The sequence below is a fragment of the Nycticebus coucang genome, chromosome 21, assembly GCF_027406575.1.
Source record: "Nycticebus coucang isolate mNycCou1 chromosome 21, mNycCou1.pri, whole genome shotgun sequence".
Taxonomy (NCBI): Eukaryota; Metazoa; Chordata; class Mammalia; order Primates; family Lorisidae; genus Nycticebus; species Nycticebus coucang.
In genome coordinates, this window is record NC_069800.1 from 42,154,014 (window position 1) to 42,397,391 (window position 243,378).

Here is a 243,378-nt window from a genome sequence, read left to right on the forward strand (position 1 = left end):
CTCTGGACTGTGGTACTGGGTGTGTGTCTAGGGGCCACAGTTTAGAGGGGAAGGGTGGGAAGACTGAATTGAAGGGAGAGGGTTCCCGCAGATCCCAACAACATGATAATGACAGTGTGCAAAACAAATCAAACTCCCTAAGGCTGCAGGGCAGCTGCCCCTCCCCATGCAGCCCTCTCTGTGGACAGAGTGGCCTTGGGGCTGGGCTAGGGGGTGGTGGCCCAGGGTGATGGGAACCCTCCAGACAGACCCAAACCCAGTCCCTGGCTGCGGCGTGTCGGGTGCAGGCCCCTTAATGACTATTATTAAGAGGAAGGAAACCATTTTCCTGTCCAGGAGGTGTGTCAGACGTCTGCCTGGCATCACTCAGCCATCCTGGGGGGCATTTAGTCTTGTCTGTTGTCTTTCACAAGCTGAGTGGCGCCTGGCCAGGTGACTGTCTTGTGGTGGGGGAGGTGGCAGCAGAGGCTGGGCTGCAGTCCTACTGCTGCAGGCTGCTCTGATGCCAACCCTGCCACAGACCTTCACTCTGGCCCCTCTGGGTCAGGGGACACAGGATTCCAGCAGAGGAGCAGCCAGGGCTGGTAGGGGAGCCCAAGGGTGCCCAAGTCCCTTTAATCAAGGCAAAATATCCTAAGAGACTGGTGTCTTGGGCCACTCTTTTTTTGGAGACAGTCTTAGTTTGTCGCCCTTGGTAGAGTGCCATGGCGTCACGGCTCACAGAAATCTCAAACTCTTGGGGTCAAGCGATTCTCATGCCTCTGCCTCCCAAGTAGCTAGGACTACAGGCGCCCAAAACACCTGGCTATTTTTAGAGACTAGGTCTGTTTTTGGCTCAGGCTGGTCTTGAACCTGAGCTCTCAGGCAATCTACCCACCTCGGCCTCCCAGAGTGCTAGGATTACAGGCGTGAGCCACTGTGCCCGGCCTTCTTGGGTCACTCCGTACCTAAGAGGCAGAGATACAAGGGGCGAGTGGTAAAGGATGAGGAAGGTTTCAGCGCAGTGGCAAGCAGGGTGTTCCCGGCTGGAGAACAGGACAAGGACAAGTCCAAGGAAGGTAGGTGGTGGCTGCGTTACAGGGAAAGACGCTGACAGGAAGGCCATCTGGGGCCTTGCTGAGGGAGATGGCTTTTACCACAGAGATGATGGCACAGAGGGTGAGAAGTATCCAGAGTGGTATTTTTGGATAACTTAGGAAACAGCCTCCATGAGGAGAGTGGCCCAAGACACCCGCCTTCCAGAAACAACCCAAATGAGTGTAGTTCACCGTTCACTGAGTTCCGCGTAGGTCTTCAGGAGGTCACTGTTCTGAGTTCTTATCTCCTCCTGATACCCCAGGCCTGGGGACACAAGGCTGGGTCTACCCGGGGGCTGTAGTTGTGCCACTGGACTGAGTCAGACCTCCTGGTTGGAACAGTGGCTCTGCCACTTAATAGGTGAGCTGAACAATCACAACTTCTCTGAGTCACAGTGGTTTAATCTGTAAAACAGAATCAATGCTGCCTTCTTTACTGAGTTGCTGTAAGGACTAAATGTGCTAACTTGTGTCAAGAGCCTGAATGAGGGTAGTTGGAGCTCAATACGTGGTACACGCTGAAGCTTTTCTGGTTGTGAAAAGCAGGGGCTCAGTGAAGGCCTGAAAACCAGGGAAGCAGAAACCAGAGCAGCTCCTCCTGGTCAGTCTCTGGCTCTTTCTAGACCAGGGGTCCTCAAACTGTGGCCTGCAGGCCACATGAGGCGGTGTGATTGTATTTGTTCCTGTTTTGTTTTTTTACTTCAAAATAAGATATGTGCAGTGTGCATAGGAATTTGTTCATAGTTGTTTTTTTTTTAAACTATAGTCCGGCCCTCCAACGGTCTGAGGGACAGTGAATTGGCCCCCTGTTTAAAAAGTTTGAGGATGCCTGTTCTAGACCAAAGTCTAGACTTGAGGCCAACGTGGCCCTGGGCCACAGCAGTGGAAGATAGCTGCTCACTCCCACTGCTGCCTCTGAGTTCTGGCCTCTAGTGCCACCCCTTGCTCACCGGAAGCATGGTCCCTTCTCCACTCTGCACATACAACCAGCACTCAACAGCCCACTGGGCCATAGGGAAAGAGAATTTCGGCATTCTATTTGGGAAAGGCACTGGGACTGGGTCTGGGTCTAGATGAAGGAGTCTCACCCTTCCCTACATCCTCCCCTCACCCCTCCAGATGGCCATTCATCTCATCCCATCCCAACAGAAGGCATGTCCCACTCCTTAAGATTCCATAAGGGGAAGGAAGGTGTAAGAGGACACTTTCCTCACTCACTCCTGACTGGTGACTTAGGGAACCAGCTGGGCTCAGGACTTTCTGCGCTTTCTTTTCTTTTTTTTTGGAACTGCCATAGGCAAAGGTAGCACATCCTCCATCTACCAACACTGAACTTACAAAGCAGGTCGTGCCCCTGCAAGGGAGAGGTCTGCCTTTTCGGGGTGGGGGGAGACATTAGCAACTCCATATGGATAACATTTTGATGCCCATCTGTCTGTCTCTTATGTCTTATTTGTCAATTCATTCTGAACTTGGGAGAAGTATTATCTACTGACCTCTTAAGCCTCTGCTATTGATCCAGCCACTCCCCGAACCCATCCCACCCCTTCCCTCTGCCCACTCAATCCACCCACCATGGATTTAATGCCTACGTTAGGTCAGCACTAGGGTCCCAAAGGTGAGTAAATTTTGTCTTTGGCCTGCAGGCATTCACAGTTTAGTAGGTAAGGCAGACTCATAATTACAAGCCAAGGTATAAACTAGGTGCTTGGAGTTTAGATCTCATGACCCACTCTGGAACCTCAGAGGAACCATGTTCCCACCTCCAACCCCCTCAACTAGGGTACACCCTGTGGCAGGCTCTCACAGTGACCTGGGATGGAAAAGGTATCTTTCTGGCCATAGGGAGAGAGGAAAAGAGGAAGAGCAGGCCAGCACAGGCCTATGGGTTCTGGTTCCCAGCTGTGAAACTGGAGTGAGGCCTCCTAGGGCCTTAGCCTCCCACCTGTCAAATGAGATGGCTGGGCTGGACATCTCTAAGGGCCTTCTAACACTAACACTGTAGTCTATCACTTGTTCATATCATAGGTTGTGCTTGGAGGCTCCCTTCCTGGAGATACTCCAGAATTTCTTCTTCTTCTTCCCTTGACAGAGAGGGGAGCCCACAGCCTGGTCAGGATTGGGGTCCCAGGTTCAATAAGTCTCAAGGGAAGTTCCCTGGAAGTCATAGAAAACTTTGATGGGTGATCAGCACACGGACAGGGGTGAGTGGGGATAGTCAGGGCCAGGGGTCCCAGGTCTGGCCTATCCCAAGGCTAAACCCACTGAATGGAGCGGGCAAGCCCTGGTGGACACCTTGGGGAGAAGGCGGGAAGTGGGTGGAACCAGGAGGGCCGCTCCCAAGGGAAGAAAGAATTTGGATACTCCAAGACTGCCTGGTTCTCTACACACAAACCTGCCAGCTCCACTTCGCCCTGTGGCTGTAGACTCTAGATTCCTTGGGGGTGAGACCAGCTGGCGGAGCTCTCCCTCCCCAATCAACCCTCACCTCAGAAATTCCTTGTTACTCCCATTTGTCCCCCTAATCTCTGATGTCAGAAAAGGGTTCCCTATGCCCCTCCAAAGCCAGGCCCTTTTTCTCAAGACCAGGGCTTCTATTTCCAGAAGCATCTATGACAAGAATACCTAACAATCATAGAAGGTTTCCCTTTCACTAAGTGCACTGCATTTAGCCAGACTCTTCCCTACCTCTTCGTGTATCTTTAGCACGGACCTGCACACTGCCTGGTTTCCACCTGCTCTCCTGTCTCCAGTTCGCTTTTCCTCCATTTCTTCCCATCATGTTACACTGCGTCCCCTCCTGCTGGAAGCTCTCCTCTCCCCTGGCTCCTGCTCTTCCTACCACCTCCTGTGAATGCAGCCTCCACCCCCACCCCTGGGCCACCTCACTTCCGGGAGCTCATCCAGTTTCATGATTTCTATACTCAAGACAAGGCCAATATGCTTACCCCCTCAGTCCCCACCATCCTCTGAGGTCCAGTCCTACTACACACCCTTGCCCTCCCTGGGGCATCTCTGTTGCTAGAGTCCACCTTCTACCAGATTGGCTCCCCACAGATGAAACCAAAAGCAATAAAGGCAAGCTCAGAAGGCATGGGACTATTCAGCTTTGCTATGGGGACACCTTGGGGAGAAAGTGGTAAGTGGGTGGAACCCACCTGGTTCCCTATTTCCCAACTGCATGATGGGTACTGCAATTACTACGCATCATTTCGAAAAACCCCTGACACAGGCTGGGCTTGGTGGCTCACACATGTAATCCTAGCACTCTGGGAGGCCTAGACAGGTGGATTGCTTGAGCTCAGGAGTTCGAGACCAGGCCAAGCAAGAGCAAGACTCCAACTCCACTAAAAATAGAAAAACTAGCCAGGTATTGTGGCAGGCACCTGTTAGCCCCAGGTACTTAGGAGAATGAGGCAGGAGGATCGCTTAAGCCCTGGAGTTTGAGGTTACTGTGAGCTAGGCTGATGCCACGGCATCGTAGCCTGGGCAAAAAAAAATAAAAAAAGAAAACAAACCCATAATATAAAGAGGATTATTCTCTTCTGTTCCCACCTACTGCCAGACATCACCATGCCCTGGCCCCAAGAGAACTCAGGGACTGCTCCTTTTCTTTCCATTTTTTTTTTTTTTTTAAGAGACAGAATCTCACTTTGTTGCCCTTGGTAGAACGCTGTGGTGTCACAGCTCACAGCAACCTCCAGCTCTTGGGCTTAGGCGATTCTCTTGCCTCAGCCTCCGGAGTAGCTGGGACCGGCCACAACACTTGGCTATTTTTTGCTGCAGTTTGGCCAGGGCAGTGTTTGAACCCATCACCCTCAGTATATGGGGCCGGCGCCCTACTCCTGAGCCACAGGCGCCGCCCGTGACAGCTCCTTTTCTTCAGGCTCCACACACAGTTAGGCTTCAAGTCCTGGTATGGTTTCTCTCTGAAATGTCTCTGGGGGTTGTGCCTCCCTCTGAATTCACACTATCATTCCTCTGGACCTCAAGCCTACATGGCTAAACGCCGTTCCTGACTGAGCCAATCCATCCTGCACATGGTACGTATCACTGCTGCCATCACACTGCAATCCTTACCAAAGAGTGCACAGTGGCTCCCTGTCAGGTGATGCGTTATCCAAGCTACCCTGGTTCATGGCCCCACCTGATCTTTGCAACCTTTTCTTCCCTTAGCAAGTGACTCAACCGGCCCACTGGAGTCTGAAGGGCTGCCTGTTCTGTGCCTTCGCCCAGGCAGCTCCTCACTTCCTGTCACCTACCTAAACCCCACCTGTTCTTTATGTCCCACCTGCCTTCAAGGCTTTTCGGATTTCTAACCCCCTTGTAGTGATTTTTTCCAGTTAATGTGCATATGTGTATGTGCATGCGCAAGCTGAGGGGGCTGGACTATTGCTTTAGGTTTTTCTGCTTCTTAACCATAGCACAAGTGGTTTTCTTTTTGTACTCCCTTTATAGAACCAGAAGCAGCAGACTAGTAGTCAAAGCCACCTTGTGTGTGCATGCTGGATAAATCTGGGCATTTCTTGCAGCTGTAACAAGAGCTTGAGGATACTTATCTTAAAAGATGATCACTGGATGAAATAACAAGCATAGGGCCAAGCACAGAGCTGGGTGCAGTGGCTCATACCTGTAACCCTAGCACTCTAGGAGGCCAAGGCGGGAGGATCCCTTGAGCTCAGGAGTTGAAGAGCAGCCTGAGCAAGAGACTCCATCTATACTAAAAATAGAAAAACTAGCCAGGTGTTGTGGTGGGTGCCTGTAGTCCTAACTACTGGGGAGGCTGAGGCAAGAGGATTGCTTGAGCCAAGAGTTTGAGGTTGCCATGAGCTATGATGCCATGGCATTCTACTCAAGGCAACAGAGTGAGACTTGGTCTCAAAACAAAAGACAAACAAACAAAAAACCCCAAGCATGTCTGTCAGCGAGGGAAACACAAAAAAGATTGGCTGGAATGTAGACTGGGCTTTAATCTCAGTTTAAGATTAAAGAAAAGGGTCAGTGCCTGTAGCTCAGTGGGTAGGGCACTGGCCACATACACCCAGGCTGGAGGGTTTAAACCTGGCCTGGGCCGGCTAAACAACAGTGACAACTGCAAGAAAAAAATAGCTGGGTGTTGTGGTGGGCACCTGTGGTGCCAGCTACTTGGGAAGCTGAGGCAAGAGAGTCACTTAAACCCAAGAGTTTGAGGTTGCTGTGAGCTGTGATGCCATAGCACTGTACTGAGGGTGACACAGAGATACTGTCTCAAAAAAAAAAAAAAATTAAAGATAACAGATCCAATAATTTATTATTTTTAAACTTGTAGGTCAAACCAGAATCTTAGGGGTATTGTTCACTACATTGTTGTGTTTCTCATTTGAAAGCCTTTATAATATTTTCTTTTCTGAAGAGTAAGGAAGACATTTGTTTCTTCTGATAAGTAAGGATACTTCCTTTTATGTGACAATAGGCACTCCATAACCTTAAGGCTTTCCCTTTTCTACCTTTGGCCAGGAAGCTCAGAGCAAGGCTTTAAACTCAGTTGTGGATCTCCCTGATGACCACAGTTTGACATGAGGCAGTTTGATATGAGGACAGAACAGGGAACTAGAGGTCAGGCATAGGCAGGGGCATTCTTGGCCACTTCTTACCCTGGATAACTCTCTCTAGACCTTACATTTGTGCAAAAGGGATAATATGATAAGGACAATACCCATTTGACAGGACTGTTGTGAGATGATGCATTTAAAATATTTTATAAATTCCCAAAAAGTTTACTGAAAGTAGCTTATCAATAGCCTAACTTTTCTTTTTTATTTATTATTATTATTCTTTCTTTATTTTTTTTTTTGTAGAGACAGAGTCTTTATCGCCCTCAATAGAGTGCCATGGTGTCACACAGCTCACAGCAATCTCCAACTCCTGGGCTTAGGCGATTCTCTTGCCTCAGCCTCCCGAGTAGCTGGGACTACAGGCGCCCGCCACAATGCCCGGCTATTTTTTGTTGCAGTTTGGCCGGGGCTGGGTTCAAACCCACCACCCTCGGTATATGGGGCTAGCACCCTACCTACTGAGCCACAGGCACCACCCAGCCTAACCTTTCTTTATCTCTCTTTCCTCCTAATACCTGCATTTTTATCTTTCAAACTTTGTTTCAATGGTTTTACAGTTGTTTTTTTTTTTTTTTGTAGAGACAGAGTCTCACTTTATGGCCCTCAGTAGAGTGCTGTGGCCTCACACAGCTCACAGCAACCTCCAACTCCTGGGCTTAAGCGATTCTCTTGCCTCAGCCTCCCGAGTAGCTGGGACTACAGGCGCCCGCCACAACGCCCGGCTATTTTTTGGTTGCAGTTTGGCCGGGGCCGGGTTTGAACCCGTCACCCTCGGCATATGGGGCCGGTGCCTTCCCAACTGAGCCACAGGCGCCGCCCAGTTTTACAGTTTTATTGTAACAGGGTCTGCTAATTTTCTTCAGTCCTTTCTGGAAGTATATAGAGTACAAATAAATGACAAAATTATCCTAAAGAGCAATCTCTGAGAGCAAGAAATCATGTCCTTCCTTCACTTGTTTGGTATAGTAACAATTTATACTGGAAAAACATTTAGTAATGGAAATGAACTTTTGGTTTTGTAGGTCACGCTGAAAGAATGGTCCGGAAAGAGGCTTTCAGGTTGGGCTTGCACTGATCATGATTTAGTCACTCCTTCATTCTCTCATTTAGCAAAGTCTGTGCCTGTCACTGCTGAGCACTGGGAAACGGGTGACCAACCTAAGCACAGGGCATGCTCTGCATGGAAGAGGCTCACAGAGCGGAGGAGCACTAGGGAGGGCATGCCTATGCCTGGGGTGGACAGGAGGTGAGAATAGAGGAGGCCTGGGATTTCTTTAGTCAGAAGAGGGAGGGATGAGAGTTCCAGGTACAGGAAACACCTGGTTTCTTTAGGTAAGCCCAAGTTGTTCAGAGGAGAAATGGGTTAGAGCAGTGATTTCAACCAGTGTGCCGCGAACATTTTTAAAGTTCATTAATTAAATTATTTTCAAAAAAAGTTCAAAGCACAGTAAGCATATTCTTTTTTTAAATCAACATAATTTAAGTGTGCCATGAAAGTTTAACTATAGGTTTAAGTGTGCCATGAGATTTAAAAAAAAGGTTGAAAAACAGTGTTGAAACTCACAACACTGGATGGGGCCAGGTACAGTAGCTCACACCTATAATCCTAGCACTTTGGGAGGCCGACGCAGGACGATTACTTGAGACCAGCCTGAGCAACATAGCAAGACCCTGTCACTACAAAAATAAAAAAAATTAGCCAGGCGTGGTAGCTGGCACCTGTAGTCCCAGTTATTTGGGAGGCTGAGGCAAGAAGAGTGTTCGAGCCCAGGAGTTTGTGGCTGCAGTGAGCTATGATGATGCCACTGCACTCCAGCTTGGACAATAGAGCAAGACTATCTCAAAAAAGAAAAAAAAAAAAAAGGGTGGAGTGGAAGCCTTGGTCAAATTAAGAAGAACCTGTAGCCTCCAAGGACCCTGGAACTGATCTTGAAGTAGAGGGAGACTAGCAGAATCAGTGAAAAATGCTGATGGCTGAAGTGAGGGTTTGGGGACATAGGAGACATGATCTGATGTGACCCTTTCAAATGCAGCTTCATATCATGAGTTGCTGTGTTTGATAATTTCCAAGTCCTGTGGAGACAGGACTCAGCTATACAGGCAGGGACCATCAGCTGCTGGAGGGGTTCATCTAGGGTATGCACGAACACAGGACAACTGGGATGTTAAAAAGGACATCAGTTTAAAGGAGTAAAGGACCTTTAAAGTTCCTTCCAAGTCTGAGGTTCCAGGATTCTAAAGCAAGCCCAGTAGCTGAATTGGTACTATGGGCCGGAATCTGTGGCTGGGGAGCTGCCCTGGGCAGCAAATGGGTTAATGCTCAAATAACTTTTATATATGAATTAATGTGTAGAGCTGGGAGCCAAAATCTGTTCCATTAATTTTTCCATCCATTCCAGGAGCAGTTAGGTACACACAGTAAAGTTTATTTTGGTGCATGGTATACTTCACTCCATTAAAAATAAATTAATCAGCAAATTCCTGCCTGGCTCAGCTCTGGTTTATGTAAATAGTGCCCAGCTGTAATGAGTTACAAGGTGTTATTATCTCACACATACACAGGAGGCTTCACTCTAGAGCTCCACTCGCAACAAAAGCATCTTAAATAAACTGAGAGAAGGCGGTTTGATTTGTAATGTTTTCACAGAAGTGGGATATACCTCACCCATATAGAGTTTCTTTATATGACTCATTTTATAGCAAGTTAAATGAAGGAAGCTTGATGGGGGAGGGAGGGGCAATATGGTTCCCCTCCCCCTTTTTTTCACTTAAGAAAATTCCCCAAGAGATGACCTGTGCACACTCAGAGGGAGGAGGGGACTGGTCCTCATGTGCTCAGACCAAGGTGGCTCTGCAGCACATGCTCTGGAAGTTGGGAAGGGAGTAGAAAGCTGGGTGTGAGCCGGGACCTGGGATGGTCCCCGTAAGCCAGGAAGAACATTCTCTTCTCCCCAATATCTCATGTAACGGGAGGCCAAGAGAGAAACACAGCATGTTTCTCACTCAGTTCTCTGGGGGTAACAAAGGGACCTTTGTTCTTGAGGCCTTCTTCCAAGTGACTTAGGATGCGACAAGCCCCTTGGTCATTAGAGGCCTCTTGGGTCCCAGAGCATGGGCCTGGCAGGCTGTACCCTGGCCAAAATAGTGACATATCTCCATGAACTGGAGACAAGAACAGCAGCAGAGACCCTCCTGAGCTCTCCCCTCCCTGTCTTTAACTGAACTGGGCAGTGCTCCTCAGCTTATGCCTCTACCGTCTCAGATAAGTTTCTATTCTTGTTTCTGGAATAAACAAGAGCCATGGCAGAGATAAGTCTCTGACTTTTTTTTTTAATGGCCAACTCAACCCCATAGCTCAAAGCCAAAAGGCAGAGTGCAGTTACCCATCTTGACTCAGCAGCATCACCAACTGTTCCTGGGCCACACCACGGCCCATGGTGGGACGTCCCCTTTCTAATCTACCCCATCCCTTCCTTGGCCTTTGGAAAAGCTGTCAATCATATGTGGTTGCTGGAGGGACTTGGGGAGCATGTGCTGGGTGGCTCTTTCTTGGGGCCTCTCCTGAGGGAGAGGACATAGCACAAGAGCTAGGGGTTCTCCCGGCACCGTACCCTACTAGATCTGACTCCTGGGTACACTAAGAGGAAACTCAACACAAATGGGCCAGGTATTTGACAGATACTGTTCAAAGGTCAGTTCAGGCCACTTTTTGCAGGGTCCTGGGCCAAAGAGGCACTTCTCTCCTGGCAGTTCCTCCAAGCCAGCTGGCCAGCAGTTTGGAGGGCCAGCTCATCAGAGACCTTCATCATTATAAGTGGGGGAATGGGGCTTCAGGACGCTCTGAGGATTCTTCTCCACGAGAGGGCGCCAGCTCACCTCCCCTGTCAGAAGCAAATCCTCGCCGTTCATGGAGTCCAGGTACTGCATCTGCAAGAGGGAGAGCCAGGAACAGAGGAAAGGGACAAGGGCAGGACAGATGTGAGGTAGCACAGGAACCAGCCTCCCAGTGGAGAAGGGGGAGGGGTTCTGACCATCCCAGTTCTGATTATTTCATAAATGTGGTTCAGAGAAATAAGTCATGGGGGAAAGTTTTAAGGAATTTCCCATCATACTTCTGAATGGACAGATGGATGGACACACGCAGACACCCTCCACCCCCCTGCCCCGAGGACACTGCTCCTGCTGATATAATCTCCTTAGAAAGCTCTTGTGGGCCAGGAAGTCAGGGCTAGTGACTTACAAAAGTCATCCTGTCCACCCCATCCCATACTGTTTAAGTTCCCTCATCTGAGAGAGGGGATAGAAACACGTATTATACCTCACAGACACATAAAGAGATTAAATGATATAGCATATGTACAGTGCTAGTCACGCAAACTTTAAAAAATACGTATGCCTCCATTGTCTTGCAATGTACGGCTGTCCCCTATGACTCTCACCAATGGCCAGTTCCCTCTGGAACTGGAGAGACCAAGTATTGTTTCCTCCTGCTCCCCCAAAAGACGGCTGCTCTGACAGAGAGTGTCCCCTCTGGGCTTCCTCCCATTTGAGCCTCCAGCTTGTTTGGTATACAGATGGAGATGGTCCCAGGCCTGCCCAAGGAATCTTAGAGGAAGGATCCTCCCTCTGGAGAGGGGACACCTGAATGGAGAACAGGAACAGCTGCACGGAAGTGTGATCAGGTAGTACTGCAGAGGTGGGTGATCTAATGTGTGCCTGAGTCTCAGGAGACAAAGGCAGACTCTGGGAGGACTGCCCAGATTGCCTGGTAGTCAAGAGGGCAGCAGAATGAGCAATACTTGCAAATGGACAGGCAAAATCTAGGTGAGAAATGGATCAGAGCAGGAGTCAACAATGGATTTTGAACGATGAGGGTCCATTTGGCAGTAGAGGGGAGAGGGAGGCCAGGGTCAGGAGGCTGCATGTTAGGCTTTGGATCATTCCCCTCTTCCAAGAATCTACTCTGTGACTCATTCTCAGGGTGCTGACCCTTGAACCCAAATCCAACCTCTCATACACCCCAGGTCTAGATTTGCACATGCTCTACCATCTTCTGCAGGGTAAGAAGCTCAACTGAATTGCTGTCTTCCCTAAAGCTTACGCCTTTTTATAATGACTCCATTTCTGTCCCAAATGCTACCTCTTGGCCAGTCTCCCGGATGGAAAACCTTCAACATAACCTCTGATTGGATCTTGGGCCATTAGCTGCACCATACAAGGGTGAAGGACTCTAGCTCAAGGCCCAGCTTCCTGGCCTTTTCAGATCCACTTGGTCTGATCCACCTGGCCTTGCACAGCACTTTGCCCTGTACCACCCCGCATGCTCACTTAACCCAGGGTTAGCCAGGTGCCTGACAGGCATCCTCGCCAAACCACCAGCTAACTTCTCAAGGGTAGGACAGGGTGTCATTAATTTCTGCTTTCCCAACAGAGTGCCTGGCACGGCAGGTGCTCAAAGGTTTGCTGACAGAACTGGGTCCCCATCAAAGCTCCCTGCTTTTCTAAGAGCCCCATCACTGTTTTCCCAATGCTTGGCTCTCACTGGGGGCATAGGTGACTTCTTATAAGGACATTGGTTATGGCAGCCCCTTCCTTGAGGTGCCAGTTCTGCCTTGCTGAGTGGCTTCTGGCACAAGCCCACCATGGCAGATGGAAAAATTGAGTCGGTCTCTCAGAAAACATAGCATTTGCTTTGCCAATTGCTACTCCTGTCTGAGGGCGAGTCCAGTCAACAGTGTAAGTCTCAGAATTCTCTGTGGGTGGGGCTCTCTGGCCATGGTGCCTTCCCCCTGGCTTTGGCAGATTTGAAGAGCGGTCAAACAGAAGTCCTGGCTTCTGGGATTCTCTATCCTGTGGGTCTGAAAAGCCCCAGTAGTTGGTTTTTCCAGCAATTAAACAAGCTAGTTCTATTGGTGCTGTCCTTCAATAGCTGGGGTCTAGCCATCCCTTTCCAGGCCCTGGACACAGGTGAACAAGAGAATAACTGTAAGATGAGGCCCCTTGAGCTCCAGGGCCCAGTCCCACGAGGCAAAGGTGTGACTCATGGGACAGCCTGAGCGGATGAGCTGTCTGGAGCAGCTGAGGCCTCTAGTGGCTACATGAATCACCCAGCCTGGGGTCCTAGGCCAGCTGTCCAGCTTGACTCCCTGGGACACCTTCTATGTTCCCTACCCTGGCATTCAGCTCACCTATGAAGTGTGAGTTCCCCATCAAAATATAGGATCTGGGGGCAGGGAGATCAACGAGTTAATTCTTGAGGGTCTTGAGAAGAGCTATGGAGTCAGAAGCCCTCCTCCCTGAAGAGGCTTCTCCTAGAAGCTTTGGTGGCAGGAATCCCTAGAGACCCAGAGAGGTGAGAGACTGAAGCAAGGGGACCCTGCTTGACCATGGAGAGCACCAAGTGGGAAGAGGATGGGAGGTGACTGGAATGCTTGGTGCCCAGTCTTTCTAATAGTCAAGAGCAGGAAACAAATTCCAGGACTCCAAGTAGGCAGAGAAAGGGGCTACAGTGGGTGACTGCCTACACCCAACACTCATATCTTCCAGGACTCTGGGGCCCAGTACCTAGCACAGCATCTGGCACACAGCAGGCCACGGAATGTGCAGTGAATGGGTGACTAAAATGGTTCTGAAGGCAGAAGACTACCTGTCTCTTCCTCTCTATCCCCATAGTCCCCTGGACTAGTTCATGGTTGGAAACACAGTGTCCCCTGCTGCGTCAGACTGGACCCTGGTAACTCAACTTCCCATGATGCTCTGAAAGCCCAACATCTGCAGACCTCAGGGAGGACCCACTGTCCATGAAACTCTGGAGGAGAGGGGCGGGGCTGCTCACCTGTTTCCTCACATACTCCACCAGCAATTCAAGCTGCCGAGGGTCTTCACATTTCTGATTGAAGAAGGTTCTCCAGAGGGCAGCAGCCAGCCCATGATCATCTGAAAGGATCCCCTGGAACAGAGTATAACCACTCTCCTGAGGCATGCCACAGAGCCATGACACAAAAGTTGGGAGATGTTGTGAACATGCTAGAATTGTCTGAGAAGGACCCTACAAATGCTATGAGAGAAATGGGGCAGTTACACGGTAGAGCTGGAAGGGGTTTTACAAGAGCATCTGGTCCAACTCCTTCATTGTATATAGAGTAAGAACATGGACCAGAGAGGCCAAGTCATTGGTCAAGGTGATACCCATCCCAGACATGGCTCCTTTATTCGACTGCACTGTGCCTGGCCCTGGCAAAAACTGAGAGGCTAAGAAGAGAAACAGTAGCTGTCTTCCACTGCTGTCCACAGGGTAAGGGGTGGGAGTACTGAGAGTGTACATTTTTCCTGGGTATGGACTGCGCCTTCTCCCTTGGTGCAAGGCTCTTTGGGGAAGGAAGCCAGGTACTTGTCTTCACTGTCACCCAACTCTGGGCTGGTGCTGGCTGGCCCAGCCTCTCCCTAAGTAGAGGAACAGGCTGTTCAGCAGGAGTGCCAGGAGCCACAGAGGGCAATGCTCAGAACCTGCATGTTTGTATACCCAGTGTTGACTCTTCTGGCACAGAGACCTCTGCTGTGAAGTTCAAAGATCACAGAGGCTAACTAGAACCCCGGCCATTGGCCAAGGCCATTTTTGGCATGGCTCTCTACAGGAGGAAGGGATGAGGGTCTTGCTTCCTGGGGTAAAACTGACTGAGGGGAAAAGCCCTGAAAAGTTGCTCTGTCTAGGTGCCAAGATAGTGGGTGGACCAAAGTGTTGACATGGAGTTAGAAGGCAAATCAAGTGCTAGTTTTGCTTCTGCCAGGCAAAGGTGACAATTCACTAAACTCGAGTCTCAATCTTTTCACCTATTAAAGAGATGAAAGTATTTGCTCTACTTACAGTATCCTCGAATTATAAGACTAAGATAATGCTGGGATTATAGACATGAGCCACTGTGCATGAGTCCTCACATAATTCACATTATGAAGAGTTTGTTTTTGTTGTTCTTGGTTTTTTTGAGACAAGGTCTCACTGTCACTTGGGTTAAAGTGCAACATCACAGCTCATAGCAACCTCAAATTCCTGGGCTCAAGCGATCCTCCTACCTCAGCCTCTTGAGTAACTGGGACTATAGGTGCCCACCATAACACCCCCGCTAATTTTTTCTATTTTTAGTAGAGATGGGTCTCGCACTTGCTCAGGCTGGTGTGAAGGTGTTTTGTCAAGTATAATATATTAGGTGTAGAGATTAGGAGAATGCTTGGCAGGCAGCTATGGATACAGTTAAAACAACAGTGGAACAGCTGAGATCCACAGCTCCTGAGTTCAAAGGTCAGATCTGTCCCCAATGGCTGTGTGGCCTTTGAAAAACCATTACCCCTTCCGGAGCTTTAGTTTTTCATGAGTTAAACAAGCATAATAATACCTATTCCTACAGAGTCATAGAGAGAACCAGAGATACTGGCCATGAAAGGATCTGGAGTGGTAAACATTACACAAAGCCCTGGGATCATTTATTTGACATTATACTGTGGTCTGGCCTCTTGGGCACCGAGGAATATGAGGTCTGGCTTCAGGCCTGCTGCCAGGAAGGGCCATGTCCAGTAAGCAGCGTTGACAGTTTGGTAGAAAAACATTCCACCTGTTCCAAATGCCCTTTGATAAACACTCCTACAATTCCACAACTTAAGACTGCCCTGGCACAATGACGGAGTCAGGGAAACCAGCTTCTTTTGGCAAATGGGACAGAAGCCAAGGACAAGCTCAGGCACATCACCATTCTCCAAGCTATTTGTTAACACAACAGCCTGCTTGTGTCTGCAGTGCCCAGGGCACATGCTGGAGTACAGCTGGCAGCAACTCACATGTGCTGCAAGGGGAAGGAAGCAGAGTGGAGCGGGTGTTACGGGGACTTGGAGAATGAGCAGAGCCCGGGACAGGGAAAGTCTGTGAGCCACGGCCTGCTAAAAACAGGCAGCCTCAGTGGTTCGTGAGATGGCTGGGAGGGGACAAATCCATAATCAGGAATTCCTGAGCAATCAGAAGGAAAAGGGTGACTCAAAACTCCTGGTGATACTAACCTGACTGAGCTAGGTTGTTATCACTCACCTGCTCCTAGTGACAATGCATGCCACATAGAACAGATATTATTCCCATTTGAGGGATATGTAAACTGAGGTTTAAAGGTTATCTAGCTAACTTGTGACAGAACTAATACCGCCATGCACGGATGAGGTTGGGAGATGGTGAATGACTAGCTCTAGTCAGAGCACTATCTGGCACAGAGTGAAGTGCAATAAAACCCCTCGACTTCAGCCTTCTTTCCTCTACACTGCTAGGAAGTCAGTGAAAACAAATGGGAGAGTACTCTGAGACTTCAAATTTTGAATTAAGGAAGCAGAAAGGGAAAAAAAGTCTCTGGGGCCGGGCCCAGTCATGCCTATAATCCCAGTACTCTGGGAGGCCAAGGAGATGAATTGCCTGAGCTCACAGGTTCAAGACCAGCCTGAGCCAGAGTGAGACCCCCGCCTCCAAAAAATAGCAAGGTGTTGTGATGAGCATCTATAGTCCCAGCACCTATAGTCTTGCCACTGAGGCAAGAGAATCACTTGAGCCCAAGAGTCTGAAGTTGCTGTAAGCTGTGACACCATAGCACTCAACCAAGGGCGACAAAGTGAGACTCTGTGTCAAAAAAAAAAAAAAAAAAAAAGTCTCTGGGAGCCAAACCTTATGGTGCGTGACATTTTCCCCACAATCTAACTGGGTACCAACATCTTTTCCCTCATAATATAAAGGAGGAGCATCCTTCAGAAATTAAGACATTTAGGGTTAGCAGCGATGTCAACTTCTTTTCTTCTCTGCCATACAGTGGAAGAAGGAGAGTTGTCTTGGACCACAAAAGCCGATGAGCAATGAAAGGGTCTATGTACAATTTTTGTGATACCTGCTACCACACATAAGCAAAAAAGTCCTCACATAATCCACATGTTGGCCCATGGCCAGGATGGAAACCCTTGGTAGATTGAGAAGAAGCCAAAGGGGCTGTTCCGACTATAGAGAACTCGGTTAAGGGTTTAGAGGGGCAGAATTTCACTCACTGAAGACTGACTTGACACCACTATGTGCTTAGCATGATGCTAAGAACACAGGATCACAGCAATATGGTCTGAGCTATTGAAGAGACAAAGCCAGTGCATATCTAACAACAGCACAGAATAAAATACTGGGGAATGAATGAATACCCACCTGCACAGTGATATGCCAAGGCACTCTCCATGAGTGGCTGCCATCTCAGTCTATGACTCCACACAAAGTCATTCTTCCCAGTCATTCTCTAACAATGCACTCTATTTGTTATTAGGTATTTATTTCCTTGTTTACTTGTTACTTGTTGACTGGCTCTCAATAAGAATTTAAGCACAGGCTCGGTGGTTAGGGTGCCAGCCACATACACCGGGGTTGGTGGGTTGGAACCTGGCCCGGGCCTGCTAAACAACAATGACAACTACAACAAAAAATAGCTGGGTGTTACGGTAGGTGCCTGTAGTCCCACATACTTGGGAGGCTGAGGCAAGAGAATTGCTTAAGCCCAAGAGTTTGAGGTTGCTGTGAGCTGTGATGCCACAGCACTCTACCCAGGGCGACACAGTGAGATTCTGTTTCACACACACACAAAGAAAAGAACGTAAGCACAGTGGGAAAGAGCCAGACCACATTTATTTTCTTCACCAATATACTTACAATGCATCATACCTATCAAAGAATAGCAATTACCTATTATTACAGACAGATGAATGGAAGGATAGGTGATGAAAATCAGAATAAGAACACGAGATCTAAAGAGGTCAGGGAAAACTTTGTAAAGTGTGCCCTTAAGAGTGGGAAGGGATTATGGGCGGCGCCTGTGGCTCAGTCCGTAAAGCGCCGGCCCCATATACCGAGGGTGGCGGGTTCAAACCCGGCCCCGGCCAAACTGCAACCAAAAAATAGCCAGGCGTTGTGGCGGCCGCCTGTAGTCCCAGGTACTCGGGAGGCTGAGGCAAGAGAATCACTTAAGCCCAGAGTTGGAGGTTGCTGTGAGCTGTGTGAGGCCATGACACTCTACTGAGGGCCATAAAGTGAGACTCTGTCTCTACAAAAAAAAAAAAAAAAAAAAAAAGAGTGGGAAGGAATTATGGAGCTATAGGATGTTCTAAATAGAGAAAATATTCATTCACTAAACATTTGGAGAGGAGTGCCTTAAAGGCGCCAAGCTTTATGGTAAAAAGCTGACTAAGACTCAACTATTGCCCTCAACATCCCTCTATCCAGTAGTTTCAGTTTAAAATTCAGATTCTGAACTACCAGGCACAGCATGTTTGTAGGGTAATGAGGCAAATAACTCAAAGACAGGGCAATGGGAAATGAAGGAGTATAGTGAGTGCAACAATGTGAACAGTTCATATAAGGCCTACAAGTTCATGGAGCAATTTGGATGTCATGTAGTAAAAAACAGAAAGGTTCCAAAAGTGTCCAGGGAGGTGGTACAATCCAAGTAAGATTCTAGGAAAAGGCTGCTAGAGATTAGCACTGTCATCTCTCTGCGATGATAGAAATGTTCTGCATCTGCATTGTCCAACACCCTAGGGACCAGCCACACACAGCTGTACTGAATACCTGAACTATGGCTATAGTGATTAAGAAACTGAGTTTTAAATTTTATGTAATTAATTTAAATGAAAATAGTCACATGTAGCTAGGACTTGACAGCTCTAGAACCTTGTGATTTTAAGTGTGGTCTTCAAAATTGCTGTACCCACATCACCTGCAGCTGTTAGCAATGCAGACTCTCAGGCCCCACTCAGACTTTCTGAGTCAGAATCTGAATTTTAACTAGGTTTCTGGGTCATTTACATGCACATTAAAATTTAAGAAAAACTATCCTAGAATTGTACATTAAAATCATCTGGAGAGGGGCTGGGCAAGGTGACTCACACTCGTAACGGTAACACTCTGGAAGGCTGAGGTGGGAGGATCACTTGACGTCAGGGCTTCAAGACCACCTTGAGCAAAGTGAGACCCCCATCTCTACTAAAAAATAGAAAAATTAGCTGGACATGATAGTGCATACCTGTAGTCCCAGGTACTCAGGAAGGTGAGGTAGGAGGATTGCTTGACCCTAGGGGTTTCAAGTTGCTAGCTAGGGTACTCAAACTTTTTAAACAGGGGGCCAGTTCACTGTCCCTCAGACTGTTGGAGGGCCGGACTATAGTTTAAAAAAAACAACTATGAACAAATTCCTATGCACACTGCACGTATCTTATTTTGAAGTAAAAAAATAAAACAGAAACAAATACAATCACACTGCCTTATGTGGCCCACAGGCTGCAGTTTGAGGACCCCTGGAGGCCTATGGGCCACGTGAGGGCTAGAGCCCAGGTAACAGAGCAAGACTCTGTCTCTCTCTCAAAAAAAAAAAAAAAAAATCACCTAGAGAATTTTTTCTTTTTTTTTTTTTTGAAACAGAGTCTCACTATGTTGCCCTCGGAAGAATGCCGTGGCATCACAGCTCACAGCAACCTCAAACTCTTGGGCTTAAGCGATTCTCTTGCCTGAGACTCCCAAGTACCTGGGACTACAGGCGCCTGCCACAACACCTGGCTAATTTTTGTTGCAGTTGTCGTTGTTTTAGCTGGCCTGGGCTGGGTTTGAACCTGACAACTTTGGTGTGTGTGGCTGGCGCAGTAACCACTGTGCTACTGGCACTAAGCCACCTAGAGAACTTTTTTAAACAAAGTTGCTCACCTCCACCAATTTGTTGCCCACCTCCAACTTTTGGGGGACCAAGTCCAGGCATTGGTATTTCTAAAAGGGTCCCATATAGTCAGTATATTTCTCAAACTTTCCTACACTTATGAGTTGCCAAGGGTGCTTGCTGAGCTACCAAACAGCTTACCTATTGAATTGGAATCTTCAGAGGGGTGCTCAAGAATTAGAGTTAAAAAGCACCCTAGGAGGGCAGCGCCCATAGCTCAGTGGGTAGGGTACCAGCCACATACACCGAGGCTGGCAGATTCGAACACGGCCCAGGCCAGCTAGAACAACAATGACAACTGCAACAACAACAAAAAAAATAGCCAGGCATCGTGGCAGGCGCCTGTAGTCCCAGCTACTTGAGAGGCTGAGGCAAGAGAATCACTTAAGCCCAAGAGTTGGAGGTTGGTGTGAGCTGTGACGCCACAGCACTCTACCCAGGGCGACATAGTGAGACTGTCTCCAAAAAAAAAAAAAGCACCCTAGGAGACTCTTGTGATCAGGACCTACGTTTGGATAAAATGTCTCTGCCAGAATAGACTACGTGGGGACAAAGAACAGATACAATTCAGTATATTTATATGAATCCTGATGAAAGGATCAACTGAGACAACAGAGCCACTTGCCATAAAGCAAGTTAATATAGTTACATTTCTTCAATCATTCTTTTTTATATTATAAGGTTTCTGAAATCAGAAACTATCCAATTTAACAACTGATAGGTACATTTAAGCAGTTATTTCTCAATGCTTGACCCATTCTCAAGAAGCTCATATTAAATTAATCATGTGTATGGTATACAGTTAAATTGCTTTTTTTTTTTTGAGTCAGAGTCTCACTTTGTCACCCTTGGTAAGTGCCTCAGTGTCATAGCTCACAGCAACCTTAGACTCTTGGGCTCAAGTGACTCTCTTGTCTCAGCCTCCCAAGTAGCTGGGACTACAGATGTCTGCTACAATGTCTAGCTATTATTAGAGACGGGGTCTCACTGTAGCTCTGGCTGGTCTCAAACTCGTGAGCTCAGGCCATCCACCCAGCTTGGCCTCCCAAAGTGCTGGGATTACAGGTGTGACCCACCGCACCCAGCCTAAATTGCTGTCTTATAATTAAGGATATCTCTAGTAGATTGGGAATCAGAAGACTCCATTTTAACTGGTCCCATGACACTAACCCAAGTCATTTAACTTAATTTTTTTGGTAAGCTTATCTGCTGGCTTTAATTGCTGATAACATTTCCTCCAGTCTTACCTCTAGTTTCTTAATTTCATCCCTTTATGCATTTACTGTCTTCCTCACTTTTTGCCTACCAAGTGCCAAGCACTATGCTAGGCAAAAGAAATACAACATACATTGCTATTGTCCAGGAAAATCTCTACCCAGCCAGAGGGACAATTAATGCTAATGTAGTGACCCCTGTGAGAGTCCAGGGAGGGCAGGATGACCTAAGCCTGAGCAAGTTCAGGGCTGGCTTTCTAGGAGGGGTGATGCTTAAATTTGGTGGTAACCACAAAATTAGTATAAAAGTACAGGGTTCATTCAAAATATGAGGTATGATGAATCCTGGTGGCATGAACACAGGTGTTCATTATGCCATTCTTTTAACTTTTCTATATACCCTGTATTTAGGCCATGCTAGTCATGTATAATGCATACTTTTTACCCAAATTTTTGAGGGAAAAATAAAAATGCACATTATACATGGGTAGTATGGCTCAGGAGCAGGGGAATCCAGTGGGCCTTCCGGGGCCACCATACCCTCCCGCCTGGGCCTGCCAGGCACACAGGATTCCAGTCCGGGAGGATTCAGAATCCACTGGGAGAGGGCCAGAGTGGCCTCCGCCAACTGTTGCAATCAGGGGAAGGGCAGTGGCAAGGCTGGTGAGGCAGAGTCGTGGTTGTGTGGGGCAAGGGCTGAGTCCCAGTCATGTGGAGGGGACCAGGAACCCTGTGCAGGCCTCAGGACTTGCCTGGCTATGCATGGGACGAGCAGTCTCAGAAACTCCCACCCTGCCAGCCACATGTGTGACTACCTCAGCAGCAATCTCCGACATGGTGGGGAGAGGTGGAATCCTGGGAAAGAGGGAGGAGGCAGCCTTCACAGAGCAGGCAGCTGTGGGAGGGAGGTACAATCTAGAACGTTTACCAGGGGAGAGTTTGCCCTCTCTGGATATTTCTCCTTTGGCCAAAAGCCAGTCACTTTCTCAAGCGGCATTTTTCTGAAAGTTTGGGCCCAAAATGTGGGTGTGCATTATACATGGAAGCAGATTATACATAGCAAAATACAGTACTTGAAATTTCCATAATAAAAGTTTGGTGAAAAAAGATAAGATAGGTTCTATAGCATGGATAACCCTGAAGATATTACACAAAGGAAATAAGCCAAAAGGGCAAATATTGCTATCGCCACTTAGCTAGACACAAAGTTGAATGGTGGATTGCCAGGGGCTGGGGAGAAGAAGGAAGTAAGTTATTGTTTCCTGAGTACAGAGTTTCAGTTTGGGAGGATGCAAATGTTCTGGAGATGGATAGTGGTGAGGGCTGCACAACAATGGAGACACACTTAATGCTAGCAAAGTGCAGACTTAAAAATGGTTAAAATGGTAAATGTTATGCATATTTTACAATTAAAAAAAAAAGATGAGATAGATTTAAAAGTTCTGATGTGGAAGACTGCCCGACATATATTGTTCAACGAAGCTGCAGAACAGTGCCAGGTGCAGAGGCATAAAGAAGGAGCACATACAGACCTTGTCTGTGCACACCGGACCAGGTGGGACGCCTTACACATTACTGATGGAGTTTCCTCTAGAGAACTGGGCAGGAAAGAAAATGGGCCTTCTATTTTCTACAGCAATCACTTCCACTATGGACAGTTTTACCTTTTTTTTTTTCCAATGGGGCGTGGTGTCTCACTGTGTTGCCCAGGCTGGCCTGAACTCCTAGGGTCCAAGCGATCCTCTCACCTCAGCTTCCCCAAGTAGCTGGGACTACAAGCATAAGCCACCGGCCCAGTTTATAATTAAAACAAAAAAGTGTATAATTTTCTAGCAGACTGGCCTGTTTATAGGAATGTCTTCCTCTCTCTGCGAGGAGCTAAGACAGTGTCTGATTTACTTTTGTCTTCCCTCTAACACCCAGCAGACACACAGTAAATGCCTACTAGTTGATTGATTTGACCATATTAGATAGTGCTCTCTTTCCCGAACATGAGGCTAATCGCTGGGCACATTCATTCTAAATGCCCAGTCAGTGAAGATGAAGAAATAAATACTAATCGACAATGGCAGGCAGTGATGATGGTCTCTGAAGCTTTGTTGGAGGAGGCCAATGTTCTGCCAAGGCTTGGTAAATGATCTTACCTCATCATATCCCAAAATAGCTGCATAGAAATTATTTGTCATGAGGATCATGTTCTTCTTCAGGATATAGGAATTAATCTACAGAAACAAATGACAAAAACAAAAATGTGAAAGAAAAGAAAAAGCCAAAAAGTATAATCATTGACTCTTAGCTGTTACAGACTTTTAGTAAAATAAGAGGGCCCCTAACAAGTCAAACTTTCAGTCTGATCTGTCAACTTTGATCTATCAGGATTTTATCCAATTTGCTAACATGTTTAAGGATTTTTATCCCCAATCACATAAAACAGTCAGTTCAATGAACTGAGTCTCAATTACATGTTGGATTTGTGCTAGATCGTATGAACACAAAGTATAATGAACAGTTTCTTTCTTTTATTTATTTATTTTTTTGAGACAGAGTCTCACTATGTCACCCTCTGTAAAGCGCTGTGGCATCACAGCTCAGAGCAACGTCCAACTCTTGGGCTTCAGTGATTCTCTTGCCTCGGCCTCCCAAGTAGTGGGGACTATAGGCACCCACCACAACGCCTGGCTAAGGAACAGTTTCTTGATGGAAGGAACACATGGTCTAATAGGGAAAATAGGTATGTAAAAAACAGTTACACTGCAATGTGTTGCCTTAAATCCTATTCCAAACATGCTGGGAGATAAAACGAATTTCAAGGCAAATACCCTCTGCTTGGGGGAGCTGGGGAAGAGTTTGCTAGAAGGTAATACATTCAAGAAGAACTTGGAGGAGAGGGAGTTTGACAGAAGAGCGTAAGGAGGCGCAGACAGCATTCTGGTCAGAGGGCACAAAGTGTGCAAGGTGCAGGGGCTGGAAGGAAAATGTTTGGGGAGTGTCAGGGAGGGTGAATGGGCAGGAACAGTGGACATGTATGTTGGGACCCAGTTAGAAAATGTCTTAATGGCCAATCAAAAGAGCTTGATGTGGTAAAAGAACAAAAGGAAGGAAGTTGTCAGAGGTAGGAAGAGGAGGGGAAGAAGTGGGACTGTGAGTGAGATACTGGAAGAAAAGAGGGTCTCTGAGGATATGGAGAGGAGGAAGAAGATGAGAAACTCTGAAGTAGTAAGATTGTTAATGTTGAGAGACTGGTGTTTTTGTTTATTTGGTTTTTTTGAGACAAGGCCTCGCTCTGTTGCCTGGGATAGAGTACAATGGTGTCATCACAGCTCACTGCAACCTCAAACTTCTGGACTCAGCTACTGGAGTAGCTGAGACTACAGGTATACATCATCATGCCTGGCTAATTTTTCTATTTTTGGTCGAGATGGGGTCTTGATGTTGCTCAAAGAGCAAGACTGGTCTTGAACTCCTGAGCTCAAACAATCCTCCCACTTTGGCCTCCCAGAGGGGTAGGATTACAGGCATAAGCCACCACACCCAGCCAAGAGATTGCTTTGGCAATGCAATTCCAGTGAGACCACAGAAACTCTGGTAGAACTCCTTTTAGGGAATGGCCAGGAGGGCCTTCAGAGCCTAGAGTATAGTCCACAGACTATCTTCAAGAGGGTAAAACTTTCACCTCCAGAAAATAATATGTAGGGTCCAGGTTTTATTCTTCTCTGGGATCTCAGAGGAAAACCAGTATAATGTAGGCTGGGTGCAGTGGCTCACGCCTGTATTCCTAGCACTCTGGGAGGCCACGTTGGGTGGACTGCTTGAGCTCACAAGCTCGAGACCAGCCTGAGCAAAAGCGAGGCCCTATCTCTACTTAAAAAATATATATATATAGAAAAACTGAGGCAAGAGGATCACTTGAGCCTTAGTTGGAGGTTGCTGTGAGCTATGACGCCATAGCACTCTACCCAGGGCAACAGCTTGAGACTGTTTAAAAAAAAAAAAAAGAAAGAAAAGAAAAGAAAAAAAAACAGTATAATGTGTAACATGGAATAAGGACTCACTGCCTATTTAAACTGACAAGTTTTAGGTGGCGCCTGTGGCTCAATGAGTAGGGTACCAGCCCCATATACCAAGGCTGACGGGTTCAAGCCCAGCCCCAGCCAAACTGCAACAAAAAAATGGCCGGGCGTTGTGGAGGGCGCCTGTGGTCCCAGCTGCTCAGGAGGCTGGGGCAGGAGAATCGCCTGAGCCCAGGAGTTGGAGGTTGCTGTGAGCGGTGATGCCACGGCACTGTACTGAGGGTGATAAAGTGAGACTCTGTCTCTTAAAAAAAATAAAAAATAAAAGTGACAAGTTTTATTAAAAGTCAAAAGTCATTTGGAACTTTATATAGAAAATAGGATTTGTATTTAATAACCTTGACCACCACTATGCCTGCTGTCATCTCCTCTATTTATTGAGCACCTGACCTGGACTACATGCTTTACAGATAGCATCTCCTCTGATTGCCATCAGAACTCAGAGAGGGAGACAGATGCGTAGCAGTAACTCATAGACCATAGGTGACTGTCTGAGAGACTCAGACAGATGAAGTGACTTGCCTTAGGTTTCACAGCAAATTAATGATAAGGCTGAGACTAGGCATCCAGGTTATTCTGAATCTGAATCCAAAGTCCATGCTCCTTACTGGGTGCCTGCCATCAGAAGGAACTTTTTACTTGGGATCGCAAATCAAAGACTAAGTGATTTTATCCTGTGGTTTGTAACTAGTCTCTGAAAAAAGGCAGAAGGGTAAAAGGGTCTGGATTTAGAGTCAGAAAACCTGGATGTACACAGTTTTGTTATTTACCCTAGCTGTGATCTGGAGCAAGTCAAATGACTTCTCTCAGTTCATTGCTGTATCTTTTAAATGCCCTCACACAGGGCTGTTTTGAAACGCACATGAGTGAGCATGTATTCATTCATTAATTTAACAATGTATGCTAAAAGCCTTGGTAGACTGCAGAGTGCTCTGCAAATGCAAGGAATTATGAGTAATAACTTCTGGTTTGTTTATATAAAACTAAAAGCAGTTCCAATACTTTATAGTCATGGATAATTTTCAAAAATGGAGAATTGTGAAGCTCAAGGCTGGAAAATTTGAGATTGCATGTAGCCGGGAGTGCAAACCATGACCTTTCCCACTCATCTTCAACCCAGGCCACATTAGCCATCCATCCCTTGTGTTCTCGCTGCTCCCAGTGCAAACTTCTCCCCTGTGTACCCAACACAGTTTAGAGGTGCTTATGTACCTGTCTCTGTCTTAAATCTGGGAACTATGTAAGAGTCATAGGTCCAGCACCCTGCCCAGAGGAGGGCCTAACACAGGGCATGGTGAGGACTGAATCCTCACAAGAGCCTGAGTACCACACATAATGTGTGCTACCTAATGACTCCAGTGGTTTGGGGTTTCTTCTTTTTCTGCTACTAAATACTTCCCATGTTTCTGATTTCATAAACACATACGCAAAATTTCTACTGCCCCATCTTCCAGAATGGGGCTGGGGAGAAAGGAAGAGTCAAGAAACAAGTCAGAGCTAGAGTTCCTTCCTTCTGTCATACGAGGATGAGACTACAACCCAGACTTCTAGACACCCATTTAGGGCTCTTCCTACTCCCATACAAACTGTTCTTCTGGCTGTGCATGAAGAGAACAGTCACCCCAACTGCCCAGCAGAGCTAGTTTACGTGTTGCATCACACCATCAACCTTTGGAGAGGGAAAGGTTCTAGTAGATCACCTAGCTCAATACCCTCGAAGAAATGGTGAACTGAGACCCAAAAGGACAAGAACTGAGATGGTGAACTGAGACCCAAAAGGACTTATCCAAGGTCACAGATCAAGTTAGTGTCAGAGCCAGGATTTCTGGGCACAGAAATGCCCCATCTACAGGGCATTCCCAGAGATCACCAACATATAAATTTGCAAACCTCACTTTTTGCTTTCCAGCAAAGCTGTGTACAAATGACACATTTTCTCCTTTTGGGATGCACCTGCATTCTGGCTGGTGCTGCCAAGGAAGAAAGAAGCACAGGAGTTGAGTTCCTTGTAAGCAAGATTCCTCAACCTCCTGGTCCCATCTCTAACTCCAATGACCTAAAAAGCTGCCTCTTCCATCACCCCAAGCTGAGAGATGGTACGTTGCTAGGGATGGTTTTCAGATATCATCATCAAGGCTGTATTAGATCATAAAGGGCCCTTCTTGGAAGAGGGAGGAAGCTCAATCAGTGCAGACACATGATCTGCAGGCAACAGGTGAGGGTAAGGGACAGCAGCTTCAACTACTGGACTCTGCCAGGCCATTCTAGCCAGCCCCACAGCCAAAGGGAGCCAGATATTCCCTCTGGTGAACCCTTGTTGGATTTTATTCCCTCATTTAAGCTTTTGTTTTCCCATCTCTCCACTGCCAGATCCTTCTATATGGAGCACTCTGCCCATGCATACCCAGAGGCACCCAGCAGAAGAGAAATTCCTCCCAGATAGTATTGGGCTATTCTCTTATTAAGCTCTTATTCTTTCCATAATGCTTTTTTTTTTTATAAAACCCATACATACAGCTCCAACATAAGGAAAAGTTTCCTTTTATATCAGTTACTCATATTTTCCCATTTATTTAAGCTATTAAAATTCATGCAGATATTTTATAAGCCATCAGGATTCAGTGACTGGTATTACTGAATGTTTAATAATAAACTAAACAGAAGAAATCAGAGGGTTAAATGATGACTGCAATTCCTGTAATGACTTAATTAAATTTTTATTGAGTACATAAACTATGATGTCATTTCTAGCCAACCATGGGTCTGCCTTCCCAGCATGTCACAGGGTGGGAGCACTCAATAGGAGGCTAGGCTAAATGAGCAGCAGGTCTCAGCTGAAATGGGGAGGGGAGCAAGGCTCATGTAACACACTCAATAAATTATCCGTTCATTTTTAAACAAAGTCCATGAGTTATAATATATTTGCCATGCACTTTTTATGACATAATAAAAATGTTACCTTAAGGATTACTTAACACATACTACAAATGTTATAGCAGAGGCAGGCACAAGGGGCAAAGAAAACAAACATGAGCAGGCCAGGGACGGGTCCTGGAGTTTATGTCCCAGGGGGAACAGCATAGCATATTAAAAAGGGAATGCAAAAAAAGGGAGGGGGGGACACAAGAGTTCAAGATTACTAATCAGCAGATTAATGAATGAGACAACCAACAGGGAACAGGACTAAAGCAATAATGAATCTTGCAAGGCACATGTTTAATTAATGTAGCGTTCTCAAGGAGGAATATTAGCTTTTAAGAGATGTCAGTTCATTCCAGGCCAATTCACTACTTTCTCTCCTCCCCTTTCACTGTTGTTGCTCTTAAAGACATTTATGTGACTGCTTAACAGAGGAATTAGACTATGTGGACGTAAAGACCCATGGGAGATCAAATTCTAACTCCTTCGTGAGCTCAACAAGGCTCTTCGTGATCTGTTCTCGGTCATCTTTCCTGCCTCATCTCCTCTCATCTCCCCACTTTTATTTCACCCTCAGTCAGGATAAACTATGTACAATTTCCACAAACATGTCATCCTTTCTTCTATCTCTTAGTCACACTGCTGCTGGGAATCCTCTCCACTTTGTCCATTGATAGGGGGATGCTAACTCCTTATCCTTTAAACTTAGCTCGTGAATTCTTTCTTTACAAAGCCTCCTCCCTTCCCAGTTTATAGGTATCCAAAAGTGACTCAAGTCTAAAAATAGGTCCCATAATTCATCGTTTACCAAGTGCCAAGAATCACGCTAAGAGCTTTATACACACTTGTTCACTTCATTCTTCCCACTGACTCTGAGACAGGTACTGTTACTACCCCCTTTTGAGAAAGCTGATGTTTGAGCAAGTTAAAACTGCAGAGCTAGGAAATAGTGGGCCCATGATTAGAACACAGAGCAATCCAATTCCTATCTATGTTGGAACAAACCCTGAAAGAGTATGGGTGTCCCTTGATGTGCCCCATACCTTAGGTTATCTGTAGAGGCAAAGCTAAGAAGTGCTAATGTGATCTTGGGTAAGGATAACTCAGAGATTCCTAATTCCAGTCGTAGTCAGAGCCAGGCCACTAGTCTTTAGTGGCCAGTTACTCATATGCCAGGCAACTCTAGAGTAGCCAAGCTCCACTCCTGGTAGGAGGTGGGGAAAATGGAAGAGATGGCATGGAAAACACAAGAAAGAACTGATGAGGATGAAGTTAAGAATAAGCTTTAAGGTTACTGATCAGAGGCAAAGCTGCTAATACAGCAGACTGATAACAATTTGTTGAAATGTATGAATTAAGAGTGGCTAGGGTTGTGACAGAAGTGTAAGGAATATATTGAATTCATCATAGGACAATGATGCAATGTAAGAGATTATAGGTCATGTTTTAGTTGTCTTTACAGCAGACAACTCTGCTGTACCCACACCATGTGCTGCAGTCACCATGTGGCAACAGGTTAATGCACACTGAACTTCAGCTTCCCTATTTAAATCTAAAGTGAGAAATTAGCCCACTGTGGAATATTATGTGAGATACACAGAAACAGGGTAAGAGTAAAGGAGAGAAGGGGAACACAGAGAGACCAAATATAAAAATATACATATTATGGGCGGTGCCTGTGGCTCAGTGGGTAGGGCACCGGCCCCATATACTAAGGGTGGTGAGTTCAAACCCGGCTCCAGCCAAACTGCAACAAAAAAATAGCCAGGCATTGTGGCGGGCGCCTATAGTCCCAGCTACTTGGGAGGCTGAGGCAAGAGAATCGCCTAAGCCCAGGAGCTGGAGGTTGCTGTGAGCTGTGTGACACCACACCACTCCATTGAGGGTGATAAAGTGAGACTCTGTCTCTACAAATAATAATAATAATAATTAAATATATATATATTTACATACATATTACTTACTTTACTTATTTGTATTAAAAGATCAATGAAGGTCTTTTAGCAATGATCACAAAATATAAACAAAACTCTGTGTATATGTGCACGTTAGGTAGTTCTAGAGAAAACTGTTAATACCAAGAATAGGAAAATTAATAAAACATGAAAGAAATTTTGATTTCTTCTTCTCTTTTTAGAAAATGATATGGACATTTGAAAAGCTTCCTCAACAAGGCACAAGGTGATCCTTTTACAAATTCATTTTATTTTTTATTTATTTTTTACTTGTTTTGAGACAGAGCCTCAAGCTGTCACCCTGGGTAGAGTGCTCTGGCATCACAGCTCACAGCAACCTCCAACTCCTGGGCTCAAGCGATTCTCCTGCCTCTGCCTCCCAAGTAGCTAGGACTACAGGCACCTGCCACAACACCCTGCTATTTTTTGGTTCTGGCCGTCATTGTTGGGTGGGCCCAGGCTGAATTCGAACCCACCAGCTCAGGTGTATGTTGCTGGTGCCTTAGCCGCTTGAGCCACAGGCGCCAAGCCTAAAAATCCATTTTAAAAAATCACTGCAAATCTTTAATGCATAAAGGAGGTTTGCTGTATAATGAAATGCCCTTTAAAAAAATCCCTTTCTTACTTATTTTGAAAATTCCAGTTTTGCTGCTTGGGATCGTACATTCAAAACCTGCATAGCCTGATATCATCTTGAAAAACAAGGTAGGTACATGGTTGGCAGGCAAGATTGCAGAACTAGTAGCTTTCAATTTCGGAATGGTCACAACTATAGGAATCCCTTCCTCAGGCTTGGAAAATAGCCAAGAGAGAAAAGATGGCTGTCCTCAGAAAATCCAATCATCTATTTAGTTGACAAAGCATTTAAACACATCAGTAAGTCCATAATCACCTTGAAAAGCAGCTGATAAGGTATGTTAGGGTCCTAGGAAGATTAAACTATCACACCAATTTAATTTTCTTCTATGTCAGGAAATAAAGAAAATATAACAGCTACAATCTACGGTGATTTCTAGAAGCTTTTTATGGTCCCCCATGTAACAAGTCTCATGGACACTCCAATCGGGGGTAAACACCTAGTTTAAAAGAACAACTGTTTTAACAACAGCACTGGTGGTACACAGTCATAAAGCAAACAACTCTGAGGGCTGCTTAAAATCTGCACTGATAATAATTACGACAATGGTGGTGGTAACAATCCTTATACATTTCATTTGATAATATTTTCATTTTATGATCTCAGTGCCTTCAAGAAGCTCACAGCCTAAATGCTGCTACTGTCTGTAACATTGTTCTGTAAGCAAGGAAACCCAAGCTCAAGTAGGTTAAGTGACTTGTATCCAAATCACATCCTGCTTGTAATGGGCAATGCTAGGGACTTTAACCCAGATGACCTGTACCTAAATCTAGGGTTTTTTCCTAAGCTATCACACCTTTCTGCTTCTAATGAGTCATATCAGAAATGGGAGAATCACACAAGCACGAAGCTAAAACTGCTCATTTCTGTACTTTGGAAAACAAGGGCAAAATGGGTTCTAAATTGTTGGAAAAATTATCTTAAGAAGAAGAGATCAGCAAGGACAAATGCACAGTATTATGTCTACTCTAAAATAAATAAATAAATACATAAACAAACAAATGGACAGAGGATGGGTATGACCAGGTAGATGCAATAGAATAAATCTCTATTATATATATCTCTCTTGCAAATTAATAAACCAGAAATGTGAAAAGGTAATCATAATTGAAAAGAAAAGCCATACACAAAAGCCACAATGTCTTCTTCTTTTATTATAATAGTTGAAAGTCTTTTTCTTACTTTTTTTTTGAGACAGGGTCTCAAGCTGTCACCCTAGGTAGAGTGCCACAGTATCATCATAGCTCATAGCAACCTACAACTCTTGGGTTCAAGCTATGCTCTTGCCTCAGTTTTTCTACTTTTAGTAGAGAAAGGGTCTTGCTCTTGCTCAGACTGTTCTCAAACTCATGAGCTCAAGCAATACACCTGCCTCAGCCTCCCGAGTGCTAGGATCATAGGCATAGTCAAAAGTCTCTGTTTTAGCTACCATACTTAAGAGTGAAAACAGAGAACCAAAGAAATTTCAATGGAGAATGTCAGATAGATGTGGTCACAGTGGGTTGGCACTGGTCACAGGCTAGAGCAATAAACATTTCATGGCCAACAGAAACATCCAGAGGCTGTTCCATGAATTGGTCATATTGCTTTCATCATTAGCCTCAATAGATTACATCTTAGAAGTACTCTGACATACTCTGAGATGATTATAACTCTCTCTCTGTACCACCTCCTTAGACCTGGGACCTACTCCTCCCCATTCCGCATGGGTTAGTAGGCTATTGATCTTGGAACACTGTCCCCTCACCACAGAGATAGGTACACAGCCCATGCTAAGCCAATCAGGCTCTTGTTTCTGAGGGTAGAAACAACCAAAGCTAAATAAACGAAGCTAAATTTAGATCACCCAAAGAGACTACACATAAGATCCTGTTACTAATACTAAGACCTCTTAGCTGTCCTGTATCTTTTCTTCCTGAGGCCTGTGTTAAACTCTTCCTTCTGTGAGTCTTAGTTACTTTCCAATAAATCTTTTGCTTAAATGAACCAAAGTAGTCACTGTTGCTCACAATCAATGGAATTTACCCATTCACTGAAAACTAACAATATCAGCTAACATTTGTTGAATACTTACAATGTGCCAGAAACTGTATTAAAAACTTTTTATGTGTTATCTCATTAATCTTTGCAATAATCCTTAAAAGGGAGTATTATTATCCTCATTTTATAGAAAAGGCATCATTTCGTTTTTCTGTGAAGGCTTTCAAGTCTTCCCAAAGCTTGTTGTTTTTTCATGTGGATTATTAATATTTTCACCAGGCACACTTACTGTACTATTTTAAAGATCTGTTTATAGGCTGACCCCACCCCCATGCGCAGACAGAGACATGCAGCATTAGACTGTGAGCTTCTTTTTTTTTTTTTGAGACAGAGTCTCATTTTTTTTATTGCCTTCAGTAGAGCACTGTAGCATCACAGCTCACAGCAACCTCCAACTCCTGGGCTTAAGCGATTCTCTTGCCTCAGCCTCCCGAGTAGCTGGGGCTACAGGTGCCCACCAGAACGCCCGGCTATTTTTTTGTTGTAGTTTGGCTGGGGCTGAGTTCGAACCCGCCACCCCTGGCATATGGGACCAATGCCCTACTCACTGAGCCACAGGCACCGCCTGACTGTGAGCTTCTTGAGGGCAAAGATGGCACAGTGCATGGCACACATCAGTAGAATGAATCAAAATGACACTGTCAGTCATACTTACCTTTTGTAGTACTGGTGTCCATGTACTTTACAAATTTCAAGGAAGTTCCACAAGTACAAGGATTTGGGGAGGGGCTTAGCAAGTCTATGTACACACTGCTGCTATTTTCAGTTTTCAAACTCAACACTGCTCTAGCCTGAGGAGCTCCAGCTCCTGTCTTTTTAGTTTGCCCTGACACGGCCTCTGAAACCCCACACCCCTATCAAATCAATCTCTTGTACTGAAGTAAGTTTCCAGACCATCTCTAGTTTCATTACGGTCATGTGCCACATAATGATCTTTCAGTCGATGACTGACCTCATAAACAAGTGGTCCTATAAGAATATCATACTGCATTTTTACTACACTTTATGTTTAGATATGTTTCAATACACAAATACTTACTCTTGTGTTACACTTGCCTACAGCATTTGGTATCGTAACGTGCTTTCCAGGTTTGTAGCCCATAAAGCCTAGGTGTGCAGTAGGCTATACTACTACATTCAAGTACACTCCATGATGTTACCACAATGACAAAATCACCGACTCACACATTTCTCAGAATATATCCCCAGGGTTAAGCAACATTTAAGTATCCCCATTTGTTAGAGTTCAGGATTTAGAATCCAAACACTTATATAGAAGTCTTTGAGGTTTTTTTGTTTTTATTTTGAGACAGAGCCTCAGACTGTCCCCCGGGGTAGAGTGCCATGGCATCACAGCTCACAGCAACCTCCAGCTCCTGGATGTAAGTGATTCTCCTGCCTCCGCCTCCCAACTGGGACTATAGGCGCCTGCCACAACGCCCGGCTATTTTTTGGTTGCAGCCTTCATTGTTGTTTGGTGGGCCTGGGCTGTATTTGAACCAGCCAACTCGGGTGTACGTGGCTGGCACCTTAGCCACTTGAGCCCCAGGTGCCGAGCCTGAGGGTTTGTTTTTTTTTTTTTAAGAAATAGGGTCTTGCTCTGTTACCTAGGCTGAGTGTAGTGACAGGATTATAGCTCACTGCAGCCTCAAACTCTTGGGCTCAAGCAATCCTCCCTCCTCAGCCTCTTGAGTAGCTGGGACTACAGGTGCCCACCACAACACTCGGCTATTTTTTGGTTGCTGTTGTCGTTGTTTAGCAGGCCTAGGCCTGGGCCGGGCTTGAACCCACTAGCCTCGGTGTATGTGGCCAGTGCCCTACTCACTGAGCTATGGGTGCCAAGCCAACATGGATAGATCTTGAAAACATTTTACATAGTGAAATAAGTTGGACACAAAAAGACAAATATTGTCTGATTCCACTTATATGAGATATTTAGGCAAATTCAGAGACAGAGGCTGAATTTAGGCTGAGAGGAGGAGGAGTAGAGGAGTTATTATTTATGAGCACATAATTTTTGTTAGGGATGATGAAAATATTTTAGGCATAGATAATGATGGTTACGTAACACTGAATGTACTTAATGGCACTAAACTGTACACTTGTACATGGTTAAGATGGTAAATATTTTCTTTCTTTTTGGCCAGGGCCAGGTTTGAACCCACCACCTCTGGTATATAGGGCCGGCGTCCTACTCCTTGAGCCACAGGCACAGCCCGGTAAATACTTTCTTGTGTATATTTTACAACAATAAAAGAAAATTCTAATTACAAATGATTTTTCTCGAATAGGTATTGCCAATATGACTTAACCATGTGTATATTAAAGCCTCTCTTATGTTATTCATTTTATTTTAAAGACATTTATGTTCCTTGTTAGACACTGTAGTATTAGTACAGAATTCTACATTGTCTTGTACATGTTAGATACACATTTATTGAATGCCTACTGTATTCTAGGCACTGTGGTATGTGCTGGGAGTAAAAATTAGATGAATAAAACTCAGTACTCATCCTCACAATGCTCATAACCTCATGTGAAAGATATACTTTGTACACTGTATATAAAAAATGGTAGGGCGGCGCCTGTGGCTCAAAGGAGTAGGGCACCGGCCCCGGGGCGGGTTCAAACCCAGCCCTGGCCAAAAACTGGGGAAAAAAAAAAAAAGAAGGTAATGGTGTGGGGGCTAAACAGCTTCAGAGAAGAAGTAACATTTGTTACACTAGGTCTTAAAAAGTGAACAGGTATGTTAGGACAGGAAGTATGGTATATACAAGGCCACAGAGACGTAAACAAGCACAGCATTTTCAGACGAAATTTGTAACAAAAAGTTCAGGATGGGAAGAAGCAGAAGGTAGAGGTGGAAAAGCAGTGTGTTTCAGATTGTAAATGGTCCTGAAAGCCACATGAAGGAAAGACAAGGAAGGGTTCTAAGCACAGGGAAATTACACAGACAGATTTATTTTCACACAGTAACCTTAGAAGTAAGGACCATAAAGTTGGGAAAGCACCAGAGGCAGGAGTACCAGAGGAGGCTGGTGAGAGTCCATAAGGGACTGAATCCGTGAAAGTGGCAGTAAAGAGGAAGGAATACTTTCAAGAGAGGCCCATAGCAGGCTCCACAGGATTTGCTTATCAAGCGGATATGGAGCAGAAAAGGTGAGGCCATGATGTGCACATAATCAAACCTCACTGAAGAAAGTGAAGAGAGAAGAAAGAAGACAAGAACGCAACAGTTACAACATGCCATCACACACAGGTGACTTTCTGACCCTGGCAGCACCAAGAGCAAACAACCAGTCTTGTATGATTTTAGCAATCACTGTGCCCTTAATGTCTCCTATGTTGTGGTAATGGAAAATCTTACTCAGATAAGATGTAATATGAGCAAGATGTGTATTTAGTTGGAGCCCGGCAGGCGTGTCCAGTGGAGCAGGGGTATAACACACCAGGGCGTAGGAGCCTGAGCCCCCTTGCCAGTAATTTGTTCACTACAGGTCAGAAGATATCCTTCCTCTGGGTCTTCTGCATTCTATCTGCAGCTAAGAGTTCTGCCTGCTGTCAGCAAGACGATGCTGACATACTCAGTTTCCAGTGACACTCTGTGGGCTCCTAATTGCACCCTGAGCCTCACGACTACATTTATGAGCACAGAAAACCTGCAGGCACAACTTTGCTTTTTAATGATTTTCTATTAAATTTAGGCAAACTGGGTACAGTGGAAAGCTACAGTGCTTGTTTCCCAACACTACCAACCATCTCGAATGCACAGACATACAAGCCTAACAGGTGAATATAGATAATTAATAAGTACTGAGTTCTTTTTCTAAAGCTCTGCCACTTGGCATGCACGCTTAGGACCTCACCAACCTAGAGGAGACCTAAAGGCAACACTGAGTCACTGACTTCAGAGTCCTTCCCACTCAGTGACCCGAAAAGAAATATCACGCTGCTTAGAAGGCAACATTTTCTCAGAGAACATAAAATGTAGTCCCTTACCAATCTCGAGGTAGCCCTTCCATCCAGCGGCCCTGCCTTCTCCTCCACAGTGGCAGAGAGGGAAAGAGGCAGGGCTGCCCTACTGAATCGAATTGCACCAGTTAACTGCTGTTTCCACCAGGGCACAGCAAGCTAGACAAAACTATAGGATCAAAAAATAAAACAGATATTTTCCTTGTTTTCATTTTACACAATGTTTGTCTTTCATTACTGTGTTTTTACTGCTTACTGTTCAGAACTGTACATTTTTCAAAAATATTGACCCAATGGTATTATGAGAAAGAGGCTGTTTCCTGCTGTACAGATATGGAAGCAAAGTTCAAGTGACTCACCCAATTATCACTCGACTAATAAATGGTCAAGGTGTTCACAGAAACAAGGTCTTCTGACTCCTAGTCCAACATTATTATTTATTTATTTATTTATTTATTTATTTATTTTTAAGCAACAGGGTCTCACTCTGTCACCCAGGCTGGAGAGCAGTAGCTTGATCATAGTTCACTGCAGCCTTAAACTCCTGGGCTGAAGTGATCCTCTTGCCTCAGCCTCCTGAGTAGCTGGGACTACAGGTGTGTGTCACTGTGCTGAGATAATTCTTTTTAGATTATAGGGTCCTGCTTTATTGCCCTGGCTGACCTCGAACTCCTGGCCTCAAGCAAACCTCCCACCTTTGCCTCCCAAGGTGCTGAGATTACAAGTGTGAGCCACAGTGTCTGGCCTGGCTTTGTTTATTTTTCTTATGTTTTATAGAGATGTGGTCTCACTTTGTTGCCCAGGCTAGGCCAAAACTTCTGACCTCAAGTGATCCTCCTGCCCCAGCCTTCCAAAGGGCGAGGATTACAGGCATGAGCTGCTGTGCCCAGCCCCAACATTCTTTTAAAGCTCAAACAGAATTGCCATTCAGCTGATAGCTTGTAGAATCTTGTAGAAGTATCCTGGGAATGGCTGAGCCTGGATCCCAAGTAGAATTGACAAGATCATTTCCACACTAGTGGTGAGGAGGTCAAAGGTGAGGCAAGGAGTGAGATTCAGATATCCCCTAAAATAGAACTGACATTTGGCCCTGTGAGCACTGAGAGTGGTTTTATCTCTACAGGGTGATTTAAGTTCTCTCTTTTTTGGTCTTCCTTTTTACAGTAAAATGTTCTTAAAAAGATATTTTAGCCAAAGGAGAAAGAAAAACTCAGAATGCTGTACCCATTAAAGAGATCTCTTTTTAGTGATCTGTATTGAAGTCCCAACTTGAGCCTAGGAAATGTACTAAAATCTAAGTAAATTTTGGGCTCCAACAGCTCCATTTCCCTAGAGGACTCTGGAAGACAAATCACTGAGTCTAAGTTTTTCCATCAAAACTATGCAATATTATCTTTCCTTTTTCTTTCTATATTAACACGAGATTAAAATGCTGAACAATGCCAGGTGCGCTGGCTCACGTCTGTAATCCTAGCACTCTGGGGAGGCCAAGGCAGGTGGACTGTTGGAGCTCATGAGATCAAGACCGGCCTGAGCAAAGTGAGACCCTGTTTCTACTCATATAGAGAAACTGAAGCAAGAAGATCTCTTGAGTCCAAGAGTTGGAGGTTGCTGTGAGCTATATGCCATAGCACTCCACCTAGGGTGACAGCTTGAGACTCCGTCTCAATGGGAAAAAAAAAAAAGTTGAAATGCTGAACAATAAGTAATAAAATCAATAGCAGTAAGCATCTATTTCACTCTCAAGCAATGTTCAAAGAGCTTCCCATGTGATATTTAACACTCACAATGCTATACGATGTGAGGTAGGTATCACAGTTACCCCTATTTTGCAGAGAGGAAACTGAGACACAGAGACCTTGCCCAAGGTCACAAAGCTGGGGTGGGATCTGAGCCCAAATTGTCTGACTTCAGTGGCCAAACACTCTCACCTCCTCTGAGTTACAGCCTTAGAAAGGAGGTCCATCCCCAACTTGGAGGTGAGGGTCTAGAAGTCTCTGACTTTCCCCTCAGCATTTGGGGCCTTGCCTGTTCTCTTGCCCCGTCCTCCCACCATACTCAGTCCTGTTGTGAGACAGCTTTTTCAGGAAGCCTGAAGCAAAAACAAAACAAAACAGCAGGTGAACCCATATTGTACTTGTTTGTCTATCTTGCTGGGAATTGAATGTAGGAAAGATTCAACTTTGTTTCTCTTCTTGGCATAAACTAGATTGTGAGCCCTGTAAGATCACTCCTTTCTGGTATAGTCTCCACCAACAGCATTTAGAGAAAGCACGTGGCAAGACACAAAAATGTTCCTTGAATAAATAAATGAATGAGACAATCCTTACTAGAACCACACAAATTAATAATGCTACTGGACCTAGAGGAAATAAATTCAATAATGTCTTCCTCACATGTATATTCAGTGCTAACCACACATCCTACTATTCTAGGAGTAGAGGCTACAGGGGTAAACAAGAGACAATTTCTGAACTCCTAGAGCTTACATTCTAGAAAGGAGAGAGGGGGGTACGATAATCAAAATAAATAAAGATGGTCAGGTGGGAATTTAGTATTATCACACTCGAATTCTGTCATTCGAGTATATGGTGTATAAATGGGGGACAGGTTGGGAGCCTGCTACTGCCGGTGAGTGCCAATGTGGAAGTAGTAGAAATCACTCAGGGACAGAACCAGGGCTGTTTGCCGAAAGCCTCACTATAAGTCCTAGAGTACCAAAGCCACATTTTAGTCCCATCTGTATCCCCAGGTCAAAGCGTGGCACATACTGAATGAACTCTTCATGATGGTACAGAGCATCTGGGGACTGTAAGGAAAGGAAGCCCCACCCCTCCATATGTGTAGTTCTGCTCTGCGCCACCATACTGGATGAGAAAGGGTCAAAGAGATAGCTGAAGAAAATTAATCAAGAGAATATCTTAGCCAGGCATGGTAGAGCCCCAACTAGTTGGGAGGCTGAGGCAAAAGGATTGCTTGAGCCCAGGAGTTTGAAGTTACAGCGAGCTATGATGATGCCACTGCACTTTAGCCTGAGTGACAGAATAAGATCCTGTCTAAAAAAAAGGTAAAGAGAAAGAAAATATTATGCAGAATGTGCTTTAACCATATACCTGGCTTGGATATCTCAACATCTTACAGTGTGCTCTGCTTTGTGCTGAGCTATGAGGTTACTCAAGAATGACTCACATGATCCCTGTACCTAGGAAGTTTACACTCAGAGCTGGGTTCAGAGGCTCATGACTATAATCCAGTATACTTTGGGAGGCCAAGGAGGGAGGATTGTTTGAGGCCATGAGGTTGAGACCAGTACGGGCAACATATTGAGATGCTGTCTCTACAAAAAATAAAAATTAGCCGAGTGTGTTCACACATGCCTGTAGTACCAGCTACTCTAAAAGACGGGGCAGGAGGATCGTTTGAGCCAAGGAGTTCACAGTTATAGTTAGCTATGATCATCCCACAGCACTCCAGCCTGGGCAATAGAGTGGGATCCTGCCTCTAAAAAAAGAGAAAAGAAAAGAAATTTACAATCTATTTGTAGAATGAAACACAAATGTAAATTAGGGAAGGTTTCTGGAGGGAGCCAGCAGAATATGGACAGGTAGAGAGCTAGAAGAAAAGTTCTATTGGAAGAAGAGATAATAAAATGATAGTGAATTGTACCTTGAAGACAGACTAAAGGATATGGTGCACATCTGGCAGGCGTTGTGGGTTTCTGCCCATAATAAATAATGTTTAGGAAGATTAGCCAGGCTGTTTTACAATTTGCAGAATAAATCTGAAATGAAGAGAGATGAGAGGCAAGAGGACCAGTGAAGCAGCTGACAGATACTGAGCGAACCCAGCTGACAGATGAGTACTGGTTCTGAGTACCAGCAGGACAGCCGAAGCCCTGTCATTTCTTTTCTAATGAAAGACCACTTCTCCTTTGAGAACCAGGCATGTCATTTTTATGGCAAGTATCACTGGCACTCAGAAAGATGAAACAGACAGCAATTGACATGGAAAAAGAAGTCTCCCCATTCCAGCTGAGCACCTTCAGCTCTGTCCAGCCCCACAGGTCATTCACCCAATGGAAATAAGAAGAGAAAGGGGTGCTACCGCTGCCTCACCAATGGCACATCCAGGGCAGCTGCAATAAACATCTCACTCTACTTTATCCTGGATCTGCCTTCTTAACCTCCCTAACTTATTCACATAGCCACTCAGATGTTGGCAGAGGCACTACCCCTGGGTTTAACCCACAGGAGAAAAAAGCAGACAGCTGCCCACTTTGTAGGAGATGGTGTGAAGGGCACCATCACACTTGCCTCACCCCAAGAGCTCCTCACAGTGCCTGTATGTCTTACTACTGCAACCACTTCTTTTTCTAAAGACACTAATTACAGAAAGCTCCTGTTAGAATGCAAACATTATCTGAGATCATTAAAACATCACCCTATTAGCATCTATTAATATTTAGCATGAATTAGTTTATCAGGCAAGGTAGCAGTAGAAAACTGATTCTAAGAAAAGGGTTAGGAATAGACTGAGGTCACTCACTTATCTACCACTCAGCATGTGGTGAAGGACTGTTAGTGCTGTGCTAAACACAGGGATGCTGACCTTAAAAGGATCACAAGAGGTCTGCTTTTCCCAGTAAGACAGAATAGAGGGTGTATATAATAGCTCTAGAGAACAGCAAAGATGGCAGTGTCACGTAAGGAAGACAGCAACCGAATAAATCAAGAGAAGGGAGTTTCAGCCTTTGCTTTGCTACTACTACTGCGTGACACCATGCAAGCCATTTGCCTTGACAGGACTAAGTGCCCTCACTTGGAATGGGCTGAATTAGGATTATCTTTGCGGCTGCCAAGCTTTAGGAGGTAGCAGGGCACTGAAGTGATTAGCAGAGAGATGGCATAAAATACAAACACTGACTGCCTTGCAATTCTGACCAGCTATGGCTAGCTCTGGCGGTGTTTCCTGCCATCAGCCAGGACAATATGGACCTCGTTTACAAAGTCCCTGAGGATTGTCACCAAGTGGGATTGTTCCATATCCAGCCACTGCTTCAGACCAGACAATCCCAGTATATTCGGGACCCCACATTTATACTAAGGAACCCTCCCTACACCATTCTAGTCTTTTCTGGGTCCCCTGAGCTAAGGATATTCCAGGGCTACAGGTCAAGAGACACTTGGAGAACCAGTAGAAGGTCTTACAAACTGATGTTCACTCTAGTAAATGCTAACCCAGGTTGGAAAACTTTTATCTCATAGATTTTTTCCAAACCAAAGGGCCCTTAGAAATAACCTGATCCAGACTCTTTATCTGAATCTGCTGGTTAACTGAAGAACCAAGTCTAATTTCATACTCTTCTGGCTGTAAGACTAGTGAGTGGTTTTTCACCTCTCCCATACTTCCCTTCCATTAGAAGGAGGCTCTTCCTTGGCAGTCCACTCACCTTGGGACCTAAAACACAGCAGACAATAAACACCTTGTTTGAAAGAAAGTATAGTGCGGTCATAAATATCTGTACTCAAAATGCCAAAGACAACAAGGTTCATTTGAAATCCAAAGAATCTTAGCAAAAGGGCATGGGACAGGGATGAAAAGAAGCAGAGTGGGAGATGCTAACTGGGAATCGTTTCGTATCCATGACCATACACATACCACAAGCCTGCTGATTCTTAATCCTAGCAGCTAAACTGCCCAAGGCCTAGAAAGGGAGCAACGCGCACAGTTTACACCTTTTATTATTCTGATAGAAATGTCTCTCCTGGGAGCAGAAAGGGGTCAAAAATCCAACACCAAAAATATATATCTTAATAAGTCACGGGCTAAGAAGTATTACAGCAGACAGTTATTAAAATTAAAAAAAAAAAAAAAGCCGCAGTGAAAAGAGCAGAGTAGGAGGTGTTAGAAAACTCACTCCAAGTAATTTATTCACTGGGAACCACAAAGGGCTTTCCCAAGAACAGCAAAAACACCATTAATTTCTCCAGTACCCTCCTTTCAAAGGGCTCCAAACACTTCACACATATCATTTTAAATTGTCCTCAAAGACTCCAAAATAAGGGGTTACTATTTCCCTAAGTACAGATAGAGAAACTAAAGCATTCATGCCCACCCCCCAGCCCTGTCCAAGTCATCCTGAGTCAGCCAACACCGAGTGTCTGCTATGCACCTGACCCCAGGCAGTACAGAAGATAGAAAGATGAAAAATTTGATCTCTGTCCTCCAGAAAGCCAAATACAGACGCATCCATAAATCCTTCCAAAATAAGGCAGCTTATGCTAGGTGCTACTGAAAAAATCCAAATATGGTACCCTAATACCTCCCATTTATCAAATGCCCAATGTGTGCCAAGCACTGTGCTAAATCATATTGTTTAAGTCCCACAACTATGTGTGGCTTATGTTACAGAGCAGTGTTTCTCAACCTTCCTAATGCTGTGACCCTTTAATACAGTTCCTCAGGTTGGGTGACCCCCTGACCATAAAATTATTTTCGTTGCTACTTCATAACTGTAATTTTGCTACTGTTATGAATCTTAATGTAAATATCTGATATGCAGGATCTATTTTTATTGGTCGCGACTCACAGGTTGAGAACCGCTGAGGATGGAACAGAGACAATGAGAGGTAAGAAGACTTGCCCAAGGTCTTGAGGCAACATTGTGGCAGAGGAGGATTAGAACCCATGTCTGTCTGGCTCCAAAGCCCATGTGATGAGAAATTCTTTAGCACCAAAACCCTATACCTTAGAGGTAGACAGCAAAACATACAGGGCCCTCATTAGATTTTAAAGGAATGTCCTGTTTCCTTGACCCAGACTTGGCTATACAGGATGGCCATAAAGTTCGTGTGCAATTTAAAATAGTGTGCAATTTTAAACTGTACATGAACTTTATGGCCACCCTGTATATATACCTTTCTGTATTCTCCATCATAGGGACAGCTCCTGCAGGTTAAGAAGCTAAAGGTAGGTGTGTCTTCCAAAAGAAAATAGAGCTCTCTCTGGCAAAGACAAGCTGAAAGGTCCTGAGCCCTTCTTGTTCCTTTGTAGGGCAATGAAGATAGATCAGGGTAAGTGACGACAGGATCCCCTGTATAGCTGTAACTGTAGGTCAACAGCCTGCAGAAAAGGCCTGGAGACTGTGGTAAACATGTAGCACAGCATCCTTTCCTCAGAGCCCAACTGGAACTCTCGCAGGGGAAGGAGCCCTCTACTGGAGAAGGGTATGGCTTAGTGACAGCTCTACAGAGCTCACCTGGTAGTGGCAAGCTCTGCCTCTTTTGCCAAAGCTCTACTTTGGAGGCCAAGGAAGAAAGTGTCAGATTTGAAGAAGGGCGAGTTTATGGGGCAGTAGGCCACAGTCCCCACACCAGACAGGTTACAGAGAATGTGGTCAGTCCTGGGGAATGAATAGCTCTATTTTAAGCCCATGAGATGTGAAACAGGCAGAAGAGGGAGCAGGTCTTCCAAACTTAGGAGAGCAAAGTTGAACCTAGAACTAAGGAAGCCTTATCCCCAGCCTAGCATTCTTCCATTTTAACTATGGCATCCTTCTATGATTGTTTTTCAAATCTTAATTCAACCTAATGTAACAATAACAACAATAAAAACACTTTGCTGGAACCAGGTACTTCTGTGTATCAATTATTTTGTACTTCTATCAATGATTAGGTTAGTTCGTTAATGTCCTCATTCGTTATTACTTATACACTACTTACTTCCAAAATGGTTCAAATTGGCTTACAACAAAAGGTCTGTGTTATGGCCCAAAGAGCAAAGCTTTTTTTTTTTTTTTAATTAAAGCAAAAATTTTAAAATAAATCAGATCTGGGCCTGTGACTTAATATAGGAGCCAGAGCCAAGTCCTTTAACTTTTTTGTCCCTTATTTCTCCTCAGTTATAATATTCTCAATTCTATCACAAGAGTGAATTAAGATGATGTCTGCAAAATGCTTGGTACAGAGTTTGGCCCATGAGTATGCATATCAACCAAAACAAAAGTCCAACAGTTAAGTAATAAAGTTGGCAGGGGGTGGAGTGAGAAAGAGGATAATGAAAAATTATGTCAAATATCTAAATAAGGGAAGCTCTGTATTTTCTGCCAATCATGGCAAAAGGAAAGCAGGATTTTATACCACACTCTTGTTTAACAAAGAAAAAAAACAAGTTCATCACAACAGAGAAAGTTCTTAATTCTCAATGCAGAGAGGACACCTGAGTGAGTGTGTTTCTTGCACATACACATGTACACATGCTTATACCATTTTTTTCTCCTACAGGAACAGGGCAAACAGTTCTCCGGAGTCCTGCTGCCCCTCTAACACCACACTACTTCTGTGTACAGTGAAGTACTTCAAGAGTTAAAACATTTTTGTGCCAATATTTTAAGAGTGCAGAAGGTTCCAAATTACATGTAAAATAAACAATGCCAGACTGTGAAAACTCTTGGCTGCAATGTTCTCTGATGTTAACAAGAGTTTCTTTATTACTGTAACCTTTCAGAAGTGAATAAAAATTATTTCTCTGCCCTAGTTTTGCCCTCCAGTAAAAGGGAAGAGAACAGTGACCATGGAAAGAGCTGTATAATGACCTCTCGTGTGGCTGGGAGGCTGGGAAGGGGGCAGTTTAAAACACAAAGACTTCCATGTATGTTTCTAGTCAAAGGTTAAAAATTTAGTTTGTGTTATGAGGATCACATTGTAAAATTTTACATTCCTGATACTTTTAAGTAACCAAAACCCCTAAGAGGGGAAGGGGGTGTTTGCAAGAGCCCAACTGAGCTGGTGCTATGGAGAAAACCCAAATCTTGACCAAGACTCCTCAACCATGCTATAACCACTGAATCCTCTTACTCAGAAATTGACTCTGAAGTGACCTTAAAAAATAAGGAAGATCTACTGGTGGCCAGTACTTATGACAAGACAACAAAATATGTTACTTTGTGGACACTTGAGTCAATGACTTTGTAAATATAAGATAGACAGAAAGATCTCCAAATGGAGCTAGTGTGGAGAGAATCTCAATTTACCACTGTAGGAAAAAAAGGGGAAAAAAAAACAAATGATGCCAACATTTCTGCCCTCTCACATCCACATTGTCCCTCTCCCTGGAATTCTTTTCTTGTCTAGCAAACACCTACTTTTCTGAAAAGATTTAACTCAAATGCCATTCACCCCAAGCTTTTCTCCTCTGGACATTCTCAGCAATTTTAAAACACTATAATTTCTTAATATTTTAATTATCTGTGTATATATTTGTCTTGCCCTACTAGACTAGAGTCATGGACAATGTCTAAGCCATCTTTGCATCTCCAGTGCTTAGCATAGTACCTGGAAGCCAGCAGGCCACAATAAAATGGATGGATAGATGGGTAAAACCTTGTTTGTGTCTGGGAACAGAAATCAGACAGAGAATGATGAACTGCTAAAAAAACAGAACACAAGCTTGGGAATTTAACACAAGGCTAGCTTTTCAGACTTTCACAGAGTTGCAGAATGTTAAGTCTGGAAGAGAAAGTAGAAATCATCTAACTCTCCTCCCCAGAGAGGTGAGGTGATTTGACTTACGCTTACCCAGAGAGTGGCTGGCCTGGCTGGAACTTCCATTATACCACACTGTCCCTTGCTATTACTGTCTAAAAATATGAGTAAAATATGTGGCAATTAAGGCTACATATTTTGATAAAGTTAATTCATTATAAACAAAGAACAATGAATATCACTAGGAATTCAAATAACTTGACAAAAGATACAATTTCTGAGTTTCTCAAAAAGTTTAACATAGAGTTATTATATGACCCAGCAATTCCACTCCTAGGTATACCCCAAAGAGAACTAAAAACATATGTTCAGACAAAAACTTGTATATAAATGTTCACAGCATTTATTCACAAAAGCCAAAAAGTGGAAGTAACTCAGATGTCCATTAACGGATAAAGTGATGATGAAATGTGGTATATCCATACAATAGATTATCCACAAAAAGAAGGAATGAAACATGCTACAACATAGATGAACCTGGAGAACACTTTGCTAAGTGAAAAAATGTCAAACAAAAAAGGCTGTATATTATAGGATTCCATTTATATGAGATGCCCAAAATAGGTAAATCTATAGAGACAGAATGTAAAGTAGTGGTTTTCAGGGACTGAGGGAAAAGAGGAATAGGCATGGGATTTCTTTCCAATGTGATGAAAATGTTCTGGAATTAGAAAGTGGTAACGGGTCCATAACATTGTGAAATTACTAAAAAGCACATTTAAGGCGGTGAATTTTATGGTCTATGAACTATATCTCCATTTTTGAAAATGGAAAAATAGAATCTCTGCTTTCTAGGAGCAAAGAATCTAACTGGAGGCACTAGGACCAACATAATGAGATGCCCCAGCTTTGCCTTCCAGTAAAGGGAAGGATGACAGTGACTGTGGAAAGAGCTGAACAATGTAGGATTTAAGGACTAATTGGTTCAGTGCTACATGACAGGTGAATATCATGCAAGTTAAAGGAGGACGGAAACAACGCTTTGGTTAAAAATCTTAATGCTATTGCCAGAGTCACAGTTTTTGGTAAGGACCTATTCAGGTTGTACAGAGTAGTGATTATGAGCACAGGCTCCAGAGTCTGGCAGGTTTGGGTTCCAATCCAGGCTCCCATATCCACTGTGAAAGCCTGGGTAAATTGCCTGACTGTGGTAGGCAGAATGATAGTCTCCCAGAAGAGAGTCATGTCCTAATGCCTAGAACCTGTGAATGTCACCTTATATGGAAAGAAAGGACTTTGCAGCTGTGTTTAAGACTCTTGAGGCGAACAGCCTGGATTACCCCGGTGGGCCCTAAATACAATTCACACGCATCCTTTGAGAGCAGCAGAGGCAGATTAGACCCAGACAGCAGAGAAGGCAAACGGACCACACATAGAGGGATTAGAGTGACACAGCCACACTCCAAGGGGTAAGATTCTCCTTAGAGCCTCCAGAAGGACTGCAGCCCTACCAGCACTTTATTTTAGCCCAGTGAAACTAATTACCAGCCTAAAGTAAGAATAAAATTTCTGTTGTTTTAAACTATTAAATTTGTGTTAATCTGTTACAACTACTTTGGAAAACCAACACACTACTCTCTGAGCCTTAGTTTCCTCATCTGTAAAATGAAGACAGAAATACTACCTATCTCATCTGTAAGATTGTTGTTACGATGTTACAAGATAGCCAGGTGCAGTAGCTCATGCTTGTAATCCTAGCACTCAGAGAGGCTGAGGCGGGAGGATTGCCTGAGCTCATGGGTTCAAGACCAGCCTGAGCCAGAGTGAGACCCCCCCCCATCTCTAAAAATAGCCAGGTGTAGTGGCAGGCATCTGTAGTCACAGCTATTTGGGAGGCTTAGGCAAGGAAACACTTGAGGCCAAGAGTTTGAGGTGCTGTGAGCTATGATGAGGTAGACAAAGTGAGACTCTGTCTCAAAAAAAAATTTTTTTAAATAAAATAAAATAAAAACTAGCCAGGCATGTGACAGGCACCTGTAATTCCAGCTACTTGGGAGGCTGAGACAAGAGGATCATTTGAGCCCAGGAGCTGGAGGTTGTTGTGAGCTATGACGCCACAGTACTCTATCAAGGGCAATATAATGAGACTCTGTCTCAAAATTAAAAAAAAAAAAGATTCATATGGTGCTTGCAAAGTGCCTAACAACAAGAAAGTGCTCAATAAATGTTATCTACTACTATTGAGGAACTCCAGTTTTTGTATTAAGTCGAAATCCTCCACTTTCACATGTCATTAACTCATGCCCAGACCCTACTCCACTCAGCAAAGACAGCCATAAGATCTACTCTTCAGTTCCTAATTTATATTCATCTCTTCCAGAGCCAAGAGCTTCTGATTCAGAAGATTTAGGATGTGACCCTAGACCGTGCATTCTTAAAAAGTTTCCAGGTCATGTTGAGGCTGTGGATCTGGGGACCACTCATTGAGAATTCCTAGACTAAATTATTTCAATGTTACTTTCCAGTTTTAATGTCTAAGATTCCCCAGGAACATCCAAGAGATGTAGCACTCAAGTAATAAACACTACTGTACCCTGCTGAAATAATCTTAAAACTAAGGTTTTTCCTAAGTAAGAGTAGGAGATGAGAGGGTGACTATGAGGTACATGAGGAAGACTAGTTGAACTAAGCAGAATGAGAAATGCGAAGCAATGGTGGGAACAGGAAGAAGCTGTCCCCTTCCAACATGCTGGCCCCATTTTAATTTATCTTAATCCCACCTTTCTGCCTTTCACCAGACCCTTCCCCCTCACGCCCTCCTCTAGAAACACATCTAGGTGTCTCCTGAATTCATTTGCTGGCTTTGCTGTGCACAGTATAATACCGTCTTTGTCTCCTTGCCCAGCCCTCCAAACACAGGGTTCAGTCTCCGTGTTCCTCTACTCTTAAAAAAACACAACCAAGAAATCTCTGAAAAATAATTGTAAAATCAACTAAGGCAAATTCAGATGACGTGGAGATATTCAGACTCTACATGCTGGAAAAAAGAAACAAATTCAGAACATTGTTAACATTTTCATTAGTCTTTTCCCCCTTAATCTCTACTAGTCCTGTTGAATAGGAAGCCTTTGCTGTACTGGATTAGAAATTCTGAATAAAAGGGTTGAGAGTGCAAAGAAATGGAATGCTTCTAGATTCAAGAAAAGCTGTCCTCTTGGTCTTGGAAGTCCCTGGTAAAAACAGAAGAGATGTTTTGTGTTTTTGGTTTTTTGAAAGTATCATGGTATAGTAAAGGGAATCAGCAGACTCTATTTGGTCCTCCTTCTATTTTCTAGCTGTATGACCTTGGGGCAAAACAATTTCTGTAGACCCCCATTTCCTCACAACAGGAATGAGAGGGTGGGACAGGATCTATGAGATCTGCATCAGAAATCTTCTGGGAGAGATTTTTCTTTTCTTTTTTTTTTTTTTAATTAAATCATAGCTGTGGACATTGATGCAATTATGGGGTACAATGTGCTGGTTTTATATACAATTTGAAATACTTTCATCAAACTGGTTAACATAGCCTTCACCGCATTTTCTTATTGTGTTAAGACTTTTATATTCTACACTTAGTAGATTTAACATGAACCCTTGTAAAATGCACCATAGGTGTGGTCCCAACAATTACCCTCCCTCCCCCTCCTCTTTCCCCTACATCTTGCGCTGTAGTTGGGTTATAGCTTTCATATGTAGGTGTGGGTGCCTATAAATTGGCTTCATAGTAGGGCTGAGTACATTGGATACTTTCTTCCATTCTTGAGATACTTTCCTAAGAAGAATATGTTCCAGCTCCATCCATGTAAACATGAAAGAGTAAAGTCTCCATCTTTTTTAAGGCTGCATTAATATTCCATGGCGTACATATATCACAATTTATTAATCCATTTATGGATTGATGGGCACTTGGGCTTCTTCCATGACTTAGCAATTATGAATTGGGCTGCAATAAACATTCTGGTGCAAATATCTTTGTGATTTGAGAGATTTTTCAAAATGCACACACCTGAGCCTCTTCACAGATTGAGAACCACTGAATTAAAGCATCTGTGAGACACTCGGTCTAACAGTCTAAGATTCACGTATCTTATAAAACAGAATAAAAGTATAATTGATGAGGAAGCCAGGGGACTCATGAGGCAGCACACGGGGAGAAAAATGAACCCTTTTTCTTGAAGGGGGAGGGTGATCAAAGTTCATTCATTAAGTCAGTATTTGGCTAGTCAGTGCTAGCCAGATGCTAACAATAGAAGCAAGTACCCAGTTCATTCAACAAGTATTTGAGTGGTGACTGTTAAAACACTGTGAGGAAACCAGAAATTCCAGGATCCTCATCCCACCTAACAGCAGTCAACCTATATAAACCATGGTAAGTTCTATCTCCCAAATTTGTGCAATGTGCTATAGTGATACAGAGGAGGGAGCAGCCAGATGTGCTAACATTATTGACAAGTGCTGGGGAAAGTTTCTTCAAGGAAGTACTACCCAGCTGTGCCTTACAGTGCCATAAGCAGCATAGACAGAAAATAAGATCACATCAGAGGAAACAGCATGAACAGAAGCCTAGAGGCAAAAAAGACATGGCACCTATGGTACCAGTGAAAGTCTGGCACAAGGGGACCATGTCTGTGTATGTACATGAACTTCTTCAGGGAGAAAGAGAGGAATGGTTTGTTGAAGATTAGACTACGGAAGTAGGCTAGAGCCAGAATGTGAATTTCTCACTTTGAACAATTTGAAATTTTTAAAAATGTTGAGAGTAATGCAGTAAAAATCTATATGATCTTTCAATCAACAATTAACATGTAACATTTGCTTTACCTCTATCTGTATATCCATATACTCCCTTTTTTTCTTTTGCTAAACCCTTTGAAGGTAAGTTGCAGATATCAAAAGATTTTACCCTAAATACTTCAGCATGTATCTTCTAAGAATAAGCACATTCTCCTATATAACTATAAAGGATTCTATAAGCATTGCTAAGAAGTTGGGATTTTGTCCTGTATGTGATGAGAGCCTTCAGAGATTTCTAACAAAAGGGAGCCATGATCACAAGTGGGATTTTTTTTTTTTTTTTTTTTGAGACAGTCTCACTTTGTTGCCTTTGGTAGAGTGCTGTGTCTTCACAGCTCACAGCAACCTCAAACTTTTGGGATCAAGCAATTCTCTTGCCTCAGCCTCCCAAGTAGCTGGGACTACAGTCGCCTGCCAATATGCCGGCTACTTTTAGAGATGGGGCCTCACTCTTGCTTAGGCTGGTTTCGAACCTGTGAGCTCACTCAATCCACTTGCCTTGACCTCCCAGAGTGCTACGATTATAGGCATGAGCCAGCACGCCCAACACTGAAGTGGGTTTAGAAAGAAAATGTTTGGCAGTGTATGGGAGGAGGGTTCCTTAGAGTGGGCAATATCCAGGAATTAGTTCAGAAGCTATTTGCAATAAAGGAGAGATGATCAGTGTTATGAAGCAATGGAACAAAAGACAGGATAAAATCTGGACAGGTTTTGAGCAGAGACCTTTACAGGCCAACTGGATGCAGAGGATGAAGCAAAAGCTGAACATGAGGTAGAAGTTAAGGAAGAATAAGCTAATTTGGGGGACTTGACTGATTGTGTTAACATCAGAAGTGAGACAGGAAACAGGTTTAGGGAGCTACTTATCCATCTCTGGAGACAGGATAAAATCTGGACAGGTTTTGAGCAGAGACCTTTACAGGCCAACTGGATGCAGAGGATGAAGCAAAAGCTGAACATGAGGTAGAAGTTAAGGAAGAATAAGCTAATTTGGGGGACTTGACTGATTGTGTTAACATCAGAAGTGAGACAGGAAACAGGTTTAGGGAGCTACTTATCCATCTCTGGAGTGAAATGTACATATGCAGAAGTATTAGTGACCCCTGAATGGGAGGTTTAGAAAATGGCTTAGGCTGTGCTCAATGTAAAACAGCTCTAAGTTGTGTTATAATTATGGGGGGGAAATTATCAAAAGGAATAGGACAACCAAAGACTGGAAGCAAAAGAAACATGATATAAGTTGGAGGGGTATACTGTTCTGAATGACAGCTGAATTGAGAGTAGCAGCATGAATACTTAAGGAAGGGTGTGAGTCCCCTGCCCCTGCAGTCAGGGCTTTAAAAAATGCAATTAGGTCACTATCCCTTTCTTATACAAATTCTAGGAGGTAAACTGAAGATAACAAAAGGGATCTAATCCACTCATTCATTCACTCAAGAAACTTTTACTGAATGAGTGCCCCTCATGTACAGTGGCAAAACAAAGACAAATTAGCCCTCAGCAAATTCACAATCTATAACCGAAGGTAAAAATGGCCACAGGGATAAGTCATCAAAACAAAACAAAAAAGTATATTGTTAGGAGTTTCATTTCATGCTTCACTTAATTTCAAATACAGAAAGACTTATAACTTCTCCAGTCCACTGTGCCATTCAGGACAGGTGACTGGAGTCATCAGACTGGCATTCTGGTTGCACATGCCCGTATCACCTGATCTGTTGGGAAACTACCTAAAGCCCCTACTCCTTGAACTCCTGGTACCTCTGAAGGTGTGAGGGTAGGAAAACTGTGTAGAAAAAGGAAGGCATCTACCACAGGTACATCTTCAGCTGGACTCTGCTTAAATTCATGGGCCAAACTCAGAATGGAATTACTCGGCCTTTTGAGAATTTAGCTCTCTCCCCTAATAACTGAGTATCCATTCCGACAGTTCAGTATATTTTCTAAAACTTTCAAAAGAATGATCAATACCTGAGAACGAGCACATATTCTTATTTTCTTTTTTTTTTTTTTTTTTTTTGTAGAGACAGAGTCTCACATACCACCCTCAGGTAGAGTGCCGTGGCATCACACGGCTCACAGCAACCTCTAACTCTTGGGCTTACGCGATTCTCTTGCCTCAGCCTCCCGAGCAGCTGGGACTACAGGCGCCCACCACAACGCCCGGCTATTTTTTTGTTGCAATTTGGCCGGGGCTGGGTTTGAACCCGCCACCCTCGGCATATGGGGCCGGCGCCCCACTCACCGAGCCACAGGTGCCGCCGACATATTCTTATTTTCATGGCCTCAAACTCAAGGGATTGTTCTTTATTTACACTCAGGCCATTCATAGCCATGGCCACAAAAACTGTTCCTTTTAGCATACTTCTTTGTCTTTAAAAACAATAGCTTTGGCACTGAATTTTAATTCAGACCCAGAGATGTAAAACACAGCAAAAATTTTCCCTCATAGTAAAACAAAAGAGTTTGAAGATTTTTGTAGGAATAGAAGGGGGAAATGGGAAGGGATTACAGAAATCTGAAAGGAAATTTTCAGAAAAACTACAGCCTCCATAAAAATGTAAAGCATTTGTTAGTTGAGAAACATAAAATGCCTTTTGTGTTTTGTTTTGTTACCTTGGGTAGAGTGCTGTGGCGTCATAGCTCACAGCAACGTCAAACTCCTGGGCTCAAGTGATCCTTTTGCCTCAGCCTCCTGAGTAGCTGCGACTTACAGGCACTAGCCACCAAGCCCTGCTATTTTTTCTGTATTTGGTAGAGACAGATCTCACTTTTGCTCAGGCTAGTCTCAAGCTCCTGAACTCAAGCAATCCACCTATCTAGGCCTCCCAGAGTGCTAGGATTATAGGCATGAACTACCGCACCTGGCCTACAAGTTTTTGAAAAATTAAATAATTCCATCAAAATAAGTGAGAAAAAAACAGAAACACTGACAGCACAGGAAACAATTTCCCATTTCTTTTTCTTCCAATATTTAAGAACAACACAGCAAATAAATATTCTCAGAATAAAAAAAGTTATCTCCCTGCCCCACTTTTTGTAAGACTTATTCTGGGCCTCCAGGATTATCTTTTTTTCATTCTTTATATATTTACTGGGCACTTATTCAGCCAGCAAGCAATGATAGGCACTTTGGAGAATACAAAGAGGGATGCGGCTCAGCACCCATGATCAGTGGTTAGGGCGTCAGCCACATACACCTAGGCAGGTGGGTTGGAACCTGGCCCGGGCCTGCTAAACAACAATAACAACAACAACAAAAAAAACAGCCAGGTGTTGTGGCGGGTGCCTATAGTTCCAGGTACTTGGGAGGCTGAGGCAAGAGAATCGCTTAAGCCCAAGAGTTTGAGGTTGCTGTGAGCTGTGACGCCATAGCACTCTACTGAGGCTTTGAGACTCTGTCTCAAAAAAAAGGGGGGGATGCATGTGAAGTTTTTGAAAACTTCCAGGAATTCACCTGGAATACAGTCAACATACATGATGAATGACTATGATACAAAATGGAAACAGCAAAAGCCCAAAGAAGGGTAGATACTAATTATTAAGGAAGTTCCAACTATGAGAAACTGGTATTGGCTTCCAGTTTGGTGTGGAAGGATTTGAAGGAACTGAGGATGAGGTGTTAGGGGCAATCTATGTAAGGTGTAAGCAAAGAATGAGGAAAGACACAAGAAAAGAACAGCAAGGCATTCAGCCTGGCTGGAGGGAAGGCTATGTGAAGCAAGGATGGAATGTGATGTTCACTGAGTGCTTACTAAGTGCCAAGTACATGGACTAGCAGGTTTCACATATTTAAGGTGTAAGAAGAACCAGAGGAAATGAGTTTGGACAGGTAGTCTGGAGTGTGATCACAGAGGACCTTACAAAGCAAAACGCTGGTCTGAAAGCAAAGCAGAATTGCACAAAGGAGCCCAGCTGAGCCCACAGCTCCTCCACCTCTTCCCAGGTCCTCTGCACCACCCCATCAAGCAGCTCTACTACACAGAGAGCAGGGGACCAGCGACAGGAGATGCCTTTTTCTTTTTTTTGGCCGGGGCTGGGTTTGAACCCACCACCTCCGGCATATGGGACAGGCGCCCTACTCCTTGAGCCACAGGCGCTGCCCTACAGGAGATGCCTTTTGATTCTGAAAGTCTTGCAAGGGCAACCAGTATGCCAGGGACCACTGATAAGGATCATAATTTCTCGACTATGGCCCACCCCCACCCCTTCCCAATGCTGTCTCCATGGCTTGGAAAGCTTAAACCTGCTCACTGTGAGCCACAAGGTGGAGATGTCTGGCAGGGCAGAGCTGAGAGGAAGTCGTTTAGCTAGCCTAAGGTTACCATTAACACTTTGAGCCACTGCCTTGAGCTAATTTTTATGTTTGTTTTTTAAGTTTGGTTGAAATGTCACAAATGGAAAAATTAAGTAAAGCTCTGGGTTAGCCACAAGACTGGACACACCTGGCTGCAAACCCAGCAAAAGAAACTTACTTCATTAATAGGAGAGGCGGAGAGTGAAATTTACATCTGAAATCTGCCTGCACCAGAAGAAAGTGCTGAGGCCAAAGGCGCTGTCTGTTTTTACAGCTGTGTCGAGTCTTAGTTCTTTACTCTTACCAACACTCAGGAGTGCGGCAAGAGCCCAAGGAAAAATGGTCTCCAACCTCTTTTCAGCTGCAACTTAGCTCACAAAGGTTTTTAAGAAGCAGTTAATGAAATAAAACAAGACCAGATGAGGTGATATAATGAACTTTATTTCCACAGCTAATTTATATGTTTAAATCCCAAATAATGTTTTTTTTAGTCAGAATACTCTAAATTATTGATGTGATTTTTGTAACCTCAAATTTAACACTTGCTTTTTGTACCAGCTTCAACAGTGACATGTGAGTCTGCCCCATTTTTCATAATAGTTGGGCTCAAAAAAGCTGGTAAAAAGCAAATTTTTGTAAAATGAAAATTTTCCCACCAAAGGAGACTGGAATTCTAATTTCAAAGAAGTTCTTAGCGCAAATTTCTCATTCATCATTAACTCGAAAGTGGCTCTCTCAGTTCTGGATCTTCCACACACCAATCCACTCAAAGTAATGGCCTCTAAGTCTCTGGCATGAGAAGAATTGCTACCACATTGATTGGTTTTATAAATTTAACTTTTTATATGAGTTTTCTTACAGAGGTACACCTGGGATGCCAAATAACACAGTGATAGATTTGCAAATTACCACCTTCAAATCATGGGTTTTCAAAGCTGAAAAGAAACTTGGAGATCCCGCAGTTCCCCCCTCAAGCCCTTTTTTTTTTTTTTTTTGAAGGATCAAGGGCACTTTATTGTAGAGATGATACAGCTCGGGAAAGCCCTTTTTTTTTTTTTTTGCAGTTTTTGGCCGGGGCTGGGTTCGAACCCGCCACCTCCGGCATATGGGGCCAGCACCCTCCTCCTTTGAGCCACAGGCGCCACACTCAAGCCCATTTTTTATGAAGAAACTGAACAGAAGAGAAAAAAATTGCCTACCAGGGAGAGAACCAGGCGAGACTGGCTCCATACTGCCTACTAATTTTCTCCAGCCACACGCCCCTTTTCCTTAGATTGTACACTCACAGAAGACTGATATCCCCTCTATACATACACATTTCCATGCACATACTCACAGCTTAGTGACTGTGCAATTTTCTTGCCTAAATAAAGGTGTCTGTTTATACCATGAGGTTAGAAAGGGAAGATCAATAGATCAATAGAAAAGCAATAATAGTAATTCTCTAACTCTTCCAAATCTATTATTTTTAAATTGCCATCTTTCATTTGTAGACTTTGTAACTAAAGCAAAACTTGGGCATTTCTCTTCATGAAGACAATTTAAGAACCTTGTGACTGGGGTGTTTTCCCATTTTTGAACGTAAGTTTTTAAAAAAAGAGCTTGTACTAGGGGATCACTTTAAATATTGCTATGCAAAGCATGGTTGCCCCGCATCCCACCTTGTACCGTTGAAAGCACTGGCATTACCTGGAAACTTTTTAGAAATGTAGATTCTACGGCCTCACCCCTGAAAGCAACTGAATTAGAATCTGTAACAAAATCTTCAGGTAAACTATAGGCACATTAAAGTTTCAGAAGCACTGATCTAAATAAAATACTTCCTGAGCCAGGAACAGTGCCACACCTGTAATCCTAGCAACTTGGGAGGCTGAGGCAGGAGAATCACTTGAAGCCAGGGGTTTGAGGCTGCAGTGAGCCATGATTGTGCCACTGCACTCCAGCCTGGGCAACAGAATGATACCACCCCAAACAAAACAAAACACTTCCTTATAGATAGCACCCCATTTACAGCAATCAAGATATGAAAAAAATAGCTGGATAAAATGAGAGAGGAGGCCAGGTGTGATAGTTCATGCCTGTAATCCTAGCACTTTGGGAGGCTGAGGCAGGAGGATTGCTTGAGGCCAGGAGACCAAGACTAGCCTCAGCAAGAGCAAGATCTCATTTCTGTAAAAAATAGAAAAATTAACTGTATGTGTGGCACATACCTATAATCCCAGCTACTTGGGAGGCTAAGGCAGGATCATTTGAACCCAGGAGTTTTGAGGTTGCAGTGAGGTAGGATGAGGCCACTATACTTTAGCCTGGATGACAGAGTGAGACTCTGTCTCCAAAAAATAAAAAAATTAAAATAAATAAAAAATAAAAATGAGGAAAGGAAAAAACTAATTCCTATGAGAATGCACTGATGTATACCTGGACCACAGAATAATAAATTAGTATGATTTATTTGATAAGTTAGCTTTAAAACAAAATTCTAGTAGCTGAAGTTCAATTTAGTCATTCATGTGATATTTATTCATTCAATGTTCACTGTATAAACAAAGATCTAAAAAAGACAGTTTCCTGCTCTTATAAAACTTAATTACATAGAAGGGCTATTGCATACCAAGTAACATAGGAGAAGGCTCAAAGTGTTGAGTATTGTAAAGAGATATGCAGGGCCCAGAAGGAAATTCACTGGGGGAGGTGAACAACTAAAATGTTCTGTGGTCCAGGAGTCAGCAACCTATGGCTCATTAGGCTATTCAGAATGGGAACAGTTGTGGCCCACAACTGTTCTAGTGGCCCAACTTCCATCAGAGTTTCGTCAACAGTGATAAGTAAAACAGGTTCACTAATAGAAGAGCTGCTGCATAACTGCCTGGCAATCAGACAATCTTTCACAGACCAGGGGATATCACTGGTCGTCATTAAAAGGGATGATTTGAGACTGCCAGTATCAGCTTATGTCTACCATGTGCTGCCACAAAGCTGTGTAATAAGTACTCATGGGCAAGTGGGGACATTCAGCTGGATAAAAAGCTTAAAGGCTGCTGATCTCATGCTGGGCAGCTGTGGTATTGTGAAATATATATTTAGTCTTCCACCTGTTTCCTGGAGTATGACTCTGAAAATCCTTAGAATCTCCAAAGTGATGTTTTTTGTATGCTAATAAGTTGACTGACTGTAGTAGGTTCAGGACAGAGACTGGTCCCCAGAAGTTCAAGGCAGGTTGAGAGGGTTGAAACTTCCAGCTCCAACCACTAATGTCCAAGAAGGGGAAAGGAGCTAAAGGTTAAGTCAATTGCCAATGGCCAAAAATTTAATCAATCATGTCTCTATTACAGTGGTTTTCAACCTTCCTAATGCCGTAATGTATTATTATTTTTTTTTTTTGTAGAGACAGAGTCTCACTGTACCGCCCTTGGGTAGAGTGCCGTGGCGTCACACGGCTCACAGCAACCTCCAACTCCTGGGCTTAGGCGATTCTCTTGCCTCAGCCTCCCGAGCAGCTGGGACTACAGGCGCCCGCCACAACGCCCGGCTATTTTTTTGTTGCAGTTTGGCCGGGGCTGGGTTTGAACCCGCCACCCTCGGCATATGGGGCCGGCGCCCTACTCACTGAGCCACAGGCGCCGCCCGCCATAATGTATTTTCATTGTTAAAAATGGGTCGGGACCCACAGGTTGAGAACTGCTGCTCTATAACAAAGCATCCATAAAAAACAAAAAGGAGTGGGTCCAGAGAGCTTCCAGATAGCTGAACAAGTGGAAGTTCCAAGGATGGTGCTCTGAACCTTTTCCCAAATGCCTTCCCCTATGCATCTCTCTGTCTGTATCCTTTATATTATCCTTTATAATAAATTAATAAACTTCAGTGTTTCCCTGAATTCTGTGAGCTGCACTAGCAAAATTAATTGAACCCAAGGAGGAAGTTGTGGGAACCCCAATTTATAGTCAGTTGGTCAGAAGCAGAGGTGAAATAACTTAGAGCTTGTGATGAGAACCAGAAATGGGGAATATTCCTGCAGATGGAGCCCTGAACTTGTGAAATCTGACACTATTTCCAGGTAGACAGTGATAGAATTGAACTGATATGAAGGACACCCAGTGGGTGTCCACTGCAGAATTCATTGCTTGCTTGGTGTCTGAGTACAAAACCCCATATATCTGGTCATAGAAATATTCTATGTTGTCATTGAATGAGAAAATACAAAAACCACCTTCCCCCCTTCACCCTGTATTACATAGCAGCTAACATAGCAGGAAAGAATGACAACCAAAAAATTGAAAATGTAAGTAAAGAAGACAATTAACAAAGAGAGCTGAATACTGAATCCAAAAGAGAAGATGATGATGACAGCAGCTAAAACTTGGATATATGCAGTCATCTTAGAATGAACAGAAATACCAATGGTCTACTGTCCTGGGGGAAGGCATGTAAATATCAATGAAGACACCTAAAGGCAAACTCATGTTCACCGTGCTTCCTTATACAAGCAGTTCCTTCAAACACATGAGAATTTGAAAAATCTTCAACCCAGATTCCCAGTAGGCAACCATAATCTCCATGATATAGTCTCAAAGACTATAATTTTACACATAGAGTAAGCACATGATAACAACAGACAGCATCAGAGTGTTTGAAAATAATTACAAATTATTTATCTTTATTTGTAAAGATAAATATCTTTCTTTTATTTATAAAGATAAATATCTATCTTTTATTTATCTATTTAAAGATAAATATCTATCTTTTATTTATAAAGATAAATAAAAGTAGAACACAGTTGAAGATTTCCCATTTAACTCCCACATTGCATGGAAAGATCTCCAAAACATATTGTTGAGTGAAAAACAAAGTTGTGCATAAAAACATAAAGAATGACACGAGGCTCGGTACCTGCAGCTCAGCAGCTAGGGTGCCAGCCACATACATGGAAGCTGGTGGACTCGAATCCAGCCTTGCCTGCCAAACAACAATGACAACTATAGCCAAAAAATAGTCGGGCATTATAGCGGGCACCTATAGTCCCAGCTACTTGTGAGGCTGAGGCAAGAGAATCACTTAAGCCCAAGAGTTGGAGGTTGCTGTGAGCTGTGACGCCACAGTACTCTAGAGGGCAACATAGTGGGACTCTATCTCCAAAAAAAAAAAGAAAAAGAAAAAGAATGACATCATACATAATAACACACAAACCTAATATTACATATTTCATACAGATAACAGAGGAAAAAGACTTAAAAGATATACATGCCAAACTGGAAACAGTGGTTACTTCTTGATAAATAGCCAGGATTGAGAATGATGATTAAAGGAATTTCACACTCAATTACAACATTTTGAATTTTTTAAATGTATAGATATGTAAAAGAAAAACATAGCCAATATATATATATGTTTTATTTTTATTTTTTTGAGACAGAACCTCAAGTTGTCACTCTGAGTAGAGTGGCATGGCCTCACAGCTCACAGCAACTTCAAACGCCTGGGCTTAAGTGATTCTCTTGCCTCAGCCTCCCAAGTAGCTGGGACTACAGGCACCCACCACAATGCCTGGCTATTTTTTGGTCGTAGTTGTCATTGTTTGGCAGGCCCGCGCTGGATTCAAACCCACCAGCTCTGGTGTATGTGGCTGGCGCCTTAGCTGCTTGAGCTACAGGCACCACCATCCAATATATTTTAGGGGAAAAAGTCAACATGCTGAATAGTGTGTATAGTATAACCCCATTTGTTTAACTATATTATGTTAAAATAATAAATATTTATACATTTGTACTGATATTAAAAACAACTAGAAGGGGCCAGCACCATGGCTCATGCTTGTAAGCCTAGCACTTTAGGAGGCCAACTTGGGAGGATTGCTTGAGGCCAGGAGTTTGAAACCTGCCCAGTGCAGGCCCATGCCAGGTCCTTCCATCAGGACTAATCCATAGAAGGACTAGTTCAATTGGTGTCAAAGGCATAGTATCCCTAAACTGAATTTTTGATTCTCTCATTCTCCAAATCCATCCCTCCTATCACCAAGATTTGGGCTTTATATTCCCATCTCCACATACAAAATGTCCTCACCACTAACAAATAAATCACAATATGTACACTTAATGTGTACAAAAACAGTAAGTATTTATGGCATATCGGCTCCATAGAGGTAGAAAAGATGACTCTAACACCACTGTCACTTGACATTAGGCGACATTTTACAAAAATCTAAAAGAGCATTCTAGAACAGATAAAACCTCAAACTCATATGAGGCAATCCCTCACTGGAGTTGTCCAGGATGAGAATCTGATAGCACTCACTTACCCCCATGACTCTGCCACGCTGCTCAACGTCCTCCCACATAAAATGAACTATGATACGACACATGTATTTCCCACTCCGGCCTTCCTGCTTCATTCGGACTAGACACATCCTGGGTGGGAAGAAGAAACACAGAGTCACTGGCTGTGTGCATTTTTCACATCACACATGTCTATCTGAAGGCCTGCTCATCTAAAAGTGATTTTAGCAAATGGCACCAACCAAATTGAAAAACTGGAACTGACTTTATTTTGTAAAAACTAAAACTTTTCAAGGCATGATATAGATATTACAAAGCATAAAAGTCTTAAGTGTATGGCTTAATAAATTTTTACATTTTATATACACGCCCATATAAGTACCACCCAGATCAAGATATACATTACTTATAATAGCACTCTGGAGGCGGAGGTGGGAGAATAGCTTGTGCTTGAGATGAGCCTAAGCAAGAGCAAGATCCCGTCTGTAGTAAAAATTCATAAAAGAGCAGGGCATAGTGCTACATCCCTGTAGTCCTGGTTACTCAGAAGGCTGAGGCAAGAGGATTACTTGAGCCCAAGAGTTTGAGGCTGCAGTAAGCTTAAATAAGTTTTGATGCCACTGCACTCCAGCCTGTGGGCAAAAGAAGAAGACTGTGTCTCAAAAAAAAACAAAAAAATACCTCAGAAGTCTCCCTCATACATAGGAGGAACCACATTTAATTGTTAGAAGATAAGCAAGTCTGGCTCGGCACCTGTGGCTCAAGCAGCTAGGGTGCCAGCCACACACACCTGAGCTGGCGGGTTCGAATCCAGCCCAGGCCCGCCAAACAACAATGATGGCTGCAACCAAAATATAGCCAGGCGTTGTGGTGGGTGCCTGTAGTCCCAGCTACTTGGGAGGTGGAGGCAGGAGAATCGCTTGAGCCCAGGAGTTGGAGGTTGCTGTGAGCTGTGATGCCAAGGCACTCTACTCAGGGTGACAGCTTAAGGCTCTGTCTCAAAAAAAAAGAAGATAAGCAAGTCCATGGATGGCACCTGTGGCTCAGTGGGTAGGGCACTGGCCCCATACACCAAGGCTGGCAGGTTCGAATCCAGCCTGGGCCAGCTAAGCAACAATGACAACTGCAACAAAAAAATAGCCAGGTGTGGTGGGCACCTGTAGTCCCAACTACTCAGGAGGCTGACGCAAGAGAATTGCTTAAGCCCAAGAGTTTGAGGTTGCTGTGAGCTGTGATGCTACGGCACCCTACCGAAGGCAACATAGTGAGACTATGTCTCAAAAAAAAAAAAAAAAAAGAACATAAGCAAGTCCAAATCTTTCAATTTACTGATGAAAATAGAAGTCAGAAAGAAGGAAAGTAATTTGCTACACCACAAAGTAGTCTATAAAACTAGGTATAGAACTTTGGTGTCCAGTACAGTAGCCATTAGCTAACCGTGGGCTATTGAGCACTTTAAATATGTCTAGTCCAAATTGAGATGATTACAAAGATTTAGTTCAGGGGCGGCACCTGTGGCTCAGTCGGTAGGGCGCCGGCCCCATATACCGAGGGTGGCGGGTTCAAACCCAGCCCCGGCCAAACTGCAACCAAAAAATAGCCGGGCGTTGTGGCGGGCGCCTGTGGTCCCAGCTACTCGGGAGGCTGAGGCAAGAGAATCGCTTAAGCCCAGGAGTTGGAGGTTGCTGTGAGCTGTGTGAGGCCACGGCACTCTACCGAGGGCCATAAAGTGAGACTCTGTCTCTACAAAAAAAAAAAAAGATTTAGTTCAAGAAGAAAAAGGATATAAAATATCAATTTTTTTTTTTGAGACAGTTTCACTTTGTCACCCTCAGTAGAGTGCTGTGGCATCATCATAATTCACAGTAACCTTAGTCTCTTGGGCTCAAGCAATCCTCTTGCCTCAGCCTCCCAAGTAGCTGGGACTACAAATGTGTGCCAAGACAGCTGGCTAGTTTTTCTATTTTTCTTTCTTTCTTTTTTTTTTTTTTCTAGTAGAGACAGAATCTCACTCTTGCTCAGGCTGGTCTCGAATTCCTAAACTCAAGCAATCCACTGTCCTGGGTCTCCCAGCATGCTAACATTATAGGCATTACATTACACCTGGCTAATTTTTTACAATGCTTTGATATTGAAATAATATTTCAGATATATTGGATTAAATAAAATGTATTATTAAGATTCATTTCACTTGGCTCAGCACCCACAGCACAGTGGTTATGGTGCCAGCCACCTACACCGAGGCTGGTGGGTTCTAATCCAGCCTGGGCCAGCTAAGCAACAATGACAACTGCAACAGAAAAACAGCTGGGCATTGTGGCAGGCGCCTGTAGTCCCAGCTACTTGGGAGGCTGAGGCAAGAGAATCGCTTAAGCACAAGAGTTTGAGGTTGGTGTGAGCTGTGATGCCACAGCACTCTACCCAAGGTGACGTAGTGAGACTGTCTCAAAAAAAAAAAAAAAAAAAAATTTTTTTTTTCTTTTGTTCATTTTACTTGAAAAATACAGATGCTAGAATATTTTAAATTACATATATGACTTGCATGATGTATCTGTTGGACAATACTTGTCCAGAACACAGATCACAAAAACGTAGTACAATTACATTTGTGTAATTATCATTATTTCCCCTACTAGAAAATGTAAGTATCAGAGAAGGCAAACATTAAGCCTGGGTTTTGTCAAAATTTTATTCCCAAGGGTTAATTGGTAGGCACTCAATATATATCTGCCAAATAAATAAATAAATGTCCCAGGGCCAAGTTTAGGGCCCTTTCCCCTATACACATTACTCTATTCAGTCCAGAGGGCTCTCCACTCAAGATCTCATGTAAGAATAAAGCCAGGTGCAGTGGCACCCACCTATAGTCCTAGCTACTCAGAAGAGAGATGCAGGAGGATCACTTGAGCGTAGGAGTTCAAATCCAACCTTGGCAACGTGGTTAGACCCCCATCTCTAAAAAAAATACTAATAAATAGAATAAAGACTATAAAAATTATATTTTATGAATTAATAAATATATTAAATTATATATAAGAATAGGGGCAAGGTCACCAATTTTTAAACTAATCTCATTAGTTCCTACTCTCATTCTTGTAACCACACTTATTCCTATTATCTCACTTTAATTAAATAGTTATTAAACTACTACAATAGGACTACTCACCTAAAAGACAATTGGTGGTGTATTACAGAATATTAGACCTAAACTGGCAATTCTATCTCCATACATATCCTGCCCGTTAAAATCTACCAGCAATAGCATGGTACAGCAAAATGACTACAGCCTGGCCTGCCTTAACATCTCTGTTAATGACTAAGATGGAGAAAAGAAAACAAAACTTACCAAATTTGCAGATGATAAGAAGCTGAGCAGGAGAACAAATATTCTGGATGACCCATCCATAAACCAAAAACACTTCAAAAAGCTTTTTCAATAGGTTGATTCTAACAAGATGAATCTGAACAGAATTAAACTTAAGGTCCTGCACTTGGGTCTAAAAGAAGAACTGTACAGGTACAAGGTAGATGAGATGAGTCATGCCTACCTATGTGTAGAAAAGTCTTACAGGTTTAAGCTGACAGCATATGCTGAATCAGAGTCAAAAGGATAATAATGATGCCTCCCAAATTAATGTGATTTTAAATATAGTAACAAAAAGCTATCTTCAATGTATAAAGTGAGACTTTTCTTCTACTAAACACAGATCAGAATCTACTTGGAATACTGTTCATAGTTGTGAATATTATATTTTAAGAGGCAAGAAGAAGAGACGAAAGACCAGAAAATATTTAACCTGGAGAGAAACAGAATTGCCTTAAATACTATAGAAAAATGATTAGACGGTTTATTCAAGAGTTAGAACCAATGGGCAGACCACAAGGGGAAAAGGTTTACTCAAATTGAACAACAAAAGCAACAACTGTCTAACAGGGGAGCGCCTAAAGATTTGAATGATGGAATAAATGACCTCAAAAAGCAGAGAATTTGCCTGTGTCTGAGAGGTGAATAAATGCTTGGTGGGAACTCAGCTGACAGCAATGAGATCTCTAGTGAGATCAGATGATGTTGCGATTCTAAATCTGTAACCTCTGAACTCCATTAGTGCCTAAGAAATAACACTTTATGAAAACAATGAAATGGCTCAGAGAAAAAGATTTGGCTACTTTATGTGATATAGGGTATATTCCAAGGCAGAAACGAACTGGGAAAGTTTCAACAGTCCTTTTTCATAAGACTTTTCTAAAAGTCAATCAAATCACTCATGTCAGCCGTCTCACCTAAGAGAAGCTGTGTGTTTTGATGCTTAAGTGTCGTCAGAGGCTAATTCATCACCAGCAATAATGAGGTAATGGAATTCTTCATTTATTTGAAAATTCTGTAGTTTGTTAATACACCTGCCCTCTAAGGTTTAAAAGGTACAGATTTTCTCAGACCATAAACTTTCTATCAACATGGGGTGAGGTGTTTTTTGTTCTATAGCACAGCTTATTCTATAAACCTTACAGATGACAGTCAGTTCAAATGGTTATCTAACCGAAAAAATAAAGCAAAATGAAGACATTTTCAAGATGGTGACTAACAATTCACTCAATGAACATAAACTAAGCTCCTTATGGTGGGATGCTAGGAAGATTAGAGTGATGGCTAAAACTAGAACCTAGCTTTCAAGGACCAGTTAAGACTCTAGGGGAGATAAAATACGTCACATACAAACGGTCTCCCAAGAGAAAAAAGTATGATGGAGTTTGAGAAGATTACTTTTGGCTGAGTAGAATAGAGAAGCTTCATGGAAAACAAAACATTATATATGGGGCTTGCAAAGATGAGCTTGAAATTGGACAAGCAGAGGCAAAAGACAAAGGGAATTTCTAGCATATGGAACATTATAGCAAAGACAGGACCATGGAAGATTTTGGCATGTTAAGGTAACAACAAACACCCAAATTTTGGGGTGGGCAGAGTTTAGGAAGTAGAAAAATGAAGCCAGAAAAATCATGAAAGCATATCATGAAATGATATGCTAAGAAAAAGTCTGGACTTTACTCAGTAGTCCTATAAAATTATAACGGAGCTGAAAAATTCCTATTGCTTAGAGAATTTTTTTTTTTTTAAGACAGAGTCTCACTATGCTGTCCTTGGAAGAATGCTGTGGCTTCATAGCTCACAGCAACCTCAAACTCCTGGGCTCAAGCAAGTCTCTGGTCTCAGCCTCCCAAGTAGCTGGGACTACAGGCCTCTGCCACAACGCCTGGCAATTTTTAAAAATGGGGTCTTACTCTTGCTCAGGCTGGTCTCAAACTCCTGAGCTCAAGCAATCTGTCCATCTCAGCCTCCCAAAGTGCTAGGGTTACAGGCATGAGCCACAGTGCCCGGCCCCACTTAGTGACATCTTGATGATCCTGACCCTGGGCAGGCCTAGGTTAATGTGGATATTTGTGTCTTAGTTTTTTTTTTATTATATTATTATTATTATTTGTTGTTGTTATAGTTTGGCTGGGGCTGGGGCTTGAACCTGCCACCCTCAGCATATGGGGCCGGCGCCCTACTCCCTGAGCCACAGGTGCCACCCTGTGTCTTAGTTTTTAACAAAAAAGTTTAAAAAGTAAAAAAAAATAATTTAAAACTAGAAAAAAGTTTACAGAATAAGGATTAAAGAAAATATTTTTGTATAGCTGTATAATATTTTACACTAAGTGTTATCACAAAAGGCCAAAAAGTTTTGAAAAATTGTAACATTTATAAAGTAAAAAAGTTAGTAACCTAGCACTAATTTAATATAAAAGAAAGAAAAACATTTATACATTTACTGTAGTGTATAGTGATTTCCTAGGCCTTCATACTCATCCACCACACACTGACTCACCCAGGACAACTTCCAGTCCTGCAAACTCCATTCAGGTAAGTGCCCTATATTGGTATACCGTTTTTCTATCTTTTATGCCATATTTTTACTGTATCTTTTCTATTTTTCGATATACAAATACTTACATTGTGTTACAACTGCCCATGGTATTCAGTACAATAACATGCTGTACAGATTTATAACCTAGGAATATTCTAGGTATGTAGTAGGCTGTAGTACACTCTACAATGTTTGTGCAATTAGAATTGCCTAACACTGCTTTTTCTCAGAACCCATCCTGTGCTGGGCACAATGGCTCATGCCTATAATCTTAGCACTCTGGGAGGGTGAGGCAGCTAGATTGCTTGAACTCAGGAGCTAAGATCAACCTGAGCAAGAGCAAGATCCTGTCTCCACTAAAATAGAAAAACTAGCTGGGCATTGTGGCTGGTGCCTGTAATCTCAGCTACTCAGGAGGCTGAGGCCAGAAGATCACTTGAACCCAAGAGTTTGAGGTTGCTGTGAGCTATAATGCCCTGACACTCTAACCAGAGTAACAGAGTGAGATTCTGACTCAGAAAAGAAAAAAAAAGAAAGAAAGAAAGAAATGTATTCCATCATTAAGCAGCAAATGACTAGATGTACATTAGTAGAACTATAGTACTCAGAATAATCTGATCCAGAAATATACACTAAAGGTTGCACCTGTCTTTTGAGAGACATGCAACCAGTAAAGTTAGTTATAACCTACTTAATGTACAACGAAACCAATTTTACCCTAGGCTAACTGACATATTAAATGAGTTACATTCCTATGGCATATTTCTGGCCACAAATCATCACCAAACTTCTGAATAAAGACCCAAAACACTTCTAATATTAAATACTGAAATAAATGTGAGCTATACACACCTTTAAGAAAGATTAATAAAAACAAGTGAGATAATTATTTACCCACTTATTCCAGTTCAGGGTTGCAGGTGTCTGGAGCCTACCCCAGCAGCTCAGGCCACAAGGCAGGGACTAGTGCTGGATGGGACTCACACATATACCCACACTCATTCCAACTAGAACAATTTAGCCAGACCAATTCACCTAACATGCACACCTTTGGGATGTGAGAGGAAACCGGAGGATCCAGAAAAAACCCACAGACGGGGAGAATATGCAAACTCCACCCAGACAGTGGTCCCAGATGGGAATCAATTATTTTTCTCATCAACATTATAATGAAACAACATTATTCAAAGACCTACTGCATAAAGCTCAACAGCAAATGTCATCACACGTAATGAAGGTTATAAAACCAAACCAAAGAATAGTATTCCTATCAAGAAGAAGTATACTGAAGAGTCCTATGAGTTCTACTAGGTAAATAAGATTCGGATCCATAGGCCTGTGAAGTAAAGGCTCAACATTTGGTGAAGTAAAGGCTCAACTACTTTTTGCCTTGAACTTGTGAATCATATTGTCAAGGTAGGTAAGGACAGAAAAGTATTCCTGTTGTATAGAACTTTTGTGCTTATCCTCTTTAAGGGAAAAGCACAGCTGAAGGCTACCCACATCTAAGACAGCCAGCTCCCTAGAATGTCCAGATAAGCAGCTGAATGCCAATTTTTAGACCACCTGACCTTGAAGTCTATCATATTCAGTCTACTCCTTTCTTTGTTTAATAATTGTTTTGAGGCTCGGTGCCTGTAGCTCAAGTGGCTAAGGCGCCAGCCACATACACCAGAGCTGGCAGGTTCAAATCTACCCTGGGCCTGCCAAATGACAATGACAACTACAACCAAAAAATAGCCAGGCATTGTGGTGGGTGCCTGTAGTCCCAGATACTTGGGAGGCTAAAGCAAGAGAATCGCTTAAGCCTAGGAGTCAGAGGTTGCTGTGAGCTGTGATGCCACAACACTCTACCCAGGGTGATAGCTTGAGGCTCTGTCTCAAAAAAATAAATAAATAGGGCAGCACCTGTGGCTCAGTGAGTAGGGCGCAGAACCCAAATACTGAGGGTGGCAGGTTCAAACCCAGCCCCGGCCAAACTGCAGCAAAAAAATAGCTGGGTGTTATGGCAGGCACCTGTAGTCCCAGCTACTTGGGAGGCTGAGGCAGGAGAATCACCTAGGCCCAAGAGCTGGAGGTTACTATGAGCTGTGACGCCACAGCACTCTACTGAGGGCGACAAAGTGAGACTCTGTTTCTAAAAAATAATAATAAAAATAAAGAAATAAAAATAATTGTTTTTAATAGTAATACAGACACACAGTTATCAAAACTAAGTCTCATTCCTACCTTCATTCCTCAGCCAACCAGCTTCTCCCCCTACAGGAGACCACAGTTACTAGTGTCCTAAGAATCCTTTTAGACATAATCTACATACATACAAGTTAATTCTTTTTACATAAATGGTAGCTTTTCTTTCCCTTTTTTTACATTCTTCACACCCTATTCTTACATTAAGAAAATACTTTCTCTGCTATGAAAAGGATGAAAGCAAAGAAATCTCAACTCAACTCTATTTCGTATACAGATACCACAGTTATCCCAGTGAAATCTTTTTTAGACACAAGAGATAATAGATTCCCATTAATTTATTTGACCATTGTTAGGTAACATCTGATCTAGGCTGAATTCAACTTATCTGATAATTTTTCCTTTTCTACTTTATTATTTTTTTTTTTTTGAGACAGAGTCTCACTATGTCACCCTCGGTAGAGTACCATGGCGTCACAGCTCACAGCAACCTTAAATTCTTGGACTTAAGCAATCCTCTTGCCTCAGCCTCCCAAGTAGCTGGGACTACAGGCGCCCGCCACAATGCCCAGCTGTTTGTTGTTGTGTTGTCATTGTTATTTAGCAGGCCTGGACTGGGTTCGAACCTGCCAGTCCCAGTGCATGTGGCTGGTGCCCTAACCATGGAACATGGGCAACGAGCCTTCTTTGTTTCTTTTGAGACAGTCTCATTCTGTGGCCCAGGCTGGAGTGGCATGGCATCATACCTCACAGCAACCTCAAACTCTTGGGCTTGAGCACTCAGCCTCCCAAGTAGCTAGAACTACAAGAACCTGCCCCCATGCCCAGTCAGTTTTTCCTATTCTAACTATGACTGAAAGGAAGAAAAGCCAAAAACAAAACCTTAAATAGCAAAAATGAACAAGTGATTTTTTTTTTTTGAGACGGAGTCTCATTTTATTGTCCTCAGTAGAGTGCCATGGTGTCATAGCTCACAGCAACCTCAAACTCTTGGGCTTAAGCGATTCTCTTGCCTCAACCTCCTGAGTAGCTGGGACTACAGGTGCCCGCCACAACACCTTGCTATTTTTATTTTTTTTTGGCTGGGGCTGGGTTTGAACCCACCACCTCCTGTATCACCTTGCTATTTTTAAAGACAGGGGTCTCGCTCTTGCTCAGGCTGCTTTTGAATTCCTGAGCTCAGGCAATCCAGCCTCCTTAAACAAGTGCTATAATTAACAGCTAATACAAGTATGTGCCAGCCGCTAGGTTAAGTGATCTAGATGCATTATTTCATTTAATCTTTACAACAATTCTATGAGGCTGTTTGTATATTCTTACTGCCCTCATTTCACAGTTGAGAAAACTGAATCTTAGAGAAGTAGCCTGTCTGCCCAAAGTTACAAACTTGTAAGTAATAAAGCTGAGACCTAGGCTCGGCACCTGTACCTCAGGAGCTAGGGCGCCAGCCACATACCCTGGAGCTGGCAGGTTTGAATCCAGCCTGGGTCTGCCAAACAATAACAACAACCAAAAAATAGCTGGGTGTTGTGGCGGGCACCTGTAGTCCCAGCTACTTGGGAGGCTGGAGCATGAGAATCACTTAAACCCAAGAGTTTGAGGTTGCTGTGAACTGTGACTCCATGGCACTCTACCGAAGGCAACATAGTGAAAGTCTGTCTCAAAAAAAAAAAAAAAAGGCTGAGGGCGGTGCCTGTGGCTCAGTCGGTAAGGCGCCGGCCCCATATACCGAGGGTGGCGGGTTCAAACCCAGCCTCGGCCAAACTGCAACCAAAAAATAGCTGGACATTGTGGCGGGCGCCTGTAGTCCCAGCTACTCGGGAGGCTGAGGCAAGAGAATCGCTTAAGCCCAGGAGTTGGAGGTTGCTGTGAGCTGTGTGATGCCACGGCACTCTACCGAGGGCCATAAAGTAAGACTCTGTCTCTACAAAAAAAAAAAAAAAAAAAAGCTGAGACCTAAAGCTAGAAAGTCTGACCCGAGAGTTGTACATGGTTTTTGTTTTTTTGCCTTCTTTAATGACTAGAACAAACCCTCCAGATTCCATTTACTCCATCTTCATTCAATCTTCACAGGAACAGTAATTTAAATTTAAAAACTATTATCACATTAGAAATAACATATCAGAAGGGAAAGACCAGCTAACTGGAGGCAAGCATACCTATGAAAACAATAAGTACAGTAATTGCTGGCAGTCTAACAGTAAAGGAAAAAACTAAAAGATTTAAAACAGGCCAGGCCGGGGGGCTCACACCTGTAATCCAAGCATTCTGAAGATCTGAAGATTGAGGAGGGAGGATAGCTTGAGCTTAGGAGTTCAAGACTAGCCAGAGGAAGAGCAAGACCCCATTTCTACTACTAAAAACAAAAATTTAGCCAGGTGCTGTGGCATGTGCCTATAGTCCTAGCTACTCAGTAAGCTGAAGCAGGAGGATCACTTGAGCCCAGGAGTTCTGAGGTTGCAGTGAGCTGTGATGATGCCACTGCACTCTATGAGGGGCCACAGAGCAAGACTCTGCCCTAAAAAAAAAAAAAAAAAGTACAAACACTAAAAACAGCACAGCAATTGAAGTTCAACAGGATAAGTAAGCCCACCTATTACAACTCAAAGATGATAGTCTGGCAAAACACAGTTAAGAGTTGTCAAGACATTCCAAATCATTCAAAAAGGTAACAAGTAGGTTAAAAGGCAAAAGAACGAAAAATGAATCAAACAAATTCTAAACGGTTAACAAAAACAAAGACTTAAGATCCTGGTACCCACTGCAAAACAAAGCCAACACTTTTTGTATGGTCACAGACTCTAACCATACAAAAATAATGTTTGCATCATTAAGTAAGCAATTCCACAAAATAGCTTGCTTTAATTCACATTCCTTATAAGGGGTCAAATTATATTTTGCTACTGATTCAAAATCATAATTTCAGAGCTCTGTTGGGGTTCGGAGGGAGTGGAAAGGAAGACAAACTTACATGACAAAACATAACAAAAATTATCCTTAGGCCAGGCGCAGTGGCTCACGCCTGTAATCCTAGCACGCTGGGAGGCCAAGGTGGGTGGATCACTTGAGCTCAGGAGTTTGAGACCAGCCCATTTCATCTCTACTAAAAATGAAAAACTGAGGCAAGAGGATGGCTTGATCCCAAGAGTTGGAGGTTGCTGTGAGTTTTGACGCCATAGCACTCTACCAAAGGTGACAAAGTGAGACTCTGTCTTAAAAATAAATAGATAGATAGATATCATCCTTAAGAATGCAAAACATTAAAAATTTTTAAAAAAGAATACAAAATAAACTTTTTTTGGGTAAGAACCTGGATGAAAGTGCAGCAAAATAAACTTCAAAAAGAAACAATCTAGTAATAAAAACTTCTTATGCAAAATAATCCAATCATTCATTTAACAAGTATCTACTAAGAATCTAGTCTGAATATAGACTTAATCTGTGTGTAAACTACCACTCTCTGTTCAGGAACAACTCAAGTTGCTCCTCCCAAGTTTGTTGATGTTCTTAAACCCACAATTTATTATTGAGGTATTAAGCCTCAACAGTACTATCCTTGTCTCTCAGTGATTCCAGTGGCTCATAAATAACACTGATCTCTTTTACATATAAGGAAAGCAAATAACCCAGCTAGCAAAGTAAAGAAAAAAAGGAGTGTCAAGCCTTAGTTGGGCGGCTCCCTAATACCTCTAAAAGGCAAGCATAAAGATGGGGACAAGGAAAGAAAAACTCACTGACCAGGAATCTCAAATAATAAAAGGAATAAAAATAATCTCAAATAACGATGGTATCAATTCTCCCCCGTGGCAAATAATAACAACAATTACTACCATTTATTAAGTCTTCTAATGTAAGACTTGTCACTATAAGATGCATTTGTATTTATTCTCTCTCTCTCTCTCTCTTTCTCTCTCTCTCTCTCTCCCTCTCTCGATCTACATCAGCGGTTCTCAACCTCTGGGTCGCGAAATGTATTAAAGGGCCGCAGCATTAGGAAGGTTGAGAACCACTGGTTTACATGGGCCAATTTCACAGAAAAGAAAATAGATGTTCTGGGCGGCGCCTGTGGCTCAGTCAGTAGGGCGCCGGCCCCATATACCGAGGGTCGCGGGTTCAAGCCCGGCCCCGGCCAAACTGCAACCAAAAAATAGCCAGGCGTTGTGGCGGGCGCCTGTAGTCCCAGCTACTCGGGAGGCTGAGGCAAGAGAATCGCTTGAGCCCAGGAGTTGGAGGTTGCTGTGAGCTGTGTGAGGCCACGGCACTCTACCGAGGGCCATAAAGTGAGACTCTGTCTCTACAAAAAAAAAAAAAAAGAAAATAGATGTTCTGAGGAGGTTAAGTAACTTACAGTTGCCCAGTGGACAGGAGAGCAGCTGGAATGAAGCCTGAGCTCCCCTCTACCCCCTCACCAAGCTACAGGTTCTCTCCCACACTATTCCCCCCATTCTGTGACAGCACAGCACCCAGAACCCCTTCCTGCTAAATGAGAAGAGTAGGAAGATAACAACACTGTCTGGAGAGTTAATAACAGGAGAGTTTCCAAATCTGGGAGGGGAGAATTCCTGTTCGTCTTGGTGCTGACCACCTGCCATGTACTGGCAGCTCTGTGCATCCTGTCTTGCTCACTCCATTTGGGCCTTCTGACAATGCCAGTTGTGTTTTGGCTTTATTTCTCCCCCACGGTAGTTTATAAGCTGCTTTAAGTGGACCTGATTTTGAATTTAGTGAAGACCAGTGGGCACTGGGGCAGGTCTGTCACTGTGGCTGCAATAAAGGAATCCCCACAGGGGACTCTCCCGCAGGTTGTTTCCCTTACTCTATCACCAGCTGAAGCCAAGAAAGCACGACCTAGATGGCCACAGTCAAGCCCCAGCAGTGTGCTAATGAATGAGTTTATTGATCTGAGAACTGGCACGCTGACCCTTTCCCAAGGCTGTGTACATGGCTAGCTCCACCTGGTTTCCCAAATTCCCTCCCCAATGAAACCTAATCCTTAGGGCAGAATGAGGGTCACAAAACAGTCTGTGGGCAAACAGACAAGTAGGGTGAGGCCTTCCTGAAGCCATCTCACCTGACAATGAGCCTCCAAGAGCTGTACCTGGCCTGTAGCTTGCCTGTCAAATCCACTATAAAGAACAAGTCCCTGGGTAGCAGGTACCAGGGCACTTAGGTTATGCAATGTTGGTAAAATGCTGCTGCATAGGCCTTTGGTTTGGGCAATAAAGCTAAATATTGTGGGTGTTTGAACACTGTAGCTCTGGCTGGGGGAGGGAGAAAGAGGAAGTGCACACGGCCAGGGTTCACCATATATAGCAGGTCTGGAGCTGCTCGGATCCAGCAGGAGCCCGAATGCCCCACAGCTACATCAAAACTGCTGTGGTAGTTGAAAAGAGAACCTATTGCATAGGCTACCAGTGTCTGCCAGGGCAGTTCTCTGCTGGACTGAGACTGGCATCAGTCTGCTTTCCAACCCCCACACTTTATTTCCTTCTCTTCTCTCCCAAAACTTCTTCCCCTCAGCTTATAAAAACATTCCAGTGTTTCCCTCTCTTAAAATAAAAAACAACAAAAATGCTTCCCCTCCATCCTATTTATTTCTCCCTCTAGTGATCACCTTATCTTTTTTTTTTTTTTTCTGAGACAGAGCCTCAAGCTGTAGCCCTGGGTTGAGTGCCGTAGCATCACAGCTCACAGCCAACTCCAACTCCTGGGCTCAAATGATGCTTCTGCCTCCACATCCCAAGTAGCTGGGACTACAGGCTCCCGCCACAATGCCCAGCTATTTTTTGTTGCAATCATCATTGCTGTTTGGCGGGCCAGGCTGGATTTGAACCTGCCAGCTTAGGTGATTGTGGTTGCACCTGTGGCTCAAAGGAGTAGGGCACTGGCCCCATATGCCAGAGGTGGCGGGTTCAAACCCAGCCCCGGCCAAAAACTGCAAAAAGAAAGAATAACCGGGCCTTGTGGCGGGTGCCTGTAGTCCCAGCTACTTGGGAGGCTGAGGCAAGAGAATTTCTTAAGCCCAAGAGTTTGAGGTTGCTGTGAGCTGTGATGCTATGACACTCTACCAAGGGCAACATAATGAGACTCTGTCTCAACAACAACAACAAAAATTGATTTCTACAACAAGAAGGTACTACTGCTCCATGACAATTTTATAAGGGGAGTCTTGGGCAAGCACAGTAGCTCAAGCCTGTAAATTCTAGCACTCTGGGAAGCCAAGGCAGGTGGATTGCTTGGAGTTCCAGACCGGCCGGAGCAAGAGCAAGACCCCTTCTATACTAAAAATAGAAAAACTAGCTGGGCGTGGTGGCACACACCTGTAGTCCCACCTACTGGAAAGGCAGAGACAAGAGGATTGCTCAAGCACAAGAGTTTGAGGTCACTATGAGCTATGACACCACGACACTCTACTAGATGACGGATTGAGACACTGTCTCAAAAAAAAAAAAAAAAAATTAAGGGAACACTTAATTTTAATCTTAGTTTCAGAAGAGGAACTAATTCTGCCCTCAGAGGGAAGGGAAGGGTTCAAAGAAGAAACAATATATGAATTGGATATTGAAAGAAAAATAGGAGCTTGTCAGTAAAGAGGAAGGGGAAAGGCCGCCTTCCAGGCAGAAAAAAAAATTTGTATAGAAGGCAATACTTCTACCACACAGTTTAGCTTTTTCTTGCAGAGGAGGAAATAGTGGCGGTAACGGTGCCTAGCATGGCAACAGATGAGACTAGTAAAGGCAGCATAGGTCATATATGGTGGGATATGAATGCCACATTCCCAAACTTGTATTCAATCTGAGAATAAAGAAGACTATTTAGTAAAAAAGAACATGTGCATGTAAGTGTGCCTGCATGTGTGCCCTGATCCGATTTGTATTGAGAAGACCAGTGGAATAAAGAAGGCTAAAGACCAGTCTCCAGGCATTGTTGGTTGTAACCCATGAAATCAATTTAGTGAGTGACATCTTGAATTTCTATTTAAAAGAATTCAAATGGAATAGAAAATATCAGAGATTATCTGATGTTGTAAGGACAAATTTTAGAAAACTTTGGTTTCAGATACATGTGTGCATTCTGGGTCCTAAAGCAACATGCATTTGTAACTATGAGTCAGAGTCAAAAAAGTCTGACTTGGGTGACTGACCAAGTAAAGGAGGTGAGGGCAAAGTCAAGGAGGACCCCAGGTTTCTCATGTGAGCACAATGCCACTGGGCAAGACAGGGAGCAGAGGAGGAGGCCTGCTTTTATCAAGTGGACAGGCGGATGCTGGAGACAGGGCAGACAGCTGCCTCTCTCTGTACTCTTTCAGCAGCCATAGTCAATGCTAATTTTGTTCAGCAAAGACAATGAATACAAGTCATTGCAGTTGCAAGCTCACATGAATACAAAACTGATAAAGAATCTTCTAAGAACTATAGGGTGTCCCAGCCCTACATCCCAATCCACAGAAAAACTGTGGAATGAGAAAAAGGAGACAGAATAAATGAAGCATCAATACTTCCTCTAAGGAACTAACAGGTTGTGAGAAATTGTTTCTCCAGTCTGAGAGTCAACCATTATCCCTGGGAACTCAAATAAGCAATCTGAAATGTCAGCTACCAGGGTATTTTTATTGGGAATTTGTCTATTTTTTTTGTTTTGGGGGACAGGATTATTTCTACTTTTATGACTGTTTTCTAAGCCTCCCCATGTCTCCCTCATACTACCACCTCCAATAAATATTTCATTCCTGATACCTCTAGCAAGTCCACAGAATTCTGAAATTTTGGATTTGGCTATCCCTCGGTTATCCACCTAGAGCTTCAGGCTAAGAGGACAGGGACTAGAGCATAACTCCTCCACAGACGTGAGATGCATCTCTCCCGCCTCCTAATACCCTCTATTCCTTAGACAGACAGTTCTCTAGTTCCGCACTGCTCTACAAACCTGCCCCAGAAACATCAGGGAACTGGAGGCCCTCAAATACTCCATGTTTTTGTTCATGTTCTGTATGTTGCTCCTGCTATTCCCTCAACCTGAAATGTCCTCCCTTTCTATGACAGAAATTCTCTTTACCGGGCGGCGCCTGTGGCTCAGTGAGTGGGGCGCCGGCCCCATATGCCGAGGGTGGCAAGTTCAGGCCCAGTCCCCGCCAAACTGCAACAAAAAAATAGCCGGGCGTTGTGGCGGGCGCCTGTAGTCCCAGCTGCTCGGGAGGCTGAGGCAAGAGAATCACTTAAGCCCAGGAGTTGGAGGTTGCTGTGAGCTGTGTGAGGCCACGGCACTCTACCGAGGGCCATAAAGTGAGACTCTGTCTCTACAAAAAAAAAAAAAAAAAGAAATTCTCTTTACCTTTTTGGTATATCTCAAGTGTCACCTCTACCACAGGGCCACTCTTTATCCTATACCCCTCACCACCACCAAATTTAGATCTAGTTACACTACTTTGTGCTTCCACTGTACCCGCTTGTGCCTTGGACACAGCGTTTCTCTATTATCCATTATAGGCAATTGTACTTTATGTCTGTTTTCTACTAGACTAAATTTTTTGAAGGTACAGACCATGTCATATCATTCTTTTCAATGCCCCATGGTCCTAAACAATGCCCCAATTTAGTAAGAGTTTCGAATTGAAAAGCTACTGATTGATTCCACCAAAGCCTGCAAATCATCAGAACTAAGGAAGACCAAGCATTGATATGAAACAGACAGCCTCCCTCTCCCGCTACCTAGCCGGGGGTGGTACATCCCATTCCTAAGAAATTAAAGCAACTTCAGCAAGGAAGACTCAGCCGGCACAGTTTGGAAACTTTAAAGAACTGCAAGTAGTTTCAAGGTTCTCCCAGCTGCTATTAGTCAGGTATTGACCTTGGGATGTGGTCACAGGGATTATATATTTTATTTTGCCATCCACTCCCTCTAACACTCTGATACCTCTAGCTATATGGGCAATAAAGAGTCTTTCATACAAGCTCTGAATATTATCTTTGAGCTCCTCTGGGAACAGCCTAGCCTTCTCTCAACCCTCCCACCTTTCCAGTGAGTAATTCCACAGTGCCACCTCTGCAGTCTCCCCTCTTGAAAAGTAATTTCCCCCTCAATATATCCAGCTTCCCTCCCTGAACCCTTTCCCTGACCTTCACCATTACGACAGTAGTAAGGTAATGTGCCTTCTTAGCCAACTGACTAAAAGACATGGTGCATTTTGAAGAACTAACAGGAAGAGTTAGCAAGGGTTTTAACAGCTGTAGCTTCCTCTGTGATCCTATAGGCACTACTTACTCATATTTATTATAGAGCTTAGCCATTCTTACTTATAATTGACCATTTCACATGTCTTACCTACATAACTAGACTGTGAGCTTCTTTAGAACTATCTCTAGCTCCCAGCAAAGTACCCAGGATATGTCCTGGGTGTGCACTCAATAAACTACTAGCTTAGAAAAAAACAGCATAAAATAAACTGTAACCATAGGCCCCTTAGCCAAACTCAGTGACTATGTGAGTCCAGAAGAAGAAACATTTCAGAGGTGATCAAAACCAAAGCATCTTTATATAGTAGTCAGCACTGTGATGCAAAGGCTCAGCTGAAGGTAGCCTCAAACAAGGGGCCTTTTGATGGGGCAGCCATTCCCCATGCCCCTCAGATGCTCACTATGGTCAAAGTAGTAAACTTAGTTCTCCAGAATTTACTTTCCCAAGATCTGGCAGTTCAATAAATACATTCCCCAGCCCCCCACTTCAACAACTCTCCTATATCCTTCTGACCTTTAATACTGTGTAACATTAGATGAAAAATTGATTTTTTTTGGCGACTTATTTCACAGCTGAAGAAAAAATACACTGTTTAAGGTGTTAAATATTTTTACATGCAACAAACCTGGCATGAATCTAACTCGTATACACACTTTAGAGGTACAGGCATAAATGTCAGTGCTATAATTTGTTATAGGTTTCTGATGACCAGCAATGAAAATGACCACGGATTCTCACAATTCAAACCACTTTTACGTAAATGTGAACTTTTCCTAAAACAGCTAAGGGAAAGAACTTTCCATCCAAGCTCACAGAGTTTCTTAGAGATACTGATAGCATTGTTCGCTGGGTTAGGTGTTCTTTGAAAAATATCCTACAAATATTAGTTTCTTTCTGGGCCTATGCTTTGACCTTTAATAAAAATGTGCTTCAAGACACCAGTTATTAAAAAATGAAAGGAACCATTTTTAATGCCTGAACAACTGCCATTTCATATAATCAGCCCTGCTAAAGGCTATACCTTACAAGTCAGCAGTGTTTAAAAAAAATACATTGGGTGACCTCACTAATTGCTTACTTACCAGACATGAAGTAGCGTTATAAGAAACCACGAATTGAATGTATCAGGCATCTGACACCCTGGAAAATAACAATAAAATATAAGTATGTGAGGGTTTAGAGGAGGCAATATATATTTTAAATATTAGTAGGAATTTGTTCAACTAAAATATATGGCAGTTACAGTGCTCTCTGATTATGCTGTCACTATAAAGCCAGTGAACCTCAGAGCAACCCTGTGGCCTGAATGAGCATTGACTTGGGTCAAGACCAGTCTTCTCATTCCAGCCCTGTTACCCCTCTGTTGTGTGACCTTAGGCAAATCACTTCTTCTCTGAGTCTTAGTATTCTTACTTTGTATAATGTAGCTTTAGATGATCTCTATGTTTTTTTCCAACTTCTGTGTGATTTTACAATATTTTCTCTTCCTGGCTTAAATTCTGAAAAGCTAGGCAAACGCCACCTTGCCTACCCCACTTTTTTTTTTTTTGGTTTTTGGCCAGGTCTAGGTTTGAACCCGCCACCCCGGCATATGGGACCAGCACCCTACTCCAGCTTTTTTCTGTAAGGCTCCACTGAGAAGTTTAAGTCTTTCTAGTATCCTTTTCCTATTTTATTTCTTCAAGGTGCTGTGAATCAAGGTATGCTGAATGATTTGCCCAAAAGAAACGACCAGGAGAAAAAAGTAGGGCTCTAAGGGAGCTATGGCTAAATAAAAAACAGACCAAATCCAATGAAAGGACATTCATCGCACCCAAAATGACAAAACTGGGAAGAGTGTCTCCTTGGTTTCAAATCCCACAAATTAGGTCTATACTCAGATATCCAAGCCTCTCAATTCTCAGATCTCCAAGAAATGCCTCTTGGCCAGGCAAAGTGGCTCACACCTGTAATCCCAGCACTTGGAGGCTGAGGTGGGAGGATCACTTGAAACCAGGAGTTTGAGACCAGACTGAGCAAGAGTGATACCTTGTCTCTATAAAAAACAAAACAGCATGGTGGGTGGTGCATGCAGTCCTAGATACTCAGGAAGTTGAAGCATGAGGATTGGTTGAGTCCAGGAGTTCAAGGCTGAAGTGAGCTATGGCCTGCCATTGAACTTCAGCCTGAGTGACAGAGCAAGACTCTATCTCCAAAAAAAAAAAAAGAAGAAGAAAAGAAAGAAGAGAGGAAAAAGGAGAATGAGGGAAGAGAGGAAAGGAAAGAAAAATGCCCCTGGCTAGATAAGGGGGTCCCCCACTATTAAATGTACCCTGTTATTACATGTCAGAGAGAAAAAACTACAGCAAGAAGATAAAGAAAAAAGAGAATCAATGAGGAACTCGGGTCCTTATGGTAGAATCTGTCTTTTGGAGCAGTGACTCAAGAAAAGGTTTATCCCCTGCCTTTCAGCTATCAGTGAGGTACACAATGTACTGAATGATAACAACCTGGGATCACTAGGAGATAAAACACAGGGCAGGACTCCTTTCAGCTATACTAATAGCACCAATAATTAATTATAAAGAGCTGTAATTTATCATGGGCCTACTGTGTATCAGACATTTTAGCAGGTGCTTTACATGCATTAACTCAATGAATCCTCCCCCAAATCCTGTGAGGTAGGCATTGATATTATTCCCATCGATAGGAGAGAAGACTGACTCTTAGACAGATCAAGACAATTGTTGCTCAAGTTCAGGCAGCTATGAAATGAGACACCTAGGATCAAATTTAGATCTGCTTAATTCCAGACAATACATTGTTAATCACTAGTCTAACTGCTTCTTTAAGACTAATGTCAGAAACTAACACACACTAAGCCATCCTATATGCCAGATCCACTGCTAGTCATCTACATTATTTCACTTAATCCTCAATTAAACATGGAAAGAAGTATTATAATCATCATTGTAGAGATGAAGAAACAGACTCAAAAAGGCTAAGTAACTTGCAGGCAGCCACAATTAACAAGTGGCAGGGCTGGGTTTGAAGCCAGGTCTGTCACAAAGTGACACCAAAATACTCTAGTGAACTTATTAGGAGGTGCCCAGCAGCTGTCAAGTGGACTTCCTCTCAGAGCCCAGCAAGAGGGAGAAGGCTGGCCTGGCCAGCCATACAGCTATTAAGACACATGCCATCTGAGAATGGGCCAACACCCTCCACCTAGAACGAGAATAGCCCTGAGAAACTCTCAAGCCCGGATCTGAAGTTGGGTCTTTTTTGGATGCTAGAACAAAACATTAAGAAGAAAAGTTCTTGGAAGTCTGGAAAATGAAATTTGGCTGTTTCTAAAGGACAATCTGTTCAATCACTACCTCTACATCAAAGATTCTCAGCAGCCTCCAGGAGCCTTTCCAATTTTCTCAAAGGGAATCAGTTCTTCTTTTTTTTTTCAGTTTTTTTTGGCCGGGGCCAGGCTTGAACCCACTACCTCCGGCATATGGGGTCAGCGCCCAACACTTTGAGCCACAGGCGCTGCCCAGGGAATCAGTTCTTAAACTGGAAAGCATGGGCTGACAGAGAGGCCAGCAGCTGGACCTGGGTCACAATTTCCCCTTCTGGGGGTCACCTCAGGGCTGAAGATGGGAAAAGACCTGGCACATGATTGAGCCCCTATACCCAATGAGGTCCCTAAAAAATAAGACCAATGCGTGAGCGCCTCAAAAATGTAGCAAATTCTTTAGCTCAATGAAGTGTATTTAAACCTTCAAAGTTAAAACCTGTTAGACTCTTTTGCCATAATCACACTTTTGCTCCAATTCACATTCAGCTTTATTTTCTGAAGCTAGGTACTTTCTTTCTGGACACTAAATTGGATAAAATTAAATAAATAATTACTGTCATGGGGGGCAACATTTATATAGTTGTTGATGTAACTCAGAGTCAGAATGCCTGATTCAAAACCCTGACTCTACCTCTAACTGACTACATACTTACTTAGCCTCCAAGCACCTTGTTTTCTTCTCTATGAAAATGGGACGAACAAGTAGCTTAATTTGTAATATTTTTGTAAGGAAAAATCTTATCATTTTATAGGCCTTATCTCATTAATTATCATTACCTTAATGAGATAAGGCGTATAAAATGCTTAGCAAAATGGTTAATATTTAACAGGTAGTCAATATTTTGTTACTGTTTTTCAGTAAATTATTTAAATAATAGCATTTAAGTTATCACTAACAAACCTCACTAATTACTTAAGATTATGTCAATAAACTGACAAACCTCAACCACTGACTCAAAACTTACTCATTACCAAGCCTTCTCTTCTCCAAGGTCGCTAGGCACTTAAGAGTTAAAGACAAAGCAGTCTGCAAACAACAGGGTGGACTTAAAAACACAAGCTTTACTGATTGGCCACTTCTGCTCCAAAGTGCTCTTCATAGCAGAATTGGTCACCAAAAGACCATCACCAAAGCGCTGCACACTCAGGTATGGCATGCTCATTTATGACAGATGAGAGACATCAGAACACCTGAGAAGCAGCAGTGGGCTTCTAAGATACCTTACCACTCAGAATCCCCCATACCTAGCTGTCTGTATCTAACCCTTTGAATACTTCAGCTCTGAGGATGATAGAAAGTCTGTAACTTTGGGCAGCGCCTGTGGCTCAAAGGAGTAGGGTGCCGGCTCCACATACCGGAGGTGGTAGGTTCAAACCCAGCCCCGGCCAAAAACAGCAAAAAAAAAAAAAAAAAAGTCTGTAATTTTGGCATTTTATGGGCGCCTATTCAAGAGGCTAAAGGACATTATTGTTTACTCACAAAGACTAAGTAAACAATTTATTCATAAACATTCTTCATGAAATAGCACCAGCCTCACTTTTACTAGGCATGGGGTGGGTGAATATAACACTAGCCAGTTGAGATTCTATCCTTTGAAAAATGAATTCTGGGCCAGGCAAGGTGGCTCACACCTGTTATCTCAGCACCCTGCAAGGCTGAGGAAGGAGGATCACATGAGGTCTGGAATTTTGAGACCAGCCTGAGCAAAACAAGACCCCATCTCTACTAAAAATAGAAAAATTAGCTGGACATAGTAGTGTGGGCCTGTAGTCCCAGCTACTTTAGAAGTTGAGGCAGAAGGACTGTTTGAGCGCAAGAGTTTGAGGTTGCTCTGAGGTAGGCTGACACCATGGCACTCTAGCCAGGGCAACAGAGAGTCTGTCTCAAAAACCAAACCAAACTAAACAAAACACTTAATTCTCAGAACTCTAAAAATCAGTGCCTAAAATACCAAAAATCCAAGTAAACGATGACTACTTTAAAGGTGTAATCTTTTTTTTATTTTTTTATTTTTAATTTTTTCGCTTTCAATTTCAGCTTGCTTGTTCATTCTTCGTTTGAAGATTTTTTTGTTTGTTTTGTTTTTCTTTGTTTTGTTTTTTTTTTTCTGTTCTTCCTTTGGCGATTCTCTTTCCCTTTGCCTCCCAAGTAGCTGGGATTATAGACGCCCACCACAACACCCGCTCTTTTTGGTGCTGGTAGAGACGGGGTTTCACTCTGGCTCACTCCTGCTCATACTGGTCTCGAACCTCTGAGCTCAGGCAATCCACCAGCCTCGGCCGCCCACAGCACTGGGACTGCAGGCATGAGCCACCACGCCCAGCCACAATATCTATTACCTGATATCAAACCTGTCTAGCCTTTTTAGAATCCAAAGCCACAAGAAAGTCACGTTACTTTATAGCTATCTTTAATCATCTGCCTCTGGATGGTATGTTTCAGATTTGCTCCCTTTTTATTCACCAGCCACCATTCAGAACTACTTTGGTTTGATTTTAAAACTTAATCTGCCCACAAATGACAAAGTTGGGCCACAGTGGAACATGATACAAATTAACATGCTATAGGTCTTAAAGGGAAATTGAATCTTAGGAAACCTGAAGTAAGAGTATGCCATTGAATATTTCACTGGCTCCCTAGGTAACTACTTCAAAGACAAAGCTAGGACAAAGCCCACAGAGATACACATGCTCTAGTAGGTATAAACATCATTTTCCAATACCAATTGAACATCTCACAGAGGTAGTTCTCATTTAAACATAATAAAATACAAAAAATATTAAGATGAATTACAATTTCTAATTTGTAATTAGATTCATTCACAGGCAAAATGTTACAATGGAAAAAAAAAAAACCTCTGGATTTTAAGATAGACAACATAGGTTTAAGTAAGGTTTGGTTAAGCAACCTTAGGTGAGTCACTTAACCCTCTTTAAGTTTCAACTGTTTCTGAAAATAAAACAAAGATGAGAACACTAAAACAAGCCCTTCTATGCTATAAGGTTTAGAAACTCCTAAATCAAATAAATATAAAAGCATACTATGTAAATGTGTGCTATTAGTATGTAAGAGTTATGACTTTCATAAACTGATCTTAAGTTTTATAAGTAGTTTACATGATATATTAACTTATATATGTAAAAACAGTCTTATTCAATACAATGATATTAACTTAAAAACTTTCAATAATGAGAAGTTTGCTAAAACAGACAGTAAACAACCTTTCAAAATAATTATAATAAATTTCTGAGCTACTTATTGAATTAAATATTAAATAGATGTCTGAGGATAAGGTTTTAAAAAGGTCTGATGAAAAATACTTAGACATGAATTCAAGAAAATACTTAAGAAAAAAGACAGCTTCTAACATTAATAGTTTCATCTGCTAGAGGAAGGATATTTTCTCCTTGTGGACTAATTTCTCCTAAAATGAGAAATGTTAGAAGTTAACAAAGAAGCAGGAAAGTTTTCCTTCCTGGATATGAATAATAAGAAATAAAAAGCAGACACTAAATTGCAATTATAATTCAGTATAGTATTTTAACTTTCTTTTTTTTTTTTTTTGTAGAGACAGTTTCACTTTAGCACCCACGGTAAATGCCATGACATCACAGCTCACAGCAACCTCCAACTCCTGGGCTTAGGCGATTCTCTTGCCTCAGCCTCCCGAGTAGCTGGGACTTACAGGCGCCCGCCACAATGCCCGGCTATTTTTTTGTTGCAGTTTGGACAGGGCTGGGTTTGAACCTGCCACCCTCAGTATATGGGGCTGGCGCCCTGCCCACTGAACACAGGCGCTGCCCGGTATTTTAACTTTCTAATGTCAATCTGCTGAGATGGTAAAATAAACAAAATAACCTGTGTTTGATTTTTTAAAACCAAAATAGTAAATAAATAACCAAAACTGCATCTAGCTTTCTTCATTGTTAATAAAATTTTATATAAATATTTGCTGTCAGAAAAAAAAATGGCAAGTGTAAGCTTAACGCCTATAACTCAGTGAGTAGGACGCCTGCCACCTACACCAACGTTGGCGGGTTCGAGCCTGGCCCAGGCCAGCCAAACAACAGTGACAACGGCAACAAAAAAATAGCCAAATAGCCAGGCGTTGTCATGGGCCCCTATAGTCCCAGCTATGTGGGAGGCTGAGGTTGCTGAGAGGTGTGATTCCACGGTGCTCTACCGAGGGCAACATAGTAAGACTCTGTCTCAATAAATAAAAAAAAAGTGTAGGGCAGCACCTGTGGCTCAATGAGTAAGGCACCAGCCCCGTATACCAGAGGTGGCGGGTTCAAACCTGGCCCTGGCAAAAAAAAAAAAAAAAGTGTATACAGTTAGTTGCTTTTTTTTTCTTTGTTTGTTTAAGACACAGTCTCATTCTCTAACTCATACTCTAACCCCCAGGTTACAGTGCATGGCATCAGCCCCACTCACGGCAACCTCAAACTCTTGGGCTCAAGCAATCCTCCTGCCTCAGCCTCACAGAAGCTGGGACTACAGGCACCCACCACAATGCCTGGCTAATTTTTTCTATTTTTAGTAGAGACAGGGTTCTTGCTCTTGCTCAGGCCAGTCTTCCTGCCTCGGCCTCCCAGAGTACTAGGATTACACGGGTGAGCCACCATGCCTGGCCCCACGTCTTTCTTGCTTGAGAATATGGCTGTTACCATAGCAGTGCACAATACATTTTATTCTAAAAATCTGTGAAGCTGGAAACGGCTTAATCTCTCCCAATGATTTTATAAGTACCTCCTTTAATTAATTTTGTTAATAACTACAACAGTTTACAGCATCAAAATCAATATTGATTGATATAATCAACTGTGCTGGTTTAAATTAATAAAACCCCTTCAGGAGAAGTTTATCAATGGGGTATAAATAATAAAATTATATGTGCCTTTTGACCCAATAGTCCTTTAACAGAAAGAAAAATTAGGCCAGGTGCAATGGCTCAAGCCTACAATCCTAGCACTCTGGGAGGCCAAGGTGGGTAGACAGTGTGAGCCCACAAGTTCGAGATCAGTCTGAGCAATAATCGAGACCCCCGTCTCTACTAAAAATAGAAAAACTGAGGCAAGAGGATCGCTTGAGCCCAAGAGTTGGAAATTGCTGTGAGCTATGATGGATGCCACAACACTCTACCCAGGGCAACAGCTTGAGACTCTTATCTCATAAAAAAAAAAAAAAGAAAGAAAGAAAAAGAAAAATTGGCCAGGCACAGTGGTTTAGGCCTGTAATCTTAGCAGTCTGGGAGGCCAAGGAAGGTGCATTTCTTGAGCTCAAGAATTCGACATCAGCCTGAACAAGAGCAAGACCCCATCTCTACTAAAAATAGAAAAAAAGCTAGCTGGACGTTGTGACCAGTGCCTATGGTCCCAGCTACTCAGAAGGCTGAGGCAAGATGGCTGGAACCTGAGACTTTGAGGTTGCTATGAGCTATGATGACACTATGGCACTCTACCCAGGGCGAAAGAGTGAGACTCTGTCTCAAAGAAAAAAAGAAAAAAATAGAAGAAAAAAGAAAAATCATGGCAGTGCCTGTGGCTCAGTGAGTAGGACACTGGCCCCATATACTGAGGGTGGCGGCTTCAAACCCGACCCTGGCCAAACTGCAACAAAAAAATAGCTGGGCATTGTGGTGGGCGCCTATAGTCGCAGCTACTCGGGAAGCTGAGGCAAGAGAATTGCACAAGCCCAAGAGCTGGAGGTTGCTGTGAGCTGTGATGCCACAGCAGTCTACTGAGGGTGACAAAGTGAAACTCTGTCTCTAAAAAAAAAAAAGAAAGAAAATCATGAGGCTTATTCCATTTATTTAACCGAAACAATTAAAAACTAAAAACAAAAGGAGAAATGATTAGTCAAAAGTTCAACAGAGTGCTAAACACAACATCCAGAATGTAAAATAGCATATGTTTAACTTTTTTATTTTGTTTTGAGACAGAATCTCACTCTGTTGCCCTGAATAGAGTGCCGTGGCATCGTAGCTCAAATTCTTGGGCTTAAGCAATTCTCTTGCCTTAGCCTCCCAAAGAGCTGAGACTAAATAGGCATTTGCCATAATGCTGTCAAATTACCAGACAAATTTTAAAGTTTTCTGTAAAATTGTCAAAATGTTTTATTTGTAGGATTGTTTTGGTCTTTATTCTATTACAAGAGAAAAATAGCCAGGTGAAGTAGCATGGGCCTATTGTCTCTGCTACCTGGGAGGCTGAGGTAGGCACATCACTTGAGCCCAGGAATTTGAGGCTAGCCTGGGCAACACAGTGAAACTCTGTCTCTTAAAAAAAAAAAAAATTTTTTTTGGCTCAGCGCCCAGAGCACAGTGGTTATGGTGCCAGCCACATACGAGGCTGGTGGGTTCAAACCTGGCCCAGGCCAGCTAAATAATAGTGACAACTGCAACAAAAAAATAGCCAGGCATTGTGGCGGGTGCCTGTGGTCCCAGCTACTTGGGAGGCTAAGGCAAGAGAATCACTTAAGCCCAAGAGTTTGAGGTTACTATGAACTACGATGCCACAACACTCTACTGAGGGCAACAGAGTGAGACTCTGTCTCAAAAAAAAAAAAAAAAAAAAAAAAATTTTTTTTTTTTTTTTTTTTTTGGCGGGGCACGGTGGCTCAACTCCTGTAATCCAACACTCTAGCAGGCCGAGGTGGGTAGAATGCCTGAGTTCACCGGTTCAAGACTAGCCTGAGCAACAGCGAGATTCTCATCTCTAAAAATAGCTGGACGTGTGGTAGGCACCTGAAGTCCCAGCTACTCAGGAGGCTGAGACAAGAGCATCACTTGACCCCAAGAGTTTGAGGTTGCTGTGAGCTATGATACTATGGCACTATACTGAGGGTGACAAAGTGAGACTCTGTCTCAAAAAGAAAAAAACTTTTTTTTTTAATTTAAAAAAGGGAAAAAAATAGATTATACACTTTGTGCAAGAAAATTGTTTCAGTAGTGACTTAAAAAAACTATTAAGACACAATAATAAAAATGAAAGATTTATTTTCCTTTTCAGAAGTGTCAAATGTTAACTTACTTAGAAAGAATTCCTCGAAGTCAGTTTTCTCCACACAGCTAGTATACATGCGCAGGGCGGCAATCTTAATCTTCTAGACAAAGAGAATAAAATCAAACTCAAGATATGACCAGTGGATGTTGTAGTACCATTAGACATGGATCGCAGAATCTCCTAGTTCTTCAACTAAAATGAACTAACCTGTGTTTAGGCAATTTATTTGAAACAATATAAATATTTTTTTCTTTTCTTAGAGCTAGCCATTCATACAGACTTTATACAATTTTCACATGAAAATTTTAGAAAAGTTTTCCCAATATTTAAGTGAAATCTCTCCTTTAATTCAAAATCATTTCCCATATTTGAGCCTCTAAACCACTGGTATTATCTTTATAATCTGAAACCCTTTATATTAAAAAATTACCCATTTTTCTGACCAAAATCAAACAAAACCCCTCAACTCTTTAATTATTGTTCAGAGGTACAACTATTTATTCTTTAAATCTTTGGGAGGGGATGTCTTTTTTTCTATGTTTTCTTTAGTTTTATAGTTTGCTAATTAATAGAACACTATATATAGAAATTAGGGTTTCTGATAAATGCAAAATTTAGTAGAAAGAGTAATTAATCTTTTATTATTCCTCAAAGCACTGAGAATTTTATTCACTGCGCTGTACACTTAAGATTTATATATTTTACTGTATGTAAATTAGGCCTTAATAAAAACAAATCTAAAATTAAATTCTTCTTTTTTTTGCAGTTTTTGGTCGGGGCTGGGTTTGAACCTGCCACCTCTGGCATATGGGGCTGGCGCCCTACCACTTTGAGCCACAGGCGCCGCCCTAAAATTAAATTCTTAAGAGCTGAATTATAAGATGTTTGGAGAACACTTAGAGATCTAAAAATAGATCTGCCATTCAATCCTATAATTCCTCTACTAGGTATATACCCAGAAGACCAAGAATCACATTATAACAAAGATACTTGTACAGAATGTTTACTGCAGCCCAATTCATAATTACCAAGTTGTGGAAAAAGCCCAAGTGCCCATCGATCCACGAATGGATTAATAAATTGTGGTATATGTACACCATGGAATATTATGCAGCCTTAAAGAAAGATGGAGACTTTACCTCTTTTATGTTTACATGGATGGAGCTGGAACATATTCTTCTTAGTAAAGTATCTCAAGAATGGAGGAAAAAGTATCCAATTTACTCAGCCTACTATGAAACTAATTTATGGCTTTCATATGAAAGCTATAACCCAGTTATAATCTAAGAATATGGGGAAGAGGGAGACGGAGGGAAGGGAGAGGGGAGGATGGACGGAGGGAGGGTGATAGGTGGGATTACACCTACGGTGCATCATACAAGGGTACATGTGAAACTTAGTAAATGTAGACTATAAATGTCTTAACATAATAACTAAGAAAATGCCAGGAAGGCTATGTTAACCAGTGTGATGAAAATATGTCAAATGGTTTATAAAACAAGTGTATGGTGCCCCATGATCGCATTAATGTACACAGCTATGATTTAATAATAAAAAAAAAAAGCTGAATTATAGGTCTAAAGACTAACTCAGTGCCAGCTGAACAGATTTTTTCAAAACATTTCATTAAGGACATAAATTTAAAAATTAGCACATCAACAAAAGGCTTATAGGAGCTTATTTTGTCTTAAAATAACAAGGACAGTCACAAACTCAAATATGCACAGACTAAAAAAAATATGCACAGATTGAAAAGGACATAGCAACTAAAGAAAAGCCAATCAAACTTAGTAGACCTATGATACACATTATCAAAGTCACCAAAGATAAACTATACCCAATATTATATAATGTTCATATTTTTCTATATTCTTTACAATAAAAAAACAAAGCAAAATTAAAAAACAGTATCTCTGATGGGCAGAAATACCCATCACAAATTAAGAAAGGATCATATCTCTGATTGCAAATAAGATTTTGTTATTTTCTAGACATTTCCAAAGGTTTTAGGGGAAAACAGAACATACTATAACAAAAGGAAATGTCACATGCCTATCTGGGGAATAAACCAGCATTGAAAGCACACATTTAAACAAAAGTCATGGTCAAACAATAGAAAAGTAAAGTAAATTAGGCCACGAGGGTGAGGAGGCTGAGGAAGAAGAACTGATTGTGCTCAGACGTTTAGCCTCAGCAAGAGTGACATACCCATCTCTACTAAAAATAGAAAAGAATTAGTCAAGGCATGGCAGTAAGTGGAATCTGTAGTCCCAGCTATTTGAGAGGGTGAGGCAGGAGGATTGCTTGAACTTAGGAGTTTGAGATTGCAGTGAGCTATGATAACATGACTATACCTTGTCTCAAAAAAAAAAAAAAAAAAAGTAAACCTAAAAGCAAGCAGAAAGAATATGGTACAGGTAAGAGCAGAAATCAATAACATTAAAAACAGAAAAATAATACAGGGTGGTGCCTGTGGCTCAGTGGGTAGGGTGCCAGCCCCATATACCAAGGGTGGCAGGTTCAAACCCAGCCCCGGCCAAAGTGCAACAAAAAAATAGCCGGACGTTGTGGTGGGCGCCTGTAGTCCCAACTACTTGGGAGGCTGAGGCAAGAGAATCGTCTGGGCAGCACCTGTGGCTCAAAGGAGTAGGGCACCAGCCCCATATGCCAGACGTGGCAGGTTCAAGCCCAGCCCCGGCCAAAAAAAAAAAAAAACTCCAAAAAAAAAGAGAATCGCCTAACCTAGGAGCTGGAGGTTGCTGTGAGCTGTGTGACATCCCGGCACTCTACGGAAAGCAATAAAGTGAGACTCTGTCTCTACAAAAAAAAAAAAAAAGAAAAATAATACAGAAAATCAAAGAAGCCAAAGCTGGTCTTTAGAAATGTCAATAAAACTGATGATCTATATAGATTGATCAAGAAAAAATAAACAATAAACAGACAGGATACAAATTAATATCCGTAATCAGAGAGAGGACATCACTACATATCTTCAAGACATTAACAGGATAATATGGAAATATTATGAACAGCTTTAGGCCAATGAAGGTGATTACTTAGATGAAATGGATAAACTTCTTAAAAGACTCAAACTACCAAAGCTCACTAGAACAAAAAAAGAACATAAATAGTCTTTATCTACTAAAGAAATTGAATTTGTAGTTAGAAACCTTCCTACGAAACCTTCCAGGCCCAGATGGCAGCAGTAGAGAATTCTACCAAACATCTAAAGAAATGATACTAAATCTACACAAACTCAAACTCTGCCAGAAAACAAGAGGAAAGAACAATTACCCTGGTATCAAAACCAATGTCATCAGAAGAGAACAAAACTCCAGAACCATAGCCCTCAGGATCATCCTTAACAAAATATTAACAAAATGAATCCATCAATAGTTCCAAAAAACAATAAATCATGATCAAGTGGAATTTATCTCAGGACTGCAAGGTTGATTCAACATTGGCAAGTCAATCAGTATAAGTTACTATATCAGCAAACAAAAAAAAAAGGGCGGCGCCTGTGGCTCAGTGAGCAGGGCGTCGGCCCCATATGCCGAGGGTGGCGCGTTCAAACCCGGCCCCGGCCAAACTGCAACAAAAAATAGCCGGGCGTTGTGGCGGGCGCCTGTAGTCCCAGCTACTCGGGAGGCTGAGGCAGGAGAATCGCCTAAGCCCAGGAGTTGGAGGTTGCTGTGAGCTGAGTGACGCCACAGCACTCTACCGAGGGCAATAAAGTGAAACTCTGTCTCTACAAAAAAAAAAAAAAAAAAAAAGAAGCTTGTTTAACTTTGTTAACACCTGCAGTTCTTGGAAGTATCTGACTACAGATTACATCTTGGGAAGCATTTGTCTGTATCCTCACCCAGCTAATGATAGCCTAAACATATCGTTACTATAATGCTTTGGCCTTAACAGGACAGTTTAGGAGATCTGTCCTAGCTCTTCAGGTCATCCAATAATCTATTGAGTACAGAGTATAATGCTACTTAGTACATACTTCCGTGCCTGGAACTGATCTGGATGTTGAGATTAGAGCAGTAAATAGTCAAACATCTCATGTATAGCCTAGTTTGACTATAGACAAATTTATAATTTTTTTTTTTTTTTTTTTGTAGAGACAGAGTCTCACTGTACCGCCCTCGGGTAGAGTGCCGTGGCGTCACACGGCTCACAGCAACCTCTAACTCTTGGGCTTACGCGATTCTCTTGCCTCAGCCTCCCGAGCAGCTGGGACTACAGGCGCCCACCACAACGCCCGGCTATTTTTTTGTTACAGTTCGGCAGGAGCTGGGTTTGAATCTGCCACCCTCGGCATATGGGGTCAGCGCTCTACTCACTGAGTCACAGGCGCCACCCGACAAATTTATAATTTTAATTAAAATTCCTCATCACCTTTTTTTTGATCTTTTTATTTAACCTTACAATTTCCTTCAGACTCCTATAATATAAAACCTTGTATGTTCCTAATTAATCACCCTGCCTGAAGAAAGACTTGCCTCCAAGGTCTAAGTCTTCCCTTGAGAAGGAAGCTTTCCCCACAACATGTTCATGAAAAAGCATTCATTACAAATAATGAAGATTTCACCAGCCAGTGTATTTATACAGTGCTCATGCTGTGGCAATCAGGAGGATTTTATAGTTCTTCACTTTTCCTGCAGCAAAGCCAAACTTTTATACTTTGGTGAGCCATTTTCCTGGACAAATCTCTAAAGCAAGTCCCTTAAGATCATCACTCAAGGCCTGGAAATAACAACTGGAGGAAAGAACCTTTTTAAGAATCATGAGTTAATATAAGTAAAGGAGGTAGGTGGACTAAATTTCCGACCAGTCAATACAAGTTGTTCTGGTCCTTGGATGACTTCATGTCTATTTCACTCTAACTTTGGAAGACTTCATCAGTCTACTTGAGTAAAATGAGAAGTACCTTAAACAGCTTTAGGAAACGAAAATCTGCTCTCTCAATAATTGATGTTTTTTGTACCATCTTACAAGACGAAAAGCAAATCCAGTAAAAAGCTTGCACTAATAACTAGTGAGAGTTGGAAGAGAACTTTTAGTTATTTGAACCTTCTATTCTACACAGCATTCTTGACTTAACAGTTAACCATTTGGGCCCATGTTCTTGTAAGGCCACCTATCCCACTAGAGTACAATTTTTGTTCTCAGATTTTTGTTTTAGTCAACTTAAATCTGTTTCGTGTAACATTCATTAAACATTATTCTGCCCACTAGAATACCTAAGAATACCCACTGGAAGTCTCATCATTTTTTTTTCACATTTGCCCCCTGAGAAATACGATCATGCTTCTCTTTTCCAGGCTAAGCACCCTATTTCCTTCAATCACTCTTGAGTCAACACAGGTTCTGAAGCTTATACAAGGCTTACAGCCCACCTTTGAATACATTGTAGTTTGTCATTATCCTTCATAACAGGATTACTTTCTGGCTTACTGACAATATGGAAAGTACTTATTCTATGGCAAATGGTTGAATTGGTAAATGTCCTTATCTTATATTGCTAGGTAAAGATGACAAAGGCCCGGAATGGTGGCTGATGCCTGTAATCCTAACACTCTAGGAGGCTAATGCAGGAGGACTGCTTAAGCTTAGGAGTTCAAGACCAGCCAGAGAAAGAGAAAGACCCAGTCTCTACTAAAAATGGAAAAATTAGCCAGGCGTCATAACATTTCTATAGTCCCAGCTACTCGGGAGGATAAGGCAGGAGGACTCCTTGAGCCCAGGAGTTTGAAGTTGCAGTTAGCTATGATGATGCCACTGCACTCTACCCATTGCGTGCCCCTTGGTCACAAGGGAACTAAGAAAAATCAGAGGCTAACTTAAGTTAAAAGAGTGAAGGAATTTTCCTGATGATTTAGTAATCCTCCAAATGGTAGTCAATTATCCCTCTGGAATCATAAAAAGCAAACTAGACAAAGCATATGGTAGCAACCAAGTGGAACCAATCATGAAGAAATGAATAAAACAAATTTTTCTCTTTTCTTCCTGCTCTTATTTCCCTCTTCTTTTAATTTCTTATTTTCAAACAAAACACATATTTTAAGTTTTAAGTCCAAATGCCATAATCACAACCTTTTCTTTTTAAATAGGGGGAAAGATTCTGGTTAATTAATTAATTACATTACCAAATATCAACAATTATCAAGTGTCAATGAATTAACACATAAAAATTATAACTTTCGACCCTCAATGAATCCCCAACAATAAAAAAAAAAAAAAATTATAACTTTCAGGCCGCACCTGTGGCTCAGTGAGTAGGGGGCTGGCCCCATATACCAAGGGTGGTGGGTTCAAATCTGGCCCCGGCCAAACTGCAACAAAAAAATAGCCAGGAATTGTGGCAGGAGCCTGTAGTCCCAGCTACTTGGAAGGCTGAGGCAAGAGAATCGCCTAAGCCTAGGAACTGGAGATTGCCATAAGCTGTGTGACGCCACGGCTCTCTACCGAGGGTGATAAAGTGAAACTCTGTCTCTACAAACAAACAAACAAACAACAACAACAACAAAAAAAATATATATATATAAAACTTTCATGAACATAAATAATATTTCTTTGGCGATTAAGAAGGCATGTCTTGGCCGGACACCATGGCTCATGCCTGTAATCCCAGCACTTGGGAGGCTGAGGCAGATGGACTGCCTGAGCTCACAGGTTCAAGACCAGCCTGAACCAGAGTGAGACCCCTGTCTCTAAAAAATAGCCAGGCATTGTAGTGGGTGCCTGTAGTCCCAGCTACTTGGGAGGCTGAGGCAAGAGGATCACCTAAACCCAAGAATTTGAGGTTGCTGTCAGCTAAGACGCCATAGCATTCTACCAAGGATGACCAAGTAAGACTCTGTCTCAAAAAAAAAAAAAAAGGCATGTCTTAACCTTAAAGTCTCAAGAACATCATTATTACTTAGTATTCTTTCTATACTTTTCAAAGCCCCTTAAAAACAAAATGCTTGTGGAATTGCTGTTCACTTTTCAGAATTCATGTAGAACATTATAGAGAAAAGCCTGTATTTGTTGCAGTAAGAAGGGTTAAAAAGGGAATCAGACATCACAAAAGAAAAACACACACACACAAATATAAGTCCATATTAAAATGGAAATTCTAATTTGAATTTAACTTCCTTACTTGGTCATTTTGAGCAAAGCATGATATTTTCTAGAAAACCCTCCCTACTGCTTTGTCATTGGCTTGCTTTGATTTACAACTTATAACTGATTGGACTTACCCATATTCTAGAAATCCTGAAAGGCATTAAAAGGCACTTTTGCCATAGTGATAGAGAAAAAAATGGCAGTACAACCGGAGTATCCCCATCGGAAACACATGGAACAGAAGAGTTTGGGTTTTGGATTTTCTCAGATTTTGGAATATTTGCATTATACAGGTTGAGCAACCCAAATCCAAAAACCTGAGATCCAAAATGCTTCAATGAGTATTTACTTTGAACTTATGTTGGCAGTCAAAACCTTTCAGATTTTGAAGCATTTAGGATTTTAGATTTTCAGATTTGGGATGCTCAATCCAAATCTAGAAGATAAGTAAGCTGGGAACTACAGCCCTGCTAATACTTTGTTTCATTAATTGATTGGAGGTATTGTTATAAAAGCCCAAGTAATGATATAACAGATAAGATGCACACATGCTAGGCCAAGAGTTGATTAGGAATGACACGAGTAACAAATATCCCACCATAATAAGAATTACAATATATTGTGGGTTTAATTAGTTAATAAAAAGAAAATTAGTAAAATTTTAGTGAATATCACTTATAAATTCGGATTCATCAGAGAGTAATGCTTCCTTAAGAAGGCTGCCTATTAGAACATTTGATCCATCTGGCCGCCCAGAAGTCATTTATATGGCATACCACGTAGCAAGGGCCAGGAAAGCCCAGCTTTATTGCCTTGCCTGCTACTGTGTGATATTTCCAAGGAATAAGTTGAGGAACTATTTCAGCCACACATGCTGTATACATCTAACTTGGAAGCAGCAGGGGGAGGACAAGATATTTTGAAGAAGTTCTCAAAATAATGTATGAATTTCATAAAAAAGTAAAACAGAAGCTTTTAAAATCTTCTGTGAGGAGCAGAAAGCACAAAGCCCAAAAGGAAAACTTCGAAGAACTTAAAGGACTTACCCATTTACTGTATTTCAAAGGTCCTGTGAATCCCATGGCTTCTATTATCTTTGTGAGGGCACCAACCTTCTCCTCAACAGGCTGTAGTGAATCCTTGGTAGTAGAAAGCTAATTAACCAAAGAGAAAGAAACCAAAATTATTTCTAAAATTTTTTTTAAAATAGAATGCTTTTGTTCCTCATTAGGTCTGAGGGCGATTTTATTGCTTATATATTTTTCTTTCACCAAGAATTTTTAATTTTCATTTTTTAAAGCATTTTATCAAACTCAGTAAAAACACATTTTGTTCTGGGAAGCTGAGGTGGGTAAATCGCCTGAGCTCACGAGTTCAAGACCAGCCTGAGCAAGAGCCTATCTCTACTAAAAAGAGAAAAACTCGCTGCTCATTGTGGCAAACACCTGTAGTCTCCTCAGCTACTCAGGAGGCTGACACAAGAGGATAATTTGAGCCCAAGAGTTTGAACCCTAAGGCAAACGAGTGAGACTATGTCTCAAAAAGACACACACATACACAAAAACAAAAACATATTTGGAAATGTACTAACAATAGATGTCTTAGAAATTTCAGAGCACAATATACCCACCTCACTGACCATATGTCTATGAACCCTTAACTAGGAAATGATAGATTTGAGAGATATTAAAAGTTCTACCAAAAAAGAGTATTCTTTTTTCTTCTTTTCTTTCTTTCTTTTTTTTTTTTTTTTTGAGACAGGTCCTCACTCTGTTCCCCAGGCTAGAGTGCCGTGGCATCATCATAGCTCACAGCAACCTCAACTCCTGGGCTCAGGGGATCCTACTGCCTCACCCTCCCAAGTAGCTGGAACTACGGGTGCCCACCACCATGCCCATTTTTCTATTTTTGGTAGAGACAGGGGCTCACTCTTGCTCAGGCTGGTCTTGAACTCCTGAGTTCAAGCAATCCTCCCACCTTGGGCTCCCAGAGTGCTAGGATTTTTTTTTTTTTTTTTTATAGAGACAGAGTTTCACTTTATTGCCCACGGTAGAGTGCTGTGGTGTCACACAGCTCACAGCAACTTCCAACTCCTAGGCTTAGGCGATTCCCTTGCCTCAGCCTCCCAAGTAGCTGGGACTACAGGTGCCCGCCACAAGGCCCGGCAATTTTTTTGTTGTTGCAGTTTGGCCAGGACCAGGTTTGTACCCGTCACCCTTGGTATATGGGGCCAGTGCCCTACTCAATGAGCCATAGGCACTGCCCAGAGTGCTAGGATTATAGGCATGAGCCACCACACTTGGCCTAAAAAGACTACTCTTAAAAAGAATCTTGACGGGCGGCGCCTGTGGCTCAGTGAGTAGGGCGCCAGCCCCATATGCCGAGGGTGGCGGGTTCAAACCCAGCCCCGGCCAAACTGCAACCAAAAAATAGCCGGGCGTTGTGGCGGGCGCCTGTAGTCCCAGCTGCTCGGGAGGCTGAGGCAAGAGAATCGCGTAAGCCCAAGAGTTAAGAGGTTGCTGTGAGCCGTGTGACGCCACGGCACTCTACCCGAGGGCGGTACAGTGAGACTCTGTCTCTACAAAAAAAAAAAAAAAGAAGAATCTTGACTCCGCGCGGCACCTGCGGCTTAGTAAGTAGGGCACCGGCCCATATACCGAGGGTGGCAGGTTCAAACCCAGCCCCAGCCAAGCTGTAAAAAAAAAAAAAAAAATAGCCGGGCGTTGTGGCGGGCACCTGTGGTCCCAGCTACTCGGGAGGCTGAGGCAGGAGAATCACCTAAGCCCAAGAGCTGGAGGTTGCTGTGAGCTGTGTCACCACAGCACTCTACCGAGGGCAACAAAGTAAGACTGTCTCTAAAAAAAAAATAAAAAAAGGAATCTTGACTCCATCTCCTGAAGAACAATTCTGAGAAGTGGAACATTCTATGTTTATTGATATAACAACAAAAAGAAAGAAACATAATATCTGACCAGTCATAAGTCATTCAAAACCACAATCAACCACAAACTCTCCTACTCTTTTTTTAGACAGAGTCTCACTTTGTCACCCTCGGTAGAGTGCCGTGGCACCACAGCAACCTCCAGCTCTTGGGCTTTGGCGATTCTCTTGCCTCAGCCTCCCAAGGCAAGCAGAAGGATTGCTTGCAGCTGGGATTACAGCAGAAGTCCTCAAAGCCCGCAGAGGACATTTATCTGGCCCACGGGGTGTTTTTGCCACAGCTGCCTGTCCTGCTTAGTAGCTGACTTGTCCCGGGCCGCAGTGTGCATGTGTGGAATGTGTGCCAACTCTCCAACTCTGTTCCTTCTGTCTTTCCCCACCGGGTGTTATTTCCATCCTGCTTAGCAACCCATTGTCTGGGCCACAGTGCGCATATGTGGAATGTGCCCCACACTCTCCAATTCCCCTCCTACTCTCCAACTCTGCTCCTTCTCTCCGTCTCTCCCCACCCCTCCTTCTCTCTGTCTCTCAACTCCTCATCTCAGTCTCTGGTGTAATCGGAGGAGTCTCCAGGTTGCCTGCACAGAGCCTGCTGCTGCCTAAGGACCGAGGTAAGAACAAGTTAGGATTTTTTTTTGAAGTTAGGAGGTCTTTTTTTTCTTGCAGGTAGGGGGCACCTTTTTTTTGAAGTTAGAAGAGCCGTTTTTTTGAAGTTAGGAAAGCCTTTTTTTTAAGTTGGTTAGTTGGTTGGGGGTAGTTTCTAGGGGGGTTGCATCACAGTGATAACGCAAATAGCACTCAGGGCTAATGCAAATTGTCAGTGCTCAGAGGTAATGTAAATGGTCAGAGCTCAGAGGTAATGCAAATAGTCAGTGCCCAGTGGTTATGATAATTGTAAGTGTTCAGTGTTAATGCAAACTGTTAGCGCTCAGTATTAATGCAAATGGTCAGTGTTAATACAAATGGTCAGTGCTCAGTGATCGCATGGGGGCCCCAAACTGGTAATCTGCCTAGGGCCCCATGGGAACTTAATCCGGCTCTGCAGACAGCCAAGGAGTAGGAAACCCAATTTAATTGCCAGTAAGTGCATTTATATTCTGATTGCTATTCAGTTGTGTATGATGTTGTATGTTGTGTGCTGTGTAAGCCCCGGTTCACACTGTTGTGATCTCTGAGCAGTGCGAGTTCAGCCATACAAGCATATGGCTTCTCTGACCAAAGAAGAAGACCAAAGAGTCTTTGGCCCCCGTTGGCGGGCCGTGGTTTGAGGACCCTTGCTGTAATCCCAGCTACAAGCAATCCTTCCCCTTGCCTTGGGAGGCTGAGGCAAGAGAATCACCTAAGCCCAAAAGCTGGAGGTTGCTGTGGTGCCACAGCACTCTACCGAGGGTGACAAAGTGAGAACTGTCTAAAAAAAAAAAAAAGAGTAGGAGAGTTTGTGGTTGATTGTGGCTTCTCTGACCAAAGAGTTGTATGGCTGAACTTGCATTAGATTTGGAAGAAAAAAGGCATACATGCCTTCTTTTTTCCTGCAGTGGAATCTGATCGCATGGGTCTTCTCACCCATACAATCACATTTCTCTGCGAGTTCACAGATTGCAGTGCAGTTCGCACAGGGTAGTGTGAACTGGAAAGGTGGTGGAGGAACTGGCTCTGTAATTGTGCAAATTACAAAGTGAGACAAAGTGAGAACTGTCTAAAAAAAAGAAAAGAGTAGGAGAGTTTGTGGTTGATTGTGGCTTCTCTGACCAAAGAGTTGTATGGCTGAACTCGTATTAGATTTGGAAGAAAAAAGGCATACATGCCTTCTTTTTTCCTGCAGTGGAATCTGATCGCATGGGTCTTCTCACTCATATGATCACATTTCTGTGCGAGTTCACAGATTGCAGTGCAGTTCGCACAGGGTAGTGTGAACTGGAAAGGTGGTGGAGGAACTGGCTCTGTAATTGTGCCTGTTCCTGCACCACACCAGTGTGAGCCTGAGGTAAAAGCGGAGTTCCACCATATGGGCACTGGCAAGGCTGAAATGATGTGGACTGGCAAGGCTGCATTGATGGACACTGATCAGATTGCATTGATGGACACTGATCAGACTGCATTGATGGGCAGTGCAGTCTATATGTCTCTGTGTGGGCAAAGTTATTGCTGGTATATTGGTTTTGGAGCGCTGTATATATATATATTGGTATTTTACTAATAGCAATTTGGAATCCCTAGGAAACAATGATATCAAGAAAGAAAAATTGACTCGGAGTGTAGGATATTCAAAGAACAGTGGACTTATCATTACTTTTTCATGCAGTACAGGGAAAGAGCTGTGTGTCTGATATGCCAGAATATAGCATCTATATTCAAAGAATACAATTTGCATCAACATTATCAAACTCAACATAAAGATAAATATGATAGTTTGGTCAGAGAAGTGAGAAAAGATAAAATATTAAAACTGAAATATACATTGACAACTCAGCAAAATACTTTTGTGAAGCAGAAACAGCTAAATACTTCATCACTGTGAGCAAGTTTACAAGTTGCCAAGATAATAGCGTGCAGCAGTAGACCATTCGTGGAGGGAGAATTTGTTAAAGAATGCCTTCTTTCTGTTGCCAAAGAGATGTGTCCAGAGAAGGCCGATTTATTTAGTACAGTGAGTCTTTCAGGACCCTCAATTACATGAAAGATTGAAGAAATGGGAGACAATTTGCATCAGCATTTGCAAAACTCCGCAAAAATCCTTTCCTATTTTTCCTTGGCACTTGATGAAAGTAATGATGTTCGTGATTCTGCACAACTTCTAATTTTTATTCGTGGTATGAACGACTATTTCGAAGTCACAGAAGAGCTTGCTGCACTGCAAAGCATCAAAGGAACAACTACAGGAGAGGATATTTATGAAAAGGTTTGCCAAACTGTGAATAGTTTGGAGCTGGACTGGGCAAAACTAGCCAGTGTGACAACTGATGGTGCTCCTAGCAGGTGGGGTCTAAGAAAGGAGTGATTGCTCACATTAACCAAGAGATAGACAAACATAAACCATTCTCATCCAATAGCCATACACTGCCTCATCCACCAACAAGCGCTGAAGTGGGACTCTGTTATGAAAACTGTGGTATCCTGTGTTAACTTCATTAGAGATAATACACTAAACCACAGACAATTTCAGGAATTTCTGTCTGAGCTAAATGTTGCCTGTGAAGATGTTCTGTACCACACAGAAGTCCATTGGCTGAGTGGAGGGAGAATTTTGAAACATTTCTATGACCTACTTCCACAGATTACAGTTTTTCTGCTTTCAAAAAACAAGTACCAGAGCTCAATGATGCAGAATGGAAATGGCACCTGGGCCTTTCTGATAGCTGTAACAGAGCTACTCAACAATTTCAATGCGCAACTTCAAGGAAAGGGGAAGCTCATCTGTGATATGCAATCACATGTGAAAGCATTTGAAGTAAAATTAGGCCTCCTCATCAAACAAGTGAAAGAGGAAAATTTCTGCCATCTCCCCACAACTCAAAATCTGTTAGTGGAAAATCCATTGGTTGCATTCCCAAATAAAACATGTGTGGATTCACTGGAAAAGTTGCAAAAGGAGTACCAATTTAGATTTAAAGAGCTTCATCTCCATGAACAGGACATATAGCTCTTCAGTAACCCATTTTCTATTGACATTGAAAATGTGGGTACGATTTACCAAATGGAACTGGCTGAGCTGCAGAATTGTGACTCTCTGAAAGACACATTCAAGTCAAACAGCCTTCCTAATTTCTATGCATCTCTCCCCTCTGAGACATATTCTAATCTCAGGAACCACTCGCTCAAAATGGCAACCATCTTTGGCAGCACTTACATCTGTGAACAGACTTTTTCCAGAATGAAACATCTGAAATCTCCAACCAGATCTAGACTAACTGATGCACACTTGCATCACTTTTCACGACTAGCAGTGACAAATATAGAACCAAACATTGACCATCTCATTAGCCAAAACAGGCCCATAGTTCCCATTGAAATACTAGTAAGTTTGTTGATTTAACTTTACTTGTTCTTCATTTTAAATATTGTATTTATTCCCATTTTGTTTTTTTTACTTCAAAATAAGATATGTGCAGTGTGCATAGGAATTTGTTCATAATTTTTTTTTTAAACTATCGTCTGGCCCTCCAACGGTCTGAGGGACAGTGAACTGGACCCCTTTTAAAAAGTTTAAGGACCCCTGGATTACAGGCACCCGCTACAACACTCAGCTATTTTTTTGTTGCAGTTTGGCTGGGGCCGGGTTCGAACCCACCACCCTCAGTACATGGGGCCAGCGCCCTACTCAGTGAGCCACATGCGACACCCTCTGCTACTCTTCAGTACAGGTTTAACAAATTTTATTAATTACTACAGAAAATAGGAGTCATGCAGTTTGCAAACAAATTCCAAGGAAAACCTATTCTAATCTAAGCCTCTCCAAATGAAGGCAGGCTATCTAAGCAATAAGAAATTCTCTAAAAGGGCAGCGCCTGTGGCTCAGTGTGAAAATAGCCGGGCGTTGTGGCGGGCGCCTGTAGTCCCAGCTACTTGGGAGGCTGAGGCAAGAGAATTGCTTAAGCCCAGGAGTTGGAGGTTGCTGTGAGCTGTGTGATGCCACGGCACTCTACCGAGGGCGATAAAGTGAGACTCTGTCTCTACAAAAAAAAAATAATAATTAAAAATAATAATAATAATAAATAAATAAAAAAGAAATTCTCTAAAAGTTAAATATTACTATATTTTAACATGTAAAAAATCTATTAAGACTTTTTCCTCTTAAATGTTTTCTAGGCAAGACAATACAATGGAATACACACAGGACATAGGCTCAGACAGGACATAGGCTCTGAAAGCTTAGTTTAAATATTCATTGCTCTGTCACTTACCATCTTTGTGACCTTGGGCAAGTCACTTCACCTCCTGGAGCCTCACCCTCTACATTGAACAAAACTCTTTGCCTTACCTTGCTAACAATTTTATTCAGCTCCAAAAAATAACACCTATGTGAGAGGACTCTATAAACATAAAGGTGCTAATAATTCTCACCTTATTTGTGGTGCGATATTTCCTACTCGGCTGTATGTCTATTCTAGGAATCTGTTCTGATCCCTCACAGGCTTGGGATTGGCTCATCTGGGGCCACTGAGGAATAAAAACACAGATGTAAGCAACATTAAGCATTCACTTAGAAGGTTAATCTAAGCAGAGCTGCTTTAAAGTAAAGACTAAAGTATAGGATCTTTCCAACCTTATTAAGCCCAATTCCTAGAGATCTGATCACCAAAGGAACCCAAGATTATTAGCACCTCAAATGTTGGTATCTGATAAATGCTCAATGAATACTTGAAGAATAAAAGAATTTGGTCCTGGAAACTTAGAACTAAATCAAACCAACTCTTGGCAGCAGAATTGTGATAAATACCTATTTAAACATGGGCAACAGAAAAAAAACAAAGACTCATCACTCAATTTTAAGTTTAAAACTTGCTTCTGCTGGCTCAGTGCCTATGGCTCAAACGGCTAAGGTGCCAGCCACATACACCTGAGCTGGCAGGTTCGAATCCAGCCCGGGCCACCAAAAAACAATGCCAGCTGCAACCAAAAACTAGCTGGGTGTTATGGAGGGCACCTGTAATCCCAGCTACTTGGGAGGCTGAGGCAAGAGAATCACTTGAGCTCAGGAGCTGGAGGTTGCTGTGAGCTGTGATGCCACAGCACTCTACCCAGGGCAACAGCTTGAGGGTCTGTCTCAAAAAAAAAAAAAAAACTTGCTTCTACCATCTAGAAGCTTGATGGCCATGGACAACTTACTAAACTTCAGTTGTAGGGAGGATTAAAAAAGATAATGTATGTAATATGCCTTTCACAAAATACATTCTCAATATTCAATCATCAATGTCATCATTATCAACATTATTGTCGTTCAGATCGCAATTATCTTCCTTGTTTATGCTCACATTGCATTTGAAAGCAATTTGGCTATATTTAGCATTATTTATAATTATTATGTGTCAGATACTATGCTAACTGCCCTACATCTATTTCCTTACTTAATCTTCACCACAACTGTATTAGGTTAGTATTATTATAATCAAGAATAATACACATGGCCGGGCATGGTGGCTCACGCCTGTAATACTAGCACTCTGGAAGGCTAAGGCAGGTGGATTACTTGAGTTCAAGACCTGCCTGAGCAAGAACAAGACTTTGTCTCTACTAAAAAAATAAAATAAAATAAAAAAGCTGAGGCAAGAGTACTGCTTGAGCCCAAGAGTTGGAGGTTGCTGTGAGCTATGATGCATGCATGCTATGGCACTCTACCCAGGGCAACAGCTTGAGATTCTGTCTACAAAATAATAATAATAATAATATACAGTTTTAAAAACAAATTCCTAAAGAGAAAAACTACAAGCAGAAGATCCTCACTGTACAATTACTCACAAGAGTGAAAACTGGAAGGGGAGAAAGTCCATTAAAGAAATATTTAGGCTTGGTGCCTGTGGCTCAGAGGCTAAGGTGCTGGCCACATACACCAGAGCTGGCATGGTTTGTATCCAGCCCCGGCCTGCCAAACCACAATGACAACCAAAAAATAGCCAGGTGTTGTGGCGGCGCCTGTAGTCCCAGCTACTTGGGAGGCTGAGGCAAGAGAATCACTTAAGCCCAAGAGTTTGAGGTTGCTGTGAGCTGTGATGCCACAGCACTCTACCAAGGGCAACATGAGACTCTGTTTCAAAAGAAAAAAATATATATATATATATTTAATTTGGAGAGAAAGACGGAGAGAGGTTAAAAAAAGGAAGGAAGGAAAGAAGAAAAGAGGAAGGAAGGGAAGGAAGGAGGGAAGAAAGGAGTGAAAGCATAGTCATTTAATGGAAAATCAGATAACCACTAAGATTTTTTTTTAATAAACTAATTTTTAGAGCAGTTTTAGATTCATAGCAAAATTGAGCATTAAGGGCAGAGTTCCCACATGCCTGCCTCCCCCACTAGCAAATCCCAGACCAGAGCAGAACATTTGTTATAGTGAACCTACATTGACACATCATTATCACCCAGAGTTCATGTTTTACATTAAAGATTTTTTAACATAAAAAAAATGCTTGTAATATGCATAAAATTATAGGTAAAAACATGAACGCACATGGGCAAGTCTAAAAAAGGAACACACAAGAAATCAAAAATCCATTTTGTTAAGTTAGAGTTATGGATAAGTTTAAGAATCTAGTTTCCAAATTCTCAGTAATGGGGCGGTGCCTGTGGCTCAGTGAGTAGGGTGCCAGCCCCATATACCGAGGGTGGCGGGTTCAAACCCAGCCCCGGCCAAACTGCAACCAAAAAATAGCTGGGCATTGTGGCGGGCGCCTGTAGTCCCAGCTGCTCGGGAGGCTGAGGCAAGAGAATCACGTAAGCCCAAGAGCTGGAGGTTGCTGTGAGCTGTGTGACGCCACGGCACTCTACCGAGGGCGGTACAATGAGACTCTGTCTCTACAAAAAAAAAAAAAAAAAAAACAAATTCTCAGTAATGTTATATTGCTTTTACAATAAAAAGGGGTGGGAGGGAGTAGGGACAAGGTTAATCCTTCAATTCTGCTTTATTAAAAGAGGAAACAAACACACAGAATGAAAATAATTTTTTTTTTAGTCCCAATGAAGAAAAAATAGAATTTCTAATTGTGGAAGATTACCATTTATTTTTCTTTCCAAACAAGGATATTAAAAGATTAGTCAGGATTCTTCTGGTCAGTCTCAAGGACACTTATGCCTTAATTCATAAGTATCAAGTAGGCTTTGTAAAACACAGACTAAACACAGAACACCTCCCATTACACACATACATCAATGTAATGGTTGATCTGGAACACAAAGCACTTAAAACTTGTTCAAGGAATATAACCAATAGCAGTTTCAATAAGCTGTGCTATGGGCTGAGTCCTCTTCTGTCAGGTTATATGATATTTCTGTCCCCATAGCTCCAGGAATAACTAAATGGATTCTTTCTGTGCTTGTCCCACCACCTGAGGTATTTCCATCTTTACTTTATACACAAGTTAACATTTCACATTATGTTGAACTACTGAAGCACATATGCATTTAGTACTAAGTAAGGACAATATTTACTTTCCCTACACCTACACATATGTACAGACATTTAAATCTCTTTTGTACTCGCCACTCTTGCCCTTACCTCCTCAAAAAGATTGACTTGACTCTTAAGGACCTCAATGTTTCCTTTGTTAAAAGTGAAAAGATACAATAAATAACTTTTTGTAAAAGAGAAAAAGAAATGCTTTGAAATAAATGTCATTTTGGCTCGGCCCATGGCTCAGTGAGTAGGGCCCTGGCCACATACACCGAAGGTGGCAGGTTCCAGGACAGCTAGACAACAGTGACAACTGCAACCAAAAAATGGCCGGGATTGTGGCCGGCACCTGTAGTCCCAGCTGCTCAGGAGCTGAGTCAAGAGAATGACTTAAGCCCAAGAGTCTGAGGTTGCTGTGAGCTGTGACGTTACAGCACTCTTAACCAAGGGCAACACAGTGAGACTCTGTCTCAAAAAAAAAAAGAAAGAAATGTCATTTTTTTCAAAGAAGCCTTCTCTAACCACCTTATCTACAAATAAGTTCTTACCATCCTATTATTGTCAGTCTAGTAGCAGCCTGTTCATTTCTTCATGGTATTCATTGTAATGTACAATTTTATCTTTATTTATTTATGTACTTGCTTATTTTCTAACACCACTACCAAAAAGATACATGAGGGTTAAGAAGTAGGTATATTACCAGAATCAAACACAATGGGAAACACTCAAATATTTGTTGAATGAACAAATCCCACCAATATCACAAATTTTTATTTCTGATATTTCCTTCCTGTCCTTGTCCACTCACATGCCCTACATATATGCTTCATTCATCCAACCAGGATGGATGGAAGGCCCACAGTATGCCAGCCCTTGTGCCACGTTTTGGTATACAAACAGAATCCCTATTCTCAAGGAACTCGTAACATTGTAAAATAAAGAAAGAAGACTTGCGGGCGGCACCTGTGGCTCAGTCGGTAAGGCGCCGGCCCCATATACGGAGGGTGGCGGGTTCAAACCCGGCCCCAGACAAACTGCAACCAAAAAATAGCCGGGCATTGTGGCGGGCGCCTGTAGTCCCAGCTGCCCGGGAGGCTGAGGCAAGAGAATCACTTAAGTCCAGGAGTTGGAGGTTGCTGTGAGCTGTGTGAGGCCACGGCACTCTACCGAGGGCAGTACAGTGAGACTCTGTCTCTACAAAAAAAAAAAAAAAAAGAAAGAAGACTTGCCACATAAGAAACAGAACTAAATCATCACATTTTAAAATCCTGAAAGGTCACCCACCACAAAACAAATAAACCAAAAAATCCCAATGTTAGCAAGTATGTAGAGCAACTACAATTCCCATAAACTCATGGTGGGAGAATAAAATGGTAGAATCACTTCGGAAAAACATTTGACTAAATATATGTGCGTTCATGTCTAAGAAACACCCCAACAGAAAGGTGCACATATGTTCACTAAAAAGCACATATAAGAAAGTGCAATAACAGCATTATTTATAAAAGCTCCAAAGTGGAAACAATAAAAATATTCATTAACAGAAGAATGGTATATTCATATAATTAAATATCATGAACAACTGAGAATAAACTACTACCACAAAGAATATGGGTAAATCTCAAAGTTGAATGAAAGCAGACAAACACAGGAGATCATATACTGCATATTTAAAAGGCAAACTAATCTATGTTCTTCAAACTGAACACTAGTTAATAAAAAAAATAGTAAAGACTAGTTAATCTCAGTAAGTGGGAGTAACTAAAAGGGAATCAAGGAAGCTTCTGTGGTTCTGGTAATGTTCTATTTCTTGATCTGGATGCTGGTTATGTTTACTTTGTAACTTCACTGGGCTGTACATTTATGAACTGTACCCTTTTCTATATTTTTATTGTACTCCAATAAAGAGTACAAAAATGCGTAAAGATGTGGAATAGATAGTGTAAACAGAAATTTAGAAATGGAAAAGAATGGCCAAGTCATTAGAAAAGACTCCATCGAGGCTGGGCACAGTGGCTCACGCCTATAATCCTAGCACTCTAGGAGGCAGAGGTGGGTGGATTACCTGAGCTCAGGAGTTTGAGATCAGCCTGAGCAAAGTGGGACCCTATCTCTACTAAAAAATAGAAAAACTACCCAAGTTGTGGTACACTCCTATAGTCCCAGCTACTCGGCAGGCTGAGATAAGGGAATCGCTTTAGCCCAAGAATTTGAGGTTGCTGACAGCTGTGACACCATGGCATTCTACCCAGGATGACAGTGAGACTCTGTCTCAAAAATAAAAAGAAATGAAAAGAAAAGACTTCATAGAGAATAGAGAAGAGGGCAGGATGGAGAAGACAGTAGAATGAAAAGGCAGAGGTGAGGAAGCATTGTGTAGTAGAAAGAGAAAAACACTGGGTCAGACCAGCACAGTGGCTCATGCCTGTAATTCCAACACTTTGGGAGGCTGAGGCAGGACAATTGCTTAAGACCACGAGTTCGAGACCAGCCTGGGTAACAGAGCAAAATCCCAACTCTACAAAAAGAAAAAAACCCACTCAGAAGACTTGAGTTGATGCTCCAGCTCTACCTGTCTTATAATTTGTTTTGAGAACCAATTAAATAATACAAGTGAAACAGATGATTAAATTACAATGCATAATATAAATGTAAAAACCTATTATAATGATAAACTGTTGCAGATAACCCCTCATTAAAAAGAATATAACATTTCACCCTTATTTTTTGCTTCCAAAAAGGTTTTGAAAGTGAAGAAGGCTCCCTGAATACAGAGAAAGAGAGAGAGAGAGACAAAGAATGAGAGAGTGAGAGAGAAAGAGAAAGGGAGAGCAGGGATAGACTCAAGTAATTCTTGAATACCATGGGTGTGTGTTTCTGGTCCTTTTAGCACAACTATAAGCTCCAGCAGGGCACAGCCCATCTTATACTTCTTTTATTTTCTGTCCCACTGTGCAACACCATTCTGGGCATGAAGTCGGTATTCAAAGAGAAGGACAACCTGGAGAAGGTTCAATAAAAGAACCACAGGAATGATCAAAGGGATGAATAAAAGATCCTAGTGGAAAGGTTAAAACGAATTGAGCTGTTTAGCTTGGAGAAAAGGCAACTGTAAGAACTAAGGAGTAACTTAGAATAACAACACTTGAGCTGGAAGAAATCTCTGAGGTCTTCCAGTCCAACCTTTTCACTTCACAGATGAGGAAACTAAGACCAAGGGAGAGGCTGCAACTTGGTAAAGAAAATTTTCGAAAAAAAATTTTTTAATTTCCCTTTATAAAGTAAGGAGAAAACTTACCCAAGCATCATGAACATAAAATAGCAACAAAACTAGCAATTACACTTTACTAAAGATTCCTTATAGGCCCAGTATCTATATGCTTGGTGTTTTACTTATGTTATCTCACAACAACCTTGTAAATAGATATATTTTTTCCTATTTTACAGATTAGGACGCTAAAGCTCAAAGTAATAGTGTTGTTAAAAGACTAGAATATTGGGGCGGCGCCTGTGGCTCAAGGAGAAGGGTGCCGGTTCCATATGCCAGAGGTGGCGGGTTCAAACCCAGCCCCAGCCAAAAACCAAAAAAAAAAAAAAAAGACTAGAATATTTATTCAAAGCTATGTTCTGTTTCCTATATCTTGCTGCCTTCAACTCTCTGAGTAGAGTTCAGGCTTATGAACACTTAGTACTCAGATCTTGATTTCTAACTACTGTTCTCCAATTAAAAAAACCATAGCTCCTTAGAGAAATGACTGAATCTAGGGCTAGGGCAAAGAAAACACAATGAACCTGAAATATCTTGTGGTGCCAGGAAATAAGGGAGTGTTCAAAAAATGATGGGGGCATGTAGAAAAGAACTTGAAGGAGTGCCCCACAGCCAAAACTGGGATAATTTGATCAACAAAATATCTAACTAGACATAGGTCATAACTCTTAGAAGGAAAGAGAGATCCATGAGCTCAGACATGTCAGTAAATAAATGGGGAAGAAGTGACAGATCTTCCTTACAGTAGAATTCCAATTAATAAATGAAGAAATGAATGAAGAGTACTAGTACTAGAACAGAAAATTATTAGTCAAACACCATGGTAATGATTGCTGCAGTCAAGAATCATCAACTGAGGGCAGTACCTGTGGCTCAGTGGGTAGGGCACCAGCCCCATATACCAAGGGTGGCAGGTTCGAACCCAAACTGCAACAAAAAATAGCCAGGCATTGTGGTGGGCGCCTGTAGTCTCAGCTACTCGGGAGGCTGAGGCAACAGAATTGCCTAAGCCCAGGAGTTGGAAGTTGCTGTGAGCTGTGATGTCACAGCACTCTACCAAAGATGATAAAGTGAGACTCTGTCTCTAAAAAAAAAGAATCATCGACTAAATTACCATATAATTCAGCAATCCTCCTTCTGGTTATATATCCAAAATAATTCAAAGCAGGATCTCTAAGGGTTACGTATTTTCGCGTCCATGTTCACTGCCCCATTATTCACAATAGCCAAGATGTGGAAGCACCCCAATTGTCCACTGACCCATATGGATAAGGAAAAGGTGGTGTGTATATATATATACAGTGGAAGATGATGAAGCCTTAAAAAAGAACAAAATCCTATCATATGCTATAACATAGATGAGCCTCAGGGATATTATGCTAAGTGAAATAAGCCAGTCACAAAAAGACAAAAACTGTATGATTTCACTCACATGAAGTATCTATAGTTAAATCATAGAAACAGAAAGTAGAAAAGCAGTTGCCGAGTGCTAGGTGAGGGGTGGGAGAGTGAAATTCATGTTTAATTAGCATAGAGTTTCTGTTTTATAAGATGAAGAAGTTATGGAGATACATTGCAAAATAATGTGACTATACTAAACTGTATACTTAAAAATGGTTATGGTGATAAATTGAATGTATCAATTACCACAATTAAAAATAAATCAGTATATCATTTTTAAAAAATCAATGGCTGCTAAAATTAGTGAGCAAAAGTATGATGGAAACAGGATATTTTCATAGTCTCAAAGTATCTGTTCACTAGATACTAATTATGAAGGGAAAATACTAACTTTACAATGGAAAAATCTGACAAACACAAATTTAGGCAAGTGATCAAAATTAATATCACCAGGCTGGGTACAGTAGCTCATGCCTATAATCCTAGCCCTCTGGGAGGCTGAGGCAGGTAGATTGCTTGAGCTCAAGAGTTTGACACCAGCCTGCGCAAGAGCAAGACCCTGTCTCTACTAAAAATAAAAACATTAGCCAGGTATTGAGGCAGCACCTGTAGTCCTACCTACTGCAGAGGCTGAGGCAAAAGGATTACTCAAGCCCAAAGAGTTTGAGGTTGCTATGAGCTATGATACCAAGGCACTCTACCCAGAATGACAGAGATTCTGTCTCCAAAAAAAAAAAAAAAAAAAAATTATCACCAGTAATAATACATGTTAGCATCATATACCTCGATTCTACATAGGATGCACTGAGAAGGAAATACCCCTTTGGCTAAAAATGCACAACCTCAATTTTGTTATGAGAATATAAGAAAAACCCAAATTGACAAACAGTCTACAAGTAACTGACTAGTACTCGTCACAAGTGTCAAAATCATGAGAAGAAAAAGAAAGATTAAGAAAATGTAACAGGAGCTTCCTCTTTTTCCGGCTGGAACCATGGCGGCTGTTGAAGAGAAGAAAAAGAAGGTTCCTGTTGTGCCAGAAACCCTTAAGAAAAAGTGAAAGAATTTCGCAGAGCTGAAGATCAAGCGTCTGAGAAAGAAGTGTGCCCAAAAGATGCTTCGAAAGGCAAGGAGGAAGCTTATCTATGAAAAAGCTAAGCATTATCATAAAGAATATAGGCAGATGTACAGAACTGAGATTCGGATGGCTAGGATGGCAAGAAAAGCTGGCAACTTCTATGTACCTGCAGAACCAAAATTGGCATTTGTCATTAGGATCAGAGGTATCAATGGTGTGAGTCCAAAGGTCCGAAAAGTGTTGCAGCTTCTTCGCCTTCGTCAGATCTTCAATGGAACTTTTGTTAAGCTCAACAAGGCTTCCATTAACATGCTGAGGATTGTAGAACCGTATATTGCATGGGGGTACCCAAATCTGAAGTCAGTAAATGAGCTAATCTACAAGCGTGGTTATGGCAAAATCAATAAGAAACGAATTGCGTTGACTGATAACAGTTTGATTGCGCGATCTCTTGGTAAATATGGCATCATCTGCATGGAGGATCTGATTCATGAGATCTATACTGTTGGAAAACGCTTCAAAGAAGCAAATAACTTCTTGTGGCCCTTTAAGTTATCATCTCCACGGGGAGGGATGAAGAAAAAAACAACCCACTTTGTAGAAGGTGGAGATGCTGGTAATAGGGAAGATCAAATCAATAGGCTTATTAGAAGAATGAACTAAGGTATCTGCCCTGATTGTTTTTGTAATCTGGTCAGTTAATAAACAGTGACTGCTTTCAAATTGAAAAAAAAAAAAGAAAATGTAACAGGGCGGCGCCTGTGGCTCAGTGAGTAGGGCGCCGGCCCCATATGCCGAGGGTGGTGGGTTCAAACCCAGCCCCGGCCAAACGGCAACAACAACAAAAAAAATAGCCGGGCATTGTGGCAGGCGCCTGTAGTCCAGGCTGCTCGGGAGGCAAGAGAATCGCATAAGCCCAAGAGTTAGAGGTTGCTGTGAGCCGTGTGACGCCACAGCACTCTACCCGAGGGCGGTACAGTGAGACTCTGTCTCTATAAAAAAAAAAAGAAAATGTAACAGATTGGAAAGGACTAAGAACATAACAATTAAATTTAGTCTGGAATCGTGGATCTGTATTACAGCCCAAAAAAAGAACATTAGTGAAAAAAACTGGTAAAATTGGAATAAGGTATATAGATTAGTTAATAGTTATTATTTCAATGTTAATTGCCTAGTTTCAATAATTGCACTATAGTTATATAAGATATTAACATTAGAGGAAGCCAGATGAAGGTTACATGGGAATATTACTATTTTTATAGCGTTTACATAAGTCTATAATTATTTCAAAATAAGAAAAAAATTTAGGCTCAGCACCTGTAGCTCAGTAGTTAGGGCACCGGCCACATACACCAAGGGGGCTGGCAGGTTCGAATGCTGCCTGGGCCTGCTAAACAACAATGACAACTATAAAAAGAAACAGCCGGGTGTTGCGGTAGGCGCCTGTAGTCCCAGCTACTTGGGAGGCACAGGCAAGAGAATTGCTCAAGTCCAAGAGTTTGAGGTTGCTGTGAGCTATGATGCCACAGCATTCTACCAAGGGCGACATAGTGAGACTTTGTCTCAAAAAAAAAAAGAAGAAAAAACATTTAAGTAGACAGAACTTTAAGAAGTTATTTAAGAAAGTCAAAGATAAGAATATAATGTCCCTAAGCTCTTCAAAAATGATTAATAGGATTACAGCCTTGAACATTACCTTAGAGATCATCTGATACAACCATTCATCCAAAGAAGGATTCTTTTATGTCAGGCCTTTGATGTACAATCAACCAACCACTGCCTGAATATTTCCAGTAAGAGTAAATTTACTAGGCTGGGCAAAGTGGTTCACCCCCGTAATCCCAGCACTCTAGGAAGCTGTGGCTCTCCTGAGCTCAGGAGTTGAAGACCAGCCTGATTAAGAGTGAGACCCTGTCTCTAAAAATAGCCGGGCATTGTGATGGGTGCCTTGTAGTACCAGCTACTCAGGAGGCTGAAGCATTTGAGGTTGCTGTGAGCCTCTGACACCACAGCACTCTAACCAGGGCAACAACAACCAAAAAAAGCATAAATAGACAATGTGAAAATGCAATCTATATATTCCATTACACACAATTCTAATTAACAAAATTCTTCCTCATTCTAAGCCAAATCTTCCTCCTTGTCAGACATGAACCTGAGGATGCCATTCTGAAGCAGAAGTTTCCAACTAGGTAGGGGACCTCAAAGATGAGACTATATGCCAGTAATGTATAGTCAATATGATAAAAGATCTGGTTTATTTACATTGACTGAAATTACACTTGCTCAGCATGAGATAAATCGCCCTGATTTATTCACATAAATTCTTTCCTATAATGCTATCCCAGAGCCTAATACGTTAAATACCTGGAACATATTAGTTGCTCAAGAAATGTTTACTAATTCAAAGAATGGGGGCACAGTTAGGGATTCATATGATTTCTCTCCCCCATCATCTATGTACATATAAAAAACTAAACAAGCCAGGCACAGTGGCTCACACCTGTAATCCTAGCACTCTGGGAGGCCAAGGCCAAACCTGAGCTGATGGGTTTCAGACCAGCCTGAACAAGAACAAGACCTCATCTCTAAAAGTAGCCAGACGTTGTGGCACCTGTAGTCACGTGTGCACCTGTAGTCACGGCTACTTGGGAGGCTGAGGCAAAAGAATGGCTTAAGCCCAAGAGTTGGAGGCTGATGTGACTGTTACACCACGGCACTCTACTGAGGGGGACAAACTGAGACTCAGTCTCAAAAAAAAAAAAAGCAAACAAACGAAATGATCTAGAACTATATGATAAAAGCTATTAAAATTTTGCATAAGAAGCAATAGAACGTAGCCCAACTCTGAAAAGAAATGCCTGTGTAACTACCCAAAATAGACGCCTTTTCTTTATAGCATATTCTTCACTCATTTTACATATACTTAATGACTATTCTGTGCCAGACTTAGTAAGAAGCCGAGGAAATACAGGGATAAACAAGGCATCTTAAGAAGGGCAAGGGAGCCAGGCATTGTGGCAGGCACCTACAGTCCCAGCTACATGGGAGGCTGAGGCAAGAGAATCGCTTGAGCCCAAGAGTCTGAGGTTGCTGTGAGCTATGACGCCACAGGACTCTACTGAGGGTGACAAAATGAGACTCTGTCTCAAGAAAAATAAATAAAAGTAAGGGCAGGGCTTACACAATAGTTGGAAGAAATTTTAAAATATGTTATACATAAGTTATATAAATAAATTATATAATACATATAATTATATATAACAAATGTAATTTTTTAATTGCATCGAATATGAAAAAAAAGTTACAGCTACATATGAAAATCATTAATTGGTAAGAGAAATGAATTCCAGTAGATGAATGGAGAAATGACATAGCACACAATTTTCACAAACTAGAATACAACCTATAAACATAGAAAAAGATGTATAACCCTGTTAGCTAAACAAAGAAATATAAGGCAAAACAAAATAACATTTTTTACTCAAATTATTTAAACTTTTTAAAAATGCCCAACTTGAGGGAAGTAATGATGAAAAACTAGTTATACTGTGCATACATTGCTGGTAGCAATGAAAATTACAACTTTTTGGAGAGACAAACTACTCATACCTTTGACCCAAGATATGCTTTCCTAAGAGTAAATAATTAAAAATAAGAAAAGCTATATGCTAGGAAAATGGGAAGGACATCAAAGCTTATAATGGCATTTTGATGTCAAACAAGGGCTAAGTAAATAAAATACCATGTAGCCATTAAAAAATGTAATTACAAACTCTTATCTAAACACTATAAATAATTTCTGCTGTAATAATTGAAAAAGTACCAGGATACAAAATCCTGTAGATACTTGTTAAGGCACTTAAGGAAAAAATTAGTATGCATGCACACATACCTACAGGCTGGTAAAAAAAAAATAGAAGACATAAAAATATTGATGTTTTCAGATTTTAAGTCATGGGTGATTTTTATTTCCTTTGTTACTGAATCATTTGTATGAGTAACAAAGATCAGAAGGAAAGAAAACCCCTCACAGAGCGGTCATGGTAAACTATATTATAATGAATTATGTGGTCAATGGTAAACTAAGACCTCAAATAATTGTTTACTTTTATGTTCAAAAAAAGGAAAAATAAAAAGAAATATTTCTCACCCCAAATACAAGTGACACAAAATGGCTACAAAAAGAAAACTGAAAAAGTTAACTCTGAGATGAATATCTGGAAAAGATCCCTAACAGTAAAAATCATCAGACTGTAGCATGGTCTCTTAGGCTAAGTTCCACTGCTGGGCTTATTTAGCAGCAACGCCCTAGACACCATACTGCAGGAATCAGACCTAAGCTGGCACAACAGAGAACCAGAGTGGTGTCATGAGGTTTTTCCATCACACAATTTGGTTGGCTAATCTATAAAACATAATATTTGCCCATACACACTAAGGTTTTCATACTAAGCAGAAGAACAACAAATCTCACCTGGGAAGTGCCAGACAGAGTCCTGTCCCATTGTCCTTGGGTAGGAGACACAGGTGCCAATCTGCTGCATATTGGAATCCTTTGGGTAATATTTGTCTGATTCCTCTGGAGAAAGAAAAAAATTGTCTGGAATCTATCTGTAGCATCAGACTTCATATGAGGAAAGCAAAGAGCATATCTGTGACACTATAATATAATAAGACAAATATTTAGTCTTCATCTCTAGTTCCTGGCACATAGCTCCTAAAATCTTTGGAAATCCTGAGTGACAGGGGTGTTTTGTTATTCATAATAAGCAAACCCCTTTCAGGGCGGCGCCTGTGGCTCAGTGAGTAGGGTGCCAGCCCCATATACCGAGGGTGGCAGGTTTGAACCCGCCCCTGCCAAACTGCAACAAAAAAAATAGCCGGGCGTTGTGGCGGGCGCCTTTAGTCCCAGCTGCTCGGGAGGTTGAGGCAAGAGAATCGCCTAAGCCCAAGGGCTGGAGGTTACTGTGAGCTGTGACGCAACAGCACTCTACCTAGGGTGACAAAGTGAGACTCTGTCTCAAAAAAAAAAAAAGCCCCTTTCAATCTTTAAATTTATGCTAATGAGATGACTCACCTAGAGGATGGGGGCTGGCTGCCAGAGGAACCAACCACATGAGTAGAGGATTGAACTTTCAAGCCCCATCCCCCACTCCACCTACTATCTCAGGGGGCTGGAAAATAAGATTTACTACCAATGGCCAATTATTTAATCAATTATGCCATAATGAACTTCCATAGAAAATCTAAATAACAAGAGTCAGAGAACTTTTGATAAAGAGGAAAAACTCCTTTTTCTATACCTCGCACTTCACTTCTGACACAAAATATGCAGGTTCCCTGTTTCCCCCCAAGCAATTCTCCGATTCTTTGCAGATACAAACTGGGTGTCCTACAATTTAACTTGATTCTGACACTAACTGCCTGGAGTTAGCATAGACCCCACAGATTATTTTTATTTTATTTTTATTTATTTATTTATTTTTGAGACAGAGTCTCACTTTGTCACCCTCAGTAGAGTGCCGTAACGTCACAGCTCAAAGCAACCTCCAACTCTTGGGCTTAAGTGAGTCTCTTGCCTCAGCCCCCTGAGTAGCTGGGACTACAGGTGCCCGACACACCACCCAGCTATTTTTGTTGCAGTTGCCACTGCTGTTTTAGCTGGCCAGGGCTGGCTTCAAACCTGCTACCCTTGGTATATGGGACCTGTGCCCTACCCACTGAGCCACAGGCACTGCCCGACCCCACAGTTTAATGGCTCAATCCAACAAGACTGAGATTCCAATCACAAGTACAAAGTCTCCAGACTACTCACACTTATGTCCAATTTGGCTACAAATTGGGGTTTCCGTAACTGCCTCCTCAGATTAAACAATTTGCTAGAATAGCTCACATAACTGAAGAGGATATGTACTTAGGTTTACTGGTTGTTATTATTATTATTACTGGTTTATTATGAATGATATAACTTACATCTTCCCCATAAAAAAAAAAAGAAAAGGTGGGGGAATACAACTCAGGAAGAGCCAAATGGAAGGACACATACAACTGCCTCTCCTTTGTGACACTTTGATATGTCCATCCACCTGGAAGCTCTCCAAACACAAGGATTTTTATGGAGGCTTCATTAGGCAGATATGAATGATTAAATCACTGGCCATTGGTGACTGACTGCATCTCCAGCCCTTCTTTCCTTTTAGAGGTAAGGGGGAGTGAGAATAGTGGAAAGTTCAACCCTCTACTCACAGTGGATACCTCTGGCTACCAGTCTCTTAGCCCCTAAGAGTAATCTCATTGGCATAGACTCAGATATAGCTACAAGGAGCTTAATATCAATAACAACACACAATTCTCTCACCCCTTTCACTTTCTAAGGGTTTTAGGAGCTTCATGTCAAATTTAAACTACAGTCCAGATCTTTTAACTTCTAGTACAGCTGTCAAAGATGAAGACAAAGTATATACTTCTTATATCACAATACCACATCCAGGTTGACAAAGGCAGCCACATGTCGGGAGAGTAACACACCACAATTCCACAGAGACAGATACTACCACACTCAGCTGAGACTATTCCAGACCTCACCTGTAGTACCTAAATTTAGGTACCCTGCCAGAATGGGGCAGCATATGAATAAAAACTTGCCAAGTGGGATGAAGAACAAGCCTCCCCGTGCTCATTTCTCCAAGAATAAAACGTACTTCTGCCTATTCCTGGTTCCTTGAACTAAAATAATTCTGATAATAGTTGACTCAAGAAGAGAGCATGAGCTCCTTCTGGGGAAAGAAACAAAACAAGCAAACTTCTGGCATTTTACAATTAGATCATCATTCAAATTACAGTTTGCCATTCTCTTTTTTTAAAGACATGGTCTCCTTCTGTTGCCTAGGCTGAAGTGCAGTGGCTATTCACGGGATATGTGGAAAGTTCTAGTAGAGGGTTGAACTATTCACAGCTATGATACCACGCTACAGCCTAAAACTCCTGAGCTCAAGTGAGGCTGTCCAGTCTCAGTAGTGAGATTACAGGCTCACATCCCCACACTGGCTTAGAATGCCTTTTCAAAAACAGAGACTTATTTGATCTTCATTGAATCCCTTTATAGTAAGTAGTGCTGAGATTATCATCAGCCTCAAAGGGATGAAGAAATAAGGGCAGAAGTTATTGTTGTTATTTTCTGTAGAGACGGGGATCTCACTGTTACCCAGGAGTGCAGCAGTGCCTTGAACTCCTGAGCTAGAAAAATCTTGCTTCCCAAGTAGCTAGGACTACAGGTTCCTGCCACCATGTCAGGCTAATTTTTTTTTTTTTTCCAGAGAGGGAATCTCACTATATTGCCCAAGCTGGTCTTGAATTCCTGGTTTCCCAAAATTCTTGAATTACAGGCTTGAGCCATTGCACCAGTCCCGCCCAAGGGCATAAATATTTACTGGACAACTTGATTTCCTAACACAAAATCTCTCTTTTCCTAAGACAAAAGAGAGATTAAATGGCTACTCAAGCTAAGACTGAGATTCAGTTTTTCCCCCTGACATTAGCTGACCTCAGAAAGGTCACTTCGCCAAAGTGAAAAGGGAGGATAGACTAAGAGAGAGTTCTGTCTTGCTAAATGAAAAGCTTGCTTTATTTTATAAACCTGAAATACATTCCATTGTATAAATGATATATTCCATGTACATAGCACTGAAAATTTCTATTCTAGGAACCAACTATAGGGGATACAAGGATTTTCTTCACTTGACCTATTGACCTTATAGGGCCATAAAGAGGACTGGATACACAAATTGTTTGAAAATACTTTCCTGAGCTTAATGTACATAGTCTGCCTTCTGGCTACCAGTCTCGTAGCCATGGATTCAACCAATAGCGGATTGAAAAAAACTGGGGAAAAAATTGTACATGTACAGATTTTTTTATTGTCCTTATTCCCTAAACAAAACAGTATAACAACTATTTACATAGCATTTACATTTTATTAGGTATTACAAAAAATCTAGAGAGGATTTGAAGTGTACTGCAGCAGTATATAGGTTATATACAAATACTACACAAGTTTACATCAGGGACTTGAGCATTCACGGAGTCTTTGTTTTTGGTTTTTCTTGGAGAAAGAGTCTCACTCTGTTGCCCTAGGCTAGAATGTCATGGCATTAGCCTAGGTCACAGCAACCTCAAACCCCTGGGCTCAATCCTCAATCCTCCTGCCTCAGCCTCCAGAATAGAGGGGACTACAAGCACCTGCCACAATACCCAGCTAATTTTTCTTTTTTTATTTTTTTTTATTTTATTTTTTTTATTGTTGGGGATTCATTGAGGGTACAATAAGCCAGGTTACACTGATTGCAATTGTCAGGTAAAGTCCCTCTTGCAATCATGTCTTGCCCCCATAAAGTGTGACACATACCAAGGCCCCACCCACCTCCCTCTTCCCTCTTTCTGTTCCCCCCCCCCATAACCATAATTGTCATTAATTATTTTTGGTAGAGACAGATCTCACTTTTGCTCAGGCCGGTCTTGAACTCCTGAGCTCAAGCAATCCTCCTGCCTCAGCCTCTCAGAGTGCTAGAATTACAGGCTTGAGCCACCGCACCCAGCCAGTATCCATGGATTTTGGTATTTGAGGGAAGTCCTGGAACTAATCCCCCACAGAGACCGAGGGACTACAGTACTAGCAGTTTAAGATATGAACTCTAGTTTAAACTTAGCTACTCTAATATGACCTTTACAGGTAATTTAACCTCCATGACACTCAGCTTCCTCATAGCAATTATTAGTAATATTCATGAGAACTCACTAGACACCAGACACTTTTCTGGGTTCTTTATATATATGAACTCATTTAAACCTCACAATCACCACCCAGCAACTTAGGTATTCTGTTATTATCCCATTTATATAGATAAACAAACTGAGGCATGAAATATATGTGTGCATATGTCCTGATAGGGACTGGAGGAAATGGCATCCCAATAGGAATGAGCACAAGCACCAAATTAGACACCAGATTTGGTTTCCAAATAGCAACATCTATCAAAAGGAACTAGTCTTCTCTAGAGAAAAGTTGGCTCCAGACTGGGGTTGACTCCTCAAAACCATATTCACAAATAAGTGACTTCCCAACGTCACACAGTTAATAAATAGTGGAGTCAGCATATGAACCCAAGCAGCCGAACTCCAGAATTCATGCTGATTTATGGAATGAAATTTTTTGTAAATGAGATGAAATTGTAAAGGGAACACCAGCTGGGCATAGTGGCTCACACCTGTAATCCTAGCACTCTGAAAGGCTGAGGTGGGTGGACTGCTTGAGCTCAGGAATTCGAGACCAGCCTGAACAAAAGCAAGACCCCATCTCTACTAAAAAAAAACAAAAAGAAAAACTGAGGCAAGAGGATCACTTGACCCCAAGAACTTGAGGTTGCTGTGAGCTATAATGCAACAACACTCCAGTCAGGGAACCAGAGTAAGACTCTGTCTCAAAAAATAAAATAAATAAAGAGAATACTATCTTCAGGGTCTCTTCTAGCTTTAGCACTATATGAACTAGCCTTGAACCAATTAAAATACAGCATATTGGTCAGGCACAGTGGCTCATGCCTGTAATCCTAGCACTCTGGGAGGCTGAGGTGGGTGGACTGCCTGAGCTCAGGAGTTCGAGACCAGCCTAAGCAAGAGGGAGACTTGGTTATAGTCCCTGAGTTACTGGGACTACCCTGTGGCAGGTAACTCAGGAGGCTGAGCCCAGTGCTACAGAGTGAGACCCTGTCTCAAAAGAAAACAAAACAAAACAGTACTCAGTACTTCTATGAAACCAACTTATATTTACTCACACTTTCTTAGGAAAGATAGAACACAACTATAGCCCAGGATGAAGGAGAGAAATAGAGTGGGAAGGGAAGGGCGGGGGGAGGTTTGATGGAGGGTAAATGGCGGGACACCACACCTATGGAGCATATTACAAAGGTACAAGTCAAATCTGTCAAGTGTAGAACATAAATGTCTTAACACAATAATCAAGTAAATGAAGCGAAAGCTATGTTGATTGGTTTGATGTAAGCACGTCAGATTGTATTAAAAAATCAACACATTGTACCCCACATATACATAAATGTATTCATAATCTATGTGTATATGACTTAATAAAAAACAAAACAAAACAAAAATAAAATGAAATAAAGCATATTGTGGAAAGGGCCATGTACTTCAACTCAGAAAGCATTGGTTTGACTCTTGGCTCCATTGTCCATAAGCTACATATTAGATAACCATTCCTAAAAGCCTTGGTTGTGTCTCACAAAAAATAAAGGTAAAATCATTACTTCTCAGGATTTAAAAAAAAAATTAACAAATATACCTTGGAATACATACAACTGAATCTCCATGTCCTCAGAGGCATTTGAATTTTAAACCTTCAGATATCTGACAGTTCTAAAATTGTGTAACTGTTTCTAACAGGCCACTTACTGCACCTTTTATTTCAAAAGAAAAGTAGGCTAAAAATATTTTATTTCAGCTGAGGTTTGATCTGTTGGAATAGTTTTTTTAAATGCGACACAGTTACTGGTGTTTTGTTTCACCAACACTGACAGATTTACCAGAATCATTCAATATCAGATGTTCCTTTTCTAAAAATGTAAATATGGGATCAGATGGAACTTCTACAGATTCAGGGCCAAAGGTAGGGGTGGGGGTGTGGTAAGCAAGAGGAAATTACAAGTAGAAACAATGCAAACTCTTGAGATTTTCTGAAGAATTTCATCATGTTATTTCCAATGTCAACAAAATTTTTCTCTGTAATTTTGGCTCTAGTTGGTTTTAGGCCAAAAATTTTCAATCAGTTCTTATTAGAAGAAAGGAGCAATCAGCTCTGTTCCTTCCTTCTCCAGTCCTACAACAACAATTTTTATCCCAAGCCTTAAATGAAACTGCGAAAGTGTAGCAAAAAGGGTGTTTGAATCCCAACCCTGCCATCAAATAGCTATATAATCCTAAACTAGTTACTCAACAGTCTGCAGCTCTATTTTCCCTTATGAAATATTGGAATAGGCCAGGCACAGTGGCCCCCACACCTGTAATCCTAGCACTCTGGGAGGTCAAGATGGAAGGATTGCTTGAGGTCAGTAGTTCAAGACCAGCGTAAGCAAGAGCATGATGATCCTGTCTCTAAAAAAAATAGAAAAATTAGCCTGATACAATGGCATATGCCTGTAGCCTCAGGTACGTGGGAGGCTGAGGCAAGAGGATTGCTTGAGCCCAGAAGTGTGAGGTTACGATGAGCTATGATATGCCACTGTATTCTATCCTAGGCAACAGAGTAAGATCCTGTCTTCAAAAAAAAAAAAAAAAAGGAAGGGAGGGAATAAAAGCTACCTCACAGCCATGTTCCAAGAAACATTTGTAAAAGCACTTTGATAATAAAAACACACGCTGGGAGTATATATTCAGGGCAAGTTGAATCTACACTCCCAGGGTGGGGAAAAACACACATACAAAGGCATCACTGCTATGAACAATTGTTACTGAATTATATAAGCCCCTCTTTCCACAGCTACCTGTCATAGAACAAGAATCATTTTCTTAAAATATTGTTTTGAACCTAGCATTCATTCTCTTTTTCAAAAGCTGGCAGCAGCTCCAAGTGCCTCTTTGCATAAGCTTGTGTTTAAGACAGGATCTTGCTATGTTGCGCAGGGTGATCTTCAACTCCTGGGCTCAAGCAATCTTCTTCCCACCTCAGCCTCCTGAGTAGCTGGGATTAGAGGCACACACCACTGCACCTGGCTCCCAAGGGCCTCTTTAGTCAAATTTAAACACCTGATCTTTACTGGCCTTTACCAACTGGACCCTGATAGACTCACGATACCTGTAAACCCCACTTTGTATTCCTTACTCAGCCACACAGCAGTACAAAAACTTAACTCGAATTCTGTGGTCTGGGTATCACTACTCAGTTCCACACAAGCTAATCCCCTTGTAGTCATTTCCTCTGGGACTGCCTTCTTCACTCTGAAACTATAAGATCATTTGCTTCAAGAAATCTCTCTAGACTCCAGCTTCTGGTTCTACTGACAGTCCTTTTCCCTTTCCACCTGTGAACTAAAATAAAATCCTAAGCTTCTCCCCAACTGCACAGACTCCCTCTTGGCCAAGGGGGATCCTGGCTATGAAGGAAAAGGTGATCAGACACACCTCGGACAATGAAATACTAAATTATGCTAAGGCCTTGCAGATCAAAGGTGAAATCACGTACAGACTATCAATTTGCTTAACAGATCACTTGCACTGGTACATTGTGGTTTGCCTGGATTAACAGACTTCCTTATCTTAAAACATTCCAAGGCTTTAGACAAAGCTTTATTTCTGTAACCAATTATATATATATATATACTTTTTTGTTATTGTTGTTGTTTTTGAGACAGAGTCTCAAGCTGTTGCCCTGGGTAGAGTGCCATGGCATCATACTCACAGCAACTTCCAACTCTTGGGCTCAAGCAATCATCTTGCCTCAATTTTTCCATTTTAGAGAGATGGGGTCTCGCTTTTTGTTCAGACTAGTCTTGAACCCATGAGCTCAAGCTATACACCGGCCTGGGCCTCCCAGAGTGCTAGGATTCCAGGCATGAGCCACCTCGCCCTGTAACCAATTATAAATCAAAAAAGATTTGACCCCAACTATAACCTGTAAGCTCTCCCCTACTCTGCCCAGATATCCCGCCTTTTCAGGCTAAACCAATGTGCACTTTCCACGTATTGATTTGTTATTTTACCTGCAATTCCTGTCTCTCTAAACTAAAAACCGTTACCCAACCACCTCAAGACCACTTGCTCAAGACTTCTTGGGTGTGACTTCCCAGGCCATTGGTCATACATGTTCAGCTCAAAATAAACCTCTTTAATTTATCGCACAGTTTGAGATTCTTTCCATTAACAATCACAGCACCCAACATGAAGCTCAAAGAACAGTCAGGATTCCCCCAAAAGAGTAGCCCAAACTCAACAGTTGGTATGAGTAAGGGCCCCTGGACTCTAAGCTCCTTGGACAGAACAGGTAGTTCCCCTGACCCCCAGATCTCTTATTTACATGTGTTCAGCTCAGAATAAACCTCTTTAATTACTTTACAGTTTGAGAGGGAAGAATTGCCTCCCCCAATTCTTCATTTACAAATATAAATCTGTGGAAGTACATACTTCTCACACAAAGGTACTAATATATTAGGCCTATAACAATTAACTTATTTCAACTTCTCCCAAGTTCAAAAAAATACTTATAGCCATCCCCAGTGGTAAAAATTATTGGTTTAGGGGCGGTGCCTATGACTCAAGGAGTAGGGTGCCAGCCCCATATACCAGAAGTAGCAGGTTCAGACCCAGCCCTGGCCAAAAACTGCAAAAAAAAAAAAATATTGCTTTAACTTACTATAAGTACACCCTTATTAAGTGAAAACTAGTTTTATTGTCTTTTTGCCTTGCCAACACTTCAGAACCAAAAAAACAAATTTTTCTTTTCAAAACCAAAAATTTTAAAGACAGGCTTTATGTTTTCATTTCTTATGCATATTAGTGATTTTACATCAGTATTTCAAAACTTTCTAACATACCAGTTTGGGGCTTTTTGTTTTTTGTTTTTGTTTTGTAGCGCTCAGTCTCCCTATGTTGCCTAAGCTGGTCTCAAATTCTTGGCCTCACGTAATCCTCTCTCAGCCTCCCAAAGTGCTGGAATTACAGATAAGAGCCACCAGAACCAGTCAAAAGGTGGCTGGAATCAAGTATTTACTGACAGATGAATGGACAAACTGTATGGACAAATTGTACAGACAAAACATCCATATAATGGACTATTATTCAGCTTTAAAAAAGAAAGAAATTCTGGGTGGCACCCATAGCTCAGTGGGCAGGACACCGGCCACATACACCGAGGCTGGCAGGTTCGAACCCAGCCTGGGCTAGCTAAAACAACAATGACAATTGCAACAACAACAACAAAAAAAGCCAGGCTTTGTGGTGGGCACCTGTAATCCCTGGGAGGGTGAGGCAAGAGAATCATTTAAGCCCAAGAGTTTGAGGTTGCTGTGAGCTGTGATGCAACAGCACTTTACCCAGGGCAATAGCTTGAGACTCCGTCTCAAAACAAAAAAAAGAAAGAAAGAAAGAAATCTCAAGGACATCATGCTAAGTGAAATAAGCCATTCACAAAAGGTTAAATACTATATGATTCCACTTATATGCGGTACCTAGGTAGTTGAACTCACAGAGACAGAAAGTAGAATGGTTGCCAGAGACTGGGAAGAGAGGACCATGACAAGTTACTGTTTAATGGGTACAGTTTCGTTTTGCAAGATGAAAAGAGTTCTGTGGATGAGCAATGGTGACAGCAGCAAAACAATGTGAATACACTTAACACAACAGAACTGTACATGTAAAAATATTTAAAAGTAACTTTAATGTTTTATATATTTTACCATAATTTCTTTTAAGTTTTTTTTTTTTTTTTTTTGTAGAGACAGAGTCTCACTGTACCACCCTCGGGTAGAGTGCCGTGGCGTCACACGGCTCACAGCAACCTCTAACTCTTGGGCTTACTCGATTCTCTTGCCTCAGCCTCCCGAGCAGCTGGGACTACAGGCGCCCGCCACAACGCCCGGCTATTTTTTTGTTGCAGTTTGGCCGGGGCTGGGTTTGAACCCGCCACCCTCGGCATATGGGGCTGGCACCCTACTCACTGAGCCACAGGCGCCACCCTTCTTTTAAGTTTTTTATGTACAAGGTGGCATTTAACAATTTCAACTATTCCCAAAGAAAAACAAAAATGACTGCCAATGCCCCCAGAACAGCTCAGAAAACCATAGCTTGTCCAGTTTCTCTGCTGTAACCACTCAACAATAGCAGTGTTATAGTTTGTTCCTCCTTCCCCAATCCATCATTGGTTCTCCCTCGCTAGAGAAGAGAAAAAATTGGCTAATAAGACAGTAAGAAATAAAAATAAGAATGTTTCAGGAATACTACTTCTCTGTAGATCAATTTTTGTATCTGTAAGATAGGGGAAATAATATGCCCTCCTTTCCAAAAGGCCGCTTTCAAAATTAGGTAAATTCATATATGTAAAGTATTTAAAAGTGCTTAGCACACAGTAAGTGCCCTACAAATGTTAGTGCTCAATATTACTGCCCAAGAATAACACCTGGCTTCAACTATAAGCTATCATCTCAGTAGTCTCTCTCTCATCTCTCCTTGAACACCAACTCTCCAACTGCTAAAAAACATCTCCAGCTGGATAATCTTAGTTTCTCAGTAAAGGACAATGCTAACAATTCAGTCATCCTAGCCAGACCTGTATTTTACTATTAAATTCCTTCCTCTGCCTCACCTTCTACATTTAAACTCTCAACAAGCCTCTCACAAAGCCTGGTTGACTCTATTTTCTCCATGCTTCATGAAACTATCCTTTCTTCCTTAACACCCTTCCTTTAGTATGGGCCTTCTTCTTATAAGATTATGCAACTAGGCTGGGTGCTATGGCTCACACCTGTAATCCTAGCACACTGGGAGGCCAAGGCAGGTGGATTGCCTGAGCTCAGGAGTTCAAGATCAGCCTGCGCAAGATCAAGACCCTGTCTCTAAAAATAGCTGGGATTTGTGGTGGGTGCCTATAGTCCCAGCTACTTGGGAGGCTGGGACAAGAGGATCACTTGAGCCCAAGAGTTTGAGGTCACTGTGAGCTATAACACTGCCACAGTACTCTACCAAGGGCAACAAAGTGAAACTCTGTCTCAAAACAATGAAAAATAAGATTATGCAAGTAGCTTCCAACTAGCCTTGGGGACTCTCTGAGCCCCCTTTGGTCGATCCATCCACAACTGCTAAAAGGAGCTATTAAAACAAAAATCTAGTAGTAAGTATACAGTATTTATTATATTTTTAATTTTTTTATAATTTTAAAATAAATTTTTTAAACTTCAACTTAAAAATTAAAGGAGAGGCCAGGCACAGTGGCCCACACTTATAATCCCAGCATTTTAGAAGGCCAATATGGGAGAACTGCTTGAGGTCAGGAGTTCAAGACAACCTGGGCAACAAAGCAAGACCCCCAAAATAGGAAAATTAGCCAGGACTAGTGGCAGATGGCTGTAGTCCTAACTACTCAGGAGACTAAGGCAAGAGGAGGATCATTTGAGCCCAGGAGTTCAAAGTTACAGTGAGCTATGATCACTTTTGGGAGTGATGACTATGTTCAGTATTTTCATTGCAGTGTTGGTTTTTCAGATTTTATTTTCTATCTCTCCTATTAGATTACAAATGTGAGAGCAAGACTTTATTTTCTTTTTTTATTGAGACAGAGTCTCACTCTGTCACCCTGGCTAGAGTACTGCAGCATCATCATTGCTCACAGCAACCTTAGTCTATTAGGCTCAAGCAATCCTCTTGGATCAGCCTCCTGACCAGCTGAGACTACAGGCACCAGCCACGATGCCTGGCTACTTTTTCCATTTTTAGTAGAGATGGGATCTCAATCTTGCTCAGGCTGATCTCAAACTTGTGAGTTCAAGTAATCTACGTACCTCAGCTGGGTGCTAGGATTACAGGTGTGAGCTGCTGCACCCGGCCTAGGATTTATTTTCTCCACACTCATTGCATTGCACAGTTCCTAGAATGTAAGCACCAGCACTCAAAATAGCTGCTGAATTAAAAAGGGGGAAAAAACACTGAAACATACCAGTTCATTCTTTCATCATCCCTAGCAACCTCTGATTAAGAAAATCTGAGACTCTAACATAATTTAGATGACTTATTCAAGGTCACACCTAAAGTAAACAGTAAGCTTTCAACCAAGGCTCTTCAGACTCCTAGACAGGTATACTTTTCTGTATGTGTGAACTCCTTACAGTGCCTAGCCCAAATGGTTCTTCAGATTGGATGATAATAAATATCTACTACTTTTGTGTTTCCTGCCACTCTGAATTAGTGCTAAGGGAGTTCCCAATGTTTAACACACATTGTAATATACATTATAATGTACGATAAGAAGACTTCAGGGAATAACAGTAAAAAGTGAAAGTGATTTTCCCTATCAATTAAAAATTTATTTTCTTTTTTTTTGAGACAGAGTCTTACTATGTCGCCGTCAGTAGAGTGCCATGGCGTCACAGCTCACAGCAACTCCAAACTCTTGGGCTTAAGCAATTCTCTTGCCTCAGCCTCCCAAGTAGCTGAAAATACAGGCGCCCGCCACAACGCCCAGCTATTTTTTGGTTGTAGTTGTCTTGTTGTTTGGCAGGCCCAGGCTGAGTCCAAACCTGCCAGCTCCAGTGTATGTGGCTGGCACCCTAGCCGCTGAGCTACAGCACCAAGCCGATTTTCCTTATCAAAACTTGAATTGTACCAAAAAAGATAAATATGAAAAAGAAAGATCAAACTAATAGAAGGTTGAGGGTGAGGTGGCATCCATGGGATGCTGCCACTAGGAAGAAAGAATCTGCAACTGTTTACATGCAAGGGTAAGAATATTTAAAATAGCTGTGATAGCCACTACTTTCCAAGACAAATCAAGGTGTTCATTCCAGGTCTCAGCACAATAAATTTTTCATCTTTTCCCCCAAATATGCATCTTAAAAACTAAGTAATTTAGAACATCCTAGCTGCGATTTCCCCCAGAAGTCCTCAGATACGGAATCAACAATTATTTCACCAGGTGAATCTTTCTTTAGGTTTTAGGAAACTATTCTTTTTTTTTTTTTTTTGTAGAGACAGAGTCTCACTTTATGGCCCTCGGTAGAGTGCCATGGCCTCACACAGCTCACAGCAACCTCCAACTCCTGGGCTTAAGCGATTCTCCTGCCTCAGCCTCCCGAGTAGCTGGGACTACAGGCGCCCGCCACAACGCCCGGCTATTTTTTGTTGCAGTTTGGCCGGGGCCGGGTTTGAACCCGCCACCCTCGGTATATGGGGCCGGTGCCCTACTCACTGAGCCACAGGCACCGCCCTTAGGAAACTATTCTTTAAGCATATATTTATTGAACAGCAATGGAGGGTACTACACTTTGCTAGGATGGCAAGGAATACAAGAAGTAAAATCATGGGGCAGCGCCTGTGGCTCAGTGAGCAGGGTGCGGGCCCATATACCAATGGTGGTGGGTTCAAACCCAGCCCCAGCCAAACCGCAACAAAAAAAATAGCTGGGCATTGTGGCAAGCGCCTGTAGTCCCAGCTACTGGGGAGGCTGAGGCAAGAGAATCACCTAAACCCAGGAGTTGGAGGTTGCTGTGAGCTGTGATGTCATAGCACTTTACCGAGGGTGATAAAGTGAGACCTTGTCTCTAAGAAAAAAAAACAAAAAGAAGTAAAATCATGGTCTCTGTAAGCCATATATAAAAAGACTAAAAACAACTCAAATGGTACCCAAAAGCAAGAACAGTCCACATCTGCTATGAAAAGCAATGCCCTTGGCTTGGCGCCCGTAGTACAGTGGTTACGGTGCCAGCCACATACACTGAGGGTGGTAGGTTCCAACCCAGCCTGGGCCAGATAAACAACTGCAACATCAACAACCAAAAAATAGCCAGGTGTTGTGGCGGGCATCTGTAGTCCCAGCTACTTGGGAGGCTGAGGCCAGAGAATCGCTTGAGCCCAAGAATTTGAAGTTGCTGTGAGCTGTGACGCCATAGGACTCTACTCAGGGCAACACAGTGAGATTCTGTCTCAAAAAAAAAAAGAAAAATGCCCTTGAGCCAGTTTTTTTTTTTTTCTTTTGAGGCAGTCATGTATCTTTTTTTTTAACATTTTTTATTTTTATTTTATTTTATCTGTTGTTGTTGCAGTTTGATTGAGGTCTGGGCTTGAACCCACCACCCTCAGCCTATGGGGCCAGCGCCCTACTCCATGAGCCACAGGTGCTGCCCAAGCCAGTTTTTGAGACAGGGTCTCACTCTGTCACCCAGTCTGAAGTTCAGTGGTGTCATCATAACTCACTACAGCCTCAAACTCCTGGGCTCAAGCCTTCGAAGTAGCTGAGACTCTACCATAAGCCACCGAGTCTAGTTAACATTCTTATTTTTTGTATAGATGGGGTCTCAGTAAGACTTGATAAAATTATAAACTCTCCAATCCCTCTATGATTAAGAATTAACGTCTGGGCCCGGTGGGGTGTGGTGGCTCACCGCACTGTAATCCTAGCCCTCTGGGAGGCTGAAATGGGTGGACTGTTTGATCTCAGGAGTTCAAAACTAGCCTAAGCAAGAGTGAGACCTCTCTCCTAAAATAGATCTCTTTATAAAAATAGAAAACCTAATCGGGGTTGTGGTGGGCACCTGTAGTCCCAACTACTCCGGAGTGGGAGGCAAGATCTTTTGAGATCAAGAGAGTGAAGTTAGTGTGAGCTATGATGACGTCCAGCACTCTAGCTAGGATGACAGAAGGAGACTGTCTCAAAAAAAAAAAAAAAAAAATTAAGCTCTGTATCCTCCTAAGCTTTTTTTCTGCTACTAATTTCTTTCTCCTTTAATCCTTAAAGGAAAGAGTATGCTAGAAGGATGAGGACTGAATCTCAAGAGGTGCAGTTTCACATATGGATGCTAAAGGATCTAGTAGTTCTTCCTATTTCATTCATTCAGTAAGCATACGCATTTACTGGATACCTATGCTATGCCAGACACTGAGCTAGGCAAAGTGAAAACGACAGTATGACCCCAATTCTCGCGCAATTTACAATCTAAAACTCTATATTCCACTTAACTGTAGTTAGGAATTGATTCATGATCTCTGAAACAAAGTGCACAGAACCTCGGAATACAAAGGGGCTGCCAGAAATAAATGTCCTTATTTTTCACATGGGGTCACTGAAGCCCAAAGGTGACTTGCCCAAGGTCCCACTGTGCATCAGTGACAGGCTTAAACTAGAACTCAGGTCTCCTGAAACTCCAATCAGTGCCCCATATGCTCCTCTCTCCCTGAGGGAGAACAGTTACGGGTGATGACTGAGGGAAAGCCAATCCCATCAGATAAAGATCAGGTGTCACTCTCCCCCTCTTGGAAAGATGGGAAGCCAAGGCCAAAACGGGAGTAGGGAAGAGCTCAGAAGCTGCCTCAGTTTCCCTAAGGAAAGGCGGCCGCGCAGCCTGCTCTTCCAATGTCTCCCACACACACCCATCCCCCTCTCGGATTCCAACCCGGGACCCAGCGGACGACGGTAGAAAATTACTCCTTCACTCACAAGGACTCTCACCAGCAGCGCCATATTCCTTAACAATCATTTCCGGGTGAAAGGTGGGCTTCCGGAGTCCCGGAGGCCACCACCCCTCCAGTTAGTCTTCCTTCTGCTGGCGGGAGCCGGACGAGGGCTGCGCAGGCGCGCAGAGGCTGCTCCGCGCACGCGCGCGCTTCCTGCGCCGTGAGCGGGGCTGTGGTTCCCTGGCGCGCGCCTTTGTGCGGTCACATCTCTCCCGGTCCCCGCGTCACAGTGCCTCAAGTCCTCCACGTCCACTACTGGGCTTTTCATATCCCTTGCTCCCCTCACCCCTACCACCTCCTCAATCCAGCCTAACTCCTCATTCCCTCTTTCACAGACTCCTCCCTAATGACTCCCCCTTTTCAATGGAGGGGCAAAGAACAGGACTTGGGGAAATCCCAATGTTGAAAAAGCCTAAGAAGGAGTCTGCTATGGAGGAACCAAGGAGACAGCGAGTCCTGAAAATCAAAGGAAGAAGGCGGTAACATACCTGGTAAAAGAAAGGAATTGGAGGAGTTTGTGGTTGGTTGGTTATTTAATGGGAACATCTTTGAATATTGATAGGAAAAGGTTAGCCAAGATGAGGTCACGAAAGAAACAATCAAGGTTCCAAGGAATCTACTGAGAAAGTGGGAAAGAATGACCTTGGTAGAGAACTCTTTTTCCATTGTATACCAAGAGAAGTAGAGAAGGTGAGGAAGCTCTGAGCGTTGACTGGGAGCAGAGGGGCAGGATGTTGAAGGACGTCCGTCCTTTCACTCAGTCAACAAAGACCCACTGAGTATTAACTATATACTGGACACAAGTCAGGTGTGGATCCTGGCTTCCTGAAGCTCTCAGATTGGTGAGGGAGGCATAGGAAAGTCTAATAAATTAGTGGAAAAATAAAAACTGTGGTAAGTGCCATGAAGGAAATGACCAATAAATAGCTAAGCTAGAGAATAACACGAGGACCTGCTTTAGACAGAAGTGACATGGAAGATGATCTAAAGGATGAGGAGGAGCTAGCCATGGGAAGGGACTTCAAACATGTTTTTGGCCTGAATGCAGTGGCACCATCATAGTTCACTACAACCACAAACTCCTGCGCTCAAGCAGTCCTCCTACCTAACCCTAGTACATGGGACTACAAGTGTGCCACCAGGTCAGGCTATTTTTTTTTTCATTTTTTCTGGAGACTGGAGATTAGGTCTTACTATGTGGCCCAGGCTGGACTTCAACTCTTAGCCTGAAGCCATCCTCCTGCCTCTGCCTCCCAAGTAGCTATTATATCATTAGATATGAGCCACTGCACCCTTTTGTAAAATTTACTTTTAGTAATTGACAAAATTGTGTATATTGTATACATGTTTTGAAACATGTACTTGATGGAATGACTAAATAAAGCTAATTAACATTTGCATTATCTCACAGACTTATTTTTGTGATGAGAACCCTTAAAAGCTACTCTCCAAGCGATTTTCAATACATTGTTATTGACTATAATCACCATGGTGTACAATAGATCTCTTGAACTTATTCCTCCCATCTAACTGAAATTTTGTATCCTTTGACCAACATCTCTCCAATGCTCTCCCCATCTCCCAGTAACCACCTTTCTACTCTCTACTTCTGAAAAGCTCAGCTTTTTTAGATTCCACATATAAGTGAGCGGGCTCACTCTGACAACCCAGGCTGGAGTGCAGTAGCCTAATCAGAGCTCAGCGTGACCTAGAATTCTGAGCTCAATTGATCCTTCTCCCTCTGCCTCTGCCTCCCAAGCAGCTAGAATTACAGGTATGCACCATCACACCTGGCTAATTTTTGTACTTTTTGTAGTGACAGGGTCTTGCTATATTGCCCAGGCTAATCTTTTTTTTTTTTTTTTTTTTTTGGAGACAGAGTCTCACTTTATTGCCCACGGTAGAGTGCCACGGCATCATACAGCTCATAGCAACCTCCAGGTTTTGGGCTTAGGCGATTCTCTTGCCTCAGCCTCCCGAGTAGGTGGGACTACAGGCACCCGCCACAATGCTGGGCTGTTTTTTGTTGCAGTTTGGCAGGGGCCGGGTTTGAACCTGCCACCCTCGGTGTATGGGGCTGGCGCCCTACTCACTGCCCAGGCTAATCTTAAAATCCTCACCTCAAGAAAACCTCCCCTTTACCCTCCCAGATTTCTGGGATTGTAGGCATGAGCCACAGCACCCAATCCCTTTGCCCATTTTTTAATTGGATTTTTTTTGGGGGGGGGGCTATTGAATTGTTTGCATTCCTTATATAATGTATATTTTGGATATTAACCCCTTAGATGTATGATTTGCAACTATTTACTCCCATTCTATAGATTGTGTCTTCACTCTGCTGGTTGTTTCTTTCGCTATGCAGAAGCTTATTAGTTTAATGTAATCTCATTTGTCTATTTTTGCCTTTGTTGCCTGTGCTTTTGCAGTCGCATCCAAAAAAATCATTGCCTAAACCGACGTTATGGAGATTTTTCCCTACTTTTATGGTAGTTGTATGGTTTCAGGTCTTACATTTAAGTCTTCAATTTATTTGGAGTTGAGTTTTTTTTTTTTTTTTTTTTTTTGTAGAGACAGAGTCTCACTTTATGGCCCTGGGTAGAGTGCTGTGGCCTCACCCAGCTCACAGCAACCTCCAACTCCTGGGCCTAAGCGATTCTCTTGCCTCAGCCTCCTGAGTAGCTGGGACTACAGGCGCCCGCCACAACGCCCGGCTATTTTTTGGTTGCAGTTTGGCCGGGGCTGGGTTTGAACCCGCCACCCTCGGTATATGGGGCCGGCACCTTACCGACTGAGCCACAGACGCCGCCCTGGAGTTGAGTTTTGTGTATGGTCTAATATACTGAATAGTTCAAGTTTGATTTCTTCTTTTTTTTTTTTTTGAAACAGTCTTTCTCTGTAGCCCTGGGTAGAATGCCCTGGAGTCACAGCTCACAGCAACTTCAAACTTTGGACGTAGGCAATCCTCTTGTCTCAGCCTCCCAAGTAGCTGGAACTATAGGTGCCCAACACAGTGCCGGGCTAGTTTTTCTATATTTAGTAGAGACAAGGTCTTGCTCTTGTTCAGGCTGGGCTTGAACTCCTAAGCTTAAGTAATCCATCCACCTAGGCCTCCTAGAGCGTTAGGATCACAGGTGTGAGCCACCACACCCAGCCTAAAAGTTTGATTTCATTCTTCCACATGTAGCTGTTCAGTTGTTTAGTACTATTTATTGAAGCAACTGTCCTTTCCCAATTGTGTGTTCTTTGCATCTTTGTTGGAAATCAATTGATCATGAGCACATATTTATTTCTGTACTCTCTGTTCTGTTCCATTGGCTATGTGCCTATACATACACTATTCCATCAGCAAATATTGAGGATTGGGAGAGGGAAGGAAGATTCCAGGACAAGAATCCTGAGATGGGAAAGACAAATATATATTTCAAAAATTCAGAGAAGACCAGGTCTTGAAATTAATATTAATTAATTTAAAAGATAATCTAAAGAGATGGACAGAGGCTAAATAATCCAAAGATTTAAAGATCAAGTCTAGATTTTACTTAAAGGATAGAAGGAACCCATGGAAGAATATTGAGCAGGGAGGGATAGCTAATTCATGTTTAAGAAGTTGATTTTGACTGCTATAGGTAAAATGGATCAAGGAGGGTTATGTGAAAATAGAAGACCAACTAGTAGACTAAAGGTCTGCTAACACTTATGTTTTAGTATATAAATTTATTTTTGTTTTTATACAGAATATGAAGCCGTTCCTCATTAATCTTCCATTTGAAGGATTTTACAAGCCTGAATGAAGATATTTTGTGCAAACCAGTGGGTGGTGGTACTGCTACTATACATAAGTTAGGACAACTGGCATCACATATTTAAAAGGGGATAAGAGAAACATCCTACTTAATTAAATTCAAGACACAAATGTGACTCAAAAACTGTGTAAATAAGACCAAGACAGTTACCCATACAAAAGACAATAGATTAAGATGTTGGAGATGGCCCGGCGCCCATAGCACAGTGGTTACAGCACCAGCCACATACATAGAAGGTGGCGGGTTTGAACCCGGCCTGGGCCAGCTAACCAACAATGACGACTGCAACAAAAAATAGCTGGGCCATGAGGCGAGAGCCTGTAGTCCCAGCTACTTGAGAGGCTGACACAAAGAATCTCTTGAGCCCAAAAGTTTGAGGTTGCTGTGAGCTGTGGACGCCATAGCACTCTACCGAGGGTGACAGAGTGAGACTCTGTCTCAAAAAAAAAATAAAAATAAAAGATGTTGGAGAAGAATTGAAGAATTGATACGTAGTTTCAGAAAGGAAATCTCTGATGGCTTCATTTTCTAGGGGGCTGAGTTGTTCTACCCTGCAGATGGCATAGGATGGTAGTTTAGGAAAGTAGAGAAAGTTTAAAGTTTAACAAATAACAAAAGAAAAGAGAGCCCAGGGAAAATGGAGGACCTAGTTGAAGTTGAAAATCTTCACTTTTTAAATTCTAATTTACTAATTAATTTTAAATTAATGAGTGTTAGATGATTACCTCATCTTTTCTAAAAATTAGCACATTACAGATAAACCTAAATTCCCTTTTATCACTGCCTCGAATCCCATTTCCTTCCACCCTCTCTAAAAGGCCTTTTCAAATGCTTTAATGTATGTATACGTGTTTGTTCCCTTAGAAAATATATCATTTTGGTGAGGGAGGAGTTCTACTTTATTGTCAAAATACTTATTTCTTTGCTGCTTCCTTTTTTTACTCAACTTTTTTTTTTTTTTCGTAGAGACAGAGTCTCACTTTATTGCCCTCTGTAGAATGCTATGGCATCACAGCTCACAGCAACCTCCAACTCCTGGGCTTAGGCGATTCTCTTGCCTCAGCCTCCCAAGTAGCGTTTTTTTTTTTTTTATTCTACATATGTTGCCTTATACAAAGTCAGTTCATTTTAACATCTATTCACACATGACTATACCATGATACAGAGAGCTTAATTCCATTTTTGTTAGTATAACCAATATTTCTATGAACATTCTTATTAAGAGTGAAAATTTTAATGACACCAATCCACTTATGCGTGATTTTTCTCCAAAATCCTTTGCTGTCTTGGGAGAGAACTGTAGTTGGATTCAATAAAGGATTAGAGCTATTCCAGGTCAGTAATGGATGACATCAGAGCATAAGAGGTGATGATATTATCAAGAAAGTTTCAACTGGGCCAGCGGCGGTGGCTCACGCCTACAGTCCCAGCATTCTGGAAAGCCGAGACTGCTCACGGGTTCAAGACCAGCCTGAGTTAGAGCAAGAGCGCATCTCTAAAAATAGCTGGGTGTTGGGCGGCGCCTGTGGCTCAAGGGGTAGGGCGCCGGTCCCATATGCTGGAGGTGCTGGGTTCAAACCCAGCCCCAGCCAAAAACCAAAAAAAAAAAAAAAAAAATAGCTGGGTGTTGTGGCAGGTGTCTGTAGTCCCAGCTACATGGGAGGTTGAGGCAAGACAATTGCTTGAGCCCAAGAGTTTGAGGTTGCTGTGAGCAGGGATGCCACAGCACTCTATCTGGGACGATGCAGTGAAACTTTGTCTAAATAAATAAATATAAACAAAGCGTGTTCCTCTTATTCAGGTTGGGAATAAGATGAACACATAACATGAGCCTTACAGGAGCAGCAGATAGAGGAGTAATACCTTGAAAGTGGTATTGGAAAGCAAGTGCAAGAAGACTCCACCTCCCAGTCTTAACACACACAGGGTATAGAATGGTAACAAGCAACATTTCAGAGAGGGCTACAAGGGAAATAATATTCAAAAAGTAAGACCAGGTTTCAGTTAAAACCGAAGGTAGGGGAACTTCCTGGGAACAGGCTGTCAGTGTAGACAACTTTGTTGCTCACAGGTTCCAAGGCATCTCACAGCGCTCCTACCCACACTCCTTAACCTCACCTCCCAACGTTGCCCAGCTTCTTTTCACTACAAGGGTTCCTTGTCCCCTAAACACTCAGCCTGAGGCCTCAACAGTCCCCACTGTTTTTCCAAAGCTTTCTCTGCCTCTCTGAGTTTCTTTGTTTTGTTTTTTTGTTTGTTTGTTTGCAGATTTTGGCTGGGGCTGGGTTTGAACCTGCCACCTCCTGCATATGGGTCTGACGCCCTACTCCTTTGAGCCACAGGTGCCGCCCTGCCTCTCTGAGTTTCATCTTTCTCTTTATGCTGCCTCTACCCATCAGATTTCTCACCCTTCTTTTTTGTGTTTGTTTGTTTGTTGTATTTTGTTTGTTTCTTGACTCTGTATAAGGCAACATATGAGTCTCATTCTGTCACCCTGGGTAGAGTGCCATCGCATCATAGCTCACAGCAACCTCAAACTCCTGGGCTTAAGTGATCCTCTTGCCTCAGCCTCCTGAGTGGCTGGAACTAAAGGTGCTCATCACAAGGTCTGGCTACTTTTTCTATTGTTAGTAGAGAAGGGAGTCTCACTCTTGCTCAGGATGGTCTTGAACTCCAGAGCTCAAGTTATCTACTCGCCTCAGCCTCCCAGAGTGGAGGATTACAGGAGGGAGCCACCATGCCTGGCAAAACTTCTTACCCTTCTTTATAGGCCCCACATTGAAACTTAGCCATTCAGTACAAAATAAACCAAAGTTCTTACCTTCGTGGGTTTATGTCCCACTGAAGGGAAACAAGCAAGCAGCAAATAAATATAAATAATCTAATGTCAGGTAATGGTAAATGCTAAACAGGAGGAGAATAAAAAAACTGATAGGGTGAAGTGGTGTTTTCGATAGTATGGTCAGGCAAGGTCTCACTGAATTTTGACAAAATACCCGGAAGTGTAAGTATCTTGGAAAAGAATATGATAGACAGAATGCCAAGTACAAAGGCTTCAATAGTTCTTTTGTGTGTGTGTGAGAGAGAGAGAGAGAGAGAGACTGAGTCTCACTTTTAGCTCACAGCAACCTCAAACTCTTGGGTTTAAGTGATTCTCTTGTCTCAGCCTCCCAAGTAGCTAGGACTATCGGCTCCCGCCACAGTGCCTGGCTATTTTTAGAAATGGAGGTCTCACTCTGGCTCAGGCTGGTCTCAAACTCAAGAGCTGAGGCAATCCACCCACCTCAGCCTCCCAGATTGATAGGATTACAGGAGTGAGCCACCATGCCCAGCCTACAAAGGCTATGGGAGAATGCTTGGTGTTGTCAAAGAAGAAAAGAAGGGTTCAGCACCAGTAACTCAGTGGTTGAGGTGCCAGCCACATACACCAGGGCTGGTGGGTTCGAACCCAGCCCAGGACTACTAAACAACAATGACAGCTGCAACCAAAAATAGCCAGGCGTCGTGGTGGGCTCCTGTAGTCCCAGCTACTCAGGAGGCTGAGGCAAGAGAATCACTTAAGCCCAAGAGTTTGAGTTTGCTGTGAGCTGTGACTTCACAGCACTCTACCGAGGGCGACATACTGAAACTCGGCCTCAAAAAAAAAGAAAAGAAAAGAAATATTAGTAGAGCATGATAGCCCATGCCTATAGTTCTAGCTACTGGAGGGAAGGAGGGCTGAAGCAGGAAGATTACTCAGGAGTTTGAGGTAGCGATGAGCTACGATGATGCCGTTGCACTAACTAGCTAGCCTGAGTGACAGAGAAAGACTCTGTTTCTAAAAAAATAAAAAGACAATGAAATTGGACTCCTACCTCACACTATATAGAAGATTAAAAATGGGCTTAGCCAGGCCTGGTGGTGTGGGTCTGTGATCCCAGCTATTCAGGAGGCTGAAGCAGGAGAGCCGCTTGAGTCCAGGAGCTGGAGGTTGCAGTGAGCTGTATGACAAAATTGTATTCTAGCCCAGATGACAGGAAGGAACGAAGGAAAGAAGGAGGAAGGGAAGGAGGGAAGGAAGGCAGGCAGGCAGGCAGGCTAGCTAACTAAAAATGGACCATGGATCTAAAAGTAAGAGCTAATCTATAAAACTTAGAAGAAAACATAGGAGTAATTCTTCATGGCCTTGTGTTAGGTAAAGCCTTCTTAGATATGACACCAAAAGCACAGATGACACCCACACAAAAAAATAGATAAATTGAACTACATCAAAATTTTAAACTTTTGTGTTGCAAAAGACACCATAAAAAACTGAAAAGACACAGAAAATGAGGGAGTATTTTCAAATCATATATCTAATAAGAGACTTGTATCCAGAAAATATGGAGAACTTTTACAACTCAATAATAAGAAAATATCGCTTGAGCCCAGGAGTTGGAGGTTGCTGTGAACTATGATGCCACAGCACTCTATCCAGGGTGACAGCTTGAGGCTCTGTCTCAAAAAAAAAAAAAAGAAGAAGAAGAAAATAAATACCTTATTAAAAATGGGAGAGCCAGGCATGATGGCTCATGCCTGTAATCCCAGCACTTGGGTAGGTCACAGTGAAGAGGGTTACTTGAGGTCAGTAGTTAGAAACCAGTCTGGGCAGCACAGTGAGACCCTGTCTCTACCAAAAAAATTACTTTTAAATTAAACAGGAGGGGTGCCATGCTTCTATAGTTCCAGCTATGCGGGAAGCTCAGGCAGGAGGAAGACTTGAGCCCATGCATTCCAGGTTGCAGTGAGCTGTGTTTGGGCCACTGTTCTCTGGCTTGGGTAACAGCGTGAGACTGCATCTCTAAAAATAAAAAAAAAAAGCAAAGGATGTGAATAGACATTTCTCCAAAAAAGGTATACAAATAGCCAATAAGCAAATAAAAAGATGATCAGCATCATTAGTCATTAGGGAATGCAAACACACACACAACACACACACACGATGAGATACCTCTTCACATCTTTTAGATGACCATGTTGAAGCAAAGTGATGGCAAGGATGTGGAGAAAGTGGATCCCTCATATTTCTAGTGGAAGTGCAAAATGGTGCAACTGCATTGGAAACAGTCTGGCTGTTCCTCAGAATGTTAAATAGAGTTTTATTATGATTCAGTGATTCTGTTACTATTGGTATCCAAAAGAAATTAAAACAAAAATTTATATGTAATTGTTCATCACAGCATTATTCATACTAGCCAAAAAGTGGAAACAAACTAAATGTCCATCAGCTGATGAGAAGATATATAAAACAGGGCACATCCAGACAACAAGTTATTACTCAGCAGTGAGAAGGAATGGAGTTCTGATACATGCTACCACGCGGACAACCCTCCAAAACATGTAAGTGAAAAAAGACAGTCACAAGAAGCATGTACCAGGTGATTTCATTTCTATGAAGTGTCCAGCCACCAACTCCCAGGGCCAGTTGTTGGACCTCATTGCCAGAATTGTTTTAATTTATCGTATTCTGTGTTCTCACCACCCTGTTCTTTCAGTTTTCATTCATTACTTCTAGTACCCCTGTCATTCTACCCCCACTGAGACCTCCGCCTTTTAACTCTTCTCTTTATAGTCTATCAACCCCATCTTTACTTCTCCTATGTAGCTCAGATCATGTGATCTATCATTTTAATTGCTCTCTTGCCAATATTAACTCCCTTGCTCAAATGTCTTTCTATCTTGTCCACCAAGGAAGACCTCAACCTTGCAATTGTCCATTTATTCCATGCCTGCATCTTGATTTTTTTATATATAAGATAGTGTCCAATAGATTCTTGACTAATATTGAAGAACATTATGCAAAATGCATATTGTTACCACTAAATATGGTTTTCAACCTTTTTTTTTTTTTAGACACAAAGTCTCACTCTGTCACCCTAGATAGAGTGCCTTGGTGTCATAATAGTTCACAGCAACCTTGAATTCCTAGCTCAAGCAATCCTCCTGCCTCAGTTTTTCTGAGCTGCATAACTCCAGTGTCTACCTCTGTCATCAGATAGCATTTTCCCTGTGTGCCTGTTTGTGGCTCTGTCACCTTGGGTAGAGTGCCATGGCATCATATCTCACAGCAACCTCCAACTCCTGGACTTAAGCGATTCTCTTGCCTCAGCCTCCCAAGTAGCTGGGACTACAGATGTCTGCCACATGCCCGGCTATTTTTTGGTTGTCATTTTTGTTTGTCAGGCCCAGTCTGGATTCGAACCTGCTCTGGTGTATGTGGCTGGTGCCTTAGCTGCTTGAGCTACAGGCGCTGAGCCATCTCTGCTCTTCTTTTTTTATTTTTATTTTTTTGCAGTTTTTGGCTGGGGCCGGGTTTGAACCTGCCACCTCCGGTATATGGGGTGGTATATGGGGCCAGCACCCTATTCCTTGAGCCACAGGCACCACCCATGTCGCTGCTCTTCCTATTGGACTTCAGTCACATTGCATAATGACCTCATCTTAATTTGATTACATTTGCAAAGATCCTATTTTCCAATAAGATTATATTCACAGCTACCAAGAGTTAGGATGTCAACATATCTTTTGGGGGGACATGGTTCAACCCATAATAGGAACGATTTCCTTACTCCTGAGACCTTGACTCTAACCTCTCAACAGTTGACCTCACATCCTGCTTCACAGAGAGAAAAGAAATTAGAAGACATCAAAAGGACACTCAACTTCCCATCACTAAACCAACAAACCTGCTTCTATCCTGTGCGCTTATTTTCCCTTTCTTTTTCTCATTTCACAGAAGAATTGCTACTTTTGCTATTTAAAGCTAATCTCTTAAGACCTCTTCAAACGTATCTAAAACTAAATTCAACATCTTCCTCTCAAAATCTGTTTCACTTCCTGGATTCCTCTTGTTGTTGTTGTTGTTGATTAGCACACCATTCCTCTAATTACCCAAGCAAAAAAATCCATAAGACTCACACTTAACTTTGCTTCTCCCTTAGTCTCTCCATCCCAACACTCCCCAAGTCCTGCCAGTTCCATCTCTTTTTTTTTTTTTTTTTTTTTTTTGCAGTTTGACCGGAGCTGGGCCCACTCACTGAGCCACAAGCACCGCCCAGTTCCATCTCTTAATACATATGAATTCTGTCTGCTCTTCTTCAACCTCCACTGCCTTCTTCCTAGATCACACTAACATCTTCTCTCATTTGAACTACGATTAATACAACTGACTTGCTCAGTAAGTTATATCAATTCTACTATGTGGGTATCTGGAGTAGAACATTTCAGAGAGAAAGAATAGGACATGCAGACCTTGAGGTAAGAATTGGCTTGATTATTTTAAAGGAAAAAGGAGAGCCAAGGGCAGCATAGCTGGAATGTAGCAAGTGAGGTATGCAATATAGAGGAAGAGAAGGTTTGAGAGGCAGGCACTCTGCAGATTTTGGAGGCCTTGGAGGCCATGATAAGAAGATTGATCATGGGCGGCACCTGTGGCTCAGTTGGTAAGGCGCCGGCCCCATATACCAAGGGTGGCAGGTTCAAACCCGGCCCTGGCTGAACTGCAACCAAAAAATAGCTGGGCCCTGTGGTTGGGCACCTGTAGTCCCAGCTACTCAGGAGGCTGAGGCAAGAGAATCGCCTAAGCCTAGGAGTTGGAGGTTGCTGTGAGCTGTGTGAGGCCACGGCACTCTACCGAGGGCCATAAAGTGAGACTCTGTCTCTACAAAAAAAAAAAAAAAAGAAGATTGTTTGCATTTTATTTTAAGCAGAGCAATGACAGGCTCTGATTTGCAGTTCTTAAAGGGCTCTTTTCAGCTGGTTATAAAGAATTACACCACAGGTGACTTCCAGTGTGTACACTCTCAGTTTAGTAAGGTGAGATATGAACGTGATCCTAATTTTGGGACTTGCTCTGCCTCGCTTTCATTGTGTATGAAATGGGAAAACTATCCAATCTGCTTTAATTTTAGCTTCAAATAAGGAAACCTCTTTAATTCCCTGATAACTGCCAGGGATCAAAAATCCCTCCCTGGAAGAGGCAAGGAAATACATTCTTCCCCTGTAGGAAAAAAAAAAAACTGTTACAGGAAACCAGAAAGAAAAAGAGAAGGCAGACAATGTCTCAGTCCCGAGTCCCGTGTGTTACATAATCAAGCCTAAGATACTCATCTCCCTTCAAAGTCACTGTGATTTTCTAAACCAAAAGCCATTGTCTAACAAAAATTTTTACTGATTTGTAAATTTCTATATGTAAAATTTTTTATAAAGATTATTTCATAAATCACCTTTTTTAAAAAATGAACTTTAGGCTCGGCGCCTGTAGCTCAGTGAGTAGGGCGCCAGCCACATACACTGAGGCTGGTAGGTTGGAGCCCAGCCTGGGCCTGCTAAACAACAATGACAACTGCAACAAAAAAACAGCCAGATGTTGTGGCGGGTGCCTGTAGTCCCAGCTACTTGGGAGGCTGAGGCAAGAGAATCGCTTAAGCCCAAGAGTTTGAGGTTGCTGTGAGCCACAACCCTCCAAGGGGGACATAGGGAGACTCTGTCTCAAAAAATAAATAAATAAATAAAAATAAGTAAATACATAAAATAGAAAATGAACTTTATACCAAACTATTCTAGAATATATACTTTTTTATAACTATTAGACAATATTTACCAATGAGATTAAAGTTTTAATGTCTGTTCCTCTTTGAAGAACAGTCCATGCACTTGACCTCTGTATCAACTAACCCAGCAAAGAGCTGGGTACTGTGTCACATTTGGCCTCCACAGAACTATTCTCTCTGTACCTTACCACAATGATCACAACTTTATGATTTGGAAAGCCACTCTATAAATATCTTATTTTAGCATTTATTGTAATAATATAATTGAAGGTACTGTTACATTAGTTCTAGAACGGCTGTACTATATGTCTGCTGAGCAGTTACTTAACCTACAGAAGCAATGACCTGTGTAAATAACCTATTTTCCTACATTGTATTGGGCAGCTTAGGGTTCAATGTACAGCTAGCCTGTAACAGATGTAGAACATTATGATCTGCATTTTAGCCTTATTCTTTTTTTTTTTTGCAGTTTTTGGCCAAGGCTGGGCTTGAACCTCCGGCATATGGGGCTGGCATCCTACTCCTTTGAGCCACAGGCACCACTCTATTAGCCTTATTCTTGACTCTCCTTTGTCCCCTGGTTTTCTTTCTCTCTTGGCTCGCATTTGATTTATCTTGTCTTAAATATCCTCATAAGACCCTTAAGTCAATTCTGAAACATGGCAAAATATGGATGAGCGAACAGTACCAAAGATGTTGAAACCATTTCCAATCAGGCATTAAATCCTACCTCAAAAAACAAAAAGAACCATGCCTTTGGAAACCAGCATATCCTCCCCATTATCTTCCTTAAAAAGAACAAATATCTCTGCTTTAAACAAAGTACTATTCCAGATTGCCTGGAGGCTAAATAAAAACTCTTTCAGCCTTAGTGGGGATTAATAGCCTCTTTTCTTGCCATACCTCTCTTTCCTCTCCTAAATACAACATATCCTGCTACATCAAACTTCTGGAAGAAGGCCTTTGTGTATGCTGTTTCCTCTGCCTAGATCATCCTTTCCATCTTCCTTCTTCATCTGGCAAACTTCTTTCTCCAAAGTCTAATTTAAATGTTATCAGAGCAGGGTAACATCCCTGTAGTCCCAGCTACTCAGGAGGCTAGGAAGGAGGGAGGATCCAGGATCCTTTGAGCTCAGGACTTCAAGACAAGCCCGGGCAATATAGTAAGACCTCATCCCAGTTAAGAAAATGTATGTATTTATCTATTTTACTTCAGATTGATATGAGGGTACATATGATTAGGTTACATTGCTTATGTTTGTAAGGTAAAGTCCAAGATGTGGTTGTGTCCTTCACCCAGGAAATGTCCCATATACTCGTACCTTGTGCCTGTCAATTAAGAAAATTTAAATGACACTTCCTCTTTTCTTCCTTTCTAATTTCCTTTGACAGAATTAACTTCTTTCTATTCCGTGTTCTCATAGTGCTTTTTTCCTCCCCCACCCTTCACCCCCTTCTCATAGCCTTTAAATGGAAATTATTTGTTTTATTTGTTTGCATGCCTGTTTGTACAATTAGATTATAGGCTCTTTTGAAAATAGTTACTGTTCATTCACTCAACGAATATACAAGTCCAATGAAGTGACATTATGTACCCATTTAACTTACTTGGCTTCTTAGAGAAAACATGAAAGAAGAAAGACAAATACTGCATGATTCCACATTTATGAGGTATGTGAGCAGTCAAATTCATGGAGATAGAAAGTACAAGAGTGGCTGCCAGAGGCTGGCTGGAGAGGGAAATGGGAGTTGTTGTTCAATGGGTATAGAGTTTCAGTTTTGCAAGATGAAAAAGTTCTAGAGCTCTCTTGCACAATAATATGGATAGAGTTAACAGTTGAACTGTTCACTAAAAAATGGTTGAGACGGGCTGAGCACGGTGGTTCACACCTATAATCCCAAAACTTTGGGTGACCAAGGTAGAAGGCTGTCTTAAGGCCAGGAGTTTGAGACCAACTTAGGCAATATGGCAACACTCCATCTCTACAAAAAAAAATTTTTTTTTTACCGCCTTCAGTAGAGTGCCATGATGTCACAGGACTCACAGCAACCTCTAGCTCTTGGGCTTCAGCGATTCTCTTGCCTCAGCCTCCCGAGCAGCTGGGACTACAGGCGCCCGCCACAACGCCCGGCTATAAACATTTTTTTTGTTTTGAGACGAGAGACTCACTCTGTTGCCCAGGGTAGAGTGCTGTGACATCAGCATGCCTCACAGCAACTTCAAACTCCGGGCTTCAGGCAATCCTCCTACCTCAGACTCCTGAGTAGCTGAGACTACAGGCACCCACACCACCACCTAGCTAGTTTTTCTATTTTGAGTAGAGGTGAGGTCTCGATTTGCTCAGACTGGTCTCAAACTCCTGAGCTCAAGGAGTCCTCCTGCCTTGGCCTCCCAGAGTACTAGGATTACAGGTGTGAACCGCTGCATCTGACTTCTGCAAAATATTTTTAAATTTTTAAATTTTTTTAGGTCTATTATGTGCCTGTAATGCCAGGGACTCAGGAGGCTGAGGTGGGAGGATTGTTTAAGCCCAGGACTTTGAGGTAACAGTGAGCTATTATTGTGCCACTACACCCCAGCCTAAGTGATGGAGTGAGACCTGTCTCTATAAAATAAAAATTAAAAACAGACTAGACGCGGTGGCTCATACATGTAATTCCAGCACTTAGGGAACTAAGGCAGCAGGAACTCTTGAGGCCAGGAGTTGGAAGTCAGCCTAAACACCACAGCAAAACCCTCTCTCTACAAAAAATACAATACTTAGCCAGGTGTGGTGGCATGTGCCTTTAGTCTCAGGTACTTGGGAGGCTGAGGCAGGAGGATAGTTTGAGCCCTGGAGTTTCAGGATGCAATGAGCTATGATGAGAGCACTGCACTCTAGCTCAGGCACAAAATAAAATAAAAATGAATAATAAAAAGAAAAAATTATTAAACACTCTAACCTGGGCAGCAAAATAAGACTCTGTCTCAAAAAAGAAATTAAGATGGTAAATTTTGTCAGAGGTTTTTTACCACCCATAACAAAAAGAAGAAAAGAAAAAGAGGAATCAGCTAGCAATCCCGGAGAAGGGGCTGTAAATCGGCTGATCTTGTGTCCTTCCTTTCTTAGTGTGTGCATCTCACCAGGCTGAATGTGTTATTTAAAGATAAATGTTTTTCTTACAAAGTGGCCCCTACATACATACCAATTACTTACATGAGCCTCACTCTGGCTTAGGCTGGTCTCGAACCCAAGAGCTCGGGCAATCCACCTGCCTCGGCCTCCCAGAGTGGTAGGATTATAGGTGTGAGCCACTGCACCCTGCCCCCACATTTTTTGGGGGGAGACAGAGTCTCACTCTGCTGCCCAGGCATGCACGCCATGGTGTCAATACTTGGATAATTTTTATATTTTTTAGTAGAGATGGGGTCTCTTTCTTGCTCAAGCTGGTCTTAAACTCCTGAACTCAAGTGCTCCTCCTGCCTCAGTCTTCCAGAGTGCTAGGGTTGCAAGTGAACTTCTGACCCTCCAGAACTAAATAAACATCTGTTCAGTAAGTTTGTGGTATTCTGTTACAGTAACAGGAAATGAACTATGACAGACCCTCATCCAAGCTTTATTCAACCTTCAAGACCCCACTGAAGCCCCTCATCCTTCATGAACTCTTCCAACTATCTTTCTCCATTGTTCCCCTCATTTATGACTTGAGCATTTAATTACCTTCTTTCTCTTATTTGCCTGAGTTAAACTAGCATGTATATCTCACATTATTCTTTACTTCTTTTTTTTTTTTTTTTGAGACAGAGTCTCACTATGTCACCCTTGGTACGAGTGCCATGGCGTCACAGCTCACAGCAACCTCCAATTCTTGGGCTTAAGCAATTCTCTTGCCTCAGCCTCCCAAGTAGCTGGGACTACAGGTGCCCACCACAGCGCCCGGCTATTTTTTTGTTGTAGTTGTCATTGCTGTTTAGCAGGGCTTGTACCCGCCAGCTCTGGTGTATGTGGCTGGTGCCCTAGCCACTGAACTACAGGTGCCAAGCCCATTTTTTACTTCTTATGTTATTATTTAATATTTCATGTTTGTTGATCTTGATTCCCCCACTATCAGCAAGTGTATAAACCTTATCAAGGGCTTACTATAGGCCAGGCATTGTTCAAAAGACTTTTTTTTTTTTTTTTTTTTTTTTTGTGGTTTTTGGCCGGGGCTGGGTTTGAACCCGCCACCTCCGGCATATGGGACCAGAGCCCTACTCCTTGAGCCACAGGTGCCGCCCCAAAAGACTTTTTATATGCATTATATACAGTGCTCTCAACAGCTCTGTGATATAGGAACATTTTTATCCCCATTTAACATATGAGGAAATTTGAGGAAAGGAAGATGTGGCGACTTTGCCCAAGGTCACACGGCTTGTGTAAGAGGCATAGCTGGAATTTGACATTTGTCAGTCTGACACCAGACCTCTAACTTACGCTCAATATGCAGGATTAGAGGGACTTTAGTGTTTATCTAGTCAATTTCCCTCTCCTGTACTGCTACTTTCTCTTACCCTAAACCAGTGTTTTTCAACTTTTTAATCTCACAGCATAAACTTCTGCAGCACACTTAAATTATACTGATCCAAAAAAAAGAATAAAAAAAAAATACTTACTGTGCTTTGAACTTTTTTTTTTGTTTTGCAGTTTTTGGCCGGGGCTGGGTTTGAACCCGCCACCTCTGGCATATGGGGCCTGCTCCCTACTCCTTCGGTCCACAGTTGCCGCCCTTGAACTTCTTTTGAAAATAATTGATCTTTTTTTTTTTTTTTTTTTGTAGAGACAGAGTTTCACTTTATCACCCTCGGTAGAGTGCCATGGCGTAACACAGCTCACAGCAACCTCCAACTCCTGGGCCTAGGCGATTCTCCTGCCTCAGTCTCCCGAGTAGCTGGGACTACAGGCGCCCGCCACAATGCCCAGCTATTTTTTTGTTGCAGTTTGGCCGGGGCCAGGTTTGAACCCGCCACCCTCGGTATATGGGGCCGGCGCCCTGCTCACTGAGCCACAGGCACCGCCCGAAAATAATTGATCTTTTAAAATTTTCATGCTTGGAGCCTTTAGCACAGTGGTTACAGTGCTGGTTATGGTGCCAACCACCTGCACTGGAAGGTTTGAGCTGGGCCCGGGCCAGCTACACAATAATGACAACTGTAACAAGAAAATAGCCAGGCATTGTGGCGGATGCCTGTAGTCCCAGCTTACTTGGGAGGCTGAGGCAAGAGAATCGCTTAAGCCCAAGAGTTAGAGGGTGCCATGAGCTGTGACGCCACAACATTTTACCAAGGGCAACATAGTGAAACTGTCTCCCCCCCCCAAAAAAAAAAGTCATAGCACACCATTTAAAAATCACTGCCCTAAACTGTGATCAAATCCCCTTTCTGGTTTCTCAAGTAATTATCTAAACTCTTCTTTATTTATTTATTTATTTTTTTGGTTTGGCTGGGGCCAGGTTTGAACTCACCACCCCCAGTATATGGAGCTGGCGCCCTACTCCTTGAGCCACAGACACCACCCTATCTGAGCTCTTCTTAACCACAGAGAACTTAGTTGTTTTTGGTTTTTTGTTTCTTTTAAGACAGAGTTTTGAGAGGGGAGGGTGGAGGAAGGGCAGGAGGAGGGAGGGTACTTGGTGGGACCTCACCTATTGTGCACAATGCCTGGTACATTTTAAAACTACTAAGAGTAGAGTACAAATATCTTACCACAACAAATAAGTGAGATGATGATTATGTTAATCAGTCTGATGTAAGCATTGCACATTGTATATCAGATCAGCACATTATACCCCATAAATGCACACAGTTATAATTTAATAATAATAAAAAAAAAGACAGTCTCACTCTGTCACCTGGGTAGAGTGTGGTGGCATCATAGCTCAGAGCAACCTCAAACTCCTGGGTTCCAGTGATCCTCTTGCCTTCGCTTCCTGGAACCACAGGCATGTACCACAATGCCCAGCTACTTTTTCTATTTTTAGTAGAGATTAGGTCTTACCATTGCTCAGGCTGGTCTCAAACTCCTGAGCTCATGTGATCCTTCCACATCAGCCTCCCAGAGTGCTAGGATTACAGGCATAAGCTACCATACCCAGCACGAGAACTTAGTATTTTGTCTATTCCATCTTTAGACTTAAAAAGCTCTCTTCTAAGCTTGGCACATGTAACTCAGTGAGTAAGGTGTCGGCCATATACACGGAAGCTGGTGGGTTTGAGCCCAGTATGGGCCTGCCAAGCAACAATGACAACTGCAACCAAAAAATAGCCAGGCATTGTGGTGGGCGCCTGTAGTCTCAGCTACTTGGGAGGCTGAGGCAAGAGAATTGCTTAAGCCCAAGAGTTTGAGTTGCTGTGAGCTGTGATGCCATAGCACTCTACTGAGGGTGACGACGTAGTAAGACCCTGTCTCGAAAAAAAAAAAAATCTCTCCTTTAAATTCATCTGAAATCTGCCTAAAGAGTAATATAGTGTAGTAGTTCATATGTAAAATGGGGATTATATACTTACAGGACACTTACAAAGGAAGGATAAAAACATTGAGCATCGTGCCTTGCACCAGGGACTGCCCAATCAATACATGGCAGATGGCCATACTTCTCTTTTGTGTAGATTTGTCCTTTGGAGCCACACAAATCAATCCTTTTCTCTTACCCATGATAGGCCTCCAATCCTGAAGGCTGTGATCATGTTCCCTGAGTCATCATTTTCCTCCTGCTCTTCCACTTATTTTTCTTCTTTTCCTTTCTGTCTCTAGTTTCTTCAGGTGAAGCTCACAAGACATTGATTCTAGGCCCCTTACTACCCTGTCCTCCTCACTCCTCCCCCTGCAGTTTAGATGAAAAAGTCAGAAAAATCACTGAACAGGGCAGAACCACAATTTCCTTAGGTTGTACATGACACGTCTGTTAATGAAGGCCACACTATGTTAGCATTTAGGCAAACACAATATATATATATAGTTTGTTTTTGTTTTTTATTGTTGGGGATTCATTGAGGGTACAAGTTGTTTTTGTTTTTGTTAGACAGAGTCTCACTCTGTGCCCTGGGTAGAGTGCCATGGTGTCATAACTCACAGCAACCTCAAACTCTTGGGTTCAAGTAATCCTCTTGTCTCAGCCCCCCAAGTAACTGGGACTAAAGGCACTCACCACAATGTCCAGCTAGTTTTTCTGTTTTTTGTTAGTAGAGTCAGGGTCTCACTCTTACTCAAGCTGGTCCTGAACTACTGAGCTCAGGCAATCCACCTGCCTCGGCCTCCCAGAGTGCTAGGTTTACAGGCCTGAGCCACCTCGCCCAGCCTCAGCAGCCATATTGTATTTGGTTAGCTCCACTGAGCTCACAGCCAACTACAACACAATTTCTTTCCCCTGTGAAGTTGTGAAATCAGATTTTTTTCACATTCTGTCCTTATGCAGTTGGTCTCATGAATTCAGATGAATAACTTGACTGTTTTCTCAGTCTTATTTTATCTCCTTTGATTCAGTCTATCTTATCCTAACATCCTTTGGGATCTTTATTTCCTCTTCCATTTATATACATAGATGTCGAGGTCAGAATCGTTGCAAGGTAAGAGAAGTCCTCCTGTAAAGTTCTAAGCACAAGTAACTGGAACATAACAAGTCCCTGATAGACATTAACAACTGTGGTGGTTATATCTCAACACTCAGCACAACATCTGGAGCATTGTAGACCCTCAACAAATATTCATTAATTTAATGAATGAACAACTGAATCTAAGATTGAATGAATAAATTATTATCCCCTCTCCTGAATCCTAGGCCCAGTAAATTTGATATTATCCCTCTATTACAGATAGGGAAACTGAGGCTCAGAGTGATAAGTAACTTTCCTAAGGTTATTCAACTGGAAAGTGGTAGAACCAGTGCAAGCCCCCAGGTCTGCTAATTTACAAGCATGTGTGACTGATATTTCCCTACTACACTTCCTCTCATCTGTATTCTGATCAGAAGAAATAGTTGTGGAGTCAGGCTGGGTGTGGTGGCTCACACTTGTAATCCTAGCACTTTGGGAGGCCGAGGGGAGTGGATCTTCTGAGCTCAGGAATTCGAGACCAGCCTGAGCAAGAGCGAGGCCCCGTCTCTAAAAAATAGCTGGTGCTGTAGTAGGCGCCTGTAGTTCCAGTCACTTGGGAAGCTGAGACAGGAGAATAGCTTTGAGCCCAAGAGTTTGAGGTTGCTGTGAGCTAGGACACCACAGCACCTTACTGAAGGCAGCAAAGTGAAACTCCTTCTCAAAAAAAGAAAGAAAGAAAGAAAAAATAGCCAGGCACTGTGGTGGGCTCCTATAGTCCCAACTATTCAGGAGGCTGAGAGAAGAGGATCTCTTGAGCCCAGAAGTTTGAGGTTGCTGTGAGCTATAACACCACAGCACTCAACCCTAGGGCAAGTGAATAAGACTCTGTCTAAAAGAAAATAGCTGTGGAGTCAGAATGAAGTCTGAAAGTCTTCCCAAAATAGTGTGTTCCAAGCCCTAGAAAAGTTGATTCTCCTGTTGTGATCCTGGGGCCAGCGATGTGGAATGGGCCAAGATATGGGGAGCAGAGCACCGGAAGCCTCTCCTCTTTCCCGCCCCATGGACCTCTCAATTTTCACTACCCTAAACTCTGCTTAGCTGTTTCTCCTGAGAAAACAACAGCACTATGTGTCCCCCAAGGAGACACTTTTAAGACCAGGGAGCCAAGACCTAGGGAGGTGATTCAACTGCTTGCCAGGTCCAGGGTCAAGGGAGTCAGGGGCCCAGAAGAGCAGTAAGAAGAACACTGAGACCTTCTGGAGACCTGCCTTACCCCTCTGCCTCCCTGGGTATCAGCCTCCTCAGCTGTTAAAAAGTGGGCATGGGGGCGGCGCCTGTGGCTCAAGGAGTAGGGCGCCGGTCCCATATGCCGGAGGTGGCAGGTTCAAACCTAGCCCCGGCCAAAAAGAAAAAAGTGGGCATGGGGGCGGGCAGTAGCAGTCCTTACCCTGCCTGCTGGTTAGGACTTTTTGAGGCACAATAATTTGATAACAGTTACTATCTACTGAGTGCCACTTCTGTGCCAGCTATTGTGTTGAGGGCCTTTCAAATCCTCATGATCAGCCCTATGAAGTATTCTTTCCCTCCATTTTTTTAATAATGAAGAAACCAAGGTTCATGGGATTGAGTTACTTGCCCAGGGCCTCTAAGTGATGACAGAAAACTTCGAAACTGCGAAACTTTTTGAGCCCTGCAGGGCTGTGAGGCCACGGGTGGGAGAGTATTTGTGAACTCTCAAGTACGAAATAAGCCTTGTACCCTTTAGGGCAAGAAAGTACAATACAGGTGTGCAGCTTGCTATGAATGGGGCAGGAGGGAGGTGGCCAGAGAAGAGCACTCTCCAAGGAGGCAGTCAAATAGATCGGATGGTTAGGATGGAAGGGTTGTTCCCACCCACCATGATTGGGGTGGGAAAGAGGACTGGGATCACAGCGTGAGTGGCTCTTTTGTGGAAGAGAGTTATAGGGCAGGTTGAGGTGGGAGAGGAAGCTCCTAGAGCCTTCAGCAGAAAGAGCACTGCAGCTCAGATGACATGATGGTTTAAAGGCAAAAGAGAGGCCTCAGTTCTGCCAGAACTTTCCAAGAAACCAGGGACACACAGCCCAGGAAACAAATACATGTGGGCGCCAGCCCCAGCCACGACCTCTTCATGCTATCTCTCATGCCCTTGGGATTTGAGCCAACCTGCTTCTACACTGCTCTCTGTGTCTATAGCTCTCTCCTGGTCTCCCCAGCACCTCCCTTCCAGGCCCACTCTCCTCTTGCACAGACCAGAACTCTATCTGCTGTGGCAGCTCCTGTGTTTACTTCCAGACCTCTTGCCACCAGCCAAACACAACGAAGCCTGTCCAGGGAGGGCTAGGCTCCAGGTTCAGTCTGGTCCCTGACGGACAGGTAATGGCCTCCAAACCAAGGAAACATCTCAAAAGTAGGCTGCCGCCTGCTCTGAGCTCTTGGTTCAGGTCCTGACAACCCAAGTTTCAGACCTAGAGGGAAGGGACACAAGATCTGCCCATAACTGGGCAGGAATCCCTGCTGTTGAAACAATTTTGGCTAGGAGCCCCAGGAATCAAAGACCCAGCTGGAGCGAGGTGGGGACAATTTAGCAGCACCCTGGGTAGAAATCAGAGGTCCTCCCTGTGTATCTCTTCAGCCAGGTAGAACCTGGACCTGAGCCCTCAGCCTAAAGACCCAGGTGTCCCCACCAGAGGACTGTGTTCCCCTCCCGAAAGTTTGTGTCCTCCCCAATGACTCTGAGAAAAAGAAGAGAGCATTTACTCTGGGCCACGTGGAAACATTGTAAGGATGTGCCTGACAACGGTTTGTCTGGGGTGAAAGGGGAGATTATTTACCTAACGTAAAATTATGTATTTATATAACACATAAATGTAAAGGGAGGGGACTGTAATTCTGTTTCTGGAGCTGGGGTGAGGAGGTAGGAATAATGGGTGAACAGTAACGAGTAGTGGCGCTAAGCTGGAAGGTAGCAGGACCACAGACAAGGTCATGCGAGGAACAGTGGCAAAAAAGGAGACACCTCCACAGGGGAGGAAGAGATCCTGGCAGCCCAGATTCCCTAGTAGAGAGGTAGAGGCCCTTTAACAGTACCCAGTTAATTTTGTGAGAACAAAGGTAGTTGGGGGACAGGGCAGATACTAGTGAATGAAGTGGGGATGATTTTAAAGGAAATGAAATTTCCCTCCCATTCAGGAATTTATTTCAGAGACAATCAACTTGACTAAGAAATGCCAGAAAGAAAATCTAACTCTGTTGCCAGGCCCCAGTGGAGCAGATGGAGCTCAGGACCCAGAGGCCTTTGGAAGGAACAGGAATGGGGTTAGAGGTAAGCAATGGCCCTGCTCAGCTGTACTCTCTGCTTCAGCGTCCAGGAGCGGGGGTGGGGGCCTGGCCCTGAAAGCCAAGTTTATACATGAGGCAACTCATCTTCCGTCCCTGGGTGAGTAATTCTTTGAGGGGCTCACTGGGTCCCCAGAGGAAACAAGAAATTTGCCACAGTTTTAGGCACAGTTTTGTTTTTTATCTCATCAATGTACATTTTAATCTAACAGTCTAACAGCCTTAATCTCCTCACCCAAGCTCTCCCCTCTCTCCCACCCTTACCCAAACGGCATGGGACAGAAAGTCACCAGGCACAAAGGTGATTCAAGGAGGAGATGGCACCTGTGGCTCTCCCCAGAGATGCTTGAGATGACACCAGACCTCCCCAGAGAGTCCAGAGGCCAAGGAAGCCCAGGTAAGGAGAGATCGTGGGCTGAGTCTCACTGGAAAACAGTGTCTCCTGGGTCTCAATTTCAATTACAGTCTCTCCTTGGGCCTGTCCCTGCCAGTTAGAGCAGCAGAAAGACAGAAATCCTCAGACAGGGGGACTTGTAGATGGAAGGGGACCTGCAGCCCAAGTTGCACTCTGAGAGTAAGCAAATGCCCTTGGCTATAGCTTCCTGACCCCTCCGTGATTCCAGGAGAGCGAGAGGGGTTTTTGGGTTGTGCCACCAGGAAGACAGAGAGCCAGTGCTGCTACCTGCAGCCACAAGACTCCACAACCATGTCCTCGTACTGCTTGTACACCACGTTGTTGGCAGAATCTATGAAGAGGATGCTGATGGGACTCAGCCGCGTGGGCACACAGCAAGTGGGTGGCGTGGACTCTGGGTCCATGGAGTTCATCAAGGTCTGGATGACCGCATGGTTCGTGGGCTCCAAGTGGGAGCGTAAGGGGAACTCACACAGCCCCTCGCAGTGGAAGGCCTCGTACTCAAGGGGTGCAATGATCCAGTCATCCCAGCCCATGTCCTTGAAGTTGACATGCAGCGCCTTCCGACTGCAGCGAGCTTTAAGGTTCTTGGTAGGTCGCTTCCCTTGGCGAGTGGCCAGTGGGGCTCGCCGTTTCCGCCGCTGGCTGAAAAGGTACTCATACACTGTCTTATCATCTTGCCCAGAGCGGGCCTTAATCTCATTAAAAAACAGGTCTCGTTTCTTGGTGCGGCCAAACACCAGGAATAGGGCCTTCTCATGGACCTGCCGGGCAGCCCGCTCAAAGCCCAGGCCACGGAGGTCCACAGCCCGGCCCCGTTCCCAGGCCTCCAGCTCCAGGCACAGCTGGGCCAAGTTCTTAAAGTTTCGGAAGAGCTTCCAGATGTCGAACACCTCCCAGCCAGATCCGTCCAGGCCTGGCACAGAGCGCACATCCAGCAAGGCTGCCGGCTGCCGGCCGCTGGGGCAGCTGGACAGCTTCAGTTGGGCAGTCCGCCCGCCGGGGGCCGCCGGCTTGGCCCTGTCTGAGGACTTCTTCCGTAGGATCCGAAGCTCGGCCCCCAGCAGCCCGTCCTTCTCCAGGGCACTAATGTCAAACACGTACCTCTGCTTCCTGACCACAGGACCTCGGTCATCTAGAGAGAACACCCAGAAGTCATTCCCTGCAATCTTACCACAGGAGTCAGTCACCTCGAGGCTGCAGGGGAGGGCCCCAGCTCTCACCCTTTCAAGAGAGCTTTCTGTAACCTCTTCCCTACTCTGAAAGAAGCCAAGACTCAAACCACTGAGAGCTGTTTTCAAAACGAGAGAGCTTCCTACACAGCCAACCAAACAGGGGTGTTTATCTGTAGAGGTGGCTGTGGATGACTTGAGTGACTCGGGGTATTTGTGTCAATGATCTATGTGTGTCTGAGATTCACCAGACTTTTAATTGCCTCCTACCTATCCCAGTCCCACCCATCATCTAACATGGTATCTCATTTGTGAGAGAAGCAGGGTGGGTGTCAAAGTTACCACTGGTTTTTCAGGGTAGAGACCTGAGGCTCAGAGAAGTTAGATGACTTGCTCAAAGTCACCCAGCCAGGAAAAAACAGAATTGGCACTCCAGCCTAGAGTTTCATACCCAATCCTGAGCTATTTTCATCATATCGTAATGATTTCAGTATTCTCATTTTACAGATGAGACAGAGATGAAGATGACTTGACTAAGGTCACACAGTGAATTTATGGTAAAGGTTATCTACTACCCAATTTTTCTGTCCTCCGAGTCTAATGATTGTTGTGTAGGTGTCCTGCACTGTGATCAGGTTCATGTGTGAGTAGGAAAGGTAATGTAATGTGAGTGATATGTCATATGTATGTTTGATTGGGGTATATGAATATTTGAAGGGTATGTATAGATGCATTATAATTTCATGCATGTGTGTAAGAAGGTATGCGCACACATGTGTACATGTTTGTGATTCAGCAAGTGTGTATAAATATAAGGCCCTACATGTGTAAGAGTGAGAGAGAGAGAGGAGCTCAGTATCTCTGAATCAGCATTCCCTCCTTCCTAAATACCAATTTGCCATTGGGCAACATTCATATATTGCTCTAGAGGGTGACTAATTAGGCCTTTAAATTCCCCCATCTCCCCCTCCCCAAGCTCCCTTAGTGCTGGGGGGCACAAGGACTTATTTTATGAGCCCCCAAGGGTCACAGCTTTCCCTGGCTGGGCAGGCAGCCAGGCCACCTCCCCCACCTCAGCCAGACCTGCTGTCTCAGTACCTCCCACCCCCTGTCAGTCCCCTACAGGCCGTTCTAATAAGGAGCCTCTCCCACTCTTCGACCCCTCCCCCACCCTGCCAGCCAGAGTCGGGGGCTAAGAACCAGAGAACGTGAGCTGCGGGCAACCTTAGCAGTCACAGGGCCACCTCCCTCTGAACACTAGGGAGATACTGACGCCCTGAGAGGGGAAGGGACTTGCTCAGATCCCATAGCAAGTTGAGAAGAAAACCTAGGACAAAAATATGGGGTAGGCAGAGGAAGATGCGAGGGGAGCCCATACTCTTCAGGGTTAAGACAGGACAGAAAGGTTTCATATTTGAAGGGCTCTTACCAACCACCCTGTCCAACCCCCATATAGGTGTACACATGGGGAAATTGAGACCCCAAAGTCGAGGTTGTAAATTAAACCCTAGGTCTGCCACCTCTCCATAGATCTAAACATCATTCCATGGCTCTAAGATGCCTCATTTTCCATCTTGACCTACCCTGCTGCCTCTACCCTGTAGCCTAAGGGCAAAGTTGCAGAACCATGGGCACCAAAGGACTCATTTCTCTCTTTGCCATCTGAGAAAACCCTGAGCTTGGGAAGTTGAGTCAAGCAACACAGGTACAGAGCATGGCTCATTGACCAAGTCTTGGAGTCTGGTCTCCAACTCTGCCACCAACTGGCAGGACTTGCCTCCTGTCCGAGCTCCAATGCCCCCATCTGCACCTTGCAGGAATTGGACTCAGTGATCCCTAGATGCCCAGCGCTGGGATGCTGCCAGCCGAGGATCTGGTATTTGTGAGACAAGTCCCCAGACGCCCTCCCTGGGCCAGATGTACACACTGTCTCCCACCAGGGCAGTGTCGGGCTCTGAAAAGCTCCTCCATGCACGCATATGCCCCTCCCTCTTAGTAGTGCCCCTGCCACCCACCCCCTCACCTTGCCCTTTGTCAATAAAGCTGGTGATGGTGTTGGCCAGGCCAGCCTCCAACTTCACGCTGCTGTTGCCTCCCTTTCTGTCAGCATCGGACAGCGTCCTGTACAGCGAGAGCATGTATTCATGGGGGGTGATGGGGGGCGGGCGGAATGGCTCCTTGGGTTCTCGAGGGGGCCCTGGCTCCCTGGCCTTCTTCAGCAGGTAGGAGCTGGGGACAGATCCTGCCTTTGAGGGTGCCTTACCCCCGGGAAGCTGTCCTTTTGGAGTCACAGTCCGTGCTGCAGCCTGCCTTGTCTGGGGAGGATGTCCTGGCTTGGGTTCAGGGCCACCCGATCTGGGGGGTAGCTTTTTGGGTTCATCCTTCTTGGGCTGTGTCAGGCCTCCTGTCTGCCCGGTGCTTCCCTTTGCCCTAGCATTGGTGGCCCCCCCACCGTAGCTGTGACCCCCTGGCCTGAAGATGTTCCGGGCCGGGGGGGACCTCTCCTTGGTCTCTGCTTTGGCCAATCCTGGCCTGGTCCCCTGGGGTCTCTGCCCCAAGTCAGGGGCACCCAACACAGTGCAGATGAATTCCAGGTCCAGCCAAGCCAGGTGCCAAAGCAAGAAAGTGAGGAGTTTGGGGAGTCTCATCCTCTGGCCAGCCGCTGAATGACACCAGAAAGAACAGCGGCAGCAGCGAAGGTGCCTCTGGTTTGGCAGGAAAAACCATGAAAGGAGTGGTCTTTCAAAAGCAGCGGCAGCAGCAGTAGCAGCAGAAGGAAAGGCTTTCTCCTCAGTCTGAGACTCTTGAAGTCTGCCGGGTGTGTGTTTGTATCCAGTCCCATAGTGGAAATGCTCTTGTATCCAGACGTGCACCGTCTCCAGTCAGCAGCTGAAAATAACTCGTTCTTGAAAGGAGAAAGCCGACCGCCCCCTTTCTCCTGCACAACTGACTGAGGGCTTGAAGGAGGCTTGTATAAGGCTGAGGGATTTTTCCAAGAAGGAAGAATGGCGTAATGCTGCCTGTGTGCTCGTTTTTTTTCCCCCTAGTTTTGAATCCTTTCCAGTGAAAATACTTCACACACACACACACACACACGCCTGCAGGTGCTCAGAAAAATCTTTTACAAACCTGAACTCAGGAATTGGAAACGGAATTCCAACCCAAACCAATTTAATTACTCTCTGATGTCATGCTGTCTAAACTCATTTAAGTGTGATATATTTATGTGAAAAAAATCACTGCTGCCCTTTCGAGGCCATGGCTCACAGGGGCTCTTGGCACAGAGCCCCGCAGCGGGACTCTAGGCTTAGGGGGCCTCCCAGTCCATGGAACAGACTCAGGGGTCCTCACCTCTACCTCATGGAGCAACCCACCCCACCTTCCTGAGGATAGATGCTCAGGAATGAGCTCAAAGATCTTAAGCCCCAGGAGCACGGGGAGTACAGGTTCGCAGTTAAGTCCTTGGAGTGTTTTTAAAGGAGTTTCAAGCAGTCTGGGACTTGATTTGGGGGTGTGATTTGGGAGGGGGGACAGCACAGATGGCAGCATTTACCCACAGTTTCTTTTATTTTAATAAACTTGTGGTGAACCAGAGACAGAAAAATCCCAATACCCACTACACCTCTCCCTCCCCCCAAATGCCAATGACTGAGCTCAGATGATTTCTTCAGGCTTCAGGGAACTGCCACCCTTGAGCCCACTTTTTGGATGATGGTAGGTCTGGGGTGTACCCCACCACCTCCCCAGCAAAGACATCCTCGGAGTTTTCTTAGAACCGTCTGGCTAAGTCCAGAGGTAGCAGCCCCAGCCTGGGGCAGCAGCGGCCCCTGCAGGAGACTGGAAAACCAATTTCCTATATCACGCTCTCCTGGTAGCTCTGAAAGAAGTCTGAATTCCACTTGGACTCAAGGGCTTCTGAAGTGCCTCACTCAAGTACTGAAGCCACCTTCCCTTGGGGAGACTGCCCTGCAGAGGCCCAGGGGAAAAGCTGTTCCCATCACCTGAAATTTTCCTCCTCTTACTCGCACACCTGCAGGAAGTCCTCCTCATCTTGATTTTTTTATTTTTATTTTTTTATCCTAAGAGGTTTAGCTGAAACTTCACCTCCTCCGAGAAGCCTTCTTTGATCCCCAGACAGAAGCCATTGCATGACAACACTGGTCATACTGTAAGAGGGATAACAGCAGGAGAACCAGTAGTTGGGTAGGCTTCCTCCTTCATCTGAGACTCCCAGGGCCGACCCAGCAGAGATCTGTTCATACTCTGGGGTCACTAGGTTGGCTTCCCAGCATAGCCTGACATAGGGTAGAAGCTAGTAAGTGTTTGATGAATAAAAGAAGATGCAACTAATGGCTGGTGTGTCCAAGCACCTGACCAGTCTTTTCAGGTGAAAAGTGACACTTTCAGGTGCTCACTGATCTCCAGAGCACAGCAGTCTGAGTTGGCCATTCCAACCTTCAAAAGGTCCAAAAAAGAAGTAGAGTTCCGCTCCCCATCTCTCTCTCTCTTTTTTTTTTTTTTTTTTTAGATAGAGTCTCACTTTGTCATTCTGGATAGAGTGCCATGGTGTCATAGCTCACAACCACCTCCAACTCTTCGACTCAAGTGCCCTCTTGCCTCAACCTCCCAAGTAGCTGGGGTGATAGCTGGGGTGATAGGTGCCACTACACCTGGATAGTTTTTCTATTTTTAGTAGAGACAGCATCGCACTCTGTCAGGCCACTGCGCCTGGCCTCCACTTCCCATCTCAAAGGACCAAGGCTCCTCTTGGAGAGCTTTAAGGAAGGGCTGAATTCATTACTGTCCCTCCAGTTGTCCAGGTTCCTGATGCTTGGTTTCCCTCTGGACTTGTCCTCACTTAACCAGTCGTCTCTGGTATTTCTTCCATTGTTTCATCCCTACCGCCTCAATCATTGTCCCTGTCCTCACTGCTTGTCCTGATGTAATTCCCTGAAAAATGGCTTCTAGGTCTCCAGGATCTCTCTGCTTCAACCTCCCTCTACCTAAAGCGTACCTGTTGAGTAAGTGCCAAACCATGTCCCATCTCCTCCACAAATCCTTCCTTCCTCCCCAGGAAAATGCAACTCCACCTGAAGCACCATCACACACTTCCTTTACACTTGGCAGCTCTGCCCTCTACTCCAACAGTTCATTTCTTCCAGTCTTTGCATTTTTTCACATTTTTATCATAAATAACTTAATTCCATAGAAATAATTTATTTACATACCTGTCTCCTCCATTAGAGTATGACTAGACTGTACCATGTTTATCTTTCAGTCATTTCCAGTGCTCAGCACATGACCTGGCAGCAGACTCTCTGTACATGTTCTATGAACGAATGAATATCTATCTGGGCCTTTTATACAAAAATCATCATTCTCTACTTTAAGGTATAGACACATCATGTCTTCCCTGATGGATGCTGGGTTTCTTAACCGGACACATTCTGTCTTGCCACTTATTAGGCATTTTTAAAAATTTATGTATGTATGTATGTACGTATTTTTATTCATTTATTTATTTATTTTGAGACAGAGTTTCATCATGTCACCCTTGGTAGAGTGCTGTGGCATCACAGCTCACAGCAACCTCAGACTCTTGGGCTTAAGCAATTCTCTTGCCTCAGCCTCCCAAGTAGCTGGGACTAGAGGCACCTGCCATAATGCCTGGCTATTTTTGTTGTTGTTGTTGCAGTTGTTGTTGTTGTTTTAGTTGGTCTGGCCAGGTTCAAACCCACCAGCCTGGGTATCTGTGACTGGCGCTGTAACCATTGTGCTAAAGGCATCACCCTTATTAGACATTTTTTTTTTAATATCATGAAGAACAGTTTTATCTTAGCAACTCTAGCCCATGTGAAAGTTACAATAAAAAGTGTTCTTACCAATAGCTACTCCTAAAAGGAGCTGCTACTTTTGGTATGTTTTTTATAAAGTTGTTTACATCCGTAACAAGGATTCCACTATTTTCAAAGACTTCTCTGGAGATAGTAGGTTTTTCTGTTAAGAAGATGGCAAACCTGGCATCGGTTTGCTGAATCTGCAGGTTTAGACATTTTTATAAGTTTGTGCAAGTGATGAATGAACAGATGAACAAGTCAAATGATCACGACATCCCTGTAGATGGTTTGATAGAGAACAAGGGCTCTGGAGACAAACAGACTTGATTTTGAATGTTGGTTCTGCCATTTTTACAGTGTGATCTTGGGCTCCTCTGAACCTCTCTAAAAACACTGAACAGGAATGACAGTGCTTACCTCACAGAGTTTTGTGGGGATTCAATGGGATGAATCATAAAAAGTGATCATTGGCTGGGCATGGTGGCTCACACCTATAATACTAGCACTCTGGGAGGCCAATGTGGTAGGATCTCTTGAGCTCAGGAGTTTGAGACCAGCCTGAGCAAGCGTGAGACCCCCCATCTCTACCAAAAATAAAAAAATTAGCCAGGTATTGAGGTGGGCGCTTATAGTCCCAGCTGAGGCAGGAGGATTGCTTGAACCCAAGAGTTTGAGGTTGCTGTGAGCTAGGCTGACTCTATGGCACTCTAGTCTGGACAATAGAGTGAGACTCTGTCTCAGAAAAAAACAAAAGTAATTATCCTAGCACTTGATAAATACTAATAATAATGACTATTTTTTGAGCACTTACTCTGGTCAATCACTCTGGTCTTTGAATTCCTTTGTATTTTTATTTTATCTTCATAACCGTATAATGAAGGTACTCAGCACTCCCATTCCACAGATGAAGAAATTGATATTCAGAAAGACTAAATCACTTTGTAAGCCAAATTCCTGCTTTAACACTTTATATACCAAAGAATACTAATCTGGCCCCCAGAAACACAAGAAGTGATAGGGCAGTGGGGAAATTACAGTACCCTGATTTTCAGCTAAGGTCTCACCCAAGGGGCTGGGACATTGGGGACATAGAGGAGTCTCAGGGTAGAGGTTATTGTTTGAGGATCAGGGAGAAGGGGGCGGGAGCAGGGAATGGGACTCTGAGCTAGGTTAGAAGCCCTTTTCCAGGGAGGAGCCCAGGGTTTCTGCCTGGCTCTCTCTATAAAGGTGACTAATCACTTTGGTCCCCTCTGGTAATTGCAACCAGATGCTGCCGCTGGCAGTGCTTCAGTCCGACATGTTTAATTACTGGGACACAACGTCCCTGGGTCCCCCATGTCCCCCTGCCTCCCCCTCTCCTGTCAGCAATATTAATGTCAAACTTGAGGTAGAGGATGAGAGCCTTGGGAAGCCATTGGCATGGAAATAATCTTTACAATCCTTTCTACCATAGAGTCTCTAACTTTTATAAATGTTTCCCCATCCATGGGTGCCCCAAAAAATATCCTTATAAAGACAGAGTAGTATATTATCCCTATTTCACAGATGAGCAAACAGTGAACTGAATTATGATAATAATCCCTTGCTTTTTCAAGCACTTAGCAATTTTCAAAATGGTTTCCCATTCATTATACTGTCTAAACTTCCCAAGATCTCACCATGAGTCTGGGAGATTGAGGCAAGATGATCACTTGAGGCCAGGAATTTGAGACTAGCCTGAGCAAAAGCGGGACCTTGGTCGCTACAAAAAAATAGAAAAACTAGTCATTAGTCGGGCATTTCCCCACTGCCTGGCTCTCTCTATAAAGGTGAGAGAGTCTCAGCTTGTAGTCTCTGCTACTCAGAAGGCTGAAGCAGGAGGATCGCTTGAGTACAGGAGTTGGAGGTTGCAGTGAGCTCTGATGACACTACTGCACTCACACTTGCCTGGATGACAGATCAAAACTCTTATCTCCAAGAAACAAACAAACAAACAAAAAAAAAAAAAACCCCAAACTAAATGTATTTACATATATAGAGCACCTTTCAATGAACAGTATATATTAGGTGCTCCATAAATTATAGTTTAAAAAAAAAGAACCAAAGAATCCATTGTTAGTTTTGTCCTTGTTTCATAAGCGAGGAAATTGAGTCTCTAAGTAGTTAAGTGACTGGCATGAGTTTACATGGCTAGAAATATCAGAACTAGGATTCCACCCAGGTCCAGGCTCTGAATTCTAAGCTCTTCCCACAGCAAAGGAGGACTGACCACCCTACAGGTTAGGGGCTGGCTGGGAGGAGGACCCAGAGTTTCTAACCCTCTGTTTGTGCTCCTCTAATATGTGGGACCTGTCCCAACCAAGGAGAGCCCAGAGAGCCCCAGCAAGAGCAAAGCCACCTCTACTCACCCTCACTCTAGCCAGCATTCTTGGTGTGTGTATGTGTGTGTGTGTGTGTGTGTGTGTGTGTGTGTGTGTGTGTGTTTTGTTTGAATGATTCCTCTTAGTTTTAGTGTGTGTTTGTTTTTAAACCTGCTCTCCAGGCTAGGCAAAGTGGCTCATGCGCGTAATCCTAGCACTCTAGGAGGCCGAGGCAGGCAGATTGCTTGAGGTCAGGAGTTCAAGATCAACCTAAGCAAGAGCGAGACTTTGTTTCTACTGAAAATAGAAAACCTAACCAAGCTTTGTGGCAGGCACCTGTAGTCCCAGCTATGATGACGCCATGGCACTCTATCAGGGCAGCAGAGTAAGACTTTGTCTCAAAAACAAAAACAAAAACAACCCAACAAAAAAACTTTGCTCCCCAGAAAGGTAAGGTTTGTGGTTTTTAAAGTCACAGCGAAAGACCGCAGCTCAGAGCGAGTTCTCAATGGCTCCCCCTGCTAAGTTCCTTGGGAGCTGCACATTGTTACAGGGCTAGAGAGTGGACCTTCTGAGCGGTGAATCCCTCCTGCCTGGCTGCAAATACCCGTACTACAATCTGAAGCTGAAGTTGCATGTGGGTGTATGTGTGTTTCTGTTGTTGCAGTAGGGGAATGTAAACAGAATAACGATATATTTTTCACTTGTATTCTTAAAATTTTTTCTTTTTAAAATATCCCTAAAACTCTTTTTCGAACTCTTTTAAAAAGTAATACTTTTACAAAGAAAAGTACTATGAATTCACAATTTAAAAAATCAAACAGTACAAAAGAATTTACAAGGAAAAATCTCCTTCTTACCCCAGACCTTAAGTCTTCCAGTCCTCCCTGCAAACAACCACTCTTATTCTCCTGGATGATTTTCCATGCATATTATATAGTAACATAAGCTTTTAAAACATTTTTATTGGTGCATGATATCTATATAAAATACATTTTGCTACAAAATTAAATTATTTTCACTGTAAAAGAATTTGAATAATACTAAATTTTATAAACTAAAAAAGAAAGTCTTGGCTCAGCGCCCGTAGCTCAAAGGTTAGAGCGCAGGCCATATACACGGGGGGCTGGTGGGTTCAAATCCGGTCCGAGCCTGCTAAACAACAATGACAACTACAACAAAAAAATAGCCGGGCATTGTGGCGGGCACCTGTAGTCCTAGCTACTTGGGAGGCAGAGGCAAGAGAATCTCTTAAGCCCAAGAGTTGAGGTTGCTGGGAGTTGTGATGCCATGGCACTCTACCAAGGGCAACATAGTGACACTCTGTCTCAAAAAAATAAAAAAGTCTTCCTTTTCCCACCCACCTCAATCTCTCTAGTCATTAACAGTTAGGGACCTGTAAACTTTATTGTCATTCTTGGGTCAGAAACCTAAGATCCTTGCTCATTCCTACTCTTCCCTCCCTCCATCTAATCATCTTCCATTTACATATAAGAACCCTAGCAGGTAAACATTATTATCCTGAGAAATCTGAGGCTAGTGAGGGAAAGTGCTCAAGAACACAAGGCAAGCCAGGTGCAGTAGGGCATATCAGTACTACCAGCTACTCCAGAGGCTGAGGCAGAAGGATAGCTTGATCCCAGGAGTTTGAGGCTGCAGTGAGCTATGACTGAACCTGTGAAACAGCCACTGCACCACTCCAGCCAGAGCAACATAATGAGACCTCATTTCTTAAAAAACAAACAAAATAAAAACAGGCCAGGTGCAGTGGCTCATCTCTATAATCTTAGCGCTCTTGAAAGCTGAGGAGGGAGGACCGCTTGAGCTCAGGAGTTCAAGATCAGCCTGAGCAACAGTGAGACCTTGTCTCTACTAATAGAAAAATTAGCCAGGTGTAGTGGTGCACTTCTGTAGTTCCAGTTATTCGAGAGAGGTGGAAGCAGGAGGATCGCTTGAGCCTAGGAGTTTGGGGCTCCAGTGAGCTATGATAGAGCCACTGAGCTTCAGCCTCAGTAACAGAGTGAGACCTTATCTTAAAAAAAACCACCCCCCAAAATAAAACAAACAAACAACAAGAAAACCCCATAAACGGGCGGCGCCTGTGGCTCAACGGGTAGGGCGCCGGTCCCATATGCCGGAGGTGGCGGGTTCAAGCCCAGCCCCGGCCAAAAATAAAAAAAAAAAAAAAAAGAAAGAAAACCCCATAAACGTGGTGGTGCCCATAGCTCAGTGGGTAGGGCACCAGCCGAACCCGGCCTGGGCCAGCTAAAATAACAATGACAACTGCAACCACAAAAAAATAGCTGGGGATTGTGATGGGGGCATGTAGTCCCAGCCATATGGGAAGCTGAAGTAAGAGAATTGCTTAAGCCCAAAAGTTTGAGGTTGCTGTGAGCTGTGACGCTACAGCACTCTACCCAGGGCAACATAGTGAGACTCTGTCTCAAAAAAGAAAAAAGGGCTGGCGGCGCCTGTGGCTCAGTGAGTAGGGCACCAGCCCCATATGCCGAGGGTGGTGGGTTCAAACCCAGCCCCGGCCAAACTGCAACAACCAAAAAATAGCCGGGCATTGTGGCGGGCGCCTGCAGTCCCAGCTGCTCGGGAGGCTGAGGCAAGAGAATCACATAAGCCCAAGAGCTGGAGGTTGCTGTGAGCCGTGTGACGCCACGGCACTCTACCAAGGGCAGTAAAGTAAGACTCTGTCTCTACAAAAAAAAAGAAAAAAGGGCTCTGCGCCTGTGGCTCAAGTGGCTAAGGCGCCAGCCACATACACTTGAGTTGGCAGGTTCGAATCCAGCCCGGGCCTGCCAAACAACAATGATGGCTGCAACCAAAAAATAGCCGGGTGTTGCGGTGGGCGCCTGTAGTCCCAGCTACTTGGGAGGCTGAGGCAGGAGAATCGCTTGAGCCCAGGAGTTGGAAGTTGCTGTGAGCTGTGATGCTACAGCACTTTATTCAGGGCAACAGCTTGAGACTCTGTCTCAAAAATAAATAAATAAATAAATAAAAATAAAGCACAGCCTAGAGTTAAATCCCAAGTGAATGTCTCTGACTCAAGTATACTGTTCATCCCACCATGTTTCTGTTTGGTTCTTGTCCAGAATTGTAGAGTTCAGTTGTGTCACATGAGTAGCAGATACATTCAACTGTTAGACTATAATAATTAAGAGCCCTTTCTTTTTCTTTCCTTTTTTTTTTTTTTTTTTTTTTTAGGAACCCCAAGCTATCACCCTGAGTAGAGTGTTGTGGCGTCACAGCTCACGGCAACCTCCAATTCCTGGGCTTAAGCCATTCTCTTGCCTCGGCCTCCCAAGTAGCAGGGATGACAGGTGCCTGCCACAATGCCTGGCTATTTTTTGGTTGTAGTTGTTATTGTTTAGCAGGCCCAGGCTGGATTCGAACCTGCCAGCTCTGGTGTATGTGGCTGGCGCCTTAGCCACTTGAGCTACAGGTGCCAAGACAAAGAGCCTCCCCCCTTTTTTTTTTGTTAGCAGTTTTTGACGAGGGCCAGGTTTGAACCCGCCACCTCCAGTATATGGGGCTGGCATCCTACTCCTTTGAGCCACAGGCACCACCCCAAAGAGCCCATTTTTTGAAGAAAAAGAGGACCTGGTCCTGTGCGAGCTGTGACTGAACATCCTTTATTGCCCAGGGCCTAAGTGGTGGTAAAAAGATGCTACCCACTTCAAGAAGCGTCAAGTATGGGTGAGCTTATCACTTGAGACTGACTTGGTCAGTGAGTAGAGTCTAGGACTGGAATGATACTCCACCAATGTGTCTAGTTTGTATTTATAGGGCTCTTGGGCCCCAAGCAAGGTGATAGGTATGAACTGTTTGTATGTCCCAAATGTTCACTGCACTTTGAGGATGTTTGAAGGTTAATGTACTGTATTTACTGTGCCTAGAAAATCTCTAGGCAGCAATGTTACCCATTTTAATTAATTAATTAATTAATTTTATTTATTTTGGAGACAGAGTCACTCTCACCCTGAGTAGAGTGCCGTGGCATCATCATAGCTCACAGCAAGCTCAGACTCTTGGGGGTTAAAAACAACCTCAAACTCAAGGAATCCTCTTGCCACAGTCTCTCAAGTAGCTGAGACTACAGGTACCTGCTACAACCCCTAGTTAGTTTTTGCTCAGGCTGGTCTTGAACTCCTGAGCTTAAGTAATCCACCGCCTCAGCCTCCCAAAATGTTAGGATTACAGATATTACCCACTTTCATACATCAGCTAACTCCACTTTCTGCCTTGGTTCCAACAATACCCAGTTGAATTACTTTATTATGTTTTAATATAATTCCCAACTTGCTTTTTAACATATTGTATTAAATACAATGTATTAAATTAAATGTATTAAATACAGTGTATCTGCCTGATACCAGAACATAATTGATGTTCAATAAACGTTTGCTGGGTTAATGAATAAATTTACAAGAAAATGAATGAATGAATCTGTCTTTACAAAGATCAAGATTACTATTTGGTTTTGATCCTCTTTAATCCACTTACCCTTTAGGGGCATGTTTTGCTACTCTGAAACAAGTTTATTCTTCATAGTCTTAAATATATTATAGTTTGTTGATGGATTTTACATCATTAAACTTTATAACATTGAGGCTGACTTGATTCAGACTTTCTGCTAAATGCTGAATAAGTCTCCTAGCCACATGAAGCTTAAATTTTAGAAAGGGAGAAAGTTAATAGATAAAATAACAAGTGGAAAGTTATATAAAAGAAATAGAACTGTGATAGAAAATACAGAGTAAGTATTACCTTCAATAGCACAGTCAGGGAAGATTTAGTTTATGAAATATCATTTAAACTGAGACCTGAAGGAGCGGAAGTTGTCCACTAACCCAAGGGGTTAAATGGTCTAGGCAAAGGGCAGAGTTACATGCAATGGCCCTGAGGCAGAAAAGAGCTTAATGTGTATAACTTCTAGGTTGGGGTTTTGTTTCCCGTTTCAAATATTGTTGCAGTGAACATTCTTGCACAGTGCCTTTTGTGGGTATTTCCCTAGTATGGAAATCTACTCCACAAATTCTTTGCATCTTTTCGTCTGGTGCCTGGAGACGTTTTTTCTGTCCCTTTCTTGACAGACTGCCTTTCAGAGCCAGGGTCCTTCCTAAGCTGCTTTATTCCCTCCCTTAGTTTCTCTATTTCTCAAAGCAGCTACTTAGAATTTTTTTTGTGTTCTTAGATGAGAAAGATACAGTGTGGTTCTTAACAAGGTGTTCCCTTCTGGGGTTAATTTTGGGTGAGGATTAACTAGGTTTGTTGACTGTCTCCCTCTTGGTATCAATTCACTCATGGGTCTATTCACTCTACATTGCAGGAGGCCTTGTTCTGGGTGGTAGAGTCAGAGATGACCAAGTCACAGTCTCTACCCTAAAGGACTCACTGCCTCATGCAGTGTTTCCCTTCTAAAATGTGTAAATGTGTTCCAAATATATCTGAATTACCTGGAATATTTGCTAGAATGCAGATTCCTGGGCTCCACCCTGGTTACTGATTCTCTAGGAGTGGAATAAAACACCTGCATTAGGAAGTTCTCCAGGAAAGCTGGGCGCTATGGCTCTTGCCTGTAATCTTAGCACTCTGTTAAGCCAAGACGGGTGGAATGCTTGAGCTCACAAGTTTGGGCCAGCCTGGACAAGGGCAAGACCCTATCTCTACTAAAAATAGAAAAACTAGCTGGGCACTGTAGTGGGCACCTATAGCCTCAGCTACGTGGTTGGCTGAGCCAAGAGATCTCTTGAGCCCAAGAGTTTGAGGTTGCTGTCAGTTATGATACCATAGTACTCTACCCAAGGAGGCAGTGAGATTCTGTCTCAAAAAAAAAAAAAAAAAGAATAGTTTTCCAGAGTTGTTTTGTTTTTGTTGTGTAGTTTAGCATCTTCATAACTCACAGCAACCTCAAACTCCTAGGCTCAAGCTATCCTCCTGCCTCAGCCTCCCATGTAGCTGGGATTACAGGCCCACACCATGGAGCCCTGTTAAATTTTTCTGTCCTTTTAGTAGATGAACACACACACATATAGTGAGAATAAGATGGGGTCTATCAGGCTAGGGCAGACATGATACAGCTGGTTTGGCCAGTTTAGGTCATGGCTGACCTTCACCCCTCCATTCTTACTGTTTCCTAAATTTAGCTCCCACCCTAAAGATGCCTATCTTGTGTAGATGAGGTGGATTGATTTAGGAGATTAACTTTTGAACTGGAATGTTATAATAGGTCACTAAATTATGCTGATTATTATTTGGAATAGGGGTTGGTGTGGTCTTTGCTTTGAACTTTTATGTATAAAAGTGTAATTTTTGGGCTCCGCGCCTGTAGCTCAAGCAGCTAAGGCGCCAGCTACATACACCAGAGCTCCAGGGGTTCAAATCCAGCCTGGGCCCGCCAAACAACAAATGACAACTACAACCAAAAAATAGCCAGGCGTTGTGGCGGGCACCTGCAGTCCCAGCTACTTGGAAGGCTGAGGCAAGAGAATCGCTTAAACCCAGGAGTTGGAGGTTGCTGTGAGCTGTGATGCCATCACACTCTACCCAAGGCGACAGCTTGAGGCTCTGTCTCAAAAAAAAAAAAAAAAAAAACCTGTCATTTTGGAAATGGAAGATTAGCACAGTCTTGGGGAGGCTACTCTCATTGTTCTCCAGAATCCCAGCCTTCTGACAAAGTTTGGTGGACCTATCCCTGTCTCTGCATATTGGCCGACGTTGACTGGCAGCCGGACCCTTTTCTTCTGGTGACAGAGTGACAGGGGTCTCCAACTCCTGATTACAGGCGTGAGCAACTGCGGGCCTGTTTTTAATACTACTGAAAATTGAGTACTGAGAGGAGAAAGGCAGGTGAGGGAATTTACCATTTTTAGAAAGTGAATTGGTAATTTATGCATAAAATGTTACGAGATTAACGCTTGGGTCATACAGGGAAGAAAAAAGGTCCTCTAGAAGTTAGCCGTAAACAGAAAAGTAGACAAACCGCAGCTCCCCCAACCAATATAGGACAGGCTACAAGGTAACACTCTGAGCAAAGGCATGTAGACGAAATGGAGTGCTGAGCGTCCCAAACGACACCAAGTCTTTCTGCAGCGATGTGTTGCCTGAAGTTGCTTGGAGCATACGGGTCCAAAGGTGAGAAAACCCTGCTAGCTCTGGTCTCCCAGCAGGTTTTAACGCTATCCCGCAGCCTGTTATCCTGTTTTCCACGCAGTTGTAATTGTATTCGGGTCTGTGGGGTAGGGCAATGCGCAGGCGCACTTACAACCAAGTGACCTTAGCACATGCGCAGTATGTAACTCTGAAGCCAAAAATGAGATGATTGAGGGCAAGTTTTTTCCCAAAACGTCCCTTACTTGAATCCAGAGACTGTGACTGTCTTCATTTCTGGCAATGGGTTTTACGTCTCAATATGACCTCCCCTTTCCTTCTGGGCTTTGTTAGTAAATCGACTGCCATTACCCAACCTGGCAAGGGGACTCCGCGGTGCAGCCTGCCCCTAGCCGCGCTAGCCCGCGGGGCGGGAGGACGGAAGTTTGGGGGGCGGGGTCTGGGCCTGAGCCGGGCGGTGGGACCCCCCGCCCCCCGCCGAGCCTGAGCGGCTGCTGCAGCTGCTCCCGCGCTGAGGAGCACGCCGGGAATCTGCAGGAGCCGAGCGCGGTGAGGTGGGGCCTCAGGGGCAGGCGGGAGGTGCCTAGGTTAACGGTCCGAGGCCCAGAGAGCCGCCCGCCTAGGGTGCCTGAGGGACTCCGGTTCGGGCTGCGGCCTCCAGTTACCTGGAGCAGCCGGAGGCCCAGAGAGGGGCTGGTACTGGTCCTGGGGCTCCCGCTTGGCTTGCCTCGGCTTCCTACTGCCGCCACCACTCTGGGCTGCAGTCCGCGCAGAGAACTCGCGATCCAATCCCGGGGTGTCAGGATGAGGCACAGCGCTCTCCCGCCCATCTTGCTCCCAGTCTCGTTGCACGAGATGTGTCCGAAAGCCCGGTGCCTCCGGCGCCAGAGTCTGGAACTCTCATTCTTCAGGACCCTACTCAAATATCACTTCTCAGTCGCGCTCTGCAGGCGCAGCGACGTTCGCTCCGCGGTTTTTGCACTCACTGCACCGAATTACTTTTCCTGCTCCCTTTTGACACCAGGAGCTCGTCGTTAGATGTTATGCCTTTTTCATCTCTATATCCTGGAGTCTAGCACATGATGACAATAATAATAGCTAATGTTTACTTAATAGTCGCAAAGTGTCAGGTGCTGGTAAATGCCTTTGCACTAAAGGCCCATTTAATCCTCAGAGCGATTTTATAAGATGGGCTCTATATCTTCACATTTTACACATAAAGAAACCGAGGCCTTCATAAATCAAGTAATTTGCCTGGAGACCCACTGCTAACAAGTGTGTGGAGCTGGGAAGCTGCCCCCAAGACACGTGATAACTTCCCTTCGTTCCCAGACGTCTGTAGAAATGTTCTTTCTTTACATCAGCCCTGTTTGAGTTATGGAGGCTGGAATTATGATCTACAATTTATTGAGAAAGGACAATTGATGTCCCCAAAATGTTAGAGTTGTAACAAAACCAAGGCTAGAACCTTGTAATTGTATTCCTATTGGTTCCTTCAGTCACAGTTGGGTAATACCTGTCTTTGCTCCTTTTTGCATCAGAGAACTGCAGAACTACCTGTCATTATTTCTCATCTTTTAGGAAGTGCCCCTTACAGACCTGTGATGTCAATGTTTGTATTATACTTTTTTTTTTTTTTTTGAGATAGAGTCTTACTTTGTTACCCTCAGTAGAGTGCCACGGCCTCATATCTCACAGCAACCTCAAACTCTGGGGCTCAAGTGATCCTCTTGTCTCAGCTTCCCAAGTAGCTGAGACTACAGGCCCTCCCACAACACGTGTCTGTTTTTAGAGATAGGGCTTACTGTGGCTCAGGCTGGTTTGAACACCTCAGCCTCCCAGAGTGCTAGGATTATGCCCGGCCAGTTTGTATCATACCTTAGAAGGCAGCTAATGTAGAGAGAGCATAGAATTTGGAATCACACTGGGGTTCAATCTTTGCTCTGCCTCTGACCAGTTATATCCCTTCCATTTTTTGAGACTTAGTTTTGTCTGTAAAATGAAGATGACAATAATCTTATTTCAAAGAGGGTTTTTTTTTTCTTTTTTGTGTTTTTGGAGACAGAGTCAACTCAAGACAGAGTAGCCCAGGCTAGAGTGCCATAGCATCAGCCTAGCTCATAGCAACCTCAAACTCCTGGACTCAAGCCATCCTCCTGCACAGCCTTCTGAATAGCTGGGACTACATGCCACAATGTCCTGCTAATTTTTCTTTGCTTTTTTTTGAGACTAAGTCTTACTCTGTTGCCCTGGGTAGAGTGCTATGGCATCATCTTGGCTCATAGCAACTTCAGCTCCTGGACTCAAGCATTCCTCTTGCCTCAGCCTCCCATGTAGCCACCATGCCAGGCTTGTTTTTTCCACTTTTTTTTTTTTTTAGTAGAGATGGGGGTCTTGCTTTTGCTCAGGCTGGTGTCCAACCCCTGAGTTCCACCTGCCTTGGCCTCCCAGAGCGCTAGGATTACAGGTATGAGCCACTGAACTGGGCCTAATTTTTCTATTTTTAGTAGAGATAGGGTTTTGCTGTTGTTTGGGCTGGTCTCGAAACCCTGAGCCTGAGCATTTCTTTTGCTTGATCTCCTAGGTCTTAAAAGAGTTTTTAATAAAGATGGTAAGTGATTGTTGTAAAAAGAGTATGGTACTGTACAAATTGTACATGATCTCTTTTTTTTTTTTTTTGCTTTTTAAATGGCTGTAAAACTGTCAGCATTCTGCAAGACCATTGGTGATAATGTGGATCATTTTACCTAATGTGCTTATATTCAGTCAATTAATTAAATTTTAATGGACTCCTTTTGTATACCATGTACTGTTTTAGGAGCTGGGAATATAGCATTCAATAGAACAATGTTTTTGCATTTGTTGTATTTACATTTTGGTTGGTGTATTATACATAGTAATTAGATAGGAACAGAAAAGCATGATAAGGTTGAAATACCAGTTTGTGGAAAGGGGTGATGGTATTTGATGGTTAGGGAATAATTTACTGGGAAGGCAATATTTGAACAGAGACATAAAGGTGATGAGGGAACATATCATGACGATTAGTGGAGAAAGAGGTCCTGATATTGGTGTGTTCCAAGCTGGCATAGCAAGGAGGGCTGTGTGCTAAAGGGATTCAAGCAAAGGGCAGAGGAGTAAGAAATGTTACTAAAACAAGTAGGGGCTAGTGTTGAGTAATTAGGAGCCCATAGGCCATTATAAGAATTTTGTTTTTTTAGCCGGGCGTTGTGGCGGGCGCCTGTAGTCCCAGCAACTCGGGAAGCTGAGGCAAGAGAATCGCTTAAGCACAGGAGTTAGAGGTTGCTGTGAGCTGTGTGTGAGGCCACGGCACTCTACCGAGGGCCATAAAGTGAGACTCTGTCTCTACAAAAAAAAAAAAAAAAAAGAATTTTGTTTTTTACTCTGAGTAGCCTGGAGAGGTTTTTTTTTAGAGACAGAGTCTCACTTTGTCACCCTTGGTAATGTGCCGTGGCATCACAGCTCACAGCAATCTCCAGCTCTTGGACTTAGGCAATTCTCTTGCCTCAGCCTCCTAAGTAGCTGGGACTATAGGCACCCACCACAATGCCTGGCTATTTTTTTTTTTGTTGCAGTTTGGCCGGGGCCGGGTTTGAACCCGCCACCCTTGGTGTATGGGGCCAGTGCCCTACTCACTGAGCCACAGGCGCCGCCCATCCTAGAGCATTCTGAGTGGTATGATCTGTCTTATGTTTTAAAAGGATCATTCTGACTATTCTGTATAGAAAAAATAAAATTTAGAAAACGTTGCTACCATCGAGGAAGCTTTTGTAGTAATATAGATGTATTAGTTATCTATGACTGTGCAAGAAATTACCCCCAAGTTTAGCAGTTTAAAACAGCAGTCATTTATTATCTCATATATTTGTTGTACATCAGAAATCCAGGAGCGGATTAGTGGGATGTTTCTAGCTTAGAATATCTCTTGAAGACAGTGAGTCTGGGGAGATAAGACTCCAGGCATCTCTGGCTGGTGGGATCTGCCTATAATCATCCCTTTGAGAATACAGGGAGTCCGCAAGGGACTTCTGGACCCCAAGAAGAGGACAAAAACAGTGGAAAACTGGCAAGTGGTTGTGTGTGTTTGATTGACTTAATCCCGCCAGCAGCCATAAGTACAAGCAACAGTGAGACTGCAAACTAGAAAGGCCTTACCTGTGAACTGTTTTGGTGTTTTTGGACTTGGCACTCAGTTGTACTGCCTTGGGGAGAGCTTGAGCACGAGTGTGGAGAACTTTGGGCATTGTCTAGGGCCCCAGACTGAGCCGCTGAGCTGGGGGGAGCTAATAGTGTTCAGCTGTGGGCCGCAGGGAGCCATTGTGAGAGAACTGCCCTGGCAAGCTCCGCCCTTAGGGTCTCAGAGCAAGGATCAGGCGGGAACTAGTAACCTAGTGACTAAGCACCCTAAAGGCGGGGACTGAGCTGCCTTCAGCCTTAACCCTCAGGGGCAGAGTGAGACTGGTTTTGGCACACTGGAGCCTCGGGCTGTTGCCCTGGGTAGAGTACCATGGCATCACAGCTCATAGCAACCTCAAACTCCTGGGCTTGGCACCACCCAGACCTCCATAAGAGCTGTGCTGTGACCTGTGCCCGCCGGGCCTCCATTTACCCTGACCAGGAACTGCGGGAGCCAAGCAACCCTGCATCCTCCCTCCTGTACCCTCCCTGCATCCACACCAGCCCACTCGTCGCATGCCCTCCAGAGCCCTCCCTGCCTCTGCACAGAGCCCTTCTCCTGGCCAGAGACTGCTGGAGCCTTGGGCTGTCTGTGCCAGAGTCACTGGGTACCAGGCACTCCCAGAACCATGCGCACCACCTCCTGCCCTGTTGCTGGATCTGGGTGTGTGACACTCCAGAGCTACTTCCACAACCAGTACTCCCTGGCTGGGGCAGCCCCAGAGGAACTACACAGGGTCACTCCCTACAAAGATCCAGCCACAATAGAGTGATCCCACTGGGGTCTAATCTTGGAGAGACACCTCCCCAACTCTGAGGACGGCCAGAGGCAACAGTGAAAAACAATCATGAGGCGAAATCAACAGAAAAACTCTGGCAATATGAATAATCAGAGTAGATCAACTCCCCCAAGGATCAATGGGGCAGACACAGCAAAAGATCCCATGCACAAACAAATAGCTGGGATGTCAGAAATCGAATTCAGAATCTGGATAGCAAATAAGATCGAATTAGAATTCCAAGCAGTAACCCAAAAGATATCTCAAGAATTCAACGAATTCAAAGACCAAATGGCCAAAGATTTTGACACATTGAGACAAGAAGTGCAGCCCTCAAAGATCTGAGAAACACAGTAGAATCCCTCAGTAACAGAATGGAGCAAGCAGAAGACATGAAGACAAAGCTTTCAAATGCTCCCAAACTCTCAAAGAGGAAGAGAAATAGAGGGCAAAAACAGATCACTCTCTCAGAGAGCTCTGGGATAATTCAAAGAAAACTAATATTCGTCTTATAGGGATCCCCGAAAGTGGATTCACAAGGCACAGAGTCTCTTCTCCATGAGATTATAAAGGAGAACTTTCCAGACTTGCCAAGAGATTCTGAAATTCAGATAGCAGACAGTTTCAGAACTCCAGCACGACTCAACCCAAATAAGACATCCCCCAGACACATCATAATCAATTTCACTAAAGTTAATATGAAGGAGAAAATTCTGAAAGCAGTCAGACGAAAAAAACATCACCTACAGGGGCAAGGATATTAGAATAACTGCAGATCTCTCTACTGAAACCTTTCAAGCTAGAAGAGGATGGTCATCGACTTTTAATCTCCTAAAACAAAAGAACTTTCAACCCAGGATCCTGTACCCAGCTAAACTGAGTTTCATTTATGATGGAGAAATTAAATACTTCAATGACATTCACATGTTGAAGAAATTTGCCATAACTAAACCAGCTCTCCAGAATATTCTCAGACCTATCCTCCATAAAGACCAGGGTAATCCTACACCACAAAAGTAAACCCACCCAGAAAATTTTGATAAAATTCCAACTTCCACAGTCGCAAAAGGATTAAAAATGTCCACCAGACTCTCGAAAGGCTTATCGATATTCTCAATTAATGTGAATGGTTTAAATTGTCCTCTAAAGAGGCACAGTTTGGCTGACTGGATACAAAAACTCAAGCCAGATATCTGCTGCATACAAGAATCGCATCTTACATTAAAAGACAAATATAGACTCAAGGTAAAAGGATGGTCATCTATACTCCAGGCAAATGGAAAGCAGAAAAAAGCAGGTGTTGCAATCCTATTTGCAGATGCAATAGGCTTTAAACCAACCGAAATAAGGAAGGATAAGGATGGACACTTCATATTTGTTAAAGGTAATACTCAATATGATGAGATTTCAATTATTAATATTTATGCACCCAACCAGAATGCACCTCAATTTATAAGAGAAATTATAACAGACATGCATGAGCAACTTGATTTCCTCCAGTTCCATAGTAGTTAGAGATTTTAACACCTCTTTAGTGGTGCTGGATAGATCCTCCAAAAAGAAGCTAAGCAAAGAAATTTTAGATTTAAACTTAACCATTTAACATCTGGACTTAACAGACATCTACAGACGATTTCATCCCAATGAAACTGAATACACATTCTTCTCATCAGCCCACAGAACATACTCCAAAATTGACCACATCCTAGGCCACAAATCTAACCTCAGCAAATTTTTAAAAATAGAAATTATTCCTTGCATCTTCTCAGACCATCATGGAATAAAAGTTGAACTCAATAACAACAGGAACCTATATACCCATACAAAAACATAGAAGCTAAACAACCTCATGCTGAAGGATAGATGAGTTATAGACGTGATTAAGAAGGAAATCACCGAGTGGCGCCTGTGGCTCAGTCGGTAAGGCGCCGGCCCCATATACCGAGGGTGGCGGGTTCAAACCCGGCCCCAGCCAAACTGCAACCAAAAAATAGCCAGGCGTTGTGGTGGGCGCCTGTAGTCCCAGCTGCTCGGGAGGCTGAGGCAAGAGAATCGTTTAAGCCCAGGAGTTGGAGGTTGCTGTGAGCTGTGTGAGGCCATGGCACTCTACCGAGGGCCATAAAGTGAGACTCTGTCTCTACAAAAAAAAAAAAAAAAAGAAAATCACCAAATTTTTGGAACAAAACAACAATCAAGACACGAATTACCAGAACCTCTGGGATACTGCAAAGGCAGTCCTAAGAGGGAAATTTATAGCACTGCAAGCCTTCCTCAAGAAAACGGAAAGAGAGGAAGTTAATAACTTAATGGGACATCTCAAGCAACTGGAGAAGGAAGAACACTCCAACCCCAAACCCAGCGGAAGAAAAGAAATAACCAAAATCAGAGCAGAATTAAATGAAATTGAAAACAATAGAACTATACAACAGATCAATAAATCCAAAAGTTGGTTTTTTGAAAAGGTCGATAGAATAGATAAACCTTTGGCCAACCTAACCAGGAAAAAAAGAGTAAAATCTCTAATTTCATCAATCAGAAATGGTAACAATGAAATAACAACAGACTCCTCAAATTCAAAAAATCCCTAACGAATACTACAAGAAACTCTACTCTCAGAAATATGAAAATCTTAAAGAAATCAACCCATACCTGGCAGTATGCTACCTACCAAGACTTAGCCAGAATGAAGTGGAAATGTTGAACAGGCCCATATCAAGTTCTGAAATCAAAATCTATACTATACTATACAAAATCTATACTATACTATACAAAATCTCCCTAAAAAGAAAAAGCCCAGGACCAGATGGCTTTACATCAGAATTCTACCAAACCTTTAAAGAAGAACTAATACCTATGTTACTAAACCTCTTCCAAAATATAGAAAAAGAAGGAATATTAACCAACACATTCTACCAAGCAAACATCACCTTGATCCCCAAACCAGAGAAAGACCCAACAAGAAAAGAAAATTATAGACCAATATCACTAATGAATATTGATGCTAAAATACTCAATGAGATCCTAACAAATAGAATCCAACAGCACATCAAAGAAATTATACGCCACGACCAAGTGGGATTTATCCCAGGGTCTCAAGGTGGTTCAATATACGTAAATCTATAAATGTAATTCAGCACATAAACAAACTTAAAAATAAGGACCATATGATTCTTTCAATTGATGCAGAAAAAGCTTTTGATAATATCCAGCATCCCTTCATGATCAGAAAATTGGTATAAAGGGACATTTCTTTTTTTTTTTGTAGAGACAGAGTCTCACTTTATGGCCCTCGGTAGAGTGCCGTGGCATCACACAGCTCACAGCAACCTCCAACTCCTGGGCTTAAGCGATTCTCTTGCCTCAGCCTCCTGAGTAGCTGGGACTACAGGTGCCCGCCACAACACCCAGCTATTTTTTGGTTGCAGTTCAGCCGGGGCCGGGTTTGAACCCACCACCCTCGGTATATGGGGCCGGCGCCTTACCGACTGAGCCACAGGCGCCGCCCAGAAGGGACATTTCTTAAACTAATAGAGGCCATCTACAGCAAACCCACAGCCAATATCGTATTGAATGGAGTTAAATTGAAATCATTTCCACTTAGATCAGGAACCAGGCAAGGTTGCCCATTATTCTCCATTGCTCTTTAACATTGTAATGGAAGTTTTAGCCATTGCAGTTAGGGAAGAAAAGGTGATCAAGGGTATCCACATAGGGTCAGAAGAGATCAAACTTTCACTCTTCACAGATGATATGATCGTATATCTGGAAGACACTAGGGATTCTACTGCAAAACTTTTAGAAGTGATCAAGGAATACAGCAATGTCTCAGGCTACAAAATCCATACCCATAAATCTGTAGCCTTTATATATACCAACAATAACCAAGCCGAAAAACAGTCAAGGACTCTATTCCGTTCACAGTAGTGCCAAAGAAGATGAAATATTCGGGAGTATACCTAACAAAGGATGTGAAAGATCTCTACAAAGAGAACTATGAAACTTTAAGAAAAGAAATAGCTGAAGATGTTAACAAATGGAAAAACATACCATGCTCATGGCTGGGAAGAATCAACATTGTTAAAATGTCTATACTACCCAAAGCAATATATAATTTTAATGCAATTCCTATTAAAGCTCCATTGTCATATTTTAAAGATCTTGAAAAAAATAATACTTCGTTTTATATGGAATCAGAAAAAACCTCGAATAGCCAAAACATTACTCAGCAATAAAAACACAGCAGGAGGAATCACGCTACCAGACCTGAGACTGTACTATAAATTGATAGTGATCAAAACAGCATGGTATTGGCACAAAAACAGAGAAGTAGATGTCTGGAACAGAATAGAGAACCAAGAGATGAATCCAGCTACTAACTATTATTCAATCTTTGACAAGCCAATTAAAAACATTCAGTGGGGAAAAGATTCCCTATTTAACAAATGGTGCTGGGTGAACTGGCTGGCAACCTGTAGAAGATTGAAACTGGACCCACACCTTTCGCCATTAACTAAGATAGACTCTCACTGGATAAAAGATTTAAACTTAAGACATGAAACTATAAAAATACTTGAAGAAAGTGTAGGGAAAACTTTTATTTTGTGTGTGTGTGTGATTTTTGGCTGGGGCTGGGTTTGAACCCGCCACCTCCAGCATATGGGACCGGCACCCTACTCCTTGAGCCACAGGTGCCGCCCAGCAGGGAAAACTCTTGAAGGAATAGGCCTGGGTGAATATTTTATGAGGAGGACTTCCTCAAGGCAATTGAAGCAGTATCAAAAATACACTACTGGGACCTGATCAAACTAAAAAGCTTCTGCACAGCCAAGAACATAGTAAGTAAAGCAAGCAGACAGCCCTCAGAATGGGAGAAAATATTTGCAGGTTATACCTCCAATAAAGGTCTAATAACCAGAATCCACAGAGAACTCAAATGTATTAGCAAGAAAAGAACACGTGATCCCATCTCAGGGTGGGCAAGGGACTTGAAGAGAAACTTCTGTAAAGAAGACAGATGCACGATCTACAAACACATGAAAAAAAGCTCATCATCCTTAATCATCAGAGACATGCAAATCAAAACTACTTTGAGATATCACCTAACCCCAGTCAGAGTAGCCCACATAACAAAATCCCAAAACCAGAGATGTTGACGTGGATGTGGAGAAAAGGGCACACTTCTACACTGCTGGTGGGAATGCACACTAATACGTTCCTTCTGGAAGGATGTTTGGAGAATACTTAGAGACCTAAACATAGACCTGCCATTCGATCCTATAATTCCTTTACAAGGTTTATACCCAGAAGACCAAAAATCACAATATAACAAAGACATCTGTACCAGAATGTTTATTGCAGCCCAATTCATAATTGCTAAGTCATGGAAAAAGCCCAAGTGCCCACCGACCCACGAATGAACTAGCAAATTGTGGTACATGTACACCATGGAATATTATGCAGCCTTAAAGAAAGATGGAGACTTTACCTCTTTCATGTTTACATGGATGGAGCTGGAACATATTCTTCTTAGCAAAGTATTTCAGGAATGGAAGAAAAAGTATCCAGTGTACTCAGCCCTACTATGAAGCTAAATTATAGCTTTCACATGAAGGCTATAACTCAAGTATAGCACAAGACTATGAGGAAAGGGCCAAGGAAGGGGAAGGGAGGGGAGAGGATAGAGTGGAGGGAGGGTAATGGGTGGGGCCACACTTATGGTGCATCTTAGAATGGGTACAGGCAAAACTTACTAAAGGCAGAATACAAATGCCTACATACAGTAACTAAGAAAATGCCATGAAGGCTACGTTGAACAGTTTGATGAGAATATTTCAGATTGTATATGAAACCAGCACATTGTACCCCTTGATTATACTAATGTACATAGCTATGATTTAACAATAAAGAAAGAAAGAAAGAAAAAGACTATCTCTTGAAGCTGTAGTCAAGCTGGTGGCTGGGGTTGCCGTCATCGAATGCTTTAACTGGGGCTAGGGAATCTGCTTCCAAGATGGCTCACTAATCTGCTGTTGGCAGGATGTCCGGGTTCCTTTCCTCTGGGTCTCTGCTTGAGGTTGCCTGCACGTCCTCAGTCTTCAGGACATGATGAGTGGCTTCCCACAGAGAAACTGATCAGAGAAAGACTGAGCAAGGATCCATACTATGACCTTGTCTCTGGTGTCATTTCTGCTTCGTTTTTTCTGTATTTAACTTCATTCTAGCTCACACTCAAGGGGAGAGAATTAAGCTCCACCTCTTGAAGGAAGGTTAATGAATTTGTGGGCATACCTTAAAGCTACCATATCAGGCAAAAAAGGATGGCTTGGCTCAGAATGGTGGTGGCGAGCAGTCAAAAAGTGATAGGATCTGGCAGAGTCAACAGGATGTGCTGGTGGATTGTTTATAGGTTGTGGGAGAGTGGGGTACATATGACCACGAGGCATTTGGCTTAAGCAGTCAGTAGGATGGAATTGCATTTACTGAAATGGGGAACATCAGAAGATGTATCACCTTCCTAAATAATGTTTGTGTGATATTACTGGTAGCCTTAGCCTAAAAGAAGATTTAAGGAAAATTCTTGGAACTGTGGCAGGACTGCTTGTAGAGATAACTAGGTTGAACTGTATGAAATTGCCGTTTTTGTAGTAAAAAATAATGGGTGAATATAAGCAATTCATATGTTCAGCCTAACATATTGGGATAAGGATTCAAAGAAGGGTGAAGGAGACTTTGGGCCTCCGAAGCTCCCACTCTGTGCAGGAGCGTGTCTCACCCTCACAGTATTGTAGAGAAAAGGCTCCTCAGTTCCCTTGAAGCAGCTCGGATCTGCACTTGTTGATAGAGCATTGGCAGAAATCCTAGGGTAAGAGAGCGGTTTCCTGGGAGGTCTGTACATCCAGTCAGCAGAAAGGGATTAAGCTTTATTGAACTCAGCAGAGCCAGTGTTTTACAGAGCCATGGTGAGTGGTGACACAGGTGACAGAATGAAAGGGCGGAAAAGAAAGACGTTTGGAGTACTGGCAGTCCCTGAGTTACAAACATCCAACTTACATACAACTTGTACTTAGGAGTGGAGGCTATTATAGGTAATAGGTACATGTACCTGTTTCAACTTACATACAAATTCAACTTAAGAACAAACCTACTTATCTCATTCGGTAGGGGCTGCCTGTATGGGGGAAGGTTGTATTACTACCCCTGTTCACAGGCTAAGAAGAGGCAGCCTGGAGTACTGATAGCACTCCGTTCTTCCTACCTTACGCACTTCTCTTACCCTGCAAACTTAACTATCTTCAGTTGCCCAGGAGGTAATATAAATGTGTAGGCTGAGTTTTCCTCTGTAACTCTATTGTAGGAAAAACAGTAACACCATTGCAATGATAGAGCACAACAAGAGAACAGGCAGCTGGGAGGCGATGGTGAACTGAAGAGCACATGCCCTATCTAAAGCGGGCGGGCACTGACTTCTGCAACTGGTCCTTGCCTTGTGGGAATATGGGTCAAGAGTCACTAGATAGTCTGGTTTTCCAAAGGAGCCAGGAATAGGGATTTTTATATGCATCCTCCCAGTGGTAAATGCTGGCACTTAATTTAAATTCTTTTTTCTTTTTTTTGAGACAGAGTCCCACTATGTCACCCTGGGTAGAGTGCCATGGCATCACAGCCCATAGCAACCTCTAACTCTTGGGCTTAAGCAATTCTCTTGCCTCAGCCCCCCAAGTAGCTGAGACTACAGGTGCCCACCACAACACTCGGCTATTATTTTTTTGTTGTTGTGGCTGCTGTCATTGTTGTTTAGCAGCCCCGGGCTGGGTTTGAACCCACCTACCTTGTTGTATGTGGCTGGCACCCTGACCACTGAGCTATGGGCACAGAGCCTTAATTTGAATTCTGAAAAATCATGGTGTAGGCTTCACTATGGTTGAAGAGAGCCAGCAGGCCACTGATTTGTGATCTCTGGCTCAGGATTTAGATCTTCTAGGAGTGTGGCCCAGGCACTTTCTCATTATGCGTTGTTGACAATCTGCTAATGATTAAAATGAATTAGACAACTCCTGTTTTTGAAACACTGATGGTTTAATAGAGAAAATAAATAATGAAATAAAGTATAATAAAGACATTAGAATATATATTCTCTCATGTGTATATAGCTGTAAAAGTAATTAGCTCTTCCTAGGTTCATTTGGGATGACGTGGTAGGAAGTAGCATTTGACCCAGGATATGGGAAATCAAGTTTGGTGCATTAAAAGGATTTGGAGCTCTTGCAACTCCCACTGTATGCAAATGTTAGATTTGCATTTGCTGAATCTACTATTTTCTTGATGGATAGTTAGAAATACAGATATTTTTTAGCCCTGCTGGTGGGAGTCTTAGAGTTAATAAAATGAGAGAACTCTCCTCCCTGCCCAGGATATGGAATATTTGTGTGTTTAAGGGGCCTAAGAAACTCAGAGGTCTTGTAGCTCTTTTTTTTTTTCTTTTCCTCTCATTTCAAATATTTTCGTAGCCCATTTTTGAATGAGAAAACTGAAAGGGAAATAGCATGCCTGGGGTCACATAGCCCATTAGAGGCAACACTTGGATTAGTACCCAAAACTGTTCAATGCTTCCCCCCTCTCCTAAGGATTGTTGAAGATTACTGCTAAGCTGGCCTCCCTGCCTACGGGTAGCCCGTTGCCCCACTTTGGCCTGGCCCCTGGTGGGTGGGGAGAGTTTGCTATCCTGCTGTAGCTGGTTCCTTCTTCCATTTTGGATCCCTTGCCTGAAATACCTGCTACCCCAATTCTTTGTTAGAAAGTCAACCTGTGTTCAAATGACTCCTCAGCTGTGTGACCTGGTGCAAGTTATTTAGCCTTTCTTTTTCTTTCTTTTCTCTTTTTGAGACAGTTTCACTTTTTTGCCCTTGGTAACGTGCCATGATGTCACAGCTCATAACAACCTCAAACTCTTGGGCTTACGAGATCCTCTTGCCTGAGCCCCCCAAGTAGCTGGGACTACAAGCACCCACCACAACACCCAGCTAGTTTTTGAAACAAGGTCTTGCTCTTGCTAAAGCTGGTCTTGAACTTCTGAGCTCAAGCAATCCACCCACCTCAGTCTCCCAGAGTGTTAGGATTACAGATGTGAGCTACCACTCCTGGCCCTACTTAGCCTTTCTTTCTTTCTTTCTTTTTTATTGTGGCACCCACCACAACACCCAAATATTTTTTCGTTGTAGTTGTCATTGTTGTTTGGCAGGGCCAGGCTGGGTTTGAACCTGCCAGCCCCAGTGTATGTGGCTGGCACCCTAGCCGCTGAGCTACAGGCACCGAGCCCCTACTTAGTTTCTTCATCTATATATAGTTATAACAAGCCACATGTGGTGGCTTAAGCCTATCATCCTAATACTCTGGGAGGCCAAGGCTTGAGCTCAGAAGTTCCAGACCAGTCTGAGCAAGAACAAGACCCTGTCTCTACTAAAAATAGAAAAACAAAAATTAACTGGACATAGTGGTGCTTGCCTATAGTCCCAGCTTCTTGGGGGGCTGAGGCAGGATCACTTGAGCCCAAGAGTTTGAGGTTGCTATGATGACAACATGGCACTCTAGTCTGGGCAACAGAGTATCTCAAAAGAAAAAAAAAAAGTTGTAATAGTGAAGTGTGTTGGAAAGGCATTGGAAGGTTTCCAGATTCTTGTGAAAGTAAATAACATAATGCATGTAAAGAAGTTAACAAAGTGACTGACCTATAGAAGCTCTCAGCAGGTATTAACTGTGATGATGGTGATGATGATTCCCATAGTTCACAGCCTCACCCCCACCCAAGCTGAGTTAAGTGCCCTTTCTGTGTTTTCCCATACTATCCTGTGATGTCTCTATTATTGCATACACTACATTGTATTATAATTGTGTCTCTCTCCCCTGCTAGATTCAGAACACTTTCAATGATTCATTCCACATATGTTTTATGGTTCACTGTGCCAGGCACTGGGGATGTATTGATAGACCAGGAGCTCTTGGTTTAGTGCAGAGTTCTAGCAAGCACCTCAGGAAACACTAGTCTCATGAGCTTGTGTCATGGTCAGTTTAGGAAATGATGCCCATCATAGTCCCCTTCTTAGAGATCAGGGTCCATCTTATTTTAAAGGTTGCAAGGAGTCTTATAATAAAGGATCATATTTACTTTTTCTAACCCACCTTCATCAGACTTAGTAAATATTTGCTGAATAAATTTTAGTCATATAGACAGTCCTTTTAATTTCACTATGTGCTTTGGTCTCTAGCTCAAGAGGAGGTTGAAGTGGCATAGCGATGGTTAGAGACCCTGCTGGGAGTGACTAGCCTCTGGCTGCATAGGGACCTGTGGGCTTACTATCTGGTGCTCCCATGGAAGCAGGAAGCCCTGGGTTGAACAACATGAAGTCCCAGTCGCTGCAGCTGGTGCTGGAGGAGCAAGTGCTAGCACTACAGCAGCAGATGGCAGAGAATCAGGCAGCCTCCTGGCGGAAGCTGAAGAACTCCCAAGAGGCCCAGCAGAAGCAAGCAACTCTTGTGAGGAAGCTACAGGCCAAGGTGAGGCACCTGCCCTTTTAGTAGGGGAAGAGAGAACAAATCCTAGAGCTGGAAGCTGAGGTGGGTAAGGGTTGTGGGAGGCAGAGCCATGTCAGGGAATGGCCCACATACCTAGCTTGGTCAGATAGGGCCCACCCTGCCTAGGTTTCATACCTTCTTCTTTAAGGTTCACAAATACTCCAGGAGGTAGGTATCATATTTATTTATTTATTTATTTTATTATTTTTTTTTTTTGGTTTTTGGCCAGGGCTGGGTTTGAACCCGCCACCTCCGGCATATGGGACCGGCGCCCTACTCCTTGAGCCACAGGCGCCACCCGGTATCATATTTATTTTAAAGATGACATTCATGAGGGTTAAGTTAGTTGCCCAGGTTTGCTCACCTAATTTAGAGCTAAGGCCTAACCCTAGGTTTTGTAGATCTTTAATCTTGCCTCACCCATACAAGAGGCATATAGAAAGTATAATTTAAATGTCCAAAGAGAAACTGTAAGGTGTTACAAGTTTTACCTCACTATCACCTCCCAGTTCCCTGGTTCACAGCAGGTTTGCCTGAAGTCCTCAGGGCCTTTGGTTTGGGCTGTTTGTGCCAGCTGTGTCCATTGCCCGGGGCCTGCTTTCTTTACACCAGGTGTCGCAGTACCGGAGCTGGTGCCAGGAGCTGGAGAAGCGACTGGAAGCCACTGGAGTGAGTGAAGCTGAGTCCTCTGCCCCCTGGAGCCCTTAGGGAGTATGCTAGTTAGGTTTTATTTGGGGACTGAGGAAGGCTGAAGTGTGAAAAAGGGAGCATTTGGTCGAACTCTCTCATTCGTCACATCCCCTAAGAACCTTATCACACGGTTGTCTTCATTGGACCTGCCTGCCCTGTCAGATTCCAGCCCTTAGCTCTAAGGATGAAATGTAGCTTCAGGAGACTTAGATTGGTGGATTGTGGAATTAGAGGGAAGAGGTGCATTTTTCCTCCAGCAGGTGTCAGTGTTTACCTGTCTTAGCCCTTATAGCCGGTTATATTTGCGCTGTTGTCTGGGTGGAACTGCCTTTGAAAAACCCATTTGCCCTTGTTCTAGCTACCTCTGGGCACCTTCTCACATTTCCCCTAAGAAAAATTCTCTCACAGGAAGGAAGGAAACGAGGCTTATTGAGCACCTTCTATGTATGCCAGGCACCAATAGGCACTGTTTGTACAGGTGGCCCCCAACTTAATGATATTTCAGCTTATGATTTTTCAGTTTTGTTATGGTGTGAAACTATATGCCCTCAGTACACTCCTTGGGTTACGATGAGGTTATGTCTCAATAAACCCATCATTAAACTGAAAATATGGTAAGTTGAAAATATACTTTGATATATGACATGTTCAACTTATGATGTGTTTATCAAGATGTAACCACATGATGAGTCAAGAAGTATCTGTAATTGTGTCATTTAATCCACAAAGCAATTTTCTTGAGGATAAGGACATCACTTTTTTTTTGCTGAAGACATTGTAGCTCCAAGAATTTAACTAACTTCCCAAGATCCAAAATTAGTGTAGAAGTAAAGGCTATTAGTGAAAGATATGTCTGACGCTTTTTTAAATTTTTGGTACAGATTCTCACTTTGTCACCTTCGGCAGAGTGTCCTGGTGTTGTAGCTCACAGCAACCTCAAACTCTTAGGCTCAAGCAATCCTCTTGTCTCCAGCCTCCCAAGTAGCTGGGACTACAGGTGCCCACTACAATGCCCAGATATTTTTAGAGACAGGATCTTGCTCTTGCTCAGGCTGGTCTGGAACCGTGTGCTCAGGCAATCCACCCATCTCCGCCTCCCAGAGTGCTAGGAATAAAGGTATAAGCCACCATGCCTGGCCCATGCTTTTTCTTCAGGTTTTTTGTTTTGTTTTGTTTTGGCTTTTGGCCCAGGCTGGGTTTGAACCCACCACCTCCGGTATATGGGGCCAGCGCCCTACTCCTTTGAGCCCCAGATGCCACCCCCATGCTTTTTTAAGCAATCCTTCTACCTCAGCCTCCCAAAGTGCTGAGCCACCACGGTTAGCCTTGTTTTATGCTCCTTAATTGAAGATTCTTTTCACTACCAAACACCATCTTTCAGAAGAGATCATTGGTTCACTTTTAGAGCAGAGGATATACTGGATTTGCTTTCAGGATGCAGTGATTGAGAAAAGAAGCATATTGCTAATAAAAGGGAAAAAGAATAAAAAGAAAGTGGCTGCTATAGAAGGGAGCATCAGGGAGTGATGCTGAGGAGTGATTCTGAGTGATGTCCTCTTTGAAAGTAAATAAGGTTTTGCTTTGGCGCAGGGACCAATCCCTCAGAGGTGGGAGAGGGTGGAGGAGCCAGACCTGGAGCACGTGTTAATCCAATTGGAAGAGGAGCAGCAGAGGTGATGAACCCCAAGTTCTCTGACTTGGGTGACTGGCCAGTGGGTGGAGAAGGCTGATGGGAAACCTCTTCCTGAAGGCTAACATGGATCAGAGCCATAGACTTCAGCCTCACACCTTTAATTCCTAGCAATGGAAAACTCCTTGTGATTACCGTCCTACTCCCAAGAGGTCCAAGGGTTGGACCAGACCTTTATTTTGCACTTGCTTTTACCCTCCCCAGTGCAGGTGTGAGAGTCTAGCAGAGGTGAACACCCAGCTTCGGCTGCATATGGAAAAAGCTGACGTGGTAAATAAAGCCCTTCGGGAAGATGTGGAAAAATTGACAGTAGACTGGAGCCGGGCCCGGGATGAGCTAATGAGAAAGGAGAGCCAGTGGCGAATGGAGCAGGAGGTAGGAAAAACGGGGCTGGAACTGCGAGAGGAGGGCTGTGTATCCTGGTCAGTGCTGGAAGGGGTTAACTTCAGGACTTGGATGGAAACTGAGCTGTCACTGTTAGAGCCTCTGCCCATCCTTACCTGCCCATGCTGGCAGCTTTGCCTTACTTGGGTCTTCCACTTAGTTCTGCTATTACCTGCCCAGTCTAGGTTTTGCTGGCAGGTGGCATGACACGCAAAGCAACTCTGTCCCTGCAAAAGTGACTAGCTTAGGTTTTAATGGATCTGAAAGTTTACTGACCCCCCTGGTCTGGAGGTCCGCATGTCCTCCAGATGCTAAGAAGGTAGATATTGAAATTGAATAAGGAGGGCGGCGCCTGTGGCTCAGTGAGCTGGGTGCCGGCCCCATATGCCGAGGGTGGCGGGTTCAAACCCAGCCCCGGCCAAACTGCAACAAAAAATAGCCGGGCGTTGTGGCGGGCGCCTGTAGTCCCAGCTGCTGGGGAGGCTGAGGCAAGAGAATCACGTAAGCCCAAGAGTTAGAGGTTGCTGTGAGCCGTGTGACGCCATGGCACTCTACCCGAGGGCGTTACAGTGAGACTCTGTCTCTACAAAAAAAAAAAAAAAAAAAAAGAAATTGAATAAGGAAGAAAGACCAGTTTTGGGCCCAGGGGAATTTTCACATCTCAGGTAAAGGAAACAAATATTTCTTGAGCCTTTGCTCTGTGCAAGGTGATTTTTATGTGTTATTTACTCCTCCTCATAAGTCTGTGGTAATAGTAGTAGCTACTATGTATCATTTTCTAATCCAGCCCAGAGGAAGGCTGTGTACCATCCTAGGCCCTCTGACCTCTTGACTCCCATTGACAACTTTATTAAACCCTTTGGCAAACTTGAATAGGCATTCATAAGCTGTCCTGTAAGTTCCTCCTTCCTTCCCCCCAGTAGTCAGAAGGAATCCAAAACTCTTTATGTTGTCAAAAGATAGTCCTCTGCACTTTGGAGTGACCTGGGTTTCTGAACACACAGTTTTTCAAGGGCTACCTGAAAGGGGAGCATGGTCGCCTTCTCGGTCTATGGCGGGAGGTGGTCACCTTCCGACGCCACTTTCTGGAAATGAAGTCAGCTACTGACAGGTCAGTGAGGATAAGAAGGAAGGAGGTTCACCCCTACCAGTTCTGGGTTCATGACAGTGGACTGCTGTAGAAGCAAGGATCGGGAGTGGGGTGGGTGGAAGAGTTGGTATTGTTGGGGGCTCAGAAGATTTTTCCTAGACCTGCTCCTCAGGCTTTATTGAAGTTGTTCTCTCTCCATGCTGCCTTCCCTGGTCCCTATTGGAATCTGCTCTTTTCCTTGCTTATATTCAGAGACCTGACAGAGCTAAAGGCTGAGCACATGAGGCTATCAGGGACTCTGTTAACCTATTGTCTACGCTTGACCATGGGAGCACAGTCCTGGGAATCTAATGGATCTGGGAAAATGGATGGGAGGGAGCCAGCCCAGTTGCTGCTGCTAATAGCCAAGACCCAGCAGCTGGAGAAGGAAGCGCATGAGAAGAGCCAGGAGTTATTACAGCTTAAGAGTCAAGGGGATCTGGAGAAGGCTGAACTTCAGGACCGGTAAGAGCGCCTTGGGGTCCCAGGAAGGATTTACTGTGGGAAAGGTGATTCCCTCAGCAAGTTAGGAATAGGCAAGGGAGATGCCAAGAACATTTCTACTATGAGAAGGAAAAGAGATACTCCAGAGGTAGTCTAGTTTGAAAATTGATGCCATAGCTGGGACTTGTTACTAAGTCCCCCAGACCATCTTGCAGCTCAGTTTCTCTCCTGCTGATTTATGGAGCTAGCTATGACTCTGTCCTCTATCAACACCAAACTACTTGTCATGCTCTGAGCAGGCAAGCTCTTCCGCGCTTCCCTGTCTTTTTTTTTTTTTTTTTTTTGAGACAGAATCTCACTATATCACCCTTAGTAGAGTGCCGTGGCGTCACAGCTCACAGCAACCTCAAACTCTTGGGCTTAAGTGATTCTCTTGCCTCAGCCTCCTGAGTAGCTGGGACCACAGGCACCAGCCACAGTGCCTGGCTGTTTTTTGGTTGCAGTTGTCATTGTTGTTTAGCAGGGCCAGGCTCAAACCCACCAGCCTCGGTGTATATGGCCAGTGCCCTACTCACTGAGCTACAGGGGCCGAGCCAGTGGTTCCCTGTCTTTATACAGGCTGACCTTAGCCTGGAATGCCTCCCTCCCTTTTCTCTCTGTCTTATCCTTTAAGACATAATTGAAATGCTCCCTCTTCTACGAAGCCTTCTCTGATATCAGTAGCCTAAGTAATGCCCCATTTTCTTTTCAGCTACTTGTTATAGCATTGATCTCCTTGATTTCTTTTTTTTGGTTAGGTTGTTTTTATTTGGGGATTATAGTGAAATAGGTTTTCAAAAATGGTGATAAGAAGGCAGAAACATACAGCCCCATTAAATCTCAGGGCAAAATTTAGTTTATTCCTCATGACTAGGTTTCTGTCTTCCCCTGTTGGTGGTATGCACAAACTGCAGGACTGTTTTTTTTATTTTTGCTTTTGGAGACACTGAGAGACACAAAGAGATGATGTCTTAGTAAGTTTTGTGTCTCTAGTGTTTTGCATTTCACCTGCTATATAGTAAGATACTCCATAACTATTTGTTGAATGATACTATAATTAAATGAATGACCATGCATGAGTTAAGGCTCTTAGAGATAGTAGAGAAAAAAATTATTAAGACTTTTTTTTTTTTTGAGACAGAGTCTCACCTTTGATAGAGTGCTGTGGTATCACAGCTCACAGCAACCTCAGACTCTTGGGCTTAAGCGATTCTCTTGCCTCAGCCTCCTGAGTAGGTGGAATTATAGGCCCCCGCAACAACGCCCGGCTATTTTTTGGTTGCAGTTGTCTTTGTTCTTTAGCAGGCCTGGGCTGGGCTTGAACCTGCCAGCCTCGGTGTATATGGCTGGTGCCCTACTCACTGAGCTATGAGCGCCGAGCCAAATTATTAAGACTTTCAAAAAAATACAAATTCCCAGATGATAGCCATTCAAGAAATATTTGTTTATCTACCCAAATAATACCAAGAGCAAAGCTCCATGCTATGCACTACAGTGTGAAGTGATAAAGATGTTTGGGGATTTCACTGGACTTTGATGTTAATATCAAGAAGGTTGACCCTAATCTTCTCCAAATTGCCCCTCCTTTTTCCCTATCAGAGTCAGAATCTTGGGCTGGAGGGACCTTGGGACTATCCCATGTGGCAATTCTGATGTTCTTAATTGGCTTCAGGGTGCTTGACTTCAAGATCAAGCGAGGCCTGGAAGGGCCTGGGCCAGGGCTTTCCTTCAGCTCTCGGGCCCCCAAACACGTGTTCCAGCCCTGAGATGTGGTAAATGCCTGCATGTGTCTGAGTGGCTTTTTGCTTCCCTCTCAGTTGAAGGCTATAGCATTATGTGGTATTCAGGGAGTGCAGAGGGGCTGGGGGTGTCCAGGAAAGGCTGCAGTGGGAGTGACTATATTGGGCTGGGGTGTGCTGCATAGTGGCTCTGTCCAGATGCTTGGGCTGCCCAGGTGATGGTGCTGTGCTCTTCTCTTTAGGGTGACCGAGCTCTCTGCTCTGCTGACCCAGTCTCAGAAGCAAAATGAAGACTATGAAAAGATGGTAAAGGCTCTGAGAGAGACAATGGAGATCCTGGTACATGATCCTTTGTTCTGGAAAGGAATTGGGAGTAGGCTTGTAGGTTCTTTGTCCTGTATGAAAAGATAGTGCAGGATACCAGTTAAATGTTCCTAGGTGAAATACTCTAAAGCTAAAAAATAAATTTTGGCTGAATCTGAAAATTAATTAAATCATTAATTTATTCATTCAGTAAATATTAACTGTCTACTATTCCTACTGTATTCCCAGGGAAACTACAATGGCACAAGTATGTACTATGTCCTAATTTCCATTATACATTAATGTATATTTAATATATACATTAAGAATCATATTAATAAATTAGCAAGTCACTAGAAAGTGGATTGTGGAGAGATTAAAAACCTAGTCATATGGGAAATAACTGAAGAGTATATGGCAGTGTTTAGCCTAGAGAAGAAAGGGCTTGAGGCCCTTTGAAGGTCCCTGAAGATGTGATTGCTGCCTTCACATATCTGGAGAACTGATAATAGGAAAAAGAGAGTTGACTCATTTAATGTTTTCTAGGGAAGGTCAGAGGCTTGAAGTTACAGGGTAGTAGAGTTTGTCTCCCAGCTAGAGCTGTTCAGTAGTTGAGCAGTCTGTTTTGTGAAGCAGTGAAGTTTTGGTCACTGGCTTAATGTCTGCCATTGGTGTTGTCCAAAGGATTCTCTCTAAGGTTGGATTTTTATTCTTTTTTTTTTTTTTTTTTTTGTGATTTTTTGGCCAGGGCTGGGTACGAACCTGCCACCTCTGGCATATGAGACCGGCGCCCTACTCCTTGAGCCACAGGCGCCGCCCTAAGGTTGGATTTTTAGAACCTCTGGCTTGGAATCCCTGTTTCCTGTTATCTTCATGAATTTTCAGATCTTAGCTCCAACCCCCATCCATAGGCACACCCCTAGTCTTCTCCTCTAAGCTGGGATCAACAGGGTGCCAGACTTGCTTGTGGTTTTTTGATTCTTTTTTATTAGGAATTTACCAATTCAAATATCCACGGTGTCAGGTGGTATAAGTGAGTAAAGTGGGTTCAATTGTAAGGATCCTACTTTTCCAGTGCATCCTATTTAGTTTTCAGTACTGCAGGGGACACTTAATCTCGGTGTAAAGGGTACCAGGAGGAGTGGTAGGGACTAACTGTCTCATCCAGAGGAGGAATCAACTTCAATGAATTGTTGCCATGTAGGAGTAGAGGCTGGATGTGGCCCATATGTTAACTTTTTGAGAGAAGCCAGAAATTAATATTTGTATTTAAAATCTTTCAATTTATGAATGTTGATTCAAATGTTGTATAGGCCAAATAAAACACAGCTGCAGGTCTATGTCTTTAGGCTTTCACTAACACAAATGGGATAGGAAGGAAGAAAGGAAATCTTGAGTCTTCAAATTATTTCTAGCTTTGGGGCTACAGGTGCCTCTTGTTCAGCCTTAGGTCTCAAGCATCACTTTACTGTGCAGATACAGCAGCCATACCCACCCAGTAACAGCTCACATTTGTTGAACATTTGCCTTGTGTCAGGCGCTATATTGAGGCGTTTACATGCATTTTATTTTTCGTTTAAGCTTCAAGATAAACTTGTGAAGTAGTTGCTGTTAATTCTTCCTGTTTTAAAGAGAAGGAAGTTCAAAGAAAGGTATTTGCCTAAAAATACCAAGCTAATGAATGACAGATCAAGAATTCTAATCTAGGCAGTCCAATTTAGAACTTGTAATCATTTTATCTAAACTTTTAATCACCACATGTCACCGTCTTCAGACTCTTTGGACAACAAGTAGCATTTATATGTGGTTATGGAAAAAGTGGAGCTAACAGAACAGATAGAATGAGACTTTTAGGGGGGTCTGGAATTATAAGTCCTCTTTTGAGAGTTTGCTCTGAGGTTCTGTTGTGTTCCCTGTTCAGGAGACAAATCATGCAGAATTAATGGAACATGAGGCATCTCTTAGTAGAAATGTCCAAGAGGAGAAGTTGTCTTTACAGCAGGTGATCAAGGATATAACCCAGGTACTGGAAGGCCTCCTGTGCATGCCTCATTCCTCTCCCCAGGCCTTTGTATCCTCTCAGTCAGGCCTAGATTTCCAGGTGTTTGGGCTTAGGGCCTATGGGAGTGAGTTCTCTGGGTATATTTGAAGACTAGAACCCTAGGAGGTTCTTGTTTGATCACTGTCTGACGGGCAAGGCCCCTTTCCTATTGGCCAGCTGCAATTCTTAGGTAGAGATGGAATCTGGTCTTTGCTACCTCAATAGCCTCTTCTTCCTTCCTGTCCTCAAAAAAGGAACCAGCCTTTTTTGCTCTCAGATACGCTCTTCATTACCCTCAGGGAGAGGACCTGAGAAGGAAAATGTCAGATTTGTCCAGGCTGTAGTGTATGGACGCTAGCCCTTGGTCAGTAGGGTGGTGACACCACTGTGTTGGGTTTCAGGTCATGATGGAAGAAGGGGACAATATGGCCCAAGGCTCTGGTCACAAGAGCTCTTTGGAATTGAACTCTAGTGGCTTCTCCCAGTTTGATTCCCAGGCTCCAGACAAGACTCTTACTCTGGTGCGTTCAGTGCTGACTCAGAGACGCCAGGCTGTACAGGTGAGACCCGCAGCATTCATCCTTAGTCATAAGGAGTGGATGTTTAAATTTATTTGTGCCCTAGGTACCTCCCTAGCCTGGAGTGCCCAATTCTCTTTGTTGACAAATTGTCAGTTATTTTGTCAATATCCAAAGTGCCCGTTGGAATCTCTATGTCTGCCCAGTTGTCCTTGTGAATAACCAGCACATTTTTCTGTGCCAGTGGCATGTTTCATTTTGCATGTAGTCCTTGTATAGCACCATTCAAAGACTGGGGACCAGAGCCCTGGGAGAGTATGGATAGGTACGTGTTCCCCAACTATGAGGGTGCCAGGTATACTCACCATCCCCTTATGCCACTGTACATTTGGAGATGATAAACTCTAAGACTCAGAGCCACAGAAGCCAGATAACCTCTGGTCCTCTGTCTTCTCAACTGGTCATGTCTCTATCCTCAACTTACGCTGTAGCACCAGCCCCTAACCTCCTTGTCCATTCCCTTGGACATCTCCTTTACCGTTTCCTTCTTGCTCATCATCTGATATCTATTGCTTTCCTTCCATAGGACCTAAGCCAGCAGCTTTCAGGCTGCCAAGAGGCTGTGAGCTGCTTGCAGCAGCAGCATAATCAGTGGGAGGAAGAGGGCAAAGCCTTGAGACAGCGGCTGCAGAAGCTCACTGGGGAGCGGGACACTTTGGCAGGGCAGACTGTGGACCTCCAAGGAGAGGTGGACTCTCTCAGCACGTGAGCAGATGGCATATCCATCCCACCCTTCCACCCCTGTTCCCAGTCCTCATATAGCCATTTACCCGCTTCATCATGTGTTTGGTTGGCTGATCTTGCTTTCCCTGAGACCCAGGGCTGCTCAGGGTTGCTTTACTTTGTGTTCTGCTTGTTTCTGCCCAATAAATTATTGTGTTTTGGGTCTTTGTGATTATAAAAAAAAAATGGTTCCTTGCTTGAAAGGAAAGGTGGGATATTGAAAAGAAACAGGCACTTTTGACTCTGTGATGTCTGCTTCCAGCAGAGATTTTTAGGTCCCATGATTTCTGCTCTCTGATCTCCATCTTCTAGGGAGCGAGAGCTCCTGCAGAAGGCCAGGGAAGATCTGCAGCAGCAACTAGAGGTGCTGGAGCAGGAGGCATGGCGCCTGCGAAGGACGAACATGGAGCTTCAGCTGGAGGGGGACTCCGCTCAGGGTGAGAAGGAAGAGCAGCAAGAAGAGCTGCACCTGGCTGTCCGGGAACGGGAACGCCTGTAAGTACAAGGGGCTGGCCTTCCTTCATTGCACACCTTCCCCCAACTACTCCCCTCTATTGGAAAGTGGAGTGCCCAGAAGCCTGGCATGTAGTGGGTTCAGATTAGCTTATTGCTCCTTTCTTTGCAGAAGGACAAACACAGAAAGTTCTAGAAAAGTCAAGAAAGACTGCTGAGCCAAACCCATAGGGAAGAGGCACTATGGGAATATAGAAATGATTATGACACAGGCCCTGATCTCAAGGATCTAGCAATCTATTGGAGAAGACAGACAAGTAAACAACTGTGACATGAGGCCAGATAAAGTATGAGCTAAATAGAGCTTCAGGCCAGGTCCTTTGGGAACATAGGAGTAACAGTTACTGAAAACAGTTCAGAGGAAGAGGTGGGCTTTGGTCTTAACCTGCTTTGATTGGTAGAGAGCAGCAGAAAGGCTAAATGAATAGCCCAGCAAAGAAAAGGAGCAACAAGGTTCACGGTATGTTTGGGGCTAGCTAAAGGGTAAGATTTATATCAGGAAGTTGTGGGAAATAAGCTGGTCAAGAAAGAGAAATCCAGGCCTGCCACAGTGGTTCATGCCTGTAATCTTAGCACTCAGAAGAGGCTGAGGCAGGAGGATTGCTTGAGCTCATTCGGGGTTTCAAGACTGGCCTGAGTAAGAGCGAGACCTCATCTCTACCCAAAATAGAAAAAATTAGCCAGCATGGTTGTACTGACCAGCATGGTAGTAACCATATCTACTTGAGAGGCTGAGGCAGGGGGATTGCTTGAGCCTAGGAGTTTCAGGTTGCAGTGAGCTAAAATGATGCCATTGCACTTAGGGCATCAGAGTGAAACTCTGTCTCAAAAAAAAGAGGGAAATCAAAGTAAAAGGACCTAGCTAATCAATAAATTCCCCTATATGATGTCACAGAACTAGCAAAGATTTTAGAGCTGAACAAAAGCTTGGTTTCAATTATGGCTCTGTCACTTAGAAAGATTATTTTATTTGTAAAATATGGTAGGTAATACTTACCTTGAAGGATTGTTGGAAAAATTAGAGCAGTGTTTTTGGAAAATGCCAACATATAACCTGGTATACTGGTAGCCGGTGTCAGGCGTGGTGGCTCATTCCTGTAATCCTAGCACTTCGGGAGGCCAAGGCAGGAGGATCGCTTGAGGCCAAGAGTTTGAGACCAATCTGAACAACTTAGAGAGACCCTGTCAAAAAATCAGCAGGTGTGGTGATGTGTGCCTGTAGGCTCAGCTACTCTAGAGACTGAGGCAGGAGGATCACTTGGGCCCAGGAATTTGAGGTTGCAGTGAGTGATGATGATGTCACTGCACCCTAGCCTGGACAACAGAACAAGACACTATCTCAGAAAAATAAATAAATAACTGGGAGCATGGATGTATTTACTTCATCTTTGGTGTATTCCCATCCTCTCCTTTGCCCTCCTTCCTGGCACATGCCTCATAGGCCTGAATCGTAGAAACTTGAAAGACTGACATATGTGTCATGACTTGTACTAGGACCAGTCTCCCATGTACCAAGGGGAAGAGCAGACAATCTACAGAGATTAATTATATATTTTTAAATTTAATTTATCATACTTGATAATACAATTGTATGATTCAAAGTCAAAACTACTTTAAAGGTATATACAGAGAAGTCTCATTCCCATTTGTACCTTCTTCATCCCATTTCCCTTCCTCATATAGGTAATCTTTTTTTTTTTTTTTTTTTTGTAGTTTTTGGCTGGGGCTGGGTTTGAACCCGCCACCTCCAGCGTATGGGGCCAGTGCCCTACTCCTTTGAGCCACAGGCACTGCCCGGTAATCTTTTTTTTATAGACAGTCTCACTTTGTCGCCCTTGGTAGAGTGCTGTGGCATCACAGCTCACGGCAACCTCAAACTCTTGGGCTTAGACAATTTTCTTGCCTCAGTCTCCCAAGTAGCCAGGACTACAGGCTACTTGTTGTAGTTGTCATTGTTGTTTAGCTGGCCTGGGCTGGGTTCGAACCCACCAGCCTCGGTGTATGTGGCTGGTGTCATAACCACTGTGCTAGGGGCACCGAGCCTAATGTTTATTTTATTTATCTTTTTAATTTTTAGAGAAAAGGTCTTGCCCTAGCACCCAGGCTGGGGTGCAGTTGTATGATCATAGTTGATTGCACCCAGAGTAGAGTTGGACTCAGGTGATCCTTCTGCGTCAGCCTCTTGAATAACTGGGACTATGGGCAGGTGCTACCCTGTCCAGCTAATTTTTTAAAATATTTTTTGTAGAGACAGAATCTTGCTATATTGCCCAGGTTGGTCTCAACCTCCTGGACTCAAGCAGTCCTCCTGCCTTAGCCTCCCAAAGTACTGGGATTATGCCAGGCGCAGTGGCTCACGCCTATAATTCTAGCACTCTGGGAGGCCAAGGCAGGTGGATCACCTGAGCTCAGGAGTTTGAGACCAACCTGAGCAAGAGCAAGACCCCATCTCTAAAAAATAGCCAGGTGTTGTGGCAGGTGCCTGTAGTCTCAGCTATTTGGGAGGCTGAGGCAAGAGGATCACTTAAGCCCAAGAGTTCGAGGTTGCTGTGAGCTATGACACTATGGCACTCTACCAAGTATGTCAAAGTGAGACTCTATCTAAAAACTAAGTACTGGGATTACAGGCATGAGCCACTAGGCCTGGGCAATATTAATTGATTTCTTGTTTATCTTTCCAGTACTGTTTCATGCAAATATAAGCATATATTCTGCCTTTCTTGCATAAAAGGTAGTTCATTATATATATGATTCTATACCTTGCTTTTTTTCACTTGATATGCCTTAGAGATCTTTCCTTATCAGTTTTTGGAGAACTTCCTCATTCTGTTGCATAGGTAATTATATTCTTGTTACCTTTTGGGTCATAGCCAGTCCCTAAGACTTCCTCTAGATTCCTCTCCTTCCCACCTTAAGTCAGGAGATGCTGGTGGGCCTGGAAGCCAAGCAGTCAGAATCACTCAGTGAACTGATCACTCTTCGGGAAGCCTTGGAGTCAAGTCGCCTAGATGGGGAGTTGCTACGGCAAGAGCAAACAGAAGTGACCGCGGCGCTGGCTAGGGTGCGTGGGCCTCATCTTCTTACTTTCTGGGTAGGCAGCTTAAAATGATGTGTTCCCTGGAAAGGACCCTGCAGGCTGCCTCGTTCTTCACCTTTAAGCCATAACTCCTCATATTTCTTTCCTCAGTTACTGGTCTATTTTTGGGTCCTCCCCCTCCAACGTGCCCTCTGTATTCGAATTAGAATGCATTTTCCAAAGTATACTTTATACTAGTATATTATGTCATTCTCTTAAAACCATTCAGTGGCTTTCTAGTTTTGTGGTGCCACATTTATAGACCTTTGTTGGCCAGAACCAATGGCTCATGCCTAGAATCCTAGCACCATGGGAGGCCAAGGCAGGAAAATCACTTGAGGTTAGGAGTTCAAGACCAGCCTAAGCAGGAGGAAGATCCCATCTCTACTAAATATGTGGGGCTCCAGTGGTTAGCTCATGGTACTGATATAAATATAAATATAAAAAAATTAGCCAGATGTGATGGCATGTGCCTATAGTCCCAGTCACTTGGGAGGCAGAGGCAGAAGGATCACTTGAGCTCAGGAGTTTGAGGTTGCAGTGAGCTGTGATTGTGCCACTCTAGCCAGGGCAACAAAGTGAGACTTCATCTCAAAAACAAAACAACAACAACAAAAAACCCTCTGTCATCTGTCTAAAACTGTGTTTCTAGCCTTTGCATTTCAAAACCCCATCCTAACTCCTTGTATTCTTTGCTCCTGCCACATGGCATTAATTGCATTCTCAGTTATACCATGTTCTTTCGTGACCCTAATACTTCGCTATACTTTTACCTTTTTCTGGACTGCTTCTTTCCTCCGCCTTTAACTGCAAACTGTTCCTCACTTCTCTCTTTTTTTTTTTTTGGCTGGGGCTGGGTTTGAACCCGCCACCTCCGGGATATGGGACCTGCACCCTACTCCTTGAGCCACAGATGCTGCCCTGTTCCTCACTTCTCAATACCCAACTTAATTGTCAATTCCTTTATTAACCATTTTTGACTCTTTGAGTTCCCAGAGCACTTAGTGCTTACGTTTTCTATGATGTCTTTACAATTGTAGTTGTTTATGCATTCTTACATCCATACATTTATACCGTGAGCTTCTGTCTTACTCTTTAATCAATGAATGAATGAGGGGAAAACTTGTTTAGAATATACAAGAAGGAATGGAGTGTTAACTGATCTCTATACAAAAAAAGCAGCAGGTATTGGGAATGTGAACTGTTTACTGTTCACTGAAAACTGGAAATGTGAAACTCTTTGACTCTCTTTGTTTTTAGGCAGAGCAGTCAATTGCAGAGCTGTCGAGTTCTGAGAACAGCCTGAAGGCCGAAGTAGCTGATCTTCGGGCAGCAGCTGTCAAACTCAGTGCCTTAAATGAGGCTTTAGCCTTAGATAAAGTTGAACTCAACCAGCAGCTTCTCCAGGTGAGCGAGGATTCCCCTGGTCCTTGAAGTAAGGTGGTCCCTGGTGGAGCACAAGCCAGTGACAGGTGAAGCTGATGCCCATGGCTGGGCAGAGTCCTTAAAGCAGTGGTTCTCAACCTTCCTAATGCTGTGATGTATTTTCATTGTTACTAAGGGGTCACGACCCACAGGTTGAGAACTGCTGCCTTAAAGGATCAGCCCACAATCGATCAGCTCCGAAAGGTGGTTCTGAAATGAGCAAAAGGAACATTTACAGTGCAGAGGAGAGCAAAGAATATATGGATTAGGCTTATCCATTAGAAATATTCCCTTTCCCCATGATTATATCAATGACACAACTATGATTTAATAATAAATAAATAAATAAATAAAAAGAAATATTCCCTTTCCACACTAAAGGTAGAACTACATTTGACCCTTAAGGTAAAATCACCAGGGCTGGGAAGCAGCCCATGTCCTCTGGAAGGAAGACTAGGTTTTTAATCCCACTGGGTGAGATAAGAGTAATCACCAGAAAAAGATCTGCTGAAGAGCCTAAATCCCAAAGAATCTTCTCTATAGGTTATGAATTTAATTTATAATTCTAGCAAGGTAAACTTGCTACCCCTATTCTCTTCAGTCCAAGAGATGTCCTATATTGTGTTATTCTGACTTCTTTGAGAGAAGGATTTTGCCTCCTATATTTTTGTCCCCAGAATCCAGCCTGTCGAGTACCTGGAATATAGGCACTAAATCATATGAATGAATTGTCCTCCTCTCTTATAAGCACTTCTGTGTTTATCTTTAGAGAACAGATTCCTATCTCGCTTGGATTTCAGTCTCACACTTGATCCCTAAACTGTAACCATTTGTCTTTGATGCCCTGTACTCCCTTCCCTCTTTGGCCAGTAGTTAGAGCAAGAGAACCAGACTGTGTGCAGCAGAATGGAAGCGGCAGAGCAGGCGAGAAACGCTTTGCAGGTGAACCTGGCGGAGGCAGAGCAGAGCAGGGAAGCTCTGTTGGAAAAGAAAACTTACCTGGAGGCTCAGCTGCAAAAAGTGGAGGAGAATGGGGTTGAGCTGCAGGCAGATCTCAGGGGAATCCGAGAAGAGAAGGAAGAAATTCAAAAGAAACTAAGCGAGGTGAGAAAACAAAACTGACACCATCACGTTAAGGTGTAATACATGCTCATTGTGAAAAATTAAAACATTATAGGAACAATTTGGAAAGTAAAAATGTCTTGCTTCCTAGAAATAACGAGTGTTACTAGCTTGCAGTGTATCATCCAATTAGAAGAATTTCTACAGGATGCATATACCCCCTGGTTTGAATTAGGTGCTTCTCCTATATGCTCTGTTTAGCACATCATGCTTATTTGACCACTACACCCTTCATACTATATTTATCTATTTAGTTATCTCCACCATTAGACCAGAAGTCCCTTGAAAGCAAGGCTCTGTCTTACTCATTTTTATTCTTCCAGCTTTTAGCACAGTACCTATCAGTGGCTTAGTAAATTTTTTTCCTGAACCAATGAATCACCTGGCTCAAAGGTCATCTTTCTTCTCTACCAAACCTCTCATTGCCCTAATAATCATTGCCTTTCTCAGAGTCCCTTTCTCAAGACACCATCACTTTCTTCCTGGTATTATGAGTGTATCTTCTCAAAACTAGATTTTTTTGCCTTCCAAGCAGTTGACCCTTCCCTCCCCCCCACCCCCCAAAAAAACAAAAAACTAGAGCTTCTTAGGGGCAAGTCCCTTGCTATCTCTAGCACAGGGTCTTGCTCATAGGGAAACATTCTTCCTGGGCTGGAAGCTCTATGGGTTGGTCAGGGAAGTAGATAAATGCCACTTGGTATTGAGTGGGTGATGCTTAGGGCTCACAGAGCTGGGTCTGAAATCTCCCAAGAACCAGTGGCCCTAATCTGGTAGGGTAGCCCCTGGGGAATCCTGCCTCTGTTCTGTATCTCACTGATTTCTTCCTTTTAGGCACGCCACCAGCAGGAGGCAGCCATAGCTCAGCTGGAGCAGCTGCATCAGGAGGCCAAGCGACAGGAAGAAGTGCTTGCCAGGGCAGTCCAGGAGAAGGAGGCCCTAGTCCGAGAGAGGGCGGTTCTGGAGGTGCGGTTGCAGGCCATGGAGCGGGACCGGCAGGACTTCGCTGAACAAGTACTGGAGCTCAGGTAGGGCCCAGACCCAGAGCAGCCGACCACACAGATTTGCAAGACAAGGGGTAGCGAAGCTTAGCTCCCTGTGTAAGTATGTGGGTTCTAAATTAGTTATGAATTTATAATTAACCCCCCCAACTTCTCCATGGAGCCAGTACTTAGAACCCAACTCCTCTTGAGGAAGGGTAAAGGGCTTGATGGGTAAGAATTCTTCCTGATTCCTGAACCTCACAGCTCAGCCAGGGAGCTACTGGAGAGCAGTCTATTTGAGGCCCAACAACAAAACTCTGTGATAGAGGTCATCAAGGGGCAACTGGAAGTCCAGATTCAAACCGTCACTCAAGCCAAGGAAGTAATCCAAGGTGAGAACCCACCAAGGTGAGGCAAGAAGGCAGTGTGGGAGGTTATTAGAGGTCCTTCTCCAGCCAGGCTCAGAGCCTCCAAGTTAGTTGCTCAGGAGGCAGGGAGAAGAAGAAGATTATTATTATTTTTTATATGGTTTTCATATTTGAAGAGAAGAAGAAGATTATTAGGGGAAAGGACTGAGGCAGAGACCCAGAGGCCTTACCCAGTCCCTGGTATCCTAGGGGAAGTGAGGTGCCTGAAGCTGGAACTGGACACTGAACGGACCCAGGCAGAACAGGACCGGGATACAGCAGCCAGACAGCTGGCCCAGGCTGAGCAAGAGGGACAGACTGCCCTGGAGCAGCAGAAGGTGGCACACAAGGAGGAGGTGAACCAGCTTCGGGAAAAATGGGTAGGTGGTGGATGTGGCTGGGGGACGGTAGAGACAGGCATGGCCTTCAGTGAGTGCTTCACCTCCTAACTTGTGGTCTAGATATTGCTGCTTATTAAGAGTGAAAATTGCCGGGCGCGGTGGCTCACACCTGTAATCCCAGCACTGTGGGAGGCTGAGGAGGGAGAATCGCTTGAGCTCAGGAGTTCGAGACTCGCCTGAGCAACAGTGAGACCCCGACTCATGAAAAAAATGGAAAGACCCAGCCGGGCGCCAAGGCGAGTGCCTGTAATCCCAGCGGCTTCCAGAGGCTGAGGCAGCAGGGTGCCCGCAGCCCGAGTCTGAGGTTGTGGTGAGCTACCACGCCCACTGCACTCTGCTCAGGGGCATAGGGTGGGACCCTGTCTCAACAACAACAACAAAAAAAAGTGAAAATTGGTCACCAAGTTAATAAAATCTAGCTTCTAGCCATTAATTGAATTAATATATGGAAAACACTAAGAATGGTTCCTGGTGTATAATGAGCACTGTATCTGTGTTAACTTTTATTATTGATATTGTTCTGGTGTGTACAAAGAATTAAGAGGGGACCCTGGGATTTAGGACTCTTTTTGGAGACAGTCTCACTCTGGGTAGAGTGCCATGGTGTCATAACTCACAACAACCTCAAACTCTTGGGCTCAAGCCTTAGCTTCCAAAGTAGCTAGGACTACAGATGCTTGCCACAATACCTATATTTTTAGTAGAGATGAGGGTCTCACTCTTGCACATGCTGGTCTGGAACTCCTGAGCTCAGGCAATCCACCTGCCTCAGCCTCCCAGAGTGCTAGGATTATAGTGAGCCACTGAGCCCACTGCACCCAGCTGATTCAGGATTATTAAATTGACCTCAGGATATAAATGGGGCAGAGGAATATCTTGGATGCATTCTTCCTCAATTCAGAACTGTATTTCTTTTGTTTTTTACTTACATAACTTAGTCCATTTGCTTTATTGCGATTTTTTTTTTTTTTTTTTTTTTTTTTTTTTTAAATTTGGCCGGGGCTGGGTTTGAACCCGCCACCTCCGGCATATGGGACCGGCGCCCTACCCGCTGAGTCACAGGCGCTGCCCATGCTTTATTGCGATTTTAATTCGTTTGTTTTGTGTGTGTGTGTGTGTGTAGAATTTTATTATTATTTTTTTTTTATTGTTGGGGATTCACTGAGGGTACAATAAGCCAGGTTACACTGATTGAAATTGTTAGGTAAAGTCCCTCTTGCAATCTGCGATTTTAATTCTATTTTGTATTTATCTCTGTGGTGTTAAGCTATTTGTCTGCCTTTTTATATCTTTTAGGGAGGGGAAATCACCTTTCCTAACTTCTTTTAAAGGATTAAATTGAAAGTTATGTTGTAGTTTTTCCTCCCTGCAACTTTGGATGATGTAAAATTTTTTTTTTTTTTTTTTTGTAGAGACAGAGTCTCACTTTATGGCCCTCGGTAGAGTGCCGTGGCATCACAGCTCACAGCAACCTCCAACTCCTGGGCCTAAGCGATTCTCTTGCCTCAGCCTCCCGAATAGCTGGGACCACAGGCGCCTGCCACAACGCCCGGCTATTTTTTGGTTGCAGTTTGGCCGGGGCCGGGTTTGAACTCGCCACCCTCGGTATATGGGGCCGGCGCCCTACCGACTGAGCCACAGGCGCCGCCCTGGATGATGTAAAATTTTAAAAATTTCTTTTAGTGGTTACCTTTAATATTTTTAAATATATACTTAATACAATCTCAAATTAATTGGTGTTTTTACACTTTTCCCGAATGACACAAGGGTCTTAGAACATTTTATGTGCATTTGTTCCTCCTGATTTATGTGTTATTTTGTTCCATATGTTTAGTTCTAACTAGTATAACATTGCAAATTGTGCAAATTTTATTGTTTTATACAGTCAATATTTGTTTAGGTGCAATTATAAATTTGCAGATGTTTTGTTCACCATTCCTAATTGTATTGATTTTCCTTCTGCCTGAAGTAGGATTTCCTTTGGTGAGGGTCTGTTGGCAGTTAATTGAAAATGTTTCTGTTTTGCTTTTTTTTTTTTTTTTTTTTTGCAGTTATTGGCCAGGGCTGCGTTTGAACCCACCACCTCTGGCATGTGGGGCTGGCGCCCTACCTCTTTGAGCCACAGGCGCCGGCCTACTTTTTTTTTTTTTTTTGAGACAGAGTCTCACTATGTTACCCTCGATAGAGTACTGTGCTGTCACAGCTCAGAGCAACTTCAAACTCTTGGGCTTAAGCAATTCACTTGCCTCAGCCTCCCAAGTAGCTGGGGCTACAGGCACCTGCCACAACACCCAGGTGTTTTCTTGTTATTGTTGTCATTGTTATTTAGCAGGCCCTGGCCAGGTTCAAACCCACCAACCCCAGTTCATGTGGCTGGTGCCCTAACCACTGAGCTATGGGCTTTGTTGTCCTAGGTAGAGTGCCATGGTGTCATAGGCTCACAGCAACCTCAAATTCCTGAACCCAGGAGTTTGAGGTTGCTGTGAGCAATAATGCCACTGCACTCTAGCCAGAGTGACAGAATGAGACTCTGTCTCAAAAGGACTTTAACGCTTGTAATCCTAGTATTACAGGCAGGAGGGTAAGGCAGGTGGATTGCCTGAGCTCACAGGTTCAAAACCAGCCTGAGCAAGAGCAAGACCCCGTCTGTAAAAATAACTGGGCTTTAGGGGAAGTGGGAGGCGCCTATAGTCCCAGCTACTTGGGAAGCTCAGGCAAGAGAATCACTTGAGCCCAAGAGTTTGAGGTTGCTGTGAGCCATGATGCCATGGCACTCTACCAAGGGCAACAAAGTGAGACTCTGTCTCAAAAAAAAAAAAGGTTTTAGGAAGAGCTGAAATGCTAGAGGCGTGCCATTAAATGAATAGATAAGCACAAATTTATAAGCATTTTAAAAGTACAAGAACTACTAATACAATGATGAAACTAGCTATTGTATACTGACTGCCTGCAAGGACATTTAAAGTGATTACATGACTTATCTCAATCCTCGAAGCAACCCCAGGAGGACAACACTGTTGTCCTCATTTTTATAGATGAGGAAACTGAGACACAGAGATGTTTAGAAATTGACTGAGGTCAGACTAGTAGTGTAGATTAAAGACTGTCACCAGGCAGCCTGACTCAGGAGCCTTTCACCACCATCCTGAAAACCTAGCAGAGGGTCCTGAACTAGTTGGGGAGATTGGGAAAAGTCACTGGTGGACCTGTGGGAGAAATAGGACCCCTGTTCTAAAGTTCTTGCACAATGAAGGGAGACATCTTTGCTGAGCTAGGCCTGATTTGTTGGGGGCCAACTCTGCAACCCTGAGCAAAAGAGCATAGGCAGCAGAGAGCCAGAGTCAGCTGCCTCAGGTAGTTGTTACCACCATCAATCCTGATGTGGTTGCTTTAAAATAACAGGTGTTTGTAGCATACAAGAGGGACAGTTGTACTTTAGAAGGCATTTTTACATGTATTATTTGATTTTTTTTATAAATCTCATAAAATTTGGTAAGATAGATAAGGCAAGGATTATTAGCTTCACTTTGTAATGAGAGAAGTACTGAGGTCACACAGCTAGTGAGTAGTAGAGAGACTTCTTATTCCAGTCCAGTTCTCTTTCTGCTCCTCTCCTCACCCGTTCGGTTCTAACAGCATTTCCTCCATGTGGCCAGGAGAAAGAGCGCTCCTGGCACCAGCAGGAGCTGTCTAAGGCTCTGGAAAACCTGGAGAGGGAAAAAATGGATCTGGAAATGAGACTGAGAGAGCAACAGACAGAAACTGAGGCCATCCGGGCGCAGAGGGAAGAAGAACGGACCCAGGCCCAGAGCGCCCTATGCCAGGTGGGAAACTAGGAGGCTTGGAGCTGCACGTCCGCTCTGTGGTCCTCTTACCTGTGCCTGTTTCCTTTTCTACTCCCAAGAGTGGTGCCACGGAGGGGCTTCCAGAAGAGAATGTAGCTACCCACCAGTACTAGTGAGCAGGGTGATCCACACACCGTTAGCTGCAGAGCCAGCAGTATGTCATACTTCCTGAGGGAGGGCTGACTTTTACCACATCCTGTCAGCTCACAAACCAGTGGCAATCTTTGTACTTCCTGGTGCCGAATCAGTGGGCGCAGACCTTCCTTTTTCCTCAGTCCCTACTTCACTGGTTGAAAGAGCTTAAGAGCAGCTGGGATGTGCTTGGGTCCTCGTGGATGAGCATGATCACCCCAAACCCTTCCTGCCCCTCCACAGATGCAGCTGGAAACAGAGAAGGAAAGAGTGTCTCTCCTGGAGACACTGCTGCAAACCCAGAAGGAGCTGGCAGATGCCAGCCAACAACTGGAACGGCTGAGGCAGGACATGAAGGTCCAGAAGTTAAAGGAGCAGGTATGGAGGGTGGTTCTGGGTGGGGAAGGAAAAGCAGCATTCATTTACCCATTCAGCAATGAGTAGTGTTATGGCACTTCTTATGTGCCAGGCCCTGTGTGTGCTAACCCCGTGATAAATACATAAGTGTGGCACAGCTGTCAACTTGACATAGTCCCTGCCCTCAAAGAACTTACAAGGTACTGGCAGAGACAGACAATAAACAGACACAAAATAAATGAGATTAATACCATTCATTTTAAGTGCTATAAAGGAAATAAACAGGGTGATATAATTGAGAGTGATTCAAAAGAGGTCACTTTGGACAGGGTGGATAGAGAAGGCCTCACTGAGAAGGTGACATTTGAGCTGAGACGTAAAGTTAAAGAGAAGCCAGCTGCTCACTGCTTGGCTGAGACATGAGGATTATGTCAGCCCAAGAGGTCGGCACCAGCCTGGGCAACATAACAAGACGCTTTCTCTGAAACAGTGTAAAAAATTAGCTGGATGTGGTGGTAAGTGCTTATAGTCTCAGCTACTTGGGAGGCTAAGGCAGGAGGACCATTTGAGCCCAGGAGTTTGAGGCTACACTGAGCTACAATCAAGCCACTGTACTCCAGCCTGGGTAACAGAACTAAACCCAGACTCTAAAAACAAACAAACAAAAATAGACAACCCCATACAACAGAGATGAACCTTGAAAACAGTACACTAAGTAAAAGACTCCAGTCACCAGAGGTCACATCTTGTATATTATGTGATTTCATTTATATGAAATATCTAGAGGGCAGCACCTGTGGGTCAATGGGTAGGGTGCCGGCCCCATATACCGAGGGTGGCGGGTTCAAACCTGGCTCCAGCCAAACTGCAACAAAAGAATAGCTGGGTGTTGTGGTGGGCGCCTGTAGTCCCAGCTACTTGGGAGGCTGAGGCAAGAGAATCACTTAAGCCCAAGAGTTTGAGGTTACTGTGAGCTGTGATGCCAGGACACTCTACCGAGGGCAGCATAGTGAGACTCTATGTCTTAAAAAAAAAAAAAAAAAAGCAGGGTGGGATACAATTTATATACGTGTGTTTTAAAGACTTTCGTTGGTTAGTAGAGTGTGTGTATAGGGGATGATGGCATCAAGTGGAAGTAGGAATATAGTTAGAAGGCTATTGCAGTGGTACAGTGGTCAGGGTGAGGGACTGTTACCAATTCATGGATCCTGACCAGGAAACCTGGGTGAACCAGAGGAGAGGGAATGGGAGGTGAGAAGTTGAGGTGGAAACAGGGTGGATTTGGACTTCTGCCTCAGCCTTTGCCAACTCAAAAAAACAGTATTTATACAACATGGGTCTTAAGACCAAGGCCCCAGTGGAAACCTTTCCTACCTCACTAATGTCTTATCCCTCTGCAGGAGACCACTGGGATGCTACAGACCCAACTTCAGGAGGCTCAGCGGACACTGAAGGAGGCAGCCCAGCAGCACAGAGACGACCTCGCTGCCCTCCGAGAAGAGAGCGGCACCCTGCTGCAGGATAAGATAGACCTGCAGAAGCAGGTCCTCCCCTCCTCCTACCACCCCCACAGTCCTTCCCCAGCACAGCCAGCCTCTCCCACTCCCTCCTGCAGAACAGGGGATCCTTGGCCCTGCTCCCTGAGCTTCAGGGGAGAGTGATATGCCACAGTACTGAGTGAAAAATTAGAGCATTCCCGGAGTTGAGCACAGAGCCCTGACCTTTCTTTGTAAAGGTCTCAGAACTTAGATTTTGTCAGGCAGTCTCAGTTTCAATTGTTCTTTCCATCCTCACCATAAATCTTCTATTTTTACATACCAGATTCCTTTTCCTATTCAGGTTGCTGGTTGCTTCTCCTTCTCAGAACCCTATACCAGATGATTTTTTTTTTTTTTATTTTAAAAAATACAATTACCCCCCCCAAAAAAAAAACAATTATAGGCTCAGCACCTATAGCTCAGCGGCTAGAGCGCCAGCCACATACACTGGGACTGGCGGATTCAAATCCAGCCCAGGCCTGCCAAACAACAATGACAACTGCAACCCCAAAATACCTGGGCATTGTGGCCTGTACCTGTAGTCCCAGTTACTTGGGAGGCTGAGGCAAGAGTTTGAGGTTGCTGTGACCTGGACGTCATGGCACTCTACCCAGGGTGACAGCTTGAGACTCTGTCTCAAAAAAAAAAAAAAAAAATACAATTATAGTAACTTACCTATCTATCACTTTGCATTTGGGAGTAGTTATATTAAGCCAAGATTTTTAGGTATGAGCCCAAGAGTTTGATGTTGCTGTGACCTGTGATGCCATGGCACTCTACCCAGGGTAACAGCTTGAGACTCTGTCTCAAAAAAAAAAAAAAAAAATACAATTATAGTAACTTACCTATCTGTCACTTTGCCTTTGGGAGTAGTTATATTCAGCCAAGATTTTTATTTGTGTCTACCTTTATGCAGCATATGTAAGGCTAGGGAGACATGACCAGGCTGAACAGTACTAAGGAAGGGGGTTAAGATCAGAAGAAAGTGTATAGGGATTGGTGGAACATCCTAAGCATTGAAATGGCCACTGACTGTGGTACACCTTGCAGGACCTTAAAGCCCTAGGTGAGAAGCATCCTCCCACCAGCCCACTGCCCTGCCATCTTGGTCTTCATGCACTTAACTTTCCAGGTGGAGGACTTGAAGTCTCAGTTGGTGGCCCAGGATGACTCCCAGAGGCTGGTTGAGCAAGAGGTTCAGGAGAAGCTGAGAGAGGCCCAGGAGTATAGCCGAATTCAGAAAGAGCTGGAGACAGAGAAAGCCAGGTAGGCTAGACAGGCCATGGAGGTGGCTTTCGCGTCTGGCTACAGCAGTCACTGACATTGAAAGTTCTTCGTTTAGGCCACCTTGTCTTTCTTTTTTTTCTTTCTTTTTATTTTTTACTTTGCCTTTCTTATGTACAGCTCTGGGATGTACATGTAGCTGTGTGGAGAGGACATGGTCCCTATCTTTAAAGCTTGCACTTCATTCATTTAATAAATATTTTGAGAACACGCATTATGTACCAGGCTCTAACCCAGGGTTGGTTATACAGTGATAAACAAGACCCATGGTCCCTGCTACAATAGAATTTATAATTTTGCAGGGAGACATAAAGTGAATAATCTCTAAAACAAATTACAGGCAGTTCCTAAGTTACAAATATCTGACTGATGTACAACTTGCACTTAACGAACAAAAGCTTTACAGGTAATAGGTAAATGTATCTGTTCCCACTTAATGTACAAACTTAAGAACAAACCTACAGAACCTATTTGGTTCGTAACCCAGGGACTGCCTATATTACAGATGATGACATATGGTGCAGGATAAGAGAGAGGAGACCTACTTTATTTATTTATTTATTTATTTATTTATTTACTGAGACCTACTTTAGAAAGATTGTTAGGGAAGGCCTTTTGCAGGAAGTTGCATTTAAACTGAACACTAAGATGAAATGGAGCCCACCCATGCAAAAGGGGTAAGAAGGAGAGTTCTGTATAGTAGGGATAGAAATATATGCAAAGGCCCCAAGGCAGCTCAAAGCCTATAGTGTTTGGTGAGACTGAAAGAGTTTGGTATGATTGGAACACAAGGAATAGGAAAATGACATGAGCTGGACAAGTTCACAGCATTCAGGACTTAGTAGGCCTTGGCAAGGAGTTTATAGTTTAACTTCAGCAGAAAACTACTGGAGGGTTTTAAGTAGAGAAATGGACATAATCCCATTTATGATGGATAGGGACAGTTAGTAGGGACATTAATGGCGTGAAGTATCAGGAGTGACATGCAACATTCAGAATGAAGAGCAGCATGTGTTCTTAGTGCTAGTGGAGTTTGAGAAGGGACACATCCTTGTGGCAGTGAAATTAGAGGCAGGAAGACAAGTTAGAAAGCTGGTACAGTGCTCGCTTCGGCAGCACATTTACTAAAATTGGAACGATACAGAGAAGATTAGCATGGCCCCTGTGCAAGGATGACACGCAAATTCGTGAAGTGTTCCGTATTTAAAAAAAAAGAAAGCTGGTACAGTTATCTATGTAAGAGATACTAGAGCTGAACCAGAGCAGAGAAGTCAGGAAGGGGATAAGGGCAGGAGTTTAGGAGTTATTAAGGTAATTAGAATCAATTATTTATACAGTAGAACCTCTAATACAGTGTTTTTCAACTTTTTTAATCTCAAAGCACATTTGAACCTATAGTTAAACTTCCACAGCACACTTAAATTATGTTGATCAAAATAAAAAGAGTAAAAACAATAATACAGTGCTTTGAACTTCTTTTTTTTTTTTTTTTTGAGACTTTGTCCTCCTGGGTAGAGTGCCAGGGCATCATGGCTCACAGCAACTTCGAACGCTTGGGCTCAAGCAATCCTCTTGCCTCAGTTTTTTATTTTTAGTAGAGATGAGGTCTTGTTCTTTCTTTTTTCTTTTTTTTGCTGAGAGAGTCTTACTATGTCACCCTTGGTACAGTGCCATGGCATCACAGCTCACAGCAACCTCAAACTCTTGAGCTTAAGTGATTCTCTTGCCTCAGCCTCCCAAGTAGCTGGGACTATAGGCACCTGCCACAATGCCTGACTATTTTTTTGTTGCAGTTGCCATTGTTGTTTAGCTTGCCCAGGCTGGGCTTGAACCAGCCTCAGTGCATGTGGCTGGCACCATAACCACTGTGTTGCAGGTGCCAAGCCTGAGGTCTTATTCTTGTTCAGCTACTCTTGAACTTACAAGATTAAGCAATCCCAGCCATGCTTTGAACTTCTTTAGAAAATAATTTAATTAATGATCTTTAAAATTTTCCGTGGCACACCTAAGGTCCTCTGACAGTATACCAGTGTGGCATACCACACCGGTTGAAAATCACTACTCTATAAGTTGACCACCTAAGGGATTATAACAAACTGGGTCACCATATGGAGGTGGTCAACATAAGGAACTAGGTCTGCTATAGTGGTACATACATGTGGTACATGTCTGGTCTTGAAAATTAGGTCAGGAGGCCTGGTGCAGTGGCTCACACCTGCAATCCCAGCACTTGGGAGGATGAGGCAGATGGATTGCCTGAGCTCAGAGGTTCGAGACCAGCCTGAACCAGAGCGAGGTTCCATCTCTAAAAAATAGCCAGGTGTTGCGGCAGGTGCTTATAGTCCTAGCCTCTAAAAAATAGATGGGCATTGTGGCAGGCAACTGTAGTCCCAGCTACTCAGGAGGCTGAGACAAGAGGAACACTTGAACCTACGAGTTTGGGGTTGCTGAGAGCTATGAGGCCAGGGCACTCTACCGAGGGTGACCAAGAGAGACTCTGTCTCAAAAAACCCAAGAAAATTAGTTCAGCTTAAGGAAGTGATCAGTGTAGGGAAGTGGTCAGCTATGGAGGTTCTACCATAGTTGCAGATTAGATGTAAGTGCGATGAGGGGAGAGCTCTGTAGTGGTCAAGGTTTCTGTGTTGGGACACTGTGTGGATGGAAGTATCATTCACTGATCTAGGGAACACAGTTAGGAGATGATTGGGTGGGGAAGGTGCAGAGGGGATGGGAATATTTGGACTTGTTGTATTTGAGGTACTTGTATAGAGATATGTGAAATTTGCTAGAGAAGAATAAGCCGTGAAATTGAAATGAGGCATCATATGCACAAAATACATAGGATCACTTAGTAAATGCTTAGTAAAATAAATGGTAGCTTTTACTGTAATCATTATCATTAGTATTTCTATTTTTATTATAAATGCTATGTTTAGAATAGTCAGATGAAAAAGTAGTTCTTCATTCTCCAAGAAGAACTTAGACCTAGCCCTCTGACCCCTTATTTTTAGCCTGACTCTGTCACTGGTGGAAAAGGAACAGAGACTCCTTGTTTTACAAGAAGCTGACTCAATTCGAGAACAAGAGCTGAGTGCCCTGCGCCAGGACATGCAGGAGGCCCAGGGAGGGCAGAAAGAGCTTAGTGTCCAGGTACCTGTCGTCTGTTTATGAGCCCTGCCTCTTGGAGTGGTAGGTTGATTGTTCAGAGTCTTCTCGTGGAGGGGACCTGTCTCTTTTTCCTAATCACAGGATAGGCTGACACCTCAACAGCCCTGGCAAGAGCAGGAAGCCAGGGCTGGGCAGGTGGGGGTTTGGAACCTGACCTAGAGATGAGAGTGGCTCCTGTAGGAAACCTGACAACACAGAACATAGTGCCCCAAACACAGAGACCACGTGGGTCTGGGTCATGCGTAGGCAAATATGCTTGGACTAGTTGGCAAGACACAGCAGAGGACTTGAGCAACAAGTAATATTCAGATCAGGTAGGCAGCAGCAAGAGGATTTGCAGGGACTTAGAGTCTGTTCACATCAGGACCCCAGACCTCAGGTACAGAGGAAAGGTGGGACTTTAGTCCTGAGTTCACCTGCCAGCTCTATTGCTTCCAAGGTATGTGAGCATCGGTTTCTTCCATAAAACAAAGATAGAAGGAATATATTATAGGAATATATAAGTTGCCAGGAACATGGTAAACAGCCAATAAGTGGTGATCATTGTTATTGTGAATGGTCTTAGTAGGCTCAGTGTCGGGGTTTCAGGGAATTGGCATTATCTGCCCAAGATACCAGAGCCAAAGCCCATTCGCATAGCCTGAGCCCATGTGTCTGGACTTGGTAGGCAGCCAGGCGTTAGATCTAGGGTAACACTCATTTCAGAGTCCCTCTCCCTGCTGGAGAGCTGAGCCTGCTGAAATCCAGGGATTGAGTGGGGTCAGGTTTGAGATGGTCTGAGGAGATAGTATCCACTCCCTGCTCAGAACATGTTCACTTCCTCCCTGGCAGGTGGAATTACTGAGGCAGGAGGTGAAGGAAAAGGAGGCTGACTTTCTGGCCCAGGAAGCACGGCTGCTGGAGGAGCTGGAGGCATCGCGGATCACGGAGCAGCAGCTTCGAGCTTCCTTGTGGGCCCAGGAAGCCAAGGCAGCCCAACTACAGCGACACCTGTGCAGCACAGAGAGCCAGCTGCAGGCGCTGGCTGCCGAGCAGCAGCCAGGGAACCAGGCCCGGGCCCAGCTGGCCAGCCTCTACTCTGTCCTGCAGCGGGCCTTGGGGTCTGTCTGTGAGAGCAGGCCTGAGCTGAGTGGTGGGGGAGACTCTGCACCCTCCTTTTTGGGCCTTGAGCCAGGTGAGGCGGTCACCCAAGAACCAAGGCTTGTGGGCCAAAGCCAGGGCTAGCTCCTAGGGAAGAAGAGAGGGGAATACAGTTCCTTAATAATGCTTCAAGGTTGAGGCCACATGCTCTGAAATTTGAGTTTGAACCTCACCTCTGCCATTTGCTAGTTGTGTGTTCTTGGACAAGTCACGTATTCTCTCTGAGCTTGATTTTCCTCAGCTACGAAATGAGCTCATTAAAAAAGTACCTACCGGCGGCGCCTGTGGCTCAAGGAGTAGGGCGCCAGTCCCATATGCCAGAGGTGGTGGGTTCAAACCCAGCCCCGGCCAAAAACCACAAAAAAAAAAAAAAAAAAAAAGTGAAAAAAGTACCTACCTCAGGATGTTACTAAGGCGTTAAAAGATTTCAGATGGGCACTTAACGTGCGTAACAAACAGTAGCTGTCTGAGTGCCCACCATAGTGCCTGGCACAGAGCTGTGCAGAAAACATGTGATGAGTGAACTGCAGAGAAGGAGTTCTTCAAGGAGAAAAGGGACCAGTGGAAAAGATAAAGCCATGTCCAGGGAGGCCTAGCTGTTTCTTTTCATGGCAGAAGCCAGGTAAGGAGGTTTTTCCTCATTTTTTCAGAACAGAATGGAGCTAGAAGCCTCTTTAAAAGAGGGCCCCTCCTGATTCCTCTCTCAGCTGAGGCAGTAGCAGCTGCCCTCCACAAGCTTCACCAGGAGCTGCAGAAAACTCAGCAGGCCCGGGTATGTTTCTCTGCTCTCCTTCCCTGAATTCTATACTTCCTTCAAAAAGCATAAGACAAAGAGGCATGAAGTGGTTTGACCTGTTTAATTCCTGCCGTCAAGTTGGGATGAGTTCCACTTTTACCACTTACCACCTAACCACCATGAATAAAGCATTTGGGTTACCTGGGCCTTGGTTTTACTTGCAAAGTAGGGCAGATAGTACCTGCCTCACAGGGTTGTGGTGAGAGTTAAGCTGGAATTCATAGTTTATGAAGTATGAAACCCTGTACAGATGTGTAGTGTTTGACATTGTTTTTCTCTCAGTCATGAGTATATGCTTAATAACACAGCCTCCAAAAACTCGACAAATTGGAGATGAGTGAGGTTTGAGGTTGCCATTTATAGGAGTATTCTAGGTCTAAGACTGAGCTAAAGGTCCCACAAATTCTACCTCACTTGCATACAAGCTGACTGCTGCCTGTGTAGGAGGAAGACTTATCATTGCCTTCAGGAAGGTTCCTGACAAGGTGGTTCTGCATTCTCATACAAAGCAGAACTGGTAGAATTAATTGGGTCAATAATACATGCAAAGATGGACTGTTGGAGCTAGAAAGAAGGGGGGGACAATTCGTTCTGACCTGGGGGAGGGTCAGAAGAAAGGATGAAGTGGCCTTTGGGCTAAGCTTTGAAGTAGGAGGTTGGGGAGGGAAGAGACTTTGAACAGGAGTTTTGTTTCACAAGACAAAGACAGGTTGGCGCCTGTGGCTCAAAGGGGTAGGGCACCGGCCCCATATGCCAGGAGTGGCAGGTTCAAACCCAGCCCCGGCCCAAAACTGCAAAAAAAAAAAAAAAAAAAAAGACAAAGATCAGAAGGGGGATTCTCAGCTCCTGCCAATTAGAGCAGAACCTGTCTTCAGGGAGCTAAATGCTCTTGAGGTCAGATGTACATAATCCAGCAATTTAGGAGTAGGTTCACAATGGCAGGTTACCCCCAAGGCTGAGGGTGAGGAGAGAGTTTTGGTGCTGGCTGGGATGGAAGTGAAGAACTTGAGTTTAGCCATGCCCTTCCTTTCCCAGGATGATCTGAGGGATCAGGTCCAGAATCTGGAACAATGTCTAACTGATACTGAGGCTGAGAAGAGCCAGGTCAACGCAGAGCTGCAGGATCTGCAAAGACAGCTCTCCCAGAACCAGAAAGGTGAGGAGCATCAGGCAGGCAGGGAGATTTGAAGGTAGAGGAGGGTGAGTGGAAGCCCAGAAGTGTCAGGAAAAGGCCTACCAGCCACTCCTTTTATTTTTTAATCCAGAACTATGAGATAGAGGCATTTCCAAATGGTGATAACTCCCTTGAGCTATTTTTCTGTTTTGCTTAACCTTTGAGGGCCATCCTGGAGGATGGGATTAGGAGGAACACATTTGGTGAATGAAGAGAAGGAGAGCTGGACTTCCATTTTCTTTTTCTGCCAGAGATTAAAGAAAAAAACTTGAGACCCAAGGCCAGGACTATAAGAAAATGATAAAACTCTTATTTTTTGTCATTTATCTATATTATTTATCATCTCCCGCTATATCCTGAAAATTAGTGTTTGATGACAGAAGAATTATGAATTTATTTAGGAAAAAGCAAGGAGGGGGAATTCGGGAAGAATATATCTCTGACTACTTAGAAAGGAGAAGGAAGAGTCTTGAGGCCCAAATGCTACCATAGAAAAGGACAGCTTGAGGAGTGGGTCTGGACCTTTTTTGAAGCCATTTGAGGGCTTCCTGAGAGCCACACAAATAGAGCTGGGTCCTGGTACATATTGCAGCAATGGAGGGCAGCCAGCAGAGCCACCAGGTCTGTAGGAGCCTTTTGCAAAGTCATAGGAAGGAACCTCCAGGGTCATTGAGTTAAACCCTGTCTGGAATCTAGGGCTGAGGGTTTCTCTGTGATGAGGATGAGGAATTGTCAGGATGATGAGCAGGCAGTGCTGGGGCTGGCAGCAGCAGGGTGCCTAGACAAATAGGAGCAGCTGGCAGACAAGTGTAATTCTCTCCTCCTTGGCCTTCTTCCCCTTTGATTCTGTCCCTCATCTTCCATCTGCTTCTGCATCCCTCTTCCCCTACCCCCAACGTGGGCCTCACTCTACCTCTCCTTTTCTCAAAGAGAAATCCAAGTGGGAAGGAAAACGGAACTCCCTGGAATCTGAGCTAAAGGAGCTGCATGAAACTGTGGCATCTTTACAAAGTCGCCTACAGCGAGCAGAGCTACAAAAAATGGAAGCTCAGGTAAAGCAGTCCTGCTTGGCAGAGGGGTTGCCCCTCAGGAATAGTCCCTTGGACCCACCTTGGTCTGTGGTCATGTGGCCAACTTCCTTCAGCAAGTCTCAGTTCCTCTGGCTGTCTCCATGTCATTGTTAAGGTTCCAGTGAATCCTTCAAGTAATTTTTCTGAATTGAGGTTGAGATTTTTTTTCTCTTTCTTTTCTTTCTTTAATTTCTTTCTTTCTTTTCCTTTCTTTCTTTCCTTTCTATATTTCCTTTCTTTTCTTTTTTTCTTTTCTTCCTTTCCTTTCCTGTCCTGTTCTGTCCTATCCTCTCTCTTTTATTTTTTTGTTTGGAGACATAGTCTCACTCTGTGCTCTGGGTAGAGTGCTGTGGCATCCTAGCTCACAACAACCTCAAACTCTTGGGCTCAAATGATCTCCTTGCCTCAACCTCTCAAGTAGCTGGGATTACAGGCACTTGCTACAATGCCTAGCTAGTTTTTCTATTTTTAGTAGAGGCAGGGTCTTGCTCTTGTTCAGGCTGGTCTCAAACTCCTGAGCTCGAAAAATCTACCTGCATCAGCCTCCCAGAGTGCTGGGATTACAGGCATGAGCCACTGCACCCAGCCATGAGCTTGAGATTTTTATCCTTTGCCCTAAAGTACCAGAGTCTAGGGTGGCTCATTTGTACTATTGTGTCTCCCTGGGCATACCAGAGGGATGCTCTTGCACAATAGCAGCTTAAATGGAATATACCACGTTTTTGGCCCAGGTCCTTGTCACTGCTAGTCCCACAAAATAAGAAAGGGAAAGGCCAGTGTTGAAGTAACTATATCGGGGAGTATGGTTTAAGGTGTTTTTGCTTCTTGTTTTTCAGAATGAGCAAGAGTTACTCCAGATGGCTAAGGAGAACCTGATAGCCCAAATGGAGCATCTGCAAGCATCGATTGCAGAGGCCAAGGCTCAGGCAAGGGCTGCCGGGGTCCTAGAGGAAGACCTGAAAACAGCTCGCTCAGCACTGAAACTGAAAAGCGAGGAGGTGGCAAGTGAGCGTGAGAGAGCTCAGGCTCTGCAAGAGCAGGGCGAGTTGAAGGTGGCCCAAGGGAAAGCTCTGCAAGAGAATTTGACTCTCTTGGCCCAGACCCTCTCCGACAGAGATAGGGAAGTGGAGACTTTGAGGGGGGAAATCCAAGGACTGGAGAAGCAGCGGGAAATGCAGAAGGCTGCTTTGGAACTGCTATCCCTGGACTTGAAAAAGAGGAACCAAGAGGTGGATCTGCAGCAAGAACAGATTCAGGAGCTGGAGAAGTGTAGGTCTGTTCTAGAGCACCTGCCCATGGCCGTCCAGGAGCGAGAGCAGAAGCTGATTGTGCAGAGTGAGCAGATCAAAGAGCTCGAGAAGGATCGGGAAACTCAGAGGAACATCTTGGAGCATCAGCTTGTAGAACTTGAGAAGAAGAACAAAGTGATTGAGTCCCAGAGCGGGCAGGTTCAGGATCTGAAAAAGCAGTTGGTTACTCTGGAATGCCTGGCCCTGGAACTGGAGGAAAACCATCACAAAATGGAGTGCCAGCAAAAGCTGATTGAGGAGCTGGAGGGCCAGAGGGAAATGCAGAGGGTGGCTTTGACCCACCTGACTCTAGACCTGGAAGAAAGGAGCCAGGAGCTGCAGGCACAAAGCACCCAGATCCACGAACTGGAAAGCCACAGCACCCTTCTGGCAAGGAAGCTGCAGGAGAAGGACCAGGAGCTAAAGTCCCAGCAAGAACAGATCGAGGAGCTGCAGAGGCAGAAAGAGCATCTAACTCAGGATCTTGACAGGAGGGACCAGGAGCTGATACTGCAGAAGGAGAGGATTCAGGTTCTAGAAGATCAAAGAATGCTGCAGACAAAGATCCTAGAGGAGGACCTAGAACAGATCAAGCTGTCCTTGAGAGAGCGGGGCCGGGAGCTGGCCTCCCAGAGGCAGCTGATGCAGGAACGGGCAGAGGAAGGGAAGGGCCAGAGTAAAGCGCAGCGTGGGAGCCTGGAGCACATGAAGCTCATCCTGCGTGACAAGGAGAAGGAGGTGGAATGCCAGCAGGAGCAGATCCAGCAACTTCAGGAGCACCAGGACCAGCTGGAGCAGCAGCTCCGGGACCTGCACAGAAAAGTGGGAGAGACCAGCCTACTCCTGACACAGCGAGAGCAGGAGATAGTGGTCCTGCAGCAGCATCTGCAGGAGGCCGGGGAGCAGAGGGAGATGAGAGAGCAGTCCCTTCAGGCTCAATTGGGAGAGGCACAGAGGGCACTGGCCCAGCAGGACCAGGAACTCGAGGCCCTAAAGCAGAAAGAGCAGCAGACCCAGGGAGAGGAGAGTGCAAAGGAAAAGGCGAGCAAGCTGCAGGCAGCTCTAGAACAAGCCCACTCGACACTGCAGAAGTGCCAGGGAGAGCTTGAGGACTACAAAGAGCAGGTGCGAAGGCTCCAGGAAGAGCTGGCAGCAGAGGGACGGCGGGTGCAGGCCCTGGAGGAGGTGTTGGGGGACCTGAGGGCTGAGTCTCAGGAGCAGGAGGAGGCCCTATTGGCCCTCCAGCAACAGTGTGCTGAGCAGGCACAGGAGCATGAGGTGGAGACCAGGGCCCTGCAGGACAGCTGGCTGAAGGCCAAGGCCATGCTCAAGGAACAGGAGCAGGAGCTGGAGGCTCTTCGAGCAGAAAGCCAGTCCTTCCAGCATCAGGGAGAGGCTGCCCGGGGCCAGGCTGAGGCTCTGCAGGAGGCCCTCAGCAAGGTTCAGGCTGCACTTCAGAAGAAAGAACAGCATCTTCTTGGGCAGGCAGAACTGAGCTGCAGTCTGGAGGCCAGCACTGCCACACTGCAGGCCACCCTGGACACCTGCCAAGCACGTGTCTTGCAGCTAGAAGAGGACCTGAGGATGCGAGAAGGTGAGATCCAGGACCTGGGTCTCCGACACCAGGAGGACATGCAGCAGCTTCAGCAGGCACTTGCCCAGAGGGATGAAGAGCTGAGACAACAGAAGGAACAGGGGCAGCTGCTGGAGAATCTGGACCAGAGGGGCCAAGAGAATATGATCCAAGAAAAGCAGAATTGGGGTCAGGAGAGAGAAGAAGAGATGAGGACCCTTCATCAGAGGCTAAAGGAGCTACAGCTGACTCTAGCACAAAAGGAGGAAGAGATCCTGGAGCTGAGGGAGGCCTCACGCCACAGGGCCTCTCCGGTGGAGGAACCATCTCCAAAATTTGAGTCTTCAGGGCCTAGGCTACAGCGGGAGCTGGAGCAGCTACAGGCAGCCCTGAGGCAGACAGAAGCCAGGGAGATTGAATGGAGGGAGAAGGCCCAGGAATTGGCACAGTCCCTGGCCCAGAGCAAGGCCAGTGTCAGCAATCTGCAGGAGGTAGCCATGTTTCTACAGGCTTCTATCCTGGAGAGGGACTCAGAACAACAGAGGCTGCAGGTAAGTGACTCCCAAAGGAATGAGGGGCAGGTGACAGAGCCCCATGTGGCTGAGCTCAGGCACTGCCTGCACCCGGGGTCTTTTTTTTTTTTTTTTTGGCCAGGGCTGGGTTTGAACCCACCACCTCCGGCATATGGGACCTGCACCCTACTCCTTGAGCCACAGGCGCCGCCCTGCACCCTGGGTCTTATAGCACCTCAAAGGGTATGAGAGAGCTGATACAACCACCTCAAGTGGGATTCGGCTGCTGTGCTAGTCTAGGGGATACAAAAAGGTAAAGACACCCACAGTATCCCCCAAAGAGTGTAAGACACCCACAGTCCCTCCCTCACAGAGCTCAGTCTAATTGATAAGCAATTATAATGCAGTGTGGTTAGTGCCTAATAGGGAAAGTTTAGTGTGCTCCAAGCATGCTAAAGGGATCCTTTCCTGGGGGTGAGTCCCCAATGGCTTCCTGGTAGAAGTAGTGTTTGAGATTAGATTTAGGCCAGGTGCGGTGGCTCAAGCCTGTAATTCTAGCACTCTGGGAGGCCTACATGGGAGGGTGGCTTGGGCCCAGGAGTTCAAGACCAGGCTGAGCAAGAGTGAGAACCCTGTCTCTACTAAAAATAGAAAAACTAGCTGGGCACTGAGCGGGGGGCACGTAATGAGAGAGCTGATACAACCACCAAGTAATCTCAGCTACTTGGGAGGTTGAGCCAGGAGGATCACTTGAACCCAAGATTTGAGGTTGCTATGAGATAAGCTGATGCCACTGCGCTCTAGCCTGGACAACAGAGTAAGACCCTATGTTGAAAAAGGTGTGTGTGTGGGGGGACTAGGCACCTGTAGCACAGTGGGTATGGCATTGGCCACATACACCAAGGCTGGCGGGTACGAACCCAGCCCAGGCCAGCTAAACAACGACAGCTGCGACAAAAAATAGCCAGGCGTTGTGGCAATCGCCTGTAGTCCCAGCTACTTGGGAGGCTGAGGCAAGAGAATTGCTTAAGCCCAAGAGTTGGAGTTTGCCGTGAGCTGTGATGCCATGACACTCTACCAAGGGCGACAAAGTCAGACCCTCTCTCAAAAAATAAAGGAGGCAATGGGCACGGTGGCTCATGCCTATAATCCTACTGCTCTGGGAGGCTGCAGTAGACTGCTTGAGCTCAGGAGTTCGAGACCAGCCTGAGCAAGAGTGAGATCCTATCTCGACTAAAAATAGAAAAACTATCTGGGCATTGTTGCAGGTGCCTGTAGTCCCAGCTACTTGGGAGACTGAGGCAAGCGGATCACTTGAGCCCAAGAGTTTTAGATTGCTGTGAGATAGATGCAAAGCATTCTACTCAGGGTGACAGAGTGAGACTCTATCTCAAAAAACATAGTTCTGTAGTTTATTAGCTGTGCAACCCTGGCTAGGGGACTTCATTCCTCTGAACCTTGATTTCTTGTTATAAAATAGGAAATGATAATCATGAGATGAGATAGGATGTATCCTTAAGTAGATCCCTTTCTATTCCCTTTATTTTATACATCTATAAGAAGAGGGGCGGCGCCTGTGGCTCAGTGAGTAGGGCGCCAGCCCCATATGCCGAGGGTGGCGGGTTCAAACCCAGCCCCGGCCAAATTGCAACAAAAAAAAAATAGCCGGGCGTTGTGGCGGGCGCCTGTAGTCCCAGCTACTCAGGAGGCTGAGGCAAGAGAATCACGTAAGCCCAAGAGCTGGAGGTTGCTGTGAGCCGTGTGACGCCACCTCACTCTACCCGAGGGTGGTACAGTGAGACTCTGTCTCTACAAAAAAAAAAGAAGAGGACAAGCCCCTGGGCAGAAGGTCCCCCCTGGGTTATCTCTACCCTCCAAGCTCCAGCTTTATACATCTATAAAATAAAGGTTCTGGCCCAAAATGGCTATGAAGTGCTTAGGAGAAAAGCACCCAGTAAGTGTAACTTCTCTCTTATTTCCAGACCCATTCTTGCAGACACAGTGAGAGTAAGCATGTAACTGGTCAGAGGCATTCCCTACCCATACTCTTACATTACTAAGCAGTATTCACTCAAGCGTGTAACTCACCTGCTCCCCCCTTCAAACACTTAGGGACATCTGTCATATGCAGCCCTGCATCACAGTAGTGTCATTTTTTATTTTAAGCATTTTATGTGCCAGGCAGTGTTATTCTCACTTTCTTCTACTAGTACCCTAAAAAGTAGGAACTGTTGTCCTTATTTTGGTGGTTTTGTCTTATTTTTGAGACAGTGTCTCACTCTGTCACCCTAGGTAGAATGCCATGGCATCACAGCTCACAGAAACCTCAAACTCATGGGCTCAAGTGATCCTCTTGCCTCAGCCTCCCGAGCAGCTGGGATTACAGGTGCCTGCCACAACACTCGGCTAGGTTTTCTATTTTTAGTAGAGATGCTCAGGCTGGTCTTGAACTCCTGAGCTTAAGTGATCCACCCACCTCAGCATCCCAGAGTGCTAGAATTACAGGTGTGAGCCACCAAGCCCAACCCTGTTATCCTTATTTTATAGTGGAGGAATCGCAGTTCAGAGAGGTTAAGTAACTTCTCCAAAGTCACACAGTTAGTAAATGGCAAAACTAGAATTAGATCTGAGTGATGTATCTCTAGAGCTCAGGCTTTTTACCACTGAGCTCTTCCTCTCTCCCAAACAACCTGCACCCACACACTCTTGTCCCCTCTTGACCATTATCATTTATGAAACAGGGGTCCTGGAAAATATCTACCATTAGGTTTCCCAACTTATCTAAAATGATTTACCCCTGAGGGCTTAATTCTGTGTCTCATGGTACAGGTAGTCATTTTATAAGAGAGGAAATTAGGGTGTGGGGAGAGCTTGTATTTTGATCAGAATCATAGCTAGTAAGTGTTGACTTGACACCCAGCCCTGTGTGACTCGAGTCCCTACTCTTTCTATATCACATCTTTGCTCCAAGTTATTTCTTGGCTTTATGGGAACTCCAAAATGAGATATCGGACTCTGCGCCCAGCTCGCTTGCTATTTCCCAAGTATCCTTGAGTAGATTCCTGCTCCTTTTTTTTATCCATCTAGAAAATGAAATGGTTTGGACTAAAATAGCGTAGAGGCTCCTGGAAAAAATAAGACTATGACCTGATGAGAAAACTGAAGTGGTTATTATGAGGATGGAGGGTGGAGTGGGTATGGATTTGAAGTTGGCAGGGTATGATTTTGTTCTACTCCTCTGTACCCCCAGGATGAACTGGAGCTCACCAGGCAAGCTCTGGAGAAGGAGCGGCTATACAGCTCAGGCTCAGCCAGCAGAGCAGAACCGGTGTCCAGCGGAGAGCAGGGAGTGCAGCTGGGGCAGGTGAGCTGGAGCCTGTAGGGAAGAGATAACCCAGGGGGGACCTTCTGCCCAGGGGCTTGTCCTCTTCTCTTAAGAACTGGGTTTCTGAAGCTCAGACCTGCCAGAGTGATCCCTTTTCCCTCTATCTGTTCCCCTACCTGTCTAAGGGGCTGCCTAGGAAGATTTACAGGTCTTTTCCGCAGTTCTCAGGAGTGGAGGAGAAGCAGCCATGGAGACAAAGGCTTGAACACCTGCAGCATGCGGTGGCATGGCTGGAGATTGACCGGAGCAGGCTGCAGCACCACAACATCCAGCTGCGGACCACCTTGGAGCAGGTAAGTAGCGTTTGCTGTCCTCAGCTCCCTCTTTTGGGGTCTGGTGGGTATGGATCTCCATTTCCCATGCAGCCCCCAGAGCGGGGGCCAGTAAACTACAGCCTGTGGGCCAAACCCAACCCATTGCCTGTTTCTGAAAATTAAATTTTATTGGAACATAGCCAAGCATTGTCTATAGATGCTCCCCTGATACACAGGGTGGTTGAATAGTTGTGGCATAGATGGAATGGCCCACAAAGCCTGCAATACTCACTACAGAGGAAGTTTGCTGACCTTCTCTCCAAAGGCCTGAGAGGCTGGCTTTGTACTCAGGGCTGTCCTAGCATGAGTAGCCTCGGCCCAGGAGTTCTTCTCCCATGGCTTCTGTCTCCCCTTACACATATACCCCGATGTGCACTGGCCTTCTCTGGAGAGGGCAGCTCTACTCTAGCCTGGAGCCAACCCAAGCCATGATTTCTCCCTTGCACTTTGACAGGTGGAGCGAGAACGGTGGAAGCTGAAGAGGGATTCCATACGTGCATCCCGGGCAGGGGCCCTGGAGGTCACCAAGGCCACAGCTTCATCATCTACACTGCAGGTTTACTTGTTTCTTCTGCTGTAGCCTCAAAGTCCAACTCCAGCCTCTAGAAACTCAGCCCTCCTCATGGCATATCCCAGGCCACTCTGGGAGGGCAGGAACAGCTGCCTCACCAGTCCAGAGTTCTGCCTCACTCAGCCACTCAGCACAGCTCAGTCTGTGCCTGCCCTGAGAATGAAGCCCAGTGACAGGGGCCGAGGGTGGTAGCCAGCCCGTGGGGCTCTGGTCACAATCCCTGGTACTTGGTGTTGTGCAGCGCTCACCAGTGCCTGACGCACCTAGGAACTTGATCACAGCTTTGCAGAGCTTAGGCTTCCTTGCTCCTTATAGTGCTAAGTTTACAGGATTAGGGTCTTTGGTCTTTCCTGGAGCCAGAATTTCTTTTTCGGGTTAGAGGTTTAGGGAAGGCTGAGGTGTGGCCAGCAGGTACCTGGCCAGGGAGTGTGTGGGGTGACCAAGCATCTTTCAGTCTTCATCCCTGTCCTTTGTCAAATATTCTTCAGGCCAGCTCAGTGCCCATAGCACAGTGGTTATGGCGCCAGCCACATACACTGAGGCTGGCGGGTTCAAATCTGGCCGGGGCCAACTGCAACAAAAAATAGCCAGGCATTGTGGTGGGTGCCTGTGGTCCCAGCTACTGGGAGGCTGAGGCAAGAGAATCGCTTAAGCCCAAGAGTTGGAGGTTGCTGTGAGCTATGATGCCATGGCACTCTACCCAGGGTGACATAGTGAGACTCTGTCTCAAAAAAAAAAAAAAAAAAAATGTTCTCCAAGACATTTTTGTCTTACGTGTCTTACTTTCTCTGCAATCGGATACCTGTGGAAACCCCAGAGTAGGAAGGCCCGTTCCAACAAGAATGCTATTTATCTCCCTCAGGATGGAGGACAGAAGAGCTCTCCAGATGCCAAGTATGTGATGGAACTGCAGAAAGAGGTATGTTCTGGAAGAATCTGTTCCTGTTGCCTCCCTTTGCACTCAGGCAACAAGGCTTTAGTGTCTGCTTCATGCTTGGCCCTTTGTGCACCTGCAGCAGGGAGAGGGCAAGTAGTTCCTCCCTTCAGAGACTTCAGTCTCTATGGGAGGCAAGAAGGGAGCCAGTCCCAGCTCCATCTCTCAGGTGCCCAGGTGGGAGTGAGGAGGAATGCAGGGTCCAGGCCCCTGACCTCCAAATTCATACCTAGAAAGGGACAGAAAAAGAAAGAAGGCTGAGAAGCAGACAGAAGAGTCTGGAACAGACTGGCCTTCTCTGCCCTCAGATGGACCCTGCTGGCAGGAGTATGGCACCAGGATCCGGCAGCATAGCTCAGGTGGAGCTGCCACCCTCAGGGAAGCTGTAGGAAGTACTGACTTGCTTGTTAGGTCTTAACTAAAAGTTCACCCTCTCTTTCAAAGCCCAGGGGTCGTAAGAAGTGTGGAATTGGGCCAGGCATGGTGGCTCATGCCTATAATCCCAGCACTCTAGGAGGCCAAGGTGGGTGGATTGCCTGAGCTCAGTAGTTCCAGATCAGCCTGAACTAGAGCAAGACCCCATCTCTAACATATACCTAGACGTGGCTCGGCGCCTGTAGCTCAAGTGGTAGGGCACCTGGTTCAAATCCAGCCCAGGCCTGCCAAACAACAATGACAACTAACACCAAAAAATAGCCGGACATTGTAGTGGGCACCTGTATAGTCCCAGCTACTTGGGAGGCTGAGGCAAGAGGATTGCTTAAGCCCAAGAGTTTGAGGTTGCTGTGTACTGTAACACCACGGTACTCTACCCAGGGCGACAGCTTGAGACTGTGTCTCAAAAAAAAAAAAAATATATATATATATATATATATAGCTGGGCATTGTGGCAGATGCCTGTAGTCCCACCTACTTGGAGGCTGAGGCAGGGGGATTGCTGAGCCCAAGAATTTGAGGTTACTGTGAGCTATGATGCCATGGTACTCTCCCCAGGGCAAGAAAGTAAGACTCTGTCTCAAAAAAAAAAGTGGAATTTTGATTTCTGAGCCTGTTCAGAAATCAGTAGTCACTATTGGCAGGACCTGTCTCTGTAGCTAGACCTAAGCTATTGCTTTGAATTCTGTAACACTCATACAAAGCAATCCTGAGACCGGGCCTGGATGAGAGTGAGGCAAGAGAGGCCTCCTGAGTATGGGCTTTTTTTTTTTTTTTTACATGTAAATTATCCTTCAATAAAGTTGATGAATAGTATTTTGTTTTGTTTTGTTTTTTTGAGACAGAGTCTTAAGCTGTTGCCCTGGGTAGAGTTCCGTGGCATCGTAGCTCACAGCAACCTCCAACCTTCAACTTGGGCTCAAGTGATCCTCTTGCCTCAGTTTTTTCTATTTTTCTTTTTTTTTTTTAGTAGAGACGGGTTCTCAGTTTTGCTCAGGCTGGTCTCGAACTCGTGAACTCAAGCAATCCACCCGCCTCGGCCTCCCAGAGAGTGTTAGGATTATAGGTGCAAGCCACTGCTCCTGGCCAAGTTGATGAATAGTGTTGTTTGTAAGTTCCCTGTTTGAGTCACATGTGCACCCAGATTGACAATCTCTGGATTCTCTTGATTCCTAAAGGCTCTGCCCCCAGTTCCCAAAGCTGATTCAGAGATTAGCATGTAGTAGAGCTCACTCAAATGCTCAGCCAAAGAGCCACAGGAACAAGGAGTCGGGGTGACTTCAGGGCCCTCAACTCTTCTCCCTCTTGCTTTTCCTGCCCACCAGGTGGCCCTGCTGCGAGCCCAGCTGGCCTTGGAGCGGAAGCAGAAGCAGGACTACATTGCGCGCTCGGTGCAGACCAGCCGGGAGCTGGCAGGCCTGCACCACAGCCTCTCACACTCACTTCTTGCTGTGGCCCAGGCTCCTGAAGCCACAGTCCTGGAAGCTGAGACCCGCAAGCTGGACGAGTCCCTGACTCAGAGTTTGACATCCCCAGGGCCAGTCTTGTTACTCCCCAGCTCCAGCCCCAGCCCCAGCCCTCCCCAGGCCACTTCTAGGTAGCAGCTACAGCCAGGACAGGCCCCAGGTCAGCCTGGGAACACACAGACAGATGACTGTAGAGTGGGTCACAGTCCCTCCACACAGCTACAGGCGCGCTAAGGGGCCTGGCTCTGTAACCCTGCCTGGGAGCCCAGGTCAGCTGATGCTCCCAGGAAGAGGAAGGAAACCTGCAAGGCTGTGGAGGGCCCCAGCTCACCTGGCAGCAAGAGGAGGGCCTTGCCCTGACCGGGGGACATCAACTGCCTCTTGTCTAGAATTTATTTTCCTAGAACTTCACATTCTCCCTCAACTTTCCCTTCAACAATAAACCCTGAATCTTTGCTTTACTTCTCTGCTGTCTCCACTTAGGTAGTTGGACAGCAGCAGCACATCAAGGGAGTTTACAGAACTTGCTAAAGATTCTGTCATGTGGCATGAATCTGCGGTATGTGTGCACTGTGACAGGGAGGCTTACAGAAGATACACAAGACAAAGCTCCGGTCCACAGAGGACCTGCCTTCCAACTGACTCAGCACTCACTGATCAGTGCTGTGCACAGCTGAAAGCTATAGCACTTCAGAGGCTAACAGCGCTCCGGGGGCTGAGGAAGGGAGCTGTGAACTGGCCCTTGAGGAGAGGTGTGGAGCCAGATGCTGCTGAGCAGCAGTGACAGCCTGGTCTGGCTGTGGCAGGCCCTGGGGCCATGGTTGCAGGTGGGGAGGATTATGAAGGGTCTCTAGTGCTAACTCATGGACAGCAAGGAACCTTTGATGGTTTTATTCTTTTTCTTTTTTTTTTCTTAAACAAGAGTCTCACTTTGTTGCCCTGGTTAGAGTATAGTGGCATCACTATCAAGCTCACAAGAACCCCAAACTCGTAAGCTGAAGTGACCCTCCTACCTCAGCCTCCTGAGGAGCTGGGTCTATAGGTACCCACCACAACACCTGGCTAAAGGTCTCACTCTTCTGAAGCTGCTCTCTTAACTCCTGAGCTCAAGAGATTCTCCAGCCTTGGCCTCCCAGAGTGCTAGGATTATAGGTGTGAGCCACTGTGCCTGACCCCTTTGATGTTCTTGGCTTAAAACAACTTCTAACGCCTCAAAAACACTGAGTTGACCTTTGGTTAAAGTCAGTCTCAAGTTCATAAGCTCCATCTGGCCTCATTCTCCTACTCTGGGCAAATGCCATTGAGGTGTCCCTTCCTGGGTGTATCAGCTGGAATTAACTGGTCCCTGTAGTCCAGCCATGTGTCAAGCCACTCAGGAGGATGGACTGCAGCAGAATTTGTCACTTAATGGACTGGACCCAACTCACAGTTAAGACCTATCCTGGGCAACTTTCTCAAAGTCTGAGAACAGTTTTCATGACTTCAAGCAAGTCATGACCTTCCTCTGGCACTCCAGCCATAATCTAGAATTTCTCTTCCCTAAGCCTAGGGATGGAACTAAGGCCTAAGAATGCAGGGGTTTGGGGGCAGCACGCACTCACCCAGACCTACTGACTGGGGCTTAGCCTCATTGTATCCCATCACACCACAGAGAGTGGAAATGGGGCTATTTACAACTGCTGTGGTTTTGTTCCAAAAGCCCACATGTGCAACTCAGCAACAGATGCTTAGTAAAAATTTACAGTTCAGAACTAGAATAGGTTTGGATCCTAGAGACATTGGCCTGGTCCTTCTCTCCAGGCACAATCCCTATGGCTCTAAATCCTCTCCTGACATTTAGGCTTTTTCTGTTGCTGGGAGTTCTCAGGGACAAATAAGACTTCTTTTGGCTGCTAACTTTTATGGTCCTCCTTTTGTGATTCTCTGGCTCAGAGGCTGACAGGAGCTCTGTGTTACCTTTGAGTTTCTTCCTGCGTACCATTCTTTATCAGTCATGAGCCAAGGCCATAAGCCCCACATACCTTGTGGGAGTCAGGGAGATTCCAGTGAGTAAAAAGACATTTTAGAGGCTGCCAAGGAGGGTCTTCATTCAGGACTAGACTAACCTCTATTTGCTCTTCCCTCCCTATCCAACCCTCCATTATAGACCCCAGTCTAGCCCACCAGATACTCAGATCCAGGTTGGCCTTCAGTTCAAGTATAGGCCATGCTCTTGCCTTCACACTCCAGCTTTCTTTTTTTTTTTTTGAGACAGAGTCTCAAGCTGTTGCCCTGGGTAGAGTGCTATGACATCACAGCTCACAGCAACCTCAAACTCTTCAGCTCAAGCAATTCTCTTGCCTCAGCCTCCCAAGTAGCTGGGACTATAGGCAACCGCCACAATGCCTGGCTATTTTTTGGTTATAGTTGTCGTTTGGCAGGTCCAGGCTGGATTCAAACCCACCAGCCTTGGTGTATGTGGCTGGCGCCCTAGCCGCTTGAGCTACAGGCACTGAGCCTCTGCCCCAGCTTTCTAACATACACTCTCTTTGAACGGGTTGTAGGATGTCCTCTGTGTAGGGTCCCACCAGTAATGGTGCCCACTGCTCTTTCATCAGTTCCAAACACAAGAGACCTGAAGTGAGAAGCATGAAGGGAGCAATGTGGGCCATCCACACAGGACCCAGCCTTGCCTCAGGCCGTGAGTCCAGAATGCCCTTGTCACATGCAGCAGGGCACAAGCCACGCTGTAGCTGCCATGGATGGGAAATGTCCTTGACCAGCCAGCCAGTTCTCACCTATGTACTTGAGGAATTTGAGGAAGGTGCAGCTGATCCCCAGATTCTGGGGCAAAGAACGTCAGAGCTCAGCCACACAGGTGGTCTTTCATACAACCCCTGCTTCCTAATCTCTGCCTGCTTTCATGGAGGCTGCTACAGGTTGGAAAGGGGGCAATGGTCGAGTCAGAGACTCAGCGGTGTTCTTGTTCCCAGTACCAGGGTCTGATGGGTTCTGCCCTCTTTTGTCTCAATGAGCCTCCCCACACTCTCAGAGCCGTGACCATCACCTTAAAACCTAACTACCGTTGCTGTCCGCTTCCCCACATGGGAATCCCTGCATTTTGAAGGCAGAACAGCTGCCTGGCATAAATTTCCCCCCAGAGAAGAAGAAGCTGGTATTTGTTGGGGTGAGGAGTGTGTGGAGAGGACAGCTACAGGCGGCTGCAGAGAGAGCAAAGATTCACATCTATACCAGAATGCCAAGGGTTGTCTGCTCCAGGCCTGGGGCCTCTGTACTGTCTGATGAAACCACTGGAGTTCACACAAGTCCGGAAGCTTCAACAACACCCACAGCACATGGGTGCTGCCACCCAGGTCATCTGCATTCTGGATGTATTAAGTGGAAGTTCAGTTCAGTTGCCCACATCATCCTCAAAGCCCAGAGTGGGGCCTGGTTCATTCTGCAGAGACAGGAAAGCAAGTCAGAAAGGCAGTAGGGCTCACCGCCTGACGCTGCTCCCCCCGGCCCCACCCCTGCCCCACCTAAACAGTGTTCAGAGCTTTGATGGGGATATTGTCTGCCAAATACACATAGCACAGAACCATCATGATCAGATCTCAGGGTTTGGCTGTGGCCTGGGAACCAGTTGGAATAGTTTCTCCTTGGACAGCTGGAATTGGGTCAGGTTTCCTGGCCTTGGTGCCTATGGAAAAGAAAACAGACTACTTACCTTTCGCCCCAGGTTCCGGTACAAGGGAGAAGCTAGACTTCTCGGGAGATGGAGGCACAACAGAGAAAGGATCAAGGAGAGGATGCAGCCCAGAGCATGGGCTGACCATTCACCTGCCAATTCCATTAGCCTCTTCAGGCCCATGCGCTGATGAAAGCAGGCAGATACCCTCTGCAGGTGGAGGCAGGCTGTGCAGATGTGGTGCTGTGAATAGCCACAGATCCTCTGCAGCTATTTAGCCAGGAGCAGAACTTTCAGAAGGACCTGTGGAGGTGGAGAAAGCCCAGGCCCAAGGCTTTGCATGCAGCCCCCACTTCACCTCATGGGACAGGTCCCCTGATTGGCTTAATTTAGCCTTGGGGCAGATGAATCTTTGGCTATCTCCCTGCAATATCCACCTCCTGCCTTCCTCACTACCTTGCAGAGCAGAGAGAGTAGGGGCATGGATAGGGACAGAGAGGAGAAAGCAAGGGCTGCCAGCATGCTCTGGGCCATGAGACCCTCTGTGTGATCCTGAGCACAGTAGGGGAGAGACATAAGCTTAACTCTGCTCATCACACTTAGAAAGCAGGCAAGGGAGAAGGAAGGGAAAAAACCGAGGGTCGCAAGGCTCTGGAGCCCTTTACGGAAATTTGGTGAGAGCGGTGAGAGCTGAGGCTTCTTTGGGCTGCTCTGGCCCACTGATCTCACCCAATCTAATTATATCAGTAGCTTGGTCACAGAATGGACACCATGACCTCTTCTTACCCTTTTGTTGCTGATGCCACCACCTCTTTGCTTTCATAGAGCCCGAAGCTTGGCTTAGTGGGAGGACTTAGAGGTAGAATACTGAATGGGTCAGGGCTCAGAGGACGGATGGGAGTCTCTGCCAAGGCTGTGTGATGCATCAGCCAAGAGTGAGCCAATGTTCCCTATTCTCTGCACATGGCTCTTTATTTGGAGGTGAGGGGGACAACAAGAGCACTGTGACGAGTTCACAAACTTAATTGTCATGCCTCCTATTTTAACTCGCTGCTGGGTTGTTCCTTGAGTCTTAAGGTTCCTAAACAGTTCACCTCATTTTCTACACCTTCCAGAGGCTTGATGTTTGTTTAAGGTATTTTGTTTAGTGTTTTTAGCTACCCTCACTTGGAGGAGTAGGGAAAAATTTCTCCATCTTATCTGGAAGCAGAAGTCTACTCTCTTCTTTTTTTGGGGGGGGGACAGAGTCTCACCTCCTGGGCTTAGGTGATTCTCTCGCTTCAGCCTCCTGAGTAACTGGGACTACAGGCACCCGCCACAACGCCGGGCTATTTTTTTGCTGCAGTTGGGCCGGGACTGGGTTTGAACCTGCCACCCTCAGTATATGGGGCCGGGGCTCTACTCTCTTATCTTAAACAAATAATATGAATGGCTAACCAAAGATCGCCAGACAGTTGGAGAAACTTACATAATGAAAGAAAATGACTAAGGTAAACAGAAGACAAACTGACTTCAAAAGGAAAAGATCTTTCAGTAATCAGAAGGACTTCTACTTGTATGATGCACTACATATGCTGAAAACTCTGTTACAAAGCATCTAGAAACACTGGAAATAATATAAACAACAATATTTGAGCTTGCAGAAGTAATAAAGAAAGAACATAGACAACGAGTGTGAAGATGGAGCTGGAATGAACAAATAAAAAAGGGAAGTAGTCCTAGTTCATTGGAAAACTCTATGGGAAATAGCATTTATCTAGTCACAGTAATATAAACATGGATATTAGATTGCTAACTTTTAGAATTAGCCTGTAGTTCTGTGCCATCCAATATGGTGAATGTGCACTTGAAATGTAGCTATTCCGAGTGAGGAACACAATTTTAAATTTAATTTTATTTTGATTAATCTAAATTTTAAAATGAATGCTCAGATCAGTTATTAGAAAAGTTTCAGGCATGGCACCGTAGCTCAGTGAGCACTGGCCAAATACACCAAGTTTAATCCCCACCTCTGCCTGCTAAACAACAATGACAACTGCAACCAAAAATAGCTAGGCATTGTGATGGGCGCCTATAGTCCCAGCTACTTGGGAGGCTGAGGCAAGAGAATCGCTTAAGCCCAAGAGTTTGAGGTTGCTGTGAGCTGTGATGCCACAGCACTCTACTAAGGGCAACACAGTGAGACTCTGACTCAAAAAAAAAAATAGAAAAAGAAGAAAAGTTTCATTATGCTTGCTATAACTTGGGTATGTAAATTTACCTTTTTGACTGTAAAATTTTATACAATTACTAGTTCATGTATTTCTGATGAAAACTAAGTGAATTTAGACATATTCTTAAGTGTAAAAGACACACTGGATCTAGAAGACTTAATTTAAAAAATACAAAATAGGGGCGGCGCCTGTGGCTCAGTGAGTAGGGCGCCGGCCCCATATACTGAGGGTGGCGGGTTCAAACCCTAGCCCCAGCTGAACTGCAACCAAAAATAGCCGGGCGTTGTGGCGGGCGCCTGTAGTCCCAGCTGCTCAGGAGGCTGGGGCAGGAGAATCGCTGAAGCCCAAGAGCTAGAGGTTGCTGCGAGTCCTGTGACATCATGGCACTCTACTGAAGGCAGTAAAGTGAGACTCTGTCTCTACCAAAAAAAAAAAAAAAACGCAAAATAGGGTGGCACCTGTGGCTCAACGAGTAGGGCACTGGCCCCATATGCTGGAGGTGGCGGGTTCAAACCCAGCCCTAGCCAAAAATTGCAACAAGAACAACAACCAAAAAAACACAAAGTATCTTAATGTTTTTATATTGATTGCATGTTGAAAATGACAATATTTGGATATACTGGGTATATACATTTAATTAATTGTCTTTGTTTCTTTTTACTTTTTTTAAACTTTTGGACAGTGATGCTGTAAGTAAAGCATGTGAAATCTAATTATGCTTACACAAGCATATGATGTAAGACTTCAAATTGCATCTGTTGGGGAGGCTTAAGGGGGAAATAATTGACAAACAGAAGAGTTTAGGCACAGTGTTCTTGTGTAGAGAAAAGAACTTCAAGAGAATTTACCATGAAGTGACAGAATGAGAAATAGAGGGTAGGATCCATTATATAAAGTTACCAACGTGGCTCGGTGCCTGTAGCTCAGCGGCTAGGGCGCCAGCCACACACACTGGAGCTGGAGGGTTCGAACCTAGCCTGGGCCTGCCAAACAACCATGACAACTACAACAACAACAACAACAACAAATAGCCGGGTGTTGTGGGGGGCGCCTTGTAGTCCCAGCTACTTGGGAGGCTGAGGCAAGAGAATCACTTGAGCCCAAGAGTTTGAGGTTGCTGTGAGCTGTGACACCATAGCACTCTACCAAGGGTGACATAGTGAGACTCTGTCTCAAAAATAAATAAATAAAAATAAAGTTACCAAGGTGAACAAGTGCTTATCCCTAAACATACAATGCGATCATATAGAGCAGGGAGTCTGTATCATGATATATCGATAGAAGTATATTTGGTGGAGACACGGAAGCATTTGTCAGGATAGTTGGAAGACACAGCCTCTAGAGCCAGGCCTCAGCGTAAGAAGGTGTCGGGTGGCAGGAGATGGCTGCTACACATTAAACTATGATATTTACAAAAAAAAAACACCCACTACAATTTGCATGTATTTACCTTGATAACAATTCTTAAAAAGCAAAGAAAGCCCCAGGAGGTGTGAGAGGTCGTATGTACCAAATACTCACTTTCATCAGCATAGAAAGTTCTCTCTGACCAGGAGGTTCCAGGTAGCCCTCCTCTTTCCCTCTCTGCCTCCTGCTATCCACTCCAGCCTGGACATGTATCCTCTCCCTCCCCACCCTTCCATGCCCTGACGCTTGACTTCCAAGCCTCCCTTGGCATCTGTGCTCTGAGCTGAATGCCAAGGTGAAGAAGGGGCTTGTTCATAAGCCCACATGGAGGAGGTCACAATGTGGCCTCTGTGATGAGGTCCTTGATATAGCTGGGCTGGCCCACACAACCCTTTGGGCATCAATTTCATCAGAGAAGCCCCAGGATATAAGACGTGTCACCTTGCCCTTTTAGCCTCCAGCCCAGCCCTTGTCAGCTCCCCTCAGTGACTAGCAGGTGGCAAGGGGCACAAGAGGTGAGATGCAGGGAGGAGGAGCGGGTGGAAGTCTCCAGGATGGGGGTGTTAGGGAAGTCTGTGGCCTTAGAAGTCTTCTCCTTCCCAGTGCCAGGTGTCAGAGTCAATCTACTGCCTGCCAGGGACACCAGCCTCGGGCCACAGATGAAGATTCGATACTGGAATTTGGGTCTGATAGCTACCTGCATGGTTTCATTGTGGCTGATGACCTCCTTCCTCGACCAGTACTCCAGCCAGAACAATCTCCATAACATGGCCAGAACAGAATCAAGGACCTGCTACTGTCCCATCAACTCTTTCAGAAAATGTGGCTGTTCGTCTGAAGTCCTCAGTTGCTCTGCCTGCCTCCACATACCTGGCCAGTCCGACTGGTTTGACAAACGCTTTGAAAGTGCTATTGAGCCCCTGCAGAGGTCAGAAGAGCCCATGTCCTATGATGCTCTGGAATTGTGGCTGGTCAGTGAACAAACCTGCTCTCTGTCCAGTCCTGGCCTGCACGCCCAGGTTCTTGGCATCTTTCCATCATGGCCCCAGGCTCTAACCTTCTTCCACAGGTAGTTGGAGCCTGGGCTAAGCCCCTAAATTGTTCCCTCCTGTGCTCCTAGGGACTTCAGAGGGTCAAGTCAGAGAAAGAAGTTCAGAATAAGCAGCAGCAGCTGATTAAAATAACTCCCAACCCCTCACTGGGTCACTTGAAATCCACCTGCCACACCTGTGCTGTGGTGGGAAACTCCAGGTCCCTGCGGGGCTCTGGCCTTGGCTCTAGGATTAACCAACATAAAATGGTTCTCAGGTGGGTGCAGGGTAGGAGGTAGCGACCAGAAAGACCAGACCGAAGGCTCCTCCTCCACTAAATGACCACCGTCTTCCTTCCCAGAATGAACCAGGCTCCCGTCCAAGGCTTTGAGGCAGATGTGGGAAACATGACCACCATGCGCATTATGTACCCCGACAGTACCAGCACTCAGGATCCTGGTACCCAACTGCTGCTGCTCCCCTTGAATTCATCGGGTCTGAAGTGGTTCATAAATGTAGTTCAAAACCCAAATAACATCTTTAAGCCAAAAAACCCTGGGTATGTCAGTGAGGGGGGCCAATGTAGGGAGTAACAGTGGGGCCTCCAAAGAGACCCTTGCTGCATATTAGGGCTTACTTGCCGAAGCTTGAGGGATGCTGTGTCAAATAACTGTGAAATCCACTTCCATCCTGTTTAGATTTCAGATGGTCCAGTACCCTGGTGGAACCAAAGATAGCAAAGACAAAGTGAGTGATCCAGGAAGGAAAAGGGAAAGGGGTAGGCTATGGCTGTGGGTGGCCACGGGACAGCCTTCATCTTCCCCCTCCTTCATCTTTCTTAGGTCCTGGTCATCAGCCTCTCTTTCCTCAAGTATATCCAGGAAAGATGGCTGGAGAACCAGGGTCAGTATCCATCCTTGGGGTTTGTGGCTCTGTTGTATGCCTTGCACACCTGTGACCAGGTAAGATATCTTCTGCAACTTACAGTTCTCCATTCCTCTGCCACTAAAAATTTTGTCTTCTCAAGGACCTCAGATTAAATCGAAAGTTTTCTGCCCAGCTTTCAAGACCCCATGTGGTTTAACCCCTCCACCCTCCCAGGATCCCTCCCTGGGCTTCTCCTCTCGTTCCCTTACACACTAGCTACCTCAGGCCCTCTGCCTGCAATGCTCCGTTCTTTTTTCTCTGCGGAATCCTCTCTTTCCTCAACACAATGAGGAGCAACTGGTTGATGCTCTTTCTTCTGGGCTCTGGGGTCACTCCGTGAGTATTCGAAGTCTGTCTTCCCTGGAGAAGGTGAGCCCCATTCTCCTCCCAGCTTCAACAGGAAACTGGGGACTGAGTGTTGCTGAAGGAATGGTGGGTGGGCTTGGAGGCAGGGCAGGACCAGCCTGCTACCTCTTGGCCATCTCTTGTCTTATTCCATCTCCCAGGTATCTTTATATGGTTTTGGGACAGACCGTTTCAAAAAGTGGTCCACTTACTGGGATGATAAATTTTCGTTGGACACCATGCAAAATTTCCCAGAACACCAGGTCATCCATAAGCTGCAGTGTGAGGGGAAGGTTGATGTCTACAGCTGAGATGTTTCCACTGGAGGCCCCCAAAGGCCACAAGAAGCCAAGGGGACCTTGGAATATCAGAGAGGGACTGGGCTTTGAGTAGACCCTGGCTGGAGATCACTCTCCTGCTGAATAAAACCCTAGCTTATTTCTCTCACTGGACTCTTGGTGGCATTAAAAGGCTCTGTCACTTATTCTGTGCAGCAAACATCACCATGTGATTCTTACATTATATCTTATCAAAAATAAAATGAAATTAAAATTGGGAATAATGCAAACCCTAAAGTTGAAAACAAATCAAGTGGACCAAACTGTGTATAATGTAACTGATAACCCCCAGGGAAAGAATTGCTTCAGTTTTCTTCAGAACTCAACACATCGACTAGGCATCCTTTGTAGGATATTTGTGGACAAAAAGAACTATTAGAATAAAGTAAGTAATTATGTGTATATATATTGTATATATATTATTTTATATATATGTATATATTTTTTCAGACAGTCTCACTATGTCACCCTCAGTAGAGTGCTGTTACATCACAGCTCACAGCAACCTCAAACTCCTAGGCTTAAATGATTCTCTTGCCTCATCCTCCCAAGTAGCTGGGACTACAGGTGCCCGCCACAACACCTATTTTTTGTGGCAGTTGTCATTGTTGTTGAACTGGCCCTAGCCAGGTTCAAACCCGCCAACCTCGGTGTATGTGGCTAGCGCTATAATCACTGTGCTACAGGCGCCAGGCCAAAGACCATAACACATTCGATGCATGTGCATCGAATAACTGAGCTTCAAAATACATGAGTGTTATGCGCTGAACGTTTGTGTTCCCCTGAATATGTCAATGAGGGGGGCCAATGTGGGGAGTAACAGTGGGGCCTCCAAAGAGACCCTTGCTGCATATTAGGGCTTACTTACCTAAGCTTGAGGGATGCTGTGTCAAATAACTATGAAGGCCTAAACACCAATGTGATGGTATTAGAGGTAGAGCTTTGGGAGATAATTAGGCTTAATAATGAGGTCATGAAGGTCTCATCCTCACAATGGACTTGGTACCCTTATAAGAAAAGAGGAGGCTGGGCTGGGCGTGATGGCTCAAGCCTGTAGTCCCAGCACTGTGGGAGGCCGAGGCAGGTGGATTGTCTGAGCTCAGAGGTTCGAGACCAGTATGAGCAGCAGTAAGCCAGAGTAAGACCCCGTCTCCACTAATAACATCAAAAAAAAAACAGCTGGACGTGTGGTAGGCGTCTGTAATCCCAGCTACTGGGGAGGCAATGGGAAAGAGCATGGCCAGAGGAAGAAGAAAATGAACAAAAGAAAAACAGTATTTCAAACGAAGAAGAATGAACAAGCAAGCTGAAATTAAAAAAAAAAAAAAGAAAGAAAAGAGGAGGCTGGACACAGTGGCTCACACCTGTAATCCCAGCACTCTGGGAGGCCCAGGTGGGTGGATATCTTGCACTCAGGAGTTGGAGACCAGCCTGAGCAAGAGTGAGACCCTGTCTCTACTAAAAATAGAGAAAAACATCCAGGTGTTGTGGCATACCCTGATAGTCCCAGCTACTCAGGAGGCTGAGACAAGAGAATCGATTGAGCCCAGGAGTTATAGGTTGCTGTGAGCTATGACACCAGGGCACTCTAGTTGGGGCAATAGAGTCAGATTCTCTCTCAAAAAAAAAATTAAAAAAAAAAAAAAAAAAACTGCGGCGCCTGTGGCTCAGCAGGTAGGGCGCCGGTCCCATATGCTGGAGGTGGCGGGTTCAAACCCAGCCCCGGCCAAATTAAAAAAAAAAAAAAAAAAAACAAGAAGAGGAAGAGACATGAGCATTTTTTCTTTCTTAGTGCATACAGCAGAGGCCATGTGAGCACCCAGTAAGAAGGCGGCTGCCTGCAAGCCAGAAGGAGCCCTCACCAAGAACTGAATCTGCTAGCACCTTAATCTCAGACTTCCCAGATTTCCTGAACTGTGAAAAATAACTGCCTGTTGTTTAAGCCAACCAATCCATGGTATTTTGTTCTAGCAGTCCAACAGACTACACAATGAGTCAAAAACTTAACAGAACTGAAAAGAAAAATAAATCTACAATTTTGGGGAGGCTGGGCATAGTGGCTCATGCTTATAATCCCAATGACTTGAGAGGCTGTCCCTTCCCTGAGGCAATTCCTACAAGCCTGCATATGTACAAACCATATATTGTTGTTTTTTGAGGCAGTCTCAAGCTGTTGCCCTGGG

General features: G+C 43.9%; 3 protein-coding genes and 1 non-coding gene across 18 annotated transcripts; 2 read left to right on the forward strand and 2 right to left on the reverse strand.

Annotated features, from left to right (window-relative positions):
* Positions 1-9,075: 9,075 nt before the first annotated feature.
* LOC128573898 (ubiquinol-cytochrome-c reductase complex assembly factor 1) lies at positions 9,076-133,045 on the reverse strand. 7 transcript variants are annotated; one of them, XM_053574416.1, is made up of 10 exons: positions 132,875-133,045; positions 117,146-117,250; positions 103,885-103,980; positions 96,930-97,037; positions 88,807-88,879; positions 79,532-79,589; positions 61,143-61,251; positions 22,787-22,864; positions 13,506-13,619; positions 9,076-10,597 (listed from the first exon to the last, which is right to left on the reverse strand). In XM_053574416.1, the coding sequence occupies exons 1-10, from the start codon at positions 132,896-132,898 to the stop codon at positions 10,463-10,465; spliced, it is 900 nt and encodes a 299-aa protein (XP_053430391.1). In that variant the 5' UTR covers positions 132,899-133,045; the 3' UTR covers positions 9,076-10,462. The 7 variants fall into 7 exon arrangements, with proteins under 7 accessions (XP_053430391.1, XP_053430392.1, XP_053430396.1 ...); XM_053574417.1 differs by having other exon boundaries at positions 132,887-132,940; XM_053574421.1 differs by lacking the exon at positions 132,875-133,045 and adding an exon at positions 129,383-129,401.
* A 23,284-nt stretch (positions 133,046-156,329) lies between these two features.
* GDF5 (growth differentiation factor 5) lies at positions 156,330-160,705 on the reverse strand. Its single transcript, XM_053574415.1, has 2 exons — positions 159,781-160,705; positions 156,330-157,720 (listed from the first exon to the last, which is right to left on the reverse strand). Exons 1-2 carry the CDS (start codon positions 160,403-160,405, stop codon positions 156,849-156,851), a joined length of 1,497 nt encoding a protein of 498 aa, XP_053430390.1. The 5' UTR covers positions 160,406-160,705; the 3' UTR covers positions 156,330-156,848.
* Positions 160,706-172,834: 12,129 nt separating this feature from the next.
* On the forward strand, positions 172,835-231,725 carry CEP250 (centrosomal protein 250). Of its 9 annotated transcripts, none has more exons than XM_053574404.1 (33): positions 172,835-173,606; positions 188,291-188,579; positions 189,210-189,266; positions 190,878-190,960; positions 191,187-191,352; positions 192,366-192,472; positions 192,704-192,955; positions 194,955-195,051; positions 196,937-197,038; positions 197,458-197,616; positions 198,161-198,339; positions 198,670-198,852; positions 201,787-201,961; positions 203,207-203,353; positions 204,245-204,475; positions 205,325-205,518; positions 205,738-205,865; positions 206,091-206,260; positions 209,938-210,105; positions 210,502-210,636; positions 212,016-212,159; positions 213,286-213,419; positions 216,449-216,587; positions 217,437-217,779; positions 218,396-218,517; positions 219,577-219,697; positions 220,646-220,767; positions 221,622-224,198; positions 227,410-227,523; positions 227,706-227,837; positions 228,313-228,414; positions 229,292-229,348; positions 231,124-231,725. In XM_053574404.1, exons 2-33 carry the CDS (start codon positions 188,394-188,396, stop codon positions 231,397-231,399), a joined length of 7,302 nt encoding a protein of 2,433 aa, XP_053430379.1. In that variant the 5' UTR covers positions 172,835-173,606; positions 188,291-188,393; the 3' UTR covers positions 231,400-231,725. The 9 variants fall into 9 exon arrangements, with proteins under 9 accessions (XP_053430379.1, XP_053430382.1, XP_053430380.1 ...); XM_053574407.1 differs by having other exon boundaries at positions 201,787-201,931; XM_053574405.1 differs by having other exon boundaries at positions 172,835-173,601.
* LOC128574284 (U6 spliceosomal RNA) lies at positions 214,538-214,644 on the forward strand. The gene has a single exon (XR_008376661.1). It is a non-coding gene; the product is annotated as a U6 spliceosomal RNA (small nuclear RNA).
* Positions 231,726-243,378: the final 11,653 nt, after the last annotated feature.

Excerpts from the sequence above, each read along its gene's own strand:
- LOC128573898 (XM_053574416.1), bottom strand. The coding sequence starts at position 132,898 with ATGGCGCTGCTGGTGAGAGTCCTT. Across the intron at positions 22,865-61,142 it reads AGCGTGGCAGAGTCATGGGG|ATTAATTCCTATATCCTGAA; the intron begins GTAAGTGAGTGC and ends TTGTTTCTGTAG. Across the intron at positions 13,620-22,786 it reads CTATTTTGGGATATGATGAG|GGGATCCTTTCAGATGATCA; the intron begins GTAAGATCATTT and ends ACTCTGTTCCAG.
- GDF5 (XM_053574415.1), bottom strand. The coding sequence starts at position 160,405 with ATGAGACTCCCCAAACTCCTCACTTTCTTGCTTTGGCACCTGGCTTGG. Across the intron at positions 157,721-159,780 it reads CTTTATTGACAAAGGGCAAG|ATGACCGAGGTCCTGTGGTC; the intron begins GTGAGGGGGTGG and ends TGTTCTCTCTAG.
- CEP250 (XM_053574404.1), top strand. The coding sequence starts at position 188,394 with ATGGAAGCAGGAAGCCCTGGGTTGAACAACATGAAGTCCCAGTCGCTG. Across the intron at positions 189,267-190,877 it reads AGCGACTGGAAGCCACTGGA|GGACCAATCCCTCAGAGGTG; the intron begins GTGAGTGAAGCT and ends GCTTTGGCGCAG. Across the intron at positions 191,353-192,365 it reads AGTGGCGAATGGAGCAGGAG|TTTTTCAAGGGCTACCTGAA; the intron begins GTAGGAAAAACG and ends CTGAACACACAG.